The sequence below is a fragment of the Centropristis striata genome, chromosome 7 (genome assembly GCF_030273125.1).
Source record: "Centropristis striata isolate RG_2023a ecotype Rhode Island chromosome 7, C.striata_1.0, whole genome shotgun sequence".
Lineage (NCBI taxonomy): Eukaryota > Metazoa > Chordata > Actinopteri > Perciformes > Serranidae > Centropristis > Centropristis striata.
In genome coordinates, this window is record NC_081523.1 from 19,327,404 (window position 1) to 19,604,111 (window position 276,708).

Below are 276,708 nucleotides of genomic sequence, written 5' to 3' on the forward strand. Positions count from 1 at the left end.
TTGTGTTGTAATAAACTTATTTCCACCAAGTGTTCTGCCTGAGTGGCAGGTATTTGTCACAACACTTGAGTCTATATTTAGTGACCTTATTTAAAGGGTACTTTTTGGCATCACTACTGTAATTTCTAATGAGTCATATGTAAACCAACATATAGCAGACAACCACACTGAGGCCCCTCTGAACTTGACAGATCGTAACATCTCTTTCTGTGTGATTTTTAAGAGTTATTATCCCAAAAGGTTCAAGGGTATACAGCTCAGTCCGTTTTTTTAATGAGGGTGAAACTCACATCAGTCAAGTTCAGCTTTTATTTGGTAAAAGAGGATCAGTGGGTGCACACAGATGCAGAAGAGCTCAGGGCGTTGATGAGTGGGTGAACCACATACACCATATTTCAAGAAGATGCTTCCTGTCAGACTCATCAGTAGAGGAAAGGCGAAACCTCATTTAATTCCACAAAGGTAGTCGACTGAAGTCTACTCTCATTTAAGAATGATAAATGCTGCATGGCGTGCTCTGTGACTAGAAATAAAGGCCTCTTTGTTTTTTTGTACAATTTGTAAATTGCACAATTTACAAATAAAAGCCCCAAATTCCATGTTTTATATTATATAATGATATACACTGCTCAAAAAAAGGAACACTAAAAATAACACATCCTAGATCTAAATGAATTAAATATTCTTATTAAATATTTTGTTCTTTACATAGTTGAATGTGCTGACAACAAAATCACACAAAAATGATCAATGGAAATCAAATTTATTAACCCATGGAGGTTTGGATTTGGAGTCACACTCAAAATTAAAGTGGAAAAACACTACAGGCTGATCCAACTTTGATGTAATGTTCTTAAAACAAGTCAAAATGAGGCTCAGTAGTGTGTGTGGCCTCCACGTGCCTGTATGACCTCCCTACAACGCCTGGGCACGCTCCTGATGAGGTGGTGATGGTCTCCTGAGGGATCTCCTCCCAGACCTGGACTAAAGCATCCGCCAACTCCTGGACAGTCTGTGGTGCAACGTGGCGTTGGTGGATGGAGCGAGACATGATGTCCTCGATGTGCTCAATTGGATTCAGGTCTGGGGAACGGGCGGGCCAGTCCATAGCATCAATGCCTTCGTCTTGCAGGAACTGCTGACACACTCCAGCCACATGAGGTCTAGCATTGTCTTGCATTAGGAGGAACCCAGGGCCAACCGCACCAGCATATGGTCTCACAATGGGTCTGAGGATCTCATCTCGGTACCTAATGGCAGTCAGGCTAATTCTGGCGAGCACATGGAGGGCTGTGCGGACCCCAAAGAAATGCCACCCCACACCATTACTGACCCACTGCCAAATCGGTCATGCTGGAGGATGTTGCAGGCAGCAGAACGTTCTCCACGGCGTCTCCACACGTCTGTCACATATGCTCAGTGTGAACCTGCTTTCATCTGTGAAGAGCACAGGGTGCCAGTGGCGAATTTGCCAATCTTTGTGTTCTCTGGCAAATGCCAAACGTCCTGCACAGTGTTGGGCTGTTAGCACAACTCCCACCTGTGGACGTCGGGCCCTCATACCACCCTCATGGAGTCTGTTTCTGACCGTTTGAGCAGACACATGCACATTTGTGGCCTGCTGGAGGTCATTCTGCAGGGCTCTGGCAGTGCTCCTCCTGTTCCTCCTTGCACAAAGGTAGCGGAGGTGGCGGTCCTGCTGCTGTGTTGTTGCCCTCCTACGGCCTCCTCCACGTCTCCTGATGTACTGGCCTGTCTCCTGGTAGCGCCTCCATGCTCTGGACACTACACTGACAGACACAGCAAACCTTCTTGCCACAGCTCGCATTGATGTGCCATCCTGGATGAGCTGCACTACCTGAGCCACTTGTGTGGGTTGTAGACTCCATCTCATGCTACCACTACAGTGAAAGCACCGCCAGCATTCAAAAGTGACCAAAACATACAGCCAGAAAGCATAGGAACTGAGGAGTGGTGTGTGGTCACCACCTGTAGAACCACTCCTTTATTGGGGGTGTCTTGCTAATTGCCTATAATTTCCATCTGTTGTCTATTCCATTTGCACAACAGCATGTGAAATTGATTGTCAATCAGTGTTGCTTCTCAAATGGACTGTTTGATTTCACAGAAGTGTGATTGACTTGGAGTTACATTGTGTTGTTTAAGTGTTCCCTTTATTTTTTTGAGCAGTGTATTTTATATTATATTCCATGTTGTTTTATATTAGTTTTACTATTCCACAATATGATCTGTTTAATTCTGAAGAGTAGGCTTTTTCAAAATCAACATGGGTCAGTTCAAAATGATGTTTCAAAACAAAAATCTCTTCTCTGACATGATTTTGACACTAGATGATTTACTACCACGACATAATGATGTTTGTTCAAACAGAGAGACTGAATCTCATCTGCCACTGGATTTAAATGAATGCCTCTGACTGCAGTAAATGCAGAAAAATCTAACATCTGTCATTAAAGGTCATTAAAAATCAGACTTTTACAGAGAGATTTGAAGCTTTGTGGAGTTCATCTCATCTTTTGGGGGATTCTCCTCCTTTCTTGCCTGCTAAACATGCTCAATTTCAAATGACTTCACCTTAAAGCTAAAACAGTGCTGCTTTATGATACCTAAAACAATACTACACTAAATTTTAGAATATAAAACTTTCATTAGCCCCCCTAAAAGGTCGAAAATAATGCTTAATAAATATCAAATTAATAGAGAACAGGATTGAATGCACCACCTTGATCTTTAAGAAAACAACACACATGACACGTGCAAAATGTGTTTGCATTTCATTTTGCTTCCCTTTTTAAAGCTGGTGGAAGCTGTGCATATCTCTACCTGGTAGTGTAGCTTCTGTATAATTATTGCGACATAATTCTTTTGTACTGAGTCATAACCAACATCTCTTTGATCTCATCTCTCAAGAGTCACACAACCCCACTTCCAAAACAGTTGGGTGGAAAAAAAACAATGCAATTATTTGCAAATCCTTTGCAACCTACATTCAGTTGAATAAAGACAAATATCTAATGCTTAAACTGGGGGACTTTTTTGTTGTTGTGAATATATACACTCACTCTGACTTTGTTGCGATCTGTGTTTGTGAATAGTTTATTGTTGCTATGGTGGGCGGGACAATACTTCAAATCTAGACTGCACCAGAAAGTTGCATGGCAAGTATACAAAATCTAACTAAACTATTATAAGGATGATAAATCTTTTAAAAAACAAACACATTTGCAAACAAATGCATATAAAAAAAAACTATGCATATCTGTCTTGATGGCATCCATAAGAAATAATGCTGTTAATTTGATATATGAACATATTTTTTGGAAAAGTGATGTTTATCTTGGCGGCCCAATTTACCTTAACCCACTAAGGTAAACTCGGCCATCCTTTGTGTCACTCACAAACACACATACACACATGTGCATGACATTTGGTTCAACAAAAATGTGTGCAAAAATGTATGTTGATTGTCATGTGAAATTAGCACAACTCAGAATAGGATAGCTTCCTATGTAGTGAACTACTTTTGCTGTGTTTGTGTAACTTAGCTTGTTACATATGACTGGGTGGTAGCTTTCGTATAGTGAAGCTTTATTTGTGGAAGAGTAGCCTAACTGATAGCTTAAATGTGTGTGTGTGTGTGTGTGTGTGTGTGTGTGTGTGTGTGTGTACGTAGGTGCATTCACACAGGTTGCACATGCATGTGCACACAAACACACACAGTCAACATGACCCCCCGACCAATTATAATGGTGTTAGATATTTTATTTACAGTGAGTATGGCAAACCAGAAGGAAGCGACAGACACACACACACACACACACACACACACATCAGTTCACTGATCTATGCTGTTCTTGTTGTTTTTTAATGGCACTATAAGTTAGTTTAATACAGTTTAAATGTTATGTGGCTGTATAAACTATTGTGTTTTAAATTAAAACTGATGATAAATTACAGTTTCCCTTTGCAGTTTGACTGGCCGATCTTACCTGAAACAGTGGCCCATTTTACCTGAAACTGATCATGCATAAAAGTTGGCACAGCCGATGTTTTAAGAACTGTAGGGCCTAAATAATTATATTTTATTACATAATTTCAACACAAAATGATCAGAAACAGTCATTATTAATCATAAAAACATATAGAAAAGGCATGTATTGTATTGTGTTATTGTCCCAAGCGATTTACCAAAACAGTGGCCCAATTTAGCTGATATCACCCTACAATATTCTCAATATGTAGAAGAGTAGAAGTATAAAGTTACATAAAATGGAAATACTCAAGTGAAGTACAAGTACCTCAAAATTGTACTTAAGTACAGTACTTGAGTAAATGTACTTAGTTACATTCCACCACTGGTATCTACACCCGTACACCGTCACGTCTTGTGTGAGTGTTTACACAATAATCAAGTTTTACCCATCTTCCCTTCATATAGCTCGTTAATATGTCTTGGTGTCTTTATGATCACAAAACCCCAGATATGAGAAAGATTTGTGATATTATGAGATCTTTTTATCATAACAGTTCATATGATGTTTGTTTCCATAATTTATGGTTTTCTCAGGATAACAAAATAATATAAAAAAACAACAACATCTGGTTAACGCAATGGACTTTAATAACAGCAATAAAACTGGGAGTGCATGAGTTTTTACAGTTGGGGTAATTTTTTGCTATGTGTGATAACTAGACAAAATATTAAGTACATAAATTATTTCACAGCTTTACAATAGCTCAAGTTTTCCAAAACAAAATTTGAAAGTGCAGTGAATATATAGAGAAGTAAAAAAAAAAAAACGAACTCAATTTGAAAAACATGTTTTGCAAAGGCAAAAAGTGCATGCAGTTTATTTATACTCAGTAATTACTGTGTAGCAGCAGTAGAAAATATCTTGTTGGCCATAACACTTACATGACATCTTTGAAAGAAACGCGTAATCCAAATTTCATCCACAGAGCTGCATCAATCTCAATGATTCCCTGGATTTTGTGATCACAGCATGCTGAGCGAGTGGGAGCCCGTTTCTCGAGTGGGAGTTTTCCTCTCTGCACATTCAGCAGTGTCTGCTTGGGACAGATGAAGGGCTTTCCTGCAGATGTTCTTGAAAGCAGGGCTTGAGAAGTAGTAAACCACAGGGTCCAACATGCTGTTCAGATAGGTCAGGCTGATGGTGATGTAGAATGTGGTGGTTAGGTTTTCCAGAGCGGGGCAGACTTCAGATTCAGGGGCGCTGACTGCTTGGAGAGTCTTGACCTTGACCCAAATCAGCAGCTGTGTGATGTTGCTCGGGAGGAAACAAATGATGAAAAGCACCGCCACTACTGTGATTAAACACAGAGCCTTCTTAATCTTTGCATTCTGTCTCTTTCTGAGCTGAATGATGATGTGGATCGTGCAGTAGAGAATCACAAGCAGCGGAATATAGAAAGAAAAGATAAACTCAAATTTATGCCAGCTCAGATTATGGTGGAGATCAGTGTCGATCAAGAAGCTCTCACAGTACTTGAGTTTAGTTGAGTTGGTGTGTTGCAGAGTGAAGACATGAGCTGTCATTGAGATGGTCAGCAACCACAGTGCAACTGCTCCACACGCAGCTTTAGAGACACTCAGAGAGTTAAGGGAATTATGGGGATGCACCACACGCAGGTACCTGTCCACAGCGATAGCCATCAAGAAGATGGTACTTCCACTGCGGTTCATGGCGAGCATGAAGAGGCAGATGTTGCAGAGAGTTCCCCCAAACATCCAATTGATCCCAGAGATGTAGTAGCTGGCACGGAAAGGCAAAGCCACGCTGAGCAGAAAATCAGCCAGTGCCAGATTTGAGAGTAACACCGTGCTGCTCTTCCAGGGCTTCAGGTGGAAGCAGAAGATCCAGAGAGCCAAACCATTTCCAAGGATTCCCAAAACAAACTCTGCCAACAGCAGTGGGGGAAGCACACTGATCAGCAGAGTCCCATTGAAATAGCACAGCATGTTGAGTAAGGTGCTGCCTCGCTGGTTGCAGAGCAGAGAAATAACCACTTGAGGACTTGCTATACGTCTATAAGTATTGCATTTCCAGGAAGCACAGAGGTTCCGCTTTATTCAAATGTTAACACCTAAAATAGCCTGTATTCTAGGATGTTATACTTCTTTAGAAAGGGCTGATACAACAATGCAGGTAGAGAACATCTTAAGGTCACAATACCTTTGCATATGGAAACCCAATCCACTGTAAAAATCATTCAAATGGGGGACTGTTTCCTGGAAGTTAATACATCTTTTTTGCAGAAAAAAACTCTTGTTACCTTAAGACTTTTTTCAATTAACCACCTTTAGGACTCTGAAAAAACAAACTGTGGCCAGATCAGAAACATATTGTGAGCTACAACTGTGTGCTGGACAGATGATTGCAGGATTTGAAACAGGTGAGCAACTTCAAATCTGCTTCCGTCCTTTTTTCCCCTGTGGATTTCAGAAAGCAGACACAAAGACACAAAGAACAACTACAAACAACACAAAATGACTACATAGATGCAAAACAACCAAAGAGAGACTAAATTGCTGAAAACAGACACAATATCATCAGAAACATCACATACTGACTACAAACAACCCACAAAGACTGCAAAGAGACTATAGAGAAACATGAAATCACCAAAAAGATAATAATGGTGCATAAAAATAGTCACAGAGATGCAACATGACTACAAAGAAACTCAAAGCAACCACAAAATAACCACAACGAGATGCAAAATGACCACAAATAGATGCAAAACAGCCACAAAGGGACACAAAATGACTTAAATTTGACTCTCTTAGAGTCTTTTAATTGTAGGTGTCCTGTTATGAAGACAGGGCCTCTTTCATGTCTGTGCCAAGGGGCCATTGTCTCGTATTCCATGCATGCACATGTAAATTCCTGTGTTAATTGTTTTTTAAATTATTTATCATTAAGAGTGTCAGTTAGTCCTGGGGTACCCTTTCCTTAAAGTTAATACAACTTTTTTTGCAGAAAGAAACTCTTGTTACCTTAAAAGCTTTTTGCAGAACTAACTTCTGTCACTGCATGTTTTATTGACAGAAAGTGTTGAAGTGGGTTTACCGATAACCGAGAAACAGCAGCAGCTGCTATAAGCCACATCCCATGACAACAGTGGTATTAACCACTTTCAGGACTCTGAAAAAAAGAAACTGTGGCCGAATCAGAAACAAACTCACTGTTGCATGTTGTGAGCATGTACAGATGACTGTAGGACTTTAAATGGGGGTGAAGCACAACAAACTTGAACAGAGAGACTGGATTCTTAATGTCACACAAGTCCAAACAGGAGATGAACCTATCGCTCCTCATCCTGGGCCTTTCAAGTAGATATGCAACATCAAAAAACAAAAAGACATTTTACTGTATTCTTACTTAAGCTGCAATGATGAACATTTTATTGTCTTGGATTAATGATAAGCACCAGCTGGTACAGAGTGCTGTTTGATTTACTGCCATTATGGCATATTTTATGTATAATGCATTAAAGAAAAGACACATTTGGGAATCCTATTTGTACTATGTAGCCTGGTGTCTCTCCCATCATGCTGCTGGGATTTTCTTGATTTTCTGTATCTGTGTCTGTATCTGCTCAACCAACAAAATTATTGTTTTCTGTTTCTGGATAGAAGACTGGAAGTGGAAGTCAAATTAAAACATTTTTTTCTAACCTTACATTCATTGGCAATGCAATTTTTGTGCTTAAAGCAACAAATGATGTAATATTTGCATATAATTGATTGTGAAATATATCTCTGCATCTTCATATTGTACTTTTCATTATTTGAAGAAAAATAATGGCTGACACACAAACACAAAGAGATGATGATGCAACATGATTACAAAGAAATTCAAAGCAACCACAAGATGCAAAATGACTAAAAATAGATGCCAAAAAGGAAAACAAGAAAAACTTTTGTTATGAGAGTAATTTCAGGTGTCTTGTTATGTAGACAGGGCCTCTTACATGTCTGTGCCAAGGGACCATTGTCTCAGAATCTGTTCATGCATTTGTAAATTCCTGTGTTGATTGATTTTTATTATTCATCCTTAACAGTGTCAACTGGTCCTATTGAATGTGACACTGGTGTGTGAAGAATAAATGAAACATTATTAATGACCAGAGGGTACAACAGGCTGAAATTGGTTATGAGAAAGCTCACACCCACAGTTTGTAAACCTCTACTGCCGTCTTGTGGATGTCATTTGATAATGCTGCTTTTATATGGTAATAAAGTCAAACGGAGGGACCATTGGTCAGCATTTAAAGTGATAGTTTGGATTTCTTTGAAGAGGGGTATGAGGTATTTATCCTTAGTCAGTGTGTCAGCTACAGTAGATGGCGGTTGGCACGCTGGCAGTTTGCTGAAGTTGGCAGGAGTACCGACGTGCTGCTAAAGAAGCGGTAAGAGCAAAATGTATTTTGGACATCTGAAATATCAATATCAGTTCACTTGTAGGGTATATTTAACAAATTTTCACCAATTTACCTTTTAGATGGGGAAGCGATGCTGTTACATCCAACTATGCTCTCTTCAAAGCCACCAGACTCCATTGACAAAAAACAGTAATTTATCCCTGCAGAACACAGGAGTTGTTGGTGTACAACTTCCTTGATTGTGTAGTTTGCTTGTGTTATTGTGTTAGTTTGGTGAATCAGAACTAACCTTTTAAAAGACCAAAGTCACACAATAACACAGAATAATTAACCAATTGAGGCAGCTGTAGAACAGTAAATCTCATGTTCTGAAAGGTAAAGTCAATGTTCTTGTCAAAGGAGTCTGGTGGCTTTAAAAAGAGCACAGAAAACATCTTCAGTTTCCAACATGTAAACTTAAGCAGGGCTGCCTGACAGCAATGCAAAGTAGTGAAAATATTATAAATATAGCACACACTTAAAATGATATTCATCTTTCTTTTTTTTTTATCGTCGACTTATGTTGGGCTTACACCAAACGATTTTCACAGTCCCAGACTAAAAACTGAAAGTCTTTAGTAAATCTAGGAGTTTTCCTGGAGTCACAGCGCCAGTCTTTTCCTAGTCTTGGGTTTGTGATCATATCAAACGTGTTTGATATGCTGATACATATAATTATTCAATTAAATGAAATATAATTAAATAGGATGTTATGTGGCTGTATAAACTATTGTGTTTTAAATTAAAATTGATGATAAATTACGGTTTCCCCTTGCAGTTTGACTGGCCCATTTTACCTGAAACAGTGGCCCATTTTACCTGAAACTGCGCATACAAAAAAAGTTGGCACAGCCGATGTTTTTAGAACTGTAGGGCCTAAATAATTATATTTTATTACATCATTTCAACACAAAATTATCAGAAACAGTATTACACTACAATATTCTCAATATGTAGTGGAGTAGAAGTATAAAGTTACATAAAATGGAAATACTCAAGTGAAGTACAAGTACCTCAAAATTGTACTTAAGTACAGTACTTGAGTAAATGTACTTAGTTACATTCCACCACTGGTATCTACACCCGTACACCGTCACGTCTTGTGTGAGTGTTTACACAATAATCAAGTTTTACCCATCTTCCCTTCATATAGCTCGTTAATATGTCTTGGTGTCTTTATGATCACAAAACCCCAGATATGAGAAAGATTTGTGACAATGTGAGATCTTTTTATCATAACAGTTCATATGATGTTTGTTTCCATAATTTATGGTTTTCTCAGGATAACAAAATAATATAAAAAAAAAACAACAACATTTGGTTAAAGGCAATGGACTTTAATAACAGCAATAAAACTGCGAGTGCATGAGTTTTTACAGTTGGGGTATTTTAAGGTATGTGTGATAAGTGGACAAAATATTAAGTACATAAATTATTTCACAGCTTTACAATAGCTCAAGTTTTTTCCAAAACAATATTTGAAAATGCAGTGAATACATAGAGAAGTTAAAAAAAACGAACACAATTTGAAAAAAGATCAGAGTAACATGTTTTGCAAAGGAAAAAAGTGCATGCAGTTTATTTATACTCAGTAATTACTGTGTAGCAGCAGTAGAAAATATCTTGTTGGCCATAACACTTACATGACATCTTTGAAAGAAACGCGTAATCCAAATTTCATCCACAGAGCTGCATCAATCTCAATGATTCCCTGGATTTTGTGATCACAGCATGCTGAGCGAGTGGGAGCCCGTTTCTCGAGTGGGAGTTTTCCTCTCTGCACTTTCAGCAGTGTCTGCTTGGGACAGATGAAGGGCTTTCCTGCAGATGTTCTTGAAAGCAGGGCTTGAGAAGTAGTAAACCACAGGGTCCAACATGCTGTTCAGATAGGTCAGGCTGATGGTGATGTAGAATGTGGTGGTTAGGTTTTCCAGAGCGGGGCAGACTTCAGATTCAGGGGTGCTGACTGCTTGGAGAGTCTTGACCTTGACCCAAATCAGCAGCTGTGTGATGTTGCTCGGGAGGAAACAAATGATGAAAAGCACCGCCACTACTGTGATTAAACACAGAGCCTTCTTAATCTTTGCATTCTGTCTCTTTCTGAGCTGAATGATGATGTGGATCGTGCAGTAGAGAATCACAAGCAGCGGAATATAGAAAGAAAAGATAAACTCAAATTTATGCCAGCTCAGATTATGGTGGAGATCAGTGTCGATCAAGAAGCTCTCACAGTACTTGAGTTTAGTTGAGTTGGTGTGTTGCAGAGTGAAGACATGAGCTGTCATTGAGATGGTCAGCAACCACAGTGCAACTGCTCCACACGCAGCTTTAGAGACACTCAGAGAGTTAAGGGAATTATGGGGATGCACCACACGCAGGTACCTGTCCACAGCGATAGCCATCAAGAAGATGGTACTTCCACTGCGGTTCATGGCGAGCATGAAGAGGCAGATGTTGCAGAGAGTTCCCCCAAACATCCAATTGATCCCAGAGATGTAGTAGCTGGCACGGAAAGGCAAAGCCACGCTGAGCAGAAAATCAGCCAGTGCCAGATTGAAGAGTAACACCGTGCTGCTCTTCCAGGGCTTCAGGTGGAAGCAGAAGATCCAGAGAGCCAAACCATTTCCAAGGATTCCCAAAACAAACTCTGCCAACAGCAGTGGGGGAAGCACACTGATCAGCAGAGTCCCATTGAAATAGCACAGCATGTTGAGTAAGGTGCTGCCTCGCTGGTTGCAGAGCAGAGAAATAACCACTTGAGGACTTCCTATATGTCTATACAGAAAACCGTGCATTTCCAGGAAGCACAGAGGTTCCGCTTTCTTCAAATGTTAACACCTTAAAAAGCCTGTATTCTCGGATGTTATACTTCTTTAGAAAGGGTTGATACATCAATGCAGATAGAGAACATCTTAAGGTCACAATACCTTTGCATATGGAAACCCAATCCACTGTAAAAATCATTCAAATGGGGGACTGTTTCCTGGAAGTTAATACATCTTTTTTGCAGAAAAAAACTCTTGTTACCTTAAGACTTTTTGCAGAAATAACTTCTGTCACTGCATGTTTAAATGACAGAAAACTTTAAAGTTAAAGAGGATGTGACCTGAGAAACAGTAGCAGCTGCTATAAGCCACATTGCATGACAAGACTGTTATTAACCACCTTTAGGACTCTGAAAAAACAAACTGTGGCCAGATCAGAAACATATTGTGAGCTACAACTGTGTGCTGGACAGATGATTGCAGGATTTGAAACAGGTGAGCAACTTCAAATCTGCTTCCGTCCTTTTTTCCCCTGTGGATTTCAGAAAGCAAACACAAAGACACAAAGAACAACTACAAACAACACAAAATGACTACATAGATGCAAAACAACCAAAGAGAGACTAAATTGCTGAAAACAGACACAATATCATCAGAAACATCACATACTGACTACAAACAACCCAAAAAGACTGCAAAGAGACTATAGAGAAACATGAAATCACCAAAAAGATAATAATGATGCATAAAAATAGTCACAGAGATGCAACATGACTACAAAGAAACTCAAAGCAACCACAAAATAACCACAACAAGGGGCCATTGTCTCGTATTCCATGCATGCACATGTAAATTCCTGTGGTAATTATTTTTTTTAATTATTTATCATTAAGAGTGTCAGTTAGTCCTGGGGTACCCTTTCCTTAAAGTTAATACAACTTTTTTTGCAGAAAGAAACTCTTGTTCCCTTAAAAGCTTTTTGCAGAACTAACTTCTGTCACTGCATGTTTTATTGACAGAAAGTGTTGAAGTGGGTTTGACAATCTATGATGTTAAATGAGAAACAGCAGCAGCTGCTATAAGCCACATCCCATGACAACATTGGTATTAACCACTTTCAGGACTCTGAAAAGAACAAACTGTGGCCGAATCAGAAACAAACTCACTGTTGCATGTTGTGAGCATGTACAGATGACTGTAGGACTTTAAATGGGGGTGAAGCACAACAAACTTGAACAGAGAGACTGGATTCTTAATGTCACACAAGTCCAAACAGGAGATGAACCTATCGCTCCTCATCCTGGGCCTTTCAAGTAGATATGCAACATCAAAAAACAAAAAGACATTTTACTGTATTCTTACTTAAGCTGCAATGATGAACATTTTATTGTCTTGGATTAATGATAAGCACCAGCTGGTACAGAGTGCTGTTTGATTTACTGCCATTACGGCATATTTTATGTATAATGCATTAAAGAAAAGACACATTTGGGAATCCTATTTGTACTATGTAGCCTGGTGTCTCTCCCATCATGCTGCTGGGATTTTCTTGATTTTCTGTATCTGTGTCTGTATCTGCTCAACCAACAAAATTATTGTTTTCTGTTTCTGGATAGAAGACTGGAAGTGGAAGTCAAATTAAATCAATTTTTTCTAACCGAACATTCATTGGCAATGCAATTTTTGTGCTTAAAGCAACACATGATGATATAATATTTGCATACAATTAATTGTGAAATATATCTCTGCATCTTCATATTGTACTTTTCATCATTTGAAGAAAAATAATGGCTGACACACAAACACAAAGAGATGATGATGCAACATGATTACAAAGAAATTCAAAGCAACCACAAGATGCAAAATGACTAAAAATAGATGCCAAAAAGGAAAACAAGAAAAACTTTTGTTATGAGAGTAATTTCAGGTGTCTTGTTATGTAGACAGGGCCTCTTACATGTCTGTGCCAAGGGACCATTGTCTCATAATCTGTTCATGCATTTGTAAATTCCTGTGTTGATTGATTTTTATTATTCATCCTTAACAGTGTCAACTGGTCCTATTGAATGTGACACTGGTGTGTGAAGAATAAATGAAACATTATTAATGACCAGAGGGTACAACAGGCTGAAATTGGTTATGAGAAAGCTCACACCCACAGTTTGTACACCTCTACTGCCGTCTTGTGGATTTCATTTGATAATGCTGCTTTTATATGGTAATAAAGTCAAACGGAGGGACCATTGGTCAGCATTTAAAGTGATAGTTTGGATTTCTTTGAAGAGGGGTATGAGGTATTTATCCTTAGTCAGTGTGTCAGCTACAGTAGATGGCGGTTGGCACGCTGGCAGTTTGCTGAAGTTGGCAGGAGTACCGACGTGCTGCTAAAGAAGCGGTAAGAGCAAAATGTATTTTGGACATCTGAAATATCAATATCAGTTCACTTGTAGGGTATATTTAACAAATTTTCACCAATTTACCTTTTAGATGGGGAAGCGATGCTGTTACATCCAACTATGCTCTCTTCAAAGCCACCAGACTCCATTGACAAAAAACAGTAATTTATCCCTGCAGAACACAGGAGTTGTTGGTGTACAACTTCCTTGATTGTGTAGTTTGCTTGTGTTATTGTGTTAGTTTGGTGAATCAGAACTAACCTTTTAAAAGACCAAAGTCACACAATAACACAGAATAATTAACCAATTGAGGCAGCTGTATAACAGTAAATCTCATGTTCTGAAAGGTAAAGTCAATGTTCTTGTTAAAGGAGTCTGGTGGCTTTAAAAAGAGCACAGAAAACATCTTCAGTTTCCAACATGTAAACTTAAGCAGGGCTGCCTGACAGCAATGCAAAGTAGTGAAAATATTATAAATATAGCACACACTTAAAATGATATTCATCTTTATGTTGGGCTTACACCAAACGATTTTCACAGTCCCAGACTAAAAATTGAAAGTCTTTAGTAAATCTAGGAGTTTTCCTGGAGTCACAGTGCCAGTCTTTTCCTAGTCTTGGGTTTGCAAGACTAGGTCACTGCGACTTGTGATCTTGGGATCACAAGTCGCAGTGACATAACACAATCAACAACCAATAGATGAGCGGGGGAAAGGTCCCCGCTTCCAGACCGGTCAGTAAAACCACTTCCACAGGAAAAAGTAACATCACAATAATGCTAGTAAGCTCAAGCCTATATAAAAATATAGTGATGTTATATATTAGGCCACAAGCTGAATATTTTGGGGCGTTGTCTAGCCGTTGCCAGCCTAGTCTGAGACTAGGCTGGCATTAAAAACTCTTAACACTTAAGACATGCTCAGGTGTGAGCCTATAGTTTTCCGGGACTCTTTTCCAAATCTTTTCAAAGTCTTCTGGTGTATAGGTCGCATAAAATGTGTTTTGCTGCTGCTCCTATTCACAGCAGTACATTGTTTAGCTGTCAAGTCAATCCTCCTGCCTGGTTCTCCAAACTGTTGGCGTGCTGACTACCATCTACTGTAGGTAATAAACTGACTATGGATAAGAATATCAAACAAACTTTACCTTTAATGAATCAGCGCCTTTCTCTCTCTCCCTATAACAGTAATTCATAGTGCTTTACAAAACAATAACATCAACATAGATACAGGCAGACAACACAAAAAAGCAACAGTAGGAGAAAAACTTTCCATCATGTACCAGGTTTTAATAACCATGTGTGCAGTGAACTCATGTCACATGACTTATCAGTCACTATATCATCAGGGCTCCCACTCAGTAATTAATCAGTGGATGTGAGTCGGGCCGTGCCAGTTTTGAAAACCTATTGAGAATGTGTGTGCAGTGTTCAGACTGTGTGGAAAAATGTGAAAGAGCCAGTTTAGCCTGCAGGGCAAACACGTCCTTTTGTTCCCTTCTCCTGTTGTCCCATCAGCCCTTGTGTTTTCTTCACCTGCATACTTGGGAACAAAACATCTTGGTCACTGCTCCACCCGGCGCAACAAACACGAAATTCCAGTCCAACAACCTTGAAGAGGACTGAAATCCAGACAGAGCCTAAAATGTACACAAGAAACAACTCAGGTGTTTATTTTGTTATTTCAGTGTCGAACAGTTGCTCTTAGCAAACTGCACCTGAGTTGTGTGTTTTGTTCACTTTTCTAATGTATTGATTGTTTGATTTGTTCCTGGAAGTTTTGGCTGAAACTGTGAAATGATAAAAGAGGAAGGAAGCAGTGTGGGGACAACTGAAACAGGTTATTCGACATACCTCAGGTCATGTGGTTTGTCGGCCAAGTCGAGTAAAGCTGGGCAAAGCAAGAGGCACAACATGATAAAAACTCCTCATCCATTAAGGGAGTGTGAGTGGAAAACTAACATTTGTTGATGTCCTAAACAACGGAGAAGATTTAAATAAACAGAAGGGAAATTAGAGTTGCTAATCCATTGCTGACCCTTTTAACTTATTCAGAACCCAATTGTGTCCCAAACACTTATTTTCCTTGAATAAATATTGCACCTCCTGTAAATTGAAAAAGTCTGTATTGCAATTTCAATAAATTTAGATTTGTTGTGCAGGGGGTCGAGGGAGTCAACAACAAGCCACAGATCTAGAACATAAACAACTACATTAAAAACTGTAATTATAACAAGTATAATGCAAATAGAGATGAGAAGATGTACAAGCATTGTACAGTTTTGAAACACTTCTACTTTACTTAAGTGTTTCCTATTTATATTTCTACTCCACTACATCGCAGAGGGAAATATTGTACTTTGAACTTCACTACATTATACGGTAACTAGCTATTACGTAAAAAACACATACTATATGATCATGAAACACTGTGCGACTAGTAGTATGGACTCCACATTGGAAAAACTACACCTCTGAAACGCTGTTTAATATGTTTGTTAGTGATAAAACCTAATAATAGATTATTCTATAATAAGATAACACTGTATAAGGTGGCTGTCAGCATTACAAATATTTTTTCTTGACACATTTTGCTAATGATACTTTTACTTAAGTAGTATTTAAGGATTTTACTCTTACTTCAGTAAAGTATCTGAATACTTGTTCCAGCACTGTTTCTATGTATCCGGGCATCTATGTAGACTGCAATTACAAATATTTTAGTGGTTTTCCAGTAGTGTATAGTACAAAATTTGTACTATATATGTATGTACTATATGTACTATATATGTATAGTACAAAATTTGTACTATACACTGACTAAAAAATTTAATTTGTACTACAGATTAATTTTTTTTAGTAAATTTCCACCAGGCTATCGATTCTGCACAATCAAACTTAAAAACTAAAAGTATCAAAAGTATAATAAGTCCCTCTTTGGTTGGATGTGGAAAGTTCAAAGTCTAAATACCCTTTGTATAATCTTCTGTTTATTAGAAAAAATACTTTTTTGAAGTCTGCTTGTACTAACCCTATTACAATCTCCACAATTAAGGCATGGCATGCCATCAGAAAATTAGAGGGCAGACCTCGATTCGATTCCCCCCTGGACCAATGGACAATAACTTCTGGGTCTTGGTAAATAAAGGAATATCTACTTTGCATAAACTACTGGAAGGCTCAACCATGATGTCTTTTAGTCAGTTGAAAATGAAATATGAAAAAAATCAAAAACATATTTTTCAATATTTGCAAGTGTGAGATTTTGTCACAAAGGATACCTCAATCCTTCAGTGTCAGGATATCTTACTCCAAAGAGACAGCTCATTTTGCAAAAATCTGATAGTTCTATTAGCTTATTCTATAACATTACAAACACCTCCTTTCTGAAGGGCTTATGGGAAAGCGAGCTTAATGTTAAGATAAAAGATGTTGAATGGAATGACGCTTGGAAAAGTGCTAAAACAATTAATGTTTGTAACCGAGTGAGAGCTATGCAACTGAAGCTCCTACACAGGGTTCATATATCTCCGTTTCAACGTCATAAATATAACCCTAATACATCTCCATTGTGCCCCAAGTGTAAGATAGAAACTGGTAGTCTGACACATTTTTGTGGTATTGTAGAGAAGTACAGCAGTTTTGGCAGATTATAGGGATTAATAAAATAATGTCTATCAACAGCAATAGTAACCCTTTATATTTATTACTTGGTATATCTAATATGTCCATCACTGACAAGTTTAAAAGAAAACTTCATCAGACTTTCTGTGCTAGAAAGAGTATTCTTTTGAATTGGATCACAGATGAAACTCCATCTAAGGCTCAGTGGCATAGGGTTATATGAATATGTTGTGCTGGACTATTTGACATGTAAACTTCACAGCGACGACAATGCCTTTCATAAAACATCAGTTTGAATGTTTCCACCATTCTCACAAGAGGGTTTGTATCATAGCTCAGAATGTTCTGCCTCAATTGGGACACTGCCTTGCCATTTATTTGATTAACTTTTACTTCTGTATACCTTTATTTTACTTATTTGTTGTGAATCTATTCTTATTTTTATGGAATGTGACCCCTGACTCTTCTGCCTGTATGTATGGATTTGGATTTGAATATGTATGTGAGCCAAATGTTTGTTTGTCTGCTTATTTGTTTTGTGTTTTTGTCCTACCTGTTGAAAACTAATAAACATATATATTTTTTAAAAAGTATCAATGAATGATTTTTAAAAAATATTCGAAATTGTATAATAAATAAAATAATAAAATGTAAAAAGTAAATTAAGTTAACCGGAAAAAATGTATATATGTATATATATGTATAAATATATATATATATATATATATATATATATATATATATATATATATATATATATATATATATATACATATATATATATATATATATATATATATATTACAACAGATTCAATATTTTTAGGTAAATTATGACCAACATTACATATAAGTATTTTCAACGGATTCGTTTTTACAGTGCACATCCTCTGATTTGAATCTTCATTTCCTGGTTTATGTCACCACTACTTGACTGTTATTGTAAAAGCAGATGCAATCTCGGGATTAACAGAGATAGAAAAAAGAAAAGAAATAATCCTCGTGTGTTTTGATTTCATTGAGGTGACGTCACTGAATGAGAGAGACAGACAGAAGAGCGTGCACACACAAAAATAAAAAATAAAAAATAAATTCACAGCAAAATGTAATGAAGGAAAGTCTGATTTTTAAACGCTTATCTGCTATGTAGATGGAAAATTTGACATGCGTGTGGGAGGAGGATGACATGATGATTATTTCCTCCACCTTGGGGGAGGATCCGTCCACGTAACGCGAGCAAAGGCAAACACACACATACACACTCACTCTGCTCTTCCTCCTTCAGCCGTGATGCATCAGCAGCGATGAAGCCGCAGCTCGGAGATGTCCCTCGCGCACACACGCACAGTCTGGAGTCTAGATAGAAGAAAAACCCTCTGATATTTCCACTCGCTTGGACGTTTTCCGTTTCTTTTTTGTTCTTAATTTAAAAATAGTTTCCTTCGCTGGAACCGTCACTGTGAAAACTAGAGGATGAACAGCATTAGACAGGTGCCCACACGGGTGAAAACCAGGAGGACTGAGGCAAACCTCGGAGCGGAGAGGGAGCATTTTGACAAGCAGCAGGTAAAAATATATCAAGACACTGCGAAATGTGAAACCTGCGCTTCATCCAGGCCTGCTGCGGCTTTACCGGGTGACCATATATATAAATATATATATTTGTGTTCGTGTGTGTGTGTGTGTGTGTGCGCGCGCGGGGTGCTCACAGTGTACTGCATAGGCCACATTTACAATTAACACCTGGACTTGGGAATTAGGTGTTTTAATATGTGAAGGTGTCTGTCAGCTTGGCAAAACGGCGCGAGGCTGTACATATAGTACATGCAGCTTTATGAGGACCAGTTTGAGTTTTAGACCTGCAGAGTGAGGACATTTTTGTCAAGTGAGGGTATTTTGGCTGGTCCTCGCTCCTTCATAGGCGTTAAGGTTTTAAGGTTCAGAGTTAGGGTTAGGGGAAGGGGGTGCATTATGTCAATGAGTGTCCCCGCGAGTTTATATAAGTACAGGGTTAGGAATGCAGCGGTGTACGATTTAATCGCACGATAATCGTAAATATGGTCACAAATGACTTGGAAAAATCTGCCTAACTCACAAACCTAAAGTTGTACAGTGATTCTTTGGTTTATTTTGAATTTTCACAAATGTTAAAAAGCTAGCACTGTGTTGTTGTGGTATCTCTTTTTCTTGCCTGTTTGCTAACAGTACCTTTAGTTTGGCTACAGCACATGTACAGCACAAGTAACCATTCAAATCAAATATTTTAATTTAATCAGAATTCTCCCTGTCATTTGATGTATGTTTCCATTGGTGATTGTCAGAATAATATAGTGAATTGCAATTGTTTTGGCCAGGATAATTGTGACATGAAGTAATAATATTGTCCCATGGCTAACAGAGATACGAAGCGTTAGGCTATTTATCATTATCAATGTTTATTTCAGTTTATTTTCAGTTTGAGCATTTAAGCCTAATATGGATACACTTGACAAGCAGTCAGAACAGCGCTCTGTATAGTCACACCATTCATTCCTCTCTCAAGTCTGTCCACTGGTTCATGATCATGCTGATCAAGTCCTTCCTGTTTGACCACCCTCTCTTGTCTCTATCAGTTTTCATTGTTGGACATAGAAGTTGTGAAACAACGAAAAAAATAAGAGCTTCAACTTTGCAATATAAGCCATGTTGAGAAATTAGAGTCAGATTCAGTTTCCTTTGAATGTGTGCACTGGAGGAATGTCTCATTCTTCATGAAACAGGTGCTTTGTGGTTTCTGGCTGTTTCCTAACTGCAGTCATCCGCCAACTAAACATTTTATACTCCTTACCATCATGCAAAATACTTTAATGTACAGAGAGTTGTTGACTCTATACTACTAGATCTGTCAAAGGAACGGTCAAAATACATAGTTTTTCTCTTCAATATAGTGTTATTTATCAATAAATAACCAAAAAAATACAGTCAACAGAAATTAGAGCCTGTTTAGCCATATAGTAAATTTTTGAGCTGGAATGAAAATAAACTTTATGCACCAATGTTACAATGACAAGGCACCCAGAAGGCTGCTTTCTTTAACAAGTTACTTCATTCAAGAATATTTAACATTATTATACATCATACACATTTACAATAAAGTGCATTACATTATCAACCAGTTCTAGAAATAAACACTCACAAAAACGAATAAATACAAATGAAATAAACTGCTTAATAGTAAATAATTGCATGTTTATTATCAGCTGATTGCTGACCATTAAAATAAAGAATAATTAAAAAATAAAAGAAATGGCAAACAGCATTTTTACATAATTTCCTGCATTATATGATCTGCTACTTCAAGTGAAGCAGCCATGCTGGAACTTGGAAACGTGAGATTGAGACGAGGTTGAGTGACTAAACAAACTGTTAAACAGCTGCCTTGGAGTTGAGTATTATGCTGTCTGAAATGGGCTGAGCCTTTCCTCCGCTGGGTGTGTATCCTTGCTCCATCAGTGTTTTATTTGCTTTTGAAGCTCGTGCAGAGAGGTGGAGCTGATGTGCTCGGACCCCTGCTTGTCTTTTATCTGCGCCGCTTCTTTCTCACATATATATATGTCACCTTTTATCATACTCATGCGACTGTGTCCCTGAGTTTAGTTGTTGCAGCATATTTGTTGAAAAAAAAAAGCAAATGGCACATTTTTGACTTCAAAAGTAGGCATTGTTGTCTCACTAGTTCCAAGCTGTGCAGCAAATGTTCAACAAGACTTGTTGTGTTTGTAAAGGCCCGGCGTCTTCCTAAAACTTCCTGCATATTTAGAATAGAGTGGAACGAGTAAATTAGCTGCTTTAAACTGGTGTTTCTGGTTTGTATGAATCACTGTTGGTGCCACCACTGAGCTGAATGAATCCTCGGGGCAATATGCAAACTAAGTTGGCAGTATGAAGGAAAATCTGATTAAGGGCTGTGCAATATATTGATATTATATCTAGCTTAGATTTTTTTTTTTTTTTTTCTGGTTTTCAAAGCTGCATTATGGTAAAATGATGTAAGTTTCTGAACTTGTTCTCGCTCTCCTGTTATTTATCTTTATCCCCTCAGTCATTATATCCACATTAGTGATGGTTATTTATCAAACATCTCACTGTGTTAATATTAATAGTCACCCCTACACTACTGTCACAATATCCATATTCAGATATTTGATTGAAAATATTGGAAATTTTCTCCATAACCCAACCTAATCTGACTTCTGATTATTATACAGCTCTTTACTGCCTCCAAATTAACATTTTAATACAAGAAGGCTCAGGGTGATATGTCCGATGTTGATAACAATATATATCACAATATTGCAATTTACCGGTAGTTTATATGAAATAACCACATGGTAAAGACTATGTTTGTATATATTCCTGTGAATTAAATAATTTTTTCTCTATGAATTCAAAGTGTTTCAGCTCATTTGATCTTGAAAGCAAAATGAATGGGTTTTAAGTGAAATTACATACTGACTTTAAGTTTATATGCATACGCACAGATACAGATGAGAATTAAACAAACGTTTCATTTTACTACACTGCGGTTTTATACCACATGCACAATTCTAGGCATGCAGGAATTGATCAATAAAAGTTGAATGAATGAAGAAATTTCTGCACACTGCAGTCGGAAAACCCTTCTCACAATTTATCTTAAAAGACATTTAAGTTCCAAGTGGAGCTTCACACATTGTTCTCCACCATTATTATTTTAAAATAGTGTGTGCTTGTTATCAATTTAGACAATGTAACCCTGTATCACGATATCGCATCATATGATTCCATAGAAAGATGATAGATGATCACACTAAATTATCACCCAGCTCAAACTATAACTAGTTTGGTGGATATATTCTACTTTTAAAGCAATATTTACTTAAAATACCAAACTGTGCAACTACTAGATAAGTGTCCTTTTAGTTGGAACCCGTTATGTTTACAAGGCTGCAGTGTGAAGGAGGGAGTCGCTATATTTCTCTCTTATACAGTTTATCATATAGAATCATAGAGTTTCTCAGTACTGCTGATTCATCCAGTACTCTACTGAAACTCCTGCTGCGTTCTCTCCTCTTTATGTTGACCTCGGTACCAAGGTGAAATGTCTCACACAGTGCTCTGTGTGTGTGAGTGTGTGTGTGTCCGTGTGTGTGTGTCCGTGTGTGTGCGTGTATGTGTGTGTAGTGTTTGCTTTCCCTCGCTCCTGTTGCCTGAGTGAGTGCCCATGAGAGAGGAAAGGGGGATGGGAGTACTGGAGGGTAAACACAGCTACTGAGTGGGAGAAGAGAGAGAGAATTAAAAGCATGCTGTTTATGATTGTTTCACACGTAATTGGAAAAGGCTGATGTGTTAATGAAGTCTTTGTTTTTGTGTCAGCGTTTGTCAGCAAGCAAAAAGTTGTTATCCGTTTCAATCAAAGTGTTTCTGTGCACCAAAAATGTATGATTATGTCTTTTTTGGAAACGAAATGTTCATGCATTATTTACAAAACATGTGCCCATGATGCTCATAATATCCTCATATTTTTACTGAAAATAGACCAGTATGTACCTGATGTTTGTGCCCTGGACTCCATTATGTTAAACAGCTAGTAATGCTGTATTAATAATTAACATTACCAAATAATGAGGCATGACCTCTACTTGTGCAGCCATTCAATAGTTCTCTTGTTTCATTCACTCTTTCTTTTAACTTCCTGCATCAGTACTGCCTTTGTTGACCTCTTTTATTCTCTTCAGTGAGAGTTTTATCCTATCAGTCTGTCAATGTGAGCAGGCTTTTATGACAAAATGTGTGTCTGATTTGAGTGTTTGTGTGTTTGTACTATAGCCACTGAAGCCACTATTGAAATAATGTAGCCAGATATCTAGGTGTGTCCTTCTTATACAATGAACTTGGTAATGGATGTCACATTTAAACAATAATTGCTGTTCATTTTAACTGCAAATTAGGTCATATGTTCAACTCGGATTGTGTGTCTGTCAGCAAGATTACAGACAACTTGGTGGGCGGGTGTAACACGGGTCGAGGAAGAATGCTTTCTATTTATGAGTAGATCTAAATCATGGGGTGGATAAGTTATTTTTAAGATAAGGCATTTGTGTTGCATACATGTGGTGCTGGAATAATCACGGAAAAGTTCCCAACTGGAAAAATTTAATATGAACGACCCCCCCAAGTTGGATCAACAACTTGGAAAGTCAACGAAAATATAGGTAAACATTTCATGGTTCACCTGATGTGTTTGCTTTGCTCTTTGTTGTCATGCTTATACTGGAAATATCTATCGTGTTGTTTCAAACCCAAACACACACAAAAAACTACAACACCTCTTCCTTGAAGCATTCATGTTGTTTTCACATTACGACTTAATGCTCATGAACACACCAAAGTCGGAAGAACGACCATTCAGGAAGCTCTTTATCATTAAGAGTTAAGTAGACTGCCAGAGGTTTAATGGGGGGACCAAGTGACCCCGGTTCTGTATGGCTTTCAGAGTTAGTAACAGAGGCGTTTAATTGGCCAGACTGTTTGAGGCAGAATAAATTTGAACCGGTGAAGCCGGCAAGGCGGAAAATATGTGACGTACGTTATTCGTACAACACTCGGGCAACAAGAGAGAAAGTGGACCGTGTCATCAGAAACACAACTCTCCCCTGCCGATTCCAAATCCTGTTCTCTACAGAGGGACTGCTCTGTTACACGCCACTACTGTTGCTTTCCACTTTGTTTCTCAATGCCGGATTACGTTGAGCAACGTTGCAGAATCAGTATCAGTATGAATGGTGAAATGCCGGCAGAGCTAGTTATTAGTTAACGCAGTATGAAAAGGGCTTTAGACGGTGCGATTTTTAATACCGCAAATAATGCTCCTTTGCTTTGCTTCAATGCTGTATTGAGGTGATTTATTGATGTGCATACCACCTGAAGTCAGTCCCTACTGGTGGAACAGACATCGTTTCTCCAAACCAAAGTGCAAAATCCACAACACAGTGTAGACGATGACTGCATAGCTGTGATGGTATTAAAAAATGGATACCGCCCAAGCCTAAAGTAGACAGTAAATCTGCGGAATTAAAACTTTGCAGAACATCAGATGAGCACCATGTGTTGATTCTGGGCTGGAAGGAGAGCTCTTTTCATGTCTGTTTAGGGACTGATGAGCAGTTAAAAGGTGACCAAAACTAGATATCCAGTGTGAGTTTGTTTTTTGGATTATTGCCTGTGTTGATATGGGAGAGGCTGTGTCAGTTTAATTAGAAAAGGGACAAAGAGCAGGAAGAGAGGAGCAACACAATAAGAAGTCAACAATAACATACTAAAATAATATTTAAAATATTTTAGAGAATATTCAAACCTTCCCTTTGTAGCTTCTGTGACCCACTAAATCACTGCTTTCAATGATTTAATACACTGGTCATTAGCTTTCTGGTTAGCGCTCTGTGCAGCTAATAGGTGTGAGCTGTGCTAAAGTCTGTTTGTGACCTTGTCAGCCAGAGTCCCAGCAGCAGTCTGTTGAATTAAGCTGATAAGGACGTGCAATAAGTGCTCTCGCCTCGGGGCATTATGTCCAGTAAGAAGCAGCTCAGGTGTAGCTGGATGCTTTGACTTCATTAACTTCTTACGCTCCGCTGCACCAGGATGTCCAAGCACATGGACACGCTGCTGAAAGGCAGAGATGACAAGGTAAGGCAGACACGCCTCAAGGTTGGAGGTATTCCTGCAGCAGACAGCGGAGTGGAGAGGCTACAGTAATGCTAGCTGGTAATAAACCTCATGGCAGGCCTCAGGGATTAGTCCAGCCTTTCCCTCTCTCTCTCACTTCTCCTCTCTGCTGGTCGGAGGATTTACTGACGCTTGAACCAGATGCACTCAACAGTGTCAGCATGTCTGGAGCGCTTGGACCGAATTGCTCTGTTAGTAAAAAGTTTGGATTTCATCTGACTTAAATTTTGACCGTGGCATTAAGGAAATGGTATCTGTGTTTGTATTAGTGTGTGTGACCTGGGTGTAGGTTGATATGAGGCTTGATAGTGAGTCTTTATGGCGTGTGGTAGCAGAGCTTTCCTAAGTTAGAGTGAAAAATGTACAATGTAAGTTTTAAAATTCAGAGGCAATTAAAGAATCTGACTAATAGAGCTATAAGTTAATTAATGTATTGGATAAAATGAAATTCAATGTGACCTTGATCTCTAAGAAATTATAATTTTTGTAGATGTTTTATAGATCAAATGGTTAATCAGGAAATTATAGGCAGATAAATTGATTATTAATTATTTTGTCCTGTAGTGTCGTCTTCTTACAGACATTGGACATTACTTCCCCAGTAGCCTTGAGGACGGGCATGAGGGTTTGTAAAGTGACGTGCTCTGCAATAGATATACATAATCAAAAATAAATAAAAAGGCATGTTATATTTATTTTTCTAAATTGGTTCTACTGTGAAACTTGGAAAAAGACGTGAGGAAGTGACTGAATTTAATTATAGCAATATTTATGTAATTTGAACGCTTTACGTCCTGATCCTTGCGTGGGGTCGTGTAGCTGGACTGAACCACAGAGGCACTGTTTGTATAATGGAGAATACAAAAATAAGCTTCATCAAAATAATTTTTTTGCCAAAGATGTTTTCTGTCATTTTCTGTCATTTTTTTTGTCCAGTTGTTCATATTTTTTTTATTTTTTTTTTTTATTTTTTTTTATTCTTTGATGCTATGAATGGGGGTTTAATGTCATGATTGATTCTTTACTGTGAGAGTCCTTGCAGGCTCCAATTGTGCAAGATGGCAGTTTCTGTATCTCTGATATTTTAGCTTTACTTTTGCACACTTTTGTACTTGTACACTAGAAGGAAGTGGAGAATTGCCCATTATTTCTAAGCAGGCCATGCTTCACTCAGTGGACCACGGTTTATGTCCCGTGTAAATCCACATGTCAATGTTGGTTAATTTATGTAACAAACACAAACTGTAACAGAAATGATGGTCTTTTACTGAACCTAACCATGTTATTATGTTGCCTAAACCTAACCAAGCTGCAGCCGGTTCACAAGGTTTACCACATTTTGAAAACTGCAACCATAATATGGTGAAAATAAGTTTCCCTCAAAACGTAATTGAGGATTCAGTTTTGCTGTATGGGAAGGTAATTTTATAGAACTGGCTACTCATGTGCGTGTTGTTACAGTTAGCTGTATTTAGCATTTCAACTCCTACTCCTTTCCTCGCTTCCTCGCTCTCTCGCTGCTCTCTGACTGACAGCCATTCTGAATGTACTATGAGAGTCTCCCCATAGCCTCCCTGCTCAGCGGCCATCTGTTGAGGCCTCAGTGCCAGGCTCTGTGTGCCAGAGCGCGGCCCCCATCCAACCCAATCTTCTACCCCAGCTGTCGGCCTTCCTCCCCCAACAAACCCCTCATTGTCACACAGGCCTCCATGCTAGCCCACTGCACTTGCCCTGTGTAAACGAGGAATGAGCAGTTCATTTGCGTCAGAAGCAGGCGAGGGTGGTGGGTGCTCCTATTAACCGGTACACCCCTCACTCACTCTGAACGCCACAGTAGCCCCTCTGTGCTTTGTTGTGTGACCATGTATGTTTTGGTATGTGTGTGTGTGGACTGGGGTGGGCCGGCGACCCCCAGTTTTTGTGATGTATTAAAGAGGCTTTTATAGGTTTATAGGTTTTGTTGGATTAGGGGCCTCTGCCACTGATAAGTAATTATGTTTCAAACAAAGATGTGACATGAATTGGTAAGCACACAGAAAAATAGTCTACTTGCTGTCATTTACTCATACGTGCAACTTCTGTTACATTTGATTACAAACTCATGTTTCAGGAACATTTTTACATGGAAAGAGGCCATGATTGAAGATGTTGCTGCTTTAATGCCTTGTATGTTGGATAAGTCCCTTATGTAATGCTGTGTTGATGAAGCTGGATCGCTAGCATTACACAGATACTGTGGCTCACAACAGATGTGTTTAAAAGACATTGAAGATATTAAGGATTGTTTGCCACTATTACTCATTGACATTGGGGACAAAATATATTAATTGCACTGCTTTCACTTCCATGTTGTGTCACATTCCTGCTAATGTACAAATCCATGCATCAAAATAACACTAGTCCCCATTCACAGTGCATCTCCTAGAAGCAACATTTAAAGTTGTCCCCAAACTTTTACCGATCATGAACTAAAATGAAAAATGAAATTGAAGCTAAATGTATATGTTTATTCTTCTTGGCCTTCATGCATTCATCATACTGCAGATTGTGGGTCTTTTCAGGTGGTTGATCAAGTTAGTTGTGTTGCTTTGCAGCACAGACACACGTTTCATGCACTATTTGCATATGTTTTGTTCGTATTTAACATCACTTACCCTAAATCTGGCAAATGATGAAAATCCCTTTCAAGGGACTAACTCTTTCTCGTATTTATCGCCCAGGGAGCGCTCCATTTAATTGTGGAAAACCCAAATTCTGATTGCGATTAATATTGGATTAATTGCCCAGCTCTAGCAGATATGTGGTTGTTTTTTTTCTGTCTGGGCTTTTCCCATTTTGGTGCCAACAGGTAAGCGTTTGACTGAAGCCCATAAGTATTAAAAATGACCACAGCTAAGCATGTTGGGAAATTATGAAAATTTTGTTCCAAGCTGGCATTGTTTGTTTTGTGAACTGCACACAGCTGTATTTTTTCATGCAGGTCTTAACAAAGACCCGCAGGTCTGGTTTATTACAACACCTCAGTGGGACATGGGGCTGTAGAGCGAGTTATTTCTGGCCAAGTGTTTTTCAGCACACTTTTTTTGTGATTTAAGGCAGGGCACAACACACAGTTTTTAAGCCTGATTTAGCTGTGGGTGGTGTCACGGTGGTCCAGAGTAATTGTACTGTCTAGCTGCAGCTTTTATCATTATGTAATCATTATGTGCTAGTGAGTCTATGTTTGAGTCGATGTAAGATCCTAAAAGGCAACATCATGGTCAATTATGTTTGATAGTTGTTTTACATTCCTGTGGTGTGTAGTTGGGTTAAAATGAAATACATTTTAATAGATTATCAAAATTTGATTAATAAACAGGAAGAAGGAGAAAGGGGAGAAATGATAACCCTCAGTGTTACATTTGCCGCAACCAAAAAAGACTTCCATACTATTTTTTAAAGGCCTTCATGGAAATGCAGTTCAAACTGAGGAACTCCCTGCACATTATACAACCCAGTGTGTTGAACTTTCTCCATCTTTGCATCAAAATTCGACTCCATCTTTTTCATGTGTTCTGAGTGCAAATCCCAGCTGCTGTAAGCCATTATTGGCTCCATGGCTGTGGATATGCATCCTTGTGAGTGAAGATTAAATATCAAAGGGATAACTAATGTGTTTGTTCATTAAGGAACTCTGCAAATATCACTTTTTAAACATGCACTGTTCAGCCTTTTCATGGTTGCTTGTAATTGAAAAATCATGTAAATCAGTTGGCCTCAGCTGGAGCTGATCCCAGCTGACATTGGGCGAGAGGCGGGGTACACCCTGCACAGGTTGCCAAACTATCACAGGGCAGACGCATAAAGACAGACAGCCATTCACACTCTCATTCACACATAAGGGCAATTTAACTAACCTGCAAACTCCACACAGAAGGGCCCCCAAGTTGGGTTCAAAACCGGGGTGCTTGCTTTGAGGCGACCGTCATGCTGCTTTGGATATCAACTTTGGATATCTAATATCTTGCAGAATAAATTGTTAAAGACCTCCAAAAAAGGTTACAGCACACTGTCCGTAACAAGACAGTAACCCTGGAACTGGATTCTTTTTTTTGTTCATACTTTATTGCAATGTTTCTTTCATGGTCTTTTAGCAGAGAGTCCTCCAGCAGAGTGGCAGAAGGAGTGCAACCCTCCCAATCGAGGGATAGCTTCCTAAGAGTCTCTAAGCTATAATTTAATTGTCACTAAAGGAGAGATGACCATGACAAGAGCACTCTAGTGTAACACGACCACACCAGGCAGTTATCGTATTGCTTTTGGGCTGTGGTGCACTGTATCCGAGGTTCATTGAAATAAGTGAATGTCTGCAGTGACACACATCTAACAGTGTTGACATGCAGCCTATGCGTGTTTCTCTGTCTCTCCCTTCCTGCTCCTTTTCAGAGACACTTGTTTTACCTGCTGGACAGGTTGCAGAGCAGCTTGCTGCATGCCCTGTGGTTCTGATGACTCTCCGGAGATCATTCATGCAAGGTTATGTTAAGATGTAGGGTTTTTTTTCTTTGTCCTGAGCTCCTATAAATAACTCATACAATGCGGAAATGGATATTAAATGGCAAGGTTTGATACATATCTTAATCTAGAAAAAAAGCAATCCACATGACTTCTATTTTGCGGTCACCTTTCACTTTAAGTTGGCCAAAGCTCAGCATCACAGCCATCCAAATCAGCAAGAAATCCAGCTGTTCTCTGTTACAATAAGGCAATCCATAAGGTGAGAGCTGAAAAGTCCATCTGTGCAATGCTGTGTGTACACAGTGCAGAGTCATTGTTTCTCTGATTCATTCCTGTCATTGCAGCCCAGCCTATGTTATCATTTGTTTGACTCCTGATCTTTATTTATCTTCTCGTGACTTATGCGTTTGTTGTTACGTCTATTGTGAGCCCTACAACCGACAGCTGTGTGGGTGGAGAAGCAAGCTGTAGGAGATCTAAGATTAACTCCTCTCTTCTCCTCTCCTTCCAGCTGAGCAGCATCAGCAAGGCCATCAACTCGACTGAGACGCCTGTGAAGGAGAAACATGCACGACGTATCCTTTTTTCACTTTATATATAAGGTCTTATATCCTGTCTCTTATTTTGGACAGATAAGGGTTGATGTTTTGTCATTGTTCACCTTCATAGACATGTCAGCACAGGTAACATGTATTATTATGTCGTCACGAAATAGCATTTTGGGAGAATGTGTCTTATGTAATTTGATGTTTGACAACCTTAGTTTGATCTCATCCTAAATAAGTGTTGATAATCTGTGTTACCATGTGTTTAAAACAATGTGAGCTCTGTTAATTACACATCCGATAGTGTTGAAAGATCTGAAAGTGCTTCCTTAACAGCACGACCACAGGAATCATCCTGGGGACTCACAGGGAGAAGGGAGCCTACACCTTCTGGTCCTACGCTCTGGGCTTCCCGTTGGCCAGCAGCTCCATCCTGAGCTGGAAGTTCTGTCACGTACTGCACAAAGTCCTGCGGGACGGACACCGCAATGTACGTCGCCAAGTACCCTTCTCTTAATGATCAAAGACCAAACTGTTGCAGCATCATGAGTTCAACATAAAGCTCGAAAAAGAGGAGCAATTTGTTTGCGTGATGAAGTCTAGAAAAAGAAACTCTGACATTGGAACCGCACATTTTTTTCTTTTACTTAATTTTAAACTTTTAACTTTATGTTATTAATATAAATATTTTATTTTATATTTTTTTATTGGCTTTCTTCCTTGTTTTATTATGCCAGATAATACAATCTAAAAGGATTCTGTACTTTTTGGCTTTGTCTGGATGGAAGATACACAAATTAATTGATAAGTATGGAGATGATGAAAATGCATGTAAATTAAAAAAAAAAAAAAATAGAGGGGTAAAAATGGTTATAAAATGAAAAAAGATTATCAAATTATGCAGTATCAGATCACTGCATAATTTGATAATCTTTTTTCATTTTATAACCATTTTTACCCCTCTATTTTTTTTTTTTTTTAATTTACATGCATTTTCATCATCTCCATACTTATCAATTAATTTGTGTATCTCCCATCCAGACAAAGCCAAGGTGATTTGACAGTAATTCCTTAACATTTATCATTAACCACACTAAATTGTCACTTATCACTTAAGGGAAGTGACCTTAAGGATGGGAGCAACAAAATGAAAACAATTGAGAAAAATGGAAATAATGAAAATGCTTTTGAAATGATAATGAAAGTGTTGTTGTGAGTGTTGCTCTGTGTGGGCTGTATTACTGTCTACCATCTGCCGTTCATCATTCACACAACTGACAGCTGACATTTATTGTTTACAGCAAGCAATTTTTGTTACTTGTGCCCAAAATGTCAACGGGAAGAATTCCTTCAACAAAAACTTTGATTATGCAGACAAAAATGATTAAACATGGCTTGATAATTTATTGATCTATTTTTCAATTCACATGCATTTTCATTACCTCCGTCTATTCATATTTCCTCATATTTACATTTAAACACGAGTTGTTTATTCACGCTGTTGCCTTTCACAGGTTCTACAAGACTGCATGAGGCATCACAGTTCTTTAGTTGAAATTGGGAAACTATGGGTGAGTCTTTTTATAATGATCTTTTAAAATAATTTCAGTCATTTCATTGTTGTATTTACTCTGAAGTCTGAAATAATCCCCATCCAACTTGAGGAGATAGCTATTTGCTGTTTGTGTTTAATTCTTGCTTGCCTGCTCCTGTGCTTTTCCAGAGCAACCTCCATGACAAATACGGACAGCTGGTGGCTCTGTATACCAAGCTGCTCTGCACAAAAATGGAGTTTCACGTGAAGGTAAGAGCATCCTTCGTCTTATGTCACACTACATTACCAAGATGCACGTAATAGATGATGCAGAAAAATGTTTGGAATTCACATTGTGAATGGGACTAGGTGCTAAACCTCTAAAAAAAAATGTACCTGCAGCATTCAGAAATCCCACCGAACCTGGAGGCCTCAGACGAAGTCCTGGAGCGCACAGCAGGAACTGACATTAATAATGTGTGAGTGTCTAAATACTCGGAAAGTTACTTTTTTTTTTATATCTCTTTGACCCTTAATCCTAAATCCTCAATTGTAAGCAAAGCTGCTGCCTCCCAAAAGAGTTTTTCAATACTAAACAGACAAGCCCTGCATGTTCACATCATCATTGTTTCTGAGTGGGGCCTCTCTTCTGTCTAACAAGGGTATCAACTTCTCTCCTGCAGGTTCCAGCTCACAGTGGAGGTGTTTGATTACCTAGATGCAGAGCTGAGGCTGGCTGAGACAGGTGAAAAAAAAAAACTCCTCCCACCTCCCCCCCCGAGCCTCCTCTTCCAAGGAAGAGAAACCTGAGCTACAATAGAGGGCCGCGGCCTGCTGACATTATCTATTTATGTACAAAAGCCAAGAGCCCTTTGAAGAAAGAGTTATTGTGAGCAACTCCTGTCCTGCCTGCTTTCACATCGACTCTAATGCTTTTGAAATTTTAATCACATGGTCCAGTTTTAACTTGTGTCCTCCTGTTTTCCGTAAATTGTTTTTAACTGATGAGGAAATGCCTTCAATTAGAGGACATTAAGTCGATTTCCTCCAGTGCAACTGCAATGGTATGCTCCTCCCATGCCTGCAGGGTGGAGGCCCAGGCTCATGTCTCAAACGCCATGAACAAATTTTGCAGCTGTACTGAGAAACTTGTACTCTGTAGGCGTACTGACGTGTGTTTCCTAGTCTTAGCAGTACATTCGGAGTCACAAATCCTCCTCATAGTCTAGACGGAATTGTCCAAAAAGTGAAAGTGAGGAGCATTTATGGGTACAAGTCAGGAACCGGCCTACTTCACTTATTTCAAGGGTGCTGAATCCCAAAAAATGGTTTTTGACCTTCTCATTTGCATATCAATATGGCGGCCAAATTGCCCATCTTGCTCAGTTGTTGGACCATTTTCCCCAAAGGCAATAAAAGATGAGGAAATTAAGTTTCTGGATCTATAGTCTAGGGTCAGAGCAAGAATAAAGTGGAGGCTCAGTGTTTTTATGTATATTTATATATATGCAAAATACCAACTTTTAAGGTGAAATTAAGCATTATTATATATGTGTGTTTTTTTAAGGCCGACATAAATATTCAATCAATATCACTTTTAAATGTTCCAGTTGCCTCCACTATATCCTTGCTCTGACCCTAGACTATAGATCCAGAAACTTAATTTCCTCATCTTGATTGCCTACTTACAAAAAAACTAATGATGGTGAAATGGTCCAATCACTGTGCAAGATGGGCAATTGGCCATTTGATATACAAATTAGAAGGTCAAAAACTCAAAATTTCGCTTGAGAACCATTTTTTTTGGACTCAGCACCCTTGAGATATGTAAGGTAGGCCGGTTCCTGACTTGTACCCATAAATTCTCCTCACTTCTTATAGGAGGCCCTTTTTCTGAAATCCGTCTAGACTATCACTCGCAAGTCCACCGAAATAAATAAATGTGGAATCATAAAATTAAAAAAATAAATAAATGTGGAATTATAGATAAAAGTCCACTGAAATACATGGAAGAAGTCCTCTGAAAAAAGCTTATTTATTCATTTATTGAACTATGCTGATTTATATCAATAAATAATAATATTTTTAAAAAATAAGAATAATTATATATTTATTGCCTCATTTATTTTATTTATTTTTGCCCCTGTCTTTGATCTCGCTCCCAGTGATCCGACAGCTCAACACCTCCATCGCCATCTCCACCCTCACATCAGGCCAGTGTCGGCTGGCTCCACTCATCCAAGTTATCCAGGACTGTAGTCACCTCTACCACTTCACCGTGAAGCTGCTGTTCAAGCTGCACGCCTGTAAGAACAGTTATAACTCCCTCTGAGGCTATAAACTCTGGGATACATCTGTTATATGGTCTAGATCAACAAGGGATATAATTCAAGCTATTGTCTTGAGGATAATCATGTGTCTCAAAGCAGAAAACTTGTCTTGTGTATTTCAGGTCTCCCTGCTGACACTTTACAAGGACACCGTGATCGTTTCCATGACCAGTTCCACAGGTAGGTCATCCACGGCCTCGGGCTGAAAGTGAATGAGAGGGATGCATCAAAGGGGAGAGAGAGTCACTACTCTTTTACCAAAGGAAGTGTGCAACGTAATCCTGACTCACTCAGCAGTGCCCAATGCAAATGTGCCCAACGCTGCCTCCCATCCCCCTTTGTGGCGTGTCAGTTGGTGTCATGTTATATCTTTACTGCTGAGGAGTGTCCAGGGTTGGGGGAGATGGTGACATTGGATTGACACGCCACTAATGATGTTGAACTGAATGCTTTGTGTCTTTTAGTACAATGGCACATAGCTACACATTAAACCCATCTGTGATAAATCTATAAATATATTCCTTTGTGACATGTTTTCCTTTGTCCCACAGCCTTAAGACTTTCTTCAATAAAGCCAGAGACATGCTGTTCTTCAAGAGACTGATCCAGATCCCCAAACTGCCTGATGTAAGAGCACACAGGGATGGGGAGAGGTGGGATGACTTCAGTGCTGAGTCACAGCCTCCAACTGAAATGTTGTAGAAATACTACTGTTGGCTACAAACTCAGGAAATGTGCTTATTATTTACATTGATAGCTATGCCAACCTGCCAATAAAGGGTTTCACATAGTCGACAATAAATTAAATAATAACGTACTCTAACAGATTGTCCGTCTCTTCTCAGTCCCCACCTAACTTCCTGCACGCTGCCTCATTGGCCAAGCACGTGAAGCCAGTGGTAGTCATCCCTGATGAGTACGAGCCGGAGCAACAAGACGACGACGATGACGAACCCGAGCCGCTCATTGAGATTAGCGACAACTCATCACCCATCGTACAGGCACAGCCACTGGTATGGCCCCCCATAGATGCTCCGCACTTCACGACTTTCTGTCCTGAAGTTGTGGTGGTTTCCACACTGCATGACTGACCACAGACAGGGAGTCCCACATTGGAACTCTTAATGAGCATATGCGGTCTTTAAGCTGCATTTAGTCACAAAAATGTCAATGATGCTTGTTGATCTTCACAAAATAGCTTTGTTGCTACTACTCAAGATGCAACGAAAATTTTGTTTTTTTGCGAATACAACACATGATAAGGGTTACTATTGCCATTATCTTTTCCTTAACATGGCCAAATAGCTTTACTACCTAGACATAACCGCAGCACAGGGGCTTCCCAGTGCTTTAAAGTGACGCAAAGGGTTCCTGACCAAGCCTCCGGATGTTATGAGTTATGAGGGAATGACACTTAATTGCAGACGCAACCCTCACCCAGGTTACACACAACCTGTGTTTTGCACTCTCATTGACTGTAGCTGCCTGACAGACCTGCAGACAAATCCCAATCCGTCTATGATGCAGTTGCGAGCCTCTCAATTCACGTTTGAACGGTTCTTACGTGGTGATTGCCACTTGTAGAGCCAGCTTCACGTTTTGGTCGGTGATAAAAAAATCTGGTCTAAAGTCATGTAGTGTGAACTAAACATTAGTCACAGATGTATGCACGCATATAGTTGCTCACATAAGTACTCACACAATAGTACATTTTTTTCACTTATTATTTTAATTATTCTCAGCAACCGGACATATTTGATCAGACGTTTGGACCACCAAATGGAGGCTTCGATGACAGGTGAGTCAGGGTGTTTTTCACTGTAACCTGTGATTGTCAGTCAGATAATTTGGCTTCATCATACAATCTGTGACATCACACTGTGGCTGTGTGTTTCCTGTCTGGCAGAGATCTCCAGATTGAGAGCCTGAAACGGGACCTGGAGTTGTTGAGAGCAGAACTGGAGAGAGTCAAAGCAGAGGTAAGGACAGAGGGGACTGAATCACCTGCTGCTTCAGGTTCAGGCTTTTTGTGTGCAAATAGAAGAGGTCTGAAAGCAGATGGCATTATTATCTGCATGCAAAGGAATCTGAGTCATGTGTTGGGCGGATGCAAATGCTCTACCCGACATGTGGAATGTGGCAAGTAGCCTCTGAGCGAGACGGGGTGTCCATTTGAGAGTTTTGACGTCAGACGTGATTCCAGCATGCCACTTTTTTCTTCCTCTCTCTGCAAAGAGATGAGCTGGCTGTATTTTGTAAAAAATAAATCTTGTGAGATGAAGACTTTCAATACACACTTTGAACAAAGTGGATTTGTACTGACCAAAGGTTATAATAGTTTTGGATTTTTCATTAGTTTTAGTTTTAATTTCAAATTCAGTTCGTTTTAATTTGTTTTTAGAGTGAGTTTGCTTGTTTTAATTAGTTTTTATTTTTTGGAAAATGCTTAGTTTTAGTGTTAGTTTTAGTTTTTTTTTAAATGGGGTATTTGTTGGGTGCCAGATTCAAAAATGTCACAATAACTGTTGTCTTTTTTTCCTTTGTCTTATCCATCTCAGCCCCAATAAGTTTATTAAGTCATAAAACCAGATAGATGAAATAGATTTCATATCAACAAAAAAAGGTTTATGTATGAAAAAAGTTGACAAAGATGAAAACTAGGGACATTTTCACTACAATTTTAGTTAGTTTTGTAACCACATAATACAGTTTCAGTTAGTTATCGTTTTTTAAAAACTCTCGTTTTTATTTTTATTTCAGTTAACGAAAATGTTTTTCAATTCTAGTTTTCGTTTTTTCATTAGTTTTCGTTAACTATAATAACCTTGGTACTGATAACAGCAGATGATTCCTCAACTGCAGATCTGTCTTTTCTCCCCTGAAGGCTCAGCGTTACATCACACAGCTGAAGTCTCAGATTAACAGTTTGGAGTCGGAGCTAGAAGAACAGCGTGCACAGAAACAACATGCTCTTGTGGAAAATGAACAACTGCGAATGGAGTTGGAGGCTACGCGTCGCCGAAACGCGGAACATGAGAGTACACAAGCTGTCTTCATTGAAGCAGAAAGTAAGACGTGTACAGTTAACACTGTCTCTCATGTAGTTGTATAAACGTGGTGAAGTGGTTTCAATAACGCTGTCACCTCCTTTTGCTTTGCAGAAAGAGCGCAGGCCACTGAGCAGCGGTACAATAAGCTGAAGGAGAAGCACACAGAGCTGGTGGCCAGCCACGCTGAACTACTGAGGAAGGTACAGACAGACTGCAGACCAGTCCAGAGATGTTTGTTTTAAACTAGATGTCAGCACCGGGCTGTGTGTTGTTAACACTAAATGTGTTAATGTGCTGACAGAGTGCAGACACTGTGAAGATGCTATCAGCAACCCAGCAGACCCAGGACGAGGTGGAGAGGACCAAACAGCAGCTGTCCTTTGAGGTTGATCGAATCAAACAGGAAGCTGACATGAAGGTTGGTAGTTTTCCTTGGAGGTTCCAACGTAGCAGGGCTGCAACAAATGCCTAATTTTGTTTTTTAATAAATCTTTTTTGTCTATAAAGTGTCAGAAAAAAGTGAAACATGCCCTGTGTAGTTTCACAGAGCCGGAGGTTGCATCTTTTATCAAATTTGCGCACTGCCACATTTGCTTCTTAAATGTGAAAATGTAATTTAATGGGTAATCTGTGTTAACCTTGACCCCCCACCCAGTGTACCACAAGTAGACTTTATATTTACATTTACATTTAGTCATTTGGCAGATGCTTTTATCCAAAGCGACTTACAGGGAAAAAAAGGGAACAATCAAGGTATAGTGCAATAAGAGCCATTAGTGCAGCAGAATTGTCGTGTGGTGCTAGGAGAGAAGATGCTCTCTCAAGACTTCAGGAGTTTTTTTTTTTTTTTTTTTTAAGATATTTTTTTGGGCCATTTTTCAAGGCTTTATTGATAGTGAGACAGATAGAAAGGGGGTGACAGAGGGGAGGACATGCGGCAAAGGGAGCTCAGGCCGGATTCGAACCTGGCTCCGCCGCAGCGAGGACTGTAGCCTCTGCACATGGGGCGCCTGTGTAACCCACTACGCTATGGACCACCCGCTTCAGGAGTTTTTTAAAGGTAGAAAGGGACGCCCCTGCTCTGGTAGTGTGTTCCACCAACAGGGAACAAGTTACAAGACGCACAGTTCAAGTAGCTGGGTGCAGTACCGGAGACAACTTTGTGGGCGAGCATTAGAGATTTAATTTTGATGCGGGCCGCAACAGGTAGTCAGTGGAGCTCAATGAGCAGCGGTGTGACATGTGACCTTTTTGGCTGGTTGTAGACCAGGCACGCCGCTGCATTCTGGATCACCTGAAACGGTTTTACTGTGCAGTCTGGCAGGCCTGTCAGGAGGGTGTTACAGTAGTCAAGTTTTGAGATGACGACCGCTTGTATCAAGAGTTGAGTGGCATGTTGAGTTAGGTAAGGTCTGATTTTTCTGATGTTGTAAAGTGCAAAGCGGCATGACTGGAAAAGGTGAGTTGATCATCAGTCATTACCCCTAAGTTTCTCACCACCCTGGTGGGGGCAAGACACAGGGAGTCAATTTTGATGTGAATGTCATGGTGTATTGTAGGTTTAGCAGGGGAACCAGCAGTTCAGTTTAGTTCAGGTTCAGCTGTGATGTGCCTTCATCAAAGTGGCGATGTCTGAGAGGCAATCAGAGACTCGTGCAGAGATCGATGGGTCATCAGGAGGAAATGACAGATAGAGCTGTGTCATCTGCTTAGCAGTGACACAATTATAGTTTTCCCTCACAGCGTTTTTATGATCTCAACATTTCCAGCCACACTTGAAGGCAGCTTCATTCATTTCACAGTACTTTTTACAGTACACTATTTACAGTACTAAAGTTTTTGGCACTGTTAGGACAACAAAAGCAAAAAACTTTTTTTTGTAACAGAAGAACTGTAAGGCAAAAGTGCATTTTTGTGGCTGTTTAGCATTGGGGCTAAAACAGGGTTCAAACATAAAAAAATACAAAATATCTTTGTTCTACCTATATTACATCAGCCAGCGGGAGGGTTTTAAGAGATTAAAAATGAAGTTAAATAGTTACCAGTTAATTTTATGCTGATTGTCTAATCAATTAATTAACTACTCCTTGCTGCTCTACAACGCAGCAGTGCAGTGTAGATGTATGTAAATAATGCCGTAATGTTCACTGCAGCTGGAAGAGCAAAAGTTTGAAATGGAGAAGCTGAAGAGAGAGCTGGAGGAGAAGATGGCTGAAATCATGCGCATCCAAGGGACTCTGCAGAGCAGCGAGAAGGTGAGTTATAATACAGCAACGAACCCAATGATTTGCTAATTTACCATCATTTAGTATTCAGAGTTGCTTTGTGTTTGGAGGCTTGTCACACATTTCCTGATGGACTTCCCTTCCGACACTCACGGCCATCTGCCTCTTCTGGCTTCTCTCTTCACTCGCTCTCTTTCTCTCTCTGTCTTTGACAGACGTCGGAGCAAATGAACAGCTCGGTAAAGGGTCTGCAGGCGGAGAAGGAGCGCCTGATGCGGTCTGTGAGTGAGAAGGAGGCGGAGCTGTCGTCTCTGCGGCAGTCTGCGCAGGCGCAGCAGTCGTCACTTCAGCAGGAGCGAGAGAGGAGCAGCAGGGAGCTGGGAGAGCTGCAGGGCAAACTGCAGGAGAGGGTCAGTCAGGACGGTCAGGCCGCCCTCAGCAGACACATTCATATCATACATTGCACAATCATGCACAGACTTTAACTGAGCATATCTGGTGACTTTTTACAATGGCTATGTTCGCATGAATTAAGTAGTATAATAGTTACCTGAAGATAAATAATTTAAATTTTTTTTCATTTTAGTCAAAGTAGTGGCATTCAGTTGAGACTTGTACTGTACATTATAAACCTAATCAAACTATGACGCAATCAATTTTTAATTTTAGAAAACACACTGTTGCAAATAATGGCATTGAAGTTGCTTGTTGACACACACTCTACCATCTGATTCTAGCATAATGAAGAGATGAAAAGGAAAAGGCTTGAGCACAGTTTGTCCTTATTTTGTATAATGATGGCCACAAGGGAGGGCTATTCAGTGGTGACATTTTTCTATATTCAACCGCATGCGGGGTCTGAAGACTGCAGGAAAAATATGCTGTAGTGTAATCTAGAGTTAGTATATTCACTGATCTATCAGGCCATGCTCTGTGGAGTGTGCTTTACAGGCACTCTGTGGAAACAACTGGTATAAATTGTCTTTAAACAAAGCCATCGTCCATGTAAATTTAGCAAAAGTGTGTATGCAAAACAACAATTTTAAATGAAAAAGGAATGATTCGTTAAAGACAAAAAAACAAAACAGAAAGTGAGTGAACATGGATTCATTTACATGCAGCAATTTGCATATCTTTATCTGGACTTCCTGCTGCACTCACTGCACCTAGTCTCACATTATATCTTCTTTTTGATCAAACTGTAATATTATGCATTTGGTATTGAGTTTAACTGTACAAAAATCAACAATGTAGTTAATTTATGTCAGTATAATTCTCTTGTCTTCAACGAGTATTAAACCATACATGTATGCATGCTTTTCTGAATGTATATTTGTGTTTGTGTGTGTGTAGGCGAGTCAGGAGGAGCAGCTGAAGAAGAAGCTTCTGGAGGAGCAGTTTGCTCTGCTGCAGGGTACCGTCACAGAGGCTGAGAGCATCATCCAAGATGCTGTTGCTAAACTGGATGATCCCCTTCATATACGCTGCACCAGCTCTCCAGGTCAGACCCCTACTATTCCATTCCATTCCATTACATATTAACTGAACAACAAAGTAAGAGATGTCTGAGAGAATTAAATAAGAAAAAAAGGATGGGCCATGACATTAAACAGTATGTGTCTTATGTGGAGACTTTAACAAGACTTGCGTTTTTAATTTAATCCTCTGTTTGTCCTCCAAACACAGATTACCTCATAAGTCGGGCGGAGGCCACACTGGGCTCCGTAGACAAAGTGAAAAAGGGCCAAGCAGATTATCTGAGTAACATGGGGGGTGAGTTGAAGCTTCTGATTCAACATGATCCGGCTGACCTCACGACAGTTTGTGGCTGCTTTGTTAATGCAGCGTACTGCTCTCTTACTGTGTTATCTTGTAACCAGATGCTGGAGGGCTGCTGAGGGCTCTGACTCAGTTCTCCCACTTGGCTGCGGATACAATCATCAACGGCAGTGCCACCGCACACATGGCACCCACTGACCATGCAGACCGTAAGGAATCTCTGGATTGCCTCCGTGGCATTACATCACTTATTTTAGTATTTATCACCCATTCATTCATTTCAAGAGTGTCAGTGTAGCATTATGGCCGATAGTTAACTGCTGTCCCTTTATGCCCGGCAGGACTGACAGAGAACTGCAGAGGTGCTGCCACTGAGAGTCTGCAGTACTTAAAGGACCTTAAGTCCAAGACCACCCTCCAGAGGGCAGACCCGGCCTCTATTCGCGTGGTCATCCAAAAAATCCTGCACTTGGGACAGGTGAGAGACACAAACACAGAATGTCTTTTTTTTAAATTAAATGTGCTCTGAGAAATTCCAGTAATTACTTGTAGCCAGTTGCATAAAACCAGCTTGCCATTAGATGTCCATATAAGGATACCTTGAAAAAAAAAATCAATTGCATAAAATCACCATTTCAGGTGAGAATCTTTTAGTATCCAAGTGTTTGCATCAGCTATTTAACTATTCCTTTATGTGTGGCTAGAAGCTCTTTAGTAACTTTTTTACTCAGAAAATTTTAAGGGGCCACAAGTAGAAAAAATTGTGGAACAAATTGTGGAACAAAAGACATCGGATGAATTTATGGTGACTGAATAGGAGTAAGACATATTTTTCGGGACTGGGAAAAGGGTTAACAGCTGTTGTAGTTATAACGTTTGCACTAGCAACTGTTTAGCTTACTAGCCAAATGTTTACATAACTGTGTCTCATATGTTAATGTAAGCTGTATTGTTGTACTGAGATTCAGAAGTTCTTTTTACTTCTGTTGACGTTTGGCTGTAAATGGGTCGGTGTGTTCTTATGCAATATTTGGAATTGGAAATACACTTTGTTATATTTTTGTAATGATTTGTGATTGTTGTTTGGATATCAAATCAAATGTTTCCATTTAGACTTATTTACATTTGGGTTCTGTTTTTTTTCCACCAGCAATGTCCTAAATTTGTCTTTATCTTTACTAATCATTTTTCCCTCTTGTTATAATTAGGAGCTGCGGCCAAAAGGCATGGATGTCCGCCAGGATGAGCTCGGAGATCTGGTCGATAAAGAAATGGCTGCAACATCAGCTGCTATCGAGGAGGCAGTCCGCAGGATTGATGTAAGTAATGTCAACTTTAAGATGTGCTCATATTATGTGTCGTTTACCTGTAATATTGTTCAGTGTATTGATAAATGTCATGCATTGTTCTGTACTTAGGAAATGATGAATCAGGCACGAAAGGACACAACAGGAATGAAACTGGAGGTCAATGAAAGGTTTGTTAATTTTTGGGACTTCAGACAACAAGTTCACTCTTTCAGATCTTAATATCTCACATTAGATTATTAATTGTATGCAGAAGAATGTCTTTCATGTCGTCATCCTCTGTCTGTTACCCTGTATTTCCCCTTTTAATAGATTTGCACTTATTGTTGATTAGTTATATTAACTATTTTAATAACTGATTATTTGTTGAAGTCATTTTTCATTGTTTTTCATTCCTCAAATATGGAGATTCCATGCTTTCTTTCTTTTATGATGTATTAAACTGAATGTCTTTGGGTTTTGGATTGACAAAAGAAGACATTTAAAGATATCACTTTGGTCAATGAAATGTCAGAAAACCATGAGTAATGTCCATTCCAGTTTCTTAAAGTCCAAACAATTAATCAAGAAAATCATTGGCATATTAATCAATAAAGAAAATAATCATTAGTGGCAGTCCTATTCTTCACCTTTAATCACGGTGTACATTTTGTTCTAACTCTCTACTATTTAACTCTCTTTTACAGAATCCTAAACAGCTGCACGGACCTGATGAAGGTACTGTCATGGTCTACCCTAGTTATCCTTTTGTGAATTATAATCCTAATAAACATGTTTGCCTCTTAAACGCTATGCACTTACTTGATTCCTGTGGTCTGAGGCTTGTACCATCAGGGTTGAATGCACTTATTGTAAGTTGCTTTGGACAAAAGCGTCAGCTAAATGACATGTAATGTAATGTTTTTTATTTCTTGGTTCTCTTCTGTTATCACCCACTCTTCTGCAGGCCATCCGCATGCTGATCATTGCTTCCACAGACTTGCAGAAGGAGATTGTCGAGGGTGGGAGGGTGAGTCACACTGCTCTAATTTTGAATCCAAAACTGGCAGCTCGCTTTTGTTTGAGTTCAACAGCTTTTGTTTCTGAAATCAAACCGGGAGCTGCTCTGCTCCATTCAGAAAAAAACAACAACTAACAGGACTAACAGTACTGTTGTTCTACTTGTTCAGGGCGCAGCCAGCATCAAGGAGTTCTACGCCAGAAACTCTCGCTGGACAGAGGGACTCATCTCTGCTGCTAAGGCTGTGGGGTGGGGAGCCACAGAGATGGTGTAAGTCATAAGGGACATTATCTCTTATATTCTTGTATCAATCTTTATATTTCGTGTGGCGTTTTTAAACACCACTGTCAAATTTATTGTTATGGTACACGATATGGCTCCTTGGCTAATATAAAAGTCAAGGGTAAAGATCAATGTTCATGTTTTAGATTTTTAAAGATATTGTTCTTGACCTCTACTGAAAACTTCAAACTCAAAAATGGTAAAAAAAAAATATTTGATTTTTTATAGGAATTTCAAATTTACTCCAATTGTTTAGCGGACACTGACGTTTTTTTTTAATTCACTTCCCTACTTTTTTTGTTGTTGTCATTTTTACAGTATCTTTATATTATTCATTATTTTTTAATTAATTTTATAACTTTACAATGACAATCTGAAAAACATATACTTCAAAGCAATTCATGTACAATGTATTCAGTAAAGTTGGGGACACAAACAAGAAACTTGACATCATGGAGAAAGTTCAGATTTAATTTTGTCTTTAATCTGCCAATGTAAAGTACATGTGCCCTTACAACAGAAAGATTAATAGAGCTACTTCTCCAGGGACATTGCTTGATGTTATGTTAGTAAAGCTCAGGCACAATAAATATATTTACCTGCTTCCTTACAGGGAGTCAGCTGATAAGGTGGTGCTGCACACAGGAAAATACGAAGAGTTGATTGTCTGCTCCCACGAGATTGCTGCCAGCACGGCCCAGCTGGTGGCTGCCTCAAAGGTAAGGGTCTAATTCCAAAGACAAATAATGTGATTGTTAGAGCCATTTTGTACATTGTGGAGAAGCTGATAAATAATTCAGATTTGTAGTTCATAGTTCTTTATTGAGGTTGTAGGAATGCCGTAGTTATTACACTCTTCTTATTGGCTGAGATGTGTGTAACGTCATAATTGCATACTTTGTTTTAATTAGGATTATGGAGACGAGGAGAGCACACTAGTTTTTGACCATGCTCATAATTATTATTATTTTTTGGATTGCTGCAGTTTATTGTTTGTCATGCTCAAACAAAAGGTTTTCAATAAACCATAAGAAAGAAACTGTGGAATTTTTTCGGCTTAAGACACGCGTCAACTACATCCTCACACTCCACAATTGAAGTGTGCGTTTTAAAAGTAAAACTAGACGGAGCCACACTAACAGTGATAAAAACCTTTCTGATACTTTGCTGTAGAAATATACTATATTGTATTACGCTGATGAATTTGTTGGTTTTGTGTTTAAACTGTTTGATCTGGTCTCATTTAAGTGCTCTCCTCTACACTCAGGTAAAGGCAGACCGCGGCAGTAAGAGGCTGTCAGTTCTCCAGCAGGCTTCTCGCCTTGTGAATGAAATGGCAGCTAATGTGGTGGGCTCAACAAGAACGGGGCAGGAGCACCTGGAGGAAAAAGGTGTGTACAGTGTCAATTGTGTCATAATAATAATAATAATAATAATAATAATAATAATAATAATAATAGACTCTAATGAGCAAATATGAGCATCTGTATAATAACTCATTAAACATTTTTTATGTGCAGAAACCATGGACTTCTCTGGGATGTCCCTCATCAAGCTGAGAAAAGAAGAAATGGAGTCACAGGTCAGTCATGGTCACGGGACTGTGAGGGGTTTTAAAGAGTGTACATTTTTCATACTTTTAATAGTTTTGTTAGCTACTGAAAACATTCACTCCTCATATTATCTAATAAATAAATTCAATTTCATATAGTTTGACAAATGCTCGAAGTAAAGACCATTTTTTGCCACTGATATAATAATAATAATAATAATAATAATAATAATAAAAGGATAATAATGCTATAAGTAGCCTAGTGCACACACTTTTTATAGAACAATTATATCTCTGTTTCCTCAGTGGTTCAGACATTTTTTTTAACCTCAGCAAAGTTTTTCCAGTCATTCAGCTTAGGTGCTGTGAAAAACTGCTTAGATGCTGGTGGTGGCGGCTTATGATTGGGAAAACCCTGGTGTTTATTCTGACATCATGTTGGCTAAAACATTCTTACCTAAACAAACACATAAACACAACAGGCACCAATCGTATCTAAAACTGGAAGCTACAAATTTAAATTAATATCTTCAGCCATAAATTAATTGAAGAAACAGTTTATCACTAACAGATTAAATGTAAGCGTGGGTTATAATAAGTCTGTGATGACATATTATCCATTTTCTTATAAATTAGATTAAATCGTACCAATTATAGCAGAAACGGGGAAATAAAAAGGTGTTTTTTTCCAACCCTCAGGTGAAGGTGCTGGAATTAGAAAGTCAGCTGGAGAATGAGCGTCTGCGTTTGGGCGATCTGAGGAAGAAGCACTACGAAATAGCTGGAGTTCCTCCAGAGCAAGGTTCTGAGGGGAACGGTGAAACTTCCTCAATGCCCAATCCTGCCACCATGTCACCAAAACCCAGTAAGCCTGCTCTCATGAAGAAACCTGCGCTGGCCCAGAAACCCAATGTACCACTCAAATCTACGGTAAGGACATGAAGAAAAGCTATAAGGTTTTATAATTCACAAAAATAACTTTGCTCTTATGTCTGTCTTGAAGCTGCTGTGACACTATAATTTCCTGCAAAGGATTAATAAAGGATCTATCTATTTATCTTTCAAAAAGGCTGAGTATTGTAGTGTTGTCAGAATACCCGAATTATGACTTCCATATTACACCTTGCCTAAATTTCAAGACCAATACTGAAATGACACCATGGCAAAAACCCTAAACTTCAGAAAAATAAAGAAAATTCTTTGATTTTAGCTATATATTTTCAAGTCGACCTCACATAGCGTTTAATAATAAAACTTTTTGGGGGGAAACAGCGTCCCCGCTCTGTATCAGTAACAAGGCAGAGAGTGGTACTCAGCACAGGAGTCCAACCATTGAAATCTTTTGAAAAGTGCAAAAACGCTCCCTTTTGATATATATCTAAAATATTTGTATTATATTCAATATCATAGATAAGCAAATATACACGGATAACAATCAATTTTCAAAAAATGGTATATACTTTGACAACAATATATTGCTGTACCCTAGTTGGTATTCAGAGCCAAGTTGTTATTTTCCTTGTTTTTTTAATGGAGTTCTGGTGATACCAACAGCGTCTCAGTGTGGGACCTTGCAGCCGACAACAGGTTCATTACTTGCTTCTGTTCAACTTAATTTGTTGACTCCATCCTTCTGGTTAGCGCTGCAGCTAAATCCCAGGACCCACAGTTTATTTTTGGACCGATTGCTCCTACCTGCAGCAAAGTTAAAACCACCCGCTGCTGACCTCTAAAGCAGAGCACTGCACACACAAACTGCTCCACTGTCTCTCACAGATGCAACTCATAGGAAATAGCATCAGCTCTAACGACTCGTTGCTAAATCTCATCTTTATCTGTTTCTTTTTTTCTGTATATTACAGTTCAAGTAATGCCTGAGCAGAAGAGGAAAATGCTCCACTAATGGATGGTTGGATTGTCCAGATAAGGACCCCATTTTTTCGAACATCCAGTTCCTTTAAGTTGCATGCTGACAATCCTTTGCCTCATCCTGCTTCTCAATGTTTTCTTTTCTTCCTTTTCTTTTTTTTTCTTTTGCCAAAAATTGACCAGAAGCCTGATCTTTGACCCTTGAGGCCTGTAAGGGATATGATGTCTTTGCCCCTTTTTTAAAAGATACATACACATGGCATCCAGGCGGAACGCTCTTTATTTTAGTATTTGGCATCAAGAACTAAAGGGTTAATATTATGTTTTTAGGTTGTGTGAAAGTATTTTTTTTCTGCATTACAAAATTTTAACATGATTAAGTGCTTCTTCTGCTTTACGAATAAAAATCTTAATGATGACCACAAATCGACAGTATAACTTGTATCACAATAGTTAGTTTTCATTATGCTTTGGACAACCTTTTTGCACAGAATTTTGGACGTGCAGAGCACATCACATTTTTCTTCGTGTTCACTGTGCTATTTATGTTGTGGTGGGCAGTAATGGACACTGGGGAATCACAGTTTGTGTGTGTCCATGTTGCAAAAGTTTTACATACCTCTGGCTTTGCCTTCATAATGGAAACTTTTCTGGTATGAGCAAAACAGCTTTCTTTTTTAACAGTACAAGATTGTCTCAGAGGCCTTGGAATGTACTGTACTAATGCATTGAATCATACCTGTAAAGACATACAGTCTGTATAGGAATGTGCCACTCGCACTAAGTATAATTTATAATCTACACTCATGAGTGTCCCTTTATTAGAGGAGAACCTGGATATTATGTTAGAGCATATAAATACACTTAATGCTTGCATACAAATATTGGATGTAGGTGTCCTTATTTTTCAAATGCTTATTTTAGGTTGAATGAAGATTTAGGGTTAGTTCATGTACAATATAAAGGTGTTCAAGTTCTCTTTGCCTCTGGGAGCTTTTCATACAGGGTCTTAAAATGCATCTTTTTATGTTCTGTCCTTTCGTCTGTACGAAATGTCTTTATACACTCAGATCTATTAATATATTTTAGTAAAGATGATAGTGGTTTCTCCTTGTAAGAAGTGTAAATGTCAAACAAATGAACAATAAATGTTTGATTTAATGTCCCATTTTTTTTACTTTGTCTTGTTTTGATCTTATTGAGCCTTTTCTATGTATTCTTTGTTTAAAGAATTGATCAATAACAATATACAGGGTGTCCATAAAGTCTCTTTACACCTTATATGTACTGCAAAAGCAAATGAACAGACAAATATGTGGAAATAATTACAAAATGAGGAGTAGCCCTCTACATGGGCACCATTAGCTGCACAAAGTACATCGAGACGGTAGCATAGCCTCATCAGTGGTTGCAATGGCATCAGTGATCTTTTGCTTTAGGTGAGGGATGAGACATATCTTTGTTCCATACACAATATCTTTAACATAACCCCATAGAAAGATTTTTTTGTTTCAATAAACTGAGACGCATTGTGCCTTCTCTTGAGGAGTAGCCATTTTTATAGGGGTTCATTTACCACTACCTATTTCATCAACAGGGTACCTGAAATACACAAATGCAATGTGATTAAAGACTTTGATAACCACGGAGTAGGCCTACATACAACAAATCTGATTAAGATATCTCATCAATTGCCTTTGTATTTTTTTTTTAATTATTATTGTAAAGAGACTTTTTGGACACCCTGTATATAATCACACAAACTACACACAACTCACATTCATAAAAAAATTCTACCAAGAAATCAACTTTAGTAGATACCCTACTTTTGTCAATTTGTTTTATGTATTACTTATTGTAGGCTGCCTGTACCTCAAGTGTCAAGTAGTGTAGCCTGGGGGTATTTTAATAACTTTATGATGTGCATAGAAGGTAATGCACCAGTAATATCATGACATGCGCAGAAGGACTTTGAGTCAACCTGGATTCGGAGCTGCTGCCTTCAGGAACGGTTGTAAATATGAATATTTGAAATTCCGGATTATGAAATTGCAACCTACTAGCCTAACTAACTATCATATGCGTTTGTTGCCTGCTTTATTATTCTATCTAGCATAGTAGCGCTTTAACGTTTAGCTTCCATGGATCAATCTGTAGGCAACAGTGACCCAAACGAGTCTTCATTGCTTGTACACAGTTCATGCGCTAGGGTGATAATTATTACTGTGGAGACGGACATGTACGAGGGTTCACGTGGCTCTTGAATGCAGCATCCGACGTTTCGCACTACCTCGGACGTTGTTAAAGTTTCAACTGTCAACAAAAGTCCTCTTTATGTTCACACTTGCTCCAGCCAGCATATGTAAACTAGGTTTTTCTACAGTAAATGTGAGTCAACTCGAAGGGTGAGAGGAAAGACAGATATGCTGAATGTCGGAGGTATAAGTAAAGCAGAGGACAGACATGGAAACCTGCGTTGTGTCAGCGCTGGAAAGACCCGCGGCGGAGCTGACGGTCATGGATGTGTACGACATAGCGGCGGTGGTCGGGCAGGAGTTTGAGCGGGTCATCGACAGGTTTGGGTGCGAGTCTCTGGTCGGGGTGGTGCCCAAAGTGGTGCGGGTCCTGGAGCTGCTGGAGGCCCTGGTGAGCAGCGGAGCCGCAGGACAAGAGGCCGAGGAGCTGCGGAGGGAGCTGGATAGGCTGCGGCAGGAGCGGAGCGACAGATACGATCAGGAGAGGAAGCACCAGCAGGTCTGTGTGTATACCTGTAGATTCATTTACCTGTGTGCGGTGTGGGTTTCTCTCGAATTGTCTACCTGTATGTTTACTGTCTGTGTATTGTATTTGTGTCTGTCTGTGTCGTGATTCTCCAGGTAAATTAGCATAAGTCACGTCCACAGTTTGACATTTAAAACGTACTATTTTTGTTTGACCAACAGTAAAAAAACAAAAACAAATATAAATTGCTTATAATGGTGAATGGTTTAGTGGCTAAAAACACTAAATCCTGAAACTAACAAAACTTTAGGATGTTTTATAATTGCTGAAAAGTTAATCAACTACTATTGGTCAATTTCCGGCCAATCACTTGGCTAAATGGTCCATCATTTAATAATTTACGTGTATTTTGCGATTATAAATCAGGTCCAGGTGCTATATAAATGAGCCGTTTGATACTGTGTATAAAATCAATTTCTCTTTATCTCTTACGCTCAGGAGTTGGAGCTGGTGGATGATGTGTGGCGAGGAGAAGTCCAGGACCTGCTCTCTCAAATCACCCAGCTTCAGGCAGAGAACAAGAGGCTGTTAGTGAGTCTCTCTCTCAAAGATTCTCCCATCACAGAGGAGGACCTGCAGAAGCAGGAAGGTGTGTTCTCTGCAGTAATATATCATTTTATATATATATGTCATTTTTCTGAGGTATCTTTAACTATTCTGGTGGAAAAACAAATTCATTGTTTAAATTTAAAATCAAATGGTGATAGGAACTCACCGATCCCCGGTACACAGGATTGGTGCCGATATTAACATCATCAAACAGATCAGGTAGCAGCCATGACTTGCTGATCCACTGTAGATGCATTTTTTTGTCAATTTCATTAAAAAATTAAGCCCCCTTGTTATCACTTCTATTATTTCGGTAATAGCAGGCTACCAACTCAGTTTTTAGTACGACATCATCCATGACCTCATGCTGCCTTACATAAAAATGATCCCGATGAGTTCTGTGCCATGAGTTATACAGACATTAGAACTGGAGAAAAATAGAGCTATTATGTCAGGTTGATAGTCAAATCAGCAGATATACTGTATTAAGTTATCAGAATCAGGAGAGAAATAGTTTGATAAGTTTATCTCTATAGTGGATACAGGGTTTTCAGTTGATCTCTATATATCAATTGTAATGTATTATTGTTCTAAAGGGCATTTGGTTTGCAGCCAGGCATTAAGGACACAGATCACATGTGAATAAAATAAAATAAAATTTTGAAGGCATTATAAACTATAAAAATATTTGGTGGGGGTAGTTTGGATCTTTTTTTATATCCTGGATTTGGAGAAGCAGGAACAATTTATTTTAGACAGCTTAAACAAGCAATATCAGCTTAAGTCTATGCTGTATGAAGAATATGTTTACCACTAAAACCATGCGTGATATAGAATTTTTGGGTGAGGCAAAAATAAGTTAACAGTTGCCCCTGTCCACAGCAGTACGTTGCTCAGCTTCCGTGCCTGTTCTCCTGCCTGCTTCTCCAAATTGTGGGCTTGCTGACTGCCATGTACTGTAGGTAATAAATTGGCAATGGTTGAGCCCATCATACATTCACACTTGAAAAAAATCCAAACTACACCTTTAAGAATATAAAAAATTGTCAAGTGATATGTAATATAATAACCACTAACAGGCACAAAACAGCATGATGTGCTTTCTGTTGCTGTTTGTCTTGCCATTCATGTTGTGTTGCACAGCACCTTGTGATGACACTGGATACTAAATCAGTTTCGTCTTGGCTCCGAGTTCCAGCAGAGGTCTGATTCATGTTCCATATGTGCTTTCACCGCAGATTTGTGTTGCCGTGATTAACCATCTGCTGTACGTTACACCTATTTATCCTATACGGTCGCACGGGATTCACCAGGATATGCTGCATGCTTGTATGTTGACATGAAAAGAAGGCTGTTAGAGAGGCAGTCAGGAGCTTGTAAAGGAGACTATTTTTGAAGCAGACCAGAATATATCGCTCCTGTGTGAGACTTGGTGGCTGCCTCTATACTTACTGTCAGCTCCACAGTACACACACACACACACACACTGTTTATAAAAAAATGGATATCCAAATGAATAGGTTCTGCATGATATGATCACTCTGCTCACTGACACATTAATGTCTGGAAATAATTTAATGCTGTAACAGATGCTTTAATATATTAATTTCCTACCTTCTAGTCAACAATTAGTTTTACTTAATTTTAGTACAGTGTGAAAATAAACTTGCAGAGACTTTAAATGTGTTTGAGATAATATGAAATGTTTTGTTTTCACTTGAAAAATTACATCTGCATTGCCATGTGGTTATGCAATTGTAGAAAGGTTGTTGTGATAAATGTTTATGCAATAAATGTGCTTTTTTTATATATATCCACAGGAATGTCAGAGAAGGAGAAGCAGGTGATTAATAAGCTGAAAGACTTGGTGGATAAGCAGAGGGATGAAATCAGGGCTAAGGACCATGAACTGACAGTAAAAAATGAGGATATTGAGGCGGTGAGCATTTAAGCCATTTACAACTCATGCCTATGTATTATATTTATTAGGATATACGATTTTGGCCATATTGCCCAGTCCTACCTACAGGTCCCAAGAGGTAAAAAAAAATGCATTTGTTAAAATCTGTGGATAAACCCAACTTAGCATATATAAAACCAACGACACCAATAATAAATGTACCTAAAACCCTCTACAATACTAAAAACAGCATATAAACATCAAAGCTTGGAGAAGGAACGCCTTCAATCATTCTTTAGTATAAAAGGTATACAGAAAACAATCTACAGAAAATATTTAGTTTAAGGAATCACAGGAAAATGCTAAGAAGTAATTCAACATATAGCTGTTTACATGAGTCTACAATTCAACTTCTCCAACCAGATTTTGTGAAGTCATAAAACACATTTCCTCATCTTTAGCTCCAGATGCAGCAGCATCGGCTGATAAGAATCAACCAGGACCTCCGTCACAGAATAGGAGTGATGGAGACTCAGGGCAAGACCCTGATCCAGCAGAGGGCTGAACTGGAAGCTGCAGCCCAGGCCCGACAGCAGGAGCTGGGGGCTCTGCAGCTGGAGGTCACGAAGCTGAGAAAGGAGCTCCGGGGCTGGGAACTGGACAGAGAGGTTGCTGATATAGAAGAAACCTTTCTCACCAGATCAGGGATGTCACCACCTACATCACCACAGGTGACGGTAAGAAAAAGACAAAAAGACTCATCTTCAGCAGGGGATAAAACATGACAAAAATGTGCTTAATCCATGGTTCATTAATTCTATTAGGTTTACTTGTGCCTAAGTGGATGTTTTGTATTATCATTTCAGTCCTCAGCATCTCACTCCATCAAACCTAATTCTGTGTGGGTGGAGTGTGGAGGGGACCCTAGCTTCCTGGCGAACTGCTTTGAGCGTGACAAGAGTCCTTCCCTTCTCCCAAGGTCACCAAAGAGAGAAAATAATGAGGAAGAGGGTGACGAAGATGAGGACACGGCAGCATTGTTACAGGTAACACCAGTTCAACTCTCCCCTGTACACAGTCTGACTGTGATTATGGCAGAGCCCTACTGTAAGACTATTTACATTCAACACACAGTACGATCACTCTGTTATGTTGGTGTGTCCCTCATGTTGGATTCATTTTCTACCCTATGAAACATTTCCAAAATAGTTTTTTAATTAATTTAAATCAGCTTTGGGTACATAAACTTACAGTTTCTGTATTTTAGTTTTTTTGTCTTTAATGTTGTGCTATTCCTAACTAATGACATCATTGTTCCTATGGGTCCTTAAAATCGTTGAAAGTTTGTTAATTTGAGTATGGAAGAAAAAAAAAGAAACCCTTGTGTGCCTGACTTTACATATTTTGTGCACAAATAGACTTTGAATTTCTTTTAAAATATTTTTTAGACATTCAAGTTCTTGTCACTGAGCTTCTGTAAAGCCTGCTAGTTCTCATTATAAAAACTCCTGGTGTTATAACATTAATTAAAATTGATTTTTGTCTCAAACTATGCTATCTTTTAGGGATGCGGCTTGGAAAGTACTTAAATTTGATGTTTAACAAGGGGTGGGAACCCTGTGATATAAAATCACCAGCACCACTCTACAGCTGGTTGGTATAAATATGAATCACTTCAACCCTCCTGCTCAAAGGAAATTCTGAATGTGTGTTTTGACTGCAGAAGGTTCCAGCTGATACAGAGCCGGGCGAGGAGACAGACAGCCAGGAGCAGGAGTCAGACAAACCTCGCTTCACCCTGCAGGAGCTGCGGGACGTCCTGCAGGAGAAGAATGAACTTAAGGCCCAAGTGTTCATGCTACAGGAAGAGCTGGCATATTACAAAAGGTAAGTTTTATGTCAGAGATTTTATTGATCTCAACTGCACACAATGCAGATGCACAAGGTGACAGTTCCGTCTCCCGTGTCTCTCAGTGACGAGTTTGGGGATGACGTCAGCTCCATTGTTTGTCCTCCATCTCCTCCACCATGCTCCAGCTCCACTGATCAGGCCGAATCAGGAATTAGACGATTGTGAGTCTGACTTGACCCTCACATACTTTCCTTCATACACTAAAGTTTATCTTCATTTTTGTCAAAAGGGCCAGTTCTTCACCCCCTGTTGTATTTTCTCCTGTGGCACCTCATTAGTGTAACTTGTCATCATGGAAACATACTGAACAGATAATACTGGAATCTGCAAAACAAATAGTGCTTGTTTTCATATTAGGTGTCACAAGTTAGTGTCACTGTCGTTCATCGATGGTGAATCAGACTTTTGATGCTTTTTGTGTTTTGTCTCTCATTCTAAATTTTCCTCCCGTCTCTATCTAATCATGTCACCATTTCCCTTTCAGGTTCTTCACTGCCATAATGCCGATGGTGGCAGCCGGTTTGATTGCAGACGACCCTACGTTGTTCCCAATCAGAAGACTTTCCTTTGTATGACCCTTAGTTTAAATTGTAAGATTCTCCGAACTGTGTCAACACCAGTTTGTTTCTCTCATCACAGTTTCTCAATATAAATATTTAATTGATTTAACGGCTGCATTACTTTGTTATTAAACTAAAACCGCATGGTGATTATACACTGAAACACAAACTGTGATAAATCAACGACTGTTACTGGTGTCAACTTTTACAATACATTTTGGTAGAATTCATCTAACTCGGTAAGAGCTTTTAATGGGCCCAGGTAGTTCAAATTTCAGACAACTGGCCATCTGGGCACTCTTATGTGTATTTATGACCTCTCAGTGGCGTCATACATGTCATTGCGTCACTTTATATATTACAAAAAGTTCTTTGGTGCTTGATAATAATAATAATATGCTGTATTAGGGCCGGGTGATTGAGAAAATCAAATATTAGAATATATTTGACCAAATATCTCAATAACAATATTTTGATGATATTGTAGGGTTGACTATTGGTGCTTTCACAAAATATTTACAGAAGAGATTTTTGATAAATTATCATCAGTAATGCGGATATAATAACTAAGTGGATAAAGGCAAATAATGCTAGAACAATCTGGTAATTTCAGAAAATTACATCACTTTACCTTAATGCAGTCTTGTAGAGTAAAATACAACACTTAAGGCATATTATGACATTCAAAGTTCAAAAGACGATATCTCATATCATATCACAATATCAACAGAATATTGATAAATTGCCCAGCTCTATGCTGCAATGTTTCTAATTACCTTGCTTTACCCAAATTAAAAAATGGTGTCACTGCATTTCCCTGGGGTATGAATTGAGTTCTCACAAACACTTTCAAGATCCTTAGCAGTCTTTGAATAATGACGGTGTGTGGGGAACAGGTTCAACTGCTACAACACCCATAAATGGGCCATCTTGTGTAATTTATATTAAAATGATGTTAAAGGGGACATATTAAGATCATTTACAGGTTCATTGTTGTACTTAAGGTTTCTGCTAGAACATGTTTACATGCTTTAATATTGAAAAACACTTTATTCTCTCTCATTCTGCCCATGGCTGCTTAACTCTGCACTGCTGCGGCACTTTCTGTCATGAAAAATCATCAATAAAAGCTTCTAAACCAAAAACTACATATCTGAACCTGTTCCAGCAGGAATGTGAAACTTAACTAAGGAAGAAATGAACAAAATTTAATGTGAACATCCGACATTGTAAAATTATATGACAGAACATAAGAAAAAACATATTAGTTCTCCTTTAAGATACATTTGTCTATATAATAAAATGTTGTTTGAGTGTGGTTGCAGGGTGCAGCAAAACAGCTGGATGTGCCTCTGTTTTCGACTACACCTTTTCCAACAATATTGAGTACTGTAAAAACATGCCCTAACAACCATTATGTGCTGGGTTGCATTTGTAATGTAATTCTTGTTCAGAATAAACTAATAAAGTTTTATTTTTTATTTTTCATCTTTTGAATGTTGTCATGACGTTACAATGAAATACTAATATGAAACTAACTAAGGACACAAGGACGTGAATAAGTAACGATAAATAGGGAAAATTAACAATAATTGGAAGTTTATACAATTGAATAGTAATAAAAACAAAAACGTTGCAAGAGCAATAGTGTTAAAAATTACAAGGAAAGAGTGACATGGGGGTATGATTACTAGCAGCAACAACAAAAGTGAACACCATAATAAAAATTTATGATTGAGGCAGGGTTGGGAGGAATCGTGAAAATGCTCTCTTGGATGCCCCTGTGCTAAATAAAAAACTGATAAAATGTGATAAAACATGATGAAGTGTCCTTCAGGGTGCCCTTTCAGTCGCCCCTACCCCTCCAACATCCTGAGTCTGCGAGTGAGATATATTATACTATGACTATCAGCTTTATTGGCCAAATATGTGAGCAACATAAAAGGAATTTGACTGTAGTTTTACAGTGATCTCGGGTATAGAAAAAAGACATAGTTAAACACAGCATAAACTTAACAAAAAGTTAAACTGAAAGTCAGTGGTGGAAAGTAACTAAGTACATTTACTCAAGTACTGTACTTAAGTACAATTTTGAGGTACTTGTACTTTACTTCAGTATTTCCATTTTACGTAACTTTATACTTCCACTCCACTACATTTTGAGGCAAATATTGTACTTTGCACCCCACTACATTTAGCTGCCAGCACTAGTTACTTTTCACATCAACATAAAAAACATGATTAATTTAAAGGGATTAGACTTTTTTTTTTAAAATTCTACCTCATTACAGTTTATTAAATTGTTAAAATGAGCCCTACCTTGAGAAAAACACTGCTTACATAAATGCATCACTAATAATAATCCAATAATATATTTGGAATGTGAGTAGGTCCATTCTGCGTAACAATTCATTTTATTTTTGATACTTTAAGTACATTTTAATGCTGATACTTTGTACTTTTACTTACCGTAAGTAAGTTTTGAATGCAGGACTTTTACTTGTAGTGGAGTAATTTTATAGTGACGTATTGATACTTTTACTTAAGTAAGGGATCTGAATACTTCTTCCACCACTGGTGAAAGTGCACTAATAAACAAAATGTACATATTTACAAATAGTTATTAAATATACAAGTAGCAGGTTATTGGCCCGGTATATTTATGGTGAGTGAATATTTGGATCACTGTTATAGTATAATACATTCTAAATACAGTCGATTACATTACAACAACAAAAATTCCCTTTGCGTGACAGTGACTCCATCCATCATTGCATACTATACAACAAGGTGGGATGGGCACCTTTATCTGTGGGACGAGACATGCATTGGTTCCTCTTCATTTATAAAGTCTTGATAGGCGACATGCCACCACACCTCAGCACTTTATTAAACTGGTCACATAATAATTATCCAACACGCTCTAGTGATTGCTTAATGCTCAATGTTCCCTTGACTAATACTGAATTTGGAAAAACTGCTTTCAGTTTGCATCTACCTGGAACATCTTCCAACATTTACTCAAACTCAACACAATTATAACTACGGGCCAGTTTAAAACTATGATAACCAATAACTCTGCCTTTCACTGTAACCGTTTTTAATGTTTTTGCATGTGTTTTGTCTGTGCTGTTTCATGTTTTCTCTGTACTCTGTTTTGTGTTTTCTCTGTACTCTCGACATCATTGTAAATGAGGGGTTGCCCTTAATGATTCCTCGAGAAAATAAATAAAGGATAAATGAAATGAAAAAAATGACAGCAGTAGCCTATGAGTGAGATAATAGGGAGGAAATCGAGTACAGCAACAAGTAAGTAACGTCAAAATCACGTGCTTGCTCATCTGCTCCTGAGAGAAGACAAAAACGAAGAGCTCTCACTCATACTGTCTACGTTACCTGCGTTTGCGTCACATAGAAAACCGCGTTGAAGGAGTCATCTTGACTTATATACGATCTTTGTGCTCACCTGTCGCTAGGATACTTTGCCCTCCTCTGCTGTACACAGTCACGCCATTGGTGGAAGAGTGATGGGGGAAGTGCTGCTGTACTGGAAGTTAGTTACCTTCTGCCAGTAAAACTGTTGAACCCTAGACAAAAGAAAGAAAGAAAGCTCTATTTTAGAGCATTGTAGCTGTAGGACGAAAGTTAGCTTCACTTTGGTGTGATTTAGGGAGTCGTTTCGTCCCATCATGGAGTTCGGGGAAGAGCCGTCGCCCGCTCTGGCTTTCGAGAAGGACGCGTTTGAGCTGACTGTGGAGGATGTGTATGACATTTCGTATGTAATCGGACGAGATTTGTTGAAAATCAGCAGCACCGGCGAGGAAGTGTCGGACTTACAGTTCAGAATAGTCCGCGTGTTAGAAATGTTCGAGACTTTGGTGAACAAGTACAACTTGTCTCTGGAGGAGCTGAAAATGGAGCGGGACAACTTGAAGAGTGAGCTGGACAGGATCCTCAAAGAGAACTCCTCCGAGCAGGGCACGGTGAGTGTTAACAGGCTGTCATGTACAGTTAGAGTCACTGTCAGACACAAATAAGTGGACGTTGTTAGATATGCTTCTTCTGTCTGCGATTAAAAGCAAACAGTGGGACCAAACCAGCTGGTGGTGGACCTCACAGACCCCAACAGACCGCGCTTCACCATGCAGGAGCTGAAGGAGGTCCTGCAGGAGAGGAACCAGCTTAAAGCTCAGCTCATGGTGGCTCAGGAGGAGCTGCAGCTGTACAAGAGGTGAGAAACTCAAGTCCACTCTAATAGGGGATATCGTCACACTGTTAAAATAATCATTTTTTTGTCACCCCCCCCCCCCCCAAATCATATCCTCATGGCGCCAGCCACCTATGGTAAAATCGCCTACATCCTCAGTTGATCAGATCATGTGATTTTACCCCTTTAAGATAATGGCCTATTAAGCGGATTTATTATGCCTAAGTCAAAATAAAATGTGACTTAGGCAATTTTTTGGACATGCCTTTGTGACTTAAGCAAGATATGGTAACACTCTACATAAGAGTGACATGAGCGTGTCATAAACATGACATGGGATATGTCATGAACATTAATGACACTTTGAAGTAACATTAATGCTCATGATACTTGTCATGTCATGTTTCTGACAGGCTTGTGTGACTCTTATGTAGACACCAGTCATTTATTTCTCTTAAGTTACATAATTTACACACAGTGTTATTACTATGCCAATAGCCATCCTTTGTTACATCCTTTTTGAGTGAAATGATCAATAAATGTCATATGTTTCACTTTTGGTGAAATTTTAGTGTTTCCTGCAAAACTTTAGGCGATTATTTTAACAGGGTGACGATATGTTCATTCTTTATATTCATGTGTTGTCCACCTCGATTCACATACACGAAGAGGACAAGATTATAAAACACCTTAATAATCAGCAGTGGTGGAAGAATATTTAAATCCCTTACTTAAGTAAAATACCAATACCACACTGCAGAATTACTTCACTAAAAGTAAAAATCCTGCATCCAAAGCTACCTTAACCCTCCTGTTATGTTGCAGGTCAAATTTACACCACTTCAAAGTTTAAAAATCTAAAAGAAAAAATAGTTTAAATTATTGTTTTTAGAAAAATAAAAAAATAAATAAAAATGTAAAATAAAATTGAAAAAGAAAAACCAATGTCTTGTAAAACTGTTGTATTTAACATGTAGGTCTTTCCAAAGTACATTAAAACATTTTAAACATTTTTTTAATGAAAAACGAGTGAATTATCCTCATTGAACCATGATCTTTGAGAGGTAAAAAAAAAAACACTATTGCACTACATATTGATTGAGATGATTAGTAATGGAGTTATTAATGAAATATAAACAATGTTTATTGGGATTTTTTAGTTTCTGATACTTTTGGATGAATGAACATGTCCCAGATTATTGCTGTTCCTGAAAAAAACCCAAATATAACTGGAGGGTTATGTAAAAGTACAAAAGCATCAACATCACAATGTACTTAAAGTATCAAGAGTAAAAGTACTCGTTACGCAGAATGGTCCCACTCAGATTGTTTTATATATTCTAAATATATCATTTTATTTTTTTGCATTGATACATATATGTAAGCAGCATTTTAATTTTGTAAAGGTAGGGCTGATTTTAATTTCTTAAAATACTGCTATGAGGTTTAATGAAAAAAAAGAAGAAAGGAAATTCTAATCACTTTATCACATTTGTGTTAAAAATCTTGACCTGAAATGTACAATATTCATATTCAAAATCTAGCGGAGTATAAAGTTACTTAAAATGGAAATACTAGTCAAAGTACATGTAAATCAAAATTCTACTGGAGTACAGTACTTGAGTAAATGTACTTAGTTACATTGCAACACTGACTATGAGATGATTCAGTAGTACAACACCACCACTAACTATCCAGCCTCAAAAAGACTATATAGCTAAATAAACACCCCTCTGACACATTGTCAACAAATCAGAACACTATAAGCTTGGTAAAGACAGGATTTATTGCAGAGTTGTTGTTTAAAATTAAATCAGATTGTTTAAAGTTGTTACTCAGTGGAAACCCAACCAATCTACCATTAGTTATTGTTTTAGGCTGATAAATAAAGTCCATGAGAATGAGAGAGAGGTACTGTAGTTTAGAGACCATCTCTTGGCAAACTCTGTTAGAAAATTTAATAGCAATACACATCTAACACACATACACTAATGATGCATACTGATATTTAAAAAATGTATCAAATCAGTATTCAGTACGATTTTATAGCAGGTCACGATAAAAACACAATAAGTTGCTGATCATGGTGAATTTTTATTATTGGGTTAATCATCAATGAGTACAACTAAAGCAAACATGCTGACTTTTTTTTTATCTTGAAAAAGGACCTTGGTTTGGCACATCTCACCCTGCCTTGCATTAGGGACCTTGTTCAGATTTCTTTTTCACCAAAATGGGTCAAAGTAGTACAGCTTGACTCTATGCCACAGTACCAGTTGGAATTTGTTTCTATATTTAAGTCAGAAGTTAATTATATATACTTCTGTAATTGATGAACTTGTTGTCTGTACCATCTGACCTCATAGTAGAATAAAGCCTGCTTTAAATTTATGAATCATCATATAAGAAAAACAGTCTTACATAATGTTGCTTGTTTTAATGTATCCTTTATTCATGCAGGAGGACCTTATGCTTTATGATTCCCTTAATAACCTTTCCGTAACCAAATGTAAGGTGGAGTGATTCCACTAGGTTTTAGTGCAATTTTATAAAATTTAAGCATGTTTTGAGGATTAGCAGGATAATATCGTCAATTGTAATTATTTTGGGCAGTATAATGGTGACATGAAATTCCCATGCCTAAACCCATCCATATCTGCCATACAGATTCATACAGTCTTTGTAATAAAAAAACAGACACAAAATACTAGTGATTAGCAGGTTCTCAAAATGACACTTTTATTTTGTTGCTAGTTTGACAAATGTGATGTTGGAATGATTCGCAGCAACATCAGCACCATGATTGAGCAGATATCAGCATAGCAACGACGTGCTGATGTTATAAAGCTGATATTAGCCCCCAGTTTCATCATTTTGACAACACTGATTCTAGTTTTGATAGTTAGATTTTTTTTATGTATGACATCTTTGCATAAAATATTGTCAGTGGCCATAAAGCTCTGCTTTCCTTTGCAGTGGCATTCTGCCGCAGGGTGAACCTGCCATGGTGGAGGTGGACTTGGACACACAAGCAGCCACAGAAGACAGTCCAGCCATGATAAATGACGCAAAAGACGAGAGGACAACCATAGGCAAACTGTGAGTAACAGGCTGGGTTGTTTTACTGAATACTGGAGTTCAAATGTGCAGACAACAAAGACTTAATCTGAAAGAAGTAGTGTGAAATAACATTATTTTAAGCTGTAAACGACAGATGGCAAAGTCTCAAGAAAAATTTCATCAGCAACCACATGATGTTGACATAAGCTAGCAGGGAGATTGTTCTCACAGTCCATCTCCTGTCTCCTAATGATTTACTTGTGACCAAATGAGTTCATGCTGATGCTGAGAATGTTTGTGTCAGCGCTGAATGAATGAACGAAAGAGAGAGAGAGAAGTTGGAAATAAGCAGTCTGTCTGCCAAACTACTTCAGCCATCCGTAATTACAGTCTGCCATGACTCAGTGTTGCTTTCTCGCCAGTTTTACTTGCATATTCCATGTTCACGCCACCATGCTCGAAAAAACAACTCCTTAAACTAACTCTGAACCTTTTCTGTTTTATAGGTTTTCATTCAGGCGAAAATAAGAAAACCCTTTCACAAGAACTGACCATGTAGAAGACAAACGGGATTTGTCGGCACAATTTTCTCATCAGTTTACCACTTTTATATTGATTATTTTTTACAATGTCTATTTGTCGATCTAACACGCACTGTATCATAGTAAGAGAGATATAAAGTCGTTTCCTTAGTAGAAATACATATCACGTGGAAAGCTTGGTATAAATATGAAATGAAACTGGAAAGTATTATCTATGTTGCTGATTATGTTGATGCATTCGAAATGAAGTTTTTTAAAATAGCCTTAATGTTTTTTTTTAAATAAATCAAGTCTTCAAGGGGCTTCATGTTGGTCAAGTTATCTAAACTACTTTGTCATTCTCAAATGTCAGCTATCAAATAAAGGAAATGGGCCCCACCCCCCAACATTTAAAAGAACAAATAACATTTAGCATCTGGGATTGAATATTTGTATAATGTTATTCCACATCGATGATACAGATTCTGATCTCATGTCAACGTAGACAAATAGGTTGTTTTTTTTTAAGTGGGTAAAGTCAGAGTTGCACATATCTGAAGTATGATCATCCTTACTGCTGTCGTACTAGAGGCTAGTAACTTAGTGCACACACCACATAATCAGATCTGCCGGGGACCTTTGTTGCCCCACGTTTTTCCACATGGTTAAGGAGCGAATTAGGGTAAAAATGCCCAAAATAAGTTGAGGAGGTTGTCAGATGAACCATGTCAGAGAGGAAAGTAAACTCAACAGTGTTTTATTCCTTAATTTACAGCACAGCTAATAATTTACAATAGTGAAACTGAATTGTCAATTCTATTTATTACAAAAGGAAACCTAATGGACTATGTGAAACACCACGTATCCAGTAGAAATGCCCTTCAAGCTTGCATCAGTCTGCTACAGTTAGATAAAAGAAATATATAAAAGCATGATAAAAATTGTTGCAAAAATACACTCATGAGTTGATGCACTAGCCCTCATTTAAAACAAAAACATTTTTTTTTACACTTCATAAAAAAGAAAAGTTGAGGACTGCTCATCTATAGCATCTTTTACATGGAGCTGAGTGTACCAATTCATCTGAAATATTTTAACACTCGCTGTCGAGCAATCAGTATTTGAGCCAAGGGTGAGCTGAGACAGAGGCTTTACTGCGATCACCGTAGTCATACAGCAGCTCTTCCCCTGCTTCGACGTCTCTGGAGGCCACCAGGATCAGATGAGGGGTGTCATCAATGGGGTGAAGCCTCGTCTGGCAGTTTCCACTTTTACTGTGGTTGATAAGTCTGCCAAGACGGCCTGTTTCCTCTGTAGCGTCCACACTGTAATGCATACACAAATAAAGATTAAACGGACACTAAAGCACGGACAGGTATCCAAACAAGAAGTCAAGAAAATGTTACGAATGCATTCCCAATTTCTTGATAACTATAAGTATTGTTTTCTGGTAATTCAATAAGTAGCATATGGTAAAGCTTATTTTTATAGACTCCGTGTTCGCAAAACAGCACCTCTATGGTTCAGTCTAGCTTCGCTGCCATGTGCAAGGATCAGAATTTAATGTGTTGTCCAAATTACATAGACATTTCGATGTTGCTTTGATGATACATCATCATATTGCCCAGCCCTACTGCCCAAGTCTTTACCCCTCTCCATGTCTAAACCCAGAACAAGACAATATGTGCCATTTGTGACCATGAGAAAAAAAAGTGTCAAACCATGTGACATGTCAATCCTATTTTAAAGACAGTAGTGACATTTGCACTTACCAGTATGTTTTGCATTGATACTGGAAATAGTACATGTAACAGCCTTTTTGGGGATCCTGAGCATACTGGGCCTCTCTTAGTTTGGCTTCATGCAATTCCAGGAGGTCTCCATGGTACTCCACAACAAACTCTCCCCTTTTGAAGTCCTTGACAGCAAATATCCCTCTTCCTTTTCCTTCTATGTGTTTGATCTGTTGACATCCAAAACCAACAAAGAGTGACATTTAAGTTAACAATGGTGCAGAGGTTACTTTCCTGATATAAATACATGATTCTGCCATAAAAAGACTTTTCTCTCTGGCTCTGATCGAAGGCGGTCGCACTTTTCTCTCCTCTCCCCCCTCATCTTTCCTGCTTCGCTCCTCTTGTCTCATCTGGTCTACTGTCTTATACTTTGAGAGACTCTCTCTGCACTGCTCTCCAAAACTAAAAATCATCGATTTGATCAACTGGTCTCTAAGCGCAATTGACACCATCTTCTTGACGAGAAGCCTGGGCTCGGGGGAGCCCACCTGTCCTGCCAGGACGTTCCCAGCTGGCTAAACGATGGACGCGTGGGATAGGTGAAAAATTGTGTTCCTGGCGGCTCTTTCCGTGGAGGACGTTGAAGATCTCTATCTATTTGGAACCATGATTACAGGTCTTTTGCTGATTGGATTAGGCATTGCCCTGGCTTATCGAGATATACAGAAAACGGTGACAGCTGTCCAAAGCCCCATAAGGCTGCCCGACATGATTGAAACGATGGGCAGAGCTATCGGTACTCAAACTGTGGCCACAAACCGCAAAATATGGATGAAATCATGGAGAAACTGACGTCCTTGCAAAGGCAATTGGATCGATCTGGAGACCAGTATGGACAAGAAGGGTAGCCGTGAAAATTGAATGCGGCCACTCGACTAAGCCCAACTACTCCAACCTTATCCGTTTTTGGCCCCTTCAACAGCTCTGGCCTCAAGGCCATTACTGGAAAAACAAATTCCCCTGGAAGTGCACTGCAGCGAGACGCTCTCACCCTCCTCCACCTCCCAGGGACACCTGTTGACTGTCTCTGTCTGGTGCCTGACCAAGGCTGTCTCCATGGCAACTGCTGTGTTATCGCTTTGACATTCTGGCGAACTGAGACACTGACTGATTGGGTTGCCAGGCGAGGCAACTCCCCAGGCTTACACACGTGAACTCCTACACATATACGGATATGCAAACACCCCCACCATCCCACACCTCCGCCGCTTCGTACCCCCAGTGTGACAAGCAGGTCTGGTTACCTCAACTCCTCTCCCCTGTGGCATGTCATAAGTTGTAAAGTGTATTGAGTATGTGCTTATGTTGCTGAGGTTTTTTTTTTTTGTTTTTTTTTAATCTTCTCACGTTATGCTGCATTTCTTTGTCATATTGTATGTATGTTATGTATATGTTTGGACGGGTTGATGGCTAATTTTGTTGTCCTAGTACTTGTTACTCTGTGCAATGACAATAAAGGCGATTCTGAAGTTCTGTTGTTACTAAAAGGACTTTTAAATTAAAATATTTTTTGGTTTGCATGGATGATTGTGAAGTGGCTAAAGGCATTTTCAAAAACTTTAAAATGTATGAATCCTGTGTGCAGTTATAAAAACATTGAATGCATTCTTACCTGCAGTCCTTCTTCAACATCATTCTTTATCAGGTCATCAATGTGTTCTTCACTCTGTTGAGAATTTGAGTATCATTGGGTCAAAGTCAATCACACACACACACACACACACACACACACACACACACACACACACACACACACACACACACACACACACACACACACACACACACACACACACACACACACACACACACACACACACACACACACACACACACACACACACACACACACACACACACACACACACACACACACACACACACACACACACACACACACACACACACACACACACACACACACACACACACACACACACACACTCTCCTATTAGATGTTAATAATAAAATCCACAGAAAGCCTTTTTTGTACAAACCTTTAGCTCTGCTTTAGTTTTTCTGTTACTCCGTCTGATGGGGAAATAGTCTGTAACCTTTCTGTTTTGGGGAGCTTTATTTTCATTCCTGAAAAGAGAGAAATTATCAAAGTTATGAGATTTTGCTTGATCAACGTTCTGTTAAAGCTTGTCCATGCCCATCAAAATTATACTAAAACATCTTTTCACACTTACTTTTTTGCTCCGAGTTTTCGGCCAGCTCTACTCCGAGGTTTGGAGGTTGAAACTTTGATGTCTGCTGCAGTCCTTGCATTTGTGTGCGTGCTGGACTCTTTTTGCTCGAGCTGGTCAGTGCCTTGTTGTTTGATCCCATGACTGGGGCAAGCGATTTCAGGCTGGGGCTCTTTAGGATCACAACTCTTAGATTTGATTTCGTTCGGCGTGTCTAAAATGAGAAACAAAAAGAAAGAAATTGAATGGGGGGGGAAAAAATCAGATAAGTGGGTCAGTGAACACTGCTGCTATTCACATGCACAGGAGGATCTGCTGACCATAAGGTTAGCATAGAGGTTAACAACAAAATAGCTGGAAAATCATGTAATAGAAATTACCAAACAATGGCATTTCAGATTAGTCGATTTGAGCTTTTTTAAAATTAATTAGATACCTTTTTTTAACTTTGTCTTGTCAGTAGTTGCATCCGATTCATTTCCTTCCTGGATCAGCATGCTTGAAGTGTCGCTCAGAGGGGATCTAGGTTTGGTTGGACTCCGCAGACTCTGAAAAATTGACGACACTGTACCTACACTATCCTGCAAAAAGAACTATTATTTAGCTTGGTGAAATACTTTGGAAAAACCCTGTACCATTCATTAATTGACTACAGAGACTTATATACTCATTCAGCCATGTCTGATAAGATGCAATAAATTAGATGTTTAGAAAATGTTTTATTTTAGTTTGTGTTTAGGGCCATTCAGGTAGTGTAGACTGTATTTAATGTCTTTATTTCTGTCTTCTGAGCATGCATGTAAATTCAAGGCCCTTTAAATTTAGAAGCAAGCTGCACATGTTCAGCGATGCTCTGTTCATCTCTTTTTGGTTAACAAAAAACAGTTGGTTTCCCAAATAAAAGTGCATAGGATCCCAGAGAAAACACACAGGCACAAGCACCGTATCAGACTATCTGAATACTTTATATGCACATCAGATGAACAACATATAGTACAGGGTCATACTGTAAAACCAGTGGTAAAAGTACCATGTCTGATTGGTTGAGTAGGCATTAGTATTCAAGTGAGTAAAATTAATTTATATAGCACTTTTTACAACCATAGAAACATACAAGAAATAATATAAAAAACAATAAATACATAAATGCCGACCTGGTGCATTCAGGTTACCCGAAATACTGTGTGAACAAGTCTTAAGCTGCATTTTAAAAAGCATTTAGGATTATTAGACATTGCTTTAATAAAAACGACGTGCATGTTATCCACTCAATGTTAGTGCATAATATACTTCTCCTTAAATAACTATGCTAGACATAATGAAACGCATATTTTTGACGTCCTAAATTCTAAGTTCCAGCTCTATACCCTAAACCACGAGGCATGGTGTATGCGTTTATTGTCTTTCTACTCCATAAAGGCAAAGTTCAGGGTAAACACTAAGACTATATCCGTTGCTACGACGCCAAGCCGAGGCAGGACCCCCTGCAACGGCTACGCCACATTTTGCGTCGTGGGTTCATAAGAATAGTGACAAGTTGTTTCTTATTTTAGTTTACTCAACAACAAAGACCAACCTTATTAGTTGCAGGTTTGTTTTCCTTTGTCTCCGTCCGTGAAGTGACTTTATTTTCAACAGTGTCCTCGGGCTTTTTCTCGGTTCTTGGCACAGTTTTCTTCCCTTTATAAACATGGAAATAAATAAGTGTAAGCACTGCTGTCGACCGACATTATACAAAAGCCAACCATTACAAGCGACTTTTATTGGTAAACAATGGCTTCGTGTATTTAAACATTTTCTCCTGTGATGACGCTAGCTAGCGTCAGCTATGCCTTACCTACTGTAGCATGTACAACTTGCAACAATTACTGAAACAAAACATATTTGCAAAGTTTACCTTTTGCCATGTCAGCTCCGAGTATAAAACTCAAAGAGGAGTCTATCTAATTGTGCCCTCTGAGTCCACGGACTTCTGTTTTATTTGCAGCAACGACAGACATCAGACCACTACACACTGCTGCAGAGCAGAGCGAGAGCGTGGAGGATTTAAAAACCGTACTGCGCCTGTCATTGGCTGGTTTGTCCGGGTGGGCGGGGTATTAGCATGAAAGTCGTTCTCTCATTGGCCGCAGCTCTGCGAAGGCTGACATCTCAGACCATACATGAGACAGAGAAGTACTCGGGAACTTTACTTCAGTGAAAGTATCACGGTCTAAAAATATTCCATGACAAGTGGAGTTTAAAGTTTACCCAAGTAAAAATACAGTCAAGAAAATATCTGCAAAATGTTTTTGAATACTATCAAAATGAAAGAAGAAATAAGACGAAGTAAATTAACTCAAGTACTGTACTGTACTTTTGTACAATTTTGAGGTACTTGTACTTTATATTATTTCCATTTAATGTTTTCTTATACCCCTACTCCGCTGATTTTTTTAGGCAAATGTTGTGTATACTTTTTACTCCACTATCTTTAACTGCCAATCTTAAGTTGTCAAAATTAATCCTAACTGAACAACAGTGAAATGCTACTTACTTACATGCACAAAATCCAATGATATATTTGGAATAAACTGTATATAACAATCGGAGTGGGACTATATTATTATAGAATATTGCATCATTCTGTTTTTATTACTAACAAACATATATCATATAATTTCATTGTTGTAGTTTGTTAGTGTGGAGCCAATTTTAAATACTTTGTTCTACTGGGTAGATACATATTATGGTACTGCATAATATAACTTTAAATTTAAATCGTAAGCATCCAAGGTAGTGGAGTAAAAAGTACAATATTTCCTTCTGATGTAGTGGAGTAGAAGTATAAAGTAGGATAAAATAGAAATACTTCTATTCTATGTAAAGTACAAATATGTAAAGTAGTAAACAAGGTCCCATGCAAGTAACTGATCTAAATGTCTGGTCTGTTTTCTTTTATGTTAAGGGGGAATCTTTTTTATTTTAATTAAATGCATTTATTTTTGTTGTTTTTTGCATACTATAGGAGTGAAAGGCATGTGGGGGCTTTCAGGATTTGCTTCAACAGCTTTTGTTGACTTCTAGTGATAATTTGGTATAGATGCTGTTACTGAGTTATGTAGTTAAAACCATCAGTGCTGCAGCTGTAATCATGTTTTTTTTTTATCTGTTTAAAACATGAAATGAGCCAGTAAAAAATGCACTAGTGTACCAACACATTCGAAATTGGGGCAACAACTGAACCACAACTTACAGGAAATGAGTTAGGGGAAATTACATCATCAAATGCTGTCATGACACTTCAATACTGTTCGTCTCAAAATCAAATAATACATACACCCACAGGTAAAAGTTCCATACTGCAGCTTGGGCCTGAGGCAAATTTCCCAATTAATGTTTTTCTTTGACATTTTTGACATTTTATTTCTCTTTGATTTCAAAATCTGCCTCTCTGTCTTGTATTATGTGGTGTATGTTATATTTCATGGAAATATGCTATACAGATAAAAGGCAAATTGGACTTAGAACTCCTCACTGTACCTTTCCAAGTTTTGTTATTAAGTCCTTGTAGGCATAAAAGACACAGAGAACCTCTTGAGTATTCAAGTATTCATTCTGTTTTCCACACAAACATTTTAAACAGCATCATTTCCAGGTTTGGAGTCTGCAGCCATGGTTTCTTTAAAGAGTCTTTTTTTCTCCAGATTCTCATTTGCCTTCCTTCTCTTTTCTTGTTTCCTCAGCTCAGACTCTTTCTGCTTTACAATAATTTCACTGAGTTCTCCTTTATTAACAACATCAAGTTTCTGTCGCATAATATCCCGAGCACGCTTTCGGTTTATATCCACAGATCTGGTTTGATGGCACTGCAGGGGAAAGGGAACAAGATGAACATGGTTAGGAAATCACTTAACTTTGGTCGACCACCCCCCCCCCCCTTTAATGTTGAAAAGTTACATAGAGTTCCTTTAAATTACTTCACTTCAAATCTCAACTTTTAAACCAACATGGACAAGTAGGCCTTACATTTCAATAACAAGTGGTCATCTGTGGATGAAGATCATGTTGTCTAATATGATTGAAAGCATCAGTAAAGTGACTACATGGGCCTTGAAGTAAGTCTGATTTGTTTCTTTGTTCAAGAATCACCTTCCACTTAAAAAATAAAATAAAATAATATATATATATATATTCCAAATACATTAGATTATTTTTATTGATGCATTTATGTAAGCAGCTTTAAATGTATCAGGTTTTTCATGTTAATTATTGAACCTAAAAGTAATTAAGCTCAAGCTAAAGAGAAGCAAGAAGTACAATATTTGCCTCAAAATGTAGTGGAGTAGAAGTAGGCTGTAAAATTACATAAAATAGAAATACTCAAGTAAAGTACACGTACCTAAAAAATTGCACTTAAGTACAGTACTTGAGTAAATTTATTTAGATACATTTCACCACTGTCAGTAATACACAGATGGATTTAAAGAAGTTTAACCTTGACAACAGTCCCACTTGGGATGTGTTTGAGCACCACACAATTGCTGGTTTTGTTGGTCGCCTGTCCTCCGGGTCCAGATCCTCTCACAAACTGCTCTTCAAGCTCGTCCTCGTTCAGGACAGGAAGGCCTTTCAGGTCCTTTTTACCTGCTGCCACAACACATGTCAGTACAGGTGGGTGCGGTCTCAGCAGTGGAGAGATACCGGGAGAACCTCTCCACATGACCCGTCTGGACACACTGAACATAAGGCTGAAGAACGGAGGAAGCCGCGACATCTCTTTAAATAATCATACGGAGTCACGTTATGTCTCACCAAGAGAAGATCAATTACTTTAACTAAAACTTCTATCTATGTAAGAGTTAAACCTCCTGCTATTACATTGTTCTCTCTATTTCATAGTTATGCGGGCCCATGTTTATATTCAGTCTCCTCTTCTTCTGCGTATCCGTCACCAGTCATCCAATCAGCTGTCGTTGTGTTCTTCTTCGCGGCCGGAGTAGCAGGTCTGTGTTTACCCTCTGCTGCCACACTGTGTCAGTTCGCTGAACCTGGCGCTAGCAGATGGGACACTGAAAACATGTTTTGAAGGCGTTTTCTGGTGGATATTTTAAAAAGGCATGACTGTGTGTGAATGGTGGTTAAAGTCCACGTCTACAATGTCGAAGCCATGAAGAAAAGATAATTTCCTCTCTCTTTCTGTACTGTGCAGAAGCCTATATAATATTCTCATTTCTTCAAGTTATTTATTCACATGTAAACATTGAATGTATGACAATGATAGAGGATAGAGCAATGTGGACAAATATATGTTGTAGCTTTTGAATTTAACATGAAGTGCTGAGTTACTCTGTTACAAGTCCTGCATTACATAAATAATACTATACAACTATTACCATCAAAATATACTTAAAGTACCAAAAGTAAAAATATTAATTATGCATAATGGCCCATATCAAGATGATATATATAACATTATTGGATTATAGTTATTAATGTGTTTATGTGTTTATCATTTAACTTTGCTGTTGGTAAAACTGGAGCTAATGTTAACTTTTACTTTTTTCTGCTGGGTAGCTTAATCTACAATATTACATAACATTTATTACTTGATTTATATTTGTGCTAAAAATATTAATATGCAAATTGACTAGTAACTTAAGGTATCAAATAAATGAAGTGGAGTAAAAAGGGGAATATTTCCCTTTGAGATGTGGTGGAGAAGAAGTAAAACGTACTTCACAAAGTACTGTAGGTTACAGTTGGAATCACAAGAATTCAAGAAAACAGCAGCCTTCATTATTCACAAAGGTGAGTACTGTGCAGACAATTTTGAAGTCTAATGGAATAAGTATTTTACAATTAAAATATAAACTTTGAATGGACTAATAGTATGAACCCTCCTCTTAACATTGACAAGAATTCTAGAAAAAGCTTGATGGAATTAAATAATCATAATAATGAATCATCACTGCAACTGATCCAACAGGTTGGCTTTATTAGTCATTCACCCCACTATACAATAATTACTTTTCCATTGCTTTGCATTGATTTACCCTGCATAAGACATTGCTGTTGTATCTAATAAAGTAGCCAAAAGTTAATCTACATGATTTCCATTATTTGCCCTCACCATCACTGTGAGCAGTGCCAAACACTTGTGGAAGGAAAGTGGCCTTTTGTAGATCTGAAGGTTCCTGAAAATGTCCAATTAATGTAATAATGACGCCCATTTAATGTTAGAAATATTTTAATTCCAAAATAGTTTCAGTACAAATGGCGAGAACTAATGGTCTGTGATGTGATGCTTCTCTCTCTCTCTCTCTCTCTCTCTCTCTCTCTCTCTCTCTCTCTCTCTCTCTCTCTCTCTCTCTCTCGACAATAACTATAATTAGTAAATCGGGAAACTATGTAGGTCACCAGGAAAAGACAATCTCTCCGATGACCTGCGATGACATCACTCTGATATCGCCGGTGGGGGAGGTACAATAATTAATTGAACTTTATCTTTAGTGTTCACATTAATATTGACCCTTATTTTTTGTAAAATATTATTACTTTACGTAATTTATATATATATATCTTTATTTATATATGTATTTATATATCTTGCAAAAGACTCACAAACAACAATGCAGGCAACTATTGCACTCAGATAATATATGTATAGTAGAATACAAATATTTGATATAATTAATGTAATAATAAAGAATATTGCTAAATGTATAAAGATTGTGAAGTACTGTGCACAACCTTACAATATTTTACTAAGAACAGGTTTCCTTGCAGTGTTTTGTTAAGTTCTTTGATATGCTTCACTGTTTGTTTTTGTGAAAAAAATTTCTGCATAATATGCATAATTTACAGTTCAGTTGACAGAGTGGTCCACATGAAATCAATGACGTTTTTGTGATCCCCACCATGCACCAATGTGGGGAAAAAAATGCATTTTCTTTAAAAGAAATAAATGCACCCCTCTCAATCAACTTCACTGTTACTAATAGAGCCAGACGATTACCATAAATGTACTACAGTATTTCCTAAATACACTGAAAATACACTATAACATAAGCGTACCTGTATTTAACGTGCCAAACTTTAAATGAACCGAAAAATAATTTGAAAGTGAGGGGAACTTTTGCTATTTTAGATTTATGCCTGTAAGTGTATCATATTTATAAACTGTAACTTTACAATCAATTCATTGTTAAATTTGTTATGTTCCCAATGTATTTTTACTTCCTATAATAAAGCCTCTAGCTGCGGAAATACGTAAGAACTGATGCCAGTTGAGACCGTCATATGCTGTGGTACCAGCAGGGGGCGCCACTATATCGGAACTGCCCTTCTGAACTGCTGTGCGATTCTGAGCTTCGTCAAGTTAGAGGAAGAAAATGAAGCCACCGGAAAATAGGCGACCAATCCTTCAGAATTAAATTCTAAATTGAGATTTTGCTCATGTGTAGTAATCTTGGACGTGATTAAGATTAAGATCTGTTGCGTAATATATTCGTTTCACGCAATAAATGTGTGTTGATGGTGGAATAGGAGTTGTCGGACTGATTACACGTTCCAATGTTTTCAACTTTAAACGTATGTGAGACTTTTATTTCGAAATTTCCACCGTAATCCCTGTTGTAGTTGGGTTACCTTGACAGGAGTTTGTGTCGTGCCTGAAAGGACTGTGAAGACTTGCAGCGGCTTCGACTTGAGGAGTGACAACTTACGATGGCGGGTGCTTTTCATGTGTTTGCTCTTCGCTCTTCCCGGTTGTGTGGACGGTGGAAACGGTAGCAGGACTGAGCTCACAGCCGTTTCAGGTTTTCTCGCCAGGACAAACCCTAACCGTGAACTCCTGCGAGGGTGGCTTGGATATTCAAGGACATTTTAACGTTTAACGGCCTTTTCTGTCGATTGAGGAAATCCAGCGTGTGGTTCTCCAGCGCAATGATGTGGCCAGATTTTGTAAACACGGGCAGAAACGGCGGCTGATATCATATAACACACTCCCGGGCTGATGATGTTCCTGTGCGTGTCATCTTTACATGTCGTACCCGCACCCCTTCCTCTGCTGAAGGGCCAAACAAATGTAAAGGAAATCGGTTGCTGACTCTCATCTCAATCATGGCATCGTTTCCACACCTCATCAAGTCGGCGGCAGTTTGAAACAAACCCGTGTTGCTGGTGACAGTGGTGACCCCCCCAAAACACGCAAGAAAGGCCGGTGAACTTTGATTTGCTGAGTGCTGGAGTGTGCTGAAGCCGGAGGTGCATCACTGGTGTGCAGCAGGTCCAGGTATGTGATAAGCATTGCAAAGCCATCAATTTGTCATTACCGTGCTGCCATGTTGCTAGGTAACTAACTGGCTGTGGGTTTACTCCAGTTCAAATGTGATCATCCCCTCCAAGAGATGCAACGTCACGTTTACTAAATCTCATTTTACAAGGTTTTTAACGGTGTGTGTGCTGTCACAGCTCGCCATTAAATGTGTTTTGACTCACGTTGTCCTCCTTAGGCCTGAAGAAGTGCAGCATATTTTTCTGCTCTCATGCCATGGTCCTGTTGTGCCCACAGGCATGCTTGTTAAATTTTCTCCTGTTGTTATACACTGCATGTTAAAATAGAAATTACTGGAATTACTGGTGCATGCTAAATGTTTTTGCCGCTTTGGTACACTTACCATTAATACCAAAGTGTGAAAATGTATATAGGACCTTGCTGCAAATTTCAGCAGTTTGCCTAACTCAGACAGATGTTTCACTCGGAAATGAAGGAATAAGATTTTACTTAGGTAGCTATTTTTGACTTAACCACAAACCTGCATGCCACAAGCTTGCTCTTGCCTCCCCTAGGTACATTTCTATTTCAAAATGACTTTATGAGTATTCAGCATCAAGAGTCACTCCACTTGACTCAGCAGGGCCTGGGTGAGTCATGGAGGCAGTGCTGACTCTGTGGCGTCTGTGGTCCAGATGATGGCTCTGCTATGAGGGCAGGAACTGCTGCACTGTGACCCCCTGCTTTGTTTTCCATCATCACAGCATGTCTCTGAATTAGGATTGCAATCAGAGGTTAGGTTTGAGAATAATCTGTGGAACCGATCTGAGCCTGTTAAGAATGAGATCTAGCATGCACTTGGAGCATGTTTATAAAGAAGATCATACAGGCGACACATACCAGGATGGGTTAGTGTGCTGTTTCTGGGCATAAAGAATATGAAAGTAATATGCACAAAGGGTGTAATCTCTCTTGACATGTTAAAACTTGTGTACTGCCTCCTTGAAGCCATAACGGTTACAAGTGAGTGTTGTGCAACACACTCAGCATCAGCTGCCCTGTGGTCTCAAAGATTGCATTGGTTTTGTCATTTTTAAATCACATGAAGGCAGAAATTGGAGAAGTGAACTTCACTGCAAGTGCCGCTTGTAAAAAGAAAAAAAAGATTTTGCTCTCCGTCTTGAGCTGAATTTTAGGCACGCTGTGTTTTTATTTCCAAATGAACAGACTGTTCTCTTCTTAGTCACTTTCGATTTTTTTAAATCTTTCAGACAAACTCATTACTTATGTTCCTAATTTTTGAAAATGCAAGCTGCTCTTGTTGCTCATTATAACGATCAATACACAAGCAGGGTATTTCCTCATGTCATTCATTTTTGTCACAGAGAAGTACACCATAAACACTCTGTCGATGTTGCAGCCTGCTTTTCATTCACTGAGGTGGTGCTATGATTAGGGGCAGACTGCTTGTAGTTAAGGCTATCACTATAAGAATCAACCCAGAATTCAAATTTTCCTCATGTGACTGTGCACCGCCCTCTGTACCAGTCATACCTGTTCTGACCTTCACTACTGTGGAAATGTATCTGCTATAAACACAGCAGCTCTTCAAGATATCTGCCTAACCAGTTTTCTGGTGGGAGACTACCTTCCCTCAAACATGAAGACACTTGCATAAATAAACATATGTTGTACATTGTGTGCAGGACTGTTGTCACAATGCAAATTGCAAAATATTTATCGTGAGAGAAATTTGCCTCTTTGTGTTTGTCTCCCTGCCGTTGAAGACAGTTTGTTCCAGCATTTAAAATTGTTGCTGAATTAAAGTACAGAAGCTTTAGTTATTCTATGAAACGGTGAATGAAAATGTGGTTTAAAAAAGGTAGGGTCCAGACATTTTGTCAAATAAAGTTTATTGATCATTTTCTAAATATAATCTGTCAACTCAGATTAAAGCAGTATACAATCAGTATGAATTCACAAAACAAAGAACTATACAGACTTCTTCCTGTGTTTTACTCATTGAATAATGGTAATTGGAACACCAGTGAGGAATTGTCTCAAGCCCGTTCTGCAGCATTGCAGACATGCAGAAACGTGTGTGCATAGGGCCAAAAAGTCTTTGAGAGAGCTTCAAGCACTTGCTGATTTTACCCTCACAGATAAATTTATATTGTGGCTATATTTGCAAGTCTGTGAATGCAGACATTTGGACTGGGCTGTGCTAATTTTACTCTCAGACATAGCTAACCACTCTGGTCTCATTGGCTACAGGGTTCGTACAAAGTCTCGAAAGTTTGGAAAATGCTTAAATGTAACCATTAACCATGTTTTCAAGTCCTGTTGATCACTAACCCCTTCAATTAGCAAGCATTAAATTCAAAACATGCAATCAAAGTTGAAATGAAAAGCTGGTAAAATAAACAGTAGCAACAAGCATTTATTGATGTAGATTTAGATGTAATGACAAAGGCTTTGAGAGTCTGGAAAATGTTGGTTCAGATACCTTGAAAGTGCTTAAAAAGTGCCTGGATTGTACTCAGTCTTTAAAAACTGTACGCACCCTGTGGCTGTATTCTGTCTTCATTTTTAGCTTCTCTTAAAGCCAAAACTGACTTCTTTTAATGTTTTAGGTTAATAAGCCCATTTTCTATGTGAATTTGTGTTTTCTCTTTACAAGTAATTGCACCTGCAGCAACACTTTGTTTTTATTTTGAGTAAATTTAGGTTTGATTGATTGAAAGTAGGTCGATTTAGATTATTTTTGGGGTCTTCGGATATCCCTCCCTCAGAAAATCGCTCACTTGAAGACTTTTTTATTTATTAAGGATGTAATTTATACAGATTTCTAATATTTATTCAGTATAAATATTGTATGAGTCCTGTAAAATTAGATTTGTAGCTTCAGGACTGCAAAATTATTCACAGCTGTGTTTGTATTGAAGTATGATACAGTCAGGAAGTTGTCTAGGTTGAGTGTTTTTTTATTTCTAGGATAACCATACATGGTCCTCAACATGTTTGTCTGGTTTTAGTCAGTAGTCTTATTATTCTGCTGCAGAGCGTTTCTTGACAGAGGAGACATAATGTTCATGTTTAATGCATCTGCAGTAAACCAAGGAATCTTACAGGAAGACAGTAGTGGACGGGCTGACACCTGATAGCGCCTGAACTCTCAGGTGTCTCTGTTGAATCTAACACACCAAACAAACAGTATCACAGAAGGGGAAAGGGTGCAGCTGATTATGAATCAGTCTGTTGTTTGTACATTTGTGATTTGTGGCTAGTAACCTTTTTTTGTTCCATGTTATTCAGTTGTTGTTTTTTTTAAATTAAATTAAAGTAGTTGTAATACTGTTTTAAGCCAATGCAGAAAGCAAGGTAGAGCCACTGATATGACCTTATTGATGAATGAGGATAATAATTTCTAATTGCACTCCGATACTATGCTAATGTTTGCTCATTCATGTCACACAGGTCTCTTTCCCCAAGGCTAAAATTACCTACCACTCCACTGATGTTATACAGTTACAGGAGTGCCTGACAACCTTCTGATGGTCAGGAGGAAAACGCTGTGAGAATATGTAAATATATGCTGTATGTCTGAGTGACCGTGGAGTGGAAAATTCCTGACATAGAAGCCTGTAGCGTTTGAGCATGTGTTTGAGTATTCATAGCACTGCGTGGAATCTTTTTTTACATGCAGGTCTTCTGTTCCCCGACTATAACGATATAGTTTTCTTATCATTGTCTTACAGCACAGGTCAATAGTCCTATTGCTATTAAGAATACAGGTGACAAACGGGTGTACATTTCAGTCGTGCAAGCAATAAAAAAAACCCCTTCCTGTCAGTTTCAGTTGTAATGACGTATGTAGCTGCTCACCACATCTTTTGGTTCCTTGTCTGTACTATTTGAGCTGCTTATCAGATGCTGTCACAGGAAGAGAAGAGAAACAGCAGGTACAAACACAGTAAAATGAGCTATACAAGGTTTATTGAGGAGAGTTGGTAAATAAGGTTCAAGGTCGTGAACACTTCACTTTTCTGTTTCAGTGGAAATTTGACATTCACATTGCTCCATATCTCTTGATTTTGTAAAAACCTGTTGTGTAATATTGGTGTTGCTATGTGTAATTTCTCCTTAGAAACACCACTTCAATGACACATTATTATTGTAGGATTTCTTGTTATTGTTATTGATTTTGCCTTTTTATTTGTTTCTTAGAGTGTTGTGTAGTGTTAGGGTTAGAGCATGAACTTGATACAGTTGGTTGTTTTAGCAGAGGATTGGTATAGTCTTGGTTCTTTACTCAGACCAGACTGTGGAATATTTACAACCTCTATTGCATGCTGATCTCCTGTGTTTTATATTCCTCCCACTATATACACAAACTCACTGTCACTTCCACCCAAGGCAAGGTGGCAGTGACAAGATGCAGTGGATAGTGACAGAGACTGTACAGCTGTTAAACAGTGAGGAACACTTTTTTTCTTTTTTTAAATAATAGATTAGAGTTGCAGAAATATATCCATATTGCATTATGCTATAGTATAAAAATTGACAGTTATACTGTGGACATTTGAGACATCTGACTCAAGTCAGGTTGAGGCAAGTCAAGTCACATAATAAAATGTAATTATTCAACAGATAACAGCCATTTAATGCAGCATAAATGACATGTGAAAATTTTAGACCAACATTGAAACTTAGCTTCAAGATTGGGTTTCAACACATGGATGGTTTTATGGAACGCAATGTGACAATGCCAGCATTTAATTCTGTTGATTTGGATTTTATCTGCTTAAGATAAGCTAACATCAGCTCTCACAGACACTGACTGATCTGAATAAATCTCATAAGTTTAATGGTATAGTTACAGGTAACATTCGTCAGAACATTAAAAACATTAAGTATTTCTTATATTTAAACTGAAAACATGAAATGAACACAGACTAGACCCTTGAGTCATCATGTCTCAAGTCAAGCGCAATCTTTGTAGCTGATGATAATACTGATAATGTTTGTATTATTTCCTGAAATGGTTATCATACTGTGAGTATCTCATACCATTGCAACCCAATAAATTCTTCACTTCTTGACTCATTTTATTCTGTTCTATCTATAAAATAGACAAGCTTGTCCCCCACAATTGCCCATTTCTCACAGTTGGTGGATTGTTCATATAGTTGCATTAGCCAGTTTCCTGTGATTGCTTTGCTAGGATAATAGAAAAGTCAATTTACTCTACAGCTATGCATATAATGTAGGAATGCAGTTCATTAAATGAGTTTGCAGAAAGATACTGAAGGTATTAGACTGGATTCACAGCAAGCCTTTCATGTTATCTCTACATTATTTTCCCACAGCTGATAACTCGCGGGTACAAAAGCTCATGTCATGCTGGCGTCATTTCTTTGACAGTCAATAGAGATTGATTTTTACGGGCACTGACAGCACCAGAGGGGGTTTTAAGTTATGAGTGCATTTTATGGAAAGAACTTTTAACACAACGTCTTAAGTGTTAAATTATCAACAAAGCAGCTTTATAAAGTATTCTTTATTCTGCCAGAGGACATCACATGAACTTAGCTGGTTAGCATGATGTAACATAGTGGTTATAGGGATACACATTAATGTTTTGTACTGAAATACAAACATGATTTAAACGAGGAAGGGTGATAGGACATGTGACTGGAAGTTTCCATTCAGATGAACTGTGTGGGTACTCAGCAGATACATTGTCACGATCAGCTCGATGTCTGTCTGCTCTGGAATTGGATAATGATGATGGATAGATGAGGAGCGTTATTTCCTGCACTGCACTACACACGCTACACACGCACTAGGGCTTAATCTGCACAACAACAGGTTCTAGGAGTCTTCTGGGAAATGGCAAAATAAAATGGTAGTGATGCCTGAAAGTAATACAAAATTCAGGCAGACTTTATCATTTTACTTTAAATATAATTAGCATAATATGTTAAACCAGTGGGACATTAGTTCATAATATTTATTTGTTGGGATGCTATTCTGTACTGGAAATGTGAAATTATTACCTGCTATTTTATTATGGTTAGCAACATTTATAAACTGCTTCATATTTCTGGCCTTTGTGATTGAGATTTTGGGCTAGGTCAATAAAGTTGATATGACTTAACCATCCTGAATGATCAGGCAGTGACCCATCTCACTGTAACACGTTGGATTTAATGTTTTGCATCATCATTCATAGAAAGAATGAATAATGACCGACTTTGATGATGGGCAGATTGGTTTGTGCATCTCTACTTAAAGGGATGCAAAAGATTTTTCAGCACTCCCCAGAGGAAGGTTAAACAATTTCACTATCCAGTAACGTATTTGTGGAAACCAGACATTAGTTTGGGTGTTCAAATGTTAGGGCACCCATAGGGGTTTGAAGCAATCTTGAATAACATCTTTTACAATTTATGATGTCCTCTTAGGGGAGTATAGGGACGCATTGCCAGCTGGCTGGTTATATGAAGGTAATTTTTCTTTTAATTCATTTTGAGCGGACAATCGGGCATTATGACAGTATTTCAGATGAGCCTCCATCATGCACCTGGGTGTTAGCCAAGCACTGAATGGAACATTGTGTTTTCCTTTCACTTCAAGCTCCACAGACTCTGTCCTTCTTCCCCAACCCACCCTGCTGCCACTTCTGCTCCTTTGAACAAAGCAGGTGATGCAAATGTTGGTGTTGAGCTGTTGACAGGGACAACAGGGGTACAACCTGTCCCCACCCATCCCTGATGAGCCAGCTGACGAATGGCACATCACTGCTAATGCTCCTACAGTGCTGTTGTCTGGGAAATGAGACAAAGACGAACACTTTGTGCATGCTGTGCCATGTCACTGTCCCTTTGGACAGCGGATTTCTGGCAGTGTGGGTGGACTGGAGGAGCGGAGCTCTTTTTATAGCAGGCGACCACCTTCCTGTGTCCTTACTTGAGTTTCATTTTATGGAAGAGGAATGAAGTCTGTTCTGTGCATCCTGTCGGGGAGGAGGGGAGTCGTTTTCTGGTGATATCCATCAGGCTTGTGCACAAGGTGAAATCGAGGCTCTCTGACACACACCCTCTCTATCAGGAAACTTCTTGACTCTTCAGTGGAAAGATGCAACGATATCTGCTTCTGTGAGGCAAAGTCCAAGTAGATGATGTATTAGCTAATCTAATCTGTTAGGAACGTAGTCAGCTGTAAATTAGAAATGCCGCTCGCACCACCCAGTCATTGGGGTGGTTAGTGGACTTCTTCCTGCCGGCTTTTTCCATGTGTCCACATTAATTGTAAGGCTGAACACGGCACACTGTAAAAACAATCTGTTTCATTTAAGGTAAAATACCGGCGGCTGTCGTTGCCAGAATTTCACTGTAAAAAAATGCAGTGAGTGGGTTTTCTGCTGTAAATTTGTAATGTAAATATTATCAAAAACTGTAATTTGGACTTAGTTTTAGGGTAATTGTGTCTTTGTGGCATTATGACATTTCTCCATTAATTTTACATACATTTAAAAAAATATTTTTACAGTTTAAGTTTTGTACTATTCTTCGATTTACGGTTATTAAGTGTCTACTATGGTGATATACAATTTTTATTTTTACGCCCTATTTCTGATGCAATTTGACAGTGTTTTACTGTAACATTTTTTACAGTGCAGTCTATAAATGCCATTTTTATCAGAGCTATTTTACTGTTCATCCATTTAATGTTGCATTAATTTCTCTTGTGCCAGTATGGACCATATATGCCATTTTATATTTGTTTGTGTTCGTTGTACCCCACCCCCAACCCTTGCGGCGCTCTCTGACTCACATGGATCATGTAAAATGAAAGCGACAGTGCTGCTTCATGTCACTTTACCCACGCTTCCCTTTCTTTTCCATTGGCTGCAGACACCTGATTTCTCTGAGGCTAAAAATAGACTCCTTCAGACCCTAACACCCCCTCCTCACTGCCCCCCTCACCTCTTTCCCTTTTTCTCCCCAGTGTAGAGGCTTTTATTGGGAAGTCTCTCTGCGTTATGCCCATTCTTTGCTTCCATGTGCCAGACAGAGCTCCCTGTCTCCATCCAGAGTTGTGTGTCTCTGTGTGATAGAGACGTCAGAAGCCTTTATGGTATAAAACTGATAAAGAGCTTCTGGTTTTTATAACTCTGATAAGAAAATCCCAAGATATAAAGCCAGGTTTTCCACAGAGCTGAAACCTGACCCCAGCACCCATTGAAATGTTAGTCAAAGTCATAGGACCATGAGCATCTTTGAAAATGGCCTTTTATGGTCAGGATGAGAGACGGCGTCTGTCTTTGGTCACTGGGTAAGAACACTTTTGGAAAGCCTGCATTATTCGTGCTGCACAAGAGGGTTTGAGGTATTTCACCAAAGGGCAGCAGACGGCCTCAGCTTTTCATGAGCAGCTTTCTTATCATTGACAGTTAATTTGCTTGATGCATGGTGTGCTCTTAATGAACACAGGCCTACTAACCGAACTGATCACTCTCTGATGCCAGTTTCTTTAAAACCAGAAAGACTGATAGAAGAATGATAAGACAGTATAAAAGTGATAGTTGAGGCAGACAGAGATTGTTGTGTTCAGTTGTCTTTTGTCCTTCCTTTTATGAATAATCGGTTTGGGGCTAATGTAATGTAATGGGGTAATGAGAGGTCAGTTTTAGATTTGTGTGCCTTTATGGATGATTTGCCCAAATATTTAAAATTCCACACAGATTAAACACCATTGCCACTTTCCTCTCTCTGCTTTGTTTCCACTGTTCCTCTAATGTTCATTTTGTCTGATGCTTGCATGTTTTTCTGTTCCTCTGTCCCCAATTCACACCAAAGTTTTTAGATCCAGTTTCCTCTCAGCCACTAGAGCATGAGAAATTAGGGCATGAAGACCCATTTCTTCGCAAGGATTATTGAAAAGGGAGTATTTTAGCTGTGTTGGGGTCGTTAATCAAAATACAGTAATGTATACAGTACTCATCACTTATATATAATAATTTTATTAATGCCACTTTTTACTTGAATACTCCCTGTAGAAAGTAATTCTTTCTGCAGTGCCTGACTCCTCCTAACTCCAGGCTGATCCCAAAAAAGGGGCAAAGAGGTTGAGCAGCAGTGAGCTGAGGTAGGCTGATGCAGCGGCGAGCCACGTGTGAGAGCAGCCCGCTGTCACTCAAAGCAGCCACACCCTAAATTATGTATAACTCTAACCCTAACTCTAACAGGTGAGTTATATAAAAAAATACACTCCCCTCACAGTTGCAATGAAGGGATAAATTGCCTATAAAGACCAAAACATTTTTTTTTAAATAACAGGCTGTAAACATGTTTGCTTCTGATGTAAAGTTGGGCATTTTAATATGGTCTATGAAGTGGCCATTCAAGGAGCTGCAGTTTTTGGCACTTCCACATCGGCTTCACTGTTCAGCCCAGGAGGTTTCTGTTTGGTATTATTGTGATATCGAAATGATAACCTATAAATTATCAGCCAATAATACAAAGCCAAACATGCTTTCACTGGCTTAACAAGCACAGCATTTACACACTCCTATACTGTAGTTGGCACAATGCTCTTTTAAAGCTTGTTTACTATCCGCTAATAAAAACATTGTAATTGACATAATCTCAAATCAGACATGTTAGCGTATTTAAGCCAAAGTATGTTTTTGAAGTTTTTTGATGTACTTCACTGGGGGAAAAAAATAAAATTTAAAGATAATTTTGTTTTTGTTGTAGTAACTATAGTGATGTCAGTAGAATATGGTTATGTCAGAGCTGTGGAATATTTAATGATCCATTTGTGCTTACTACATCTTATCTTTTCTTACTCTTAGGTGTGCATAACTACAGATTTGTAAACTTGACTTTAAAATACACAATGTGAACTTATAAGTTGTTTGTATCCCCCATGAGAAGCAGGTAATTATGGGTTATCAGTATCAGCTGAAAGTAGTGCATCCCTAGTTAATGTTAAACTGTAAACGAGAAATTGCATCATGATTGCATTGGGGCATTATTAACCCTTCAAGTGATACACACAGTAGCAGGTTTATCATTATGTCATTTTACCTCAGATACGGTATTAGCAGTAACAAAGTACTTCAAAACTAAAGTACCAGCTGTATTTAGGTCTGTGCTTATATGCATCACACCCATCCGCACTGTGTTATATAGAGAAATTTCCCCAACATGCAGTATATCACAGTAGCATATATTTAGGTTGATGATTTATTATTATGAGTGAGCGGTGCAGGCTGTAGCCAGAAGACAAAAACCAGAGTGCAGTGGAAATGACCCGAGCTGGAGAAAAACGGAGACTGACAAAAGTGAAAGTGGAGACAGGAGAAACAGGAGAAAGAAGTATCAGCCCCGGCAGCGTCTGGTCTCTACTTTCCTCGTCACTCTGACTTCATCTTGGCAACCAATAAGAAAAGAGCCCTGTGTCTCCATGGTAACCCCCTGTTCAAGCAATGATGGAGAGGATAAAGGGGCAAGGAAGGGAATACATTTTAGCCTCAGGCAAAACATTTTTCTTAACAAGTTTTACAGAGCATTATCCATTTCATTTCTCTTCTTCGACACAGTTATTTAAAAAAAGTTGCACTGGCAGTTATCGGAGTGCTAATGATGGGGTGTTTTTGTGTGGGAAGCTAAAAATAGACTCCACAGGGCAAACCGTTTCTGTTTACATCCCTGATTCCAAAAAAGTGAGGATGCTGTGAAAACCACAATAATGATAGAATGTAGTGATTTGCAAATCATTTACGCCATACATTCAGTTGAATACAGTACAAAGACGAGATATTTATTGTTCAGCTGGAAAAGTGTTGTTTTATGTAAATATAGACCCTGCATTCTGAATTTGAAACATCCTGTTTTAATTTGCGTTTTAGGTGGGGGTTATGGAAGGGTAGGTTGGTAGGGTTGGGTCTGAATAACCAATTATTAGTATTGAGGGAAGCATTGAATGTAATAAGACAGATGAAATTCTGAAGTAACTCTGATATTGATGAAATTCTCAAATTGCTATTTTTAATTTTTGCTGTTTGATGTACTTTCTGGCACCTAACTATGAAGAAATTAATAAAATAAAATTCTAAAAAAAAAGGAATTGGAGCCCGAATTATTTATCGGGCAGCCGATTTTTAAGAAATACTAAAAACCAAAACAATAAATGACATTTTATTCTTCCTGACTGAGAGATTTCATTAAATACGAGGATGACAATGAGCTCTGGCGGTCAGACAGAATCCTTGGAAACCACAGTTACATCCATAACTCTCATTGTGCAGCTTGTTTCTCTCCTCTCCTTTGATCTGTGTGTGGCTTTTGCACACACACACACGCACACACACACACACACATGCACACGCACACACCATGTGGAGAAGGTGAAAAGAAAACCAAGTCAGCTAACTTGTTGCTCTCTTGCCACTAATATTAGCTCCCCCCCCTTTTTTTGTTGATCTGAAAATTGATACAAACCATGACTCAAAACAATTATAAAATTAATTAATTATATTAATATAATTAATTAATTAATTATACATAGATCGAGTTGTAGTTCGAATATCTGACACACGTGAAGCTGGTTGCTTTCTGCCATAGTGGGAAATCTCACTGTCATCCCGCTGCAATAGCAAGTCTCAGCCACATCACTGTAGTATTTCATATAGTCAAAGGCACTTTGCGCTATTGTGAGAGATCGCTAGTGGCAATGATACTAGCAATCCGTTAATTGTTATTCCTCCCAGCCTTTGAGCTGTCAGTGGTGAGCAAGTACTCAGCAACAGGCTCCACATTAGCAAGAAGGCCCTGATGTGAATCAGCATCTTGTTGCTACCAAACACTCATAGAGGGACTGATGGAGATGTTTGAGAGAGATTGTCTGGTGCTACAAAAGCATTTCCTGCCCTGTGCTCTGCAGGCTACATGAATTAGTTAATGGGATGGACAAAAAAATTCTAGGGTAGCGATGCTTTCCTTTTCTGTATCTGTCCGAGTTACATAAGACTGCTCTGTGCAGTTGATTTAGGCTGTCTGAGCGCTCGGAGAGAATGACAGCGAGGGGAGATCCTCATTTAACCTTGGCATGTAACTGATTAATCCAAGTGTAATTTGCATATAAGGTCATCTAATTCTGGATTTCAGAGTGAAGCGTGGCGTTGATTAGAGATAGAGTTGGTATGTAACAGGCCGTTCTAGAAAAACGGTGGGCTGATGAGCACCACTGAGGCATAAGAAAACAATGGCTCCACTTATTAAAGCAGCTTAAAGTTCTCAGCAGTCACTGGGCACCAGATTTATTTATGTAGAATTTTAATTACGTGCCGTAGGGGTATCTAATCTAAACTTTACTTATTTTCCACTGGTTCAAAGCCTCAGACATAGTGAGGTTCAATTATCTGCCTGGGAGTGAATTCAGGTTTGTCATGAGATTTTATAAAGCTATTTCCATGAAACTTAATATACATCCCTGTATTTAAGGTTATTTAGACAGAAAAAAATAGCAGACGGTTGCAACAGCTTTGTTTCCGGTGTTCCTTTATTTCATAATAATTTATTCCTTTGTGTGACGTTTTCAAGCAGTACATAATTAGTTGTGACATGCTCTAGGTTTATTTTTTGTCATGGATATTAAGAATGTCTTGCCTAATCCATATGCTGGCTACAGTTAGTGGGTGATTAACATTTTTTGGCTGCTGTTTCTATCTCTTGCTCAGCAGTAATCTTTGCAAAGTTCTGCTTTTCTCACAACACCACATTCTGTGGTTCTTGTTATTTTTTTCTCTGTGTAAACGAAGATCATTTTTAGAAGCAGTTCTTACTTGCAGGGCTACTGTAGGAGGAAGAGGACGAGGAGAAGGAGGAGGAACACAGTGGAGGAGATGCTCACAGTGTGTGGAGTATTTTTAGCTTTCCCCTTCTACTGCAATGATGAGTAAAGAATAAGGGCAGGTTGTGCATCCCACCTCCTTAGCCTGTGGAGGAGCACGGGTCTGAGGGGCAGGAGAAGTAATGGCCTTGTTCTCTGAGGCATCATGGGAGTGCACTGTATTTACACTATGTAGCACAAGATGATGCATCACTATTTCTTGTGACTTTGTTACCTCTTGCATTTAAATTACCATACCGTTCTGCTGGCTAATGCCACTGCCATGGTTTCTCAGTTTCAGCGCTTTTTGTTTTCTTGGTGTCCTCACCTCATACAAAACTCCGCTGCCAGACTTTAAACAAATTCTAAGAGACAAAACCACATTACTCCCATTCTTGCAACACTGCACTGGCGACTAGAGCTGCCCCCTCTCAGTCAATTAATTTAATAATTGTTAGTTTTGGTCTTTTAGTCATGTTTTTATTCTTTTTCCATGCTGAATCACTTTTTCCCAAGAAACTTATAAGCACATCTCAGGTAATCACAAGCTTTAAAATGGTCAATTAAATCAACAAATCAATTAGTGGACAAAATCTACCAAGACTTTCTTTGGTTGAGACCTTCTGTCTACCTGTTTGGTAGAGAATTGCACAGCCTCTGTTCAAATTGAGTCCGTCATGCAAACTAAAAGCACAGAAAAGCAAAAGTGGAGAAAACATTTTGTGTGAGCCGTCATTGAGTTGTCCATTGTGTGTAGTATGACATACAAATCATCCTGACCACTTTTTGAATATGGAGAAAAGATGTTTGCTCAGTCAAACAAGGAAACAAACATGGTCTCAGTCAGATGGCCTCCACCCAAACTTCACCTGTATACTGAATAGATATATTCAAGTTGTTGTCCCTGGAGTATTTAAAAGGGTAAGGGATTGTATCAAGGGCAAAATGTATGATTTATGCACATTGACAATTGTGGTAGAGATAAAAGTTGAAGCTCTGAAGTAACACCTAATATAGATAAATTTAAGGATAAAAGTGGGCCATCTGGAGGGAAGAATGCATATCCCATTCTTCATTATGTCCTGGGTGGGTGGGATTTGTAGGGTGTAAATCAGTTTTGTATTCAGTAATCTGTGCCACATGGTTTATATTTATCTCAGTTATACGGCTGATTAATGATGCTTCATCTTTTGACCTTAATAGATACTCCGTTGGACAGAGAAGTTGAATCCTTTTTACAGTATAGTTGTCTGAAGAATGCTTCATGCCCTCTTTAGTTTTTGCAGGAGGTTAGTAAACTCCCTCGCTCTGGCCACACCGCCCAGCACGAGCAGCATTGTCTTAAGCCTTTTGACATTTTAACTGGATTGGTGGATAAGCCCATCAACTCAATCAGGGTTCTCGTCGCAGTCCGATGCTGTGTTTGCAGCGGTTGTCATAGCTGAAGTTGTCTCTGCAATGTCCAGGCAGCACTATGTGAAACTGATCTATGGTATTTTAGGCAGTCTGGGGGCTAACATTTTCCACTTGTATTTTAAAGGGGTCTTGCCTCGGGTCAGTCATGAGGAAACCCCTGCTCCCCCCTCCTCCAGCTCCTCTGGGATTCACCACCTCCTCTGTTGCTCCGCCTCAAAGTGGTGCTCACTAAAACAGGGCTAAATTAAAAGGAGCGCCACCACTGTGGCCTTTGGGGAAAAAGCCTCCTGTGAGTCAACACGTCCCTCCCAGTATTCTGCTTTGTGTCGACAGCAGGGCCCAGCTGTTGCTCTCTGTCCTGTGGTCAACCTGTCTGCTGTACTTATAGCTTTCAATCCTTAGCTATACGTTTTATATGTCTTACAGTGAAACCTTCATTTAATGTTTAGGAGGAAGCGCGATCCACTGCTCTGTGACAGATAATCCAGTCTTTGCTTACCGGAGTAAGCAGGTTTCATCTGTTAAGGTCAGACATTTAGCCTGTTTAGAGGTGAGCAGATGTGAGCAGATGTGCCCATCTTTGCGTGCTTGTTTGTTTACGCTGACTCCAGGAATCGCACAGATGTAGCTGTGTTTACAGGCACTGTCCTTATGGCTCCTGTGGTATTAAGCATCATGTTATCTGAAAAGTTCCACTAGATGAAACACTGTTAGACCCGTGCCTCTAAATTAGCTTTTACTGCTGCAGATCTGTTTTTAAATAATTTGAAAAGTGAATGATTGGATTTTAAACAATCATACTGTCGCCTGGAGGATTTAGTACCTCTGATGGTTCGTCACACCTTCTGAGGGCGGCGTAGATGAGGTAGTTGTAGCTTTTTATACCTCAGGGTGCGCGGTCCCGTCACAGCTGGACACACGTTTAACAGGCTGAAAATGTGGTGTTGGGTTGTGGTGAAGAACATTCTTACTCAAAGTGTCTTGTAGCTATCGTTGGCTTCGGTTTAGTTGAAACGGGAGCAGAAACATTGGAAGCTGCTTTGTGATGGGTGCTGTGCAGTGGCGTGTGCTGCTATTGCGTCACTGCCTAGAGGGGGGCAGAGACTGTATTTTTAGAAGGGAATGAGCATATTCTCTGAACAAACAACGTCAAGCGCTCTGCTTGCGTATGCTAGGATTATTGTGACCGGGCTATTTTTAAGCTGTGTGTGTGAGAGTGCTTTTTTTCTGGGTCAAGCATGGTGCCAGTACTCTCTCGAGGCTGCTGGTGGATCATGCATTACAGGTCCAATGCTGTGCACAGCATCTGCATCAGCTGCAAAGTAAAGAGTCAGAGTGAGACAGGTTTAAACCATCTGGGAGATACGGCATTTTTAGGATAGTACTGTATCTGCAACACTGCAATAAATGAGATATATTGATTAGCAGTCAGCTACTCTTGAAATTTGTTCAGACGACCTCATTAATCTATAGTATGATTAAAGGGGCATGACTAATGTGTGTGCTGTCTTATAATTCTGTTTTGAGACAAATTGGTACTGCTAATAAACGCGGTCAAAATATGTATCAAACACATTTCTGTGGGAGCAAGTTTGGGTGTGTCCGTCTCATGTGGTTGCTCCTATGAGCCTGAATAGGAGAGACACTACGACTAAAAGCCATGCTGAAACAAAACATGAAAAAGGGTTTATTTCAACAGAAGGAAGAGATTGTATGTGTGTGTCTGTGTGTGTCTGTGTGTGTCTGTGTGCGTCTGTGTGCGTCTGTGTGCGTCTGTGTGCGAAATGTTATTAAAATTAAACGTTAATTATTTACACAACTCATTGCCTTTCCAAAAAATCCCTTCATTGGTCTATTATTCCTCTATTTTTTACTTAGTTATTTTTAAAAATATTTTTAATGTATATTATCTAAAAAAATCAGAATTCACTTTTTATTTGACCTATGTAGGCACTGACAGTGAAACACTTGTTATTGGCCCTTTTGACTAGTTTCTAGACATTTTATTGACTAGAAAATATATTGATTAATCCCAAAAAAAATCTACAGATTAATCCATGATGAAGGTAATATTTAGTTACAGCTTTAACAAATATTAAAAATGTCATAATCCTGCTTGGAAGTTACGCACCTAATACACATGCATCAGCATCACAACAAATCAAAGGCTCCTAACACGTCCTGCTGGACGGAGCAGTGTTGTGACTGTACGGTGTCCCTCTGTTATGCTGCCTGTTACTGTTTCTATCTCTCTCTGTGTTTGTCTCTCTTTACATACCTGGTGTCACTTCCTTGTGTGTGGGTTGCCATTGGTGGCAGCTGGCTGGACTTTGATTCACGCGGTGGTCATTTTTCCGGCTGATAATCAGACAGTAAAAGAATCTGTGTCACACTGAATGATTTCCAATTCGGCACAGCTGTCGCAACCAGAATGGCTGGCCAAGAGAAAATTCTCAGAAACACTCAGAAGTTTGTTGCAGCATCAGTTACAACCCACATTCACACTGTTGCCACATTGTTGAACCATGCTTCAAGCAGATTGTGAAGCTGTTTATCATTAACACTGTCAACCAGGATGAGCACTGTGACCTTCCCCTCTAAAGCCTGGCATGAACATCTAGAGGCCTCTGGAGCTCCAGAGCTGCAGGCTTTTCTCTGGGCCTCTCCAGGCTAGCCTAGTTATATCCCAGTCTTTCCCAAGAGTGCAGTTATTTTCAGCAATATGTGACTTTCTGCTCCGATTTTGTCAATGTGTTCTTCTGTGTAGAGCAAAGACACTGCATGAAAAATGTATAGAAGAAAATGTTTCACTGTTTAAACCAGAACACCTCCCAGTCTGTTAGTAAGCATCCACTCCAGGTTGAGAAGTTATACAGGTTGCATCATCTTTGTCCTGGCAATGCGTCAGCAGGCTCGTTAGGTGAATGTGTCTTCAGCGGGGAGTTGTGGGGGCCGAGCACTCAATAGGTGGTGGACCAGAACCCTTACCGACACCAGGAGCCTCACCAAAGCTGGCCTTTGTTTGCTGGATAAGTGACGCAGTGGGAATATTAGGGTGATTAGTGTGATTAAACAGTATGGCCGGGTGCCAGAGCGAGGTCCGGTTGCTGCCATAGGTCAGAAGAGATGGAATATTGGGATTATACAATGCTGTGTGGTCACATTTAGGACGGCCAAATGCAGGCAGTACCAGGATGGCGTTGTGTTTATCTGTCACACATACAGCACAGAAGAGTTGCAATGATTAGTCCACTAATCAATGAGACGATCAGTGGAAAGTAATCATCAACTATTTTGAGAATTTTTAATTATTTGTTCAAGTAATTTTTCATTCAAAAATGACAGAAAGTGCTTGTTTAAGCCTTTCATATTAGGGCTATGTCCTGCTTGTCTTCTTTTTCTTAATATTGAACTCAATATCTTGGACTGTTTTGGACTGAAAACTCAAGCATCTGCAATCCTAAACTCAACAATTACACAAAATAGGAATTTCAATAACAATATTAGATAACATTAAACCATCACATTGCTGTATTGTGCTAAATAACTCTTAACCAACATGTGAATGTTAATTATTTTTCTCATCTTCTGCCACCTGTCGTTCCCTGTCAAATGACACGATATGTTTACTTCCTGTGTTTTCAGTGCCCCTTGACCTCTGATCAAGCACACTGCTCTAGAGATCTGTAAGACTATACCCCAAGACACCACCTCGGACTTAGAAAACCCACTTTCCACTTTTTTTCTGATATTTTATAGACAAAACAATTATTTGATTTATCATGAAAATATTGGGGAGAAAGATTGAGTAATGTGAATAGTTGTAAGTTGCAGCCCTACAGTACAACATAGTCTCATCAGTATGGTGACCAAGATCCTGTCCACAGTGCTTTCAGCAGCCTGAACTGTGCCTTCATTAAGTAGACTTTTAAATCTTTGTTGTTAACAGGTGCTCTTTTCCAAAATGCTACATACTCACTTTGGAGGATAGAAAAACATGATCGAGGATCCAGCCTATAGTGTTAATCGTCTACTGTAAGGGCTCAAGTTAAACCATTCTCTTTTTACAAATATTCAATAATGTGCCTCATCTCTCATTTTGACAGAGATCTTTCATATCTGCCTTTCCTCATTGACTCCTCCTTCTGTCACCTTAGCTCACAGTGTGTACAGTCATGATCTTGTTTTGTACTTGCTTTGCTTTGGAGCTGTTCTCTTAGCGGTCAAAAGCAGACTTGTGCAACTCACGCCACCCACACGTTGGTTATGTATAGCCCACACCTACCCCTATCTGCCCAGTGGTTTGAAAACAATGCTTTGTGCAATTCTAAGGCTGCTATTTGTGAAACCTCGATCATGCACATGGGGGCTCTTACAATGTTATGTAATGCTCCCCACTCCACTGTAATCCCTTTCACGCTGAGTGAGCCCCCCATGTGACGCTGCTGAAGGGTTGGGAGAGACAGAGTGCTTGTGGGACCGTCGGCAAGGCACGGGTGCTCTCCGTAGACTCCGGCCACCCCCCCACACACACACATACTCACACACACTAATGCAAACACACACACTAAGCTGTGGCCTGTGTATAAGAAGAGAAGTTTATCCTGGAAAATACCTTACTTGGATGTGAGATGCTGGACACAACGCTGATGCTCGTCCTTAGTGCCAGGGCTCGGACCAGACAACGACATTGAGTGGATGTCCTGAATGAAACGCCAGGTCTCCTCTCCTCTTCATCTGTGTGTGAGCCAAGAGAATGCATCTTTGTCCTTGGTTACGTGTAGAGGAATCTTGCAGCTTCTAAGATTCGTCTGTGTGCTGTTGTCTTTCACTCGTGATGAATGTTTTCCGATGCTGATCGAAGCTGATTTTGAGTGATGGATGTTGATGAAGAACGATTAACCTGTTTTTGGAGATCCAGACCGGGGTTAAAAGCATGTTTTGACTAACTTCTAAACGCTCCCAACTGGATGCTTCCAGGTATTTATTTTCAGATGTATTCACAGCTTCCGTACCTCATGCTTTTATTTGTTTCTTCCCCCACAGGAACCGTCAATGTGGACTTCAGCTGGTGATTTGACAAGTCACATATAGGACCCCTCCGGAGTCTCTCCTGTCCCCTCTCCCCCTCCCTTTCCCTCTGTCCCTCCCTCCCCCCCTTCCCTTGTCAATCTTCTCCCCGATCCCCCTTTCCCCTCCTCCAAGATTCACCATGCTCATCAAGGAGTACCGCATCCCCATGCCCATGAGTGTGGAGGAGTACCGCATCGCCCAGCTCTATATGATCCAGGTGAGGTCACAACGACGCCATATACCCCGTCAAATTCTCACACACTTGGCCGAAGACAGCCAAGTGCTGCAGAAACCATGAGACAAAAACAAGCAGTCAGAGGAGAAAAATTAATACAGAGTGCGATTGCAGTGCGCTCAATTATGAAATGATTGGTCACACGGTCTGACGTCAGTGGAGTAATGGAACAAAGAGAGCTTGTGTGCTGATAGATTATCCAATTTAAACTCTCTGAAGCTGGCTGTTTTCAGCCGTCACAGACTGAATGTTTCTTCAGGAGGAGGGTGGAGGCACCCTGCTTTCACTGCAAACTCCGTGCACACACACATACTGCCGCGATGGAGATGGACATACTGCTTTGTCTGTTTCAGACAGTTTCATTTGTCAAACCAGACCCTTAGCTGGGTCTCTGTGAGAGTTTTAGGCTCTACAGCTCTGAGCAGGAACAGCTGATTTATAGAGCTTTAGTTATCCTGTATGGCAACATATTTTCTCTTCATAATGCCATGTGTACATGAAGGAGGATTTATTTAATCCAGTGGTACTGCCAGGTGCACTGTGAGCAGCAGTACACAGGAGAGGCATGGAGAGCAATCAAGGACTGTGGTAAAAGAAAATTCAGCATTATTTAATTATTGTATTAAGACATGTTTTTGACGCTTTTGGCCATTTTTTTGGTTTACATTTTTATCATTTGAGTCACATGCTGATCTTGGCACTAAACATTCAGCAGCTGTGCTGGGATTTGGGCTGCATGGTTATGTAATGTGTCTCACAAGTGTTTTTTATGTTTGTTGAAGAACAGGTTGAAGTGACAGGCTTGTTTGATCAGGTAGAGGCATTTGGCTGGGTTCAGTGTGTCTTACTACTTCAGTGATCTTACATTATGGTGCTTATGTCAATGAGGGAGTGCTTTCATCAGAACATTAGATTCATGAGAAGTGTGTAAAACATATATCGTCCAGTGTTTAGTGAAATCAGCAGCTAAATCTGGTAAATCTATGGTGTGTTTACAAGAACTGCACATAGGTTTTTTTGCTAGAAACGTTACCATGGTTCATGGGAGCATTATCCAGTGTGCCCAAAGCAGAAAAGTAATGCTAATGCTGCAATGTGGCTGCAAACTCCACTGGCTACAAAATAGAACCTACTTCTCGCTTAATTTATTACCTCAGTAAACATTTTCTTAATGACTTTATGGCCTCAATCGCTTGTTTTAAGTCATATTCGAAAAAAATGGCGATGCCCTTGAGGTTAAGGCTTCAAAACGGTAGTCAACAAACCAATGGATGACGTTACGGTGGCTACATCCACTTCTTTTATGCAATCTGGGGTGCAAACTCCACCTTTCATGTTCTCCTCTCACCAGCTATATTGTATCGATGGTGTGCTTTCGTAAAAAAATGTTTACATGAGCTCCACTTTCAGCCAAAACAAAGCAAATATAGACTCTGAAGCATCTCTATCTAAGCTACCTAGCTTAAATGTTTTTTTAGTTAGAAGCTCTACTGCTTTACTGCACCTGTCAGAGAGCAGCTCCATTGGAGAAGTTAAACATTTAGGCCTTTTGTAAGGAAGCCCCAGCATGCCTTTGAGCTGTTGACCTTTCCATGGAGAAACCTGTCAAACAACTGTTAATCTTACGCCTTAAGTAATTAGTGTTTATATTGACAAAGTGGTCTAAAATAAACATCCACCCACCGTAGGAACAATAGTGCAACACGAGCTTCAGCTTAGTCCACCTGTATTTTCTCAGAGGGCCTCTTCTGTATTTTTCTGTGTACTATGAAAACAGCAAATATTCTAAATATATAAATATTGTCTAATATTAACTTTAAGATTATTTGTAGTAACACTGAATTTTTGTCCTGTCTCAGGACATTTATTGAGCTCTAAAACAATATTCAGTCGATAACCTTGTCTGCTGTTCTTCTTATATCCTGCCTCCGGTATAACAAACAGACAGGTAATCTGGCTGAGCTGGAGATGGTTGGAAGCATGACTCAGCAGTCATGCCCCAAAGCAAGCAAAAGTTTCAAACTAGTCACTGCAGCGGTCTTCTGCACATTTAGCACATTAGCTGGTACTTTGGAGAGTTATTAATTAGAGCCAGACTGATATGGGACCTTTGAGACTGACGCGATAGTTTACTGATACTTTGACCAATTTTGGAGCTGGAATGAAAATAGGCCTTTTTAATGTGCATTGTGGACCAATTTTCACCACTCTGCAAAGGTGCAAGAGAGATTAAATGTTAATGAGAAACGTTATTAAATATTATTTATAATTCAAATCGTTGTTATACATTTTAAAAAGTGTGTATTGCATTGTCAGTCAAATCTATAAATGATAACTGAGAAACATAATTTCTAAATCATGCCAAGCAGCATTTTCGGCATTATATATTGTGTAAAAGAAGTTTTCATAACGGCACATATCGGACAGCATATGCACTGATAACAATGGGCCTTTGATAGGCAAATATCTATTATTAATTATGTGAAACACATCACTATAGTATTTGTTTTGACCTGCTTCGCACCCAGATCTTCTGCATGCACTACTAGCTTCTGTCAAACAGGACATTGTGCAAAGATATTACACATGTCTTAGTCTATGAAAGAAGAAGTTCATTTACATTCTCAAGCATGTGAATAAATGATGCGAAGAGGATTTTTTTTACATTAGTGACCCATAGTTACCTTTCCCCCTGACCTCACCCTCTCCACACAGCCTCGTTGTTGCGAGGCTTCTGTCACTATGGCAACCATGACATCAGCAGCGTGCCGGTGGTCAGGTTTTGTTCAGAGGGAGTGAATGAAAAGAGGAAATGGAGGATAAAAAGAGAGGTTGCGAAGGAGGGAGGGGAAGAAATGAGAGGCGGGTTGGAAGGAAAGGAGAGAGAGAGCAAGAGAGAGAGCTGTGTTCTGAGCAGAGAGAATTTTGCTGTCTGTGGATACGCGCGCTTCATTGCTATATGTTACCAGGGCAACTGCAGCATGCAGGCCTGTCTGCCTGCGATCCGTCCCCGGTGTAAGCATAGATAAAGTCAGGGCCTTTGGACAGCCTGGCCATAGCTGCACCTCAGCCAGCAATGCCCCACCCCATCACTCCTCTCACTTCCTTTCCTTTGCCCTTACAACGCCGCCTTCTTATTTGATGGCTAATTGTAAGTTCATTATCACCGCATAGGGATTTGCAGTAATGTACGAAGCAAACTCGGAATGTGTGAGAAATTAAATATGAGAAGATCTCACTGTGTCTCATTTATCCGGCACACATCCATCATGTTCTGACTAAGCAACTGTATCTGTGGAGTGAAGTGAAAAGAAGCATCTCAAACAGGAAACACGCCTCGCTAACTTGATGGCAAGAGGAAAAAACCAGGATGTGACTCCCATCCTGTCAGAGCAGTTGGATCTAAACACATAGAGTAGGCTTTCATGGTAATGTATTTATTTGGAAAGATTAGGTGGTTGTTTAAAGAAAGGCCCTTTGTCTTTGTGTACTGAGCCAAAAAGGATTTTACAGTAAAACGGTGTATTTGAGAGCCCCTCCCATCCCCTATGGAGAGTCAACACACTCGTGAACACTGTCTTTATTTCTGTTCCTACACAGGCTGAGTTACCATCAATACATGAACAAATCATCTGACATTATATTCAGTGTTCATTTAATTTAAACACACAGTATGTAGGAATATTGGTTACAGATATTAATATATTAAAGTTTATTAAAGTTACATTTACTCAGGTTTATTCCGGTTATATCATTTAATTCTAATTGGATAATCACAAGTAACTATATAAATAATATAGGAAATTATATATATTGGAATTTTTTTCATTGTTTTACCATATACCCACCGTACACATTTACTTGGCAGCTGGCATGAGCCACTCATAGTCAAACAGCTGGATCGATAATAAAATATGATATTATTAAATAAGGTCTCTGCTAGATAACTATATTACACAACAGCATGCAATTATATATAAAATGATGCAGTGCGACCTATAATCTGGTAGTTTGCTGCGTTTCCTGGAAGTTAGAACAACTACAGGAGTTAAAGGTCATATGACGCCATTGACAGGTGACCAAATGACTCACACCGTGTCCTTGAATAAATTACATTCTTTGAGTTTGACCATTGTTAGAAAAATTTGGCACAATGTAAGTCAACAATTCAACAAAATATATAACACAGGTCTGGCCATTTTTAGACATGTTTGTGTAGAAATGTTAGCATACCTCTGAGCATGTTATCTTCTCCCTCCCTTCCCTATTTGTCCTGAGGGAACGGCTGAGCCCTGGCCAGTGTTTTGTAATCTTTCTCCCGCTGAGCTGGAGAGAATCATCTTTCGCTACAGGAGGGAGAAGAAGGGTTGCTGTTTTTGGCAGGCTGCTGTCACCTGTCGGCAACCTAATTATATGCACAGTCCACCTCAAAACACGATGAAACATATTGAATCCTTTTACCTAGACTGCTGACTTAACATCCTGATTTGATTTGCCAACATTTGGAGCTGTCTGTATACAAAGGAATATTATTAGACTTGTAAAAAATCAACAGCATTATATCTTTCTGAATGTAATAATACTAATATATATACTAATATAATGATCAGTCCAATTGAAAAGCCAACTGATTGTGCTCTTTGTTAGTGGAAATGTTTTATTGTGTTTTGGGATGAACTTCTTTACACAAGTTGTTTACATTTCTTACTCTGTGTACACACCCATCTTTTGTTTACATGTGTGTTCCCCTACAGCTGCATGCATTTTTATAGTGTTGGTACACATACAATACACTTTAAACTTGACATTTACTTCAACTACACTGGGTTCCTGTCTCGTGTACTGGCTGCATGTACGGACAGTTTGACGGCACTGTGGTGTCTGTGCTGTGTCTATGGAGCCATGTCTGGGCTGTTGAGAGGAGAGCTGGTGGCTAATGAATGACCTGTCAGAGGTAATGAGGTCCGGAGAGCTGGACGCCTCATGGCTTCCTCCTCCCCACTCCACTGACTCACTACCTCGCCTCCATCACCTCTCCCCGCTGGACTGACGGGAGAAATCTGTCTCACTATTATCCCAGTGCTGCACTAAATATTGTTTAACATACTTAGTGCGCGTTACTTTGTGTTTGTGAAAGACTGAACAATGACGGATAGGAGAAAAAATAGGACAAAGGAAGAGATGATACATCAGTAATCTCTTGACATTTATGGCGCGTGGTCTTTGCTCCCTGTGTTTTTAAAATCGTCAGCACTTGGACTCTGCTCTGCAGTTCATGTTTCCTGATTTCATAACAATGACAAGTCTTCCACTTGCCATGCCACACATTCCCGTCTTTGATGCTTTGAGTCACCTAGCTGCAAGTCTACCCAACAACATCTGCAGGCTCCACCCAGCCTCTTCCTGTGTGCACCTGGAATGTAAATATGGGAAAGGTGTGGCTCCATGAGCTGGTTTTGGCTTCCTGATTTGCAATTCAGAGCTGGCAGGAAACTGTTGATCTCGGTGTGTTTGTCACCTTGTGTCAGATTTTTACTTGCATAATGCACCATGCTCATTCATTTGTTTGTTTTAATTCCCTCTTAAACATTTCTTTCGGATCAAGGTTGAATTTATATTCATATTTTTAAATGCAACACTCCCTTTATCCAAATTGCTATATTTCCAAACATGAACACCTTCCATATCCCTTCACCATCATTTCATTCTTCTTCTTGCAGAAAAAGAGCAGAGAAGAGAGCTGTGGTGAAGGCAGCGGGGTGGAGATTCTCGAGAACAAGCCCTACACAGATGGACCGGGTGGGACAGGCCAGTACACCCACAAGGTTTACCATATTGGCATGCACATTCCCAGCTGGTTCCGCTCCATCTTGCCCAAAGCAGCACTGAGGGTTGAAGAGGAGTCGTGGAACGCCTACCCTTACACCCGCACCAGGTGAGGTTTGCAGGAAGGCCACCTCCACACCCCTTCAGAGCAAGAGTGAGAGTGCATTAAACTCTGCCAAGGCTGCACAAAATTCTAAAATGCTATTTTAATAACAGAAAGGCTGTGTGCATGGGTATCTCAACTGCTGCAGCTAGTAGGTGTGCACACTTTTAAAGACAAAAAGTCATCCCCCACTTGTTTAGGGCATTCAAACCCTGCTTTTATTCACTTTAATACATATAAAATGCCATGAGTGGTGAGTGTGATGATGCCCAGTCTGGAGTTATGCTCAAGCTCCTGTCCGTCAGTAAAAGCCAAGAAAAAATGTAGACCTCAGAGCAAGTTGTCAGAATATAGCCGAGCAGACCATAGATCGGCGTGTGGCCAGCAGCGCTTACAGGCTGTTAGATGTTGATGGCCCCTCATTCTCAGGGTGTCAGTGTGTTTGTCTGTGTGGGGCGAGACGTGAAGGTGCTGAACAGAGATGTGCCCTTGACTATACTGTCAGGATATTGATAGACTGCAAGTGCCTGTTGACACATCTATTCAACCAGTGACAGCTTTGCTACAGACGCCTCAGATGCAACAGATGGGCATGGCTCACACGTTTCCTATCCTCAGCAGTGAGAGGGTGTTGTCACTCTTAATAAAATAGTTCTGGTCTTGAGCCATCGAGTTTAAGTCTCTTAATGAAGGCAGATGTCAAACCATAATGCAGTCTTGCTTTATTGGGACATATGTTCCGTTCTGTTTCACTTATTATTGTTGCCCCTTCTCCTTCAGATACACCTGCCCCTTTGTTGAGAAGTTCTCCATTGACATTGAGACGTACTATAAACCTGACCATGGCAACCAAGCAGACGTCTTCAACATGTCTGCAGCAGAGAGGAGACAGAGGACTATTGGTGAGACAATTTGGCACTGATCCTGACCCATTACGACAACATAAACTCTTATTTTAAAATATTAATTAAAGTGTATCAGGCTGCTTTAACTTTCCAAACCCACCAGATAGAAAGCTTAATAAACATACTCTCATTTTGAAGTTGCAGATAATTATTTACAGTGTAGCTATAATGGATTAACCAAGAAAGCAAGTGGTGACCTTTACTTACAACATATATCAAAGGCAACAGGTTAGTATTAGTAGGTTTAGTCAGATGGTGCTTTGATGACCATCCTTGTATGTCTGAAACATAAGGAGCAGGTGAGGCCCACTTGTGGCAGTTTAGTAGTACTGCATGTTTTTTCAGTTGTATAGTATGCCCACTGAATATGAAGCTGCTCAGAAATTAATAGTTTGACGGCATGCAGTGACCCAGTTTTGACATTGATTGTAGTACTTTTAATGAATGACAATAAATGAAAAGTATTGTATGTCTACCTGAACTTCACTTGTTTCGAGACTTTGAAGACAAGTCCATATAAGTTCTACTACCCAACCCACTTATGTACTTTTGTCCTTGTGTATGATATTAAAGACGAGGGCTGGGAATGACACATACTGCACCTTTTAAATACTTAACAATGCTGCACTCCTGCAATTTGATATTGGCTTTGTTAGTCATTGCTTTCTGTCTTTGGCAGACCCAATCGACATAGTGACAGATCCTATCCCTCCTCATGAGTACAAAGCAGAGGAGGACACACGGCTCTACCAGTCAGCCAAGACCCAGAGGGGTCCTCTACAGGACGACTGGATAGAAGACTACAACAACAACCCAGGGAAGACCCCCATCATGTGTGCCTACAAACTCTGCAAGGTGGAGTTTCGCTACTGGGGCATGCAGTCTAAGATTGAACGCTTCATCCATGATGTTGGTGAGTATGCAGTCACAGATGTTACAGCCTTTTATCTAATGCAGTCATTTGTTAGTTTTACTAACTTTGACAAGTATGCTATATAATTCACATCTTAATGTAAAAATCTTGTGGCTTTTTTCGAGGTATTTGTGTTATATTTTCCATTGTTTCTCCATAGGACTGAGAAAGGTGATGGTGCGTGCCCACCGGCAGGCCTGGTGCTGGCAGGATGAGTGGTACGGTCTGACCATGGAGGACATCCGGCAGCTGGAGCTGGAAACCCAGCTGGCCCTGGCAACAAAGATGGCCCAGTTCAGTCAGGCAGACGAGGCCACAGAGGCCAACGGAGGTGCTCCGTCCCCAGACAAAGACCAGGAGGCGAAAGAGGCGATCAGCTCCATTGAAGCTGAGGAGGTGGTTGTCAGCTCAGGAGGAGAGACTCTCCAGCCACGAGGTGTACTCACCAAGCAGTGGTCCACTTCATCTCGGTCCTCCCGCTCATCTAAGAGAGGAGGTGAGCAGCATGCCATCTTTATCTCCTATAGCTGTGTCCAGAGCCGTACTCCTGTCTTCACACATTATCACATCTATAATTACACCTCAGCATGCTTTATTCAGCATGTCTGCCACCGGACTCCTTTTCACCTTAAAGGTTGAGGTTTATTAACAACAAAGTCAAACGGTGCTAAAAGTAAACACAGCCAGTTGTGATATTTGACACCTGTCCACACTGGCAGAAGTATGTGAATTCAACAAGGCCAAACGTCAAGCTTGTGCAAAGCCAAAGAAGCGCTTTGCTTTGTCTGTTTGTATGTTTTTCTGTGTCTGATTTTTCTTTTCTAAATCCTCCCAAAATTGTTCTTTTTGAGTATCAACATTCACTCACCATTAAGCTTTAAAGATGGCTGTTAAATGTTACTGGTTTGCTTTTGCTGCTTGTGGGTGAATTAATGTGGGTTACAATCAATCCCTGTGACGACAAAAAGTTCTATGAATGTTAACCCAAATAAATTCCAGTTTACCACAGCTACAGTTAAGGATGGAAAATAACAACCGGTTACAAATTGTCCGTCCCATCATAATCGTATGCCTCCAAGCTTCTCAGTTATTTTACTGATGCAGGCATGTTTTTCTGACTGCTGGAAACTTGCAACAAGAAGGAGTCATGGTGCAAAGGAAGAACAGTCCAGAGTGTGGCTTAATTTCATGAAGAAAGAGGCTGCTAAATGTTTGGAACATAAACATTTTAAGAGAGGGTGGAAACACCAGCAATATGTTGACACATCCTTTTGCACAACATGGAATTTCGGGAATTCCATGTATTTGACACTCGAGCAGCACTGCTTACTAACTGAGCAGCGTGTCCATTACTGAAGGTAAATCTTTTATGTCATAATAACATTAGTGCCAGGCAGGAAGGCTTCACAGGTTTTGTTTTTTTGTTCGGAAACTTAAATAAAAAAACAAATGCTATAAAATATTCTTCTATTTCATGATGTAGGATGATGGCAGACAGACTGTTGCTAGACTGTGTTGAGATAATAAAATATTAATAATAAAAGATAATAAAACAGTTGCATTGACCCTGAAAACCTGTGTAGTTCTTACCTTTTTTCAAAGAAACTGATATAAAATGATAACTGATAAGCAGAATAAATTATGGTGTCTTATTAATTCTCTACCATGGATACAGTTCTTAGTAAAGAAGCAAACTTTAAACTTTCAGCCTCCATTTACAGGGGTCTGATACTCAAAAGATGTGACTCCATGAGAAACGTTTATTAACATCAGTGAGTTAGATATTGTTGAAAGGTACGAACATTCTTGTCAGCTTTTCTCAGGTTTACACACTAAAAGTTGTTCCAAACGTGAATGAATCAGTCGACTGAAGAGTTCTTAACCCAGATTATGGAAAATGGTGTTAATAAAATCAAACACCTCGGGTCGGGAGCAGCTTTTTAGTATGCAGACTCTGCTTTTGTGCCACACTTTGCTTTTCTGTCCGGCGCCTGATGTTAATTGGAATGTTTTTACTCTACTTGACTATTTTTACTCACGCCTCCACACTTGCTGTAGTATCTGACTTACCTCCCCTCACCCCTACAACTCAGTGGATATCACCTGGGTTATTTTTAGCTGCAGTTTTGACATCACAAACCACATGTCCGAACACACCCATCTCCAGTGTCACCTCTACCTCCAGGCAGTGCTTGCTGTAGCTGCCACCTGGACCCTGACTCTCATCCAGCCTGCCTTGTTTCACCCCTGTAACTCCCTCCTGTGGTTCTCTCCGGAGCTATTTTTAGCAGCAGTGCTGACGTCACAGACCAGAGGAGGCTGACGCTCTTTGCAGTGACCCTCCCTTTCACCACTGCTGTTTCCTCCTGTGCGCTGACAGCTACAGCTGTGCCCCCCTCTCCACAGCCCTCTCTCCCTCCACAGTAATTATATATGAGGCATAGACTGAAGACACACGATAGACAAGGCCTGCTTTTAGTATTGCCATTTCCCTCGACTGGCATTTGGTAGTCGGGGTGCTTGTAGCTTGTCTGTGTTTCATTGGGCCTCACTTTTCACACGCCCCTCTGACCACCAAGAAGTCCATCTGTGATGAAGTAATGCACCACAGAGACTGTTGCATGTTTATATAACACTGTGTGTGTGTGTGTGTGTGGGCCGGGGGAGATTGTGCAATGTTTCTTTGTCGTAGAGTGTGTGTGCGTTAAAAAGGGAAAGAGAGAGGCTGAAACACATGTCCCAAAATAACAGTGAATTTTTTTTGTTCATGTGCGGTCTTTCAGTGAGCCCATCACGTCACAGCATCTCAGAGTGGAGGATGCAGAGCATAGCGCGAGACTCAGACGACAGCTCGGACGAGGAATTCTTCGACGCTCATGGTAACCGCAGTTTTGATTTTAAATTGCAGTCGACAGTTGGATCAATAGTGTTTATTGTGACCACTTTTCCAAGAACCTGCTTGCTCTCCCCTCCCCTGACTCTGCATGCATCTCTTTAACCACAGATCAGTTCTTAAGCTTCCCAGATACCCAGCATGCTTTGGGGCTGCAGTTGAAATAGGTGGGTGTGGTGTGGACACCCATGCTCGCTCTCTGCTGGATGAGTTTGGCCGAGGACACGGGCCAGGTGTCTCATCCTGACGTCCAGTTCAAAAATCACAGTCATCTCTGCACATTATTCCCCACACACACCAACACACTCCAGCTCCTGCCTCATTGTTCACACGCACACACACACACACACACACACACACCGACACACACACACACACACACACACACACCGACACACACACACACACACAAACACACACTCCTTTTACAGTCCAAGAAATAAATGACCCCCAAAAAATATTCAGCAATGTTTGTGTGGTGAAGTAGTTTGGTAACGTTTTCTATGGAGCCCATGTCTACAATGCATTATTATCATACTTATAATTTGTAATAATCTGTTCATAGCACTGTATATTTCTGGATATAATCACTCGTAAACATATATAATACTTTATAACAATAACAGACTGCACAGTACATTATAAAGCACTTTAGAATGACATGGTCATAATCACATTATAATAAATCATAACAGTGATTATAATGCATTATAAAAATACTATAATGCATAACAACTATAAGAATTGTGATACACTGACTTGCAAAATAAGTCAGTAAATGGCCGGCAATAAAGCTGCATTTTGATCCTTTACCATAAAGTTCTTCATAATGTGTTTAACTGAATTTTTATGGGTGCCTATAACTAATTATAGTGCTATAAGAAGATTAGATACCCCCATTATAACCCATTATGAATGTGGTTAGAATGCATTTTAGACATGGAAGTCATTAGAAATGTCACCAGTAGTTTCATAACATGGAGTCATGATAATGGAACAAGAATAAAATTGTGCTGTCATTTATTACATTAATACTGATTTAGCTGCACTCATTAGCTTCCACCTTTTTCAAATTCAATAAATGTAATTTGATGCCATTGTGAGTAACTGGAATGCAATCATTCTGCTGGATAGTGTTGATATCTGATCATTTTTTTGTGTTGCAGTATTCATGTTTGTATGGATTAGTTATTGCGTGTTTGGGGCCTGAAGTGAAAGCACATTGCTTTTTATCAAATGAATGGATTAAATGTGTGACTTCACTGTCATAAATTAGTGTATGTAACCCTCAATCTCAGTGACAGTTATTGCAGTGATTGCTGATGTGCTGCTCCGGGCCCATCTCTGTATATTTTTTGATTTACAGATGTTCCTGCACTGCAGAAACAACCTCATGAAATAAATAAAGTTATTACATTATCCTAAATAAATGAGGTTGGTGTATCAAAAGGAAGATACAGTGTTTCTGAACATACGTGGGTGCTTTGGTGCCTGGATGAATCACATAATGCTGGTACACAAATTAAATTTGGAAACAGGCGGACTTGGCTCAGATTGCCTTTGATATTAGATTTCTATCTTTAAAGTTCGTTTGTGGTCATGGTCCTCTTGCAGTAAGCCTCGATTACAAACACATGAGATATGGGTTTATTCTTGTCTTTCATGTTACCCTTTTCTGTTTTTTAGTGAAAATGAATAAAGGAACGCTTTAGGAGGAGAACTCCTCATAGATGTCACGTTCAGTGTGTCTGGTCTACCATGGTTTATTGATAAGGGGTTTGAATCTACAAATAATGGTGCACACTTCACTTCTCTTACAAAGCTACTATTGCAGTATTGTATTTAAAAAAAAAATCATATCATAAAACACCAACGTTTTTGGCGTCAGGTGCCTCTTCATCTTAAATTACCTCCCCTCATTGGGATCTGATTCAGTACAGACTGGAAAAACAGAGGGGTCAATAAGCTGCATGTAGGCAGCGCACAGTTAAACAATAATTTAAAAAAGAGAAGGAATTTAAATGTATAACATCTGTTAATGACATTTTATATATAACCATAAAAAAACTGTAACAAACTATATCAATTTGCCCATTCAATATATTTAATCCCACTCCACTAATGACTAACTCAGAAGAAGCTGGAGGAGTGGGCTAAAATTAGATGGGAGGGTTTAGATTAGCAATTAATTAAGAACACATGAGATACGTGACATTTCATCCACTCCTTGATTGTAACAACACGTATTGAATCAGCCGCATTAGTAAATGGCTTGTATTAAGCAATATGACTTTTTTTTAAAACTACAATTGACAAATAAGCTGTAATAAAATGTTATTTATTGGTTTATTGAACAAGGTAAAGCCTACTGATAAAATAAATACACCTTCATATATTATTTTTTATCCAATAAAACAACTGGATTGTTATACCAGTTTCTAAATGAAATAAATGAAGCAACTGGGAAAATTACTTAAAAAGCAACAAGACACCTTATCTTTCAGAAACTCATACTCAGACAACAGTTGTGTTATTTATTTGTAGTATAACTATAGTGGAAGTAAATGGGATAACATGACATTCATAGATTTGATTTTCATTTAGTTAACACACAAAGTAAGCAAGAAGGGGTTGCGTACAGGAGAGAAAATTCTGGGATAAATTATAAAATTATAAAACTATAAAACTACACCACTTCCTGGCCACTGTCGGCAAAATAATGTGCCCTTTTCAGCCAGAGATGAGCACAAGGGTTTTACTTCAAACATTAAATAAAACATTGAGTAGTTATGAATATCTACATAGTGATTTATTTGACAGCATCTTGTGGGAAAGCTTGACGAGGTCCCTTTATGACGGTCAACTGTTTCATTATATAACCGAATAAGCAAATGTCAGTCATACGACCCTGTTAGACAAGATACATTTGTTATACTGTTTGTATAACGGCACATCTTTAGTTGATGGTGATTTATCATGTGTCGCCCCTGCAGAGGATTTCTCAGACGGCGAGGAGGTCCTCCCGAAGGAAATCGCCAAGTGGAACTCCAACGACTTCATGGACAAGATTGAAGCTGCGGAGACAGAGGAAACCCCTGGTACGATGAAGGCAGTGAGAAAATTCATCATCACTCATTAGTGCATCAGTACTTGATGTTAAGATTGTGTTTGTTTGCAGGTGAGCTGTTCAAGGAAATGGCGGTGGATTACGAAAGGGCGATCAGCGAGGAAAGACTAGACGAGGTACGTGTGTCTGACAGTGAGTGTTTATCTACTAAACACAACCCTGACCAACAGAATGGAATGCTCCTGAAGAACCATCCACAGGAAGTGCCCTTTAGGATCCAAAAAGCTTCTGTTAAACTTGATTTCATCATAATAAACACATCAGGTTTTACAGTTTGGAGGATAAGAGAAGGGCTGTTTGTCCCTGAGCCTCTCTGTCCTCTTGTGTTCAGATGCGTGGCTCGGTTAGAGGCCAAGCCGATAGTTCTCCCATTCCCACCATCACGGTAACAAGGCACCAGTCTGTAAGTAAACATTTTGGCCCTAGTGCACTGTGGGCTGCAGTAGCACCACAGAGACCTCTGACCCCCCTGAACAATCCCAGTACTTACTAATGGAATGCCTTTCAAGTCAATGTTACATAAATAAATATGCTTATGAAATAAATAATAATAATTAAACTCATTTATACAGCACCTTTCATACAAGAAATGCAGCAGAAAATACATGACATAAAAAGATATAGAATGGTTAAAAACATGGACAAACCCTACTGAAAGAAAGTATTAAACTAAAGAAATACTTAAATCAGTACCCATATTTGTACCATCAATGTTCGAGATTTACATTTTTAAGATGAAAATAAAGTCTCTCATTCAACTATGGTAATGAAATAAACCCTTATATAAATAAATGCGGTCATAAATATATAATGTGTGTGTGTATATATATGAGTCAACGTAGTCCAATAAATAAGGTATTTAAAAAATATTTTTTAAATGATTACTTTTATTAATTAATTAATTAATAATTTATTCTTATGCTTTTGCTTTGGTCTCAGTCTGTGAGATGACCATGCCCCATACAATTAAATATATAGGAAGTGGAAATAAAATGAGCTGGAACCTTTTTTTTGTGAAATAAGGAAATAAAAGTACCCTGAAATAATTAAAAGTAGTCCTTTAATAGTCTGTTTAATGATGTATTTAACTATTTTGACTCATTTATATATTCATATTTACATATTTATTGCCTAATTTGTTTATTTAAGGATGTATTTCACAGGTATATGTATTTATTTTATAGGCATATTTATTAATTTATGTATTTATTTATTTATTTATTTAATATTGACTTAATTGGCATAAGTCTTTTTCTCGTCTTTTTCCCCGCCGTTGCCAAAACCCGAATCCATGTGTACTCCTCAACCTCACCACCCTCTGTTCAACTCCTGTGTACTTGCAGCTGTGGCGTTGAGTGTACATATAGTGCTTCTCTTAAAAGTTTTGTACGAGACTTAAAAGACAAAACTGCACATTATGATGTTGTATTCAATGTGACTCGTCCTGAGGAAGCATTGTCGTTGTTTGCTGTTAGTTGAACATTGTCCAGGTGGAGTGCAGGTTGGCTCTGTTCTGTTTCCCTCCATGGTTCTCCGCCCCTCTCTGATTGTGAAAAGAAGTTTTTGCTGTGTGGCCCATGTGACTCACAAATATGACAAATAATTTGATGCACAATTACTAAGGCATTACTGTTTATCTGTTCCCACTCAGTAAGCATGTTGTCTTTGGTCATGCTGATGAAAAGGATGTTTTGATGAGCAAATATATTATTTATTAAACATTCCCCGAGAGCTTTCCCTCGTCATCCTCATCCATCACCCTTTTTTTAAAAAACATTCTGTCCTCAGGAGAGCTCGTCCCAGCAGTGTCTGCAGCCGTCCAAGATCCACGTGCTGATCTTGGTTCTGCACGGAGGAAACATCCTGGACACAGGCGGAGGAGACCAGAACAGCAAGCAGGCCGACGTCAACACGATAAATACAGTTTTCGACACAGTCATGCGTGTCCACTACCCTGCGGCGCTGGGACGCATCGCCATCCGCTTGGTACCCTGCCCTGCCATCTGTGCCGAGGCCTTCTCCCTGGTGTCCAAGTAAGAGGACACACATGCGCATGTTTTCCTGCATGCTGAAAGTATTACTGGATTATGATTGACTACTTCTGTTTATTATTGACTGTGATGGAGGTGTAGCTCATATAACCATCCTCCTGTGTTCATAATTTAATTGTATTTATTTGGATCTGTTGCTGCAGCCTGAGCCCATACAGCTACGATGAGGGTTGTCTCTCCAGCAGCCAGGACCACATCCCCCTGGCAGCGCTCCCCCTCCTGGCCACCTCTGCTCCGCAGTACCAGGAGGCCATGGCCACCGTCATCATCAGAGCCAACCAGGTGTACACAGACTTCATAAAGTCCCTGGATGGCGCAGCCTTCTCCGGCCAGGTCAGTTACCAAGTTATCAGTGTAATATGCTATTTTATAATAATTAGTGTGTTTATGTCATTGTGCTCAAAGATATTTGTACATAATAAGACAAGATAAGATAACACTTTATTTGTCCCGCAGTGGAGAAATTTAGTTGTCACAGCAGCTCAAGATACAGACGAAGAACAGAAAAAGATAAGAATATAAAAAATAAGACATAAACATACATTCTATACACATTCTATACATACATTTCTGCTATTTGGCATTCATTAATAATATATATTTTTTGTGTTTGTTTTCTGAAAGTACTGGTAAAAATATATTTTAGCACGTTAAATAGGTTAAATAAATGAAAATTATGGCTGTGCCGAATTACACTTTATACATTTGATGCTTGTTATGGGGTTTTCAAATGAAGCTCTGAATGTCTGATGTCTTAATTTAGATTAATAAAAATTTAAAATCCCTAAAACAAAATCCACAATTTGAACAAAGTGATTCATCCAAATAACTAATATCAGTTTTGTCAACTTAAATACCTTAAATTGCTGCTGGACCTCTCCAGTAACACAGGTGCATTCCTCCCTTTGTGTGAGGCAAGCGGGAGGACAACTTGTGAAAGTGTTGTTTTTGAAAGGCAACAAATATGGACTGAAGCAGAATGTTTTGTGAGTTTAAAACATTTTGTGAACATTGACAATAATAACATCTAACACACAAGTGAGAAACAATCCTACACATCTGATTCTACAAACAATATCATACTAATTCTGTTAGTGTAGCCTAATCTTTATAAACAATTCTGCAGAAATACCAGGTTTAAAAAGAAGCTGTGCCACATTCAAATGTTTATATTGATGTTATTGACCTCTGACCTTTATAGGTATGCCTCATTGGAGACTGTGTTGGAGGAATCTTGGGATTTGATGCACTTTGCAGCAGCAATCAGACAGTTAATGAAAGCCAGAACAGCAGCCGCAGGGGCAGTGTCGTCAGTGTACAGGTAAGAGACAGAAATATTCAGAGTAATTACATACTTCATACTGTGTGCCAAAAATATGTTTAACTCATCATAAGAGACACTGACATAATATGATTAGATCAGAAATAATTATTAATCTCCCCTACAGCTATTATTTTTACAATGTAAATGTTTACTAGTAATAAAGTGCTGTAAGTTTTAATATCAAGTGTTCCTTAACCCCTCCCGCAGGACCAGGACCTCCTCTCTCCTGGCATCATCGTCAACAGCGGTCACGGCTCAGCCTCTCCGACCCTGGAGGGCAGCCGCCACCTCAGTCGCAGTAACATCGACATCCCTCGCACCAGTGACGATGCCAAGCGACAAATGCCACGCAAGAGAAGTGACTCCTCCACCTACGAGCTGGACACAATAAAACAACACCAGGCCTTCCTGACCAGGTATGTGGCATGACAAAGAACCATTACCTGTGAGATGACCTTAGTCTCATTTTTGTCTGAGTGTGACTTATTTTTACACAAGGAAATTACTTTGTGCTGTCCTTCCAGCTTACACTCCAGTGTTTTGCGGAACGACACAGTCTCACGCAGGTCGAGCAGCAGCACTATGCTGGATGGAGGCTCCTTGGGGAAGTTTGACTTTGAAGTGTCTGACTTTTTCCTGTTTGGGTCTCCGTTGGGCTTGGTACTCGCCCTGAGAAAGACTGTCATTCCTATGCTGGACGGTAAGCTCATTTTGAAATAGATTATGATGTCATCAATTCTTTAGGTTGACACACTAAGCAAGAGAGAGAAAAAAACACATATTACTCTATTTCCAGAAGTGCAAAAGGTTTACTTCCAGTGGAGATGCAGTAATTAGCATAGTGACCTTTAAAAGGCATGCTTTCAATTTTTTTTTTTAATAATTAAGAGTTAAGTTTACTTCTGGGTGTCATTATCATAGTTTAACCAGTGTGCTTCACTGTTAAAAAGGATGAAAATATCCCTTCTCTTTCCACTTTCGCCAAGTCAATTTGATCATAACCACCATTCCATGAGTTTTCAGCATTTTAACCCTTTAAATGCCAGTTTGTTAACTTAATGCCTCTGTTGTCACAACCACCCAACCTACCCTAAAAGTCTGCAACATGTCAATGATTAACAACAGTCTAAAAATATCGCCACTTGTTACTTGAGAACACAACATGTCCCCTTCTTAAAACTGCTCTAAAATACTATATATTAATTCTATATATTAGAACTGCATGTATTTTCCCCATAGGGCAAACTTGAAATTGAGTTTTAATAAGTTTCAATGGGGTTACGTTTGTTCCTATGGGTCAGAATGTCTGTATTTTGGATACACAGTTAATTATAAACTTATTATAGGAGCTGATGTTAAACTTGGAGAAAAACAAACTCACACCCTTTCCAAAGTCTCAATCTCTCTCGTCTCTCATGTCTTGTGTTATTCTGGTGTTATTTCTCCCCCTAGTGGCCCAGCTACGACCCGCCTGTCAGCAGGTTTACAATCTGTTCCACCCAGCCGATCCCTCAGCCTCCCGCCTGGAGCCACTGCTGGAGAGGAAGTTTCACCTCCTGCCTCCCTTCAATGTGCCCCGTTACCAACGCTTTCCCCTGGGGGATGGAAACTCCGCCCTACTGGGTGAGCCCTCTGCCCCAATGATGTATACAAACCTCAGTTATATCAATCCAGTCATGAATTTACAGTTAATCTGTGTAGGCCTGGCTTTGATTCATGCACAGACACAAATGCCAAATTCCCTGTAATAAAATGGCTGTTTAATTTCTCTCTTTTAACTTAAGATCACATCTGCGGACACTCATTTAACGCACTGTCCTGTTTGCCGGGGATGCTTGCTATAGACTAGAGTTTCTTCACACACACAGTTAAAAGTGCCTCAAGGAAAAATGAAACATTTTCTACTGTTTTGTCAACATCTTTTGCAAAGCGGTTTATTCATCTAAATGTGGTCAAAGTCCTGCTGGTTTTTAGAGGCTCGCCCTACCCTTTTATACAAATCTAGAATTCCCCATGAAAAAGTGCACAGAAATTAGAAAGGTCACTAATGAGCATTTTATGTCTTGGTTAAGATCCATATCTTCCACCTTTTGAACCAGGTATTATGTAAGTCCCACGTGAGGGTTCATTTACCGAACGATATTTCTTGAAAGAAGGTTTTATGACAAGCAGATTTCAGGACATGTACAATCTTAGTGTTACATGTCGATGTATGGCTGATTAGCAGTTGCAGTTCAAAAGAAACGGGCTCGACTAAGGGCTTGTAGCACCCTGTAATGTAATAACTCCCTGATATTGTAATAACACCTGAAAATGTAATAAAATTTGCACTTAACTTGATTGAAAATGTAATAAAACCCAGTAATGTAATAACTTCCCCAATAATGTAATAAAATATCCTGACTGATATTGTTATAAGATTTTTATTACATTTTCAGGAGTTTTTTGTTTTCCTAAACTGATTATGTAATACTTGACGGATAATGTAATATATGTTCACTTTCAGTCCAGAGTTCTACATTTTGTGTTTTGAGAATCTAAGAATGTCCCTGCGTATCTGCACATGTGCATATGGCTGTATGGTACTCAAGGTCTGCAATTTAACCCAGTAGTCTTTCTGTTGTTTTTGAAAAAAAAAAAAAAAAACCTCCTGAAAATCAGTCAGTATATTTTATTACATTACTGGTGAAGTTATTACATTACTGGGTTTTATTACATTTCAATCAAGTTAAGTATTACATTATAGGGTGCTACAGGGCTTGACTCTGCTTTTCTTGTCTCATGTTCAGTTGTTCTTGCTTCATATGTTTTTGTGTCTTCCTTGTCTTCTTTCCCTCTTCCTCTCTCGGCCTCCTGTCCCCATATCTGTGTATGTGGCTCTCTACCTCTAAACCCCACCCCCTCCCGATCTCTGCCCCCTCTGCCCCTGCACCTCCCTCTGTAGTGGAGACAGTCCAGAGCAACGCTCAGCTGCTACTTGACAGCGGGCCCCCCCTGTCCCTTCGCTGTCAGGAGACCATCAGTGAGACCTGCATCCCTGTGCCGGTGCTAAACTGGCAGGAGGGCTCCCTCAAAGCCACACCCACCACTATGGAGTGTGTGTAGCCTCTCCCATTCACCTGCATCTGTCCTCACCCCTGTTCTCTGTGTCTCTTTTGTCTGTTTGCTCCAACCTTCTTGATGTCACATCCAAGATGCTTGGATTTATACCTGTCCTGTCCTTTCTGAGTATTCCCATTGCTGTTGTTTCAAGAGTCAAGAGCTGCAGTCATGTGTCTGATAAATCAGATTTGTTTTTAATCCGAAGAATGTTGTGCAAGATGTTCAGTTTCATGGTTGAATTCTTAGCCTCTTAAAGGCAAGTGTATTTGTATAAGGTACTAACCATCATTATCCACAAAAGCTAAAAAAAATATACTGCTGTGGACGGGGGCAGCAGCTAAATGTAGTTTAGCTACCTAAAACAAGTGTTCACTGTTTTGAGAATATTTTTACTTTGACTCCATTGACAAAACCGTAATTTAACCTTGCAGACCACAGGAGTTTATGGCCTACTGCAGACTCGATGGGTTACATTGTTGGTGTTATTGTGTGACTTTGATGAATTCTAATGAACCCTTTACTACTCCCAAGTCACACAATTATTCAAACAAACTAACTGATCGAGGAAGCAGTGGACCAGCAACTACTATGTTCAATATGGTAAAATTACTGTTTTTTTCAAAGGAGTCTGGTAAATTGGAAGAGCATAGATGGATATAAAAGCTCCAGTTCCCCATCCCCAAGATATACTGTACAATGAAACTGATTTTTTTTTTCCTTTTTTTTAGCAGGCTAAAATTTTAGTTTTTTTGCTGCAGCCACTTTCCAAAGCAGTAAATTGCTTAGCTTTCGTACTCCTACCTGCTCCTCAAAACTGGAGGTTTGCTGACTGCTATCTACTGTAGATAATACAATGACTATATACGTACCTCATACAACCTCACTTCAAAAATCCTTAACATCCCCTGAATATTTCTAGTATGAAATAGCAATAATACAAAATTGTTACAACTTGCCATGGAAATACTATGAAAAACCTGATTAGCATCTCTTGTGGTGTTACATTTTTTTCCTTTCCATTACATATCAATGTCCTGTTCAGTGTTTGGAGGACGCAAGCATCTGTGTTTGTGCTGTGGTTTTTATCCGGGTTTCAGTGTGTCTGCATCGCTTCCATAAAATCTGACTGTTGGTGTCACCAACTATCAACCGACTTTTTAGAGATGTTTTGATGTGAAGATTGTGCTGCTTGTGATGTTGTGTTTGCACAGTAAACTGTACGTGAAGCTCTATACATACTGAATATACTTGTTTATACTATACTTGTATACTTGTTTCTTGTTGTTGTGATGGTCAGAGGTCATCTGATTTTTATAAAATCTCCAGCACTATTCCACGATGTCTACGAAAACAAAAGACTCTAACATGATATTACTTTGCTATTAGATAAAAACCATCTTCATAAGAGATACTAACACATGGGTGTGACTGTAAGACGTGTGGACATTTGTGATTTTAAGTGTTTTATGTGCTCATGCACCCGTGTTTCCACTGGTCGGTTACAGAAATCTGACCCTGGCCACCATGCGGCCGCATTTTGGTTTCACATGTCCTCTGAAACCATGGTGCCTGCCGTCCCATTTCTTTGCTGCCACCCTAACCCGCATCCCCCTCCTCTCCCATCACTGTGAGTTCCCCTTACTTGTGTCTCTGTCTAATGGGATCTCCTTGTTTCGGCTCAATAGCGGATGTTGTTCAGTCTCATGGTGGTGTCTTCATGGACAGTTCGTACCCCTCATCCCCCGTAACGGGCCCCCTCTCCCGGGGCCAGCGGAGGGCCAGTGAGGTCAGCATTGCCAGCCAGGTCTCAGGAATGGCAGACAGTTACACTGCCACCAACATAGCCAACAGTAAGTGTTCTCCATACCAACCAGCCTCTCTCTTCTCTGCCTTCCACTCACACAAACACTGGGTTAGTTATTCTCCCTCTTACTCCTTTTTTCAGTCTAAATCTTCTCTATATTTCTGCCTTTTCTTTTCTCCTGCCTTATCTTCCCTCTCTCTCTCAACCCCGTCACTCTGACTCTACACACACCTTACACTCCAGCTGGAGCCGTCTAGTCAGCCGGATAGATCCTTTTTCTGCTTCTACTCAGCCAGACTTAACACCTGCATCGTAAGCAAGACTGTCTTGCAGAGAGTTTTCTAAATCTTGTTGAAATTCAAAGTCCCAATATGAGTCAGCAGAGTCCTGATAAAGAGCAAGTGTAGGCGCCACTTTTCACTGTCTGTCTTACTCTTATCCACTGTCTAAATGTAAATGCAATGAACGAGTGCTGCATTTATCTAATGTTGCAATGCATGTGGACACCTGCCTCCCTCAGCCATTCCTGCATTGTCCACTCCCCAGTGCAGTGTTTGCAGAGATGACCGGTTTTCTGTCTTGTTTTATGTGAGATTGTCCTCCAAAGTCGTCCCTCACTATTCCACTTTTGTGACCAGAACCATTTATTTGTACCTTACATTGTTGTTCTGCACGCTGCTGTTTTAGCATTTTCAGAACAACCTTGGAGATGCACACAAACTAACTATAACAGATTTTTCTTCATGAGATATCGAAGCACCAGAAGACGTTCACCAGCATCATCCTGCCCTTTTGCCTTAACTGTAACTATACTAACAATTATTTTTCAGCTTTCTGTTGAAGGCAGCTTACTGACACCCGAAGCATCCCAACATCACTCTTTACACTGTTTAAACTGTCTCACACCAACATGCATCCATTGTTCATGTGATTTCTTTCTCTTTGTTTTCTCCCCATAGCGAAATCATGCCAAATTAACCAATCCAAAAAGTTCAGCCTTCTGTCCCAGCTCGCCCTTACATCACAAAACAAATTCTTCCTGAAAACTCCTCCTAACTCCCGTAAGAAAACTGAGGCTGGCAAGGCTGACGGATCTCCTGATGCAGATGTAGTGGCAGAGCTGGACAGTGAGGTGGACGCTAGTGACGTTCTAAGTCCCACTGGCCAGTACGAGAACTGCCTGTCACCCGGGCTGGACAATGCTATATCTGATCTGGTCTCACTGGACTCCCAGGCTGAAGTGGACCAAGGTATTTTTCTAAGGGAGGGGTCTTCTGAAATCAACGTGAGGCTGCAGGTCTTTTCTCTGCGCTGTTCTGTACTGTGTCAAAATCCAAAATCAAAACGCTGCTTCCCCAGAAAGCCTCTTTTTCTTCTCCTTTACCTGAATTCCTTTAAAAATGTAATTCATGAGGATTTAAGCCAATCACATCCGTTGGTGAGGAATAATGTTTGTATAAATCAAGAACTTTTTTTCATACCCCTACTAACATGAATAACTATCTTCAGTTGCTCATATAATCATGTGTCAGTTCTAACTACCTTTTTCTTCCCTCTGCTCTTGATTTCCCTGTTAATAACAATTATAAACAAAAGATTTCCTTCTTTTAGCTGAAGAACTGCTGGGATCGGTGATGATTGTGCTTTAAGGTTGAAATTATCTTTCTGCTTTAGCTTCAGGGGTGTTGCACCTTTGTGTGGCATGGCACCTCACTCTGGCTCTTACAGTTTCAGCTTACATGTCTGCATCCTATTCATCCCATTCCCATCACAGTTGCAGCACGTTGGTGGGGCACAAAGCGGCTGGACTTTGCCCTGTACTGCCCCGATGCTCTGACCGCTTTCCCCACAGTGGCTTTACCGCACCTCTTCCACGCATCATACTGGGAGTCCACTGATGTTGTGTCTTTCCTCCTGAGACAGGTGAGTAAACATTAGAATACCTGACACTCTTTATGGCATGTTAATAAGTAGCCAGCAGGCTTTTATTCTGTCAGAGATACAGAGTTCAGTCAATGAAATGTCTCCGGTAGGTCATGAGGCATGAAAACTCAAGCATCCTGGAGCTCGATGGGAAAGAAGTGACTGAATTCACCCCGTCCAAACCTCGAGAGAAGTGGCTCCGCAAGAGGACTCATGTGAAGATCAGGGTAGGCATCAGACCGACAAACGTCTTAGGGGACACAAAATGCTTCACAAAATCCTGACTTCTTCCTTTGTCTCTGACCTTTTTTTTACCCCTAAAATCCATAAGATGTGTGGACGTAGCCACCATGTGGACGTAGCCACCATGATGTGAAGTGGAGTCTCCCGCTGCTGGTCATTAGAAAGAATGCAGTTTTAAGGCACTTCTGCTCTGGCTTTACTCTTCAGGCTAAATATAAAGGAAAAAATGCTTGACTAAAATATAACATTTTTATATAAATGTATCTTTCTTTCACTCTTTTAACAGAACGTGACTGCCAACCATCGCGTAAATGACGCTGTGTTCACAGAAGACTCCCAGCAGACTGTGACAGGTCGCTTTATGTACGGCCCTCTGGACATGGTCACCTTGGCCGGAGAAAAGGTGATCCCTCTGTAACCACCACAACAGTAACATCAGTAATGCCTGTGTGGTTGGTGCTCATGGTCTTGTAATGCTGTACAGGTGGATCTTCACATCATGAGGCAGCCTCCATCAGGAGAGTGGGTGTACTTCAACACAGAAGTGACCAACAGCAGCGGCCGCGTGTCTTTTGTCCTCCCAGAGGACAAACGTCTGGGCATCGGAGTCTACCCAGTCAAAATGGTTGTCAGGTAAGATTAGTTTGACCTTTTCAGTCAGCCATTTTTTGCATCAGATATGTTGGCTGACTCCTAATGTTCACCTTGCAGGTTTGCAGACTGAGCCCTAAAATATCCACCATGTGAGAGAATTTTTTTTCAAAATGTTGAGAATGACTAGTTCTCTGGGAAATACAGACCCGGTGTGATGAATCAAAAGCCTTTACTTAATGCAGCACGGAGACAAGACCACAGCATGGTTGTTCTCTATCGAACATACAGTTTGTCCTGTCTTATATACTAGGAGGTGCTTTCCATGAACAACAGACGTAGTGCACTAAAATAATAAAAGACCAAACGGCCACAACATTCCTGCCTGACTCAACTGCTCCTCCACTGGCATGCAGTCTTGTACTGCACATGCCCTACCAATACCAAAAAATTCCAACAGCCATTATCACATGAAGTCTGCAGGAGTATTAAATAGCAAGACTATAAAAGCTGCTGTATGCTCATTGCTGTGAGTGACAACTACAGTCATGTGCCACGGTGATCACTGCAGATTAAGAGATAGAAATCTGATTTATAGGCTGTTTTTGTGAGTGCCGTTATAGTATTTTAGCTATAAAAGTTAGTTTTTGTGTTTCAGTGTCCTTGAGAGGACAGTCAAGAAAAAAAAAATTTTCACTCCAAAATTCCCAATTGTCTTTCCCTCTGTTTTTGTTTTTCCTTTCTCAGGGGCGACCACACAGTTGCAGACAGCTACCTGACGGTTATTCCACGTGGCACAGAGTTCGTGGTATTCAGCATCGACGGGTCGTTTGCAGCCAGTGTGTCGATCATGGGCAGTGATCCCAAAGTGCGGGCAGGAGCTGTGGATGTCGTCAGGTGCCTAGCTGCTCTTCTTCTTCTGTTTTTTTTCAGCTGTGAGCATGTGGATTTCTTCTTCATTCTGTTCCTCCTGGTTGCAGGCACTGGCAAGATTTAGGCTATTTGATCATCTATGTGACAGGACGACCAGACATGCAAAAGCAGCGTGTAGTGGCTTGGTTATCTCAGCACAACTTCCCTCATGGCATCGTCTCCTTCTGTGACGGCCTGGTCCACGACCCGCTCAGACACAAGGCCAACTTCCTCAAGTCGCTGACAGAGGTCAGACTGGGAGGGGTTCCATGTCTATGCATGTGTAGTCTTGATATTTGTGGGACAATGAATATACTGTAGAGGGGAATACCAAAACTGTAATCCTGGCATGGTATTACTATGAGAAATATTATCAAAGAAAATACAAATTGCCAAACAGCCCTCTCATTTGACCGTTTACAGGTTCACATGAAGATTTTCGCTGGCTATGGATCAACCAAAGACATTTCAGTCTACACCTCCATTGGCCTCCCTCCCTCCCAAATATACATCGTGGGAAGACCCTCCAAGAAGATGCAGAACCAGTGCCAGGTAGCATTTCATTAGCATAACTGGGGAAACTATTTTTGCTTTTAACAATTAATATCACATTTGCTTATTGCATGGAAATATCTAAATTCTGAAGAAAAATATTTAAAGGTCCCACAGTGTTAAAAACAAACAAACGCTCAATCAACTCAGAAATTCATGCAGCTTTTATTCTACAATTGCCTTTAAACTTTAAACTTCTGTAATGCTGTGATGTTACAACTTTACTATATTTAGAAACTGCTGCAACAGTGCCATTACAGTTAACATTTCCCAGCTACAATGATAGTGCAGAATATAAAATGGCCAGATTCTTTGGAGTTGACAGTACGTCTCTTCTCTGATCCCCTCAACAGTTCATCACAGAGGGATATGCGGCTCATTTGTCCCAGCTGGAGTACAGCCACCGTTCTCGACCAGCCAAGTCCAGCAGCGCACGCATGGTCCTACGTAAAGGCAGCTTCGGCTTGGGTGCAAACAGCGACTTCCTGAGGAAGAGGAACCACCTGCTGCGCACCATCTCCTCCCAACCGGCCCCCAGCTCCCCGACAGGCAGCATCCACAACAGGCCCGAGCGCACACAGAGCCAATCGGACGGCGAAAGGCTGGAGCGAGAGCGGCTGGAGTGCGCTCACAGCTACGGCCAGGGAGCTGCACAGCGCAGCATGAGCATCACAGCCAGCTGCTGGGGCCGCAGCAGCAGCACCAAGCTGGAGCCAGGCGTTCTCAGCCCCAAATGAGATGCGAGAGACGTTGTGAGAGCAGTTTCGGCAGAGTGACTTTAAAATGCAATGCTGAGGAAGATACCCAAGACAAAGATAAATGCAAAGAGTGAAAAACAGTTGCACCAGATGGGTAAATACCACGATGAAAACAACAGGTGCTACAAACCACTCTTTATAAACTAATGCCAGTCACACTCTACACAGATATTTATGAACAGAGGCTTGAATATATTTATTATACAACACACACAAACAGCAGACATTTCAACGAGCATCTTCCTGAAACAGGAACATGCATACAAAGAGACATAGCATATATTGTAGGGATCCAGACTGTTTCTACTGTTTAATAAATATTTATCAGTCTTGAATACACGGTCAGTTTTCCTCATACAGCAGGCTTATAGATTGGAGATGGTTACATAAACAAGCACCCCAATGCTGTATACTTACAACACAAAGCTGTTACAGACAGCCTGAATCTGCTCTGTAACAGACTACTGCCACTGCAAGCACAGCAATTACTAAAGAGATCAGCTTTGTTAATAGAGGTTTTAAAGCTACGTCCTTTCTATGTGATAATCAGATATGTTCTTGGAAAAGAGCTGAGAACCAGGTAAAACTGGATTGAATGTGTTTCTCAGTGTGAACAAACAAACACACAATCATTAAACAAAAGTTTTTTTTTTCACTTTTTTTAGCATTAGCATTATTTCTATTTATTTTTTATCTTACCAGGATAAGGATAACCAGGTCCCATTGACATTTAAAAAAGCTGTTTTTAAGGGAATTCTGTCTGAAATAAGCAGCAGCAGCAGCACAAGATAAAAACAAGTGATTGTAATCAGACACCAAACAGAAGATACAATACAAGGGGCAAAGTGCAGCACAAGCCACACATATCAGTTTAACCCCAAGAGACCCGCAGGACCACCGGAGATAATTGTAGTTAGTCCTCGGCTTTTGGGCTTTTTTAGGTGTTGTTTGTTTAATATCTGCTCTAGCTCCACCAAATTTTTGTACAATAATATGGTAATAATTATGGTCCAAAATGATGAAATATTGCTTTGTTGTAATCAAAATTGTAGTTTTTTCTTTGGGGAAGACCCTCAAACTCCTCAACATTTGTGCACATACAGTCATGGAAAAAATGATTGGACCACCCTTGTTTTCCTCAATTTATTGTTCATTTAATGCCTGGTACAACTAAAGGTACATTTATTTCAACAGATATAATGATAACATGGTTATCTTGATAATGATTTAGGTTATTATCAAGAAAACCATGGAAAATGGCTAGATATCAGCTCTTAAATGAAACTCTTATGAGCTATTTTTGTTGTTATCATTATATTTGTCCAAACAACTATACCTTTAGTTGTGCCAGGCATTAAAATGAACAATAAATTAAAGAAAACAATGGTCTAATTATTTTTTCCATGACTGTAAGTCTTCTTTAAACTAATGCAGAAAACACTGCATAAAAGCCCTTTTCCCACTGTCATTACAAATGTATAAAAGTCCTGTGACCACGGAGAGTACTGTCCAGCTATGAAGTACACATACATAGATTTAAAAAACAGTTATTGCTCTGTGAGACAAAATGAAATGATTCGATCACAATCTACCACCTGTTGCCTGCACGCTTCTAACATTTACAAACCATAATGACTAAATAATGTTTCTCCAAACCATACAGTCCAGTTTTACTTGTTTTCTAGCTGTCCTTCAGACCAAAGAACCATCCAAATATCACATGAAGCAAACAGCGAAATTACCCTTTAATAACTACGGTTGCAGCTGAAACTGTTCCTGGGATTTTCTAGCATTTCACCACATCTCACCGCACTGAGCTGCTGAACCTTCTGAGTCAGTAATGTGTGACTCAGTTATGGGATATAAACTCTTACTACTGTATGGTTAATGTGCCAAAGTAAACAGTATAGAATGATATGCTGTAAATGAACAGACAGGAAGTGAGAAAGGTCTCTTGTGTAAAAATGGAATGGATTGTGTAAGTATGTGATTGAATGGCTTCACAAGGCTTGTACATAATTGTTATATTACAGTGCAGATCTGGTATCTGGTCCACTGAAGACCAGTTTCAAGTGTCTTCTTTACTCTGGGGGTAAACACCGCCTCATTCAGGATACACTTTAATGATTGATGATGATAATTATTGTTATTTAAGATTATAGATATTTTAAAAATGTATGGATTTTGTGAACAAAATGTGTTTTAAGATTACTTTATAGCTATATTGTGTTTTTATTTCTTCAAACTTCAGTTGCAGCAGCCAAAACTAAAAGAGGTCTTTGCCTGGCACAGTATTGTATTTTTATTATGTTATCTTGCAGATCACCAGACTTGTATCAACAGAACTGCTATCTTGTGTCATATATTGTATGTTTATTATCTATTTTGGAAATTTGGGATAAGGCTTCTCTCGGGTTATCCCTACGCTGTAAATGAAGCGTTGAATGTGCTCATAGATAATCCTCCTTAGGTTAAGGTCTCTTTTTTCTGTTCTGCTGCGCCTTTTAGAGGAAGAAAAATCTGCAAATTGTAAATTCTGTACAAAATGCTGTCAGAAGTAGGAACACAGAGCTAAGACTTACTTCATGCTGTTCGCCATTTGTTTCTGAAATGGGTACAAATTTGTGATTTATTCATTCAAATTATGTTTATTTGCCCCTCTAATAGTCACGTAGAGAGATGACTGCAATGGACCAATATTGGCTCAAATGTAAGGGAAACGTGCAATATTACTCAACCGCACCACAAACGGACTGTGTTGAGGAATGGCACAGTGCATTGACAATCAGTTCAACAGGCACATATTCTACAGACGTCAAACTGCAGAGGGAATAGGAACATTCATGAAACGCACAGGGTACTCATGCAGCATTGGTAGATTTCGTTAAAAAACAAAGTGCCACTTACCTGATAATGGTGTGAAATCTTCGCTTTGTTTTTGAGGCTTGGATCACCGGTTCCAGACCCCCAGGGAGCTCGACACAAGATTTATTTTACTTTACACATTTCTTAATTGCAGAGTTGACAGTTTTGCTCTCAACCCTTTTCTGTTTGACTCCATTAAAGCCACCACAAGGAAAAGGGTGCAATGGATTTATAATTCAAGACAAAGCAAGAGCATCATTGCAAAACAGAATGTGGCACAATAATCATTTTATTTCAAGTTGTTTTCATAATCTATGAGCAAAAATTTTAATCGCCCAGTGTAGTGACGTGTAACGCATTCAGAGCTGTTTCTAGCAGTCTTGGTGAAGAAAGGTGTAGTTATAAACCGTACCAAAGTCCCTCTGCGTTTTGACCATTTCAGAGATTCGGCCTGAAGCCATACATAAAAATCTTTCGAAGGCTCTTTGTACATTGATAGCAATTAGAGAAAAAAAGGGAATACTGTAAAACGTACACTCATCTAAAGATGGTTACTACTCAACCATATGTCCTTCCGCAGAGATCTGAATCACCTGGGTACTCAAATCCAGAGAATGTAAAGAGGAAGCGGTGCGGTTATCTGTGAAGTTTGGATACCTCTGGGCAGAAAATTGCCTCGATTCTGCTTCTGACACACGCATTACCAGAGGCCTTACATTTCCCTTTTCTGCCTTACATTGACCATTGTGTTGCGAGGCCTGGAATAACGCTGCTCACTCCCAAATTGACAAGGATAGACTGCTGCTGTTGATAGACTTTGTGGAGATAGGAAAAGGCCATATTTTCTTAAAAGGCTTTGGCTTGTTTTCACTTTCAAGGAAATGTACAAAGGAGAAATCTATTTGACATATTTCACCACCATTAGGCAATCTGTCAATGTCTCTAGCTCCCCGGGTTAATGCAATGCCACCGCTGTTAGATCGACAGTTAGCATTCATAGGCTGTACATATATATATGCAACATACCTTGGTAAATATTTTCATTGTACAGGGTGTGTATCTTGTAGGTTTTGGATAACTTCATTTTATCCATTCCCTTGTGTTTTTATGTACAGTGTATAAAGAACATATAAAGAACAACTCAGTCACTTTGGCCTTTTTTCACACTGTCATAAGGAATGGGTCAGCTCAAGGAAGAGGCCGGTCTTTTCAGAGAGCGGGGTTTATTCACATAGGAGAATTCACTGCAATTAAACGGTTTATTTCTCGGGAACTACTTCAAACAAATGAAGATCTAAAGGTGAGTAGAAGTGAGTGTTGAGTATGTGGGGGAAAAGAAGGTTGAACACATAAACCGACTTCTTAATGTCTTTGATTTTAAGGACAACATGAATCAGCTGATTTCAGATATACCATTATGTATAATTTCCCCCCCCTTTCTGTTACCTTAGAGGACAAAAAATGTCCACGTAAAAAATTACAAAAGAAATATACTTATTTTCCACTTTGACCAAGTCAACTTACAAAAATTCTGAAAAAGTCTCACACCCATGCAAAAATGTCTGCCATTTGCATTTACACAACCAAAATGATCAAAAAATTAAAAAGCAAAGAAGGCCTTGTAGTCTATTCAGGATTTAACCTTAATATACAAACAAATGCTTTAAAACTGATTCCCAAACTAGGAAACTAAAGGAACGCCAATTATTTTGGGTGTCTTCCTTGTGAAGAGTTTCTTTTGCAGATCTCAGTAAGTAGCACACAAACTCCAGCAAAGGTTTAATTGGGCAAATAACTAGGAGACGGTGTCCTTTTACCTGGATTTAACTGGTTTAGATTGGTTTACATCAGGAGAACATGTCCCCATAACTTTGCACCTTCACTCCTGTACAGTGAAATCACAGGCAACTGTTTATAATTTTTAAAGTTCAGCTTATTGATGCTCCTGAAGTAGGTCACAGTCTCTTCTACCTCTTGATTCCCAGTTTCTTCTGGAAGGCGTTCCCGTCTCCCTTGGTGGCCTGCTATAATATGAATAGAAGTTCAATGTTAGACATAAGGGACCGTGACACTGAATTTCACAAGGTTAGAATTGAAGCTTTCTGTTGTACCTTGTTAATATCTTTGTGTTTTTCTCGGCTGACTATCTCCTCAATGATCTCTCCTTCTCCTCTCACCAACCTGGAAGAAGAACATGTCACCTATTACATCACAACAATTGAATTACTTAAAGAGAAGAAGCTCTGAGGTGAAAGTATTTAACCATCCTTTGAATCTGAACAAACATCTGAACAAGTGAGCTGCTCCTGTAGTGGATAGTAAACTGTAGCTCTGTCTCACCTGGTGCGTCCCGTCTCCGGGTCCACCACCCGGCGGATCACACTCTGTCTGGCCTCATACTCCTCTTTGGTGAGGGGCCTCTTGGTGGAGAGTCGGGCCTTCTGCTCATCTGTCATCACTGCAGAGAAATACAAAGAATTTATTGCTCATTAGGTTATATTATGATATAATTAGAGTCATTTGTCAAAATGTACTAAACAGGGTGTTTATATATTTTTTATTTTACTCACTGTGGCCTTGTATTTTACTGCAAAATATAAGTTCTGCACCTCTATGTAATCAGCACAATCATGGCTTTAAGTGTCAAAAATGGCATTTGTGCAGAATAACATAAATGAACATTCGCAAAAGCTCCGCCCCCTTAGTTACTGTTGCTTAATGTTGCTATGCCCGTCAAGCTTCCAGGACCGTCAGCAGCTGTGGAGCAGTTTTTGAGTAATACCTCCGAAAGGTAGGCAGCCCATTCACAAAAATGCTACAAAGATTAAAATATAATAGGTTCATAATGGCCTGTTTTGATGTTATGTTCAGCATTGATACACACACTACAGGGCTGTACATTAACTTTTTTGCTAAGTTGATAGTTTTGTAGCACAATCCACAAAATCCTGCATACACACGTTTTTTTTAAAAATTGGAAGAAATGTATACACACAACACTTTCCAAGTGTGATAAATATTTGAGAAAAAAACATGGGTCTCCAAATGCTTTACATATTTTACATTTTTTTTTTACAACCTCTCCTGTCCTCTCCTCTCTGCTCTGTGTAAACAGCCTGCATTGTTTCCTGTCCTGTCTGATTTTCAGAGATTATTTGTTGTTCCTCTCTGCAAAACCAATCATGGTTTCCTAGTTTAAAATACATTTTAATGATTTTAACTGGATCTGGTTTTCCGATAAAATAAGGTGATTTTGACAGAAATATATAAAAATTCTAAGCTTCAATTTAGTTACTTTTGTCACGGAAACGTTAACCTATGAAATGTTCAAGGACTGTCGGATGATATTTTACAAATTCAGACGATAATGCTCGTTTTACAGGGTTCTTCTAGGATAAACAGTGGATGTAAACATACTTTTCAACCCCAGTGGATTCGGAGGGTTAATGTTGCTGCTGGTAAACTAATTTCATTAACTTTATATGCTGCATTTAAATGTTTTAATATGTAGAAAAAGCACAGTGTGAACTGATGTAATGTCCCACCAGGTCCGAGCTCCATCGTCCCCTCGTCACTCTGCCACACCTCCAGGTAAGATGGAGTTTTCTCGGCTGGAGGGTCGGGCAGCACCACCTCTGCTTTCTTCTTCTCCTCCTTCTTCTTCAGCTTCTCTTTCTTTTTTTTCTCTTTTTTCCTCTGTTTCTTCAGCTTTGCCTTTTTCTTCTTGGACTTCTTTTTCTTGGCTTTACTTTTCCTCTTTTTTGTCTTTTCATCATTAGACGAGGGTGAAGACGAAGAGGATGAAGAAGAGGTGGAAGAAGAAGATGAAGAAGAGGAGGAGCTTCTTCTACGCTTCTTTTTATGTATTTTCACATCTGAGGGAAACAGGAGAAAATCAATTTAAAACTTTTTAATGATACGCCTTTGTTTCTTTTAAAGCTTCGTTTGTACCTTTAAAAAAAATTAATGAGTCCCAACCTTGACTTTTGTGTGGTGTTTTCTTTGACGATCTGCTTCGACTCCTGCTGCTGGACGAGGAAGAAGAGGACGAAGAAGAAGAAGAGGACCGTCTGCGTTTCTTCTTCTTGTCGTGTTTTTTCTCTCTGTCAGGTGACCTGCTGCGACCCATCACTGAGAATACAAAAATCCACACGGAAAACCTGTTTGAAGCTCATAAAACGCAGAAAAATGTGCCGCTGCAGCCACAGAAAACTGGATCCTTTAGTTTACGGAAGTCTGTGCGTCTTCCTTCACCTTCCGGCCGGCCCGGAAACATAATTAAGGTTAGTAGTTCCTACTTGAGTTCCGCTGTCGTGACAAAAAGTGATTGCCTGCCAGAATCTGATTTCTGGCCGCGGGAGCGCGCACGGCAGCCCGTTGAGCGGTCAGATCTTTACATTATGAAGTTCATGAATGAGATCAAGTCATATTTAGGCTGAAATAACCTTTGAGTAACTATACTATGCCTTCAATCAGTTTTTGCGAGGTGAAAACTGAAATAGACGTGTCTATCACGTAGTTGCCATGTCTGATTTCGCTACAAACTACACTTCTTTTGGCCACAGTTGTAATAATTACGCAACAACAAACGTTAAACTTTCGAAGCCACATGCCTTTGCTATAATTACATTATAATACAGTTGTGTGTATCTGCATATTAAGACCGTTTAATCCAGAGAAAAGCAGACGTGTTTACGCTACCGCTCAACGGGCTGCCGTGTGCGCTCCCGCGGCCAGAAATCAGATTCTGGCAGGCAATCACTTTTTGGCACGACACCTGTCCAACATGTGCAACACTTTTTAAGTCTAGCTTTTAACTGAGTTTTATGTGTCTATTTATTTTTTCATTTAATTCGTGTCTTTTCCTGTTTTAGCCTGACTGTATTTGGACTGTATTGACTGTATTTTACTTAAACGCTTAAACATTTGTCTCTAAAATGTGATAAAATATTAGTATACATTTGCACTTGTGAGGTAAATGGTAGAATGGTAGAAAGTATTGTGTGTAATACTTTCAACCATTGTTTTGTTTTGTTTTTTACATAAAGCAATAATACACAGTCACCCATAAAGTTGGAATAATTTTGTTTTCAGACACAATCCTCTAATTGTGGTTTAATTTTCATTGTGATATGTTTGGAAGAGATTGATGAATGAAGTTTTAAGATATACACATTTTCTGTCGAGAACAAATCACATTGTCATAAAGTGGAAAGGGGTGGAGCAAATAAGATGACAGGCCCGTCCGACTTTATGTATCTCATGCAGAGGTCCAACATCGTCCAACAATCTGATCCTCCAAACTCAGTGAACCCACACAAATCACACCACCTGTTGCCCCTGATAGACTCTCTCTCACTCCCTCTCTCTCTGGTACCTTTACAGCACCAATAAATAACCCAGTATGTCAGCTATCATCAGGTTGGATGAGGACATTAAGGTGAGCTATTTAAAAATATTATGCAACTGGTTCTTATCTGCTGATAAAACATGTATGTGAGAAGAATTTGACACTTTGACGGGAGTCAAAAGAGAGTCGGTTTATGAATCCAGATATGATTTGAAAAAGAGGGGAAAGTGTAGAATAAAATGTCTGGTACGGGATTGTTGCATGTTTATTGTCTCACTGATGCCCATTTTGTCTCTCTCTGTAGTTGTTTTGTATCTCTTTAAGATCAGTTTCTTTTAAAGTTATTTTCTTTCTTTCTATAATCAATTGTGGTCATTGTATGTCTCTTTAAGATCATTTGTCTTTTTGTGGTCATTTGTCTGTTTATAGTTTGATCTCTTTTTGAGATCAGTTTGTCTATTTGTGTCTTTTTATTTTAGTTTGTGTCTATTTGTGGTTGTTTGGAGTCTCATTTGTTTTTCTTTGTTTTTCTTGTTGGAGACAAATTAATTTGATAAACTCTATTACTGCTAAACTCTGAACTTCTGTTTCGTTTTAATTTAAGTACCCAGCCCTAGTCTGGTAAGGAAATTCGAATCTAGTTGAGAAACAAATGACTCAGAAATATTGAGGGTTCATACAGCTTTTTAACAGTAAAATTCAAGCACTTTCAAGTATCCAAAACAAATATTACCAGACGCCCGAAGGCTATTATAAACACATTTAAATTGTTGCTATAAAAGCAATTGCAAATAAAATTGCGTTTCAATTAATATTTGATAGTTAATTCAGAGTGTCTGTTAAAAGGAAATCACCAGATTATAAGTATAAAGTAAAATTCATGAATTCAAACATATTCCCAACCTTGAAAACACAATTAAAATGAAAATTTCCCCCCACTTTCAGGACTCTAAACACCGTCTCTGTGGTAGTTATGATGCCTATATCCTGCCAAATGCTTGGATCAAAAGGTGGAGACTGGAATATGTGATGTCATTTAATACCCGTAATGAGTGGAAATTTATTTTGGGACATGAGATATATTTGGAATGAATGCATTAGCCTGAATCTGATACTGTACTGAGAGTACAGTATCAGAGCATGAAATCACAGTTGTGTAAAAGAAGAGACAATCTGTGTGCAAAGAAAGCACCAGTGTGAGAACATATTTGCAATATTTATTTAAAAGTTTTTACAAAGGCAATTGTGAATCTTTAAAGCTCGTATATTGATAAACATACTTGTTCCTGATGAGGTTAGCCCTTATCACTCTTGGTACATAAGGCTAAACTAACTGAAAGAAGCACAACAGGTAGGCTTACCAGCTCAGAGTTAAACGCTGTAACCTGCCCCCATTCATGTTTAAATATTACGTCAGTGTAGTAATAAATAAAATAATAGTTCAAGATTCCTTAAAACCCCAAAGTAATACATTGTAAATGATAAATACTGAAACCCCTGTTACATAAAACACGCAGCTGCATGAGTGAATGTAACAGTCTAAACATGGCTGGACTTGAAGTTAGGAAAGGTTAAAGATGTCAGCAGGAAGAGAGTCTCAACGCTATCATCTTTCCAGTCCGTGTGCAAGAGGAGCTCGTCAGGTCGCTCCTAGTAAAAAATGAAGGGGTGGTGGTGTTTGGAGGGGGTGGAATGTGTCGCCGTGGCTGGGATTTTCTCCGGCTCATTAGGATGCAGCCGCCATGCGGATCCTCTCTGGAGGAAACAGCAGAACGTTCTTAGCTGCTTTGATAGTGTTTTTCATGAGCATGGCCACGGTCATGGGTCCCACACCTCCGGGCACAGGGGTGATGAAGCCGGCCTTCTGCCTCACACCTGAATATAGACAGAGAAGGAATGACGTTACAGACACCCGAGACACCCAGCATGCAGAAATGCGATCATGTTTGCTATGCAGCCTCACCTTCAAAATCCACATCTCCAACCAGTCTGCTCTTTCCAGTGGCTGGGTCCTGCACTCTGTTTATCCCAACGTCAATCACCGCCGCGCCCTCTTTGATCATGTCTGCAGTGATGAGGTTTGGAATCCCTGATGGTTCAGAAAACACAGTCTAGTCAGACAACAGAAGAAAGTCGGTGTACTCAGAAAAAAAGACACACTTGACACAGTTACACAAACCTGCAGCAGCCACGATGATATCAGCGATTTTAGTGTGTTGGCGAAGTTGCTCCTTTGGAGTGTGACGGTGGGAAATGGTGACTGTGGCATCACCTGAAACAGAAATAACACTTGGCTTTTATACCGTATATGTAAACCATGGGTGGATTATAAGACAATGGGTCCCCTGGGCAGACATGCAAAAGCCCCGGTTGCTGTGAATCTTTCTGTTGTTTTCTGTCTCTTTGGGATCATTTAGTTTCCCTTTGTGGTAATTTTGTATCTCTTGTAATTGTTTTGTATCTCTTTGAGATCAGTTTGTCTTTGTAGGTCAATGTCTTTTGTTTTATAGTAATTTGCGTCTATGAGTAGTTTTTTGTGTCTCTTTGAGATAATTTCAGAGCTATTCAGTTATTTTGTGTATGCTTGTAGTTGTCAAATATCTCTTTGAGAAAATGTTGTGCTTTTTTTCGCTAATTGTCTCTTTTTTTTTAGCAGTTTTATGTCTTGCTGGGTTTGTCTCAGTTTGTCTTCTTTTTTTGTTCTTTGTGTTTCTCTTTTGGGGTAAGGAGGTGTGCCATTTGAAGCCTGGGGCAATTTGGCAATTGGAGTTTGGTACCCAGCCCTAGTCTGGTATGAAGGGGATTAAAATCAGGTTGCGACATGATTGACTCATAGAAATCAGTCATTTCATGCTTCATGCAGCTTTTGAATAGTAAAATTCAAGCACTTTCAGGTACCTAAAGCAAAAATTACCAGACTCACGAAGGCTATTATAAACACATCTAAATTGTTACAACTGCGAAAATATTTTGAATACTAAATTCAAAATAAGGAGTTGTTTTTTAAAATGAAAACACCTCTTTGAGATCAGTTTGTCTTTTTTGTGGCTCTTTATAGTAATTTGTGTGTTTTTACTTTGTGTGGTTGTTTGGGGTCTCTTTGCAGTCGTTTAAAGTTTCTTTGTGTTTTAGTTTCTCTTCAAGTGACATTTTGCCGGTGGCGGCCAGGTAGCCCCTAACCCTTTGAGCCCCCATGTCCGTGCCTGTAGGCACATTAAGTAATCTATCCATGAGGTAAACCCTCCATCTTTAAACACAAATGTGCAGTAACCAACCTCCGGGCCTCTCATGGCGGCCGTCTGTATGCAGTAACATGGCGATGGGCATCCCCACATTCTTGGAGCGTCCTGCTACCACGACATTCTTCCCAATGGTAGGAATACCTGAATGATAAGAATTTGGATAGTTATTTTAGACAGTCTGTCCGCTACATTTTAACCCGAAGACAAAGTTAGCAATCACTCTGGTTATTACCTGTACGTTTGATCATTTCCCAGACTCCCCAGGGAGTGGCAGGGAGCATGGCGGACTGATCCAGGCACATGCGACCCACATTTACTACGTGAAAGCCGTCCACGTCCTTGGTGGGGGTGACTGCATTACAGATTGTGCGCTCATCAATGTGATCTATCAAGAAACAAAGACAGGCTACAGTTAGGAGAGCTCAAAGGTTTTATTCGATAACACAGTGCCTCTATAGATAATTGATGCTTTATCTTTCTGCTCCACTGTCCCAGTTTCTCCGTACCTGGCAGAGGCAGCTGGACCAGCAGCCCGTCCACACGATGGTCTGTGTTGAGTTTGTCGATCAGGTCCAATAACTCCTCCTCACTGATGTCTGAATGCTTGAGAATTGTTTCACTAGAGATTCCTGTGGGAGGTTGAAGTGAGAGAACAACTTTAAAACCTCCAGCCTTTGTTCTTTTGTTATTATATTGTAGAGAAAATGTGTTTACACATACGTATGAGGAGTGTGGGTGTCTTTTCTTACCGACATCAGCTGCAGCTCGTGTCTTATTGAGGACGTAGGAGTGACTGGCTGGGTTTTCTCCCACCAGAATCACACTTAGGTGGGGTCTCCTGTGGCCAGCTAAGACCCATTTCTCCACGTCGGCCCGGGCCTCCTCTCGAACCTGCCGTGCTAGTTTCTTTCCTGAGATGACCACTGCCTCCTGTCTGAGAGTTGGAATGCAGTCAGTCGACAAACTTACATTTTAAAAACGCTGCGTTATTGGTCACAAGATAAACCGTTTGTTAACAGTTTTATTAACAACAATTATTTGTATTAACTTGTTTAGTACACTGTACAATTGCCTAACACAACTGCAAACATCGGAATTTAGTGAAAAATGATCACAAGCCACAAGTATTGAATGCAAACAAGGAAAAGTAAGAAAATAAATATTTTTTTACAACATGACTGATCTAAGCCATAGACTTTATACACAGGGTTCATGCACCTTTTTAGAAGTGAAATTCAAGAACTTTCAAGGTAACAAATAATCCCATCTAAAATCTGAATGCAATTAGGAAAAATAAAGTTTAAATGATTCCTTCTGTCAGCTGTTTCTGATTGTAGGATTGATTGATTTTGATCATTATTTAATGCTTGCTAATTAGGCACCTCCTAAAACCAGGAATTATAAAAACTATCGATTGATAAGTCATTTTTTAGAATTCAAGTATAAACAAGCATATTCCTAACCTTGAAAACATAACGGTTAAATGTAAGCATTTTCCAAACTTCCAAGACTTCGTATTACCACTGAACAGAACTTTTGACACCAGAGATCTGTAATCAATCTCAAACATCCAGCCTGACCAAGAACCAGCTCTACCCTCTAAAATTAGCCACAGCACGTCTCCACCTGACAAAGCCATGTGCCTCATGAGCACTAGTACTGAAGAGTTACAGAGTCACAGGAGAACATCTCTTTATACATCTAACCTCCAAGTACAGTCAGAGGTGCATGAGGGTTAACTCTGATGTTGCTGCCCGTATGAGTATACAAACTGGGTTGACCCGTTCTGCTGCTTTGTTCAAGTTTCAAAAGCGCCAAAACAGTTATCTGTTATATAACAACAATCAAAGGAGTAGCTAATAACTGAAGAGTAATGAGCCATCAACAGTGATGTAACCGGCCTTTTATTCTGAAATAAACAAAAAAAAACCCAACTAATTAAATCTCACAGAAAAGTATTGCATCTATTTGAGAAATGGGGTTAGCCCAAGGGGCCAAATGTACCAAGTCCCAGAGAACATGTGTTGAGATTACAGGCACCAAACTGCTCTTTAGCCTGATGTAAATTTAAAACACAAAGCCAGGCTACTGCAGAGAAAATGCCCCCTTTTCAAATGTATAGACACACAGCTGTGTTAAATATCTTTTGTTGAGTGAGGCCAACCTCAGGAGACTTCGAGTTTGAGTTCAACTTGCCTGTACTGTAACTTTTTGCAGTGTGTAATCTAATGCAAAGCCTATTGAGTTTCTGCATTATTAAATGTGACTAATGCTCTTGTCTAAGTTTTGTCTGTGTTGTGAAATCATGCATAGTTTGACTTTTACAAAGTTAAATTTAGGCACTTTAACCACTTCAAGCTTTTGAAGCATATTACAGCTATTTTATGCAGTTAATGCAGTATATTAATTGTTGTCACATTAAATAAGATGTTATTGTGCTATATACAACCAATTATGTTTCGTGAGAGAAGGTTGAATATTAATTAAAAAGCTTCAATTTCCAAAATGTATTTTTTACGTTAACTTTACATTCTATATAACATAAACAGTTTCAAGCTCTATTCGAAATCCAAGCATTTTTCAATCCTTGAAATCATTAAAATTCGAGGGTCTTCACAGATTACCAGCACCTACTTGACCCCTGTGCATTAATATATATATATATTTTTATTATTATTTTGAATACATGTGTCTATTCTAATACACAGCTTGTTATGTTTATGTGTAATGACATGTTATTAATGCTTTAAAGCTGTGCTGTGATATATGATAATAACTCAGGAATAGCATGTCATAGGTTTTTAATGATCTATCTTGTGCCTCAGGAGCTGCAGATCATGTGCAGGGGCCACACGAGGTTTGGGGTTTTTAGGCATGTGTCGAACATTATATCATTACATTTATCTCTGTCATGCTGAACTCAGCACGTTTCCAATAAATGCCTGCACGAGATGCAGCAAATTTGCCATCTGTAGCCTATAATGGCATCTTCTCTCCTACATTACGTCTGCTATTTTAAATGACTGCATGCTATTCAGGAGCAGAATGGGTATGCAAATAACGTCCTTGTCTGCAGACCAACACCTCAGTCTCCAGCTGAAACCTTGGTGCTCTAAAGCCCCTGGTTGCAAGCACTGACACCGATTTCATCAGCCAGCCGGCCGCTGCAATGTTACCGGCATAACGCTAGGGGCGCACCGAAATGTGACCAACTGCGGACATTGAGTACAATCAAACCAAACAAACCGCCGATAATAAAACGCACGATCTGTTATATAAACTATATGAACAAACGCGATTGCAGCGAAGCGGCAAATAACTACATGAGATACATAAGAATGTGTTCTCATGTTGGGAAGAAACGCGCCGAACATGTCGCAAAAGTGACTAGATTACCGTAAATAAAATAAGATTAAGAGATAGCCGGCGTTGGCACTCACCTTGAGGCTGAAGTGTGCAGTTTACAGACTTGGTGCTGGGTGTGTTGGCACAGTTTCCTGAGAGTCCTGATCGCTGCCATTCTGAGCGGCTGAGAGGAGAAGAGACACCGCGGCTACCAGTTACGTAAGACACCACCACCCGGGCTGACAGAGCGACGTCTGTGGTGGAGGAAGACGTGGAGCTATGAGCCTTTAAAGCCCTTCCCCCTACACGCGTGGTGCCTGCGTCACTGTGTGGTATCTGCTGCCACGCCTCTATCCTGCACACGAAAGATAATACTGGGAAAAAAATCTGCATAGATACTTTAAGTTTTACAATGACAATGCACAAGCTCACTATAATCGCTACCAAGAGCGATATATAAGAGGCTTTTTTTGTCTGGGCAGAGATATAAGTTTATTGGATAGCTTAACCCTCTAGACTCCATGAAACCACCTGCACATTACTTCTTCATGACGTGAAGACATAAAAAAATGAAGCAACATTGAGCCTTGCCATCAGCTTCCCTCTGAAGTTCTGGCTTGAAACTCCATGCCAGAATTTTTTGGATTATATTCGGCCAAGTGAAATCGGAGATAATGTCAAATATATTTAGTATAAATATAGAACTAGAGATTATCCTCATTTTACCTGTTATATGTAATATTTGCCACCTGTATTCATATTTGCAACATTTAAAATTCTGTGTATTTAAATATAATTTTCAAGATCAGATTTTATGTTTTCTTTTGTTTCTTTTAGGTTCAACATTTTTTTTTTATCAAGTAAGTCAAAGTTAAAATAATCAATTATCAGGCCTTATAGGTGAGGTAAAAATGAACTCAATTGATTGATTGAACAGAATATTGATTGTTGTGTAGTCCCACTACATACATACACACTAAACTTTATCAGTTAAATGACCAGTGGTGCAGCTGACGAACGGACGTCACGTTTCTGTGTGATAAGGGAAGGTTATTATTGTCCTTCCTGTGGTAGTTGGGATCTCATTTTTATTGCATTTATTGTTTTGATTTCTCTCTCGTTCCCTCCTGTGCAAGTACTCACACTCGCATATCCATGATCCCGACGCACCCGCACGCTGTTGTAGGGTGTACACGCGCACGCTCTTACGTGCCGGATCACGTGGGTTGTACTGTTAATGCTGCACCACGCCACCATGTGTTACACACACACACACACACGCATTACTGACACTCCTGAGTGCCTTACATTTAGTATTGTTCTATTGATCTATTTATAGCTGTAGCTTGTAGTTTAGCTTTCCAATACGTTTAATTGAAATGGTGTTGATTCTTAATCAGTTGTTGTGTTAAAGTTAAATAAAGTCACTGCTTGTAATGAATACAGTTTTGTCTGTCATTGTTTGTATTAATGTTGTGATAATAATGATGGTCAGTGCTCATATTTCACCCTTCACTGTTCACCTGATAAATGTATAATAGTTAAATATTGACATTTATTACATTTATTGACTTTATTGAGACTATTTTCCACAGTTAGATGTACCGCAATACATACATACTTTCAATGAGATTACTATTTTTTATTATTTTTACAAATTACATAATACATTACTAACATTTTATTATGTCACAGCCTGCTCCGTGCTATCACGGTTAAGGGGACATTTGTGAAACACTCGTGTAATTAGTGTTCCTCTTATGGAAAAATGAAGGAAAAAAAATGATTTAACCAATCAAGGAACATGATAAATCTTTTATGCAAACTTTACTTCAAGAGTAGCAGGATAGTCTGGAGGCTCTGTAATCTTGCTCAATTTTGCTGAATTTTTATGTATTTTTATAGTGTTTTTTTCGTTTTTTATGAATACTTCTGTGGAGAGAAGAGTTTATCAAGAGCTGTTTTCATTGAAACAGAGCAAGTCTGGAGGACACCATCACACTATTCCAGCTGAGTTGAAGAGGTGTTTTCGTGGTTGTCATGCTGGTGCAAAAGTGAAGGTTTGGAAATGGAGATATAAGCCTTTTCTGCCGTCAGTCATCATGGGAAATGTCAATTCTCTGCTCAATAAGAATGATGAACTGGAGATATTGGCGAAGACTCAGAAAGAATACCGTAAGTGCAGTCTCATAGTCTTGTGTCTTACAGAAACGTGGTTGAATCAAAACATCTCTGCTGTAGACTTGGAGCAATTGCATACATATTCAGAAGCAGGTTTTGTGTTATTAAAGTCCAGCGTCTTCTCATGTGTCCACCTGGACAGGGGTGAGCTCTTAACACCCAGAGACAGTCAGATGTTTCTGGAAACACACTCTCTGTCAGCAGATTGAAGCAGGAGCACAGTCTCTTTGTTCTTATCCCTCTCTTGCTGCTCTTATGTCATGTCCACCACAGGCTGTAAAGATCAGACACACCAGATAATTATACTGAGCTGCAAAAGATGTATTAAAAATGATGAGAGTCTGACTTTGTTCAGAGTCTTCTTGCCTGATCTTGCCTGTGGGGTTTATTGCCAAAATAACAGATATGACATGTAGGCCTGTTTTTTCTTATTTTTCCCCCTCTGTAAAGGGGTGGGGAAAAAAACATCAGTTTGTTTGTGTATTGTCATAACTGTCAAGATTTTGAGAATATTAGAGCTTGAAATGCATGAGGAAGATTTGATTTCACTTTTGGACCCATATTGGATAAATTTGGACAATAGGGATTCCTTCTTTAACCCCTAAGAACCCACGGTTAAAGTGTTTGTTACATCCGTGTAACAAACACTTTAAATCTTCTAGAATCTCCCATATTGAGCTTTATGCTTCACCTTAACTCAGTGAGCAACACATACTCAACACCCTGGTGTGGTGGTCATGTGACAGTCATGTGACTTTGGCAAGAAGTGACTTCACCAAAATGTGGGTGTGACTGGAAACAGAAAAGTAGCTAATTTCAAAAAGCTTATTATTTGTTACGAAGTTTAAACCCATTTAACAATTTTAATCCGTTAATAGGGTGTCCTGTATTGCATTTAACTTGTTCTGATCATATTTCCTTAATTAAAGTCACAATTTTGATATATGTTATGGAGATGCAAACAAAAATGATTTATTATTATTTTATTAATTAAAAACAAATCTGAAAAATGTTAAACAGCACTATTAATGTTACAATTGTGATATATGTTGTGGAGATGCAAAGAAAAAGGCAAATTTGTGTTTCTGTAAGAAGAAAGGGTGTCTACTTTTTATTTTAAAATAAGAAATATTATAAACATAAATACCATAAACGCCCATTGTAACTTGTATGTCACATCTCAGATATTTGGCATTTAGGGATAGAATTTTTGAAAAAACATCATAAATGTGTTCTATGTGGTTCACTTGGTCTGTGTGTATATCCCCCACAACTTTATGGGGGATATCCTTTATGGCTAACTGGGTCTGGGTTCTTATGGGTTAATGTGGAAAGCTATTTTAAAATCAGAGCGCATCTTACAGCTGGTACTGTTTTGTTGTGTACTATATCTTTAAGTTGACTCAGGCTATAACTATTGGACATGAAATAATTAATCAGACTGCTCGCAGTGCCACCAATATGCTCGACTGTACGTTATTAAATATAACCAGAAGATATAGGATTTTATTTTAACACCATCCTGCACAGACCGGTCGGGGCTGGCACTCATCCACACAACTTTCTGCCGAGTCATCGGGACAGACACGCACCTCCGCCCCGGGACTCAGCTCATCTTCGTCGGCAGCGCAGACAGGACTGATATGTCAGGTGCGGTGAAGGATGAAACGAGAGCACCGGGTGATCGTCAGAGGTCTGAAACGATCCACGTCGCCGTCAAAAGTCTCACGGAGAGCAAAGACTTCGCAGTTAGAAGAGACTGTATCGTCAGACAGGTCAGGAGAACAAACGCACCCACCTTAGTTGGAGCCATAAGTCTCAGATAAACAACTGTCTCAATAGTAGGCTATATATGCAGCATTATGCGCCGACAACCTCTGATGTTCTGTTGTGTGTAAGCAGCTGAAATGGGCTCTCGCAGAGCGCCTGGGAGTCCCAGCAGAGCATCTGGAGCTGATCCACAGAGGCCGCGTCCTCAGAGAGTCAGAACTCCTGAGTCACCTTAAAGCTCAAGATGAGACAGTCAGCCTCTGCATGATCCAAAGGTGCGCACACGCGCGCGCGCACACACACACACACACACACACATAGAATTGGCTCTTTTGGTCATCATGTACATGATGTGCCAAGAAATTGTAAGCTTTATGTTATAGTATTCTACATGCAGCATTTGAACTCAGTTTTAAGTTATACACTGCCTATAAAAAAGTATTCACCCCCTTGGATGTTTCACCCTTTTGTTGCTTTTACACATGAAATCATGGTCAATTTAATTTGGCTTTTTTGACAATAATTTGCAAATTTAATATCAAAGTGAAAACAGATATTTACAAAATAATGTAAATTCATTAAAAAATATGTAAGTTAAAATAAATGATTGATTCAACAAAGTTCCAGGTAGTTGATGCCAGCAGTGTCACAGTTAGTGAAATGGAGGTCACCTAAGTGCAGTTGATATCTGTCAAGTGATTCGAGTATTAAAAAAAACCTGTGTCTGGGAGGTCCAGTCTCTTGTTCATCACTATTCCTGCTCATTTGCAACATGAAGACAAAATAACACTCCAAACAACTCAGAGAAAAGATCACTGTAAAGTATAAGTCAGCAGATGGCTACAAAAAATGTTTCAACTCACAGGACATCCCACAGGGTTCAGTTAAATCCATCATTATGAAATGGAAGGAGTATGGCACTTTAAATCCTTACAAACTGAGTGACCCGACAAGAAGAAGCCATATATTGACCATGATTTCATGTGTAAAAGCAACAAAAAGGTGAAACATCCAAGGGAGGTGAATACTTTTTATTTCCCTAAATCTTAAAATCCTACAGGAACCCAAAAAAATCTGCAATGTCATTTTAAGGTAGAGGATACAGCACTGCTAATTATAGAACTGCACCATATTATCTTGTGAAACTTTTTTTTCTTCAGGTGAACAAAGTCAACTCCCTATTAAATTCCTTATTCAACCGTCATCATACTGGGGCACCTGCAGACCTAGGCCTGTTACAATAAACACATTTTGTTGAACAATATTGTCCCAGAAATAACTGCCATGAACTATATTATTGTCATTTTTGCAAGTACATCCTCTGCACTACCAGAAATGATAGCAAAACATTTCAAATGTTAATTTGGCTTTTGTGCTGTTAAAAATGCTTTGGTGTTAAATATTACAAAATATTTGGTGATATTCTTATGTAAACAAACGTGCATCAGAACACAATGAGCAATATGCGATATATATGGACATGACCTGGATAACTTTTGATGAACTTTTAATTTATAAGCTGATATTGAGAATATCAAACAGGCCCATGCAGACCCTAGAGCAATACTTTAAAAAGTTTTTTTATCATATCTCTCAGGTGCTTTATTGTATCATTCAACTTTTTCATTGCTTTGTCAATCAATTTGCTCTCAGTGACTTTATATCATTGTTTAATCAGTGTTTTTTTTTTTTTAAATATAAATGTATTGGGGTCCTGGGGGATAAAATAGAATACATAGCAGAGCAAACATAAAATGTTTTTTATGGGTCACATACAATCAGTGGGTAGGGGCATTCTGTCCGTCCTTTTGAAGGAGATAGACACAGATTCTCTCACATGTTTAAGTTTTGTTTCGCAAAATATACAAATTAACTGCAACTTTCTTAGAATATTAATGTGTTTTCTTGAGTTTCATTAATTACATAACTAGGAACCTGGAACTACATATTCAGATTCAGTCCTTCCTTCCTAGACTTCAGCATCCGTCTGCTGCTCCCACCTGTGATCAAGCTTCAGGAAGAGTCGAGTCGGAGCTCACAGCCTGTCTCGATCCTGAACCTGATTTCACACCGTCTCCCACCTCTCCCCTTTGTCTGGGTAAGAACTGCAAGACAAATGAAGTACTCTACCAACCTTCTTTTTCCTGTCATCAGATCCTGCTCAGATCTCAAGTTCATTTACATACTCCCGTTCTTTTGGTCCGATCTTGTTTCCACAGTGGAAGGTCTTGACAGTCTTGGCCTAACCAACAGCAGGTCTGGCTTCTTCCCTGCACTCCAGTGCCAGATGGAGAGCCAGCTGTTGGCCGACTCACAGATGATGCACCGTGTCCTGAGCAGCCCCTTCGTGCAGAGCACCCTCTCCAACTCCAGCCCTCAACTCACCAGACAGCTCATTCTGTCTAATCCCCAAATTCAACAGCTCCTGCAGACAAACCCAGAGGTGGAAGATATACTGAACAATGCAGATATCATCACACAGGTGGGAATGAAAAAGCTTATGAGTGTATGTTGGAAGTACAGATTTGTTGCAAGGGGCATGTTTTAGTGTGTCAGGGCTACCTAGTTACTACTTCAATTGCTTTAAACAACGGTTTATGGTGAAAATACATTACCTAAAAATATAACTGCATTGTGTCTCTTTAAATATGCTTTAGGGTTAAGACAGGTCTGTTATGTAAATGAGTTAAAAGATAAAGAAAGATGTTTTTATTTTCACTTGACTAATTTCTCCCATACATATGTTCAGTTTCTTCTTGCCTTTGTTTTCCTTTCAGGTGATTGAGCTCATCAGAAACCCTGACATGATAGAGGAAATTATGCATGATGAAGACAGAGCATTAAACAATTTGCAGCCAGAACAGGAAAACCCTGAAACCAGCACTGGTGGTTCAGATGTCTTTCAAGACAAAGAGACACAAAGTCTCAAATTACCACAGATACAGGTTTGGAAGTGATGTTTCCTGAATTATCTGTTCAGATAATGTCAAATTCATCTAGTGGTTTTAATCTGTTGTTTGCTGTGTCATTTCTCTACATTCTCTCTGATCCAGATTGGAGCAGTCCCAGTGGGGACTACATCATCTGGGAATCAACACAAGGCTGAAAATGAAAGCAAAGAGACTCCACTGACCACCACCCCCAGAGCTGATCCAAACCCTCACAGTACTGTTACTGCAGGCAGCAAAATACTTATCCACACTGTAGTAATTAGTAGAAATGAATACCAATAAGTTAATGCCATGGACTAGTCAATCAAATCAACCTGGCAAACATGCATCTGCTTTCTCAGCTTGCTGTCCAGGCCACAAATACTTTAACTATGCATGTACATTTCTCACTGCTTTTCCAAATCATGTATATATGGCCTCCTATCTCTTTCCTCAGGCATGCAGTCACTGTTAGAGGAGATCACGGCCAGTCCAGGACTGATTGAGAGCCTGCTGTCTGGGCCATATGTCAGCAGTCTCCTCAACTGCCTGAGCCAGAACCCTGACCTGGCTGCACAGGTGACACATGATGCAAACACCTAAACATGCATGACAGAGATCACATTACAGGTTATCAGGGAGCTTGTTTATAATTTGGGGTCGGATAGAATTATTTTTTAAAATGATGCTATTGACAGGGATCTGAATTGCTGAAAAATAAATGAGACGGGCTCCAATTGAGAGTGGTGGAACTAGACTACAACCCTCACCTCCCCTCTTCTTGTTAATATATCCCCCTAATCTCTCCATACAAATCCTACACCCTCGGACAGATCTTTTAGCTCTGATTTTCATACTATTTCAGATGCTGCTGAGCCACCCTTTGTTCTCAGGAAATCCTCAGCTACAGCAGCAGATAAGACAGCAGATCCCTCTCTTTCTGCAACAGGTTTGTTTTCTCTCCTCACTATTAAACAAAATCTCCCACCTTGCAACTGTGACAAATAGTATTCTAATTTGCCCAGCCTTAGGGGAAAAGGTCTTTATCAGTTCTCATATTTTATGTTTTTTTTCCTAAACTATTTTGAGAAGTGCCTTACGTGCTTTTTTTTGTTGTTTTTTTTTAGCAGGGTGGTGATTATGGTCCATAACTAGAATAATTAGTAATTTAAGGATTTCCACATTAATTATCAACTTCATCATCAGATAGTTATTAGTAGGGGTGTGACGATACTCTCAGCTCACGAGACTAGACACGATATTGGCTTCACGAGAACGAGATGAAATTTTAAGAAAACTACAATGGCAAAATATATGAATGGACCAACAGACTTTTATTTAACCGAGTTGCACATGCATTTTGAAATGTTTTATTACAACTCTTTACATGCATGATGTAAGCATGATCTTTTAATAAACTTCTTCCACAACTTGAAACTAAAACTAAAATTCATAAAAGTTAAAATAAGATAAATAAAAAAATAAAATCCCCCAGAGGGATTAATGAGACTCCAGAGGTGAAGTATGCTAATCACTTAGCGACAGTTTCGACCATCACATACACGACAGATTAAACACGGGAGATGCAACTGTGGCCGTCATCGCTAACTGAACCTCAGCAGCTGATCAAAACAAAGCAGCATGGCTAATTATCATAAACATAGCGATCTTGAATTAACCGGCATCGCTAACTGTGAACAGAGTGTCCGATGCTTGTTGTAAACAAACAGAGATCGCTAAGTGAACACCTCCTGCAGCACTGTGCTGCTACAGAGCTAACTGTTAGCCGGCTCTGTGACTGCAGCTGGGAGAGACTGCTGCAGGAGGACTGTGCCGCTTCATTCGTTCTTACTCTTCTTAACGAGCCACCGGCCCCTGCCACGTCATTCTGCCTGCTTGCTCTCCTTCTCCTCTTTTCATTTTGCTCTCCCCACGAGTAACAAATAGAAGTTTGGATAACTCACAAATCTCGCGAGACTGATTTTCTAGCGACGAGAAATATCGAGTTTAATCTCGCGAGATCTCGTCACACCCCTAGTTATTAGCCATATGATCTTCCGTAGTAAGCTCCATAGAGTCTGCATTTTTTTATGATTGAATAGGTGCCTCATAAAACCCCACTTCAATAAATCTGAACTACTCCTTTCACATCTTCAATATTAGTGATCAGTGATAAATATGTAGATGCAGAGTCCTGAGCTGCTGACCGCCATGTTGAACCCCAGAGCCATGGAGGCCCTGCTACACATCCAACAGGGCCTACAGACTCTGGCTGCAGAGGTTCCTGCACTGATACCTACGTGAGTATAAATAAGCAAAATCGTTTCTGGGTAGAAGCAGTAATTTTATGCAAAGTTCATTAAATAAACTGTTCATGGGTTACCACCACATGTCTGTCTTGCAGAGACAGTGTTAATGTTGCCCCTGAGCTAGCATCTGATGTCCGTAACAGCCAGTCAGGAAGTGGACCAACAGTGACTGAGCAGCAGCAGCAGTTTGTACAGCAGATGCTACAGGCGCTGGCTAACACCAATCAGAGGGTATCTCAATGTTTCCTTATAATGTTGTTGCTTCTGTAATTGATCTGAACACATTACTTCACATAAGATAGATGGAGATCTATAGAAAGTCTTGTCTGTAAAGATGGGTTTTTAGAAGCCACTTCAACAAGATATCAGCATATCTTACTGGGGAATATTATTCTTAAGGTTTTGTGACTACAACAGCAAAGATATGATCACATTTTGTTTTGGAATTGCTGTAGGGGATGGATAAAAATATCGGAGGATCAGAGGGGTCAAAAAGTAGAATGTGGAGAGGAGATCAGTAATCTAACTGGGGGCAAGGTTTGTAGTGCCTAATAAGGAACAGGATATTGAAGTTTATTCTGAATTAAGATGGTTAGTTCTATTAAAAAGCCTGGCAGCTGTATTTTGAACCAACGAAGCAATTTACAGCAGCTTTATTGAGATGTTTGAAGAGGGATTCACAGGATTCGAAACAGGAGTAAATGAAATTGTTATCCATAGTAGAAAACATACATTTGATTTTGCTCTACTTGTCAACTGAAGAAAGCGGGACTAGGTGAGACATGGTCAGAATGGAAGAGCTGTGATGTTTGGTGTGGTCAGAGCATTAGAATTATCTGGGCCAGAGACTCAAGCGATGTACAACTTTCAGCCTCAAGAGGTCAGTGAAGATGGCACTTCTTGACAAGATTCCATCTAACTAAAAAAAACAATGTGATCTCCAGAAAGTCCTTAAATGTTCAAAAATCTATTCAGTTTGTATTTAAAGGTATAGTATTAGGAGAGTTTGAGAGAGGAGTGAGTTGAGGATATACATTATCGCAAATGTTTCCAACAGTTTTAAAACCCAATGAAATGTGTAATTTTAAACAAGAAATTACCTGTAAATGGCATCATATCCCCTTTGGGCATGCATTTGTGCATACACTTTTAGTGTATTGTCTTGTTTGTTTTCAACTCTGGATGAATGATTTAAGTAATCAGATGTGATAATCTTAAGTGATCTGAGAAACAAGCTGAGCAAAAGTTACCATCGGTTCGGCTTGCAGTCCCTCCAGGATGTCCTGCGTTTGGTTAACAGCATTATTTTTTATGCAAAACTGCTTTGTTTATTGTTTTTTGTCATGAATCAGGCAGGATCCAAATGCAGTACAACCAAGATTGGGAGCGAGGCCTCTTATTGTTCCACACACACACAACAGGAAACAACAAGAACACAGTCTTGCAACTAGAGTCTCTGAATGACACAGAAATACTAGAGTCCCGAGCACAGCTCTGAAGCAGGGAAGGCAACTGGTGAGTGATCCTCTTCAGAGAAGCCGGAGCAGCAGACACCAACACAGGAATGGTGAAAATCCAACTAGGAAACACATAGACTGGAATCAAAGTCGGGTACAGGAGGCAGGCAGGTTTACCAGGGCAGAGGCGAGGAGATGGAACCAGGAAATCCAACCGAGGGAAATCGCTGGAATGTTCTGCATGACACAAGATACAATCTGGCAACTGGTGCTGGGCTGGTGAGGCTTAAATGCTGGAGCTTGATGAGCTCTGAATGAGCTCCAGCTGAGCTCTGCAGGTGCAGCAGATCTCCTCTGATGAGGGGGCGTGGCGTGCTGCACCAGAGCCCATGACAGTTTTTACTGGTTTAAATCACCAAGTCGGTTCGTTTTGGAGAGGAGGAGACCTCCGTTGATAATTTGGCTCCCCATATTAGCCCCTTTCATAGTGCCATTTCATGCCGGGACATTTAAGGCTCTGTAACGCCTCGCCTTCACTATGAACGTGCCCGAAGTGGGATGCCGGGATCAAATGCCAATTTTCCACCTCCAGAGGTAGTCACAGAGGCGGAAAATTGGTGGGACTGTTGGAAGCGGGACCACTATGAATGGGCCATCGGGGCATTTGACGTCGAGCGTGACTTCTAACACACAGCTCCCACTCGGTCCGACAGTCATCAAATCACTTTTCAACAGCACAACAGCTGTCGCTAACTGTGCACAGTGTCCGCCGCTAATTGTAAACAAACGGAGGTTGCTAAGTGAACACATGCTGCTGCAGCACTGCTGCTGCTCTGACTATCATCTCCTCCCACCTTGTTCCGCGACACCAGACTGCACTATGAAAGGGGACGAATATCACGCCTTTGCAGGATCGCTATGAACGCCCTAAGGCGAAAAGCCAGCACAGATCTTTCCGGCAATATAGCGGGACATTTGTGGGACCGCACTATGAATGATGAACACTGAAGGAATCCAATGGTGGTGAACACAACAACTCTCATGATCCAACACTACTTCATGATGCAGCAAAACTCTAATTGTTTTTGATTTGGAGACCACCAGTGGCTGTAAATTTCATATTGTGCATTTAAAAAGAGCAAACAACAGATTCAGCAGAAACATGCATGAAATTTTGGCAAATTCTATTTTCTATTCTTCCTGAGACACAAGACATCTTTACCTATACTTTTTGATAACGTTATTGTAATGAGTAAGATTTTAAATAGCTCTCGTGTCATGTCCCATCAGGTCCATGTTGAGCAGAACGAGTTCCAGGAAGAGCTGGATCATTTGAGCTCAATGGGCTTCAGAGATCGAGAGAAAAACCTTCAGGCCCTCATCAGTTCTGGAGGAGACCTTACCACGGCTTTACAACATCTGCTCAGTCTCTGACTGACACACACACATACAGATGTGGATCTGTAGTCATATACATATTACATGCAACCACACTCAAACATAGTGTGACAAATGTTTTGCAAAAAACAACATAAGAGAGATGCAAGCCATATGAATATTGCTATACTGTAGGCACTGTAATAACAATCATTTCTTAACAACACTTACTAACCTCAGTCTGCAGTAGTTAACTATACTGAGTACTAACATAAAAGTCATCTTCACCTGAGTTCACTTTACACTCATTTTTCTTTTTTCCACTAGAGGGTACCATATGCTATAAAAAGACTGTAAAGCTCCTCGAGGCCAATTTATGATATACATACATACATGTAAAATGCATTTGACATGATTTTTATTGATGTGAGAAATGAGAAAACCCAAACAAATGCAGCCAGAATTAATGCTTTGACTTAATATTAGGATAGAAACAAAAACAACACAGTCACTCTGGTGCAGATCTGTACAGATATTAAAATCCACCTCACATGCTGTAGACTTGGAGCAATTGCATCCATATTCAGAAGCAGGTAGTGGGTTATTAAAGTCCAGCATCTTCTCATGTGTCCACCTGTACAGTAATGAGAGCTCTTAAAACCCAGAGACAGTCAGATGTTTCTGGAAACACACTCTCTGTCAGCAGATTGAAGCAGGAGCACAGTCTCTTTGTTCTTATCCCTCCCTCGCTGCTCTTGTGTCATGTCCACCACAGGCTGTAAAGATCAGACACACCAGATAATTATACTGAGCTGCAAAAGTTGTATTAAAATGAGAGTTTGACTTTGTTCAGAGTCAACCAGTTTTATCACACAGGCACAGAGACTCTGATTTGCGCAGTTAATCTTCTCAACACACTCACCCTGGAGAAAAATTTAATTTGAGTCCAAAACTGAGAAAAAATTATTTGAACCTTTTTGGAACTATGCTGATTATTATTTACTTTACATAGGTGATGTTGTTCATTGCGTCTAATTATATTTCACTGCACTGTCTACTAACACCTGAGCTTTTTCTGTCCTTAATATTACATTAAACAGAGCTCCAGTAAACACACCATTCTACAGTGTGTCTGTGCCACAAGAAGCAGTGCATTTTGTTTTACCACCACCTGACTGAGCAACATGCTTTCACTTATCTAACTGACTCGTGGATCTGATATAGGTCAGTCAACATAATTCTGCCATCCCTTAATAATGTGCAGTACGTATGCACTATTTGTCATTTAACATGAAGTTATGATGATGTCCTGCTTTAAACCTTGTGCCTCACTTAAAAAAAAGTTGTTCTGATGTCCATAGACGACAAAAATATCTGTGTAAAAAATGCTATAAAATCGTATTATTATTTTCCACTTTTACTAAGTTAAATCTTTTAACCAACTTCACCACGAACTAACTGCAATATATTTAATCATTTTCAGAATACCATAATTACAAAATGCTGCTATTGTTTGTGTGAAAACAGAAACACAGAAACGTAATTATTTCTTACTAAATGCTAGCGGGATTTAAAATTCTCACGTTTCAGAAGCTGTAACCGCATATTTGTTGTACCTTGAGTTGGTGTAGCTATCAATAAATACTTGAGTCAAACACAAACCGGTTTACCATCTTTGATTGAAAAAAACAACAACAACAGTTTTTACATTTGAATTCACCACCCACTTTATTGAATTTGAAATCTCATTGAAATTAGTTATTAGTGTTCCAATCAGACTTTTCATGTAGGTATTTTACTCTGCTATTCTGTGTTGTACTGTCCAAATACGAACACTAGAGGGCAGTTACACTTAACCTCATTAATAATATCAGCTGCTTTGTACCTCTAGAACAGGGGTGGGCAACCTGAGGCTCCGGATCCACATGTGGCTCTTCAGGCCATCTGCAGTGGCTCCCTGTGGCTGTGACAACAAAATTATGCGAAATAAAACAGTTATTTCTTTACATTTTAATGTTAATTTATCATTGGTGTAGGCCCAAAGCAATTTGTATTCCTCAGTTGTAAAAATGTGTCGCTTATACAGGTGCATCTCAGTACATTAGAATATGATGGAAAAGTCAATTTCCAGTAGTTCAAGTCAAACAACCCCAACCAAGTTTTGAGTCATATAAATTTAGATGGACATACTTTTCAGAGGCCAACATTTTCATATTAGACATACTTTTTAAAATTGGTCTTTTGTAATATTCAAAAATGTTTTGAGACACTGAATTTTAGGTCTATGTAAGCCATTATAATTAGAAGAAATTAAATAAATTAAGACATGAAATCATTCTGTGTGTAATGGATCTATATAATGTGTTATTTCCACTCTTTGAATTGAATTACTGACATAAACAAGCAGTACTGAACGGGCCCTCGCAGTACACGCGTGTCGGGGCATGCTGCCGTCGGGATGTGTGCGTTACAGTGGCCAGTCTATACCACCTCTATGAATTTCCTTGCCTTAAGTGTTTTTGTGTGGCCACGGTACCAAATATGAAATTAGACTGCCACCACAGTGCCACCTAGGGGCCGATCAATAAAACCTTAAAGGGTTATCCTCAGGAGGGCATTGACAATAATTGTACCAAGTGACCAAAAACAGGTAAATGACGAAATATGGCTTTTTTATAACAATTTATACAAATCCAATTTCCAAAAAGAAGACTGACATATTATTTGAAACAGTCAAAGACAACATAAAAATGCTAAATGAAGAAGATAAAAAAATATTAGATGAGAATTTAACTACATCAGAACTGGAAAGTGCACTAAAACAGATGAAGAATGGAAAGTCACCAGGAATAGATGGTATAACATCAGAATTTTATAAATACTTTTGGAATGACATTAAAGATCTATTACATAAAGCCCTTTTGGAGTGTATAGAAAAAGGATGCTTATCTCCCACAATGAAAACTGGGTTGATAACACTATTACCCAAACCTAATAAAGACTTACTGAACCTAGACAACTGGAGACCTATAACTCTTCTTTGTAATGACTACAAATTAGTAGTTCTTGTATATGCAAATCGTCTTAAAAATGTATTGGTCAATCTGGTCGATGAGTTTCAGTCAGCCTTCATTAAAGGTAGACATATACACAACAATGTGAGATTAATATTGGATATGTTAGACTATCAATCGCTTATTGATTCAGAAAGTCTCATCCTTTTCATAGATTTTTTCAAAGCCTTTGATTCTGTAGAACACTCTTTTCTGATTCAGACTCTAAAAAAAATTGGATTTGGTGAAAAGTTTTGTAAAGTGATCGGAATGTTTTATAAAGAAATAATCAGCTATGTTTCTCTTAATCCAGGAATGACCCCTAGAATAAAAGTTATCTCGCAGGATCAGACAAGGCTGTCCCATATCACTGAAACTCTTCATTCTTTGCACACAGATGTTGGCTTATCTGATTGTAAATAACCAGGAATTTAAAGGGATTAATATATTTGATTATGAATTTCGCATTAGTCAATTCGCGGATGATACGGTTTTCTTCTTAAAGGACAAATCAGTTATCGGTAAAGCATTGAGCATTATCTCTCTTTTTTCCAAAGCATCTGGTCTGACTATAAATTTAAAGAAAAGCAAAATACTACCATTATATCCTTGTAAAGATACACAAATAATGTCCATCCCTGTTAAATCCGAAGTTAAATATTTAGGCATTAAATGAATAAAAGAGATTAAAAAAAGAGAGGAAAAGAATATGAATGAAAAAATAGAAAATATGGAAAAAACCTTAAATCATTGGCTAAAGAGAGATTTATCCATTTTTGGTCGTAACCTATTATCCAAGTCTGAGGGGATATCAAAATTGATTTATCCATGTTACCCGATGTACGTGGCTCCTAAAAACATCAAAAAGGCAAACTCCATAACATACAACTTCATATGGAGAAACAAAACGCATTATGTTAAAAAATCACAACTGGTTAAAGATTATAAGAAAGGATGTTTGAAAACACTGGACTTTGAGTCAATGGTAGGAGTCTTTAAAATAAACTGGATAAAAGCTTTTATATCACAGACAAATTCAATCTGGTTTGACATCCCCAGAAATATTTTTAAGAAAATGGGAGGGTTGGATTTTCTGTTAAAATGTGATTTTGAAACTACAAAACTGCCTGTGAAGCTATCTGAATTTCATAAACAAGTATTGTACTATTGGAAGATGATATTTTCCCATAATTTTACTCCACATGGCTCCACATTGTGGAATAACAGAACAATTGCGATAAATAGGAAAACAGGATTGGTTTGAAAAAAAGGTGATTTTTGTTATAGATCTGATGGATGACCAAGGAAATTTCCTACATTTGAATACCTTTAAAGAAAAATATGATGTTCAATGTTCTTACAGAGAATTTAGCAGAATATGCAAAGCAATACCTCTTGCTCTGGTACAATTAATACAAAACACACTTTCTCATTCAAGATTACAATCTGCCATGCCAGAATTAAAAATTGATCAATTGCATATCAGTGATAGAAAATGTAACAACCAATTTATTGGGAAAGTGTTCAAATGTAAAACTTTTCATGATAATACTAGAACTGCAAACATCAGAATAAACAATGAATTATGCAACACAGATAAATACTTCAAATATCTAAAATGGCCAATTCCGCCAAAAGCAAAAGAAGTACAGTATAAAATTATTAACAGTTATTACCCTACAGCTGAAACTCTCAAGAAAAGATTTGGTTTTGAGGTTGAAGCTTGCGTTTTCTGTCTTGAGGAACCCGAAACTATTGAACATCTCTTTAATTCATGTAGAGTCACAAGTCATTTTTGGCAGAACCTGCATAATTGGTTAAGTACTACAATGGAAAATATTACACCTTTCGATATGAACCAAATCCTAATGTACAAGGAAGACATCGCTAAAGAAACATCTGACATGATTAATATCATCATGATTATGGGGAAATATCTTATTCATACATGTAAATGGAGAAATCAAAGACCTTCACTAATATGTTTCAAAAACAAATTTAAAATATTTTACTCCTCTCTATTAGTTTTAGCTGAAAAATATGGACCAATACAAAAACTTTGCAATGATTTATCAAAGTTTTTTGATGATTGGCTGGATGAAGTGTCAAGGTCTTAAATGATGTGATGATATATCTTTAGGCACCTTTTTCATGGGGTTGGAATGTGAGTGGTGTGGTGAGAGGGGTTGTCTCAGCGCTGAAGAGGATCTGTCTGTATTGTTGCCTGTATTTATTATTTATTTTATTTTCTAATGTCAGAGTTTATTTTTATACTTTTATATCTCTATTGGAGTTTGTGTCTGTGTCCACTTGACTTACTGAGATGATAGTTTTGTTGTTTATTTAAACTTTGCCTTGCAAAATGTTTTTGTTTTTGTTCTTTGTATTTTTGGGGGGAATGCATAGTGGAGATTCTTGATTGTACTTGTAATTTGCTGAACACCGTTACGAAACATCTGGACTCTCCTCACCCTCACACCAGGATCTTATTTATGGACTTCTCCTCTGCTTTTAACACTGTGCACATTGACACCCTGCTGTATGCTCTTTTAGACCTCCAGGTTCATCCCACACTGGTTTTATGGATCAAGAGTTTTTTAACTGACAGGCCACAACAGGTGCTTTTAAATGGTTTTAAATCAAAGAAGCTGATTTTAAACACAGGTGTTCCCCAGGGTTGTGTTTTATCTCCCGTTCTCTTCTCTGTGTACACAAACAACCTCACCTGTAACAGTGAGGGAATGAACCTTTTTAAATATGCGGATGACATGGCCCTGGTGGCTCACCTGACTGACACCACTGCTCTGGACTGGTATAAGCAGACTGTTGAAAACCTGGCACAGACTTTTAACCAGCTCTGTCTTGAGCTAAATGTCCAGAAGACCAAAGAGCTGTGCTGTGGGGGCAGAAGAGAGTCAGCAACCGCTCTTTTTAAACCACTCAGCATCCAGGGTCAGCTGGTGGAGCAGGTTGAGTCTTTTAAATACCTTGGAACTGACCTGGACAACTGCCTCTCCTTCTCTCAGCATGCAGACACCATTTTTAAAAAATCCCAACAGCGCCTCTACCTGCTGAGGAAATTAAGGACTTTCAATGTCAGCACACATGTTTTAACTCTGGTCTAACAGTCCCTCATTGAATCCATACTCACTTTCAATATCTCTTCCTGGTACAGTCTCCTCTCATCCAAACACAAGACCAAACTTTCCCGTACAGTTAACCAGGCCAGCAAAATCATTGGAGCATCACAAACCCCCCTCTCAGAACTGTACAGCCGGTCTGTGATCAGGAAGGCCACCCTGATCACAGAAGACTTTTCTCACCCCCTCCACCACTGCTTCCAGCTGCTGCCATCAGGCAAACGCTATAAGGTTCCACTGGCCAGGAAAAACATCTACAAAAAATCCTTCGTCCCCTCTGCAATAACCACCCTGAACAACAAAAAATGAACACTCTGTTGCTTTTAACAGCCCCCCCCCCCCCCTCCTTTTTAGCATGATTGTACACATTTTTGTGTTTTTAATGTTTGTTTGTTTCTTAGTGTTTTTTATATGAGCCTGTCAAAAATGAATGAATAAAGTTCTATCTATCTATCTATCTATTGTACTATTGTGCAATAAAGTTTGAAAAAAATGAATAAATAAAAAATAATAATAATTGTACCAAGTTTTGTATAATAATGCACAAACTATCCCTTTAATCCTCATACAGTTTCTGAAGGAGGACTCTTAACTGATATGTATAAGTTAGAAGAGGCAGGTAGCAATGGTGGAAAGCAACTATGTACATTTACTCTAAAATAAGGAAAATTTTGAGGTACTTTCATGTACATTTTATGTAACTTTATACTTCTATTCCAGTACATTTTGAGACATATATTTTACTTTTTATTCCTCTACATTTAGCTGACAGCTTTAGTTACTTTTCATGTCAAGATTTAAAATGAAAAACATGATACATTTAAAATGATTACCCATTTTTATAAATTAAACCACTTAAAAGTTTATTAGGTAGTTAAAATGAGCGGAGTGGAGTCATTTCACAGTGTGGTATTTTTTTTTTTCAATTTTTCAAATTTTTTTTTTTTTTAATTTTTTAATTTTTTAATTTTTTAATTTTTTAATTTTTTAATTTTTCTATTTTTCTGCGCGGCTTTTTCGCTTCTGCGCATGCGCGGTCCCCCCCTGCTTCTGCGCATGCGCGGTCATTTTCGTGTCTGCGCATGCGTGGTTTTCTGCACATGCGCAGAAGCTAAAACAGCCGCGCATGCGCAGAAGCGAAAAAGCAGCGCATGCGCAGAAGCGAAAAAAAGGCCGCGCATGCGCAGAAGCGAAAAAAGCCGCGCATGCACAGAAGCGAAAAAATAAATAAATAGTTTAAAAAAATATATAAAAATAAAATAAAAAAAATTTAATTAATACATTTTAAAAAATTTAACAAAATATTTATTTTTAATTTCTTATAGTTTAGTGTAAATAATGACTGTGACATCAGTGTATCCATGCTTAGCTCAAATATCAACTTGTTCTATAATTGATTTATTTAAAAATAACAAGCACAAAGTCATATTTACAAGTGATTTTCAGCCACCTGTTAAGGTGCATAATAGCGTGTGTGTGTTGCTCTATGTTTTAACATCTCTACTTTTGTGTCCTTACTCTTAGAAACCAAGTGAATAAACTGACACTATACACATGACACCTACTCCGACATCAGATATATGTGTATGTGATCCACTTGACAGCCTGTGTGTGTTTGTCTGTTGTTGCCAGGCTGAGGGGGCTTTAATCTCTAGTTGTGTGTGTGTGTGTGTGTGTGTTGCGTTGCAGTATGTGTGTGCCCGTTCGTCTGGATGTGTGAGATATGAGAGTAGCCAAGGGGGTTTTTTCTGGATTAGAAGCTCCTAAAATATTTGGGTTGAGGTTTGCAGATGAGTCACACCACAAAAACAGCTCTATAGTGCTGAGTGGAGATGTGTGTTTGGCAGGGTGAGTGAGGGCATTGTGGTCATTGTCACCTGTGTGTGTTTGTAGTTTGAAGATGCTTATAGATCAGATAAAAGAGATCATGACCTGATCAATCCCTGACCTGAATTCAACTTCAGTATCAAGCTCTTGTCAGAGCAGCTGGACCTCCCTCACAGCAGTGTGTAGCAATGAGGTGTTAAATCTAAATCCCCCTAATTGTCTTACTTTATCACATTCAGAGTGAAGATTGTACTTTATTTTTATACTTTTTTTTAGATTTTTAAAAATCGGGAAAAATCGGGAGGGAAAATGAAAGAAACCTGCAATGCTGAAGGGAAAACAAAAAATAAATCATATGAAACCAAACAGCAGTATTGAATTAAGAAGAATTCATCATTAGTTCTGTAGAGACATATTTCTAGTGTTTCTAAAGGCCCCTGATTCTGCATTTCACCTGTTAATTGTGTCATCTAAAGCAACTGAGCTGATTTTTCTAAAATTTGTAAGTTAACTTTTTGGGTATTCAGCAAAAAGCCTTATTTTCTGAAATATGAATGGGTTCCCTTTAATGCCGACACTTTTAGTTCATCAATTAAATAGGCATCTATTTTGACTACCCATTGTCTGACAACCCCCAATTCCAAAAAGTTTGGATGTAATCTAAAATTGAAATAAAACCGAATGTGATTGATATTTAATTGAACTGACCAAACTCAACTTTTGTTTAAATGTACACTGAATTTGATGTATTAATCTTTTTATTTAAGTTTTTTTGGAATTGGTTCTGTACACAGTATATCAATAGTATGAAAAGTAGTTCATAGTTCAGACTACCTCGCTTTTCTTTGCCTTATGTGATTGTAAACTGAAAATCTTTGGGTTTTGGACTGTTGTAAAATTAAATATCAAACACAGGATTAAAAAACTTGAAGCATAAAATATTCAAACAAAACCATCATCAGTTCATTTTTATTTCATATACCTGTGCTGATGAAACTGTGTATCAACCCAATACACTGATTACAAGCCAAAAGGCCAAATTTCCCCTGTAAATGCTGCATATCTTTCATATGCAGCATTATGCAGCACATCAGATGCCTGTCCTGTATCTATGCTAACTGCATTGTCCCTATCAAATAAAATAAATTCAATTCAATATCTTTCATAGCCATGGAAGACAATTCATAAAAACTGACCCAATCAGTGAAGTCCTTTATAAATGTTTTGGATAGTCAAGTTAATTTGGTGTGAAAATATTTTCTTGGTGTTATTTTGTAAAAAAAACAAACAAAACAACAATTTGTAAAATGTTTAATCTTTAAAATGCAAAGTTTTACCTTTCTACCAAAATCTCTTCATAAGCTCAACAGCTAATTTCCACAATATATTTAAATGCTTGTGTCCACTAAAATGTCTAATGTCTGATTTATATCTCATTCACACGAAAACCCAGATCTGACTTCAGATATCTTGAAGTCAGAGATCAAGGGACCCCTCTGTAAATGGCTGTGTCAGTTTTTCCGTCTCCAAAGATATTGTGCCATGGTGGGCACCAATGGAGTCATTAGGTACGTTTGGTTCAGTAGTTTCATATGATACCCATACCATGACTGGAACTGTAAAACAGAGGCAGCTATAATTAAGGACAGTGATGACGGCTGGGATCATCAGGTTTTAAGGTGTTGGTGACGACCTGAGGCTGACGATGTGCTTCTCGACCTCCGTGGACATGTCAGTGATGCTCCACCTGATGTCCAGTGGCAACACATTCTCCTCATCTGACGGAGGCTCTAAAACATCAAACTGGGAGCGCAGCAAGTCTGCTTTCATGTAATGTCCCTTCCGGGCCACCATCCTCTGTTGAATGAGATCATAGTCACCATGGAGGAAGAGAAAAAAGACATCAGGACAGGTTGGAGGCAGGATATCTTGGTGGGAAGGGAGGGCTTTGGAGCCGTAGAGCAGGATCTGTCTGTACAGGCGCTTCAGGGCGGAGCACACCACGAGAGCATCAGAGCCTGAACACCTTACTCTGGGAAGGGCACAAATGCACATAGTGATTGAGAGATAACTGAAGAGCTATACACTGAAATGTTGTGTCAATAACATACTAAAAACAGTGAACTGTGGGCACAAACAGCAACAGAGAAGAAGAAGGAGGTGAAGAGAGAAAAGAAGGGATACAAGGAGGAGCTGATAACGGGTTGACTTAGTGTGGAAGGGCTGGACCAAAAGTCTTTGATGTCGCCGCAGACGTTTTTAAGAAAGAGATGGCATACTTTTCAGCACTCCCCACCTCTTCTCTACACTCTCACTCAGTTAATCTGTTTTTACTCTCCCAAACTCCCTTTCCTCGCTCTATGGTTTTCATCTCAATTTTCAAAACCATCTTTGATATTTTTGATCTTTTTTTCCGACAATTTCACGCCGGCATATATCTTACCTCGCTGCTCTGCTCTTCGGCTCCCTCTCACTCTCTAAACCCATCATCTTCTCCATTTCTGTCATTACAAAAGTATGTTGTATAAAATGTTCCTGTGAGTATGTATGTGTGTACTAGTGTGTTTGTGTGTGTGTGTGTGTGTGTGTAAGGTTTGTTTGTTCTTACCTCTCAATAACTTCATGTAGTTTGAGAAGCCAAGGCAATCTGTCCTGAAGAGACAAACAATATAATGACTTAATATTTTTGTGATAAGCAGTATGTTGTTGATTTATTTATCACTGTCTTCACCAATTGTCCTAAGAAATGTTTGTCATTAATATTTTTTGCAGTTGCATATTTACACATCCAGCAGTCATGGAGCAACATTATCATTCATTTGGAGTTGTGTTTCTGTCCACCTGATGGTGATATTAAAAGTCAAGTATTTACTTTTATTTTAACTCTTGCATAGACGGAGCTATCTTCACAATGCTGTTAGTACTGGAGAAAGGTCTGGCTGCACCTATTGTCATTCTGACATTAGGGAAAAAATGCTCCGGCTTGTTTGTATTTCTTTGAAAAAAAATCACAATTGTCTTGTCCGGTGCTAAGCCCAGGATGAGTTAGTGGCAGCCAATAAAGATATGGATGTTAGTCGCTATAAATTCAATCTTTTTATGCAAGATTTTTGGCTGTCCAGGATGTACCAGTAGTTACCAGCATTGACAGTGATCCAACCACATACTACTTTCAGCATATCATCAGCATCTAGAGTCGTTGCTTCTCCGAAAATACTATACTCAGATACAAAAACATCTGGAATAAAATAATAACCTAACTACACTCATAGTTGCACTCAGCATTTTTTAAATTTTATTTATTTTTTCCCCCAAAATATTTTTATTTTCAGTTTTTGCAGCAACACACACACACACACACACACACACACACACATAGTAATAATAATAACAATAAAGACAACAAAAATAAATAAATACAAACTTGACACAAACCACAACATGCCAAAACAAAGTACACACAAAGAGGCCCAATACAATGTTATTTTTATTTTTATTTTTTATGGCGGATCTAATATTCCAAGGCAGAACTAGCGGACAACCAGTGTGGGCTTTTTGATGACCAATACCAATATTTACAGAGCAGGGCATATAATAAAGTATAACTATTGGACATTATTGGACACTATTACTGCCTGCACTGTGTCTATTTGGCGTGCTGCAGATCTTTTGTTAATTGGCTTTGTAAGCACAGGCCGATAATCGTCTGAGTGATGCATCGGTCTATCACTAGTCAGAACCCACTCTGCCAATATCTTCTGTCTTTAAAGTAAAATGTGGGTATCAAACAGAGAGCAGGCAGACAGACACGCCAGCACAACCACATCGCTGATTACGAGCAATCAGACATAGAGTCAGTCGTAATTTGGTCACAACTGACCAGGAGTCAAATTTTTTCACGCTCTAGTGCTTTTAATATGAAGAGCTGGACTCAAATGAGAGGAATCACTTTCTGTCATGTCCTGTTCGATTGTGCCAACCTCAACCTGCCAACTCTAATACTGGCATGAAAGACACATTTTTGCCACAGTAATCCCAAATTTACATTCATTCTCAAACTGTTGAGTATTTTTTAAAACATGCCAAAGCATTGGACAGAGCAGGTCCCGGGGTAATTCTCCCGGCCGTTTAAAGCTGTTTTCTGAGTGGGAGGTTATCATGAGCAACCAAACACTGCTACCAGCAGCCTGCTGCCAAATGTTGGCAGCAGTTGCTCTGCCTGTAAGCCTGTAAATTAAACTTTGGCTGGTAGCCAGTCAATTGTTTGGAAGTCTACCTTTATTTTGAAAGTCAGCATGGGCAGAAGAACATGATAAATATTAGACCAACAGGAAATAAATCTGTGAACAGAATAAAGGGACTGTGGGCTGTGATGAAAAGCTTGGTTTCCTCCCTGCTGCTTTCACTGAACGGCCACTTGTTGAGCTAACTGTGTCCGCAAGTGTGAGAGAATGATTTACCCGTGACAGAAGAGACATGGCTCAATCTGTAAATGACTGACATTCAATTTGAGCTGACAAGACACACACACACACACACACACACACACATACATATACCTGGTCCGTGAGCGGCTCACCACGAGCCATCTTCTCAATATTCCCCTGTGGGTGGAAGTCATCTCCTTCATGCAGCGGCCAGCCCAGCTGATGAGTGGACACACACACACACACACACACACACACACACACACACACACACACACACACACAGTACATAATACAGTGTGCAGAAACATGATGGAGGTGTGTTTGTGTTAGTGCAGGGAGGGGGATAGATCCAATTACCTTTTCTGAGAGGAAGGCCCCTAAGGTGCTTCTGTACAAGATAAGGAAGAAGAAATAACAGAATTAATACAGTGCAATAACATTGATCTGATCTACTGCTTTAAGCTTTTAAGCTACTGCTTTACATTATTGACATAGACACAATGCAGGTTAAAGCTTTAATCGTTAGTGGATTCATTGATTTTAAACATTTTGAAAGCAAAATGTTGAGCAAATTATTTAAAAAAAACAACTTTTGGCAGATAAAACAAGTAGACTTGCAACTGACTATTTTCACTGTCGATTGTTTTCCTTTAACCTATGAAATGTCGCAAAAAAATGATAAATTGTCCATCACAGTTTTTCCAAGTCCAGGATGATGTCTGTAAATGTCTTGTTTCGTCAGTCAAAAATCCAAAGAATCTTAGCTTTAAAAAAAAAAAGAAAAGCAAGAAATTTCCATAATTTTCAGGCTGAAACCATATTTTTCACCCATGTTTGCATGAGAAAGTTCTTTAATGATTAATCAAAACCAAAATAATTGGTGACTATTTGTGTAAACACATCTAATTTATTTTTATCTCTATTTTCAGCATTTCCAAGATTCTTATTATACAAGATGCCAACTGGTAAGATAAGTTGAGAATTATTGATCCCACATCAGGGAAATTCACTTCACAATCAAAAATGAGACAAGACAAAAATACCAAAAGAAATTAAATAATGAAATAAAATAGCTACATACACTATAACACCGTTCACTTAAACAGATATGCCCATGATGAATAAATTGCACCATGTAGGTGCACCTGTAATATACACATGTTGAAAGCAGTAAGGCTGTCCCAAATAAACAAACAGTCAGTATACATACTTTCCACAGCCTGAAACTCCCATTATGATGTAGATCATCCTGCCTGTGGATCTTCAGACACCTGAAGGCAGATAAATCCCTTTTGAACTGTTGGCTTGTGTTCTTTGTCTTCAAATCTTACACACATGAACATTTCCACCATATAAATATGCAGTAATACTATGAGTGATCATGTGATGTAACCTGCCTTGATAATAAACTGGTCGGACTTCCGTAGCTGCGGAGATCACACTCATACAGTTGTTAATTAGTATGAAACCCCTGTACAGGTGAAGCTTTAGCCTACCAATAAGCATATTTCATTACTTCTGATTCGGAAACATCTTAAAACAATAAGAACTTATAGCAAATCAAAAATCTTCTAACAGGTAAAACATTGACCATAACAAACACTTAATAAGTCCATGTATCTTGCTGGCTGTACTAGTTACGCTTGTGTATAGAAGAGGTGATTTAATATATCCCACTTTGAAGCGGTTCGGCTGCAGGTTGTGTTTTCCTTTTTACTGAGGTACGTGATGACGCATTACGCACGCTGGTACGTCCCTTAAAGGGACAGCATCCCGTTGCAGCTAAACTGTATTCGAGGTCATTATTGATTGAAATAAGATGAAATATCACTCAAAATTAGTTTTGACCGCAGATTTGAGGTTTTTTTTTAATTAAAGGTTCAATCACCCTTAAGTAATGTATAGTAATAATATTTATTTCTGAAAAATCTCACAGTAATACAGGGGCATCATTTCAAGGTAGGCTATTGCAATACAAAACGACTGCTTAATGCACCTGGAAATATGTAGATTTTAGCATAATTATTTCACCAATAACCTGTAAAAAAGAAAAAAAAGAAAGAAAAGAAAAGCCAATCCTGCAGCTTATTTCAACCCCCCTTAAAATATGTGCAAATAAAATCAGTGACTAAATAAAATATCCACAGGGTGGGTCATTTACAATCACCAGCTGGCAATTCGACACCACACACGTGGGATCGTAATTGTATTGTGTGCTGAAATGTTGAAACAGGGAAAAGAAAGAGAGGTAGAGAGAGAGAGAGAGAGAGAGAGAGAGAGAGAGAGAGAGAGAGAGAGAAGGGGGAAAAGCCATCCTCCCTTCTGTAAATTCACCAGTGGGCAGGCAGGAGACGGATGCAAGCACTCCTCCTTCCCTCTCTGTTGCATCCATCCATTCTCTTATCCATTCACCCATCTCTCCATCCACCCATTCATTCCCAAGGGCGTTACAAGGGGTGACAAGACCCGACTGAAAGGCGCATGCATGTATGCGTGCTTATGCGTAATTCCTCCGTGTATGTGCGTATCTGGTCTGCCTGTGGATCCCCTGACATGAGGAGCTGAAACAGACCCGACAGAAGGATGAAAATGCTCCGGTTTCGCAGCCCCAGCATCCGCTCCTTGGACCAGGAGGTCCTCTGCACGATCCGGTTACTGGACGACTCCGAGATCTCCTGCAGCATCCAGGTAGGTTAAAGCCTCCCAGCTCATGCATTGTCTGGTCCTCTATGATTGTTGAAAATATCACGTGAACGCAGCAGATAAATTAACCTATATTGTTGAATTAGACCAGCCTACTCTCGATTGAACCCTATATTGTTTATTATTACTCTGATTATACCGTCATTTCTGTACGGCAAACATATTTGCAAACCATTTGCATATATTGTTCTTCTAGTTTTCATGCTGCTGTGATTTTCTGGAGAGGGTGCATGCTTTTTGCACCATGCTGTCTATATGAGATGCAGTAAAAGGGGGGGAAAGGCAATAGTGATCTGTGCATGTGTTTTGGGCCCAAGCAAGATGTGAAACACAGAGAAGTTAGGATGAAGTTTGATTCGTAGCAGAGGAAATGATAGAGCTTATGGGTGTGGTGGTGATGATGGTGACGATGATGAGGGCTGAGAGACTGCCTTTTGGGTTATTGATTGTAATCAGTCATGTGAAGCTGCTTGTGTGAGAAAGAGAGAGTGGGGTAGACAGTTGTGCTTACTTATGTGCTTTCATGTCTGTTGTCTGCCTATAGAGTTGATGATAAGTGTTGTTTCAACCCAGCTGGCCTTAAGTGCCCTGCCACCTGTATAACACCCAGCTGATAAACAGCTGCAATCTCGAACTAAAACCAAGACTATCCTTTTAAAATTCTTGAAAAGTAGATTATTAGAAGCGTGAGGTTTTTAGTGGAGGGCGTACTTCTAAACTACTCAGAAGTCTCCAGTTATAATTCAGCCTATTGAGTAATTTAGAGACAACATATATACATATTTTTCACAGTCTAATACCTAATACATAATAACTACACCCACCAATAAAACAATTCTGTTAATTTCTTGTTTTTTCCAAGCGGCATGCTTGGAGTATCTTGAACCTGCACTTTTTCTAATGGCCAGCAAGGGGAGACTACTTCTACTTCTCTCTTGATGTATTACCTCAGTAAAGAATTTGCTAATGAGTTTACACTTTCAATCACTATTTTAAAGTCTTCTTCAAACAGTCTGGTGTTCATTTTGTAAATGATTTTCCCTTTAAAGTAGTCAGTAAAGCGCAAGTTACGGGCTATGAGTCATGACTAACAAGTTGCTACGATGCACTTTGTGTTTTTTACCCTTTCGCAGTGTTTTTTAAGTTCATGAAAGTTAAATGTAGCATTGCATTCACCTAAAAATGTCTTCATTGTTCAGCATTTAGTTGTACTAAAAGACACCCTAAGGAGTCCAATGGCTGCTGTGTTTTGTGTGTTGTGTTGCCCGAATGCTATTTTTCGCTGTCTCTGCTATCTATTTTGTAGGGGCACCATCGCTACATCTGGGGTTCAGCACTTCCCCAGACGATTGTGATTGATTAAAAGAAATACAAACAACCCAGACCATACTTTTTCCCTGGCAGATTAATAATGGAGCCAGCAAAGTGTTTCTCCAGCATGGATTCTGGAAAGTCCCGCATAGAAGGACATATCTCCACAGTGCTGCGTCAGTGCAGCGCTGTGGAGATACCATTGGGTGACATCTTGGTTGTCATGTCTGCTACTTTTATATACTTTGCTCTTTTCATGTCAAAATCTGGCACAGTCTTTCACCCTGTGAATTAAACAAGCAGGGCAGGTATTTCTAAGGTGTTTGCGTGTATGCAAATGGCTGTACTAAAATGTTATCAGGACATTTAAAAAGTTGTTTGAACAGCAGATTGATGGAGGTGTTTCCAATGACTTTACAAGTTCATGATCTGCCATCTGCTAACATTTCAGTAGGGATCTGACTTTAAGCAAAAGAGTTGGTGTTTTCCCTTTATCGTTTTTCAGTTTTGAGTGTTGTATTGCTGCAGCTTTTAACTTTAGTCTAGCTTGTAGCTGGTAGCATTTACTGTCAATCAGTGTTTCTGATGGACATTAACGTTGGACTTGGAATGCAGGATTAACATAAGCCAACAAAGAACTGATGCACAAACTTTCACCTTAAAACTAAAGTCAATCCAACTGGAAAACTGACACAAAAGGAATTAAAACCTGATGGTAGACTTTAACTATTCCCATTTCAGGTCTAATATTGAAACCTTTTTGGCTGCTTGAACAAAGAAAAATAAGGTCCTCCCCTGTTTCCACAAACAAATTAGATCCTGTGTGGCTGCTGGGCCCCTGCAGGCCTGAGCTGCAGCTGCTGCCAGAGAGGTAACAGTAAAACAGCCAAATTATGACGCATGATTACAGAGCAGATATCTGTTAAATAAAGGAATTATGTGCAATGCCAAACAGCATATGGACACTATTCTATTTAATAATTACATATTCAGTATTGCACCAAATCCTACAAAACACCAACACCTTGTTGACACCCAGTAAGTTTAACAGTATTGATAGCGTAATGAGTGAATGCAGCTCTGAGCAGAACCTCATCCGTTCAGAAGAACTTGTCTGCCACTTCGGCCCTGTTGTCCGACCCTGAAACACCTAAAACACTCGCTGCATGTCAAACTAACTGTCTCGCTGGTCTCCTACATGTACCCAATCAATGATTTACAAAACATCATAAAGTGCACTGAGAGAAACTGCAGAGCGAGGTTGTGTCTGTTTCTGTGTGTTGAGGCGCTCACTTGCATGTATACCTGCGTGCTCGTGTCTTTGAGAGCAGAAAAGTGTGTTCAACTCTGTGTACACGTCTGAAAACATTAGAGTGAGATGCAAGAGTCCAAGTTTGTGGAAGTGTGTATGTAATTTTAGCTGTGTGTGTGTGCACGATAAGGAAATGGACATTTATATTTCTAGCTGACTGCTTTTTCCAGGGCTTTCTTTAATGGCTTTGTGTTCCGGTGCTGAGCTGCTCCTTCCTACATATTTCATGACATCCTGTGCTCCTCATGCTACACTTCTGCTGCTCAACAACAGCACTTCTCCTGTTTCCATTCTGCAGAGACTTCCATCTTTTACTTTATCTGCTTAGTTTTTCTCTCTGCATTTTCCCTGTCTGTCTTTCTTATTTTTTCTGTTCTGCTTCTCTGCGTTGGGCTGAATATGTAGGTCAGGATGAGATGCCAAGGACAGCAGGCGATTGAATGCCATCATAAAAATAATGTGATAGAATTGTTCTTCAATTGTGCACTTGAGCGAATGCATCACAGCTGAATCGTCTGCTTAGTGAGTCTTCAATGCCCTTATTTCTTTTAACTTTCCTTGAAGACATATAAGTGTTAATATTTTTAAGGCAAGCGAATTTTACCTAAAAGACAGTTCAAGATTTATAACTGAAATGTTATGTAACACATGCCTCATTACTGCAAGAGCAAAAATAAAGCACCTTTCAAGAACGAAACTGCTTTGTGTAAGATATAACTGACATTGAGACAGAATATTAAAAAAACACATGAAGAACTAAAAAGACACATAATTGAGATATTCTAACATCCCTGTCTACTGATCAGGGCCAGTTTTGTATATTGTGTTTTTACCCAGAATTAGTCTCAGTTTTTTGATTTTCTGGACTTCTACTAAGCTTTGGGATTTTGTTCCCTCTGTCTGTTCATCTGCACACTTTGAAGTTTTCCCCATGAGCTTTAATGCAAGTCAATCAAAATTAAAAACTGCCGCACAACTCTTCTTCAGCACACAATGCAACCACCAAATATTATATTGACATAATCAGGATGGTTTGAGGCATTTTTTTTTTTTAAATGTATTTTTTTGGGCTTTTTCATGCCTTTAATGGACAGGATAGCTGAAGAGAGACAGGAAACAGGGGCCAGAGAGAGGGGAATGACATGCAGTAAAGGGCCGTCCGATGCGGGACTCGAACCGGGGCCAGCTGCACCCCTGGTTTGAGGCATTTTGCTGATATAATTAATTGGTCATTGGTCATGTTACTGAAAAAGGTTGAATATCCATTCTCGTACAAATTCTGTATATTTTTTCAATCATTTTTCCAAACTGATTTTTCAAGAGTTAGAGAATCGATACTAAGTTTATACAGTATAATTATGATTAATACACAGAGTCGGGGGGTACATGCAGGTCAGCGTAGCTTTGGGACTTTTCAGCTTATTGCCCAGTTTATTTTGTTGGAAAAGTGAACAAAGAGTAATCAAATGTAATAAGTTACTTTACTTTGATTAAGTGACTGGCATGCATGACACAACTAACAGGGTAACTACTAATTAATCAGAAAGGTAATTGCATTTTAAACGGTTACACTGTTAATACATCATAATACACATAAGTATGAATATATTTGTCAATATACACACATGAGAGATGCATAATGTTGTTTATTTTCAAAGATATCAGTTTCTGGGTCTCGAGACAAGGTGACAGCCTACAGCAGAGCATAATTATTTTTAAGATGTTTACTGCAACTCTAAGAATAGCTTGACAGCTAAAAAAAAGTATGGCAGGTAAAGAGAGAGAGTGTGTGTGTTAGTGAGTGAGTGTGTGTGTTAGTGTGTGTGTGTGTGTGTGTGTGTGTGTGTGTGTGTGTGTGTGTGTGTGTGTGTGTGTGTGTGTTAGTGTGTGTGTGTGTGTGTGTGTTACAGCCCGGGGGGTTGAACGTGTCCAGCCTGCTGCTCTCATGTTCAGAGGTAATGTTAAGTCAGACCTGCTGCAGGAGAGACACGTCAAGATCAATACACTGCGACCTCCTCTGCTTTCAGCTCCTCTCCCCTTCATCCTCCACTCCTCTTCTCCTTCTCCACCCATCTTTTTTTCTCCTCTTTCCCTCTGTCATCCTTCCACTCCTCCCGATGTTTCTCTGTCTTTCACCCCACTTATTCTCTGCTCCACTTTCAGCTTTGTATTTACTCCTCTGACCACCTTTTCTCGCTTTCTATTTTTACACCTCTCATCTATATCTCTCTCTCTCTTGTTCCTTCCTCCTCCTTCTCTGTGACACACCATGTATAATTAAGGGAGATCACTGTTCTTCATGAGGCCAACATCAGTCAGCTGTCAGCGATGCGCTACACCACAAGTGTGTGTATGTGTGCACATATATGTGTGTGTGTTGGAGGGTAATCGTGGCTCACTTGCATGAAAGATTTAAAAGAAGCCACTGAGCCAAAGTTCTGCAATTACGGACATTAATCCACCATAGTGAGCAAGAAATGGCTGCGTGGCGCTGAAATAGCTTTTTGAAATATATTGTGCTGATTGTTCTGTTTCTATTCTTGTAGAAGTCACCTTATCAATACATCACAGTCTATTTAAAGAGGCATATGGATGCTGGTGTTGTTTTTCACTGCATCTGCCTTCACTCGGTCAAGGAGAGGTGTGTGTGTAGCTGAGGTGGTGTCGGCCTTTTATTTACTAGCTTTTGTGTGTGTGCCATGCTGAGGCAGTACTATTGTTTCGGCTGGTAGGCATTCTTTGAAACAAGTTATAAATAGCATCACTTTTCTATTCTTATCCCACTTGCCGACGCCTCTTTGATGCTCCTCCGAAGATGACTAAAGAGAAATAATCCTTTTTCTGACTTGTGCAACTGAGAGGAGGCAGAGAGAGATGAGACGGCGGGATAGGAGAAAGGGAGGGGGGGGGGGGAGACATCAAAAGAGATGTGAGAGAGAGATGGTTGATAAGACAAAATACAAGATGACATGGTTGGTCACATTACATGAGCTGAGAGGATGATGGCAGCAAATCAACAGGGTGTAGGAAGGAGTAGGAGAGGAAACGAGGTGGAGCGGCTGCGGGGGAAACAGATTAATCAGATTAAAACATGAAACGGATTTGAAATGCAACTGGCAGGCAGGGCAGATTTTTGGAAAAGACTAGGTGGAGAAAAATAGGGAAGGGTAAACTAGGAAAGTGCCAGTTGTTGATAAAAAAAATAAATACAGAGGTGGAAGTAGTCCAACAATGAGCCACAGAGAAGAGAAAGTAAGAGGTCAGAGGTCAAACACAGAGCTGATTGATATTCATTGTCTTGTTCAAGGACACTTTCAGTATCAGATCATCCGTGTGAAGGGCGGACTCTTTGCTCACTGTCACCATGTGAGGTGATAACCACCGCACACACATTTAGAATGAGTTATTTTCATGCAACAAGCACAAATTTGACATCTAGGCTCAGTTTATCAGCTTATAGCAGAGTAATGCATGTATGCATTTATATCCAGCAGATAATAAATGGTCCTTTGTTAGTGTTTCAACATTATGTCAGTCAAATTAGGTATTAGAATTAGGTAATCTTGTAAAACAAACAAAAAAACTGACATTGAACAAAATATATTCAGTTTATTTATTAGGATTCCTGTAATCTATAGCATTGTAGCAGTAATTCCTCCAAAGATCGACTACAATGCAGAAAAAATAAACAAAAACACAGGACAAGACTAAAACAAACACACAGACAAGTTCCTTACAGTTCAAAGTCTGAAATACTCCTTTACACTCTGGTCTCCCCACCTCATTGTACCCAGTAATGAAAATATATTAAATAGTCCATTGTAAATCATAATACCATCCATCTTGCTGTTGTATTCAATACAATAATCAAAATACATGAGAAATAATCCACTTTACTCCAGTATATTAAACAAGCTAAAGAAGAAGTGATCCAGCATGGTTTACAGAAACCCCTTTTGGGATTTGTGATATTAATTAGTAATTTCCTCCTTTTTTAATCACTTCATTGTTTTATCCGGGTGGTTTCTGTTGCCTGATCAAAACAGCCGAGCCAGTATACTGGAAGTAACAAGTTTCACGTATCAATTTATTTTATTTCACCAGGATAATCCACTCGGTATCAATGCCTCCTTACAGGGAGTCCTCTGTCGTGCTTGTATCCAAAACGGCAGGCTTCCACGACATCTTTGCTGCAGTTCAAACATAATTGTATTTGATTAATAATTTAGAATGTAAGTAGATAAAAAGAAAACTGTGGTTTGTGTGACTACGTCATCATGATTGTGCAAATGTGCACATGTGGTGTATTGACCTCTTTTCCTACAGCATGTCATTACATATTGCGTCATAGTGTTGAACATCAGGAAAATGAGAGAGAGCCGGTAGTAAACACACACACAGAGACACAGTAATTAGTCCGGAAAAGATGCAAACACATGAACTCCCTTCTCTTTTCTACACCCACTGTAAGTCTCTCTTTTCTATGTCGTGGTTTGTTTGTTTGTTTGTTGGCCCCAAAATTTTGAACATCCTGCTGTGCTGAGATAAGACAGCAGCTTCAATGCACCCACCATGTGCACACACTCATAACGGCAGTGTTGCAGCTGCAGTCATGCCATCATCATCACAGCACTTTCTCTCTCCTGCCATCATGTGAGTTAGTGTCCGGCTGCACACAGATCGAGAGTGATGGAGATCCATTTTAATAGAAACTGGTTCTGCGCCATATATTGATAATTTATTGCTCTACCTCTAAGCTTATTAGGCTGTGTAGCCAGCCATGAACGCTGGTTCATACGACGTGTTTTATATCATGTGTGTTCATTTGTGCACATGTATATGTGTGTGTGTGTGTGAGCATCTCCGCAGCGTTGCAGGTGATAATACGGTCATTGGCTTGTCTCCTTCCACACTGGAACAAGGTCACGGTCACTGTTCTGAGCGCTGCTCACAGGAATGGGATGGATTATAGGATTGATATTTAAATGATTTTAACGGTAGGTTATATTTAATCTTCTATCACAGTAGATTAGTGTTTCTTACATTTTTACTGACCTCATCTGTTTGAAGTTCATCCTTACATACAAACAAAAAACGCTGATGATAGACAACATAACTGAAAAAAATAGAGGCCAACCAATATGGGATTTTAGAGCGGGAAAATAAATAATTACCCAATATGGTGTCATTTTTTTGAGCTGGAATGAAAATATACCTTATTTATGTAGATTGTACACCAATATTTCACCATTCTGCAAAGGTACCCAGAGGGCTACGTTCTTAAACATAAAACATTATTAAATAACATTTAAAATTGTTATAGATTATTTTACAAACATATTGTTAATAATATATATTATTGTGTAAAAAAACTTTTCATAACTGCAAATATAGGACAGCATATACACAGATACCGATATTCCTTTGAAAGGCCAATATCAGCCGATAATATCAAACAACCAATATCTGTCAGGCTCTAGATAAAAATCAATACTGATCACTTATAAGTAAAATAATTAAGATTTAGTAAATTAGCCTTTTTTAAAACAAGAAAAGTTATAGATTGCTTTTGCGCATAATATCAGAGAGAGAGGACAGTAACAGAAAACAGAAATGACTTCAAACAAGAATAGCAAAAAAGTGTTAGGGTAGCCTATAAGTTTTTTAGGCAAGACTAAAGGAATCTAGTTTTGTGTGGTTGGATGGGTGGTTTAATTATATCAAACTTTTATTGATTTCTTTATATTTCTACTGAGGAAAATTATATTAAGACAGTTTTCGTTGTTTTATTGCTTTATGAGAGATGTGACCAGTGGCAGGTTGTAGAGATGTTTGCGTCTTGCTCACCAATAGACAATAAATTATAATATCATAGAAATGTTTATTAATGTCAGTAATTCAATTCAAACGGTGGAAATAATACATTATATAGATCCAGTACACACAGAATGAAACATTTCATGTCTTAATTTATTTAATTTCTTCTTATTATAATTGATTATGGCTTACATTTAATGAAGACCTAAAATTCAGTGTCTCAAAAAAAATGTATATTATAAAAGACCAATTGTAAAAAGTATGTTTTATATGGGAATGTTGGCCTCTGTAAAGTATGTCCATCTTTATGTACTCAGTACTTGGTTGGGGGTATTTGACTTGAACTATTGATATTCTTATGTATTGAGATGCACCTGTATACTGATGATAAAGGACATCCTTCCATATATCTGAAGCTCCGAGCGAGAGCACATAACTGTTGTGGGTCAGTGGTTGGGGAGGTTGAACCCAACATACTGTGTTGTGCAGCTCGTGAGATCAATACTACACTGGAGCTGATATATGACATCACCACCACATTGTCTCTCCACGCGGCTTCTCTCAATTTTCCCTCTTAGGTATAAAACAAAGACAGCCTGGATTTACGAATCAAACATTTACTGATAAATGGTGTGATGGTGGGAGGCTGTAGTATATTTTATGTTACAAGTGCTATATTTTATGTTACTTTTAATATAAGTCTTCTGCTTTAGTAAAAGGCCCTAGTCTGACCTTTTGTTCAGAACAGAACTGTAACAGCTGGTTTAAACCAGAATTAACATACTGTAGGATCTGGGATTTGTCAGACAGTAGAGGCTGTGGAAGCAGAAATATAAACAATATAAGTTGAATTCCGTGCGCATTCCCGTAAAATGTGCCCTATACACAGGTATGTTACCTTGAATTGTTTAAATGATCTGACACAGACAGAAAAAGCCAGAGAGACCTCAGGCTTGATTAGAGAAGGACCCTTTTTTCAGAAACCTTTGAGATTGGATAAAAGTTCTCCTCCGCTGTACCTCGGCAGTGTATTCTGATGTCTGATAATAATGAAAACTAAAAGAAACTACGACTTGATCTTTGGTTCACTTTCTCACTCAGAGAGGTAGTAATTTCCACTACAAGGCTATTACAGAGGGGGATGGTGATGGTGAGGTTGAGCATCTCTTTAAAGATTTCTCCCCTTAATATAAATTGGATTGCTTCCATACGTTCAGCTTCTCGACTTGAAGTGTTTGATCCTCCGCTTCTCTCTTCCGATCTTGTAGTCAGTGTAGCTTTAGAGGATAATTTGTATTTGTAGCTTACTTTTTAAATCTGTTTTAAGATATTAATATTTCAGCGTTCTGCACTTTTTTTTCTAGCAGTCTAGTCATTAAAATAGTCAAAAGTAGCATTTTACAAACAACTGACCGACTGGTGAGTCATAACAAGCTCATGTTGTGCAGCCAAACCTTGTTGAAACTCACAGAAATGTATTTTAAATTCCATTGGAATCCCAAAGTAAAAAAAAAAAACGTTGTATAATATGTACACTGCATAAAAGGGGTGTCTAAAAACAAGATAAAAACACTAAATCTGAGGGATATTATCTTGCTGCATGGACAGATTATTTCATTTGACAACATTTCCTAAATTAAGATTGTTAAATCTAGAAATAAGCATGTTGAACGCTTAAAATAAGAAATTAACTCTTAAAACAAGATAAATTATCACAACACTTCTAAATATAAAGTTTTTTTAATCTTGGTAAGAAGCAAATAATTTGCAGTGCACTCTGCTCGGGCCAGTTCATCGCTGCTTGCAGCTTTAATTTATCTTGTTTTAACAGTTTTCTTATTGTAAACATACAACATGCTTATTCCTAGATTAATAATCTTAATTTAAGAAATATTGTCAAGTGAAATTGTCTGTCCATGCAGCAATATCATTTCAAAAACAATATAATTAGTGTTTTTATCTGTTTGTTAGACACCCTTTTTTTGTAGTGTATAAAATAATATACATCCACTATTTTCATTTGCTGTATAGAGTCATGGAGTCTTGTGTGTAGAGTCAATCTGGAACAAGCTAATAAAAATTATATATATGATTTGTGGATGATTTTTTCAACCATGGAGCTACTAAAAGTGACATAGGAGGGTGGAAAACAGAAATTTAAGGGAACAGAAACACAATAAATGTGGAGAAAAAAGTGTTTCTGCATCCTGAGAAATAGAAAGAGAAAAGGTTTTAACTCAGTTCTTATCCTCCACTTTGATCCTCTGCACTGCTTTTCCCTCACCCCGCGTCCACCACATTGATTTGTCTCTGCTGCATCCTGGTCAAGCCTCATGATCGATCCATTCATTGGCTTGCTCGGGGGTTGAGTTTTGGGTGGTAAATAGAGATTGGCTTTAGAATTATCGGCAGTGTTAATAATAGGGCAATGTTGTCACATATGCACAAAAGCCTGCTTACACATTCACCCTAATTGGCAAATAAATCAGCAAATTGGTCCACTAGAGTCTTAAATCTCTATTTCTCTGAGGAGTAGCTGCAGTGACAACAGAGAAAAACTATGAATTAGTGTAGCATTTGTCTTAAAGGCAGCCACCAGGCTTTTAAATTGGTTTATGTGAAGGTAAAGAAGGGCATATCATTGTTTTTAAAGTCTCTCTCTCTCTCTCTCTCTCTCTCTCTCTGTGTGTGCAGATAGGAGTGTGTGTTGGTTTCTACATGCAGGGATTGCAAGGAATTTAACGCTCTTTCCCCTCACAGCATTTCAGCTCAGCCAATTAGGTATGCCGTGTCATGAAATGAGTCGATAAGGACCAGTCATAATTGAGCTGGCATGCATATTAATTAAACAACAAGCGGTGTTTAACTGGGCCAGAGCACCCAGGGTCCTAGTGCTTGACTCTTAGTGGTCACAGAGTCACCATCAAAATAAATCATTCACCTGCTTTAGACTGAAACTAATGGTTGTGTTGTTATGGCGTATAGCATCTACTTTACAACAAATGATAACACGCCGATTTTAACAGAAAATATAATACCTCTTTGATTCTATTGGGGATTTCACTTTACATATGAGTGAGAAATTATTTTGGTTTTGGTCCAGTCCCAGTTTGTTCCTCTTACGTATTGTCATTGCATCGGAATTACTAAGCATCTGTTAAGTATGAAAGATAAATCCCTGGTGATCTGTGATAAATCCAGGCAGTTGCTGAACAACACGTACCGTGGTTTGAAGGTATTTCCATAATCCTGAAATATCCTTCCATCCATCTGGACACAAACATATTTTATGAAGATTTTAACACAAAGTTGGAACGCTATTTCTTAACAAAAGATGGTGTATGTGTATAGCTGTATGACTATGCCCAATTTGTATGACCTGGAGTTTTAGAGTCAGTTAACTTGACAGTGTTTTAAATGTTTCATCCACCATAAGGTATCCCAATTTTTCTCGTGCCATACAGAACAAACTACAATTTTGGTTCAATCTCACCGTTGTTGTAGTGCTTTTTCACTGAAAACAATTGATAAAAGCCACATACTACCAAAAAAACTGAATGGATCTGAAAATTTAAGCCAATGTGAAAGTGTCTCAAACCTGCAATCTTTCTATTGACCTTCAGGGGTGAACGTAAAACTCCAGGCTTCAAAACCATAATCCACAGACCAGTGTGTAACGTCACAATGACTCCACTTCTTTTTCTCAGCACTAAATGGCAAACAGACACAGTTAGCGACCAGCTGGTGAACATAGTGGAAGCAAGAGTCGGTGGGGACCAAAAATAGAGCTAAAAGAAGATGAATACTTTTTTTTATGGAACTGCTTGATAATAAACAATTGTTTACTAACAAATTCACCATATCAACATAAAAGATGGTGGCATGTAATGCACAAAGTGGGGTTAAGTTATATCATGAGTTATTATGGTGTTTTGTACTATGGAGGTCAAAACTTAAGTTTCACAGATGTTTTTTTGCATTTTGCATTTACAATAGATGTAGGTTTAAATAATTGATTCCATGTGTTTTTGTACTCAATACTCAATGCTGATGGTTTTCTATTTTTTCTGATACGTTTTTCTGTGCTTGGTGTGCGTCTGGACTCGGCCGGCTCTAAGGAGCTTGCTTTGTGGAGAAAAAATGGTACGGGACAGATAGACACACTCGAACATACACGTCAAAGTGCACTTTGCTTCTGCTAAACTGAATGCCGAGGCTCTATTTAAAGTGTGTGTGTGTGTCTGTGTGTTCAAGCGTGGCAGAGAGAGGAGCACTTTGCCGTCATTAGGTGAGATCATGTAGAGACAGGATGACCGGGTTAATTTTTAATGCCCAGCCTTTGGATATATAAAATATGTATTCAGCCCTTGTCGGACATGACATAGACTCTTTATATCTCTCTTCTTCTGCCTCATTCTCCTTATTCAATCTTCCAATCTCTCTTTTATTCACTCCTTTATTTAGCTCTGTCTTTGCCTGCTCTCTCTTTCAGCCTCTCAGCATGCTTGGCCCTGGTTCACTTTCCGTCTGTCTTCTCTCTTGGCGTCAGTCCGCCTCTATTCTCCCCACAAGCGTCTGCTCTTAGAACCAGACAGAGAAAAGGTGTCGTTTGATGATCTGGCTAGAAACGGCTCACAGCGTGGCTGTTTTCATTCTGTTTCTTCTATTTTTCTCCTCCCTTAGCGTATGTGTGTGTCTCTGTCTGTTTGCTCTTCAGATTTAACAGCTTAGTAACACTGTTGTCACGGATCAGCCAAAAATCCTAAAGAGACAAACACACACACACACACACACACACACACACACACACACACACAAAAGCTCACTTTTACCTAACTCTCACACACAAAAAAACACACAAACACCAAAGGCAGGCCAGCATGGCGACACGGACGATCACACACTGGGCCACACACTTGATTTACAGCTTACTTGTGTCACAGTGATATAACAGTAGACCTGAACCAGCCAATAGGGACACGCTGTCTCTGAGATCACTGACAGCTGATTGTTGCCGTCGTGATGTAACAAAGGTCACAAGGGACATCCACATACTGTGCTATTTTGAATACAGTGCTGAGCAAGTAATCAATGACTCATTAGCAAAGCAATTGCATTACTTTACCAATTACTCAACAGAGAGAGTAAGTCATTACTTTACTTGCTAGTTTTGTGCCTATAAACAATGCCACATATTGTTTTTATGTGTAGAAAAGGGAAACTAGACATCACAGGCAGCCAGTCTACATTTTGGAGGGATTTACTGATCAGCAGCAGCTAGCTATTACCTAACATTAAAATAGGACCTGTTACTGGAAGTTGTTTTCTTATTTTCAAGTAGAGGCTAACCACCTCCAGCCCCAAGCTAGCAGACACTTTCGGCCACAGACTCATGTCAGTCCTTCATTTTTTTTTTGCCTTGCTTTACTTTTGGGTGTTTGCCTATTTTCTGAATGGAGTGTCAACTGATCAGAGCCATGCTTTGCAGGAGAATCTCATCGCTGATATGTTTTCACCACAGCATCACATGAATTTCTCACTCAAATTCAAATTGCGAATAGTCCCCTCATCAGAACACAGCGCTCAAGCATCACAAACGATTGTACACGCATGTCAGTTGCAGAAGGAATCAGAAGTTGGCTTAAATTCATGAGAAACCTTTAATCACAGGAAGAGTTGAAATCTGTTTTGAACATGTTGTGTTGTGCGATTGAAAAGCTACTAATAAAAGTTTTCATTTGTATACATATACATAGGGTGACCATGCGTCCTCTTTTGCCCGGACATGTCCACTTTTTACGCCCTGTCCGGGGCGTCCGGCCGGGTTTTATAAATTCACGAAAATGTCCGGTGTTCACTGTTTTTCAGTTTTTCACACGTTGACCGGCGCCTTGCACACAATTTTGCGAGACGTAATTACCAAGAGGCTGCCTAGTGGGCGGGTCAGCGCCGCGCACACACAGAGAGAGAGAGAGAGCAGAGCAGACAGAGGGCAGATCGAACGGGGAGCAACATTGCACAGGAAATGCCGAAGCGTAAGTGCAGCTTCACAGATGAACTGCAAAAAAAATTTCCGACGTACCGTCCTGGTCGGGACAGGTGGGAGGTGGAGTGCACCGTGTGCAATGCTGGCACATATGTCTCAGTGTCTAATAAAGGTGCTGGAGATCTCAAAGCTCAAAGACAACTAAAGATGAAAAGTATAGATCCTTTTTGTTTGTTAAGTTAGTATCTTTGTGAGACTCTTCTATTATTTATCTTATTGCAGTTATTAAGAGATATATTGTTGAAGCTAGATTTTCTAACAGAAGAGTTAATATTTAGAACATTATTTCATATTATTTATTCATTTATTTGAAAAGAGTCTACGAGAGCTATTATTTTGTTACAAGTTTTTACAGATTTCATTTTATTTTATTACAGAAGTTAATTTTGCACCATTGAAGCATAATAAAGCATGTTCATCAACCTCCGAGAAGCCTGTCTGAATTTGTGTCTCGAGGCCGTGCCGATTGTCCTCTTTTTTGGAAATCAAAATATGGTCACCCTACATATACATGATTAGATAAGTAGTAGTAACAGTTAAGAAGTAACGGACTGTTGATGGGATTAGTAATTGTAGTGTGATTTCTAAATTTCATTTTGTTATTTTAAATTATTTCCCCTTTTACTCACTGAATAATGTAATCACAGCATTGTAATGCATCGCTGAGTAATTGGTTAATATATGGAAACCGTCCTGTTCGTGCCTGGGAGTCTACAGTCTTGATAACAGAGCGACTGGGAATGATGTTTAATGAAATATTGATAGATAATGTGCGCTGAAGTGTGTTTGTGTGCCTAGCCTATATATGAACTCCTTCTGTGTGTTGTGTACACTGTGCTCAATTTATTTTTAATTTGTCTTCTTTGTTCGTTGCATTGACCTGAAATTGTTGGCTGTTCTACAACAGTTTGTCCTCTGTGCATTTACTGAAATAATCTGCTTTGATTGGTGTGTAACATACAGCTGCTGTGTTGATGCTGGTATTGTGGACAGTCAGGTAAATGTATGCTCTTTCTGTTTTTAGTATTTTGAGTGGCTGCTGTGACATTAACAGGATATATCTTGCTGTTTTGCAGCCGTTCTGTCAACATCTTCTGTATACTGAAATTACTGCACATAACAAGATTGTTTACTGAGAAATAGAGCATGACTCACCAAGAAATGTATTTAAAAGGTTGCCTCGTGAGAGATTGCAGTGTTTGCCAAGCACAACATATGCACAGGATTTCATGTTTGAGTAAGACACGGTAAGTAGACTGAGGTGGCTGAACAGGGCCATCTAAGGTGCTGATTTCAGGGTTTAGATGCTGTCATACTTATATACACTATTGTATAAAATCATTGCATGCTTGCTCTGACTCAAAAGGAAGTCACTTTAAGAAAACGTTCTTAGTTGCAGGAGATTTTCTGGAAACGAGACACATTAGAGAAGTGAAGGTAACAACTTCAGATCTCATTTCATCAAGGAGAGAAGTAAAAGAACAACAAAGAAAGACTTTAACAATAAGGCTTCAGTGACTTTATGCATGTTGAAGATAGCAGGGAGGAAAGGCAGTCTGGATGGGGTTGATTGTGAAGTAAAACCAGCAGGTGGAAGATGGAAACTCTTAACGCTTAAATCTCCCCAAACATCCTGAAGATAACGGTGTTGGTGGTGGTCGTTCTCCAAAAGAGAAATTAAGGAGGAATGTGAGAGAAAATATTTCCAAGCTCCAGATGCCTTAAGATGGTAATTTCTTCTTTGCTATCACTCTCAGTATGAATGGTGCTTTAACTACACCAAGTGCTCTTTTGGTGTAAATGCTGAACTGAGCGTGGACCTGAACATCTGATTTTCAAGGCCTTTAGTTTGATGAACAGCCTGTCCCAGCAAGAGTGCTGAAAGTGTTCTTCTACTGCGATCATTCACCTGCACAGTCAGCCACTGTCGCCCAATGGTGCGTATCAGCTGTGAATGTCTGCTCTTAGAATTAGTGAACAAAGCTAATGACTTAGTATAAAGCCCTTAGCTGGCATAGCGAGGAAGACCAAATCATTCCGACCATTGCTGACATGGCATCCGTTAGATAGAGGAGGGAAAAAATGTTTCTGTCAGATTCCGATCTGCTGAGTCCTTCTCATTATTTAAGATGAGACTAAAGACCCAGATTTGAACACCTTCCCGCATAACCTACACTGAAAAAGAATTTTTTTTTGTACTGTCCGTATGCACTGCCTGATGGACTAAAACGCAATCTATGGCACTTACATGTGTCGCCTTTGACTTGATCTTTGCTAGTGTTGTATTAACTCTTAGATGTACGTTGCTTCGTAGAATTGTAGACTTGTAGAATTGTAGGATTCTCAAGAATTTTCATTCAAAAAAAACTAAGACACAAAACATAAGCACCTTCAGTGAGAAAGAAATGTGCAGAATGCTTCACAGACAATAAAGGCCAGGTGCCTCCTGCAGTTTAAAGGGAGAGCTCACCCCAGACTCAACAATTCATATTTTTCCTCTTAACTGTTGTGCTATTTATCAATCCAGATTGTTTTGGTGTTAGTTGCAGAGTGTGTCTGTGATAAACCAGCCATGATAAGAATTGTAAGGGGAGTAAAATATGTAGAAGAGTTGCAATGGAGACGTGCCATGATTTTATGCCATAGGCTACTGACATTGGTGTTGACTAGCAGCGTAACATGTTTTACTAGCAAGATTTGGCCAAGACAGCTGTGACTCCCTGTGTGAATATGTGTGTGTGTAAACGCGCATATTTATGTGTGTCTTCAGTGGTGACTAAACCACAACAGGGGCAAATAGACGATTTCCTACTGAATCAATCAGTCCTGCTTAGCTGAGCACAGAATTCACCTCCATCAGCAGGTTATAGCACACACACACACACACACACACACACACACACACACACACACACACACACACACGACCTGAGGTGATTGGTGATGCATATAAAATGACAAAATGGCAATCCAAGGAATTTTTAATGTTTAGTCAATAGGTAAGGAAGGCAAAATTGTGAATTATATGTGTTGAGATGGGATAGATACACATGCACCATCGATATATATATATTTGATTGTGTGTGTGTGTGAAGCATAGTTGCACCTACATACATCTGAAAGTGTTGTTTATTGCTCAGGTACATACACATTAGCATTTCTTGTGCATGTGCATGTGATGAGTAGATATTGACTGAGGAGAGCAGTAATAAATGCAGAGTGATTATTGATCCCTCTCTGTCTGCTGCTCTGTGTTTTATGAACTGCATATGGACTTTATTTACTGACGTGTTCGAAGGCTGAGTCTGGAATATGACCTCGGGAGATATTGTCACCAAGAGACCCACAAGTACATGTGCATCACAAAAAATATTATCCAAGAGGGGATTGTTTGCCTTGATTATGACACAGTGATGCAGCTGGGAAGTTTAATGGATTGATCATCATGGATGGAAAGTAGCGGATGCTCACAGAATAACATCTTTTTATGTCTTTACAGAGAGACACCAAGGGCCAGTTCCTGTTGGACCATGTGTGTAACCACTACAATCTACTTGAGAAAGACTACTTTGGTATTCGATATGTGGACCCAGAGAAACAGAGGGTAACTTTCAAACACATGTGCAGTGGGGCTTCAACTCACAACTTGACGGTCACCCATGAAGATGGAATAATTTTGTTTTCAGACACAATCCACTGTTAATTGTGGTTTCATTTTCATGTATGGAAGAGACTGATTAATGACGTTTTAAGAAGATATACACTGTCAATAATAAATCACATTATCACAATCATTAAATAGAAAGAGGTAAAAAAATAATTTATTCCAACTTTATTGGTGACCGTGTATTTTTATTATCACTCAATTATTTCTTTGATTAATGACGTGAGTCTATGAAATATGTATAAAAAGCAAAGAGTGATGTTTTCCTCATCTGCTTGTTTGTCCATCCAACAGTTCAAAACTCTGCAGTTTAAAATTACATATAACAGTGACAGAGAGAACATTAAAGAAGCTGGATTCAGCAATTGTTTGGTCCAATTAACAGTTAATTAAATGATTATCCAAAATGTCGACAATTACTTTTCTGTTGACTGAGTAATCAATCAATCAATCAATCAATCGGCTAATTGTTTTGGCACTGGAAGTTGATGACTCTGGTCTTGAACTAGAAATAGCTGTAAAGTTGTTGATTTTCATGCCTTTTTCAAGTTTTTTGCATTGCGTTTTTTTTCTAAATTGTAGTAAACAAAAAAATTCTTAAAATAATCCTAAAGCTGCACACAATCACAGCAGTTGATGATCCCACCTATACCACTGAGTCAGCATGGCCAGAATGGGAGTGTTGGATTTAAATCAGGAGACAGTCAGTGCATTGTATTACAAGTTCGAATGACGAATAATAACAAGATCAGTCTCCATATTTCAAACAGCCCACACACATAAGAGACCAGACGCTTTGTCTCACTAGAAGCTCAGGCGGCCTCCAGCTGCATTTAATATGCAAAATGAGAAATATAACAACAAGCAGGAGGTGTTACAACATAGAAGCCACTAGTACAAAATAATGCAGTACAGACAATCTTCTAATAGAATAAAGGAAGTGAAGTTGTCTTATCTTATTGGATAGGTGCAACTGGTACAACCTCACTTTGCAGCCTGGCCTCCTTAAAATGACATTTCTATACATTGAAACAGCACTGTAAGTCACGATTTGAGGGAAATGCATTTTGATATGGTTTTGATGTATCACAAATACACAAATATGTTTCTAATTAAAGTCTATGGAAGTCAGGGTGGATGGATGGAACAAACACCTGTGCAAAACCTGTGCAAAACCAAACGTCAACTTTACTTATTTACGTAAAAATAGTACTAGCTTTGATACTAAAGTACTTATTTTAATCATGATCGTTCACTTATCCTGACCAAATCGTTTGGTCGTTTTGGTTTTGTGGTTCGAAAATGTAAAGATTTAATTTTATCTGTTGCCTGTAAATGTAAATTAAAATGCCCACTTTATTTTGGCAACCAGGATGTATGGACCATAATTTTTAGGAGACAAGTACTTTGCTGAGTTTTAGCTTAATCAGCAATTTGTCATTCAATTATTCACCACAAGCAAGAGAAGGTTTTTGTTTTGTAACTGATATTGCAACATAGTCCTTTTAAACAGGTCTGCTGTAAAAGTCAGAATCTAACATAGGTCTTCTCTCTGTCTCTCTCTCTCTATCTGTCTGTCTGTCTGTCTGTCTGTCTGTCTGTCTGTCTGTCTGTCTGTCTGTCTCTCGCTCTCTCTGTCGGTCTGTCTGTCTCTGTATCTCTCTGTCTGTCTCTCTATCTGTCTTTCTGTCTGTCTGTCTCTCTATCTGTCTGTCTGTCTGTCTGTCTGTCTGTCTCTCCATCTGTCTTTCTGTCTGTCTCTCTCTCTTTCTGTCTGTCTGTCTCTCTTTCAGCACTGGCTGGAGCCCAATAAGCCCGTGGTGAGGCAGATGAAGTGTAAGTGTCACTTCTGCTCGCTTTGTGTTTTTCTCTGTGTTTTGCATCAGTATGCGTGTGTACACAACAATGAGCACAGTGGGAAATGCACGTGTGTGTGTGTGTGTGTGTGTGTGTGTGTATTTGTGTTTATGTGTTTATTGATGTCTCCCTTCCCGAGAGCTGCTTCAGTGTGAGGAGGTCAATCTCTGCAACAAACAGACAACACCACAGGTTCACATACAGTCAACAATTCAAACAATTCAAACAATTACAATGCAAAAAAACTTATATAGCATATTGCTTATTGCATGGAACATTTATTATGTGTGGTAAAAAAAACACATACATCTGTTTTTCATAAAGGACAAATAGCATGTGTTGCGTCCTCATATACAAGTATTCGGGCCTTATCCCAGGTTTTCCCCCCAGAACACATTGCTCACATTACCACTTGCTATGAGTAGTGACAGGGTCAGACAACACCACAGGTAGACAGACAGAGACACAATAAAGACAGACAGAGTGACACAACAGATTACCAGAGGGACAAGTGGCCCGAAAAGGAAAGAAACTAACAAACAAAGTGAAATACACAATCATGGCAGAGGAGCAAGCGCCAGAAGAGCTCTGTTATTAAACAAGTAAACAGGCGGCCGTCAGAGGACGAGGTTAACCAGTTTCACAGGTCAAGCAGCTCTGCAGGGATGATTTTTATATTTATAGAAATGAATCAACACCAGGCCATGAGCCTACCTACAGTGACACAGAGTATGCTGACTGTTGTTGTTGACCATCACTAATGAAAGGATGCAGATTTTATCTGAACCCCAGTAAATTTGACTTGATTACGTAGGTGAGCTGCAGTCAGCATCCTGTTGCTCCTGCATGATCACACTCAATAGCCATAAGCAAACATCCTGAGCATCTGCAGTGACAGGACAAGCCCCAAGGTAGAGTGCCTGTCTTTGATATAGTGGCTGAAACGTGATGCCATGGAGCAAAAAAAAAGACATGGGATAGAAACATCTGTGAATAAATGAACTTTTTTTTTAAATGCCAGTAGTAGTCTGTAGTCTCTAGTGCAGGCTCTATCAGCCCTAATGATGTTGAAAAACAGGTATTTTAATGCACAAAGTTGAGCTTTTTTAGATTCTTGCACAAGTAAGCAACTGTCATAGGAATGAACAGGGCCCCAGGGTGTTAACATATTTTACAATCTGTTCAAACATTAGCAATATAAAGCCATTAATGTGTGAAAAAAGGTTCACATAGTACCTTTAGGTAAGATTTTGAATGCAGGACTTTTATAGTAACATAGTATTTATACACTGTGCTATTGCTTTAAGTCAAGTAAAAGATCTTTACTAATAATTCTTCCAACACAGACTGTGACTCAAGCAATGACGCAGCCGATCAGTGTAGTTTCAAAAATGCAGTAAATGTAAAAATCAAGTTGCAGTGGATTGTGAGGTGCACTTTATTTCTAGAAGCAAATGTTTTATTCCCTTCCTGGAAAGGAGTAGCTGAAGGAACGGGGGAAATAAGTCTGCCTTTGCTTCATAAAATATTCAAACAAAATTTGCTTTGTCAGCCACTTTTTATACAAAATTGAGAAGCAAACCGTTTATTTAGAATCTGTTGCACCTTGTTGTCCTCTGTCTTTCACACTTTTACATTTCTATCTAGTGTAGAAAGTGTGTCTTGGTCTTTCATTCTGATGGACTGATGCTAAAACCTGATGTTTACAGTTGAAACTGATGATGTTCTGCAGATTCCCTCGGTGTGATGTCCATTTAGATTTGGCCATATGTGAACAGCAAAAACATGTCTGAAGTTCGCCCAACCTTTTAATGACTGTCCTGTTCTTCCTGTTCTGCTATAAATTAATAAAGGAGCTATTAGCTGCGCGTTGTGCTTCATCAGAACATGTGCGAGAGGGCAGGAGGAGGAGGAGGCCAGTGAAAATTAGAATGAGAGATGGAGATTGAGGAAAGAGGAGGGAAACGAGTGATAAAGAGGAAATGTGTGGGGGGCTAATTCAGAGGGTAGAGAGAGGAGACAATGATAGATAATGTTGCTAAAGAAAGAAGTCAGATTAGGGAGGAAAGTGGAGAGAAAAGAGGAGATTGGAGCGACAGTTTGAGATGAGAGAGGCTGACAGAGAGTGAAAGAAAGAAGAAGAGATGAGAGAGAGGGATGGAGGATGAGTGGTGAATAGATCTGAGCCGTACTGACACATCACTTCTCCCTGTGGCAGCATTTACTCTCAAATTAGGATGTGTGGCTTGTGATTTATTTTCCTCTTTGTGCGTCTCAGCTTACGTGCATATGCGTCACAGCGTGTGTGTGCATACTATTGTGCCAATTCACTTTCCCCTAAGATGCTTTTTTTTTTTTTCCTTTTAAATAGCAACTTGGCCCCTTAAGCCTGAGCAAAAAGCAGCTCAAATTCTTTGGGCGCGGGTGGGAGGATTGCGTCTTTCATATTGCTCAGCATGTATTATGTAGATGTGTGCTGTTTTTCATAGCGAGATAATACCGCAGAGGATCCCGCCGTTAAAGACAGAGTGGTGAGGGCACTCTGTCTTTAAGATTTCTGCTCCCATGTTAGATGATACTCACTTTCTTCCTCACCCTCTGCCTTTTACTGATGTTACTTTTCTGTCTCGAGGTTTATTGTACAGTTTATTTGCATCTTCTTTTAGCCTCTAACCCACAATAGATTCCTGTTTTTACAGTCAGAATAACCTCGATGTCCATGAGTATAGGTCAGAAATAAGCCTAACCTATGAGCACAGCTATATCAAAGTTTCTCATTATTCCAATGGCCATTCCTTAGATATTTTCCAATACTACAACCCCTCAAAGAACCTTCTATTACTATATTGTTATGGTTGCATATGTTGTTTTCCCAATCAAATATGTTTTTGTGTCCCTCTGTCCACATCAAATGCTCAGTTGACACCAAGTAGCAACCTGAAAAAAGAAGCCAATGTTGATGTGCCTTAAACCTGCATTATTTGCAATTACTAGCAGGGGGCGACTCCAGTAGTTGCAAAGAGAAGTTGGATCGTATAAAAGTCAATACTTCTCACTTGATTTATTACCTCACTAACCATTTTCGTAACGAGTTTATGGTCTCAATCGCTAGTCTTGTTCAATACAGCATGATGTTCATTTTGAAAATCATGGACGTATTTAGAGTGAAATAGGAGATAAAAAGCATATGCTTACGTGGCTAACTTGTGATTGAAAGGTTGGCTACCACAGTTTCATAGAACATCAGGTACTTTTATGCATGAGGTTGAACTTTTTTGTGTCTTTGTGTAACTGAGCAACTGTCAAAAGAATGAACAGGGCCCCAGCATTTTAAGTTACGGCACAATCTGTTCATGTATGGCAATACAAAGTCATTATTACGTACAAATTGCTTAAAATCATGTACGTAAAATCATGTTGCAGTGGATTGTGAGGTGCACTTTCTAAAAGCAAGCAGGGGAAGATAAGTTCCCGGTGGGTTATTGACCCTTTCACAGTGTGTTTTCACTTTTTGTCAGTTAAAAATGTTGGACTAAAAGACACAATATGGAGTCGACTGTTGCTCATTGCTAACCAGGCAAGCTAACCAATAAGGCGATGGCCATTATAAAGATTTGATCAGTTTTACCAGGAAGTATAAAATAAGAAAAATATGAAAATTATAATAAAAGCATCTGTATATGCTGTATATCTTGACAAACTATTCATCAGATGCTGTACATGACTTCTGTATTTATCACTGAATCTGTGAATGCATAATGAATTGGCTTATAATAGTTGTTACTGGTGCACTGCACACTGTGTATCAACATGTATGTCTGTGAGTCATCCAAATGTGAAAACATCAATGAGTGAACTTTGAATGTTAGCATGTGTGTGCCTGACTGTGTCTATATGTGTCATTTTGTGAATTGAGTGAGAGCCCCAGGAGGGAGTTTAAGCTACTGCTGTCGTTTGATCCGAGCCCCACGTCATTGACTCAGTGCGTGTGTATGTGTGTGTGTGTGTGTGCACTTATGTAAGTGTGTATGCATGTTACTGTGCATATTTAAATATCAGTCAAAGCTCACTCTCTCCTGCAGCAACCACACACACACACACACACACACACACACACACACACACACACACACACACAGAAAGTCAGAAATGAAATGCTTTAGGACTCAGATCAAAGGAAAAGAAACAGACCCCACTATATGTGTGTGTATGTTTGTGTGTGTATGTGACGAGTAATGACTGTAATTATAAAATGACTAATCAGTATTAGAGGCATACCATGATTTCTTTTTTTGTCCCAACTTCTCAGTTTTACATAATCCTCATTGCTCTGCTCCTCTTCTTCTCATTCATTTATCTCTCCTCGCCTAATTAAAGCCATCTACTTTTCTCTCACTTTCCTTCTCTCATTTCTCTCATCTTTCTCGTCTGGTTTCTTCTCTCTTCTAAACTTTCCTCTCTTGTCTTCAGCAGCTCAGCAGCCGTACATGATGTGTTTCCGGGTCAAGTTTTATCCCCACGAGCCAATGAAAATCAAGGAGGAGCTCACCAGGTAAAATGAACACACCCAATGGAGGGTTTAAGAGGGCTGAGCGATAGCTGACTCAAGATAATCCTCTATGTTCCTTGTTCAAGAGCTTTAAAAACTTTACAGTATTTATATAAATTTGCATCTTAGCTTAATATCAATTACCTGATAATATTTTTTTAAGGAGTGTTTCAAAAATAATCCCAGAGAGTGGTTATTGTAATCTCTTTTGAAACCCAGTTATGATTTATTGTCATTTAAATAATGTTCTATCCCCAAGGCATACTATAACTTAATGTGTTGGGAAACATCTGACTTTAGGATTACCTTATTTTACCTAGTTGCTTCTTTCTTAAGCCTTTAGAAAATATATTCTTTCTAAATAGATTTAGAGAAGCAGCAGTTTTATCAGGTGGTAATGAGTCCAACAGTGATCTCAGGTATATACACTGTAGAAAAGTTGTATTTCACTATTTTCATCCATCCAGCAATGTAGTTTTTCCTAACAAGTCCTTCAACGCATACGAACACATAAATCAGTTGTTCCTACCCTTTATATGACCCACAGGAGCATTTCCTAAATTAGCATCCTTACTCCCTACCAGATCACAGCGGTCACAGTTTGGTTAGATTTATGAAACAAAACTACTTGGTTAGGTTTAGAAAAAAGAACAAGATACATTACGCTATGTATGTGACATCTCTTAAGTACGTTACATACTTAACATTAGGTAACCTGCGTACAGTAAAAAACATGTTTGTGTTTTCGTTTCACATGGGACATGAACAGCAGCTTCCTGGGTCAAGGTCCTGTGGTTTGGGTTATGCAGACTTCTTTGCTCTGCATACTGCACTTTGCACTTGTCATAATTTCTACAGCCACTATGGTTACTGCCTGAAACAGATGTATATATGGGTCATAATACTCTGTACACATGACCCATGGCATTGTCTGTGGGAGGACAACAGTCTCAGTTTTGGAGTGTGTAATGAGTGTTATACTTAAACATGGCTGCTGGCTATCATTTTTACACCTTTTTTCAGTAAAAGCTTCCTTTCTGATACATTGCACTGCAGATTATGCACTTCATAAAAGCAACTCGCAATTAAAGAAAAAACATTTCTTTTTTAAGACATTTGCTGTCATCCAATTTGTGGAATAACTGCAGCTTGTACAAACTTTATAATAACCGTTTTCCAAAAAAAACCACACACACACACACACACACACACACACACACACACACACACACACACACACACACAAACACACGCACACACACACACACACACACACACACACACACCTTCTCTCAGGCATAGTGATAATTAGAGATGCTCACTCAGCAGGGACTCTGTTTTCGTGTTCTCCGTCCCATCTGAGCTGTCATATCTCACCATTTCTCTCTTTCCTTCCTCCATCCCTGCTTTTCCATCTCTCTCTCTCTCTCTCTCTCTCTCTCTTCCGACCTTTTTCAGATTTCTTCGCTCAGTCTCTCCATAATTTCATCCCTGAGGTGTCTCCTCCCTCCCTTCTGTCGATCTCTCTCTGTCCTCCTTCTTCCTCTCTGTAATCACGGCCCACTCTGCTCCCTCAGGTGTCTCTCAGCTCATACTGGCACATCTCCTCATCCTCCTCAACTTTTATTACTTAAAGGTGTTTTTGTACATTTAAACTTTGCTTTACTTTCCTCTCCGTTTCTCAGCTTCTTCCTTCCTTGTGTTGTCCTTCAGTTTCTGCCATGTCCTTCTAGATAGTTCATTTGTCCACCTTTCTTCCACTTCACTATTCTTGCATTTCAATTATTTGACAGGACTGCATTTTTATTTGTCCATTCAGTTTTAGAGGTTGTTTAAAAACACCTCATCTCAGAGTCCTCAGAGGTAATCTCAATTGACTTCCTGGTAAAATAAATAGCCTTCAAGGAGCCCCATCACACTAAATTGCTGTGGATGTGTGTGGAGTGGACATCTAAGTTAAAGTTGAGCTGAGTGGAAAGTTCAGAAGCAATTGCAGTCAGTGATGAAATCCAATGAAGTGCGCAACATCAAGCTTTTTTGGAAGAGATTTTTTTTCTGCAAATCAAAATCCCCCCAAAATATTATGCTAATGTGTGTGAGTGTGTGTGTGTGTGTGTGTGTGTGTGTGTGTGTGTGTGTGTGTGTGTGTGTGTGTGTGCTCCAGTTTGCTGGATGTTATTTGAAGTCTGTCATTTTCCTTCTCAACTTTTTTCCCCCAGAGATGAAAAACACAACTCAGTATTCATATTAATCACAATCACATATTAGGTGATTCTGCATCAGTGCCAACACAGAGTAGTGTACTTTTTTATAGGCAAAATGTTCGGGGAGGTCGAGCTGGTGGATAAGACTGAAGTTTAAGTTTCATCACAGACCTACAAATAACGTTTGCCTTTTTATTAACATCAACCACATACCTTAAGCTTGAACTGCTCAAACATATGACTAGGGTCTCCGCCTAAAAATGTTATATCTGGCAAAAATTTTTGGCAATATTTTATGACATATATTTCTACTGCAGTATAGCTAGGTTTTTTTCCTTCCTTCATATGTATATATGAGTACCATAATTATAGTGATGGTGTATAATTTTGGAAAATCAATGCATGTAAAAAAAACCCAATATTAATAACCTTAACCACAATCTTTTCCAAACATAAACTTATAGTTTCCATGCAGGGAGAGATCATTTTCAAAATATTAACAATTAATGTAATCCAAGGTTTTATAAAATAATCCAAAATTAACATTCTTGTGTGGCAGCAGGAATGCAATTTTTTTTTGGATAGAATAGATAGAATTGAGCATTATGACATCTGTAAAAGTGTTCTGCATGGATGTAACAGGTTCGCTGATCCACAGTGTGTCGAAGCACTGCTGACCTACACAAATTAAAGTACATGCAGTAAATGAGAATGAAAATAATAATGCCACAAGATGAAAAAGGAATAAGAAGAGAGGTAGAAAAGAATGTGAGGGTGAAAAAAACATATCTAAGTTATTTATAGGGACTTAAAAATACATTTATGACAGTCAGCATCTTGTAGTCATTATAGCATCTGGTTCTATATCCAGCCTACTCTGTATGAATTGATCATTTCATATTAAAAAAAAATCTTCATGTCAGTGGGGAAAATTCATGTTTACCCTATTTACCTTTAGTGTCTTGCAAATTGTTTGGAGCTTTGCAAAACATAATATTTAAAGACTGTTTTCTCAAAATGTGTTTTTCTCATACTCTGAGTTAGAAATCTCCACTTCAGTAGCACTGCCAGTTTCAGTCCTGCTGTACTCTGAAAGTTTTCACAGAGGGGTTTGTTCATATAGCCTGATATATACAACATTTTATTAATAAACCCTGGCTTTATCAAACTTTTGAATTTCTATTCTGGAAATGTATGTAAATTAGGACATATTTAGGATAATGCCTCACTTGGATGTTAAAACATTTCTTTTCACCATGTTGCATGGTGATATCTATTAGTTAAATTTTTTTTTGCCCTAGATGAAGGACTTTCTGTTACAAGACAGGAGGTAAAAGACACTTTTACTGTAAGAGCAAAACTACCGTTCAGGGAAGGAAATGGAAGACGGAGAGTGGGGGGATCTCTGCATGCGACAAAGAAGAAAATAGAGAAGGATTAAATTAAATACAACTGAGAAGGTCATGTAAATAAAGATAGCTGTGTTTTTGAGGCCAAATCAAAGAACCTCCATGCGGCTCCAGACCGACGCTATAAATAAAACTATTTAGCTCCAGCAACAGCTTCTCGCTCCATTCAATCTTTCATGCTTTCCTTCTGCTGCTTGAGTTAGAAAACAAGTTTAATGAGTCAGCCAACTCCGGTGTGAGTCGCTTGTGTCGTCTCCTCTGGAAACTCATCTGTATCCATGGCAACACATGTCCCTAGTAACTACAGCATCAGTTGCTGATGTATGGTAGGCTACTTGTTGCCATAGTAATGCTTTTTCTAACTTCCATAGCAACACAGCTATATTATTATGGAATCAAGGACTGAGACTGTATTAGTTTTATACATTTTACTGTTAACCATGTGGAAATATTTAATGTGAAGATAAGATGATGGGACAATTCTCATTTATGATATGTGAGTTTACTGAACATCCTGTATTAAGGCTCATTTTCTAAGTAAATAAATAAACGCACAATTTGATACCTTAATGATAACCAATGACGCACATCAACAAGTGCAGACATTTTGCAGCCATACACCGCCTTACTGTGGACCAGTTAACTCCAAAAACCCCCAACTCTGTTAGGTTGAATGACATTGTCAGTTTTTCTCTTTTCTTTATGTGTGTGTCTATTTGTGTGTGTGTGTGTGTGTGTGTGTGTGTGTGTGTGTGTTTGTGTGTGTGTGTGTGTGTGTGTGTGTGTGTGTGCGCCCAGGTACCTCCTGTACCTCCAGCTGAAGAGAGATATCTACCATGGTCGTCTCCTCTGTCCTTTTGCTGAAGCTGCATATCTGGGAGCCTGCATCATACAGGGTGAGGCCACTGACAACCTGTGGGTTATAATATATACAGTGTGTGTGTGTGTGTGTGTGTGTGTATATATATATATTTATATGTATATATATATATATATATATATATATATACACACACACAGTATATATATATATATATATATATATATATATATATATACAGATTCACAATGCTTGTATCAAAGTTTTCAGTACTTCAATTATAGTTTTAATCCAGTTTACTCCTCTTTGTGCTCAGTAATTAAACAGGAAGTCACTGTAGGGTTTTAGGTGCCAGTCATATGTAAAGGTGACCTTTACTAACAAAAGAGCCACTGTTAGACAAAAAAAGAGAAAAATGTCAGAATGGAGACAAAAATTTTGAGACTTATGATGAAGAAGAAGGCCAATAGGTCTTAATGAGCATTTATTAATATGTTTTTGTCAGAATGCAGCGAGGACCCAAGTGAAACTGAGAGGCTGAATAAATGTTGAAAGCTAGCCTCGCTAGAGACACTAGACTTAAAGTTGAAAATTTTGAGGTTCACGTGCTGGGCCATAGACTTTCACAAGCTATGATGCACATTTTAGTTGACAAAAATTTTATATATATAATTAAGCTAAGTTATTTTTTTAGCAAACTAATGCTAGCTTCGTAGAAATGCCTCCCCCAAGATGATTTATTTATTACAGTTAATTGGCAGTAACAGTTCAACAGTGCAGAGCCACTTGCTTTAATATGGATTAAGAGTGGAATTAGCTGAGCTGTATCATATGAATGAACCCCTCTGGCTGACACACAAATCTCTGAACTGTGCAAACACTCTGATTGGCTCATATCCCCAGAGAGCAGAGTGTGATTGGCTGAGTTATCTCGACCAGAGTGTGTCTGCAGCATATCATTGGCTGCTCTGATTAACGAGGACAGGTCCCTGTCCCACTTTGTCAGGGTGTTGATTACAGTGCTAGAGAATAGGTTGAGGATTACCGTTTAATTAAACTCCAGGCAAGTTTCTGATTTAACCTTTATTGTGACTGCTAATTAAGAAAGGATTTAAGAGAGAAATTAATGTCTGTTATGGCTTTGTGCTGGATTCAATAAGTGAAATATTTATCTATCAGGGTTATCTCAGCTGCTTATGAGTGTATTCTCCTATGGAAATAAAAATGTTATTAAAAAGTTTTCTCTTCCAGTCTGTGCTCTTGCTGATGACACAAATCTGTGAAATCAGAATTTCAAAAGAAAAGTTTTAGACTTTGGGGAATACACTTTTTTGCTTTCTGGTGGAGAATAAGATAAGCATAAAGACTGGAAACAGGGGGAAACAGCTAGCCTGTCTGTGTCCGAAGGTAACAAAAGCCTTCAAAAGCCCAATTATTAACATTCTATATCTAATTTATTAAATCTGTACAACATTTTCCAAAATATTATGGTAAAGGCTGCATTATTACAGCATGTAAAGGAATTGATGGTACTTCAACATGCTTAATTGTTCCATTTATACACATTTTCTGAACTGTTTAACCTGTTTTTTCACACTGATATCACCGTCTGTCTCCAGCTGAGCTCGGGGACTATGACCCAGAGGAGCATCCATCAGACTACATCAGAGACTTCAAACTGTTCCCTAAACAATCTCTCAAACTGGAGAGAAAGATTATGGAAATACACAAGAACGAGCTCAGGTAAGGCAGATGTGTGTGCATGTGTTTGTTTGTCGTCTGAAGCCACGTCTTTGTTATCCGTTTGCTGTTTGATTTTGATGGCAGACGTGAATGCTTACTCCTGTGATCTGTGATTTCAAAACAGGCTGCGGAGACAATTTTCTACTGCAGACAATAAAGCGCTGTTCTGTTGTTCTGGCTCGAGATAAAATTTGATGATACCTAGAGATTTGTGCTGCATTGCTTTGCAGTAGGTATTTCAGTTGAAAGTAAATAAAAAATGAAATTAATTTACAGAGGAATGAGCATGAATTATTTATTTCCAGCTCAGTTTGGACACTTTGGTTGCTACTACGGGATTTTCAGAATTAACATTTTGATGAAAATCAGTCGTACAGGATGGATGGAGTAAAATGAAAACTCAATAAATATCTAGAAATTCTGACGTATTCTCTCCTTGTTAAGGTGAGAAGCTGGCTCTGGAATAAAACAATGCAATGCAAGGAAGAAGCTGAATTAAAAGAGTAATGCATGCAGAGGTTGCTGCAGAAATAATATGATGAAAGTGGAAAAGATTAAAATATGTTGAAACTGATGCCACATTCTTAGTTATAGAATGAATACGCTCCTGAATAATAAGGCCACAAGACAGACAGTAATCTATACTTAAACCCACTCCCTCAGGGTCTTTATTTGCATCATCGCTGCAGCTCATGAGTGATGTTGTGAGGTTTGTGACCGTCACACTAGCAGCGATTATAGAAACATCAAAGACAAATCCTTCATTTCCCAAAGCACAGAGGCAGATGATACCAAGTGCCCTCTGTCTGCCCCGACGGGTCTGACAGACAGGATTAACAGCATGTAGATTACGACCAAGTCGTAGAAAGACACTTCAGGTGAAATATAACTGGGGCGGGGTGCACAGTGTGCGTCCAGGAGTTGTATTTCTAAACAGATCATTAACGTGTTAAACATTTTACTCTGTGTGCATATAGACAGATGTATAATGTTGATTTATCTGTCTGCTGTCAGGATGAGTATAAGTATACATCATTCAGTTTCTTGTCTGTGCAGCATTTGGACAAATTATCAAGTTTAGCTCCCACTGAACTCATTTATTTCATTAACTGCTTTTGATTAACTGATTAGATTTTGGAGGTCAAAGGTCAAGGTAACCGTGACCTCACAAAAGTTGTTTTTGGCCTTAACTCAACAACTCATTCAGACATAAAATGTCGATTAAAATGAAACAATAAAGTGATGAGATTTTATATCCAGATGTCAAAGGTCAACTTCACAGACATCATGATGTTTTGCAGAAACATTTGCTGAATTTATGATACTAATCTTGGGTGTCCATCTTAAAACTGTGTGATTGTAGAGATATTCTGATTGAAGATGTATGTGGAGCGTCTAATTTTTAGAAAACTTCTGGGGCAGTAATTTTAGTTGAATTAATGTTTTCATAAAGAAAACACACAGAGACATACACTGACAGCATCGATGTGTTTATTCCTCTCCTCTCCTCTCCTCTCCTCTCCTCTCCTCTCCTCTCCTCTCCTCTCCTCTCCTCTCCTCTCCTCTCCTCTCCTCTCCTCTCCTCTCCTCTCCTCTCCTCACCTTTCCTCACCCTCAGAAGCCAGGGTGCTCCATTTGCAGAGTTGAACATGCTCCAAAGGGCTCACAGCCTCGAGACGTACGGGGTTGACCCTCACCCATGCAAGGTAACATTTGTGGACAATGAACCCTTTGATCCAGTCTGGCTGAAGGGCAGCCATTTCAGTTGAACAACTGAAATTGTGCCGAAGTACAAACCATGACTTCAGTGGAGTGACTGTGACAATTACACACATATACTCACCTGTCGTCTTTGCTTGTTTGCCCTTAATTTGCATTTTAAACGATGGGCTATACACATGATTAACTATAGCGACAGCAGCCTTACAGCAAACCTTAGAGGTCAACAGAGAGAGGAGACAGAGGTGAGATGAGTGAGGGAAGGTCTAAGTTACTGTAAGGTTATAATTCTATTAAATTTTCTTCTTTTTAAAATTGAGTTATGATTTTCAATTTCATTTGAGTTTAGTTATCTTCAAGGGGTTGTTTGATAGTTTTAGTTCAATTTTAGTTTTCAGAAAGGTTTTATTTTAAAATATTCAGTCTTTTTTAATTATATTATTTGCTAGGGCCAGGTACGACCTCTCATTTTCTCTATAGTGATATAGCTAAAAAAATATATATTTAACTGAAATGAATGTACAGTCATCATAGTAGCAGAGAGACTGAGTAAAAGGGGAAGACATGCAGGAAAGGACTCGTGCCAGATTCAAACTCAGCTTTTTTTAAACTAATTTAACAGTTTAGATTTATTTTCTCTTCAATTATATTGTTTTCATTTCACGCTTATTTCTGTTTTAGTTACACATTAAGTTGACTATAATAATTCTGGTCAAAAAGAGTTAGTTGACATTGTCCCCTTTGCTAACACTATCTTGGTAGACAAAAGGAATGTGGTCTGCACAGAAACCATCACTTTCAGGGATCAATATTCTTATTGATTGGTGAGGTAACATCATAGTTTCAGCAAATCACAGTTATCGACTTCCTTGTCCTGTTAGTATTGCAGCTCATTTGACACTTAAATTTGCTCCTTGGTCTCTACTTCGATACTGTGGCTGCCTGAGATACTTTCCCTCTTGGTGTTTCTTTTGTACCATTGTGATGGATGAAGCAGGCTGAATCTGATATGGAAAAGTAATATTTGACATCTCGCTTTTCGCTTTTTCTCAACCTCTCTGTTCCTCCTCAGCCCGGTCAATGTGTGAAATAGGGACACCCTCCCATGGAAAGGTGTATCAAAGCAGATTGACGAGATATTTAAATTCTGTCTATTGGAAAGGATCCCCTTTATCTGCTCCACCCTTGTCAGTTGGGCTGTTTTTAATTTGGTTTGCTGAAAATGGCTGTTATTGACAGGAGTGCAGCGTGAGGCACATGCAGATCAAGAAGATCAAGAATCAGAGAGAGCGTTGGGAACACAGAGGGACAGGGAGTGATTTAACAATGACAGGAGAGAGTGACAGGAACATATTGTGTTCTTGTGTTATGAGTTTCATTTTGCCTCACTATATCAAACCTCTACATGCCAGTTACTGCAAATTAGGGGGTTGAAGTTGGAAACAAACAACTAACACTGATTTTGTGTAGGTGCCATTACCATGGAGATTATTGATGGCCCACTTGCCTCCCCACTGTTAATCCACCTGTATCCTATAATTCTGTGTGTGTGTGTGTTTACAGGATTTCACAGGCTCCACGGCTTTTCTCGGGTTCACAGCCACAGGTTTTGTGGTCTTCCAGGGAAACAAGAGGATCCACCTCCTCAAATGGTACAAATATCCATAATTCTCAATAATAAATCTGTAAGCATGAAAATGAAACGTGTAGCTGCTATCAAATTTAATCATAACACACTGTCAGTCTTTGTTTCATCTCAAATGGAGCTGAGTATAATATTTAATAGGAGCAATTAGAAATGATGGTGTTTGACTTGCATTGTCGTGGCAGAGCTCTGTTCCCTTCACACTGAACAAATCAGTTACTATACATATGATGCACGAGATGATATCTTCAAATATTTCACTTTTTGGCATTTATTAGAAACTCAGAATAAGATTATCTTGCTTCAATCATGAGCTGAGAACATTTGGCAGGTGATGTTTTTATTATTTATCTAGAAATAAAGTGAGACTAGAAGGGACATTGAACTATTTTATGTGGTCATATGACGGAGTCAAAAGAGAAATGGTGAGTTTTGTCAGTTGGTATGTGACAACCAGTGATGGACAAAGTATCCAGATAAATTACTTAATAAAGTGCAAAAGTATCAACATGTACATAAAGTATTAAAAGTGAAAGTAATCATTATGCAGAATGGCCCTACTCAGATTGTTTTATATTTTCTAAATATAATATTGGATTGCTATTAGTAATGCATTTATGTTAGCAGCATTTTTATTTCATTTTAACTTCTTAATATACTGTTATGAGGTTTTATTAAAGGTTTAATCACTTCAAATTGATCATGTTGTTTTATGTTAAAACCTGACCTGAAAAGTAACTAAAGCTGTCAGCTAAATGTAGTGGAGTAATAAGTACAGGACTTTAACACAGCCTTGCCAAATAAAAAAATAATCATACTACATCACTTTAACCACCACTTACAATTTACATCTATTGTATGTGCTACATTGAAAATAACAATCTCCACTTAATTTAGTACCTGTTTGAAGGCAATAACACAAATACAACTTTTTTTGTATAATGTAAATACATTTAGGAAGTAAAGGGATATATGTACCCTAAAAGACTTATTTTTCTAAGTCAAATTTTCCGTCAGCCAATCTTTGACCCTGGCGATGTAGATTTAGATAGGTGTATATGTAGATTTATAGGTGCGTTTCCAGGAAACTGTGCGACGATCATACACAATGATCAAAAACCATACACCACCTCCAGAGTCTCGTAAATCCATCTGGGGCCTTTTTTTGTAATGGAGACACGCAGAGTGAGTGGCCATTTGAGAGGGCGTGGCCTGAAACTTTCCCAGCAGCCACTTTTCACCCAAGGGGAAACACGCCTTATTTAAGTGATGATGTTGTGGTTCTTTGCAGGGCTGATGTGAGCAAACTAAAATTCGAAGGGAAAACCTTTTACGTCATCGGGATTCAGAAAGAGGTGAGTGCAGTGTCTCCTCCTGCATGATCTCTTTCCTCTAAAGGGTAAAGATGAAGAATAAAACATGCTGTGCAGTTTCCTCCGTCACAATGATGAATTGTGTAGTCTTCTAGTCATCATCATGCTGCCTTGTCAGATCACAACCTTTAACATTTGTGAAGTTCAGTAGTCTGGAAAAAACAACCATGTCTTTGACGTAGATGTTAGTTGACCTCAAAGTGTACTTTACATCCTTTACCTCTGTCTTTTCCTGTCTTCATCTGTGTAACGGTTACATCAGATAAATGTGCTCTGAAACTGTACTGTTTGTCTATGTAATCCTGTCCACCATCACACACACTGTATATGTGTGTGTCGCTGTTTCAGATCTCCTTAACAGGCAGGATTCACTGTAACAGGATGGTGGGTGTGTTACGACTAACCTCCTCACTCGCATCACGTGGCGACTGTGGCCCAAATATGAGACTCCTTCACTACTTCAGGATATGTTCAACATTTTTGACAAATTTAAATGATAGGACATACTTCAAACTGACATAGACAGCAAATACAGACTTGAAACGTGTAAACGTGATAATTTGGATTAATGGATGTGGGGTTTTATGAGGTACTTACTGATATTGATGTTTTTAGGCCCTGCCCTGTCCACAGCAGCACATTTCTTAGCTTCTGTTTCTGTATTCCTGCCTGGTTCTCCAAACCAGGGTTTGCAGACCGCCACCTACTGTATGTAATACACTGACTGTGAATACTTGCCTTGTAAAACCCCACTGCAAACAAGCCAAACTATGCCTTTAAATTACAACTGCTCCAGGTTTCTTGTATTTGGGACACGCGTTTCATCTGTACACTCGATGTTTGTCAAGCTGTGGCAAATTCTAAGCAGTAATTCTGGTGCTTTATGTCTCATAAATGTGCATAACACCTTTATTTTTGCAAGAACTACAGCTGATTGTGCCTCTTTGTTGCTGTTTGAGTCACACATTAACCCATATTGATCCAGTCGCAATGGTCATTACTGCAGTAAAAGCCAGATTGCTCTGTAATCTACCAATCAGTCGATCAATCGGCCAGTCAATCTCATAACTATTCTCTTCATTACAGAAGCTTAAAGCAGCTCTCTCATCTCTGCTTAACTCTGTCAGTCTGTCTGTCTGTTTGGCAACTCATGAATGGCTGAAGATGCAGTTTTATCTTTGTGTTTCTGTCTCTTCTCTCTGTTTGTAAACATAGTCATCACTGGTGAGTAAATAATACAAGTAATAATGGTAGAACAAAACAATTGATGCCTCCCCCTGCGGTCCTGCCCCCACCTCACTTTATGATTGGAGGAACCTTTTTCATCTTATAATGTGTTCAGTATTTGTTTGTATTTTTTTTTTTGTTTTAAGCATTTTCTATGCAGTTTTATTCACTTTATTTCTTTCTCATTTTTCATTATTTTTAGCTTATGTTTGCAGTCGGTCTTTGTCAATAAAAATATTCTGTTCAATGGTTGAAATTTCAATTAGCATCTCTGTCTATAGTCACATTATCAGAATAAGCTTCATAGCTCCATCATCAGCAAACTATAGATTATGACAACATAATGCATAATCTATAACTCTGTCCATGTCGTGTATTTAATGTCAGACATTGTGTTAACTGTTCTTCATTTTGTTTGTGTCTTTATTTTTGTCTGGGTGTGTGTGTGAATGTGTATATTGTATAGATATACTGTATTTAATCAGAATTTGTGTATTGATGTCTTCCACTGTGTGGCGGGTCACTGCATGATTTCACTCTTTGTTACTTACCCTGGAACACATTAACCTGACTGTCCCACTTTGAGCTGATGGCAACTTTTCATGACTTTATTACACTTGTTATGCACTTGCTTGAAATGCAGTTAATCTATACGATCAGTTTCTTTAAGCTTCTGTTTCTTTAGTTACCTATTGATGTCCCAGTTTAGAAATAAAATGTTAATGGTTAATTTAAATGGTTTCATTATCACACAAGGGGAGAGTGGTTAAAAACAAGTAAGGAAATAAGATTTTAGACATTTTATATCGTAAAACAATAGAAAAGTAACACATGGCGCTCAATGTGAATATCCGCATCACTTTTTTCAAGGTTAAGATTTTGATTGTTTCTTTTTATGTGCTAAGGTCATAAAATATGATGACAGAGATTCTTAGCTTTTGTTTATAAACCTCAATAGAAGCTTTGAATGTAAACAAAAAAAACAAAGAAAAAAACTTTGTGTTATACTACTGTGCAGGGCTCATCAACTAAATTTGTCCATGGGCCAGAATCTTTCTAAGCAGACACTGTTGGTGCGGGTCTTTTATATAAAGTAAATATAATGTACTTATGCCTAGTAAGCCTATCATTGTTTGATATTTTCAAAAAAATAAATTCATGCTATTTTTATTTGCCTATATCAGTGTCAGCAGACTCCTAAAACACAGACAACCCATAATGATAACTAGATATTTAACTAGAAAATGCTTTGAGACTTCGGAGGCAGTTCACTGAGGAGTGATAGTTAAAAACTGTGATTACAGAAACATCATTGTAAATGTGTTAAATACAAGAACAGTTTTTTTTCCTCCTCACATTTTCTGAATTCATCAGGCTATTATTCTGCACTGCTATAGTGGATGTAGTGTTAGAGCAGCTAAATTAGCATCATAAGATGTTGTATGATGCTGTAAAAGCATGTTTGCATTTCAGCCAAAGTGAGACCAAAGACAGTTTGTGAATAATATTTAAACATGCAGTTCTTTCACACCTACATGCTATGACCACATGCACACACACATGGCCACTACAGTGCACATGTGTGTAAATCACAACTGCATACCTATTATTACTGATGTGTGACACTGAAGGGGCTGAGCAATATGGCTGACTAAGGGGCTTTAAGAAAGGGAACAAACAAATCAGTGCACTCCCTTATTATTGATCCCTCTCTCGCTCCTTCCACCCAGCATTGATCTGATATCTCATATTACCAGACATGCAGGACTGAAAATTACACATTTACAGGAATAAATTCCCCCTCCTACTCCATAAAGACCCATGTCCTGCAAGCGATAAGCCCTTTTATTGCTGATCTCTGTGGCCAAATCACTATATCTGTCTTGCATCTTGCTAGGCTTACAGCTTCAGGTCCGTGGGTCAGCATTTTGCACAGCGCCCTCTCATCGTGTTCAGCACTTCTCTTGTCCTTATTCACACATCTTTTGGTAATCTCATTTCTCAAACCTCCCTGTTTCTCTCTTTCTCTGTCTCTGTCTCTCTCTGTCTGTCTGTCTGTCTGTCTGTCTGTCTGTCTGTCTGTGTCTTTTTTTGTGCAGAAGAAACTGGTGTTGACATTTCACACCTCGACCCCTGCTGCGTGTAAGCACTTATGGAAGTGCGGGGTGGAGAACCAAGCCTTTTACAAGTGCGTCTACACACACATTCACACACAAGCTCCCAAAATGTCACATAGTTGATATTTGTAGCAAATAAGCAAATATTTTTTAGCATAGAATTACCATATATTATAAATATTTAACTGAGATCTAGTTGGTAACTGTTACAGCAGTTTTTAAATGTATTTAAATGTAATCTACTTTTAATTGATTAAATACTGTGTAATATTTCTTTGTCCTTTTTCCTGTTTCACACTTACAAGAGGCCCAAATTAGCTTTCCTTCATGTCCCACTTTGATTTTTAGCACATTATCACTCTTTCATCATGATTTTCGTGCCTCTCTGTGGCTCTGCTACAATATGCCGCTGTCCTTCACTGGGGAGCAGCTGATCGCTCCGAGGCCGTCGCTCTGAATTCACAGAGACTATTGACCCTGTCAGGAATGGAAACATGCTTGGGGTGAAGGCGAAAGGGAGATAATGGAGACTGAACTTTGTCTTTGGCCATGGTTGCAACAAACAAAAGAAATGAGCTTGTTGCTTCAGGTCAAGGTTCAGTGGTAATATCAGCAAAGCAGTTTATTGCTCTTGATAGACATCCAGCAGTGGAGGAAGTTGTCAGACTTGTGATCACACTCTGTGTGTTCATAGCTGCTTCAACAATCCCAACTGTCCCTCCTTCTTCCATCATTGTGACAGACCCCTGATGTATTTTGTCAACTGCAGCTTGTTACCAAAGTCAAGAATCAACTTTCATAAGGAAATTCACAAGGGGTTTGCAAAAGGTTTGCATCCACTAAACATGCATAAATAATACACAAAAAAACTGTGTATTTCTCTGTAGTTTAGCATTTTAAGACTGTACGATTATATCCTCAGGAATAAAGGGGAAATCATATCTGTGTAACATTTGTCAAACAATTACCTATGATTATAATGACCTTTAAATCCCCTAAAAATGCATTTAAAGACTGAGAGGAGCACATGTGTATCCAAAGGAAGATTGACAGTCTGTTGATATTGTGTTGCAGTTTTTCAGTCTCAGTTTCAGAACAGTTACTTCACTCTTGTATATAAGTACAGGGCGTGTTTATGCATGTTACATAGAATGTGATATAGTTATGTTACATTCAAATAATTCAACAGTGACTTTTGGTTTCATATAGTACATGAACTCTGGTCTCCTGGATGAAAGTTCTGGGTTTGTTTGACTCAACATTCCCCCCCAACCTCCTCCCTCTGTACACTTTATTGCTCTTTATACCTTTTTTCTCTCCAGTTTTTTGCTCTTTAAATTACATAACATTTGAAAAAATCTTATGAAAAGAAGACATTTACTAGTTTTAAAGATATAAAAGCGCTTTCATAACCGCCTTGCCTGTAAAACCCTGAGCATTGACTTCTTAATGACAGAAGCTCATGTGTCTCTGAGAGGCGGACAGAGAGGGAGGGGATGTCATCTTGGATGTCGGACAAGCATCAGAGCTGCTTAATCAAATCAGAGTGAATTGAGTTTGTAAATGGCAGCCAAGCAGAGCTCTGAGAACATGTCTATCTTGTGCACACACACACTAAGCAGAGCAGAGGTGTGTGTACTCCATCTCTGCTGCATGTTAACCGATCCTGAGCCACACGTCAGGGTTTGACCTGTTACTTTTTGAGAACCCCTTGAAAAACCTTCCCCGTCTGCTGATTAAGAGCCTAGTCTGTGCTCAGCTAATGTTCCAGTCACAAACAAAGACCCATGAAAATGTTTTACAGGAATGAGTTGTTCTGTGCTTTGTAACAATGAAGTTATTTGTTTGTGTTTCTTCTTCTTCTCTCTCTCTCTCTCTCTCTCTCTCTGTGACAGGTGTGCCAAGTCAAGTCAGATAAAGACAGTTTCCAGCAGTAACATCTTTTTCAAAGGCAGCCGGTTCAGATACAGGTGAGACAGTATTCAAGATAGTTTTCAGAAGAAAAGGTATACTTTTATCTTGTAGACAATAATACAATGACAGACAGAACTGTGGCGGCAAAAGATGTGTAATATGTGTGGAGAAAGGAGATCTATATGTGTGTTGTGTAGCGAGTTGGAAAACAGAGACAGAGGAAAAAAGGAGAACCACAGGAGAGAAGTAATGCATGAGTTTAGGGGGTGATACAAAGATACAGAGGCAGATTCAACCACTTGAAAGATTTTAAAAATGATAATTCACCTGCAGTTCATCAGGAAGTCAATTATACTTTGCTATCATAAATGGTAGCTCAATTATGAAATATAAACAGACTAAATATTTTTTTTAAATAATTTCAGGAATTATTGTTCCATTTATATATTTTATACAGTCATGTGATTATCCATCTCATACTGTTGATAAAATGGTTTGATTTAGCCATTTATTGAGAGTAACTGAAATCAATTACAGTCACCTTGTTTTAATATGATTTACAGTCGATCTAAATAAAGTCCATCAATGCTGCTTCTCCTCTTTGTACATCAGCACCTACATCCAGCTCAGGGTTGGCTGCTGTGATTTACTGACCCTAATATTGCAGCAAAGCCTCTCTATAAGTCTGTTATTGAAGCCGTGTTAGCTCTGATTCTCCTCTCAGACAAAGCTCTTTACCAGGCTTACACTTCAGTCCACTCCATTTCATCAGCTAGCAAAAGCAGTTTGGCTTAAGGGCTCAGTGATGAGTAATAGCATATGGTGGAGTTTGTTCAGAAATATAGGAATTGGTCATTTGTGCAAATGCAAAGAGGAAAGAGATTTGTGGAGCACAAACGAAGGCAGTTTCCATAAAGCAAAGCAGATCAGATCTTTATCTTAGTGGACCAGCAGATTAGAGTTCTTCAAACAGCATTTTGCAGCACACAGTATTGATGTGACTCTCCACTTGTACGATTGAGTGGATGTCTGCCACCCCAGATGTTACATCTAACCCTATAATTTACAACCTAACCCTCAATCTCAGCTACAATGCACTAATGGGTGGGATGGTGGAGCCTGCTGGCGTGAAATAGAGCGGTCAGAGTCCAGAAACTCCAGTCGCCCAACAATCAGACTAATGGAGCTGCTGACCCTGCTGGCAGGAAGCTGCATGGAAACAGCGCTGGTTATCAACAACAACTGCAAAACCTTATTTATATACAGTCTATGTGTAAAACACACCAAAAAATTACATGTCGGTCTCCTGATGTCGTCCTATCAGGCAGACTCTCTTGTCTCAAGCTTACGGTTATTTAAAACTTATCCTCCTGAGACCCAGCAAATCATATTTGTCCTCTGTGAGAGCACATGACACGAAGGCTTTTATTTCAAACACCATATGTGCAATCTATCTGAGATCTAATGTAGTGTGGAAAGCACAACCATGGCCTTTATTGTGGCAGTAAGGCTGCAAATCATCAATACAGAGAAGGCCATAAACAAGAATGGTGACGACCAACTTGCGGCTTCATAACCGTCCACAAACCAATCAGTGATGTCATGGTGACTCATAACCAGTTAACAGCATGCAGAATACCTTTCATTATTTAATGTAAATGTATTAAGTGGTGGAAAAAATATTCAGATCCCTTACTACGGTGTGATATGACTCCACAACGAGTAAAAGTCCTGGATTCAAAACTTACTTAGTAAAAGTGCTTGTTATGCAGATTGTTATATATATTCTAAATATATTATTAGGGCCTCGGGGCAATCGCACCGAGCACTACTGTTATACTGTGGATTTTTTCTTCTTTCTCTTCCGGACGCAATTTCGTTCGAAGAGTTGCAGGACAAATTATATATCAAAACGTGCGGTTTGATCGGGATCGGTGTGCTATTACTTTTCTCTATAGAATACGCGTAAGTTGCGAAAAACTGCCCAAAATTTTTGCATTGAAATGAATGGGACGGCCGACAAAAAATGAGCGAAAAAGAACAATAATTGGCGATTTTTAAACGTCTACTTCCTACACATATTTTGATGCTGTTTTTATGACTTTTTTATGCATCCATCCCTTCTTCAAATCTACTACCGGCATAATTTCACCTAGAGACTCCATTTAAACTTTAAACAGTAGACACAAGTCTTGTGTATCGGTGTATTAATCCATGTTTCGATAGGTCATATAGTTTTTTATCAATCCCTGTTCAATGACCATGATCATTTTTGGAGAAATTCTGAGATTTTAATGGGTGTGTATTGCACGGAATGTTCGTGTCACGGTGTGTGACATCATCGCCAGAGTGTAGAGGGAGAGAATAAATTGTCAAAAAATAAATTTGAAAACTGCGCTCCAGGCCGCAAATTCCACTCTACAGAGATAATCTATACATAGAAACGTAGGAAAATTTGTCTTCTCACTCACAATCCTCTGGTAAAGCTGTCAGAGTTATAGTTTGGGCGTACGACGCCCAGATGCGCCACCAACACCACCAACAGCCTCATTGGCTCCCATATTAAAAACGCAGGAAGATTTCGGAAAAAAGGAAGATGGAACAGTTTTTTTAGATCGCTCTAACAAAGCTATTTTTTAATTTTTCTTAAAAAAAATCATATGTAGACGTTCAGGAAGAACTCGGGACGCTCAAAGTGAAGTCGGATCAATGATAGGTATTATGGTTTTGCCAAAAATGCTTTCTGTCCGAGGCCAGAAATTCCACCTGTCAATGTTCTGGGACATTAGCACACACACCTGCAGTAGCTCCCGTGGCCCTTTCAAAATTTCCCCAGAGGAAATTTTCTAGATAGTTTATTTGTAATGATGCATTTATGTAAGCAGCGTTTTTATTTTGTAAAGATAAGGCTCATTTTAACTACTTTATATACCATTATGAGTATGAAAAAATATCTAATCACTTTTAATTGATCATGTGTTTTATTTTAAATCTCAACCTTAAAGGTAACAAAAGCTATTAGCTAAATGTAGTGCAGTAAAAAGTACAATATTTGCTTCAAAATGCAGTGAAGTAGAAGTTTAACGTTACATAAAATATTCAATGTTCCTCAAAACTGTACTTAAGTACAGTACTTGAGTAAATCTACTTAGTTACATTCAGCGACTGAATGTATAGTACTGTACCAACCCTTTGTCCAGGGGTCATGTTGTTAAAAACAAAGAACATTTTTGAGAAACAAATCTTTGACATGTTGCCTACATCCCAATTACTTAATATAGGGTAAAAAATCTAAATATATCAAAACCTTTTTAATAGACAGAAAGGTTTGGAAAATGATCTTTAAAACACTAAGAGCCTGAGGAGCTGAAGTCGATCTGTATGTGTGTCAATTTAAGAAAGAAGTGATTGACTCTTGTATTGATTTGCTTCTGTGCACAGTAATGACCTGTCAGTGTTACTTGTTAGCTACTTGTGTTGACTTAGTCTACACTTTAAACACATATTTTGATGCTGTTTGTATGACTTTTTTATGCATCCATCCCTTCTTCAAATTTTGCACACACATCCACTTGGACCCATGAATTAAGTGATTAGATCTGGTTCATAATTAAATAATTCATATGCTACTTATGAAAAAATACACTAAATACGTTTGATTTAATTCCTTTAGAGTTTTATTTCATATTTGTCTGCATCAATCTGAAACTTGACTGGTTGACAGAGGCATACAACCACATTTGTAATGATGTTTAAACAAAAAATGCAACATGGAAAATATTAGTAATCACAGTATTGTTACAGCAGTTGCATCTCTTGTTGTTCTCAACATGAATTTGTGGTTCTCTCTGTTAGTGGAAAAGTAGCCAAGGAGGTGATAGAAGCCAGCTCTAAGATCCAGAGAGATCCACCGGAAGTGCGCAGGTAAGGACAAATCACCTACACTCTTTCACACAGCTGGTTAACCTACTACTGAGAGATTTTACCTGGGAAAATGTAATTAACATCCATGTATGGGGCTCAAAATGTGCAAGGATGCAAAGAGTTTCATCTGGAGCAGACATGCTTTGATTATGCAAGATGATACACATCTAAATGTAACGCACAAAACAGTCAGTTCTTGATGTTTGTGTTCTCAGAGCCCAGTTTGGTCAGAGTCGCAGTTTTAACTCTCTGAGCCATAAAAACCTCATCATGAACATGGAACCGCTGGTACCTGCACTGCCCTCCACCAACGAATACGAAGAGACGGCCACAGACAACGGTAGGATGTTACACACAGGCAGATACACACCCCTGCCCTCCAGTCTCAGACCTGTGGAAAGTCACATGGGGCCTCCCTTGTGTATGAAGAAGCACATGCACATGCAGAGCCCTCAGACAGAAAGCGTTAATTGAGCAGCTGATGCTCCCGTCTCTCCATCAGTCTTGTCTCCCTGGAGACACCAATTGCAGCAAGCTAAAAATACTCTTCCCATGATCCTCTCTGAGTTTACCACCATGCCTGTGTGTGTCTGTGTGTCCATGTGTCTCACTTAATGTGTGTTTTACAAAGGAAACAGAGCCAGCTTATGTTATCATTAAGGAAAACTCAATTAGAAGTTATTTATTTGGCTCCGAGAGGTCTGTCTCTATTTAAGTCCTCGTATGCTTCTGTGTGCACATGCACGCTCTTATTTGTTAGTTTTGTGTGAATATTCAACAAAGAAAAAGTCTCTAGCTTTATCATCTACAGTTTGACTCTGAACTCAGTATACACAGAGTGTGTGACCTTGTATGCATAATTAGCCTACTCCATTATGTATTTTGTCCTATTCTTAGCATTATTTTGCTGCTTCTTTCAGATTGTCAACAGTTCTTTTTACAAGTCCATTTTTTCAATAACAGTTTCCTCTTAGGGGGCTACACGGTGGTCTAGTGGTTAGCACTCTTGCCTCACAGCAAGAGAGTTGCAGGTTTGACTCCGGCTTCCTCCCACAGTTCAAAGACATGCCCTTAGGTTTAATTGGTGATTCTAAATTACCCGTATGTGTGAATGGGAGCGTGATTGTCCGGACCCAAGTGTGGATAATCAGTTAAGGATAATGAATGAATGTGTTTCCTCTTCATTTCTTAAATGTAGAATACAAATATGTACATTCGTGAAAATAAAAAATAAAAATAGCAGAAACAGTATTTCTTTGTAAAAGAAACCCAAGTAAATATTAATTAATTGCTCATTTATTATTGGAAACTTTATCCTCCATTTTTTTTAATTGTCTGCTTTCATATTTTCATGAAGTGTGCAGCTGACTAAGCTTCAGGTTGAGCTAGAATCAATTTAAAGGAATCAAACAGCATCTATTTGACCCACTATAAATACTATATTGCATACTTCTTTAAAATAAATGTTGTTGCTGATTATTTAGGAAATAGAAAAATATAGTTTTTATCTTAATTAATGAATAACAGCCATATTAGTTATAATATATAATAATATAACACTCACAGGAGACATTTTTCTTTCAAGGCTTTAAGAACATTTTCTTAATTATAATACTTTAGATTAACATTTTCAATGCAGGGCTTCTACTATTTTTACTGTGTTGCTCCACCACTGGTGAGGATTAAAATGACGGAGGTTTCTGAAGGACACTTGAGTTGAGCTCTCCCTCAGCAGCCTGCTGACACCGGGCTCATAGCTGAACTTGGATCAGTTCTCTCCCCACGAGAGGGTCTGATGAGGTAATGTGGCCGAGCAGAGCAACACTGCCCAGGAGGAAACCTAATGAAGCAGCACAGAGAAGGTGGTATTTAAGGGTTTTTCCCCTGGACACCACCTTCCCCGAGCAGATTTATGCAGTCCATAAAAAGTACTCACAATACTGTGGGTTTTAATGCTTCCCTTGTGGCATTTTCTGCATGTTATCGTTATTCTCTGTCGCCTTTTCTCTCCGTTATTATTCCTGATACTCTCCACTGTGACCTATTATATGGTTGAAGCATAAATCTTGTTGTTAGGGAGAAGAAAGCAGGTAGGTTGGAGCACAGGGTAAGGTCACACAAGACTACACAGAGCTGAGATGGGATGTAGAGAGAGGAGTTAAAGGAGATGGAAGGAATATGAGAGAGGAGAAAATGAACTGTAGGGCTTAAAGAATGAAGAAAGGTCAGGAAGGATGTGCTCCACGGGATCAGGTTGGATATTAGAGGAGGGAGGAGTGTTTGTGGCAAAGTATGAGGAGGAAGTATCGGGGTGAATATAAGATAAATGAAAGGTCATATTACAGCAGAGACTTGATATAAGAGAGGTAGAAGACACGGGAGGAAAAGTTATTAAATTGGTGTGTATCTGGTATGGGGAATGGAAGGATGCAGCTTTGGTTTCAGAGGTGAGGGGGAAGTCAAGCGCTGTTGACAGAATAAAAGTTACAAATAACACATTGTGATTACACAGTTGCCCATAAAGTTGGAATAAAATATTTGTACCTCTTTCCATGAAATGATTGTGACAATGTGATTTATTATTGACAGATAAAATGTATATATTCTCAAAACTTTATTAATCAATCTCTTTCAAACACATCACAATGAAAATGAAACCACAATAAACCGAGGATCGTGTCTAAAGTTCAAAATTATTCCAACTTTATGGTCGACCGTGTATATTGATAACCATGTCTTTATAACGTTATCTGAAAAAAATATTTGCAAACTGCATTAAACATAAACATGATATAAACATGATGCCATTCAGTCACATGCAGTTTTATGTCTGTAAGAAAGTAAAAGTAAGTAGTAATATTCCATTATAGGTGAGTAAGTAAGTACATCATTCGAAACCTTGATTAGGTAAAAATGATGTGAGTAGCTTATTATTAGCAAAGTACATTTAAAGTATCAAAATTCATATTACTTATTAAAAAAAATAGTACCTGTCTTTTGATTTTTTTATATTAATATTACTGCAGCCATTATATGTATGTTGCATGGTTGTGCTGATTTTAACTCCTTTATAAACTGTTGTTTAAACTGGGTTGTTTAGTCTACAGCATTGCATCATATTCTATAAGGTTATTATGTGTTTTTGTAGCTTTGTTTTCCTGTGAGAACCCTGTATCTCTAAAAGGTAAACTTTTCTCTTGTTTTTTATTACATTATTACACTACCAGACTAGAAACTGTAGTGTTATCCTCACACACTGTTTGTGATTGCTCTGATCAATATTTATGTATTTCCCGCATTAGAGCCATGCCATCATGGGCTTTTTTGGGGCAGAGTGTGGGGAAATATTGTTAAATGGAAATGTAATGTGACCACAGCAGGCAGGGAGGAGTGCCAGTGTTTACTCAAAAACATGCAGAGGAGGTGGCAGTAGTTTTTAGAAGCCCTGAGTGGGGTCAGGAGATTTTCCTCATAACAAAAAAAACTGCCTTAAAACACTCCCTCTGTGCTCGTAAGGCTGAATGTAGTGAGTGCATGGTGCTGTAGATGAGTGTATAACCATTTTCCTCAACCCAATCCATTTTCTGTCATCTGGATTTTGGCAACGACACAGTTTGGAGAGATTTTAGTGTGCAAATCCAACTGAGACTATGAAATGTGTGTGTATGTGTGTTGCAAAAATCCTGTCCATACTTTGCTGCTGTGTTACATGTTCATACATCCATCCATCCCTTTCACACACCACAGAGCTCGACCTTTTGACTCCCCTCCCTCTCCTGTTTCCTAACTCCTTCCCTCCATCTTTTACACCCCACCCCACTTTCTCCCTCTCTCCTTACTTCCTGTATTCTCACACATCAGCCTGACACGTGCCCTTTAGCCCTTCACACATGTACAGTACAACCACGCTGATGTGCCATCACTCTCTTCAAATTGTTGATGGACTTCTTCTCCCTCTCAAGCCTCTTCTGACATAATTTACAGCTATCACCTCACTTTCTCCGCCTCTCCTCCTCTCTGCCTTCCTCTCATCTTCCCTCATCCCATTTAGAGAAAAATCAATTCTTCTTGGCTCAGGGTCAAAGAGCTGCAGCAGCAAGCATCCTGGCTGTCTCAGTTGGTTAGCTTGGGAGGGGCAGGAGCTAGTCATCAAATCAAGGACCTCATGCACCACTGACAGGATAAAGGCTGAGAAATGACACAAGATTCAATTTGAAAATCCCTCGTTTCCTGCTGCAGTTTCTGCAACTCTGCGTTTTATGCTTCTCAATAAAATAGAAAACATTTCAATAGTTTATTATTTTGAAAAAGGTTGGAGGAGTAATAATCAGATAGGCCTATTGATTGAAATATTTCTAAATTAACATTTCTCTTTTTCTATTTGTGGCAAAGTACAACCCCAATTCCAAAAAAGTTGGGACACTGTATATAACATCACTTGCAAATTTTTTGAATAAAAATCAGTGCCTGGTTTGAAAAGTGGCTTTAAATCGTTCCCCAGTTCAACAGTTTAAATGAGTTTGTTTCGAACATGCCCCCACCCTTAAACATCCAAATGCTGACTGTTTTAAGAAGGCTGCTGCAAGGACTTTGGGATAAAGTGTCCCCGAGATGGTCTAGGATCACCGTCTATATTCAGAGCACTAATCTCAGCCATTAGAGGGGAAACAGGAAGCTGACCCAAGGTCAGTGCTGACCTTGTTCTGTTTGTACAGCCTGTCCCCTTCTTATCTACCGAAATCCATACACACACACACACACACACACACAGACTAGTTATGTTTGGGCTACAGCTATAACTCATGGATGTTTCATTGGGATTAGACTTCATATTCATGTCTCACATTTGAGGCTTCATCCACACTTCTAAACGATAAATGGGATCCTTGGATTGACGTAACAAGTCTTATTTTTTTTATCTGAAACTGACTACTGTACAGTTAAACTCATACATAATGCTAGATTTTATCCAGCTTGACTGTCTGTAATCAAATATTAGCTCGGAGGGATGTGTTTGGGTGATTGAAGTTCGTCTGCCAGAGCTGCAGAGTGCAGCAGATTTACTGTACAGTGAAAAAGATAAGTTTGTCTGATAGAAGGAAAATACAGAGATAAAGAAAGACTTGTAGGAGGAAAGGAAAATGATCCCCGTCCCATCCTGGGTCATGCCTGCCCGTCTGTAATCACAGTTAGATTAGCTGCCCCTCTGCAGCCAGAACCACCAGGTTAAATATAGAAAGTGCAGCTTTGGGCCTGATCCTCCTCTAATGCCCCTCTACTCTTTGTTAACATTGCTGACATTCACAGGAGGGTCCTCCATGTCTGTGTATCAGAGAGAGAGAGAATGTGTCTGGTGTACGTCTCTCATCGTCTCTCTCAGTGTGTACGTATAGGCGCGTGTGTGTGTTTGCACTCATCCCGGCCCGAGAGCTCAGCTGGCAGTCCAGTCAGTCTGGGCGTGGGGGTCTGACCGCAGACAGCTGAGGTTTGTCATCCAACCGAAAGATGGAGGTTCTCGAGCACAGAAACAGCAGTGATGTCGGCGGTGGCCTCATGCAGAGCAGTTTCGACTTGGGAGTTAGCGACCTACCTAACATTAGCGACACCCTGAGCTGTGGGAACCAGGGCAGGGTAGGGGGACTCGGGCTGACCCCAGAGAGACTGAAGGGTGAGGGAATGGAGGAAGGACAGGCCGGGCCTCTTGAAGTATTCCACCCAGGGGAGTCTACAGATGAACGTGAATCAACGATAGTGGTGGCTGAGGCCTTGAGGTGCCAGGTGAAGATAACAACACGGCGGAGCCTGCATTTACGTATTGCCAATCACACGGCCCGGGATGTTTATGTACGGCTGGTGGGACAGGGGGGACGCATCGCTGGAATCACTGCTGGACATCCAAAAAATACACTGGAACAGAGTAAGATTGGGTGTCAAAAAGGCAGAAATGTGTCATCAGGATGCATACAAGTTTATTAAAGTGCATCTTTTGTCTTGCAATTTCGTAAAGTTTAGTGGCATTCAGTTAAGTTTCATTGATCATGTGCAACACATGACTTGAAAACTAGAATACAGGCCTTCACCTTTCCAGTGTGATGCAGCATTATACATATTTTATACATATTTCCTACAGTCAAGGATTATAGTGCATTACTTTCCTAAGGTGTAAGTACGAACAGTGGATGAGAACAGCCTGATGTATGAAGTAGTTCAGCCCAGAAGTTGGGTTGCCAAGTTTGTTGTGGCAACCGCATGTGTGTAATCTGACAAACATCCTGAGACTTTCAAGAGACCCATTTAATATGAGTGTGTGTGTGTGTGTGTGTGTGTGTTGAAGTAACTACATACAGTATAATCCACTCTTAAACTATTAATAGCTACAGTATAAGACAATACTTTAGATTGCTATGTTTTCCGTCTGGATTTGTAAAACATACATATAGACTGGTTTGTCAACTAGTTGAGGGAATGAGGAAGGGATTATCAATATTTGGATGGCAGATTTGTGAAAGAAAGTTTTGAATGCTGCTACAACACTGAATAACCATCTTAAATAGTTGTTAAATGCAAGAATTTCTAGAAGAGAAAAAAGTTTGGAAAAAATATGAATAGTGATTCAACATGATATCTCCTTGTAGGTTTTTATTAAATATTGGTGATGATTGGTTTGATTAACAGAAGTTTGGTAACAACACTCCCAGTATTTTTGCTTGATTTATTTCAGGGATATAAGACAGGGACTTCAGGGTTTCCCTTCACTTACTCATGTTGTTGGTGTGTCCTTGACCCAACACTGGATCTTCATCAGGTTTAGCAGTGATGCTTAACAGCTGATCCTGTTTCACATGAAACTCAACACAGAGGGAGAGTATAAGAGGTTGTACCATCACATTTTTTCAGTTTCAGTTAACAAAGTAACTGACATGCATACGCTGCTGAAATTAAATATTTCTAAAGTGTTGCTTCATGAGTTGTGAAATCAAATTGACGAGGACAAGAGCTGAGTAAATGTGACAGATGCTCAGATAAATATACTTTGGAGGTGTTTGGGTGTCGAAGATGAGGTTGCAGGACAAAGATGAAAAGGCCTGTCAACACTTGCATAACAGGGGAAAACCTTGCTGTGTGTGTGCATGACTGTTTGTTTGTGTGCGTGTAGTTGGCCACTCAAGAATCTAGCGCCTTGTAGTGTGAATCACCTCTTCTGAGGAGAGCCTTGTATCTGAGCTAACAGGACAGAAAGCAGACAGTGTTATAAATATGAAAACAGCAGCAGCAGAGTAACTGTGATGTAGTGTTGAGTGGATTGCTTAGTTCTGACCTAAAGAATAAAACTGTTTGTACAGGTCAGGTTTATTTAGTCATGATGTGTAAGTGAACATTGCTGCCCACATAATTTACATCAATAATAATGGTGCCATTTCCATATACAGTGCAGTTTCAGTCAGCTCAAGCTGTGCAATTAATATTTAAGAAGCTTCTGAGCAGCCAAAAAACACAAGCGCTTAGAGAACACTTTTGTTTTCATGCCTTGGAAATTGGACTGCATAAAGGTTGTGACTGATTTGTTAACAGTGAAGTAATATGACCTCTCCCTTCAGCTCCCATAAAATACTACAAACATAGCAGTTGCACATGCTGCTCAGATGGTCCCATTTTTTGAGTTGGGATCTTTCTGACCGCTATGTATTCATGAGCTTAAAGTTGTGATTTGGACACATACAACATGGACGTGTTAATTCCCTAAAGCATGTAAACATAGCTTTGCCTGACCTGTTATTGGGAGTATTGCTAATAAATAACTTTTCTAATTAATCTAGAAAGTTGCAGGGGGACTTAGGGGATTCATACACAGGCAGTTCAGTGGTGCCAATTTATCTAACCTGCATGTCTTTGGACTCGCTCCTGAAGGGCCTTTCTGTCTGAAGTTTGCAAATTATCTTGGTTTTCTCCCACATTCACAGCCCAAAGACATGCAGGTTGAGTTAACAACGCTAAATTGCCTGTTGGTGTGAATGTTTGATTGACTGGCAACCCGCCCCAGTGTCTGCTGGGATCAGCTCCAGCCCTCCTCCCAACCCTCAAGGGTAAACACGTATCGCTAATGGATGGATGGATCATGATTTGTTTCACTTGCAAATCTTAACTTACCATTTTTATTCCTAACTATATTCTGAAAGATTTAACACAGGGTTCTGTCGATCACTCATACCCTGATATATATGACATAACATTTTGTTCCTAAAAACATGATGAAAATGTATTTTTTTATGGCTTTTGACAGTATTTTCTTATTTATGAAATGATAAAAGGAGCTATCCCAATTTACTCCTATAAAAAAATGTTGAATAGAATATATCAGCAGAATAAAATAATAACTTAATAATATTTTATCCAATTTTCAGATTTATATCCTGGAATTTTATGCAAATTAGTGCATATTTAATGATTTCACTCCTCATTTGCATATCAAAACATTACATTTCAGAAAACTTGCAATGCAAAACATTATTGTCTTAATGTAAATAACAAACTGAAGTTTCATGGTGATAACTATATGTTTTTAAAATGACCCTATTCACCTGTACTGTCTCCTCTTAAGGTGGATCAGTCATCGTTGATCAGTTGCACAAAACTCTATACAGTTTCATCATTGCGTGTGTAATTTTTGTAAACCTGTAGATTATTATCAGCCTGGAGTAGTATAATTATTTCCTATTTTTCTTCACTATAATACAGTTACTTTAACACATCAGACACATCATTTTGAGGACAACTGAGACCCAAATGTGAAAATTTCTCACATTTAGTTCAGTGATTTGTATATTTTCCACTAAATCGATCAGTATTCTATTACCACTGTGTACTGCTCTTTAAGTGGTGTACAACAGTGCACTGTGAGATGATGAATTATGGCAAATGTAAACTATTTCTGGCCAGGTACTGATGCAATATTTTATTAAAGCAGCAAGCACATTTGTTCAGTTGTTGAATTAAGACTTCCAGCTTCCTCTCCTCTGTGTTTCTTCTGCTCCTGCTTCCCTGTTTTTAGGTTTAATGCTCCTCACTCTCTCCGAGTTCATTCACTCGTTGCCTTTTTGCTGACTCTGTTTCCATGGTAGCTGTCACTGCTCGCTCCTCAGGTTTTCCACTCCCTCCCTCCCTCCCTCCTGCTCGGTCCTTCTTTAATTTCTCTCAACCCATAGCTGAATCAGTTGGCATGGTAACTGATTAGTCAGTTTGGCCTTGGGGTTCAAACAAACACAAGTATGCTGTGATTTCGTCAGCATTTGTGTGTGTGTGTGTGTGTGTGTGTGTGTGTGTGTGTGTGTGAGAGAGAGAGAGAGAGAGAGAGAGAGTCCAGACTAGATAGATAGACAGACTAGATCTTGTGATCTCTCTCTCTCTCTGAGTCTGACTAGCTGAATCATATGCCACTGGATGTTTATCCCCCACCTCTTATACCATGGCAAGAAGACAGCTGGCCTTATTTTTAACACACACACACCGACAGACACACACACACTCTCTCTCTCTCTCTCTCTCTCTCTCTCTCACACACACACACACACACACAGGTTCTCATAATTAGATTCAACATGTACAGTGACGCAGATGTTTGAGAAACTCATCATTAAGTCAACACCTCAGAGTGAAGTGCATCTGCTAACACACACACACACACACACACACACACACATATTGTGTACTCTTCTACGTCACATCAGCAGGGATGACTGTTTCACTGCAGCATCATTTTACTGTAATGGAACTAAATTAAAAGCAGCCTGCGTAAACCCAGTGACAGTTGAAACTCACACTCACAGTTAATGTCCCCTGCCAGCATTTGTTGGTCAGCAATGACTTAAAGGTACAGATCACCCCAAAATAAAAAACACAGTAGTGCTTTTTATCATTCTAGATAGTTTCATTGCGAGTTGCCACCTGTTAGAGATATCACCCACCGAGTTGTTGTTTTCCTTCTCTCCAATATAACGGCACTAGATGGCACAGCATCATGTAAGAACAATACTAGATTGAAAATAGTTCTGCTCACAGCGAAGTCTGTGGATTAATGATTTCTTTAACAATGCTGTTTTTTAAATGTATTTTTGGTGCTTTAAGCACTTCAAGCAGAGTGCCACATAGCCTCATTATACTCTAGAGAAGGCAGACATCAACACTCATCAACTTACACCAAAACAATCTGCAGTTTTGATTTTGGGCTGAACTGTCCCTTCAAAGCTGCAGCATGCACTTAGAGCCAAGCAGATGAGACCATTTTGGTGTCAACTAATAATAGAATTAACTTCAAATTTTCAGGGTTGAGGCGATTTTAGCAATAATTTGTTATTGTACATGTTAGTATGATGGGTAATATCTGTGGGTGCTCCATCCTTTGAAAATACAGGAACGCCATCATGTGGCTAAAGTGTTCAACTGCAGCATAAAAAGCTTCAGCTGGGAGTTGCTCATTGTCCTAGTTACATACAAAATAACTGTGTTTTGTGTACGTGCTGCATTCAAAGTATAAACATGACATGTTGTCCCAGAAACTACTCATGCTCAGAAAACATCAATGGACAGAATAAAGGTGCAACAGCAGCAACAGCTGAGATGAAAATAAATATAGTGATTATTTCTTGAAAAGATGCTTTGCTATTTGCCTTCTCATAAGGACTCCTTGATAGTAAATATATATTCCCAAGTTAAATATTTAAACCCAGTTTATGATGTAATGTAAAACATTTATCTTCTGTCTTTTCCGTTCACCAGGTGTTGTTGCTGTGAAGGACTCTGTTCCCTTGTCTCCTCTCAAACCTTCAGCTGCCCCTGCCGACACAGAGCAACAGAGTAATGAAGGAGGAAACTCTGCTTTAGGCAGCGACCTGCAGCCTCCCCGTGTTTCCATGGAAACCTCAAATCTCCGACCTCAGACACCCAAAGCTGAAGATGAAGTGGAGGACGACGACGAGGCCAGCGGCCCACTCACCATCTCTGAGCTCGTCTACAGGTCTGTGAAGTTTTGTAACAAATCTGTTATCAATGTTAATGGTCTTTTTTTATTTATTTGATTTTCTGGTTTGTAACTAAGTTTTGGTTCACTCTAATTGCTTTCATAGCAGCAAGTGCTGTTTTCTGTGAAGAAGTTAAAAAATACTACCTGCTCAGCACCAAGCAAAGGCAGACAAAGACAAAAGTCAGCAAACAGCTGGTGAATGTTTAGCAGTGCTGGTGCTGCAGCACTGCTATCTACACAAAACACATGCAAATTCACTGTTTTCCTATGGTACATTGCACCTGACATGCTCTTTTACAGTATGCCTTGTATTTTCTGGGCATTTAATTCACCATTTTTTGAGGCAGACATGTCTTTAGCACAGGCTGTTCTTGTTCACAAAGTAGCACTTCCTACAAAAATAATGAATTCTTAGAAACCCCTCAAAGTTTTTAAGTGATGTAGTATAAAGATCGTGGCAGTCCCTATAGGGACAGGAGTGGTGGTGGATGGGTCAAACACAGTTTGTGAACAGGTGTCCTATTGGGTACTTCCCCTTACATAAATACGTCACATTCAACAACATACATCACTTACGTAACCTTCGTCCTCTAGTTATGTACGGAAGTCCTTTTTTTAACCCAAACCCTGATGTTTTTCCTAATATTAACCAAGTAGTTTAAGTGCCTACACCTACCCAAAAGACAGTGATTGTTAACCATATTGTAAGATATCAGAAAAACCGTTCATGAGAATATGTTGCCAATGTATCTATCTTTGTTATTGATAAAGGAAACAACAGCTCAGACATCCCCCTTTGCGAAATGTCCCTTTTTCTTTAAGGCCCTGATTCATTCCTACTTATTAACAGTAGTGGAATGTCACTAAGTACATTTACTCAAGTACTGTACTTACGTAAGTACAATTTTGAGGAACTTTACTTGAGTATTTTCATTTTTTGTATCTTTATACTTCTACTCCACTATATTTTAGGGGCAAATATTGTACTTTTCAATCCACTACATTTAGCTGCCAGCTTTAGTTACTGTTCAGGTCGAGACTTAACATGGAAAAATATGATCATTTTAAAATTATTTCATTTTTAGAAAGCAAGCCACATAACAGTATTTAAGTAGTTAATGTTAACCCTGGACAACAGTAAAATGCTGCATCAAAAAAAAAATAGTACAATAATATATTCATAATATAAATACCAATCTGAGCGGGGATATTCTCCATGATGAGTACTCTTACTTTTGATGCTTTAGGTACATTTTGATGCAGATAGTTTTGTACTTTTACTGAAACCACTGCATATTATATGATAACGTGTCATCCTTCCTGTCCTCTCCAGCCCTTGTGCCAGCATGCTGCCCTCCCCAGTGGATGACAGTCAGGGAGGCGTGGACCTGCTCTTCTCCTCCCCGGTCCAAAGCCCCGCCAGGCTGCTGAGAGAGCTCCATGCTGACCCTGACATCCAGGCCCAGCTGGAGGCTGAAAGGGAGCGAGACCGGGCCTACGAACACACCCGACAGGCTGCTAGAAGAAGAATGGGTGGCGTTCTGACCAGCAGCCTGCGCCTGCTGTCGTCCAATGAGAGAGTCAACGCATGTGTGCTGAGCGTGGCCCGCTTTGTTGCCGTGGTAATGGGCGTCCTGCTTGTCACTGTGCCCACACTGCTGCTACTGCTGGAGTCAGACATCGACGTGTCGTTCCTTCATGAGATCCGCCAGACGCCGGAGTTTGAGCAGTTTCACTACGAGTATTACTGCCCACTCCGGCGCTGGATCCTGTGTAGGATCAGCATGGCCATGGAGAACCTCTGGTCAGACTGAGCAGGAGGAGAACAAGAGTGAGAGAGTGAAGAGTCACAGCAGGGGGAACAAACATGCCCAAATGTCTGTCTTAACATGTCATTCAATCTTATATTCAGTCTCAACAACTGGTGAGACAAAGGAAGCAGTCTACCAATGAGATGAAATAATTTCTCTTGTTTAAGAGCAACTTTAGTTTATTTTATTAGCAGGTGCAATGGATCTTTAATGAGGGCTAACACAATTGCAGTAGAATGTTTTTAAAAAGAGTTTGTACAACATTATTTCTAATTGAATTTACTCAAAAACAAGAAGAGTTGTTTCACCTCTTTGGCAACTTAATCTTGAAGAAAAGAGAGATGAGAAAGATTTAATCATAGGATCCAATCACTTGTTAAGACACTTTTGGCAGCGATGAACTGAAAAGAAAGAGGACAAGTAATGCTGTAAGTTTTCAAGGAAAAACCTGTGGAAGGGAGAGATTCATGAAAATAAAAAAGGAGGCAAGAAAATGTCACAAAAAGATCCAGAAAAGAAAAAAAATGGGCAGTTTTGTTTAGATTTAAAGGTCTGTTCACTCCTGATGCTGACTAGCTGATGCAATGACTCTGGTAAATATCGCAACCCATTCTGATTGATTCTTGCCATCAGGGTGGAACACCTGATTGGTCACAGAGCCTGTCAGTCATGACGGAGTGGATGGGCACAGAAAGAGAAATGATTGTCACTGAACGCTACAATAGCCACAGTCAGAGGTACATTATATATATTTAAAAACAAAAGAGAAATATTGATAATTAATACCAATCTTAAATAAGTTGTTTTTAACGTTTTGTACATTTTTATGTGATCCAGATCTTTCAGGAATTTTTCAGTCAGAGGATCTACTTTGAGCTTATTTTGAGATTAAGAGTTTACAAAAGATTACAAAAAAAAAAAGCAAATTTATTGAAGTTTATCGGGGTGATGGGTGTTGATAAATTTAAGATATTTTTTAAGACTACCATCAGCATTTGCTGGCCTGGTAGCACCCTGGGTTTTTCCTACAGAGGCTATAGCACAAATCTTTTACACATGACCACAGATTACAACTGTTTCAGATTATGTGATGTCATTTTGGAGACAGGAGGGCGGCAGAGGAGAGAAACTTTAGTCTCTTTGTGATGATGTGTGTTTTGTTGAACTTCTAAATGTCTTCTGAACTCAATGTAAGCTCACTAATTGAGGCTACTAGTGCATCTTTCAGTGTGTTTTAAGACACAGTTTGAACATAGAAAGTATAAAGAGATACTAAAGGAAGAAAAGGTTACCTGTAGGCTTATGATGGAAAGTTAGAGTGTTGTAATGGTGAGTAAAACCGTGATTTTGGGTCGTTTGTTATTCAGTGGTCTGCTACTTTTGCAGAGGAATTTGAAGTGATAGGATGGTGAACTCAAAAGGCCCAGAGAAGAGGGTTTGTATACTTCTGCAGCTACGTGACACATGATGGGACAAGTTATGCGTTTAATGGTCTAAATCTCTCATACAGGTCTTTCTCTAGTTGTTTTCTGGTGTAGAAGATGTTGATCAGACTGAACGAACATGGTACAGTAGAAGTACAGTCGCAGGTTTTGCAGCATTTTAGTCACTAAATCAAATTAGAAATGATTTGTAGCCATTTCTAAGAAGATCTGTGATGACGTCATATTGAGCATCCTCATTTAGACGACTGCAACTGTTTGTACATGATAGTATATCCTCATTTTAATGTCAGTGACCAACATGACAGAGTTATAAGTAATTATTTGGATGGGGAAGATGTTTGAGAAATGTGATATAAAGCTGTGTGCATGGACATTCACTGGTCACATGTCTGGACTTCCCAAAATGTCTGGGCAGTGTTGTCAGATGTTAAATGTTAAACTATCACACCAGAGGCTTTAAGTTATCATAGTTTGTGGACAACTATTGTACACTAGTCATAAGAACAAGAACAAATAGAAGAAATGTGTAATTTTACCTCACCAACAAATCTACCCACATTTTGTTTTTTGTTGTTGTTCAAACTAATTGAGAGTTGCTTTAATATAGAGCTTAGACCAAGCAAGATTGGAGGTCACATAAGAAACACGGAGGTAGGACAAATATTTTGCATGTCAGGGAATGAATTAAAATAGAGAAGCACAGACAAAACCCAGCTCCTTATTGTAAGCATGCCAAAATGGTCAAATTATAATACATAATGGCACTTTTGACATCAACAATGGTGCATCATACAGAGGGCAAAATTATCATACAAAAATGCATATCGTAAATCTGACAACGCTGCGTCCAGAGCTGACAAGTCAAAGAGATATCAAACTCAAAAAGTGAGATGGGATGCAAAAATATCTGAACTTGTAAAATAGAAAAGAATTAACTATAGAATGTGACTTAATGCTGGGGGTTGGTCTGTGTAACACAATCTTGTGTAATTATTTGGCTGACCAGTGACTTTTGGGAACTTACAGCCTCACCTTGTGATTGTTCATCATAATGACAGTGCCTGTCAGTTACAGTATTGTGGTTCTGCATGGAGATAAAACAAAGAGGAACAGCAATGAGAAATGACTTCAGATCAAATGAAAATGTGTATTTTATTATTTTTTTAAAGAAGTTCTATTCAAAATGTAGTTCAGTTTGGATCAACTTCTCAGGAAAGGGCATTAGCAGTTTATGTTCAAAATAACAAATATATGTCTAAAAATACATAAAAAAGAGAAAAAAAACGAATCATCTAATCACAGCATATAGTTTATCCATAACATTCATACATGTCTTGCTATTATGCTATTATGAATATCCAAACACTGTATGTATTTATACCAAGTCTGCAGCTAGACATTAATATGGCTGCAGACTGTCTGTGTCGTTGTAGCCTCATTTCACTCAAATACATATGCATCCATAAATATTATCTGGAACCGTTGGGCTGAACCTCCATACTGTGGACAGTCAGTAGCATTAGCTCTAGTTGAGCTAATCTCTCTATCAAAGCTCTCACACAGTATTTAAGCTGAGCTAATGCTTTAAAGTATATTTTCAGAAATCACTCTCCATACTCGCCGGCTGCTACAGAGGCCTCTGCAGTGCACATCACCATCAAAGCCCTCTCATTATTATCAATCAAATGTTGCTGCCTCATATTATCAGCTGTGTTGTCATGGAACTCTGTAGACTTTATGCATCAACAAGCTTTATGCATATAGAAAATATGCAGTAACAAAAGCTTATTTGGGACAAAGCATTTATTTTCCTACTACAGCACATGCACTGAGTTTCAATGCTGAAACCAAGCGAAGGGCCAAACCACTATGATGACGACGTTTGCATTTAACATCACAAACTCTGAGCTTCACTGTAGTGGATGAAGCTGATCTGTATGCACTGCTAAATGATCACCATCATCCCATGATAACTAACAGAGGGGGATATCATCATGAACTAGCGTCCTGTCTTCATGTTTAACTGTCACTCCTCCAGTATGCACATGTACCAAAATGCTTGAGCGTTTCATTGTAGATTTAAATTATCTGTATAGGCTTCATGTACACAGCTGTACAGACGTAGTTTGTCCTCGGCGTCGATCCTTTATTTCTGTGCTTCATCCTCCTTCTACTAACCCGGGCCGGGGTATCTCTCACGCTGACCTCTCAATGCAAATTGCATGCCCTCATCTGTAAATACTGTGTTTATAGTTGTGGCAAAAAAAACAACAATCTGGGTAAGGATTTCCTTTCTTTCTTCCCTCTGCGTGTCTTGTCCGTATAAAGCGATCTAGATTTAGGCTTGGCTGTTTTGACCATCTTAGATGAATGCATGTTCTCTGTGTTTTTACCAAGCGGAGGAAACAGATTGAGATATTTAAGGCCTTTTCTGCCAATCAGACATGTCATACAACAGGCTGTTCTCATCCAATGTTTGTACTTATACCTAGAAAAGGTGACACTAACACGTAGATAATCCATGTAATCGTGAGCCAAGAGGCCCAGTTTATTCTAGACCATATTGACGTTTCTTTTTGGGGGCGACCTCTAGTGGCCGAAGTAATTATGGAGCAAAGGAGGAAGTCAGATGAAGTATAAAGAGCGACAACGCTCTTAAGGACATTGGGGTGGATCGATGGGTCAAAAAACACAGGGCTTTCACCCGCTGTTTGTGTCCCCTGTGAAACTAGGGGCACGTTCAACCCCCCAAAAACGTAGCAAATTTTTGTATATATCATAAAACAGTGGTACATTGAACACCCTGTTGTGAATGCAAGCACACTGCCACACTGTAATCCGAAGGTTTACTTAGACTACTAGCTACAAATTGGATCTCTGACCCACCCACCGAACAAGGGAAAACATACATCCAAACTGGTTACATACTGTTTTGAGGTAACATGAAATTCAGCAAAACATAGTAAAAGATAGTGTTTAGACTGAACGTGTCCCAAAAGACGATGTTGTTATATTAAGTTAACTTGTATGTAACTTACATACAGTATGTAACTTCATCACATTCTACGTGACACACGTAACTACGTCAGGAGAACTTATTTTAACCCACACCATAATCTTTAATCTAAACCTAACCGAGTACTAATGTTTAAGTAGAATGATCATATTTCGGAAGATATCATACAAACCAGTGGGTTTCAGCTCTTTTTTAACCGTTGGCTTGAAAAGACTGAATATGTGGATGCTACTTCTGTTGGCCTCCCCTCAGTTGATCTTAAAAAAATGTCTCTGTACAAAAAGGAGAACTTCTTGATGGCTGCTTAAAATATCATCAATTTCTTAAAGAGCAGCTCAAAATATTTGATTAGTTAGCTTCATCGTGCTTTTGCTGTGTGTGTAAATCATTAAAGCCAGATGCTAAACGCTAACACCCTAACCTCATTGCTAACGGAGCATGCTATTAACTGAGATTCAGAACATTAATTGTTTAGATGTTCAGTTTTTAAGATGTTTAAAAAAAAACACTGAAGCGAGTGAATGGAAAGTAAAATGACACCTCAGCTCATTTAAAACAACAAAAGGCCTTTTGGTTCTGTGATAAAAACAGATCTTTGGCCCCATGTGACACTGTAGCATTTTATTAGTTTGTAGCTCATTCATCAGTTTAGCCTTTATGAGTTTAAAGGGGAAGTTCACTCCTTTGAGATTTAGCTCTTGTTTTGAGCTACATGTGTTTTACAGCATATAGACGGACCGAGACTACAACTTTTGTTGCCTGCACTTACATAAAACTGTGATTATAAACATCATTGAGATCACACACACCAGTTGATGTCATATCTGAGGTATTATTACTAAGTTCCTGACATGAGTCAAGTATTTATAAACCTTAAATTTAATTACCTGCCTTTAAATTATCAGTAAAAAATAAAACAAAAATGCTTTACAGACAACCGGAATTCAAAGCTGTTTCAAACTAACACACAAATATTACTTTTGATTAATTTATTTAAGATTTTAAATATTTGAACTCAGGTCTACTATATGCAAAACTATTGGACGTCACATGGTATAAGGATAAAATAAGCTGTTGTTAATTATATGATTTCAGTGTTGTGTGGGCATGTACAGTAGCAGATTCTCTTGCACGGTCACTTTGTTGTTTTTGATTGTTAGTCAGACTGATTTGTTGTTTTATTGGTTAGTCAGATTATTTTCTGTTTGTTTGTTTGTTTTTCTCTTTTAATAAGAAACTCTGGGAGATTTAATTTTAAAAAAATAAGAAAAAAGTTTTAAAAAATCCCTAAGTAATGACCCCCTCTCTTCTGGGACAACCAAGCCTTATGAACTTTGTGAAGTGAAAATTTTGAATGTTTGTATGTTATAAAAGAAAACATGGATTGTTTTATATGTTAATACTGCCACAATAAAGCTCCCTAATGAATATATATTGAAAAATGACACCTAATGTGCGGATTATTTTGCAATGACTGTATTTATTATTATGGTTAACAAATCAAATATTTAAGCTCTGAGGCATCCAAAAACATCTTAATCCCTTAATATAGAATTATTCTATTTCTCATCCTGTCAGCAAGTAAGTATGAAAATTAGATTTCAAGACAATTCCCTACATTTTTCTCAGAGCTTTGTCTCCCTCGTGTGGTGTAAAAGTGAGATTGCACTTTGTGTTGGTGTCTCTATGGTGATGTTTGTGTGATTTCTGGTTTGCAAGGAGTGTTCAAACCTTTACCAACAAGACAGGACTCCACTACATTAAAGTCTGCTGGATGAAGAAACATTATCTCCAGTTTATAAATTCTTAATCCAAATATCTGGAGTTATACCGGCTCTCCCAGACGAATTGGACTGGAATAAATAGAAGAAAGGAAATCTTTGGGGTAAGAGTGAGGCTTGTGATTTTTTTCAGCTGGATCATTCTGTCGTGTAGCTGTTGTGGCTGCTGTGGCTTCGATAGATAAAATAACCTCTCAATCATAGAGACAATAATAACAATAAAAAACACTTTTTGAAATGGCTGAATTTTGTGCACATCACCTTTTTAAAAGCATAATTTGTTAAATAATGTCCTGAAAAAAAGCTTGCACCAAAAAATACTGAAGGTGCATGTAGGACCTGATAATGTAATAAATTCCTGATAATGTAATACCCCGATAATGTAATAAAAATCTGCACTTGAGTCCATTGAAAATGTAATAAAACCTGATAATGTAATAACTTCCCGATAATGTAATAAAGTGCATTTCCCAATAATGTAATACACTTTTTTACCAATAATTTAATAAAGTATAACATTAATGGGAGGTTATTACATTATCAGGTTAGCCTTCATTTCGCAAGTCCTGATAATGTAATAATTCCCCAATATTGTAATAATAGCAGAATTAACAGCAGACCACCCATTACTTGGGTTCAAGTGGTGATAATGTGTAGGCAACACTAGCTCAAGAGCTCTTGCGCCACCAACAGGTCAAAGTTGAATGTTTATTAGCTTTTGACCCGTTCATCCGTTTTTCACAAACGAGGTTTCCATGACACACGAGTGCATTCAACAGCTTCTTGAAATCTAAAGGTGCTTGGCCGTGACAATCAATCAAACTTAATGGCTAAGTCACCAAACAGGAAGTTAGCCCATCTCTCAGCAACCCTTTAACATATCTTAACCAAACTTTGTATATAGAGTCATGACGTCATCCTGGGAACACCTAAACAATTTGGTGACCTTTGACATCTAGGGGGTGGTGCAATATCGCTAAAAGTACAAAAGTCCTAAATTACGGATTTAAAAGTAAGTCTTTCAAAAGCTGGGCATTTCCTAAATTCAAAAATGTCCAAAAACTTGCATGCACCGATCAGTTGCAGTTATGGATGTGATGCATATGTATGACTTTTACTTATGCAAACAGTGTTGTTGTGCATTGTATTGAAGCCTATTATTGTACAGTGGACTCTGTCGTAGCCTACTGTACACTTCACTGAGCCCTTACGTCTGCAGCACTTTTAAACACAACGTGATGACCTCAAGTGCATTAAATGTAAATGATTGTTTCCTTCTTTTGTATTATTAGGACAGTGTCGTCAATGTGAGAAATGAGTGTGTACAGTCTGATAATCAGTATCCTGGAACGATAACAACCCTCCTCAATGACAGAAGAATGCATGGAGGCTGTATGACATCGTGAGAAGAAAGAAAATAACGTTGCTGCACCAGATACCATTAGTATATGACCATGGAGAAGTCTAATAAACATGAGCCACAGATTACTTCTCAGGCAGGAAATCAAACTATGGAGACAGAGCATCCTGGCTCAAGGGAAGGGCATACCTTGCTTGAACTCCTGGAGGACTCTGGGAATTGTAGGCAGATCATCAACCGGGGGCCGAGCCTTCTTCTCCTCAGTGATTCTCTCTTCAGTGAGCAGCAGAAGCTGAGGCATGTGTTGGACTGGGCTCAAAGTTTCCTCAGCAGTGGCTCAGAGGTTCACCATGAATTCTGCAGAGCTGACAGCTTGATATTGGCTGATGAAGAGCAGAGGGAAAAACAGAAAAGATCACCGTCATACAAGCATTCATCTGCTAAATACCATCATCCCGTCTCCTGTACTGCAGGGGGTAGTGACGCTTTTGAATCAGATGATGCAACATGCTCGATCAAAGAATCCACATCATGCTGGAGCAATGTGCAAAACAAGGTGTTTGGTGCCGTGAGTACCTTAAAAATGTGTTATAATACAGCTGGAGTTCAGTCTGAAAGAGACATATCAGGACATCAGATGGAGCTGAGCAGAGTGAAGGTTGAGGGAAAGGTGGGAACACAGAAGGAAGTTACAACAAAGGATGCTTTGATGGGTGAAAGGAGGATAAAAGTAAATGAAGAGCAGGAATCTAGCTGCAGTGAACCTAAGGAACTGCCAGCTTTGACTGTATGTGAGCATTACCAGCTTTGTGTGGATAAGCTGCATCGCCTCAGAGAAAGAAAAAGCCAATATATTGAACTGGGTAACTTCATAGAGTCACCTGCAAAAGACAGAAAGAAATCTGAAGAGATGATGCCACAAAATCCTAACATTAAAAAGTGTCTAAATAAAGCAGAAAGAAAAAGAGTTAAAGCTGCAGAAATCACAAAGGAGACACCTCCAGGTGTCATCAGTATAAACCAGGACAGATCTGAATACAATAGAAGTAGGGCAACACTCACTGAACATGGACAGACCAAACACTGTGGAAAATGTACTATGAAGGAAACACCTGCAGCCATTTGTGGTGAGAGTGGACCTGTTCATCAGAGAATTACTGTTGGCAGTAACACACATTTGAGCTTTGATCGCAACACATGCAATGAAAACGGAACTACAGGAAGCAAAACCTCATCTGGAGAGGTTATGAATACAACTATGGAGCACCTGGAGACTGATCGCATTCCTGCTGTGGAGGAGAGTGCTGCACCCACCATGAATATAGGTACTGAATCTCATCTATCAAGGCAAACATGTATTAATATAGTTAAATGTTTCTGGTTTATATAACAGAAGGGAGATAAAACATACTCTTGATACTATGAGTTGTTTGTTTGTTTCATCTTTGGTTGCTCCTCAATTAATACAATTAATTATGTATGATTATAATAATGATTTGTTTATGTGTGTAAGTGTTGGTGTGCACATGAGTGGATTATAAAACAACGGGCCCTTGGGCCCAGTCATGCAAAAGGCCCCACCGTTTCTCCTACATACACACAGCTTCCTTTTTAGTTTTTTGTGTATCTTTGTAGTTGTTACACATCTCTTTGTGGTTCTTGGTGTCTTCGTGAACATTTTGTGTCTCTTTTTAGTTGTTTTGAACCTTTTTGTAGTTTCTTTATGTCTCTTTCTATTTTTGTTATGTGTCTTTTTGTAGATATTTTCAGTCTCTTTGTAGTTTCTTTGCATATATTAGTAGTATTTCAGTGTCTCTTTGAGGTAGTTTTATGTCTCTCTGTAATTGTTACACATTTTCTGTGGTTTTTGGTGTCTTTGAAGATTGTATGGATGTTTTTATTTTGTGTGTTTTTGTAGACATTTTCAGTCTCTTTGTAGTTACTTTGCATACATGTGTAGTATCTCTGTGACTCTTCATAGTTGTTGAGTGTCTTTTGTAGATATTTTGAGACTATTTGTAGTTGCTTTGTGTATCTATGCTGTTGTTGTAGGTTTGGAATGTGTGGTATGTGTCTCTCTGAGTTACATTTTGTAGGTGGAGGCCAGGGGGGACCCTGTCATTTTGGGTCCCTGTGCCTGTGCCCGGTAGGCCCATTCAGTAATCCATCCATTTGTGTGCATGAATATACCAAGTGTCCCTTTGTGTATCTCTTCGTATGATTTTCCTCTGTCTTTGCCTGTGTTTTTAGGTTTGTCTTCAAAGACAATCAGATATCATTCAGACGTAAAGGGTACTAAGAGAGGGGTCAAAGGTCAAAGGAAAAAAGCTTCATTGAGAATCTGTGAAAAGTCAAGTGTCCCCCTGTATTCTCCAAGCAATAAAGAAAAATTGCAAAGGTAACAAATAAAAAGAAAAGTACATGCCTAAACATCAACTTAAATTTGTTCCTGTACCTCTGCACTACAAAATAAACCAGAACAACAAAAAAACAAACCCTTATTAAATAACTCCTCATCCAAATGGAGCAACTGGAACAACTGGAACATCTGGAGCAAATTTATCGTTTTATAGCAAACATGGATCTTATATTACATTTTTAAAATGTAAAGAAATGTTTTTTTTAATTACATTTTTCTCTGTTACTGTACTGAACCTCTGCCTGTGTGTTCTCAGACCTCAGTCATCAGCAGTAAACAAACACACAGAAAGACACACAACAGACAACAAAGTGAAACCTGTTTCCGCCTGTGGACAAACACACAAATGTCTCTCAATTACAGAGACACACACGCCTCTTTGTGATGACACCGGTGCCTCGGGTGAGTTCAACACCACATGTACATATTTTTTCACCTTTAATACAACTTACCAACATATCACGAGATCCTACTAAAGAACTACTAAATCAAAAAGGCATTCGTGGGTTTATACTTGGAACCAGACAACACAGATTTGCTTCTGTTCATTTTGAGGAATATTTGTTTCAAATTAATTTCACAGTTCAGATGCAGCAGCAAGTCATAAGATAAAGGGGATTTCAAGATATTTTTAAACAGAGTTCTGTGTGTACTTGTATAAGTCCTGCTGTAGGGGCAACATGTCCTGTATGAGGAAAATCAAGTCCAAGCAAGGCTCATTTAAATGTTATAGTTAAATATTAAGATTTCAACTTTAGTGTTATGATAATGTCTTTCGTAAGTTTAGTTAGTTAAGTTTTGTAGTAGCATCCAGTGAAGTTTATTTTCTTCCAGTCTAACCAAAAACATAAAATGTTTTATGTAAAGAATTATAACTTTATGCTCTTAACAGAAAATAAGTATATAACTATGTTTACCCTATCTCCTCTATCTACAGGTGCATGTCAATGTAGACAAACTGACAAATACAGCGTAAGAACTCTTTTTGTTCACAGAATGCTTTGAATGCTTTGAACATCTATCAAATATGTGTTTTATTTGAGGTATGATGTTTTGTCATTACGCCTGTTAGCCATCAGGTGTCCCTGAATGTGAGCGCTGGTTGTGTCTTCCTGATGAAGTGTGGCTGTCCATTCTGTCTCTGCTGCCTCACAGTGACCTGTGCAGAGTGCTGCAGGTCTGCAGCCGCCTGCACACACTGGCCACTGATCACACACTCTGTGAGTCCTAAAACAATGCATTATTTGGCTATAAAAGGTATAGTTGGGATCTTTTTGAAGTGGGGTTGTATGAGGTACTTGCCCGTACCTTACTTTTAACTGCAGTAGATGGCTGTCTGCATGCATGTGGACAGGGGCAGCAGCAAGGCATAGCCAAAAATGAATATCAGTTGAAAAAGTGTACGCTTAATTTGTAATGTTTTTACTGCAGTCAGACAGCCCTGTTTACATTTATCTCTGCTCTCTTCAAAGCCACCAGTATTCATTGGCAAAAACAGTAATTTTACCTTGCAGAACACTGAAGTTGCTGGTCTACCGCTGCTTTAGTCTGTTAGTTTTTTGTGTTATTGTGTGATTTTGGTGAATCCAAACTAAACCTTTAAAACACCAAAGTCACACAATCACACAAAAAAAAACAGATTTACATTTGACAAAATTTAAAAAAAAAATTGTCAATGGAGTCTGGTGGCTTCACTTCCCCCTGCATATACTTAAACAAAGGTGTCTGATGGCAAGATAAAGCCTTCAAAATATTCTAAATATAGTGAACTCTTAAAGTGATATTGATTTTTTTTTTATGTGGATAAAATGCATTTTGCTGTTGCCCCTGTCCACAGCAGTACATTGCTCAGCTTCGCTGCTGGTTCTCCTGCCTGCTTCTGTTTGGCTCAGGTTAAACATTAGAGTTCATGACATCCAAGTAGGATTTCTAAAGTGTGTCACAGCACATGGTGTGTTCTCATGATGTAAGTACTTCCAGTGCAGTGGTGTACTGTACCACTCCCTGGGCAAACATACAGTAAGATAACCCAGACCTGCACCATCACATGCTCCCATACCTGTACACACACTGTAGGTCAGAGCCAACGATTTGAATCACCAGAACAGGTTCATAAACTGAACATTAAACCTCTCTCTCTCTCTCTCTGAAGGGAGAAATCTGAGGATTGCAAACTCCACCCTGACAGAACGGTGGTTACTTTGTGTGGGCAGACGACATCCTCACAGTCTGTGTCTGTACAGCTGCAGTGGCCTGTCTCTCACCTCCTGTGGGCTGGAGATGTTTTTCACTCTGTGTAGAAACTTTCTGGAGGTAAAACAACAAGTCTGAACTCGCTGAATTGTATTTTGGTGGGGCTTCTTCATCGATTTCTCAGACCTCGAGAAACACTGTAATAGGTGGAAGAGGGTGGTGTCTTTAAGATGTGTCATCACATTACTTTACAGCAAGGGCCCTCAAATTATGGGGTTGGATCCTCCTAATCAATACGCAACTGCATTGTCTGTATATTGTGTAGAAATTCTTTCAATTGAAAGACAAAAAGAAAGTAAATCCATTTTTCTATTGACACTGTGAATTTATTGACCCGACATCCTGAATCCATCTACCTGCTGTCAATGTCAACAAAACATATGAAAGTACAGAACATAAGATGAAGAGAACAGTATGTCCCCACAGCCTTTTTAACCAGTAAGAAATAATAATGATACTAATGACATACACTCACCGCTGTTGTGGGTTCAGAGATGCTCTTCTGCATAACTTGCTTGAAATGAGCAGTTATTTGAGTTTCTGTTGCCTTTCTATCATCTTGAACCAGTCTGGACATTCTCCTCTGACCTATGACATCAACAAGGAATTTTGACCCAGAGAACTGCTCCTCACTGGATATTTTCTCTTTTTCAAGCCATTCTCTGTAAAACCTAGAGATGGTTGTGTGTGAAAATCCCAGAAGATCAGCAGTTTGTGAAATACTCAGACCAGACCGTCTGACACCAACAACCATGCCATGTTCAAAGTCACTTAAATCACCTTTCTTCCCCATTCTGTTGCTCGCTTTGAACTTCAGCAGGTCGTCTTTTACCATGTCTACCAAAGTGCATTGAGTTGCTGCCATGTGATTGGTTAATTAGATATTTGTGTTAAGGAGCAGTTGAACAGGTGTACATAATAAAGTGGCTGGTGAGTGAATATTACATATTGTACAAAATCCCTTTTTAGAAAGTATATTTGTCACTGAATTATAATGACAAAAATGTCTCTTTCTTATGAATCAGGTTTGTAAATGCATTTTAAAGACTAAAATTACCCAATATGCATTGTAAACTTTAGATTCTGTAAACTATATTTGTATTGCCAGCTTTGACTCTGTTTCTGAATGAACTAGGTCAAAAGTCCAGATTATATCTGTCCTGTCATTTGTTAATTATAGGAGCTCAAGGTCACAAGTTGTACTGGTCCTGGTCTCCATGGTGACCAGATGCTGCCTCTGATTGGTCAGCTGTGTCACCGTGTGACCAGTGTGGATGTGAGCTGGAGCGGAGCCACAGACACAGGAGTGAGAGCTCTGAGTAACTGCTGCCCAGAGTCAGTATTTATATAGGCTACTGAAACTTTAAAAAAAGTTTTCAGAAAGAAAGTATTAATCATTCCTTTCTCTTCACTCTAGGCTGAAACTAAAATCTATAATCCTGAATGGCTGCCACGTCACTGATGACCCACTGATGAAACTCGTCATGAGACACAAAGAAAGGTCAGTATAAGAATGTCTGTATTTATTTAAATATTGTAAATATATATAGTATAACAAAGCAGAAGATGGCTTGGGTTATGTGGCTGTAAACTCTAATATACATCTTGGTTACACTTCTGACATAGACTTTTCAGTCACAGTTACATTTTCACCTGCCTTTTTATAATCCATAATCAGGATGTGCACACTGTTTCTGTTTGTGTGTTTTTATATTAGTCTGTGCAGACTGGAGGTGTTTGGCTGTCAGTTCCTCACTCCATCCTGTCTACAGAAAGTATATGAGGTACTTTATTTTGAAAAGTACACACAATTCCCCTGGTTCTAAACTGCTTAACCCTGACATACCGTTCCTATCCAATCCAATCTCTTTATTTATAAAGCGCTTTAAAACAACCACAGAGGGCCAAAGTGCTGTACAGAGAGATACATAAACAACACAATAAAAACTGTTCGGGTCAAATTTGACCTGTTTTAACATTTGACAGCAGTAAAAATACCTTAAATGCAATCCATTTAGCTTGAAATTTGATCATTTTTTCTAAAGTGACCCAAAAGACACAAAAAAATGTATATTTAAATGTTTTCTAGTTTTGTACAAGTGCTACAAATTTTTTTCACAAAGCTGTTCCGGGTCATCTTTGGACCATATCTATTGAAATGGATTTTAGATTCATTAGTGTGGGTCAAATCAAGAAAAATTGCGATTTTGTGGAATCTTGAAACTGTGACACTGTACTGTCTGTGTGTATTTTATATAGACATTTATTATGAGGTAATTCTGTGAAGGCACGCTATATGAACATCATGTAAGGGTTAGAAAAAACAGCATACTGTGCTGTAATTTAGCACCACACAGTTTGTCTAGAATATGTCTCAAACATGCTTTAGCACATGAAAGACTGGTGCTTTTGCATCATGTCTTTACAATATTCCTTTATGAAAATAACACAATATGTTTTCCACAAAATGTACAGGATGTACAGTTTTTTGGTTTCTGTGTTTCAGATGTGTCCTGGCCTCCAGCACCTTAACATTGGACAGTTGCCAAAAGTCAACGCACACAATCTCACAGTGATGACGTCACAACTCAAATGTCTCATTTCATTAAATCTCACTGGACTACAGGCAGTAAGTTTAATATTTTGTGACTTAAAGTTCCAGATTTGTATGGTTAAAAGTTCTATCACTCAATTTCACAAGTCTGAAAGAGATTTACATTCACTCTCCGCATTTCTCTCTACTGTAAACAGGTTACTGATGCCACAGTGGATACTTTGCTTCAGAACTGCGTTGAACTTCAGAGTCTAACCTTCAGTTCCTGTCCTGGAGTAACTGATCTGACACTGCACAGCATTCACAAATACACACCTTGTATCAGGTACACACACAAGCTTGAGCTATAGTACCATACCTGCAACTGACTTTTATTCCTTTGAAATATACCTCAAGTTCAACATATTTAACCTTATTCCTAAGAAACCGAAACAAAAATGTCAGAAGGATTTAAGAACATAAGTACATGTATGTCTGTATTTTTGTGTGTCAGGTCTCTAGATGTGAGCGGCTGTAAAGCAGTAACAGATGCAGGGGTTCAGTCTCTGGCTCTGGGATGCAGAAGACTCGAACAGCTGGATGTCAGCTCCACTAACACAGGAAACAGAGGGTACAACTAATGAAGCTGTTTTTCTGAGTTTGTGACTGTGTATGTGGGGTTGTCACCACGTCACATGTCAGCAATGAAACTGATGAGTGTGTGTGTGTGTGTGTGTGTGTGTGTGTGTGTGCAGGGTTTCTCTGCTGGCTAATTACTGCAGCAGGCACCTTCATACTGTCAAACTCAGTTTCTGCCATGTCACCTTAGAGAATATACTGAAGCTCTGCAGACGCTGCAGGAGGTAAAGACACATAACATGCACAAATACATTTTAACAAAGTTTCATTTAAATTTAGACTGATAGCTAAAACAGACATTTGACCATATGAATCTTCTGTATCTGCCTTATACTTATGTAACTATATTTTATTAGTGTCGTGGGACGTGGCACAGAAAGGAGAACTCAAATGCACAACTAAGAACAGATTTCAATAATCAAAAGGCGTTTATTCTGAAGCGAGGTCGGTACACAGGCAGGCAGTCAAAACAGGCAATGGTATCCAAAAAAAGATGAGCAAAAAGGCAGAATCCAAAAGACAGGCAAGGTATTAAAAAAGGCAAGACTAGGACTGTGAGAAATGCTGGTAAATTATTTAAGAAGAATGACAAACAGGGGGTTATATACAGGGCTAATGGGGAGTGATGGGAAACAGGTGTGGAAGACACAATCAGGGATCAGGTGCACACAGATGAGGAGGGGGTCAGGGCAGACAGGAACCTGAAACAGAGACAGGGATGAGTGATCACAAAATAAAACAGGAAACACATGACATGGAACATGAAGGGAAAGTAAAATACTAAACAGACAGTGAAATCATGACAATAAGTTTATACCACCGTGAAAACCTTTTAACTTTTATTAGTGACACACTCTAAAGGATACACATACACTCATGCTGTAGCTGTCACTTAACTCTCTCATAAAATATAACAATTACCAATCATGCAGTAGACAGACCCTGTCTCTTAGATATGATGTGTAAGAATATCAATGTATTTCATTGATGATCAAAATAAAGCCCATCAATATTAGCAACCATGAATACAATGACCAACTGTTTGGACCGTTTTAAAAAAAAAAAACAGAAACAGATCAGCTGCTAGTGCCGTAATTGTGAAAGTGATGTGCGAGAATCAAATTTTTAACTGTGTGATTACTTTGCTCTGTAGCTAGAACAACTAAAAAGGACTGTACATATTAGCACATAATTGTACTTATTTACTGTTTTCATGTTTCTCTCTTTAGGTTGAAGGTGCTCCATCTCTACGGCTGTGCCCGTCTGCCCACTGAGCGAGAGATCAGAGACGTTAACGCTGCTGTTAAAGTTTACCCTCTTCCCTGACTCACACACATACATCTGCACACAACTGGACAGATAAACAGAACATATCAAAGAGCAAAACTAAACCAGTAGATTGTCTAAAAGAGAATCCAAATAAAGAAGCAATGTCAGAACATTTTTATTTTTATTGCATTTACTCCTGTGATATTACAGTTATGGGCTCAGTGAGACCTGCTGGGTCTCACAGAGGATTGCAACTTGTGTGAAGAGATAATTATAAATATGCATTTGAATTGATCTCTATGCATTTGACTGTGTGTGTTTGGGGATGGATTTGTCCTTAGCATTACCTGCAGGGCATTGAGAGTTTATTATAAAAATATATCCTGCTGTCTTGTCCACTTTGAAAAGGTTACCCCATGGTACTATTAATAGTCATTATAAGTTACCTTTGTATTTCTGTAACAAAAAGACAAAGTTACTCTAAAGATCACCTTTTATCGCTTGATTACTCCTCTAAAAACAAGAGAAAATGCAGTTTAACATGCTAACTTGTGCATTCAAGATGCATGCAGGCATCACTCAGTGTCTTCCCATACATGTACCTTTGAGGATTGATGGTGAGTCGATTAGTCAACTATTTGTCACTTTGGTCTAAGTCGACTAAGATTTCTTTGATTGATTGGTTCATTTTTAATGCTTTTTTCATGCTTAGTGTCTTATGAGCACATCTTTGGTAAACACAAGATTTAATGATTGTTTGTGGAGTTTTACAGATCTGCTGATTAAATCATCTAATCAATGAGTCGACAACGACAAAAATATTAGTCAACTTAGTATTTATTTAGTCAAAGGCATCCCTAGTAAACAAATTCACTAACATTTAAAGATAGAAAAAACAAAACAGGATGCAAAAGCAGTAAACGGCATATATGCCAAACTAATGGAAATGAGGAAAACTATCAAATGTGGTGGTTTTATGTGATGACCTATATTCACTGTTTAACCTGTTTGCATGGAAGACAGAAAGTCTCCTGCAGATCTTTGCCACACTGTTTTTGGCTCGCCTAAAGGAATTCTTGCTCTTTGATGCCAGTCATGGCTTTAACAGCATCTTTCAGGGTCTTAAAAAATGTGGCTTTGTCAGGAGTATCCACATGTTAAATAAGGAGAAAGAAAGAGGAGGAGGGAGAGTATAAAAGTGAACAATCCTGCAGTCTTTCATCGATGGGATTTATTCAAACATGGAGCAAATCGTTTTACTTGCTCTCACCTAATAGCTGACTTTCAACCTGATTCTCACCAAAAGGAAACACAATGTTAAATTTAACTATTTGACTTGGATGTACAGTTTGCCTTATTCCTGTTCTTCTAAAACTGCATCATCAAAGAAATTTAGGCAAAACTATGGCAGCAAAAAGGCGCATGAGTCAGGAAGAACGGACGCGCCTGAGTTCACTCTTTCATGCCTACGATGTGGATAATTCAGGGTGTATCGAAAAACAAGAGTTCTCTACTATATGTCAGGAACTCCATGTCCCGTCCCAAGAAGCAGATGGCATATTCGAGCGCCTGGACGTTGACAATGACGGCACGGTGACCTTAGAGGAGTTCATCAGCGGCTTTAGAGAACGCCACCAGGAGAAAGAAGATGACACAGAGGACGAGAAGTCCTCAGGAAGTGAGGGAGACTTTCCAAGCGACACAGAACACCTGATATCCAGGTGAGAAAGTCGTGTGTTTATATTGATAAAATACATGTAAGTGAAGTGAATATACTGTGCAGGCCTGAAGGGTTGGGTTTTCTTTTGTTGTTCATTGGAATACAAGGAAGTGTAATGAAAAACCTGGACCTGACCGAAACTGTGGGATTAATTTAATCACTTCTGGTGAATAATGTTATATTACTGTAGTTTGGGACATCACAGACCTTAATCTCACAGGATAATTATACATATTGTTTGGGTAAATATAGGAAAATCCTGAACAAAATACTTAACCTTAAATTCAATTACATTTACACATTATGCAAATAGTAAGGTGAAATAGAGGAGTGTGGAGTGTGTCATTTTCTTTTTGATTTAAAAATAAAAAAATAACAACTTTCCATTAGTTTTAAAACAATACAGCTATCACATTTTGTAACGTATGACATGAAAATGTTCAGATTATAGGAGTTAATGACCCTGATAACAATATGTTGGTTGTGTAACTTTTTTACAAGTCAAGAAAAGCTGGTAACTTAACCAGGTTCCCAAAGGCCAAAAAATCCCTGTATATCCCTGTAAAGTTATTTATTTATTGTAATTGAATTGAATTGATTAAATATAAACTTAGAAAGAAAGAGCCTTAACGTTGACATGTTAACTGGTCTTGGGCTCGGCTGAACAGAGGACCACAGCTAATTTTATGCCCTGGGGCCTTCTGGTGTTTTTCCTGAATGCAACATGTGCATTAAATAATAAGAGATACTTAAGGTATGAGGTAAGAACACCTGTCCAAAGCAAAGGTATGAGAGCAGTGGTATGAAAGACTTTTACACACCGTGGGGAAATATTAGAGGATAATTGCCAAATTATATAAAGGATCCCAGGTTTAAACAGAATATATAAATTAATGAAGGCATCCATGTTGTTAGTTTTTGTTTGTCCATAAAACCATTTCAGAAGGCAAATCATTCATTTAAACAGTCATTTTTATTGATTTGAATAACTTTTTCCAGACATGCACATTATACAGAATACAGTAAAATGATGTGCCAATGTTTATGCATGAGCCTCAGGTATTAAAAACACATTTTCCACAGTGTTTGTGAGATAAAACATGTTAAATAATCTCTGCTTCTATCATTTCAAAAGTTTATTCAGCTAGTTTAGGCTATTAGCCTTCCTCCACAATGAAAGCACTTTCTTTTGGCCTGAAGCCCAGACCTCCTCTATTGTTGAGGTGAGAGGAGGAGTGAACACACACACACACACACACCGCACACAGGTACGGATGGCTGGCGCGTTTCCTGAGTCAGACAGCAGTTTTTGTTATCCGTCCACCTGCTACTGCTGTAACAAACCCAGGATAATTTGATGGAGGCAACTGAGGAGCCTTAGTTTGATTTATCGAGCCGTTTAAATGGTTTAAAATGGATTATTCTGATCAGACTTTTTGTAGCCTAAATGCGTAACAGCTGTCGAAATGTTTGGATAAGAGCGAGCAAGTCTGGAAGTTTGGAGTTATACCTTTTGCAGGTGTCCCGAGAAGAAAACACCAGTACTCTTAATGGTTTCGGGGTCTGCTGGCCTCTGTGACCTTAATTTATCGAACCGCCTTCCTTGTTTTTCTCCAGCCAGACACATCCCCCCATCAGGGGCATGAGCGCAGAGGAGCAGGAGCGGCTGCGCACCCTCTTCCAGACCTACGACGTGGACAACTCCGGGGAGATAGAGAGGAACGAGTTCCTCACCATCTGCGCGGAGCTGCAGGTGTCCGCGGACGAGGCTGAGCGGATATTCAACCGGCTGGACGTCGACAACGACGGAACAGTCACTCTGGTGGAGTTCATCAGCGGCTTCCACGACCGCTACGGAGAGGTCATGGAGTCTGACGGAGGAGACGTGTCCGCCGCCTGGGAGAGCTTCGAGAGGAAGCTGGGCGAGCAAGCCAAGTTCATCCCCAGGTGAGAGCCACAGCTGCCCGCCGCTACTGTAGCCTACTGCTGGGTGGATGTTTTTAAAATATGGAAATTCTTTAGATAATATGAACGTCATCAACAGTGAGGGCAGTGTGCGTATCCACACGGGGAAATACCCAAATTAAAAATGATTAATCCACAACTTAAACAATTGTTGGTCTGAATGACGTACGGAAATAAATTGTGACTGTGAGTGTTTTATGTTTTTACTGAGTATGGCTCATGAAGGCATCTCATTATAACTCAAATATGAATAAATAAATAAATAAATAAATAAGTTATGTGGACTCATGGAGAATGAAACATGTAGGTGATCAAAACGTAAAATGTGTAAAAAAAAATTTAAAAAAAGATTAAAAAAAAGATAAAAAGAGAAAAGAAAAATAGCCTAATAAAAAAAAGATTCAAGCAGAAATTCAAAATTGTACCTTAATTAGCTTCTTAAAAGACAGGATTTTCTGCTCCTGTTTGTTTTATTTTGATTGTAAATATTGTGAATTTGGTGAATATTCTTAGGTTTTGGACTGTCTGTTGACAAGGAATTTCTGGGAAATTTTGCTTGCTAAACATTTTCCACCAATAAAAAAATAATTTAATAAACTTTACAGTTAAACTGATTCCTCAAAAATGAAAATAATTGTTTTTTCTAGCGCGAAAGGATCCAAAAAAGTTGAGATATTTTTCTTTAGTTTTCCTTGACAATATTTTTTTATTCCAGATCTTTACAATTACAGTCAAGTCCTTCTGGTAAACACATCTTTTTACAATAACACTAACAGCTGTTTCATCTTGTGCGGCTAATTTTATTCAATTCATGATCTTTACTGAAATAAATGTTACAGAGTAGCATTTATTGTTGTGTGATAGTACATATAGTTCCTCAATACTTCCCTAAAGTGTTTTCTCAATGCCAGTAATGTAGCTGAAGCTGTATCTTAAAGCTGCACCCTTTACAAAAAAGGCTAACTGAATATTCAATTATTATAACATGATAACATTTGGCCCAGCTTAGTCGCCTTTTGTAACATATTAATTAAAAGCAGTTTTTCCAGGAGCAGGAGTCTGTTATCATGAACTTATTGTGGATTGTGGAAAAGCTAATATAATGATTTTGAATACTCTCATTGTATTGTGGATGTATTAGGGAGTGTTATACCCAAAATCAATGTAAGGATATTACAGTATAATACTTTTCAAATATATATTGAAAAATGACAATGTGGCAACTATTTGCCAGCCTAGACATATGTTTATTTTTTGAAGCATCCTGCTGACAGCCTCAACACTTAATATTATAAGACCATTGTGTCAGCAGCTTCACCACAGAGGGCAGAAAATACTTTTCTCATATGTTTCTATGAGACTGACTGGACATTCAGCGGAGAGGGCATCCTTGCCTTCAGTAATCACCAGAATGGCTGCACAATAAGGGAAAAAATCGTACTAATTTAACGATGAAATCTTAAGTTTGCAGAAAATACTGCGCCATTAACTTTAGACCAGGTGCACAGACATCGTCAGTCCGAAACGAGTAGTTTCAGTTGACAGTTGGAGGAAGTGGAGATTTACTTCTTGTGCAAAAAAACATTTCTATATTAATTAAAATTCTAATTGGCAAAAATAGTTTTGATACCCAGTCCTGTCTCTGGTTAAGTGTTTATTTGTATCTGCGTTCTTGTGTACCCTGCGAGGTGGGGTACACCCTGGATAGATATATAAATGTACATATACATATATATATTACCTTCAGTGTGTGTGTGTGTGTTTGTGTGTGTGTGTGTGTGTGTGTGTGGCCCCGGGCCTTGCATGGGACTGGTCCTCGTGCTGCTGTTGTGCTGTGGCATTGGTACATTGATTGTCACAGTGGTACTATCTGCTAAATACACTCTCTTATCTTGAAGAAGTTACAGTCAGCTGAGAGATGACAACAGCTCACTTCAGACAAATGGAATGAAAGAATATTTTGTGTCAGAGACACCAAGATGAAAAATCAATTACATTCCTGTTCATAACTTTACTGGAGACTGAGGCTGGTGTAATGGGTTCTGTGTTTTAGTTGAGTAAGTTACTCAGTCAGAGGATGGCTGGTTTGCACAAGATGTCCTACATGCTTTCCTCATTTGGTTTAGTTTTTATGTGCTTCAGAAATATACACTTACCAGCCACTTCATTATGTACACCTGTTCAACTGCTTGTAAACGCAAATATCTGATCAGCCAATCACATGGCAGCAACTCAATGCATTTAGGCATGTAGACCTCCACACACAACCATTTCTAGGGTTTAGAGAGAATGGCCTGAAAAAGAGAAAATATCCAGCGAGGAGCAGTTCTCTGGGCCAAAATGCCTTGTTGATGCTAGAAGTCAGAGGAGAATGTCCAGACTGGTTCAAGATGATAGAAAGGCAACAGTAACTCAAATAACCACTTGTTACGTCTAAGATATGCAGAAGACCTCTGAACACACAACATGTCCGACTTTGAAGCAGATGGGCTACAGCAGCAGAAGACCACGCCAGCCACTTTATTAGATACACACTTCACCTAATAGAGTGGCCGCTGAGTGTAGAAATCCACTTGTAAACAACATATTTAAGTCAAAAGCACTTCATCATGCATTCATTTCAGAGCTCTGAATTTGGTTTCCCTATTATTTGGGATTTCTGTATCCTGTAGCCTTAATAATAATAATTCCGGAACAGTGACAGCAGCCAGAGGTGGACAAACTGGATCAACTATCATTGATCTCACTTCACTTTGAGCGTCCTGAGTTCTTCCTGAACAGCTACATATGTTTTTTATGAAGAAAAATTAAGAAATGGCTTTGTAAGAGCGATCTGAGAAAAGTCTTCCTGCGTTTTTAATATGGGAGCCAATGGGGCTGTTGGTGCGTGTTGGTGGCGCATCTGTGCGTCCTACGCCCAAACTATAACTCTGACAGCTTTACCAGAGGATTGAGTGAGAAGACAAATGTTCCTATGTTTCTATGAATAAATTATTTCTGTAGAGTGGAATTTGCGGCCTGGAGCACAGTTTCCAGATTTATTTTTTTACAGTTTTTTCTCTCCCTCTACACTCTGAGCGATGTCATCACACACTCTGACACGAACATTCCATGCTATACACACCCATTATAATCTCAGAATTTCTCCAAAAATGATCATGGTCATTGAACAGGGATTGATAAAAAACTATATGACCTATGACGTGGATTAATACACCATTGCACAAGACTTGTGTCTACTGTTTAACGTTTAAATGGAGTCTCTAGGTGAAATCATGCAGGAGAAGTAGACGTTTGAAAATCTCCAATTATTGTTTTTTAAAATTTTGCGCAGTTTCTCCATGGAATACGCAGTTTATCTATGGAATACGAATATTTCGATATGTAAGTCAAACCGTACATTTTGATATATAAGTTGTCCTGCAACTCAAAGAGTTGCTCGGTGCGATTGCCCCGTGGCCCTAATAATAGGTAGCACCTCTTAAACCAATTAGGAAAAAAGAATCATGTTTTTGTTTAATTCAGGGGACACAGAAAAATAAACCAGGGTTGTCCAATGAGTAAAACAGAATAAGGCAGAGAGTTTATTAGCAATATTTTGCTCACTTTATATATTTATGTGCCATTTTTTAAGTTTCTGTGACTCTGATCCTGTGATAAAGAAGACCCAAACAGAAAACATTACTGTGAACATCATACCTAAAGAGTTATTTTCTACAACTTAAAAAGCAAACCTGAACACATGATCATATCAGTGACAACCTAGCAACAGTTTCTATGTACAACGTTTACTCTCCGTGACTGTTTGTGTGTGTTTCTGCTCTGATCAGTTTGTGTTTGACACTGTATGTTGTTGCAGCATGCTCTGTGTCACCATGAGTTATTGACGGACGTGCAGCAGTGTCTATATGCTTTAGCATTACAGCCAGTCCGCCCTGTCAGTAGGCAAACACACACACACAAACACACTGTAGACTTTTATGACCCACTTTCACCATCATGCTGTGACGCAGGACTCTTTATCACTGTATAATGACTGACAACACACATGGGATAAACTGTCCTTCTGATTTCTGTATTGTTCTGTTGAGGAACTCTGTTCATGCTGGAATTATGTTTTTCTGTGTCACTGGCAAATAAGGTGAAACCAAGTGTTAAAACGTTAACACTTTGGTCTGAGTTTTGTGCCTTGGACAATATGATAAATTGGTTGTAGCCTCAACTCAAAAGTTAGTTATTGAGGATATTTATACACTGTGTTGTCTTCCATGGACCCATATACGCCATAGAAACATGAATAAAAGGTTTAACCAGACCACTATAGATTGTTTCTTTCATTGCTTATTAATGGGACAAATACATATTCTTTTCATTTATCTAACGTGTTATTGTTATCGAGCTAGATTGTTTTGGTGTGAGTTGCTGAATGTTGGAGATAATCTGCCTTCTATTGAATATAATGAAACCATATGGTTTCAAAGCAAAAAAAAAAAAACTTTAAAAACTCACAGCAATGTCTCTTTCCAGTGATCATGACCTGGTTACTCAAGATAATTAGTAGTAGTATAGGATAGTAGTATAATTCCTACATGAGGGTCAAGAAACTCAATCAACTAAACTAGAAATACACAATTCCCGGGGACACCCAAATACTTGAGTAGCTTATGTTCAGAGGAGAGAGAAACTTGGTCTGGGTTGGCCTTTTAATGGAATAGCTCTAGTCAGAGTCAAACAGATTTTATTCCAGATATCACGGTGGGTTCCAATCTGTAGGTGTGTGTGAGATAACAGAAAATAAACAATATATAATAATCAGGAATCGCTGAAGCGTTGTAATCAGCTCACTTAAAGCCTATTGACTTAATTGGCAAAGATGCGTCTCTCAGTAACATCAGCAAATAAGAATTATGAGCAGGTTGACTTCTAAAGTCTCCCACACTGAAAATTACTGAAACATTAAATCTGATTAGACAACATTAGCATAAGAACAACAGAAAACATAATAATTAAGACAGCACATGGTGTCAGTGGTGTCAGACAAACAACACTTAACAGGAGTAGCAACTGGAGCAGCAAACCACAAGCCAGTGACTGATTGACTTTGATCTAATTACCATTTAGGGAAGGATGCAGGATGGTCCGTTTTTCACAATGCTTATTTGATCATTTGCTTTCTCGCAGAGAGTTAAAAAGACTAATACCACTCTTCTGCTTCTATAAAGCTCCAGCCAGAAGCTGGTTAGCTAAGCTTAGCTTAGCTTAGCATAAAGACTGGATACAGGCAGGGACACCTAGCTGGTTTCTGTCATTATAGGTGTGTTTCCACTTAGTACTTTTTGAGTACTTTTTGGAAATCGCTGAGTGTTTTGGCTACACCCACTAGTTAGTTTCCCTCGGCCTCTGTTCCCATACAGGTACTTTTGTAACGGCTGACCAACAGATTCCGAATGTGACAAAAGACCAACGCGGCAAGCAGTGTTACCAAGTTAACGACTATGTTAAAATATATTTAGCGACTATTCAGACCCCTCTAGCGACTCTTTTTCAAAAAGTGACTTGCAACGAATCTAGTGACTTTTTCTGGTGTAGACTCCTACTCTTCTTAACGAGTAGCAGGCGCCATCCCAAAGCACTCAAAAGCGGCCCAGTCCTCCCGCTGCAGTCCCTCCCAGATGCAGTCAGCAGAGCAGGAGCTGTTAACCCCTCAGTGTCCAGTTTGCACTAGTCTACCAATGAATCACACATGCGCAAAATCACCGCTCAGTAGCAGCTCAGAAAAGCACCTACTCGAGGCCACTACCTGAGCCGCTAACCAGTGAAGTTGGGCCGATCTTGTGTGGATCCTCTCTCCCAAGTCACATCCATAGCGGCTCACTAGAGGGAAAAGTACCTAATGGAAACCCGCCTCATGTCTCTCGCTACGTCCAAAATCACATACTATGAGCGACATATCCAATATGTGTACTATTATTCAACATACTTTAGTGTAAATATACAGTAGATTACATAAATTACACAACATAAGTAAATAAACAGTGGTATAGAGAATACAGCTATTGTAATTCAGTTTCTCTTTGTTGATAAGATCATTTCATTCATGTATCATACATTTAAGAGCTGACAAAGCAGACATTGTTTACTCACAATTCACCAATGTTGATTTCATGTTGTGTGGTCAACAGAACAAACTAAATTCCTGGAAATCCAGAAAACATTACTGTGTCACATGCCGATACTACAGAGAAAAGCTAAGGTAAAATCCTGATTGTCTTCCAGGAGTGAACAAGCAGCGACGTTGTACCAGAACATCAGTCTGACTGAGCCCAGGCTGATAAATCAGTTTGAGAAAGTCATCCTAAACTTCACTAAAGAGATCAAACAGCAGAACTCGGAGATGGAGAACCTGGCCCTCGCCATCAAACGGTGGGAAACACACATACACACACACACACACACACACACACAAAGATGAAGATGGAGACTATAACATTAGAAAGTGTTGAAGAAAAATGAGGTTTGTATGATTTCTTATTAAAAGCTATGCAATACAATTGTTTACTGAAGCACATGTGATGATCCCTGCTTTAAAGACATTGATACTTTTGTGACACAGAACTATTTGGTTCAGTAAAAGATTAAGGGAGCTCCAGCATGCACATTTTCTAACATGTACTCTAAGGAAGACCTAGCATCTATTTTTTTATCAGAATGCATTAGCAGGAAATGATGTGGCATCTACATTAAATTGAACATGGATTTATAGATTAAGGCATCGCCACCTTGTTTAGTAGCCCAGGAAACATTTATAATAAGTAAACACATGGTTGAAGCCATATTTCACATAAACTGATCATACACAGACTATACTGAAAAATTTAATAATTTATCCATAAAGCTTTGGGAGACAGAGATCTGATCTCAAATGAAATCAAATGTGAGGGTCTTGTTGTGGCTGCAGCTTTCAGTAGAGCTACCAGTAGATGTTGTGTCCACTGGAGCAATATATTTTTCATTATTTTAGTAGGATAAGTCAGTATACAGTAGTTAATGGATGAACAGGGAAAATATCTGTTTACTGTTTTGCAGAGCACAGGACCAAGCTTCAATGCAGCTCAGTGAAATGGAGGAAGAGATGGATCAACGCATCCATGCTGCTGAGAAAAAAGCACGAGAGCAGGTGGGACAAACTCAGACATGACACGCAAAACACAAAAACATCACTTCTACCCAAACTCCCATACTATTTAGTATTCAACACATAATGAAGATGTCAAAAATACCAGGATGTCTACTACATCCAGTTACATTTTGCAGTATGCAAGTCAGAGGCTTTTCTGGCTATTCTGACACACAACTCTCTATATAAAGGGGGTCAAAGTTCAATATGCAATGTAATGATGAAGTAGTATGTCCCATTGGCATGCAAACTGCAAGCAATAGTACATACTTTATACGCGTAGCTGAACTACATACTAAAAGTTAAAAGAGAAAGTAATAATAATAAAACTAAGAATCATAATTTAATATTTCTGGCTCACAAATGCTAATTTCTGTGGAGTTTGTGTAAGCAAAGGCGATAAGCAGGGTGCATTTGTTCAGTTCTTCCCTCATGTCAAACAAACGTACGCGGCTGAATATCCGATTACTCATCCAAAATCAGACACGCCTGCTGATCAGCTGGATTTCACAACTGTGTGGATTACAGATATATAAACGGTGGACAGACAGAGGTGCTGGAGCATGTTTGAGCCTCGGATGTTAAAAATGATATGGATGTATCTATTTGTGATGATAAGATTGAGCGACGTGTGAATGAAAATGATAATCTATAAGGAATTAGGCTGCAAATTTGGTGATTCAAGTCTGCTGACATGCCACCACTGAGGATCCAGATAACCTTCATGTCCGATCACAATGAGAGAAGTCACATTTTGGGATGGTTTTGAGGCAGTTTGTTTCATTCTCAGGCAAGCATATGTTCCTGTTACAGGAGCTTTTTAATTCTTGAATTAGAAGAATTTTATGGCCTTGTTGACCCTTGTTTTCACTCGTTCCATGAATTATAAACTACTGGAGTTTTATCAAAGATAGAGATTAAACAGTGTGTTCTGAGAAATGATAACATTTGATAACAATATTTGGCTTTCCATGACATGGAATGAAAAGTAAAAATGACTGACTTGGTGACAGAACAGTACCGGCATCAGACCATCTAATTAATTTAACTTCATTCAATCTCTAATCTAATCTTTGGTTTTGATGTTTCTTTGAAGCTCAGGCGGGACATAAACTCTGTTTTATCACCTGCCTGTGTATATACTTATGTAAGTGTACTTCATTGACTCAGCTGACACAGGAGCTGCTGTTTGTTTTGTCACTCACCTGCATTCTCACACACACACACACACACACACACACACACACACACACACACACACACACATGTTCTGACAACTATAACAGAGTCTTTATTTTTGGTTCCTGATATCGATCCCCCTGGAGCCTCTGTCATTTGTTCAAAACCTGCCCTGAAATAGTCACAGATTAAGGTGTCACAGAAATTACATAACTGCAGAGACAGTAAACACACAAGCACACACACACACACACACACACACACACACACACACACAGAGTTTCATAAACTGCTATCTTATTCCTATTATTCTAATTATTTAATGTTTTTTTCTGTGTTTTATGTCTTTGTGAAGGAGAGGAAGAAAACAGAATCTACAGTGAGCGAGTTACACAGAAGTTATGAAACTGAAGTGTGTGAGCTGCAGTGTAAGATCCAGAGGATGCAGATGGTAAGTTTATTTTCCATCTTTGATTTCAATACATGTTCCCACTTTGACACATTATCTCTGTTGGTCTATATGATTACACTGGGTATTCAATTCAATTCAATTCAATTCAAAGTTTATTGTCATATACACAATAGAAACGCATTTCCTTGCACAATGAAAATCTTACATTGCTGATGACAGAGGCCAAAGAAGACAGAAGTAAGAGAAATATATATATTTTTTTTAAATAGGATCGGAAAAGAACAGTATATGCAAGTATTCAAAGAATATACATGTATGTAAATATACGGTTTTGCAAGAGGGAGGCAGGTTCATGTATAGATAGTCTTTAAAGTTGTGCAGTATGCTGTGCAATAGTGCAAGTCAGATGTGTAACAGTAAGTTGTTGACCAACAGGTAGTGCAAATAATAGCTAGTTAGTTATTGTGGAATCTGATGGAGTATGTGTAATAATAATATGTTAATTTGTATGTGTTATTAATTAGTATATTTTAGTATGTGTTGTGGTGACTGGTGTGGTGTGGTTACTTTATTCAAAGATGACTCTTGCATTTCCAGTGCACCACTGGGCATCTGGCATATTGGGAAAAATCTGATGTGTTCCCTTGCAAGATAGTTAGGTCAACTCGACCTGAGTGTCACAAGGCCTGCAAAATAATTCATTTAATGGGTTGTTCTCTGGCCCATGCTACACCCTTTCACCAAGTTTCATGAATATTGGGCCTGCAGATTTGCCATAATCCAAACAGACAAACAAACCACATAAAAAAAAATACCTAATTCATACAGAGATTATGTCCTCGAATAAATATATACATTTCCTGCCCTTCAAACAGAGCCCCAGTTGCTAAAGAATTTAAAAAAAAATCATAATTATATACGTCTAACTTATTTAAATTTTTTACTTTTTGCATATGTGTATCAGAATAAAATACCAGATTGGAGACACATTTGCAAAACTTTAAGCTATTCGTTACTTCAGTCAGATGAAAGTCTTAAAGAAAAAAGCATGTCAATAAAAACACTGATGCACTGTTGCACTGTCCCGATGTTATGAGGACCCAGGCTTCATCACAAAGGGTGCACTGAAGTACCATACATGTTTGGAAAAACACATTCTGCGAAATAGTGAAAAATAAGTCCTTTAAAAACAACACTGACTGCATTCACCAGAAGATAAACCAGGACTGATTTGTTCTGTTGATAGACTTCACTGATTCAAACCAGCTACCATGATTGTGTGCATATATACTGTATATATTGTATAAACTAAATGTGTGGACAGTCTGATTTAGGTCCATATGAAAGTTAACTAACATTAATCCTAAATATGTGAACTCTTCCATCAGATAGAAGAGAAATACAAGAACAACGCAGTGAAAGACGAGTCTCCGGCTCTGAGGAAGAAGATCAATGAGCTAACACTGGTGAAACCAAATACAGTCATTAATAACATCACATTTCTTTTCAGTAAATTTTGTATTTGGCTTTTTTCTTACTTCTCTTTAGTTTGTAACAGAGTAACTTTGCTCCTTTCTGTAGGACAACCAGCGGTTAAAACAGGACCTCTTGAGGTCTCAGACCAAAGTGGCCTGTTTGCACAGTGAGATGGACTCGCTAAAGACGGAGATCACCGATCAAAGCATCAACTCTGAACGGTGAATTTATAATAGTTTGGTCTGGGGTTTTTTATGTTCTTATGTATGCTGTGTGTTTACGTTTACATGTTTCATTTCTTTGTAATCGTCTTTCATGTTGAGTTGAGTTTCAATCCTTTTTACAGTCTTTTACAAAATGTTGAAGCGCACTCTAAAAGGGCTAAGCATCTCTCTCTCTGCATGAAGTATTCAGATCCCTTAATACAGTAAAAGTACGAATACCACACTGTGAAACTACTCCACCGCAAGTAAAAGTCCTTTAAAACTTACTTCAGTAATCGTACAAAAGCATCACCATCAAAATGTACTTAAAGTATCAAAAGTAAAAGTACTTGTCATGCAGAATGGCCCCACTCAGAGTGTTTTATATATGTTTTGTATATTTTTTTTGTATAGTTTTATATATTGTAAATATATTATTTCATTACTATTTTGATGCATTTCTATAAGCAACATTTTACTGTCCAGCTAGGGCTAATTTTTAACCACTTAATATACTTTTATATGGTTTAATGTATAAATATGCATTATCATTTTTTGACATTAAATCTTGACCTGAAAGGAGCTAAAGCTGTCAGCTTAATGTGGTGAAGTAAAGAGTACAATATTTGCCCCTAAAATGTAGTTAAGTAGAAGTATAAAGTTACATATGTGAAAATAGTAATTTAAAGTATTTCGGGATGCATTTTTTAATATATCACAGTTTAAAAAAGGAAGAATTGTTACATAAGACTCCCTCTCTCCTCATACACACACACACACACATACACACACACACTCTTCGCCAGTGTAAACTCTGAAAGTCTAAACCTAAAATGAGTGAGTTGTGAAGCCGGTTTTCTTCTCCTTTTTTCTCACCTCACTTGTAGATTTATGTGAACATGAGAATAATAAATATCTGCACACATTTCCTACATCTAGAAAGCTGCAATTTCTCCAACTTAACATATATTTACAGAGAATTATTGGGAACATTTTGGTACAAATAGCCATTGTTGGGTTATTTTGCAGTAAATAATGCAATCTTGTTACCAGTAAATCTCCTTTAATTTGATTTAAAAGTGTAGAATAGTATCAGGATGTTTTCTGTAGTTGGCTTATGGTCTTCTCCTATGCACCTGTTGACCCACAGGTATGCAAAATCTCTCCTTTTTGAAACCCACTTTTAATTTTAACAAATTCATTAGCTTCATAAAGAATAAAGTTTATCAATCTGGCCTCAAACTGCTGATCAAACGAGCCCACTGTTGAGATCTTTTGCTGCAGAGGGTCAGAGACAGACAGAGACGGAGGACACGCCCCCTCTCACTGACAGACAGATGGTGCATTGGTTCCCGGGGGTGTTTCCTTTTTGTCACAGCTGAAAGAGGATATCCTGGAGTGACTTCACACACACAATAACTTATTCAGATGCATTACCTAGCAACAGAAGCAACAGAGTATGTCAGGATAATACTCCGCCAACTCGGACCATCTCAGTGGTTCTGTTTACACTGTTGTTTCTCCATCTTTGAGGTGTCTCATGTTGATCACAAATTAGGTGTAAAGCCTTTGAGGAAATCAGTTGATCTGCTGTGAAATGAATGTTCTGCTTTTACAGACATTAGCTGGGACATAGAGGCATAAAATATATCTTGTGCTATTTATTGTCTTTATTATTTATTATTGTTTTCAAACTCAGAAGTATAAAGTTACATAAAATGGAAATGCTGAAGTAAAGTACAAGCACCTCAAAATTGTACTTAAGTACAGAACTTGAGTAAATGTAATTTACATGTTACATTCCACCACTGATAATAACCAATAATTATTTGTGTTTTCTTTCAGAGACGAGGAGCTCATGAAACACTTCTCTGACGAGCGAGACATCCTGGAGAGCCAGATCGAGATTCTGCAGTAAGTCAGACAGCGTTATATGTTGAGGTTTTCTACTAGACATGGGGAGAGATCCTACTGTATCGAGAATAAAAATATTGGAGAATAAAGAATTATAATAATCATTATTTTTCCTCCTATGTGCATAGGACAGCCAACAGGAAGCTGCATGACAGTAACGACGGCTTGAGAGCCGCTCTGGAGAGGATCACCAGGGTAAAATCACACTTGAAAAATCCAAATTCAAACCTAGTCCAGTTCCCTAATTAAAAGAGGATTAAGTAATTTAATCCATTTGGCTGGTGGACTCCATATAAATTGGTATTGTAATTCTTTTTATATAAATATTCAGCTCACTTTTGGCTCATTTGACCAAATGTTTGTGTCTGTTGAGTTTCAATCTTTTATTTTTATTGCAAGACATTAAAGGGATAGTTTGTATATAGTGAAGTGGGGTTGTATGATGTACTCATCCACAGTCAGTGTGTTGAATTGATTAAAGTCAAAATAAAGGTGAATTGCAGTCTAATAGGCCTGAGCATCAGATTTGCTCTCTGCTGATAATATATTTGGAGTGGCACAATAACACAAAAAGAGAAGAAATTTGGTATTTTGGTGCCTAAACTCATTTATATAATTATTTAAAAGACATTCATGTGATACTTTGTTAGCTGAAAGCTGCGTAATGTTCAGCACAATGATCCCAGTATGACTACTTTTTAATGTCAGGCATTAAAATTTGAAAACCAATGATTTTTAACTGTTGTGTGTTGCAGTCGGGTAACGGTGGATCACCAGGAGAAATAAAGAACAGAAACAGAAGTAAAAGTATCTGTTACACGTCCCCCCACGTACTGATGGACAGGTGAGACATACACACAATGAGATGGTTCATATCTGTAGACTGAGTTTATATCTGTTCAAGATATGTACCTGAAGCCTTTTGATTCTTCCTTTTAGAAACAAGTCAAAGTAAAAGTGTAAAGCATAAAGGACAGGAGTTTAATGATCAACAGTAGATTTAGGATGATTAACTGGTGAGCAGCTTTATTTCAGACCAGGTTTGTCAGGATTAAGTAATTTGTCTAGAAGGATTTTTTGCTTAAGTACACAGTGACAAACTTCAAATCAATAAAAAAGATTTAAATATTTTTCCTTGGGATTTACATAGTAGTAAAGTAAATGTTGAATGTGCTTTGAGATATTTATTCAAGCTGCTGTTAAAGCTGAAGAGCTGAGAAGTTTAACCACATGATTCTGTGGTGTTGAATGTGATAAAGAAGGAGGACATACATTTCATATACATTTTACATCTTAATAGGAGGTGAAAGAATATTACCACTATCAATATCACTACAGGAAAAAGAAGATGGCATTAATATCCGTCTGGTCTCGTAACATTGAATCACAGAAATTGAACAGTCTTGACGTTCCAGAAGATGGTGCAGTTGCTTCATAATAATAATAGTAATAATAATAATAATAATAATAATAATAATAATAATAAAAGCAGATCAATGCCAGTTAACCAAGTGTTTAGCTCAGGTCTAATGTTAATCAACTGGGGTCGGGATGAAATTGCAGGTGAGCGTGGTAGTGAAAGAGTACTCAAGTTGATTACCAAATCAAAAGTTTAAACATTTTGGCTATTCCAAAACAGTTATCCGACCATGTACTTTGTATGTTTCTGTATCTGTAGCTACATACTTCTGAATTATTACTGTCCCTAACAAAAACTAACAAAAATTAAATGTTTCAAAACAAGTCCAAACCAAAGCACTCACTCAAAACTCACTAAAATGACATTTAAATGAAAAATAAAATAAAATAAAAACTAGTTAGATATCAAACATTATTATAACTTTGCTGGATATCGTTAGGGATAGGACTTTTTTGTTTTTGTTTATTGTCACAGATTATTCCTGACCCATCCCTCAGGTTCGTGCAGCGTATGGATGACATCCCTCTGTACCCTCGCCGGCCGAGCTGTGACACTCTGGCCTTGGCCATGTGCGACCCAGGCCTGAGGCGCAGACACAGCAGTGAGTGCGAGGAGGACAGCCTGCCGGAGGTCTACATGGACAGCGGCCTGTCAACTCTCAGAGGTTCACACGGCGGCTACGACTCAGAGCAGGAGGTCAAAGGTCAAGAAGAAGAGGAAGAGGAAGAGAGGGAGGAGAAGAAAGGGGAGGATGACAACAACGATAGCATGATGGGAGAAAACTCTGACACTGAGGTGAGACACTAGGAGTGTTCATGCCCATCGATACTGTAGCAAAGCAATATTTGTTTAAGAGTCTTTAAGAGCCTAGATGGCTCTGTGAGGCTGTTTAGTTTGCTGTGATGTCATCATACCAACATGACAAAGGTAATACAAACATACTGTGTAAAATTTACAATGTTCACCATCCCATTTTGGTGTTTCTGCATGCCCTCATTTTCTAAGTACTATAAAGACCAAGAACAGCTAAGGCTGATTTTATTTTTAACAGGGACAGTAAACAGCAAAACATGCAACCCAAAATAAATGCATTTTTAATATATGCCGCATTAGTGATTTAGTGTTGCTGTTACAGTCAGAACTAACCAGACAACGATGCATGTGTCATGCGGCGTTTACTCACATTCACGCAATTGAGCAGGACAGAAAATTATAGAGTCTGTCCAACATACAGCTTCATTAAGTGATAAATCAGGTTCAATAGTTCAAGGTAGCACACTGGGATACTTACTACTCATACCAAGTGTAATAAAGCTCTTATTCATTTAATTCACATTTTTCATTTATTAAGCTGACATATAATTGCACAATATCTTAATTATTCAAAATATTAGGCAACCACGTTTTCAGTTTGATTTTTGCTGAATTCCCACCCTGGCAATGACTTTTAAAAGTTAGTGTTGAACCCTGAAGCTGAAAAGTCAGTAGGATTTAACCCCTAGATATCATAAATATCTGTACAGAATTGAATGCAAATCATATGATAATTGTTGAGATATTTCAGTCCTGCTGCTAGAATAAAAATATATAAAATGATATAAATAACAGTTCATACAGCTGCAAAGATATTCAGTCGGTCAAGTAAGTCAATTGCTACTTTGGTGTGTGACTCTGCTTCAGTTTATAAATATGAAAGAATATTGTAGAAGTAAAACATCTAGGTAAAGGAGTTATTTTGTGAACCTTTTTTCAGCGTGCCAAGAATAAAATGCTGTGTGTCGCAGTACACAAGTTCCTAGCTATCAACAACTCACTCATGTCCACAGCTACTGTGCAGGTTGTAATGTTAGTCATAGTGATAACATGTAAATGATGTGTCCGATGTTTGTGTTAATGTCGGCTACTGTGTGTCTACATCACAGCCAGCAGAGACTCAGGACGGTGAATCAGCATTCGGGTCAGACAGCAGCTCAGTTTTGGACTGGAAGCCTTCTGAAATCATTAGTGTGACCAAACCCTCAACCCCACCGACACGAAAAGCCCTCACTGCCATCAGCGTTCAGGTAAGACAGATGTGGAAGATAAGTAAGAGGGGAGGTTATTTAATGGAAGATAGACGAGAGGGATTCTGACGTTTCCAACATGTAGCAAAATATCTCCAAAGCCACTGGTCGGATTCCTCAAAGTTTGAGTACTGATATTTTTGCTCATAAGAAGATTATTCTTCCTTTTGTTGAGATCATGTCAAACTTTCCAACATGTGTTTTAAAATATTCAAGAAGATTAAAATTTACATTTTTTGTTCCACCACCTGTTTGGCACTAAGTTAATAAAATTGTTAATAAAATACTTTTATGGAGCGACGCCTGCAAGCTAGTTCAGGGAGGCAACTCGAGCTGTGCTGCCATACACACGACATGCCCCACTCCTCATACATCCTCCACCAAGACAGCACCTCATGTAACTGCCTGAGGAGTGATGAGGTCGGAGCTTAGATGCCAAAGCTAATATGCTCTGCTGTTGCAGTAAGAATATATTGCATAATGTCTGACTGAAATAATGTGTACATTACAATTTCCAGCTGCTGTTGGTGGAGCTTTAGAGTTTGTTTCATGTATTTCTGACATTTCCTGACATGCAATGAAACATAAATCCCTCGTCTCCATCTCTGAACAAAGCAGATGATGGACAGAGACACAAATAAAAGCAGCAAATGCAAAATCGAGGACAAACTACATTTGACATGAAGTAAATGTGCAGGATAAAGATTCTATACTCCTGAGAGTTGCATGAGTGCTTCACTGTGTCTCTCTGTCCCTCTCCAGAAGGATGACAGGGACAGCGCTGACCTGGGCTACATGACATCAGAGAAGGCCTACAGGATCGTGTTGGCTGGAGATGCTGCTGTGGGAAAGTCCAGCTTCCTGCTCCGTCTCTGCAAGAACGAATTCAAATTAAACTCCAGCGCTACACTGGGTGAGATGGAGACACTAAAATCACTGTTTGTCAGTGTTATGTTAGAATAACAAGCTCTATTGTCTCATTCTCTCCTCCTTGACCTTTCTAAAAATGATTCCCTAAGAACTGTCAGCTGACTAATTAACGATTAATTTCTACACATAGTGATTTGAAGTCATAGTGACAGTTAATATTCAGTTAATCTGACAAGGCAGAGCCATTGAGAGATAACTTAGTGCACTAAAATGTGTCTTTTCTCCTTTTTCACCATCTTATAACTGTACTGTGACATGTTTGTGTCTCTCTTGTGTGTTCAGGAGTGGATTTCCAGATGAAGACACTAATCGTGGATGGAGAGCCCGTTTTACTGCAACTATGGGACACTGCAGGACAAGAGAGGTGTGTGTTGGTGTGAATGCAATTTTACTGTTTTATGATGTGTATTTTGTTTTGAATTATTTATTTGTGTATGTGTTCTGTAGTTAGCTTATTAGTTGAGTTCTTTAAAAGTAAAATGAATAAACACACCACATTTGCAGTCATAATGTATTTATCCTACCACAAGAAACATTAATTAACAATGTTTGATTTTATAATTAATGTGAATCTGAAACCATTTTCTCTCTTCTTCTCAGGTTTCGCAGCATTGCAAAGTCATATTTCCGCCGAGCGGACGGTGTTTTGCTATTGTATGACGTCACCTGTGAGAAAAGCTTTCTCAATGTCCGAGAGTGGGTGGACATGATCGAGGTAATGCGCAACTCTCCTCTGCTGAAATGTTGTGTTTGGCAAACAAGTTCCAGACCTCAGTATAATACAGTGAAGGTGAAATCCATCTTCTGTAATGGCAATTTGTTGTGGGAGCATATGTATAACTTATGAAATGTTGTAAGTGAAAGCATTGTCACATGTTCATTAGATATCAAACTCAGGGATCTTGCTTGTTTCTCTCTTTCTACATGCAGCAGATATGTAAGTGTTGGATGTACAATATTAAGAGTGTGTTTTGTTGTTAAACAGCGGGCATGCTGACATTTCTGGTGCTTTTTTATTTATGCATGCTGTGCTTGTATGTCATGTGCCAATTATGTAATGAAAACTATGTGCATACTGTTGTGCTTTATGTTGAACCAATCATTTCTGTCTTAGATGGTTGCTCCTGTTTTTTCAATTATTTGTTTGTTTGTTTTGTTTTGCATAGCAGGATGTGTCCCAGGAGGATATTCCCATCATGCTTGTGGGAAATAAGTCTGATCTCAGACAAGATGGACTCACCAGTGTTCCTACCAGCTATGGAGAAAAACTGGCCATGGTGATGACAAATAAACACCCAGTCTTCCTACTGTACTGTTACTATATTTTAATGACAACAAAGCTCTGAACATTTGGCACACCAAAAGTCCAAATCATAACCCTTGACTTAATTTCCTGTCTTCACCCAACAGACATACAACACTCTGTTCTGTGAAACGAGTGCCAAAGATGGCTCCAACATCCTGGAGGCTGTGCTGCACCTGGCCAGGTACAGAAATACAACGGTTCAGTCCGCCGAATGCACCAATCAAATCTTTGAGTCTATAGGTTTAACCTCACAGGAGACGTGTCAGTGGTTAAAAACAGGCGTAATTAACATATATTTCATGGCTTCTATTTTTGTTATTAAGTGGGAAACTAAAATTGAACATTGTTGTATTTTAATCAGCTACAGAAGTTAAATGTCTGCCAAGAGAAATATTTATTACCAGTCCAAAAACATGAGAAGGTTCCATCTGAGGGAGAAGAAGGGCTAATGTTTTGTTATACTGGTTAAATTATAATAATATTTCAAAAAAAGAATCAGAACCACAAATATTTAGTATGAACAGCAAACACTCTGTATGCCGAGCTCTTAATTGGGACATTTGCTGCCCTCTGCTGTGTAAAAGTTAAAGTAAAATGGTTGCAAAAGGCTTTTCTATTTGGACTGACCATAACTACAGACACTTCTACCCAAGCACAGTCTCTTTCGATTGATGCCTGTATACCATAACATCAGCACTGCTGAATGCTATTAGCTGTTACAAAAGTGATTGGCAGCTAAACATATATACCATGAAATAAAAACTCAACTACATCTTTTATTCCACCTGTCCCTCTTTTTGTTTTGACCCACAGGCAGGTAACAAAACAGGCTACTTTTGATGAGAAAAGTCACTACCAGTCGCTGCCCAATTTAGACGCTCCCAGGAAGAAACCAAACTTCTCCTGCTGCACTTGATCAAGGTTCATCAGAGCTCGGACCTCATCAGGTGGAAAAAGGACAGCAAATGCAGAAACCTGCCAAAAATAAGAGGCAACAGGATCAAATCACAATGTCTCAAATAAACAAAACAATTTAACATATGGATTAAACAATCATGGGATCACAGCAAAATATGCAGAACTTCTGACTTTAGTTCAGATTTTTGTTGTTATTTAAACATGATGTATTGAGTTGTATTTCAGCCACAGCTTGAGATCTTGCTGTTCTTTATATGAATGTTTTAGTCAGTTTAAACTCGTTGCCATGTGAAAGTTATGTTTGTTTGTATATTATGCCATTACAATGAAGTAGTAGCACAGTTGCCCCAGACTGCCATGTTGTGAAGCTTATCATGAAAGAGACAGACAGCTGGGAAAGTGAAGAAAAGGATTTGAAAGTGAAGCCAAGTATATGAGCTTGTTTTTAAAGTGACATTAGTGATAGAGGACTGATAGTATTTTTAGCGTATGTAATGGTGAGGAAATAGGACCAATAAGATTAAATTCTTATCTGTTTAACTGTTGCACATATCTGATTGCTTCTGAGCTCTCTATCAGTGTAAGTGCAGGTATGAAATGATTTGCAGCATGTTGGTGGCCGAGAAAAGGAAACAGATGTTTGTTGTTTGTGCCACCCAGAAAGTCAAACTCTAGCGAGTGAACTGCATCGATGGCCAATGTGGAGACACTAAAAGAATCATGAGAGAACTTAAAGCAAGAGCCTCGTCTTTGTTCATATACAATGAACCCTGGTGCAATGTGTGACTGTGTGAGGCTTCATGCTAACCTCACAACCCTCCGTCGTTAATATATTACCCCACAGTGTTACATTTCTTTTCATCCGTCTTCCTAATGACTGTCTATATGTTTGGAGCTGAACATATAAAAGATCTTGAATGCTTTAAATAACTAGTGTAATTTTATTTTCTGGTATGAGTAATGTAAATTAGGGTTACGCTTAAAGGATAGCTGGCAGGAATCAGAGCCCTTATCTTAACAGTTGATACACTACATTACTGTTATTCAACTGTTATTCTGTCTGAATGTGTCCATATTATCCTGGCACAGTATCACTGCTGATGTTACAGAATATGTCTTTTATTATGTATTATTAATACCTTCGTATTATCTATATTATGAGCCTGTTGAAATTGAGTATATAGGTAATAAAATGCTTCAAATTAAGAGATTTTTGGAACAGTGTAAAAACGGAATAGTGAATAGAGAATGACAGGAATAAACAGAAACAAACAATAATGCTGTGTGGCTTTTCACCCGCCGCTGAGTGCGAGTCCACTTGGAACAAGTCTACTATCTTAGATATTTATTGATTCCTCTTCATATAAAGTAGTGTGCTTGAAGCATACTGAACCCTTTATACTGTGTTTTCAGACGCAACGTGAGTCACAGTCCTGTTTGTGATGTTGTCACACGTCTGACTCTCTGTCTAATCTGAGGGTGAGAAAAGTTCAAGAACCAGCAGATATCTAAATATACAGCATAGAACCTGTTGCTATTTATGTCCACACGGATTTAACTTCTTTTTGAATAAATGTTTTAACTGGTGCAACTGTAACGTCTCTGCCTTTGCAACTCTCTCCATGTCTGTGTTTAAAGTCTCTGTCTCAGTAAAACATTGTGTTTGTACTGCTATCATCCAGATAAAACAAAATCTCCTAAAAGATGACAAGATGTACTGTACTAATGGACATTGTTTGGTACGGGAAAAACATTCTTATCATCATCAAAAATAATCTCAAAGTATCAAAGTAAAATTTGCATTGAGGGATTATTATTATTGATTAACATTATCACAAGCATTTTAAAACCTCTTAATCCAGAAAAACCCTGGTGTCAGGGGCTATATGCATTAAGTACTTTTTTAAAAATCCATATTTCTATCAGGTCTTTAACTAACTAATTAACTAAGGGACCACAAAGGAATCATGACTTTAGGCTATCTATCTATCTATCTATCTATCTATCTATCTATCTATCTATCTATCTATCTGTTTTTCTGTCTGTCTTCTAATAATCATGCAATCTGTACCTCCATTATAAAAGCACAAAGGACGAGACAAATCAATAAATCAGATAATTCCTTCTTGGTTGCTGCTCTGAAAGACCCTCCTGTTAGCCATACTCCCCGAGCGTCTGCAAATGTCTCTAAGCATAGCTGTTTGAATAAATGCAACATATGTTGGGGATTTTGCACTGTGTGTGTGTGTGTGTGTGTGTGTGTGTGTTTGTTTGTTAGAGCTGGCACGGGTCCCTGTCTCCACCTCCCATCTGTTTACATTGTCATGTGCTTGATGAGGCGAGACCACTCATTTGTCAAACAACATGTGGGGTAGCCGAGGTGGGCATGGGGTGTGTGGGGAGCAGCAGCTGAGAAGGGTGTATGTGTGTGTGTCTGTGTGTGTGTTCAGTGGTAACAGGGGGATAATTAGATAAGGGGACTGTGTAGCAGAAAGGTTAATGACAGTAATGAATATATTAGTGTAGAAGAGAGAGAGAGAGAGAGAGACAGAGAGAGAAAGAGAGAGAGCAGGTTCTCTTTGCTGTTTATGGTTTTGAAAATGTAGTACACAACAAAACCTTAAAAATTCCCATAAATTATATGTAGTTTTGTGAAGTGAACTATTCTTTCATAAAGACAAAAAAACAGTGAAGTCTCATAAATTATATCTCTAGATGCTGCACAGAGGACAAATGATGGTAACACGGTTAAAGTGTATATTTGTGTTTTTTTATTTTATTTTATTTTATTTTTTCTGTGCTTCTGCGCATGCGCAGCCCCGCTGCGCTTCTGGGCATGCGCGACCCTGCTGCGCTTCTGCGCACGCGCGGGTTTTTCCGCGTCTGCGCATGCGCGGGTTTTTCCGCTCCTGCGCATGCGTGGAGTTTTCAGCTTCCGCGCATGCGCGGCTTTTCCGGCGCTTCTGCGCATGCGCGGGTTTCTGCGCATGCGCATTGCCCAGAAAAGCCGTAATAAAAAATAATTAAAAAAATAAATAAATAAATAAAAAAATTAAAATTAAAAAATTAAAAAATTAAAAAATTAAAAAATTAAAAAATTAAAAAAAACATTAAAAAATTAAAAAATTTAATAAAATAAATGGAAAAAAAGTACAAAAAAAAAGTAAAGAAGTAAAAAAGACAGTGGTGGAAGAAGTGTTCAGATGCTTTACTTCAGTAAAAGTACTAATACCACACTGTGAAATGACACTCCGCTCATTTTAACTACCTAATAAACTTTTAAGTGGTTTAATTTATAAAAATGGGTAATCATTTTAAATGTATCATGTTTTTCATTTTAAATCTTGACCTGAAAAGTAACTAAAGCTGTCAGCTAAATGTAGAGGAATAAAAAGTTCAATATATGTCTCAAAATGTAGTGGAGTAGAAGTATAAAGTTACATAAAATGTACATAAAAGTACCTCAAGTACTCTGCTTGTTATTATTATTTCTATGGAACAAACTGTATCCTGTGTCCAGTGGAGTTATGACAAAAATGTCATCTTGCATTTGTTGTTCCAAGATTTTCCCAAACCTTTGCTGAAAAGCAATATTTGAAATAAGATTAGAACTTAAATTAATTTAAACCCTTGTGACACATCCTTCAAACCTCATCAGTCAGTCAGTCAAACCTTTTAACACACACACACACACACACACACACACACCACACAGACTGATGGAGGGAGCGGGGTGTCACCATCTGGAGAGGTCAGAGGTCAGAACGGTACCACTGGTCACTCTGATGACATCTGGGACGGCAGACTGTCTGTCCAAATTGACCTCCACTTCACACACACACACACACACACACACACACACACACACACACACACACACACACACACGTGCATCCACACAGCCACTGCTTACACACACACACACACACACATACACAGTCTGGTGCACCCGATGGATATCCGTCATATTGTTTGTCATGTCTGGTATGGACAAAGTCATCAAAGACAGATAATTTCAGCGATGTCTGGCAGTCTGGCTCGCGCGAGGGTGTGTGTGTCTGTGTGTGTGTGTACGCGTGCGTGTATGAGTGTGTGCTTGAGTTTGATTTGGTAATGTAAACTTACATGTTTCTGTCTTGGTAGTACTGTAGCAAAAAGACACACAGTTATACCAGTGTGGTTTTCACAATTTTTGCCACTAATTTCGATCTTTGTATCCTGGAAACCCTGTTGTTTAGGTCATATTTTGCTCTAACCTCCCAGAAAAAGATTTAAACATCAAAATCTGAATGAATGGAAATTCAGTTGGTGGCTGACGACACTGTGTGCTATACCATCTCAGTGGGCAAGAGGGCAGCAGCCTCCTACTATAGACTGACTTCTGGTACTCTGGCACTGTAAATGCATGAATATTCAATGCTGATATATTACACACATACATAAGAGGTCTCTCATTATTGGCATTAACAAATATTTAATGTAAAAGATGTTCTTTGTGCAGGACAAGTTAATGATTAAACATAACTACATTAAACACTTGAAATAGCTGGAAAGTAAGTCCAAATATTACATGCAAAGTCCACTGAGGAGGTTATGTTTCTGGTTGAGTTTGTCTGTTTGTCAGCAGCATTATGGAAACCTGCCAACCCAGGTTTCATGAAACTTGATAAAAGGGTGTAGCATGGGAAGAAGCCAGTGAATTTTTAATTGGATCCGAATCCGATGTTAACATTATGAGATAGGATGCTGCATTGGTGGGGGTATGTGCGTATAAGTGCCTTTATACCGTTGACATTATATCACAAAAACAGTGATGACTATGACATTACATGTCTACATATGTTGACCTAAGTTTCTTGGTCCTTGACCTGTGTCTGTGGACATTATTCAGAAGCACATCATACCTGGAATATGTTGAGTCATCTTCAACCATCAACTAATAAAATCTGTGGAAATGCGTAAATTAATGCAGGTTTGATTCAGAAAGAATTGCCTTTTTTCTGTGTTAGAATACCTGAATAATTCCAGTTTTATTTCAATTTTATATTATAATTTCTTTGAAAGCAAATCTTGCATCAAAGTGTATAATATTGCAGTACGGGTACAATATTTTAGTAGAAATGTAGCCTAAGAGACAGATTCATTCATCTACTCATCCCTGTGCTCAACATGTCTCACTTCTAAGAGCATTATAAAACAGTAACACATTCATGGGAAACATTTGTGTTTGTGTGACATGTGAAATGACAGAGGAGATGCTGCAGTTCTGTTTATCTCAATGACCGTTTTATAATGTGCGTTAATCTGACAGATTAGCTTGATTAGGTTAATCTGAGAACATTTGTGTGTGTGTGTGTGTGTGTGTGTGTGTGTGTGTGTGTGGGTGTGTGTGTGTGAGTGTGTGAGTGTGAGTGTGAGTGTGGGAAGACATTCTTGTGTGTTACTACTGATATTTAAATGTCTTTCATTGAGACAGATTTGTCTGAATTGTATTTGTATGAACAGATCAACAATCTGTGTGTAGATGTGTAAACTGTAAATGATGACAAACAAAAAAATATCTGTGAATATATTTAATACATTAACAAATAAATTGAAATAAGTAGTGAATATCTTTTTAAGATTTTCATCACATTAAAGGAAAAAGTGGCTGTTTTTATAATGCTGCCAGGGATCTGAAAACACACCCAGCTAAGAGCTGAGATCAACAAATGCCTTTTCAATTCACAAATACAAAATTGATTCACAAAATGATGTTTGAAAGTTGTATGTTTGGTGGATATTCACAAATGCTTTTCATTTGTTTAATGCATTCACAGATATTTTATTTTATTTGTTACATTTTATTTACAAATTATTTTATGACTTCTTTTTGTATTTGTGTTTCAGGTTTATAGGTTGCACATTTACACAGATTGTTGATTTTTTCATGCAAAGCATACTGAAACAGATCTGTCCTTATAGTCTGTAAGATTCAAAGCTGATATGATGGTATTTGATGGGATGCCAGGCTGTATTCTTCACAGTGTCTAAACAGTGTTTTGTTGTTGTCTTGTCAATAAAGTCCAGCTGCAGTCGATGTCCACAGAGTCCCTCTCTGTAAACTCAATCCCCTTCAGAGACCAGGCATCAGTAATCCTGGCAGTATCCCCACTGGAATTTAAAAATGACATTTTAACAACTAAAAATCAGATATAGTGTAGTTTATCTGAGTCGAAGGGTAAAAAACAGATTGTGTGCATTCACATTCATCTATCAAATCCACTGGCAGACCATTGGCATCTGTGTGTGTGCGTGTGTCTGCAAACAAAGCAGGCACCAGCTGACATAATGACCCTCCGAGCCCACACAGCAACATATAGAGATCTTGTCTAGAAACTGTATTGACATATTGACCGAACTCGTCACACACGAGAACAGCTGATATCGACATGTTGTTCACACAGAATTGTAACCTAGATTTGGTTTAGAGCTGCTGCCTTCTACTTTATCACAAATACTATTATACTGGAGGTGACACTGTAACTGTATCAGTATGCTGTAAAAAACACTACATAGTATAGTATGATGGGAAAAAATAGCATAAAAAAAGCATTTAAAAATTATAGTATAGTATGCCCAAAAATTGTCATTTAAAAGTTATTGTATAGTATGCCGTCAAAAATGTTTAAAAAAAAACAACCCTAAAACATCCAAAATGTCCAAAATATGTCATAGTATAGTAATCCGTCAAGAATGTAAAAAATACGTCCAAATTGTAAAAAAGAAAAAGAAAACATGTCATTGTATAGTATGCCTTCAGAAATGTCAAAAAATGTCAGAAATGTCAAAAATACACCATAGTATTGCACGACAAAAAAATACTATTAAAAAAATCAACTAAGTACCAGTATTACCTTAGTCAAATAGAAGCTATTATTGGGTTAATTTAGCAGTCTGAATTTCAACAAAGCATACGGTAAGTGCATATCGGCCATGTTTCATTTGAGACAACACTACACTGCAAAAATTCACACACTTATCAAGAAGGTATATAGTGTATAAATTGTACTACATGAAAATGTTCATACGGATGTATCTGAATTGAGACACAGTCAGTGGTGGAAAAATTATTCAGATCCCTTAAGTAAGACTACAAACTACACTGCAAAAATACTCCACTTAAATGTACTTAAAGTATAAAAAGTAAAAGAACTAGTTGTGCAGTATGACCCCCACTCAAAATGATGCATTTATGAAAGGGCATATTTTCCTTAATATACTGTTATGAGGTTTGATTGGAAAAAAAAAGTCTAAAGCTGGTGCAAGAATTACAATAATTATCTCAAAATGTATTGGAGTAGAAGTATGAAGTTACATAAAATGGAAATACTGAAGTAAAGTACCAGTACCTCAAAATTGTACTCAAGTACAGTACTTGAATAAATATACTAAGTTACATTCCACCACTGGACACAGTAAATGTCCAAAGTAGACAAACAGACATACATTCACACAGACAGACATGCTGATCACTTGTTTGTCTCAACATCTCACCATCACACAGACACACACACAGAGTGTTTCTTCCATTAAGGTTGATGGTTCGGTGGCCTGCTGTTTTTCTGTATTCAATTACACTAAAGAAGAGACAATAGCTTATAAACACACACACACACACACACACACACACACTCACATTCACAACACACTTATCAAGTGATTAACTGTCAAACTGCACAGCCAGAGTTCAGCAAAGGTCAGGATTGATTTGCATAGACAGATGGAGAGCCCTATTATAGAGTGTGTACGAGTGTGTGTCTGTGTGTGTTGTGTACGTGTGTGTGTCCAGTACCCTCCCCCTTCACTGATTGAACAACCCCCCCCCCCCCCCCCCCCCCCACACACACACACACACACACACACACGTGCACACACTCCCCTGTGGCGCTGCCCTATGCAACTAGTTCACGTTACCATGGAAACGATGAGCTTGCTGTACATCATCATGATGGGGTCAAGGCACAGTGAAAGGTCAAAGGTCACGGGTGGCTTGGTGTGTGTGTGTGTGTGTGTGTGTATCTGACTGTCCTGAGGGGAAAATTTCACAATGTGAGAGCGTTTTGTGGCTGCCAACCTAAAGAAAAGCAGTTTAAAGCCATTTACATGTCATAGATACAGTTAAACTGGTTAAACTGAGCAGCAGAGACAAGTAAGTCTATACATTTGTGCGTTGCCATTGTGATGTTTAGTTGATCAGGGTGTTGAATATTTATTTCACACTGGTAAAATAGATATACATACATTTTTGAGACGTATGACATCATCATGTGATTAAAAACCCTGTTGTAAACAATCCTATACTTGTCTGCTGCCCCCTGTTGCATCCCTTTTGCACTACAAGCAATTAAAGGTATCACATAGTGCAATCCAAGATGGTGTCACCTGATTAACCCCCAGCTTGAGGTGTCAAGGAGAAGCTATTTTGACAATTTTATGGTGAGAGTTTCATTCAAATATCGACATATATTTCATCATGAGCATTAACTTAGTTGAAGCAAATTAGTACAAACTTTTACTTTGTACTTTTTTCCTGGTGCAATGCATCATAGTGGTACACCCACTACATGTAATATATTTTAGAAGGCTAAAAGGTACTACGGTGTCCAACAGGCCCCAACTGGGAGGACATTATTGCAGATAGATGCACATATGTACATGTAGAAACAGGTATTTTGCTTTCAAAGTTGTCTCAGGGATGCAGGAGAGAAACTCAACTTCAAACCACAGAGATTCAGTTTGAAGCTTCAAAGTACTGAGAGACTTTTAAAAATGACTTTCTGCTCTCCTGCAGAGACATGAGCTGAATCTCACTCACACTCATGGCCTTCACAGGATCAGCAGCTCAACAGTGGTTAAACAGACAACAGTTTAAAATACACTAAATAAAATTAACTCCACAATTTGTGACCAATGTTCTAAAGTGGTCTGTTAATTTTCTCTGTGCAGTTTAAATCTAAGTAAACAATGTTAAAATTCATGTCATAAGTCATGTACATAACATACGTCACATAATCATGTACAGAAGCAACCCAAACCATGATCTTTTTCCTAAACTTAACAGGGAAACTTTGGTGCCTAAACTTAACCATGTAGTTCCCTTTCTCGTTAACCACATTGGAAACCACAACCACTTCGTAGCAATAAATAGAAGAGTCATATTTAAGATGTACCACAAACCGTTGAGAATACGTAGCTCTGAGCTGCATTCTCCTTCTTCTCCTTGTTATCATCATCTTGTTGGCCTCATATCGGGAGTCTGTACTTTTTAATGTCACTGCAGTACATGACTTGTCAGTATTTCTCTTCTTCAGCATGAGCATCCTTTGCTTCTGCAGTAAATAAAGTGATGCTGATGTGATTCTCATGTGGTGCTCCGTGTGTGTGTGTGTGTGTGTGTGTGTGTGTCTGTGTGTCCCAGAGAGAGAACAGAGAGCGAGAGAGAGAGATAAATGCTGCTGTCGTGCTTTGCGGTGCGCTCCGTCACTTTGATAAATCTCACAGCGAGCTGAAGACACCTGCTGACAGCACACTAAAATCTGATTGGCTGGAACAGCTCCAGGTCAGGAGGATGCTAATGGATATGATGTGGACAACAAATTGCACACACAGAGACACACATGAACAAATAGGTCACACACATACACATATATGAAGAATATCCTGCACACACTTTTACAGTATATGGACACACAAGCACCCCCTGTATGACTTTGTGTGTATCATTAGCAGGGCAATTAAAGCTAATGATAGAGTTGTCACTTTCACTCACCTGATAATCAATTATTTTACATTATACAGCGATTTACATGTAAATGGTTCCTTGTAGACAATTAGACTGGAAGTAATGAATCCAGGAAGCACAAGTGTTCACTTAAACATGAGCAATTATATAGAGAAACATGCATATGTCAAGCATGTAGCAGCGTATGACTTTTTATTGCCTTTACACCCACATACACACATATATTAAATCCATGCTTTTTGATTTGAGGCATGTAGGTTGGGGAAGACGCATGCTCGTCTTCTTCTACCTTTGTGCGTCTTCTGAGCACCACAGATCGGTCACCAAGCATTACATATGATTTGATTTCATTTTGATTTTTATTTGATTTGAGAGAATTCACTGCTGACAGAGAAAGAGTCAGAAGAGAAGAGAGAGAATAAACATGAGTGAAACATCAGTGAGAGTGGTGAAGAGATGGAGAAAGTCATGGTGTATTGAGGGGGGGGATGATGAAACGCAGTTGCAGTCTCGACCTTTGAAGAGCCAGTGGAAAATGTAGGGACAACTTCAAAAGAGCACCATGAAATATACAACACACCACCAGCACTGCCGCTGCTGCTTCAGCTGGTTGTTTTCTGCTCATGCTCACTTTTGATATTTTCCCTCACAGGTTGGATAAGAGTTGCCTCCTGTGAAACACAAGCTATTGGAAAACAGATTGTTGTCTTTTTCGTCTTGGTATCGCATGAACTTTGTCAGGGCCAAAGGTTTTTTATCTGTTGCCTGAAAGAAATATGACAGCAAATCAGATGCGCTTCTTTTTTGTGTCTCCCTCCCTCTTTAAATCCATCTCTCCCTCCATCTCTTTCCATGCTTCACATCTTTCGCTATCTGCTATCCCCCTCGCTCTTACTGTCTCCACCTCCCACTGCACTGCTCTGTGTGTGTGTGTGTGTGTGTGTGTGTGTGTGTGTGTGTGTGTGTGTCCTTTCTCTCCATCGGTCCATCTATCTGTCTGTCTCTTTCTGTGTGTGTGTGTGTGTGTGTGTGTGTGTGTCTGGTTGATGCAGATGAGACAGTGATACATGATTTGCTGCGAGTCTTTCTGTCAGAGGACATCAGATCATCAACCGCACACACACTCTCATACACATATATTATTTGCAGGCAAACACACACACACATACAGTCACACACATATACACACACAGCGTCTGAGGAGATAAGGGAGTCTTTGAAGGTGGAAATTAGTTTTGGCGCCTGGCTGCTCCTGTCTTGCAGGTCATGTGACTAAATCCTCCAGTCACACCAACATAAACTGATAAGACAGCTACTCTGTGAGTGTGAATTTGTGTGTGTGTGTGTGTGTGTGTGTGTGTGTGTGTGTGGGTGTGTGTGTGTGTGTGCATGTGTGTGTGTGTCCTGCTCGCTGTATGACTGTGCACATTTACCTGAGTGCATACACTGAACGAGTGTGTGTGTGTGTGTGTGTTTGCGCCTGACTCCGGCTGTGTGTGTTTATAGATTCCATTTATCCAGTGTGCGTCTCTTGTGGCAGAGCGAGGTAATTGGTGGCAGATAAACAGCGCTTAACACACACACACACACACACACAGTAATCAGAGGGGATTTACAATGTGTAGTTTGGAGCCTAATTGCTCTTCAGGTCCCTGTGAGAGTGCTGCCAAAGCCATTAGCCGCTGCTATTCTCAGAGTATTCAGTGTGTGTCAGCTGAGTGTGTGTTTGGTCTCTTGAAAATGAGCGTGCACGTCACTTCAGTGTATTTATGCATGCATGTGTGTATGTGTGCTTTGTTTCAAGCATGTGTGCTTGCTCTTCTGTGTGTATGCCCTTCTTTGCTTCTCATTGGTGCGCGCGTGCCCGTAGCTTTAGTGTTTTTCTCGGGGACTTGGCTTCCCTCCAAGCCTGAAGAGCTAATTGGAATTAGAATAACATTCCTCAAAGGCCGCTCGTTTAGCACCGGCGCTGAGTGCTAACGACGGAGTAGTGGGTGAGGGAGAGGCGGAGAGAGCGCCCTAACGATCTGCGCTAACAATGTTTTATTCTGATTTTTAATGAGGGGTAATCACTCAGCTGGAGAGGAAGAGCAGCAGAAAAAAAGTCGAGGGAAGGATGGAGAGATGGAGAGATGGAGGGGGTGGAGAAGAAGAGAGGTGAGGAGGAAACAGTAATTATCTCCTCTCTGAGCTGTGAGTCACAGCTCGTCTTGCAGTGTCTCCCGGGGAAATTAGGGATGCACACTAACTGCCTTTATTCAGAGCCAGTGCTACCTGACAGCCCAGTGATGACAAAACAGAGGTCTTTCTGTTTTTCTGTTTCATGATATGTTATCAAAAGAACAAACACTGCAGCCACCACTGCCTACATCCATTTACCAATGGGTTCATATAATCCCCATGGCAGTTTGTAGACCTGTAGATTTTGGAATTTCGTTTAGCAGTTGAGGAGCGAAGGGTGTCCAGTTTGGTTATGGTTGCATGACTTCAGCTTCAAGATCCCCAAGAAAGTAATACCAAAACTGGTATAGCAAAGTGTGTTCATGCGTTAGTGAAAGAAGTGGTGCTGAAAGTTTAGTGACGTAGTAGCAGTTCTCTTATATGAACTCTCAGATCTGCACATTGTTCGGAGCTGATTGTCCACGTCAGACTCGTTCTCACCCTCTGAAAATACTCTGTTTGGTTAGGTGAGGTGTGGCGCATGGATAGATCAGGCAGGAGGACCGGAGAGACACTGGAGAGATGACTAGATTGGGAAACTTCTTTCAATAACCGAAATTGTCCAACAAAATGAAGGAATGGCAAGAGACCGCTTACTTAACCACTGTATCTTTACACCTTTTTCTGCCTCCTCCTTGAATTTGTTGGACGATTCCGGTTACTGAAAGAAGTTACCCATTTTCCTTACCCTCAGATGTTTCTATTCTTCTGGTTTCAAGTTCAGAAACAACATGAACAAGCCCATTCGCTTGAAGGGTTCACCCTCTGTGTCAGACTCAGGATATTTTTTTTAAATCCATCCATTGAAATTATGTCCGAATGTCACCAGAAGGGAAATAAATAATAATACAATACAAAGTATTTAATTTTAAATAAGTAATTATTTACAAGTGCAATAAAAGTAGAAATATGCCATTACATTATTTTTGGTGGTTTTGAATATAATTGGGTTCTGAATGGTTTAACAGTGAATCATTTAATGGGGGTAACAAAACATGATTGTCTTAACATTTAATGGAAACCACGATCTTTCCCATCTGGCCAACAGGCTATAAATTAGTCAGTCATAGGACCATAAGTCATTGACCAATTAGGCTCCTTAAATCCAGGATCCCACCAGGAAGCCTTCAAATACTACAGTTAAACCCCTTTTATCGATAGACTGTAAACTCTTAAGATTTTCACTCAGTCCAAGTGAGCATTAATCAATAAAGAAGATGTGGGGGTTGAAGAGAGAGAGACACAGAGAGAGAACAAATCGAGGGTAAAAGAGGCTTGAAAGAAATCAGATTTTCAAAACAGAGTGTGAGAACAAGGGAAGCACTAAAAGACAAAAAAGAGAGGACAGCCGAGGACAGAGAGACATGTGAATTCAGAGAGAGAGAGAGAGAGATGGAGTGATATGGCATACAGCAGTAGTGGAGTGTGAAACAGATGCTGCTCAGTGGAGAGTGAGAGGTCAATGGAGCTTGTAGAATGCTTAGAAAGGGCAGAGGCTGAATCGATTCACACACACACACACACACACACACACACACACACACACACACACACATTAATCTACACTATCTGAGTTTGTGTGTGAAGTGGGAGGAGTGGGTGTGAGGGAGAGTGAAAAATAGAGGAGAGAGTCGACGGGGAGGGAGGGAAGGAGCGAGGTGGGTGATAGTAGCAGGGGAGACATAGAGGTGGAGATGGATCAGGAGAGAGATAGAGGCTGATTATGGCTGAGCACTGACAGAGTAACGGCCCCATGGGTGTGATAGTAACACACACACATTTACACACTCTCTAACACACACACACACACACACACACACACACATACACAGAGTCTTCAAGTAAACACATGAGCTTACACACTCACCCACAAAGTGATGGAGATGGAGCTGCCAGAGTGTAATACAGTTAAAGCCCCATTTCCACCGCCATCACCACTGAACGTCTGCTCTCCCTCCCCTCCTTCTCCCCCTCCTGATAGCCTTTCTTCTGTCTCTCCTCCCCTGATCATATTCAACTCCCAGCCTAATTCTCAGTCTTCTTCTGTCTCCAATGTCCTTACCTCCCCTCCTTCTCTTTTCTCTTTTTCTCTCTCCTCCTCCTCCTCCTCAACCTCCTTGTCCTCCTCTCCCTCCCCCACTTCTCCTCTGCTTACTTTATCATAGCTTCTCTCCACATGAAGGGATTCTCCGGACCCTCGGAGCAGAAAATGGAGGCTAGTGGAGAGAGACAGCAAGAGATAAAGAAAAAAGAAATCACACTGGCAAATATGTTGCACAGACACACATGTACACACAGACTTACAGTTGTATGAAATTTTGTTTTCAAGGAGATAAGGTAAACTTTAATCACCTTCATAACCATCCTTGTAGTCAGTATTATGATGACACTAGTACACATTAGCCACTTAAAATAAAGTTAATTGCTAAAAATCTGCACACGTTTCAACTCTGACAATTGGTATTTCAAACACATCCTTTTTTTCTCTCCATATGTTGGCATGGTTGAAAACACCCAAAATGAACACTGCAGTGTAGTGGGTTACTTAATTACTATGTGTGATTAATTTAAATAGTATTTCTGATTCCAACAAGCAGTTTCACTGTAATAGTTGTTTAGATATTTTCCCTTGGACCAAAGTGGATGAGTGACCGACCTGCTGCCATCCTACTTCAAGGCCCTAAAAAGTAATAGATGTATTTATATATTGGTAAATAAATGTAAAATTTGTGTCACACCGTTTGTTGACTTCAATTAACTTTGGTTCAGATATTTTTACGCATACATATTTGGGTCTTTTCATCATGGTGATGGTTTGGTCAAATTTTACTTTTTCTTTTTTTTAAACACCCTGTTTGATTACTCACAATCCACAGTTTATCATATACCGGTATATATCATCCAAAAATGGCTCCCATTTTATTTTTCATAAATGTAAGACTTCCTGTTTAATCAGGCTCAGACTGTGTTTGTGTCAAAACAAAGTTGTGATTTAATGAGAACCTAAAACACATTTCCTTCACTTCATGATCCAACTCTTCTTTTCTGAACTGATGGAGAAGTGATACAAAAATAACACAAAGTAATATGTCGTTGATCTTCCATTATGGTTATAATTATGATTTGGTAAAGACTGACTGTCTGAAGGGGCTTTTTATTCACGGTTCTTTTGGGGTTTTTCCCGATTCGATAGGAGTCAGACACTGACTTAGGATAAAGAAAAATGGATTTAGAGTAACTACACCCAAAAATCAATGAAATAAATGGATGATGTTTCACAGTCTGACAAAAAGACAGGATGGGGACAAACAGAGTTTTATCAGAAGAGGAGGATTATGGAAATCAGGTTGTGATCTGTGGTGCGGTAATCCTTGCCGCAGCGAGCAATCCCATAAAAAGTGTTAGTGAGATTAACCAGCAGATTAGCCACGTAGCCACGCACATATTTAACTGATTAAAACCCTTGAAAATCCGGACTCTGGGGAGGATCCACACCATTTAGGATCTGTATCCGCTGTTAGCCGTTTCCTTCGGCATAATTATAGAAAATTTTATGTGTTGCCCTCCGGAGTGTGGGTGTGTAGTCGCAGAGCTGAGGCTAAAAGAATAAAAATTGGGGATTAGTGTGACCCAGAACGTGACAAAGGATTTTTATCCTCATGATTAATGAGAAATTCCTTTTTTTTATTTCAATCTGTTGTGAATAATATATTGTGTAATGTCACATTTGGAATCAAAAGTTAGACAGTCCAAGAAAAAAAGGGGGACAGACAGTTTATGTGAGTGTCCGTATGTGCGATCTATCTGTTGTGGTTGGCATCAGTTGGAATGATTCATGGTAAAAGTAATCAATGTTTGTGATCAGCAGATCCTAGTTTATAGCTATCAACTGGATGATCAATGCATGATGAGTTTTCTGTCCTCAGGGGAAAACAGTCCTGGAGCTGTGTGTCTGAAAACGGCTCGCCAATTTTGTAATCAATTCTACCACAACTGAGCGAGAGTGTTTGAAGTTGTCACAAAAAGCAAATTCAGTTTAGACTCATAGATAACAACTGACCTGTCCTGCAGGAATGAGTCCTAAAACAAGGAAAAATGTGTTCACATTTTTGCAATGCCAGCTCCTTTGACTCAAAGTCAATGAGTTTTTTGTTAGATGTCTGAAATAAGGTCTGCGGTTAACACAAGTAAACAAGATTTTCTTATTTAGTTCTCAAGCATACAGCAGTAAAAAACCCCAATCAGAAATTTTGAACCTTTCATGTGTCTTAAAAACAACAGTTGCAACAGGTGACACTGAGGACATGTGATCACGACGTAGTTTATTTATAGCCTAATGTTAGCTTTTTACTTCTGGGGATAAAGCTTTGCAATGCATTTATGATTCAAAAATTTAAAAAGCCTGCCAGGATAATGCTTGCACATCGTGGGCATAAAGTTAATATACAAGTAACTTATAATTGATACTCAACAATCTACTTTAATCGTCTTTTGCTAATATG

At 38.9% G+C, this 276,708-nt stretch overlaps 15 protein-coding genes across 23 annotated transcripts; 8 read left to right on the forward strand and 7 right to left on the reverse strand.

The window, feature by feature from the left end:
- Nucleotides 1-4,619: 4,619 nt before the first annotated feature.
- LOC131975017 (hydroxycarboxylic acid receptor 2-like) lies at nt 4,620-6,404 on the reverse strand. Of its 3 annotated transcripts, XM_059337542.1 has the most exons (3): nt 6,216-6,404; nt 5,100-5,940; nt 4,620-5,068 (listed from the first exon to the last, which is right to left on the reverse strand). In XM_059337542.1, the coding sequence occupies exons 1-3, from the start codon at nt 6,250-6,252 to the stop codon at nt 4,933-4,935; spliced, it is 1,014 nt and encodes a 337-aa protein (XP_059193525.1). In that variant the 5' UTR covers nt 6,253-6,404; the 3' UTR covers nt 4,620-4,932. The 3 variants fall into 3 exon arrangements, with proteins under 3 accessions (XP_059193525.1, XP_059193524.1, XP_059193526.1); XM_059337541.1 differs by having other exon boundaries at nt 5,100-6,404; XM_059337543.1 differs by having other exon boundaries at nt 4,620-6,404.
- A 3,378-nt stretch (nt 6,405-9,782) lies between these two features.
- On the reverse strand, nt 9,783-11,672 carry LOC131974958 (hydroxycarboxylic acid receptor 2-like). 2 transcript variants are annotated; one of them, XM_059337468.1, is made up of 2 exons: nt 11,394-11,672; nt 9,783-11,113 (listed from the first exon to the last, which is right to left on the reverse strand). In XM_059337468.1, exons 1-2 carry the CDS (start codon nt 11,428-11,430, stop codon nt 10,191-10,193), a joined length of 960 nt encoding a protein of 319 aa, XP_059193451.1. In that variant the 5' UTR covers nt 11,431-11,672; the 3' UTR covers nt 9,783-10,190. The 2 variants fall into 2 exon arrangements, with proteins under 2 accessions (XP_059193451.1, XP_059193450.1); XM_059337467.1 differs by having other exon boundaries at nt 9,783-11,672.
- A 13,200-nt stretch (nt 11,673-24,872) lies between these two features.
- On the forward strand, nt 24,873-48,126 carry hip1rb (huntingtin interacting protein 1 related b). The gene is made up of 32 exons (XM_059337624.1): nt 24,873-24,951; nt 29,999-30,062; nt 30,380-30,522; nt 31,547-31,603; nt 31,756-31,836; nt 31,969-32,045; nt 32,250-32,311; nt 33,732-33,872; nt 34,019-34,076; nt 34,448-34,523; nt 34,742-34,909; nt 35,639-35,694; nt 35,803-35,875; nt 36,781-36,964; nt 37,058-37,146; nt 37,248-37,364; nt 39,100-39,201; nt 39,387-39,581; nt 40,525-40,672; nt 40,858-40,944; nt 41,052-41,159; nt 41,292-41,428; nt 42,159-42,269; nt 42,369-42,427; nt 42,944-42,974; nt 43,204-43,266; nt 43,427-43,527; nt 44,153-44,258; nt 44,807-44,930; nt 45,060-45,121; nt 45,791-46,021; nt 46,954-48,126. The coding sequence occupies exons 1-32, from the start codon at nt 24,907-24,909 to the stop codon at nt 46,960-46,962; spliced, it is 3,165 nt and encodes a 1,054-aa protein (XP_059193607.1). The 5' UTR covers nt 24,873-24,906; the 3' UTR covers nt 46,963-48,126.
- A 1,107-nt stretch (nt 48,127-49,233) lies between these two features.
- On the forward strand, nt 49,234-56,148 carry LOC131975383 (RILP-like protein 1). 3 transcript variants are annotated; one of them, XM_059338046.1, is made up of 8 exons: nt 49,234-49,714; nt 50,180-50,330; nt 52,111-52,229; nt 52,652-52,927; nt 53,057-53,236; nt 53,914-54,077; nt 54,165-54,263; nt 54,587-56,148. In XM_059338046.1, exons 1-8 carry the CDS (start codon nt 49,424-49,426, stop codon nt 54,675-54,677), a joined length of 1,371 nt encoding a protein of 456 aa, XP_059194029.1. In that variant the 5' UTR covers nt 49,234-49,423; the 3' UTR covers nt 54,678-56,148. The 3 variants fall into 3 exon arrangements, with proteins under 3 accessions (XP_059194029.1, XP_059194030.1, XP_059194031.1); XM_059338047.1 differs by having other exon boundaries at nt 53,917-54,077; XM_059338048.1 differs by lacking the exon at nt 54,165-54,263.
- A 2,038-nt stretch (nt 56,149-58,186) lies between these two features.
- Nucleotides 58,187-62,733, forward strand: rilpl2 (Rab interacting lysosomal protein-like 2). The gene is made up of 4 exons (XM_059337502.1): nt 58,187-58,645; nt 58,742-58,893; nt 61,846-61,968; nt 62,436-62,733. Exons 1-4 carry the CDS (start codon nt 58,352-58,354, stop codon nt 62,455-62,457), a joined length of 591 nt encoding a protein of 196 aa, XP_059193485.1. The 5' UTR covers nt 58,187-58,351; the 3' UTR covers nt 62,458-62,733.
- A 458-nt stretch (nt 62,734-63,191) lies between these two features.
- On the reverse strand, nt 63,192-68,482 carry kmt5ab (lysine methyltransferase 5Ab). Its single transcript, XM_059337501.1, has 8 exons — nt 68,333-68,482; nt 68,012-68,115; nt 66,872-67,016; nt 66,439-66,649; nt 66,244-66,331; nt 65,859-65,912; nt 64,223-64,413; nt 63,192-63,775 (listed from the first exon to the last, which is right to left on the reverse strand). Exons 1-8 carry the CDS (start codon nt 68,340-68,342, stop codon nt 63,565-63,567), a joined length of 1,014 nt encoding a protein of 337 aa, XP_059193484.1. The 5' UTR covers nt 68,343-68,482; the 3' UTR covers nt 63,192-63,564.
- A 1,529-nt stretch (nt 68,483-70,011) lies between these two features.
- On the reverse strand, nt 70,012-71,394 carry mtrfr (mitochondrial translation release factor in rescue). Its single transcript, XM_059337503.1, has 2 exons — nt 70,913-71,394; nt 70,012-70,283 (listed from the first exon to the last, which is right to left on the reverse strand). The coding sequence occupies exons 1-2, from the start codon at nt 71,189-71,191 to the stop codon at nt 70,053-70,055; spliced, it is 510 nt and encodes a 169-aa protein (XP_059193486.1). The 5' UTR covers nt 71,192-71,394; the 3' UTR covers nt 70,012-70,052.
- A 2,419-nt stretch (nt 71,395-73,813) lies between these two features.
- On the forward strand, nt 73,814-125,355 carry LOC131974105 (membrane-associated phosphatidylinositol transfer protein 2-like). The gene is made up of 27 exons (XM_059336251.1): nt 73,814-74,710; nt 94,058-94,301; nt 100,040-100,254; nt 101,029-101,150; nt 101,833-102,066; nt 102,227-102,562; nt 104,850-104,945; nt 107,953-108,057; nt 108,138-108,202; nt 108,418-108,489; nt 109,875-110,119; nt 110,281-110,470; nt 111,339-111,458; nt 111,669-111,877; nt 111,986-112,161; nt 112,914-113,084; nt 114,406-114,558; nt 116,249-116,413; nt 117,327-117,617; nt 118,142-118,290; nt 118,401-118,517; nt 118,820-118,936; nt 119,018-119,166; nt 119,872-120,021; nt 120,105-120,285; nt 120,460-120,588; nt 120,942-125,355. The coding sequence occupies exons 2-27, from the start codon at nt 94,224-94,226 to the stop codon at nt 121,323-121,325; spliced, it is 4,419 nt and encodes a 1,472-aa protein (XP_059192234.1). The 5' UTR covers nt 73,814-74,710; nt 94,058-94,223; the 3' UTR covers nt 121,326-125,355.
- Nucleotides 125,356-125,978: 623 nt separating this feature from the next.
- arl6ip4 (ADP-ribosylation factor-like 6 interacting protein 4) lies at nt 125,979-128,477 on the reverse strand. Its single transcript, XM_059336254.1, has 5 exons — nt 128,190-128,477; nt 127,757-128,086; nt 126,552-126,669; nt 126,323-126,392; nt 125,979-126,235 (listed from the first exon to the last, which is right to left on the reverse strand). The coding sequence occupies exons 1-5, from the start codon at nt 128,338-128,340 to the stop codon at nt 126,179-126,181; spliced, it is 726 nt and encodes a 241-aa protein (XP_059192237.1). The 5' UTR covers nt 128,341-128,477; the 3' UTR covers nt 125,979-126,178.
- Nucleotides 128,478-130,705: 2,228 nt separating this feature from the next.
- Nucleotides 130,706-136,416, reverse strand: mthfd2 (methylenetetrahydrofolate dehydrogenase (NADP+ dependent) 2, methenyltetrahydrofolate cyclohydrolase). Its single transcript, XM_059336252.1, has 8 exons — nt 136,244-136,416; nt 133,553-133,737; nt 133,310-133,432; nt 133,036-133,188; nt 132,837-132,944; nt 131,741-131,833; nt 131,525-131,650; nt 130,706-131,436 (listed from the first exon to the last, which is right to left on the reverse strand). Exons 1-8 carry the CDS (start codon nt 136,321-136,323, stop codon nt 131,288-131,290), a joined length of 1,017 nt encoding a protein of 338 aa, XP_059192235.1. The 5' UTR covers nt 136,324-136,416; the 3' UTR covers nt 130,706-131,287.
- A 3,348-nt stretch (nt 136,417-139,764) lies between these two features.
- LOC131975433 (ubiquilin-1-like) lies at nt 139,765-148,276 on the forward strand. Its single transcript, XM_059338120.1, has 11 exons — nt 139,765-140,104; nt 140,232-140,374; nt 142,073-142,197; nt 142,319-142,581; nt 142,877-143,044; nt 143,153-143,264; nt 143,487-143,608; nt 143,895-143,978; nt 145,214-145,329; nt 145,434-145,569; nt 148,086-148,276. The coding sequence occupies exons 1-11, from the start codon at nt 139,973-139,975 to the stop codon at nt 148,227-148,229; spliced, it is 1,545 nt and encodes a 514-aa protein (XP_059194103.1). The 5' UTR covers nt 139,765-139,972; the 3' UTR covers nt 148,230-148,276.
- Nucleotides 148,277-157,488: 9,212 nt separating this feature from the next.
- Nucleotides 157,489-162,330, reverse strand: LOC131974870 (probable gluconokinase). Of its 2 annotated transcripts, XM_059337362.1 has the most exons (6): nt 162,020-162,330; nt 161,833-161,893; nt 160,980-161,010; nt 160,752-160,838; nt 158,801-158,844; nt 157,489-158,224 (listed from the first exon to the last, which is right to left on the reverse strand). In XM_059337362.1, the coding sequence occupies exons 2-6, from the start codon at nt 161,868-161,870 to the stop codon at nt 157,867-157,869; spliced, it is 558 nt and encodes a 185-aa protein (XP_059193345.1). In that variant the 5' UTR covers nt 161,871-161,893; nt 162,020-162,330; the 3' UTR covers nt 157,489-157,866. The 2 variants fall into 2 exon arrangements, with proteins under 2 accessions (XP_059193345.1, XP_059193346.1); XM_059337363.1 differs by lacking the exon at nt 160,752-160,838.
- A 658-nt stretch (nt 162,331-162,988) lies between these two features.
- frmd3 (FERM domain containing 3) lies at nt 162,989-226,560 on the forward strand. Of its 3 annotated transcripts, XM_059337120.1 has the most exons (16): nt 162,989-163,310; nt 181,311-181,415; nt 183,269-183,311; nt 187,803-187,884; nt 192,293-192,390; nt 193,934-194,057; nt 195,676-195,763; nt 197,340-197,428; nt 198,713-198,776; nt 199,143-199,178; nt 202,121-202,209; nt 204,034-204,108; nt 207,908-207,976; nt 208,192-208,316; nt 218,750-218,987; nt 220,327-226,560. In XM_059337120.1, the coding sequence occupies exons 1-16, from the start codon at nt 163,206-163,208 to the stop codon at nt 220,805-220,807; spliced, it is 1,911 nt and encodes a 636-aa protein (XP_059193103.1). In that variant the 5' UTR covers nt 162,989-163,205; the 3' UTR covers nt 220,808-226,560. The 3 variants fall into 3 exon arrangements, with proteins under 3 accessions (XP_059193103.1, XP_059193104.1, XP_059193105.1); XM_059337121.1 differs by lacking the exon at nt 199,143-199,178; XM_059337122.1 differs by lacking the exon at nt 199,143-199,178 and having other exon boundaries at nt 187,806-187,884.
- Nucleotides 226,561-231,025: 4,465 nt separating this feature from the next.
- Nucleotides 231,026-237,664, forward strand: LOC131975116 (F-box/LRR-repeat protein 2-like). Its single transcript, XM_059337655.1, has 12 exons — nt 231,026-231,227; nt 231,763-231,797; nt 231,898-232,045; nt 232,978-233,138; nt 234,259-234,413; nt 234,496-234,579; nt 234,796-234,862; nt 235,585-235,707; nt 235,830-235,957; nt 236,126-236,242; nt 236,367-236,474; nt 237,480-237,664. The coding sequence occupies exons 4-12, from the start codon at nt 233,106-233,108 to the stop codon at nt 237,574-237,576; spliced, it is 912 nt and encodes a 303-aa protein (XP_059193638.1). The 5' UTR covers nt 231,026-231,227; nt 231,763-231,797; nt 231,898-232,045; nt 232,978-233,105; the 3' UTR covers nt 237,577-237,664.
- Nucleotides 237,665-238,923: 1,259 nt separating this feature from the next.
- Nucleotides 238,924-261,768, forward strand: rasef (RAS and EF-hand domain containing). Its single transcript, XM_059337494.1, has 18 exons — nt 238,924-239,240; nt 240,857-241,186; nt 247,481-247,627; nt 248,291-248,381; nt 249,916-250,011; nt 251,361-251,438; nt 251,554-251,669; nt 253,497-253,565; nt 253,694-253,760; nt 254,321-254,409; nt 255,483-255,780; nt 256,908-257,048; nt 257,811-257,961; nt 258,261-258,342; nt 258,579-258,693; nt 259,148-259,255; nt 259,389-259,465; nt 260,098-261,768. The coding sequence occupies exons 1-18, from the start codon at nt 238,924-238,926 to the stop codon at nt 260,198-260,200; spliced, it is 2,475 nt and encodes an 824-aa protein (XP_059193477.1). The 3' UTR covers nt 260,201-261,768.
- Nucleotides 261,769-276,708: the final 14,940 nt, after the last annotated feature.

Excerpts from the sequence above, each read along its gene's own strand:
- hip1rb (XM_059337624.1), top strand. The coding sequence starts at position 24,907 with ATGTCCAAGCACATGGACACGCTGCTGAAAGGCAGAGATGACAAG. Across the intron at positions 39,582-40,524 it reads AGGGCAAACTGCAGGAGAGG|GCGAGTCAGGAGGAGCAGCT; the intron begins GTCAGTCAGGAC and ends GTGTGTGTGTAG. Across the intron at positions 41,160-41,291 it reads ACCCACTGACCATGCAGACC|GACTGACAGAGAACTGCAGA; the intron begins GTAAGGAATCTC and ends TATGCCCGGCAG.
- rasef (XM_059337494.1), top strand. The coding sequence starts at position 238,924 with ATGGCAGCAAAAAGGCGCATGAGTCAGGAAGAACGGACGCGCCTGAGT. Across the intron at positions 254,410-255,482 it reads CCCCACGTACTGATGGACAG|GTTCGTGCAGCGTATGGATG; the intron begins GTGAGACATACA and ends CCCATCCCTCAG. Across the intron at positions 258,343-258,578 it reads GACACTGCAGGACAAGAGAG|GTTTCGCAGCATTGCAAAGT; the intron begins GTGTGTGTTGGT and ends TCTTCTTCTCAG.
- mtrfr (XM_059337503.1), bottom strand. The coding sequence starts at position 71,191 with ATGTCGCGGCTTCCTCCGTTCTTCAGCCTTATGTTCAGTGTGTCCAGA. Across the intron at positions 70,284-70,912 it reads CAAGTGGGACTGTTGTCAAG|TGCCATCAAACCAGATCTGT; the intron begins GTTAAACTTCTT and ends TTTCCCCTGCAG.
- arl6ip4 (XM_059336254.1), bottom strand. The coding sequence starts at position 128,340 with ATGGGTCGCAGCAGGTCACCTGACAGAGAGAAAAAACACGACAAGAAG. Across the intron at positions 128,087-128,189 it reads AACACCACACAAAAGTCAAG|ATGTGAAAATACATAAAAAG; the intron begins GTTGGGACTCAT and ends TGTTTCCCTCAG. Across the intron at positions 126,670-127,756 it reads GACGATGGAGCTCGGACCTG|TGATGACAGATGAGCAGAAG; the intron begins GTGGGACATTAC and ends ATTTCTCTGCAG.
- mthfd2 (XM_059336252.1), bottom strand. The coding sequence starts at position 136,323 with ATGGCAGCGATCAGGACTCTCAGGAAACTGTGCCAACACACCCAGCAC. Across the intron at positions 133,433-133,552 it reads ACGAGCTGCAGCTGATGTCG|GAATCTCTAGTGAAACAATT; the intron begins GTAAGAAAAGAC and ends AACCTCCCACAG. Across the intron at positions 133,189-133,309 it reads GGTCCAGCTGCCTCTGCCAG|ATCACATTGATGAGCGCACA; the intron begins GTACGGAGAAAC and ends GTTTCTTGATAG.
- LOC131974870 (XM_059337362.1), bottom strand. The coding sequence starts at position 161,870 with ATGATCTACATCATAATGGGAGTTTCAGGCTGTGGAAA. Across the intron at positions 158,845-160,751 it reads GTGAGCCGCTCACGGACCAG|GACAGATTGCCTTGGCTTCT; the intron begins GTATATGTATGT and ends TTGTCTCTTCAG. Across the intron at positions 158,225-158,800 it reads CTACATGAAGTTATTGAGAG|AGTAAGGTGTTCAGGCTCTG; the intron begins GTAAGAACAAAC and ends TGCCCTTCCCAG.
- LOC131975017 (XM_059337541.1), bottom strand. The coding sequence starts at position 6,001 with ATGCTGTGCTATTTCAATGGGACTCTGCTGATCAGTGTGCTTCCCCCA. Across the intron at positions 5,069-5,099 it reads TGCAGGAAAGCCCTTCATCT|AGGAAAACTCCCACTCGAGA; the intron begins GTCCCAAGCAGA and ends GAATGTGCAGAG.
- rilpl2 (XM_059337502.1), top strand. The coding sequence starts at position 58,352 with ATGGAGTTCGGGGAAGAGCCGTCGCCCGCTCTGGCTTTCGAGAAGGAC. Across the intron at positions 58,894-61,845 it reads GAGCTGCAGCTGTACAAGAG|TGGCATTCTGCCGCAGGGTG; the intron begins GTGAGAAACTCA and ends TTTCCTTTGCAG. Across the intron at positions 61,969-62,435 it reads AGGACAACCATAGGCAAACT|GTTTTCATTCAGGCGAAAAT; the intron begins GTGAGTAACAGG and ends TCTGTTTTATAG.
- LOC131975116 (XM_059337655.1), top strand. The coding sequence starts at position 233,106 with ATGTTTTTCACTCTGTGTAGAAACTTTCTGGAG. Across the intron at positions 235,958-236,125 it reads AAATACACACCTTGTATCAG|GTCTCTAGATGTGAGCGGCT; the intron begins GTACACACACAA and ends TTTGTGTGTCAG. Across the intron at positions 236,475-237,479 it reads CTCTGCAGACGCTGCAGGAG|GTTGAAGGTGCTCCATCTCT; the intron begins GTAAAGACACAT and ends TTCTCTCTTTAG.
- frmd3 (XM_059337120.1), top strand. The coding sequence starts at position 163,206 with ATGAAAATGCTCCGGTTTCGCAGCCCCAGCATCCGCTCCTTGGACCAG. Across the intron at positions 197,429-198,712 it reads AGGATCCACCTCCTCAAATG|GGCTGATGTGAGCAAACTAA; the intron begins GTACAAATATCC and ends GGTTCTTTGCAG. Across the intron at positions 204,109-207,907 it reads GGCAGCCGGTTCAGATACAG|TGGAAAAGTAGCCAAGGAGG; the intron begins GTGAGACAGTAT and ends TCTCTCTGTTAG.
- kmt5ab (XM_059337501.1), bottom strand. Across the intron at positions 66,650-66,871 it reads CAAGACAAAGTTAAAAAAAG|ACACGCCGAACGAAATCAAA; the intron begins GTATCTAATTAA and ends TTCTCATTTTAG. Across the intron at positions 64,414-65,858 it reads ATGTTGAAGAAGGACTGCAG|ATCAAACACATAGAAGGAAA; the intron begins GTAAGAATGCAT and ends GGATGTCAACAG.
- LOC131975433 (XM_059338120.1), top strand. The coding sequence starts at position 139,973 with ATGTCAGGTGCGGTGAAGGATGAAACGAGAGCACCGGGTGATCGTCAG. Across the intron at positions 142,198-142,318 it reads CACCTCTCCCCTTTGTCTGG|TGGAAGGTCTTGACAGTCTT; the intron begins GTAAGAACTGCA and ends TTGTTTCCACAG. Across the intron at positions 143,979-145,213 it reads TCCCTCTCTTTCTGCAACAG|ATGCAGAGTCCTGAGCTGCT; the intron begins GTTTGTTTTCTC and ends ATAAATATGTAG.
- LOC131974958 (XM_059337467.1), bottom strand. The coding sequence starts at position 11,261 with ATGCACGGTTTTCTGTATAGACATATAGGAAGTCCTCAAGTGGTTATT.
- LOC131975383 (XM_059338046.1), top strand. The coding sequence starts at position 49,424 with ATGGAAACCTGCGTTGTGTCAGCGCTGGAAAGACCCGCGGCGGAGCTG. Across the intron at positions 49,715-50,179 it reads AGGAGAGGAAGCACCAGCAG|GAGTTGGAGCTGGTGGATGA; the intron begins GTCTGTGTGTAT and ends TCTTACGCTCAG. Across the intron at positions 52,230-52,651 it reads AAAATGAGGATATTGAGGCG|CTCCAGATGCAGCAGCATCG; the intron begins GTGAGCATTTAA and ends CCTCATCTTTAG.
- LOC131974105 (XM_059336251.1), top strand. The coding sequence starts at position 94,224 with ATGCTCATCAAGGAGTACCGCATCCCCATGCCCATGAGTGTGGAGGAG. Across the intron at positions 104,946-107,952 it reads GGAATTCTTCGACGCTCATG|AGGATTTCTCAGACGGCGAG; the intron begins GTAACCGCAGTT and ends TCGCCCCTGCAG. Across the intron at positions 112,162-112,913 it reads TGTCATTCCTATGCTGGACG|TGGCCCAGCTACGACCCGCC; the intron begins GTAAGCTCATTT and ends TTCTCCCCCTAG.